This window comes from Mastigoproctus giganteus, chromosome 3 (assembly GCF_048544385.1).
Source record: "Mastigoproctus giganteus isolate SK-2022 chromosome 3, ASM4854438v1, whole genome shotgun sequence".
NCBI lineage: Eukaryota > Metazoa > Arthropoda > Arachnida > Uropygi > Thelyphonidae > Mastigoproctus > Mastigoproctus giganteus.
The window spans coordinates 258169971-258458328 of NC_143577.1; the positions used below are offsets into that span (position 1 = coordinate 258169971).

Sequence of the window (288358 nt, forward strand, 5' to 3'; positions counted from 1 at the left end):
TAGGGATTAAACTTTAGGGATTGTCTCACCGTAATGCGACAGTAGCCATAAGAAAACCGGCGCGCTGAACAGCCGAGTTTCGTACTAAGCTTATAGCCCCGGTTCTCGTGCTATTACTGAAGTTAGGCTCAGATAGTAATTGGGAGGGTGAGCACCTGGGAACCACCCGGTGCAGTTGACGTCTTCCTTTCTTTTGTTAACCTGTGGAAAATATTCTACCGATTTTCACGTATCATTTAATTTTGTTAACTGGTAAAGTGTACATCTGTGCTTTATATCTTTACTTTTACAGCCTGTGGATAATCTTCCTCCTGTTTTCGCTCATTAGAATCGCCGTCAGTAGAATTAAAATTCAATTCGTAAACGTGATCACGAGACCGGCCCCAACTACATATCGTATAGTGAACGGTATTTTGTTATGGAGTGTCCATCGTAAAGTCCTTTGATCGTACACTGAAACAATTGTCAGTCGGGGGAGTACACTGTAGTGAGCGTTCTAAGGCGCATAGAGCATATATACGTGTAATGCGACCACTGAAAGCACCTCCACTGAGTACAAAGGAAAGATCTAAGCTATTTGGTCAGAGGAAGAAATTACAGCGTGCGATGGAGTTGAACAATGAAGCCGGAGAATATTCATCCACATCTGCAGAGTGTTGCACCTGCTGAGGAATGTCATAATGAAAACTATTAAGAGTCCTCGAAGCCCAATGGTAAACGAAAAGCGAAGGAGTCAAAACCGACTGCCAGAAGTACTCCATCAAATTGTTAAACAAGAAGTAAACGTGATGACAGCAGGAATAGCAACAGGATTTTAAGGAACACCGAATCCACGCACAGTTTAAACGTACATTCCTGCATAATGAGTTAGGTTCAGTCTACTCCGTATGTGATCGGCTTTGCTTCAACAATGATGTGAAGATTGAAGCAGCTCGAGATCCTCTTCAAACAGCATTTCCAAATGAAGATGTAAGTCAAATGGAAGTGATGTGGTGGCTCTCTCAAGAACAAAGTGATTCCGGCTCTATCGAAGTCAAATAGTTTTCCGGTGCCACAGCACTTGCCGAAACTAGATTTGGTAACGGATCGTCCCATATCTCCGAGGCTCCCATTCATGCAGATTCGTCGCCTGCGGCATTCATTCGATCAATACTGGATCCTCGGTCAAGTTATAAATGTTCGCGTAAGAGTCTCATTAGTTCATCTGACATTCATTTGGGCCTAAACTTTGAACAACATTTCTTAGTTGGTATGTAAAGCCTAGTAACCTCCAAAATTAAGTCCCTGAAGGCTTCCCATTTAGAATTCACCTTTGGTCCCACCGTATAGAATTTAAATACTGTCTCAGTCCATCGTAGTCGCCTTTACGGAAGCAATAACCCTTCCCTTTACCCCTAATGGTAGTTACCTCTTTGAGTAAATCCCACTTCAACACACTGTGATCACTGCCACCTAGTGGTTCACTTATCTGCAGATTCTTAATGCAGGAAGAATCACTACTGATAATCAGTTCAAGAGTATTGCTCCCTCTTGTTGCCTCACGAACATGCTGATGTAGAAAACAATCATCCAATAAATCCACAAAAGCCTTGCTAGTGTGTGAGTGACCAACCTACAAATTCCAGTCAGTATCTGGGAAATTAAAATCCCCCATTATAAGACTCTCTGATTTACTGGCCCACTCTATTTCCCTGTACAGTTTCTTATTATACTCATCAGAGTCATTAGGCCTATAGCACACTCCTACTCTCAATTTTGATCTCCCAATGCTGATGTCACACCAAACTGACTCGACACTGCACTGTCCAGCGATGTCGACTGGCTTCACGTCCTTGGTTTTTATGTGTTTCTTAACTAATAGCATAACCCCTCCTCCCTTCCTGTCCTATCTATCCTTTCTGTACACATTGTACTCCCCAAATTCCAATTCTGCATCCCTTATATCTGAATTGCACCACGCTTCTGATATCCCAACAATATTTGTCTTTGATATCTCGACTAGAACTTCACATTCATCAAATTTATTAACTATACTTCTAGCATTGGTGTACATGCAAGAATACGTGCATCTGTTTCTACTTTTAGTAACCCTAACACAGCCCGTGTATTTATTTAGACAGAGGCAAAAGTGAATCTTGCACTGCTTCTATTAGAATGAGCAGCAGGCTGCTGCTCATTCTAAGAGAAGCAGTGCAAGAATCACTTTTGCCTCTGTCTGCGGCTACTATCAATCTATTTGTCCGTGTATCATCCCCCCCCCCCCAAGCTAGCAGTTTTCCGACCCACCTAACACTGCCTCGAGAGCGTCGGCAAATATTCTTTCACCTTTTGTTTAAGGGTATCCCATCCCTCTAGAAAGCTGTGTTCTCCTTTTAACAACATATAAATGAACGCAGGTCAGTGACATTAGTGTGGAACACCAAAGGTGAATCTCGTGGGACTCCTGCACTCATTGGAAAGAACTGGTCTAGAGAAAGAATAATGAAATAAAAAAAAGAAGGCGAAGAGTGGCGTGTCAGAGCAAACAGCCTTTGGATGGTGAGTGGGAAGAGCCAGAAAGTGCAGCAGTTCCAGTGGATGAACCTTCGCGTGTTCCACTCAACAACGAAGAATTTGATGCTTTGTGGGAAACGGGGAAGGACGAGCTTTTAATGGCGAGGTTAATGCGCAGTAGAGGCCGAATTAACGAGCATTTGAGGGTCAAATTTTATTGCGGATCTCGGTCATTCGAGACGTGACTGGAACACAGGTGAGGATGCATTCCGGTGGCTTAATTGAGGGTAATTACCGTTTCGCATAATTAGCGCAACTCCGGCTTCCAGTAATTAAGGATAACGAAGGAAAAAGAATGAATTGTCAGAGTTTACGGCGGTTATTTCGCACGAGGGGTTTGCACAGCGATACTTTGCCCTTGCTCGGGCGTCCTCTTCTTCTCCTCCCTTATTTTTAAGCATATTTATGATCTGTGTACACAAAAACGAAGCAGTGCGTAGAATTTCCGCAGTAAGGAAGATGAATCAAAGATCTTCTCCGTTGGCGCTGATCTCGGAGATTAATTAAACCGGGCTTCGGAAGGCCTCGAGTGCCAACCAATAAATCACCGTCCCTTAATCGTAAAGTGTGTTCTGCGATGCAATTCCACTTTCCTTAACTCTCTTCGAAGCCTCTTTAGCGAAACGCATCCTCTTTGCGCTCTTCTGTTTATTATTTTCTTTTTCAGTGAGTCGGGCGCATGCGCATTACTTGTTGAGTTATTTCGAATTCCAAATAATGGCTTCAGAACAGCGTGCCTCTTCTCCCCCGATAAAGATAAAGAAATAGATCAATAAGTGCATGTCTTGCAGTTCTTCATCAGTTTCAGTGTGAGAAAAAATCGGATGCAATTTCGAAAGAACAAGAATTGATCAACTGTGGTCCTCGGTTGGAGAGCTGACAATTGCAAAGGAACCTCGAAAGTTGTTCAACAAAAAAGTCACGCTTGGCTTTTCAACAGTTCCTTGTAGTTCCATGGTTGAATGAGAGAGAATATTCAGCCAGGTTAGAAAAACAAAAACTGAGTTTCGATATTCTGTGTCTGGTGGAGCTTCGGAAATGTTCCTGAGAGCCGAGTCTAGACATCAGGACCATTTTCAAGAACAAAATTGTGACGAAACGTTTCTGAAGAGAGGTCACAGTCTGTAATAACCGTGTCTTTCTTGAAGCAATCAAATCAGTCGGTGTCTAGCAGAATACCCAGACTAAAAATATCTCCTCCACTTCGCTGCCCACAGCAAAATAGTAGCTTCATTTCTTCTCTTCCTGGTTGCTTCTGTCTTCAATACGTTTTTGACACTGTTTGGATTGAAGTGCCCTTAATTATACGTTGATTGACTCAACGAGGATCGCTGTCTGATTGAGCCAGATTTGCTGACTCGTCAAATTTTCAGTTTCATATCAGCAAACGCACTCAGACTAAAACAAAAGAAATCCTTTCAACTTCGAAATCAAGAAACACATCGCACAAGAAATGAGCCATTCCGAATTCAGAAATTGTAGAGTAAAAGGGAGGGAGTTGAAAGGGGTAAAGACGGAGACATCTTGAAACGTTTTGGCTTGTGTGTCGGCCAGATGAATTTGTTGGGGGTGGAATACAAAAATGATGATTGTTTATTTATTTTTTTATTGTTCTTATTTCGTTTTGTTCCCTATTATGTGTGTGTCCACTTTATTCTTATTTCCCCCACTTACGCATCTGACTTTGCTTCACAGGAGAATTCCAGATTCGAGGGAACTTCTCAATTGTGTATAATTCCCTTTGGAAAGGCTGAGTGCTCAGGAATAACAAACTCACAATTTAATAACAACAACAAAGTTTATTTACATATATATACAACATAATATGCAATTGAATAAAAAAACATGTAATATGCATACAAGGTTAAGTCAAGGATATCTTGCATATATTATTCTTATATTAACAATCAGTATGCTATTTTCATCATTATAATCTGTGTTCTCACCATTCTGTTACAATTCACTGAAGACCAATCTTAACTTTCCTAAAGTCTCTATTTGTTATTAGTCTTTCAGTTGGACCAACAATTCTTCATCAATACAAACTCTATATTCAATTATCTATCCTTAAAACATTCAAAGATTCTCACTATATATTATTTTACTATATTCAATTATCTATCTTTAGAAAATTCCAAGATGCTCACTATAAACTTTATTATCCTTCTAACATATTATAATCGTTTGAACAACGATTTAATCTATTACTTATCTTTCGTTTCTCTTGCATTTTACAACAACCTTTTTGAATTAATTAAACTCTGTTAGTATATGCATAATTTACTTAAGAGCTAATTTATCAATCAATTTACTTCTAGTGCTATCCTTTTTTCATTAATTAATCACTATACTGTTTCACATACAGTACTTACTATTATCCTTTTTCTTTCCTTTGCTTTCCAGGGCGGTTCCAAGCTTTCCTGGCTCTCAGGGTACCTTCTGGGGATCTCTTTCATCAGCTACGCCTGAATTTGCTACAGATGATTTTTTTTTGGGGAACTCTTTGCTGCACTGGAACTGGCGTTCTTTCTCCACCTTATTAAAACCTATCACAAGGAAAACTCATAGGGCATCTCACACTAACTCCTTCTCCTGTCCACTTTATTAAAACTTATCACAAGGAAAAACTCATAGGGTGCTACCCTCGTTTTTCCGTCCACCTATTAAGAACTCTTTCAAGAAGAAAACTTCCCCAGGACGCTACCCTTCTCTTTTCCCACCACGACCAAACACTCCACTGTTAACTGACACATATTTCCTACCACATCAGAACCCTCAACTGTCCATGTTACTAACCCATGTTTACTTATCTCGACGAAAATCTCGACTGCTGTGTCCGCTGACTATTTCATCTTCCCTATCACCAACAAAACTCAACTTAGAATCCCACTAACCCATTTTCATAAAACCCACATAAACTCAACTGTGGTTTCTCTCCGTTTTTCTCCTCTTCACTCACTTTTTGTTCATCTCCATTTCTGTACCGCCTACATACGTCAAATACGTCCTAGTTTTCTGTTTGACCAATCTTACTCATTTTATCAACTTTCTCTCTCTTCTTATTCGCTAATTTTAATCTTTCTCACGCTGTTTCCTTATTGCCCGATCTAACTTCTTATTTTAAGAAGTTTGTAAACTTTCTCAGGCTGTCAGTACCTTTGAAGTCAGCCGCTAATAGTTATACTGTAGCAGACTAATTTCCCACGATCTATAAAACTTGCCATCACTGCCAGCCAGAGCCAGACTTCCATCTAATTCCCAGCATTTCTTCTGTTTTTACTGTCCAGGTGTAACCGATTAAAGAAATGTCCCGACAGCACATGGTCCACCGCGCTATTATTTACTAGAGTCGACCCTTTTACTAATAACAGTTGCAACCAGTTTCCATTGTTTTGGATGCTCCTGTGCGCTGGGAACCGAAGTACACCCCTTCTTTGCCATTAGCCTTTGTCAAGCTTAACGCTGACCTTCATAAACGTTATCTAATTTAATCCCTTGGCTGTAAGGTTCGCTCCCCCATATTGCCATATTATAAGTTTTACTTTAAATAAATCTCCCTCCTCCACAAAATATTATATTTGTAAGATTTTACATCTTACAAATTTACAACCTGTAGATGCGACGGAATTCACCGAAGGGGAAATGTCGACAATAAAAGTGGCCACCCGAAATGTTTCTTCAGCAAATGAAAAACAGCTCGAAATGGCTCTCATTTAACCCCCCCCCCCCGGGAGTTGAAGTTGGCCGGGCGGTTATCGCGTTTGAGACAGAACGAGGCCCTTGGGGGAATGCCTTGTTGATCCCCGAATCGACCCACGAAGCCAGGCAGCGTTGGCCTCAGAATATTTCACCGGAACACTTCGCCTTTTATGCGTGTACGGGGGATGAGACGGGGGGGGGGCACAGATGAGACGTCGAGAATGACGGAGAAATGGATTCCGTAATGTTCGACGCCACTGTCTCCACCTCCTCAGGTAAGCTCGCGCGTAACTAACACACTTTCCCGTTATCAGCGTCAATTCGCGGAAAAAGTTCCCGTCGAAGTTTTAACGCCTCTCCGAGATCGCTCGCGCGTGCGGAGACTCCTCTTGTAATGCCGTTTATCTCATAACGCTACAATTTTAGATTTATGACTCCGGCGTGTCGATGACGCTCTTTTTTGGCGAGGAGCTGTCACGAAGCGCAGGCCTCGCAGCCGGCGAAGGGCAGAGGTGAGGGGAGATTACGACGAATAAAAAAGAAGCGTCCTCCAGCGAGAAGACGTTTTTATGCGCTCCAAAGAATCGCTTTTAAACTCCCCTCCCGGGAGAGCGCAGAAGAATCGAGAAAGTTCGCGTCAGAACAGCCACGAACTGCGAAACACTATTAGCGGCAATCAGGCGCAGCGGAGGACCTCCAACAGCACATGCAAACAGCCCCGTGGAGAAGAGGGGGGAGGAGGAAGTATCCGTCGGTGATGAATTCCTCGATCAACTTCAAATCCGGTTTGCAGCACGGGCGCGTGTCGGATCTAATTCAGCGTGACCGAAGGCTTTAAGAAACATCTCCAGTTCGCTCTCTGAAAAGCGAGTTTGCAACGAAGGAACGAATCAGTCATGTTTGGGGGGGGGGGGGAGGTCCCAAAACATGACAGATATGGTGCCCACAGATCCACCTTAGCCCTCACGCAGTTTCGTGGAAAATTAGGTCCAAAATACGCTTGCATTCAGGACAAAAAGATATTCACCTTTGTGGGATTCATACCTTGCCGTCTTCTGAGCAACCCCCCCCCCCCCCCACTCCCTTCGACTTCTTCGGATACTTCTGCTGTCGTGGAGCGCCTCTGAAAAGCTGCTTTGGATGAGTGTTGCATTTTGTGTTGTGGGTTTTGCATCGTCCGAGGAGATTCTCCTTTCAGATTTATTAGGTGGAAAGAGAGGAAAGTCACCCGGATCCACGTCCAGGAAAAGCGAAGTTAGTGCTGGTCGCCGAACAGGAAATCTCAAGAGACTCCTTCTCGTGTACAGGAAGCTTCACAAGTATCCGTTCTTGGGCCACTATTTGAATGATATTGGAATTTACTGATCGGATTGGAACCTCCATTACGAATGAAGCTTATCCACCATCTTTCTAGGGCAATCCTATCACCGAATCTTCTCTCCAAGCTGGTTGGTCTCCGCCAGGAGAAGCTTACGTACATTGGAGACTTCAGGTATGGGCTTGTAGCGAAAAAATTCAGGAATTGCAGAAAGGAATATTAAATACCGCTAGTCAACGTAATGATCGATCGATTCAAAATTGTGGATGGGAATCGAATCAACATTGGCCCGAAATCGGTTTAACGAAGTCCAGTATGTGCGCCTAAAGCTAAGAAAGTATCTGTCGGAGGAAGGTTCGGAAATAGAAGAAAATAAATCAAAGTGACAATTGGAAAGTGAGCTGGTCGGGAGAAGTTATTACCCTTAGAAATTGTGAAAGGACTCGATTGATGGGCATAAAGTAAATCAAGGGAGGAGGAATTGTGGGTGGTAGAGGCACAGATTTGAGTTCGGGCATTACTAAGTCAAATTTTGAAAAATTGCTTATCCAGTGAATTTGGTGAACGATTCGGGTGAAAGGCAGTTGGGACATTGAAATCACTCAGAATGAGTGGTATTACTATTGAAGGCTTCAAAAAGATCGCTGCATCTGTAATATCCTCTAATTGTTGAATGGTAGCTAAAGAATTGGGGGAGCAAGACAAAATAGCATAATCAGGAGAAGCTTTCCTGCAAGGAATTCCTCATCAGACTCGAAAGAAAATATGCGAGTCTCTCTTCACCTTCCAAATGTGCGCAGCATAGACTATAAACTTCACACTTTGCAGAACCTTCTATTAAACTCGGAATATGAATTCATCTGCCTGAAAGAAACCTGGCTTCAAAATAATAGACAACTAGATGCTCTGGCTGACAATTTTGGTTTTAAATGCGTTACAAGAGGAAGAGAAAACAAAAGAGGAGGAGGAGGAGTAATGATACTCTATAAGAATAATTTCTCTGTAACTAAAAACCAAGAGTCACACCCTGAAAAGTTTGAAGCCGTCTCAGCAACCTTCAGAGAAGGTACAAAGAATGTACAAATTTGTATTCTATACCTTCCACCCAACCATGGCAGGGAAGCCAGAAATGAACTCCTTACTTGGCTTGTAGCAAACTTGAACCCAAATGTAGAATCTATCGTGATGGGAGATTTGAACATGCCTCTCCCTAAGTACAAAGACGCAAAGAGCGAATTGGATGTAACTATGAAAACCCTCTCGATAGAACAACTGGAAACGCCACTCACAAGAGGCACACAGCGCCTTGACCTGGTGTACTATAATGCTCTAGGCGTCACATTAACTGACAGTACGACTCGCTTCGCTTCTGATCACATCCCTTTCTCGGCGCCTCCGTAGCCAGGTGGGAAGGAGCAGCAGTGTGTGGCACACGCTTCGTGATTAGACTGGGGTTCGAGCCCGTCACCACCAAATACGGAGGATGCAGAAAGGTCAGGGAATGACCACCGCATATCCCGGAGCGATATGGCCTTAGTTGCTAATGCTCCTAAAAACCAAATAACAACAACAACAACATCCCTTGCTCAATCCAAGCCAACCTGAGAAGTCAAGCTTGTTGACAAAAAGAGAACTGGAGGCGGGAAAACAACGCTGATGTTATCTTCTCAACCAAGTATATAAAACCAGATGTAATTTTGAAACGGCTCGTGAATTACAACTGGAAAAATCTCTTCCAACTCCCCGTAGACGATGCCTTAGAAGCACTTTCGGATACCCTCCACTTTATTGCTCTTGAGGGGGCATCAAAACGCATTAAAATTTCCGATCGGGGGAATTGGTGGTTTAGTTCACAAGTAAAATATGCTTTCGAGAACAAGCAAAAACTCTTCAGAAAATGGAAAAAAACTGAACACCCACCTGATTATATTCGATATAAAGACGCTAGAGCACGGTTCATTCGATTGAAACGTCAAGCTCACTATGACACGCTGCGATTACATTTGAAGAAAGGAAGCAGGATATCTAATAAGAAAGGAAGCAGGATATCTAATAAGAAAAGGCGTACGGATATAATGCCCGAGCACATCTTCTCAGAATGGATCCAAGACACCTTTTGAACTCCTCTGGCAGAAAATCAAGTTGACAGTGAAGTCAACACAGAGAAAATCCGTGAAGCAATTAGCAAACTGAAGACAAAGGTCTATCCTGAACTGTCTTAAATAAATACCCCTAGAGATGATATTAAAGCCGCTGTGAATAGCCTCAGGAATAAAGCCACAATTGGGCCTGATAAATTCCCCCTCTTCATGTTCTTTATGATTAAGAGCAGCAGTGTATACATCATAGATCTCCTCCTCCACATTTTCCACAAAATTTTAAGTGAAAACCACTTTCCGAAGATATGGAATACGTATTTCGTTAAACCTGTTCCCAAAAATAACAACCCTAAATCCGTCAAAGACTACAGATCTATTGCAATTGGATGTTCGTTTCAAAAAATATTTGAGAAATCCATTCTAAATACCATCAACCATCACTGCTTCGGGCATAGACCGGAGTACCTTCATTCAGTGATCCCACAAAGATCTACTACCACCAATCTCATGGAGACTCTATTTCGAATCCAACACGCCCTTAACTTCAGACAGCAATTAGACATTGTCTTCTTAGACGTTGCATCCGCTTTCGACAGTATATCCATCTCGGCTATTACTATCATCTTGGAGGAATATTTCCATATAACTGGGCACGTCTTAGTAATAATAACGAGTTCTTTGAGGGAGAGACACATCACTGCCATAAATGGAATTTCCAAAGAGACCTTCCAAGTCAACAGGGGAGTCCCACAAGGTGGAGTCCTCTCTGCTACTCTCTTTGCAACAGCACTGCATCCCTTCCTGACCCAAAATCAAAAACAATTTGTCGTATATGCAGATGACTTGAAATTTTTCATCGCCTCGAGCGACCAAAACACATCCTTACAATGCAACAACGAAGCAAACTCCAAAATCGCCGAGTTGCAAGAATACCTTAATTGCATGGGGCTCCGACTAAATGAACACAAGACAGCACAAATGGTTTTCACCAACAAGGTATTAAAGAACCACATATCAATACGCGTAAATGGCAAAGTGGTCAAAAAAGTCAGGACACATATTAATCTTGGTCTGAAATGGGACGAAAACCTAAACTTCACACCCCATTTCGGACATGTAAAGAAAAAACGTACGCAGCGCTATGGACCTCCAGACAGGAACTGGTAGGTATCAGGAACCCCGACCTTGTTAAACAATATATTTTAAGATGCGTCATCCCCATCCCTCTCTACGCATCTCAGATTTGGTCTTCTGCCCCAGATGCTACCATCAAGGCTTTCCTGGGTTTAGAGTACTGGATGCTGAGATGGTTAAACAGGATCACTACGCAGCCATTTACAATCTCAAGGGCTGTTTTATGGTGTCCTATCGATGAGCCCATGGTGTCCTATCGATGATCTATCGAACTTTTGCATATGCATAATGATAATCCCATTATATAAGACGTTTGTTAGACCACACTTGGAATACTGTGTTCAGGTATGGAGACCGCACCTAAAGAAAGACATCGAGCTTCTTGAAAGGGTGCAAAGATGGGTAACTCGCCAGGTGAGATCGGCAAAAGGGCGTCCTTATGAAGAAAGACTTCGAATATGTGGGTTGCAGAGTTTGGAAACTAGACACCTTAGAGGAGATTTAATTGAGGTGTTTAAGGCTCTGAGAGGCATCAGTAAAATGAATGAGGACAAAATTTCAGATTGTAAATGATGCTAGAACTAGGGGACAAATTCAAGCTACGGGGGGAGGAGTTGTTTAGATTGGACTGCAGGAAGTTTTATTTTAGCCAGCGAGTTATAAATTACTGGAATAAGTTGCCTACATGGGTGTGTGGGGGTTCGTTATTATTTTATACCATTTTTTATGTTTTATGTACTATTCTGTATACCTTTATTATTATTTGACCCTTTGTAATCCCTCACTTTCGCATATGACTTGTGTACCTCACAGAAGAGATTCAGGGTCTATGGAGTTTCTGTATTGAGTGTATTCCTCTTACCGGATTTGGCTGTATATTCAGAATTCTCTACATTCCTTAAGTCGGACTAGAACTTTTCGGTGTGTCATGTTCACAGGAAGAGAGCTACTCACAATTAATCCGAAACTTTTGTCTTATGTTGTAGTGTTTGTTCTTCACGCATGCGTATAAGTGACCAATCGTCGGGCAATAGGAATGGCCTACGGATATTGGTTGAAGTTGCATGTAGTTTCATCTCTAAGGTTTCTGCAATAAGTAGTTTGTAGTAGTTGTGTTGAATATTTATAATTTTAGTTTCATTAAAGCCGAATGAATGTCGTTCATTTATGGCGTGGAACGAAAGTTCCGATGCATTTGAACGACCGGCCCGCACTGAAGCTTCGTGTTGTTTTGCTCGAAGCTGTGCCACTCCCGTGGTGGATCCTACGTAGACAGCGTCACAATTTTTGCATGGCATACTGTATACGAGGTCATGCTGTGATTGGAATGTGGTAATTGAAGGTCGATTTCTGAAGAATGTGTATAATTTGTTCATGGGTTTTGCTATGATTTTCATGTCGGTTCCCTTGCACATTTGGTTAAGTTTATTGTAGCAGTGCTCGATATATGGAATGGTGATGAAATATATTTTGGTCTTGTCGGATTTTTTTGCAATGTTTGTTGTGAGATTGTCGTTATTTATTTTATCACGGGCTATTGTTTTGACTTTGTTTATATAGGTTAGTGGGTAACCCCTATTTGAGAATCTTCTAGTTAGTTCATTTATCTCAGTGGTTAGAGAAATCTGGGTGGAAGGATATTTAAAGGTATTTAGAAATTGGTTCAGCATGACCGATTTTTTGTATGGTTGGGGATGGTAACTGTGGAAGTGCAGAAGCATCCCTTTATTAGTGGGTTTTCTATATATGCTGAAATTTAGCATATACTTCATGTATGCAGGACAAAATAGATATTTTGCCTATTCGGGAGCCCTACTCGATGTATAGACAAACGGGTAAGTCATATCACGTTGTTGGATACCCGTTAGTATCGAGAGCCGTTGCAGGTGAATCCAAGCAGCCAAAAACTGCCATCGTTGTATTTAATGGAGCTCTAACTGAACAGTCATATCTCGTTTTTGTACATCCTTTTCTACCTGCATCCATATTTCTACCAAATATTTAGACTTCTACATGGTTTCTTTATATTACGCTCCAAATGATAATATTGAGGTACCAATGCATCTTTTGGAAGAAATTTTAAGCACTTTTCCTATTGCAAATATATTGGTTTCAACTGACTCCGATGCAAAATCTCAATTTGAACGCAACGACGCTAGAGGTTCTGTGGTTGAAGAATTTATATTGACTAACCATTAGAATGTGCATAATCTTCCCAACATGCCAACAGCCTTTTGGAGCGTTCACGGACGGTCTAACATAGACCTTACCCTTTCCTCTCCATGCTTATCGCAGCATGTAAAAAACGGGATGGTCTGCCCGGATGTATGCAACAGCGATCACCTTGCTATCACTCTTGATTTAGTATTGAATGTTAGGGATGGAGGTTCTTCAGATCACCTTCAGGATTTAAACCGCTTCTCTATCAGAACCACGAACTGGACCAAATTTAAGCAAGTCTTGCAACAAGAATTTTCAGATGATAAAATTTCCCAATTGAACAGTTTATCTGCAGTAGAATATGCTTACTTTGTGCAAAACACTCTTTACAGAGCTGTGACTGAGTCCACTAAAAGGAAAGTTAGGAGACCTGGCTCCACCCCATGGTGGAATCCCCAGTTATCTGTTTTGAGAAGACGGGTTATAGATGCAAGGAAGAATTTCCAGAGGCACAGATACTTAACAGAAACAGACGTTAGGCCACTAAAAGAAGTCTATTGTCAATTACGTAAGGAATATTTCGAAGCTATTGCGGAAGCCAAAAGATCCTCATGGCAGAAACTGGTGTCCCATACAGATAATTCTGATCCATGAGGATTAAAATACAAAATTTGTCGTGACAAACTTGTAACTCCTGAGATATATAGCTCTGTTTACTCTAACGGAAGTCTGACTACTAATTGGCTCTCCCCGGTTGAAACTATTATAGAGAGACTTTTCCCTGATGATCACCCAGAGCAAGACACAACCGAACAAGCTCAGATAAGGTTCGTTAACGGATCTTACAAGGGATCAAATGACACGGAACTATTTAGTCTAGATGAACTTGCACTTGCAATTTCTAAAATCAATCTGTCAAAATGTCCTGGAATGGACTTAGTTGAAAATGCGGCAATCAAAAGATTTCACCAACATTTTCCACATATATTGTTCCACGTATATAAATGTCTATTAGACGGAACTTTTCCAAATTTTTAGAAGATCGCGTTAGTAAAGATGCTCAGAAAGCCTGGAAAATTGGCAACGGATCCCAAGGCATATCGCCCAATATTCCTTCTAGGTAATCTTGGAGAGCTTTATGAAAGATTATTAGCGCCTGGGATGCAGAAGGTTTTGGCTGCAAGTAATATGAGTTCTAATTCGCAATTCGGCTTTAAGAAAGGCTCCCCACTGAAGATGCCATCAGAAATTTGGTGAATCTATCCAAAACTACAGACAAAAAAAAACACGATGGTTGTTTTTATCGACTTTGAGGGCATTTTCTATACACTCTGGTGGGAGAGCGCCCTCAGGTCATTTCGAGAAGCAGAATGTGATGATTTACTATATCAGGTTATTAGATCTTATTTTTCAAATAGGCAGATAAAAGTCATCTCACAACACTTGGTATTTTCAAAATTCATTTCCAGAGGATGCCCACAAGGCTTGGTCCTTGGGCCTTTCCTCTGGAATTCTGTTTTAGACCAATGGTTACTAAAAGAAAGTCAAATTTGCAATAAAATAGCATATGCCGACGATTTAGCGCTATGCATATCAGGCAGGTCAAGACTTTTGCTAGAAACACATGGGAAAGAAATCCTGGATGATTTGCTGGAATGGTCTAGAATAAACAAATTAAACATTTCTGAGACGAAAACTGAAATGATGATCTTCAACAATAAACTGGATTATAACAGACCTCCTAAACTTTATATCAATGTTCAAATTCCTCATGTTTCTCAAAATAAATATCTTGGTCTCTTAACTGATGATAAATTTTCTTTTATCCCCCTCGTGAAGAACTTATCTGAAAAGATTAAGACGTTTACTGCCAATGCGATTGGGCTCTCAAGAGCAGAATGGGGTATAAAACACAAAACTTTGCCATTATATTATAAGGCTATATTTTTGCCAATTGTAGCACATGCGGCTGCTATATGGTTTCCTAGGGTTACTCACGTCACAGTGAAGGCCAAATTCTTATCATTGTAGAGAAAGATGATATTGGCGACACACAGATGCTGCAGAACAACATAAACCAATGCTTTACAAGTGATCTCAGGTTCGTTCCCTGTTCACCTTTATGTGGCATACCGAGGCATGATTTCTAACTTAAAGAAAGGTTTGGCAACTCAAATCCTCGACATTGCAAGTAATCCGGCCACGGACATTCGGCAGGAGAAAATTAATCTTTGGACAAAATTCACTGAGAAGTGGAAATACAGATGGCAATCCAGTGAAACAGGACTCACTACCAGGGAGTTCATTGAAGATGCAACATTTGCTGTAAATAAGAAAGTTATGGGATGGTTTTATCCTTCAATGACAACGTCATATTTAATAACTGGACATGGTTCACTGAGGGATAAATTGTGTAAATTTGGACTTGAACCTGACCCTTTGTGTTTTTGTGGGGCCGTAGAAGATTGGAGGCATGTTCTGCTTTATTGCCCGGCTTATGACGACTTCAGACAAGAACTGTTTAACAGCACTCAAACTTGTTTGGACTGACAACCTCAATATTTTGATTCCAGATCCCAAGAACTTTGCAGCATTCCAATCCTTTTCTGACAAGGTGTTTAAAAGAAGACGCACCTTGTTTACTAATTCTTGTTTACTTTTAAGGGCACAAAAGGTGATATAGTTGTACACATTGGCACTAATGATATCAAGAGTAGGAGACCGGCAGAATTACTTAACAAGTACAGGTCACTGTTGAAAAAAAGCCATGAATTAGGGTTGAATTTGAAAGTGTCTGCAATTCTGCCCGGACACGATAGGAGGGAATATATGATGAGAGCCTTGTCGATCAATTAGGCACTGGAGAGATTGTGCAAGGCTCAAGGGGTAGAATTTTTTCAGTCTAGTCTGTACTTGTTAACAGGAGAGACTGCTTCTACAGGGATGGGATACACTTAAATAGAAAGGGTGCAAGAATGTTTGCTGATGCTATCGAGGCAGTGTTAGGTGGGTCGGAAAACTGCTAGTTTGGGTGGATACAAGGACTAATAGATTAACAGTAGCCACTGGCAGAGGTGAAAGAGATTCTTGCACTGCTTCTATTGGAATGAGCAGAAGCCTGAAAAACAAGATGCAGGATATTTCAGAGACTGCTGGGAGACATTGGGGAACAAGTAAACACATGGGTTGTGTTAGGGTAGTTAAAAATAGGAACAGGTGCGTGTATACTTGCATGTACACCAATGCTAGGAGTTTGGTAAATAAATGTGATGAATTTCAGGTATTCCTCAAAAGCCACTGTAGGTCCGGATAGTTTCCCACTCTTTATTATCAAAATTTGCAGCCCATATATAGTCGACCTTCTTCTTCACCTTTCAGACAAATCCTGCAATCTGGAATAGTTCCTTCAATTTGGAAAACTTACCATGTTAAGCCCATTCCAAAGATCAAGAAACCCAAATCTCCTAAAGAAGAAGAAGAAGAAAATCTTTATTGTACAGTAAAGATACAGATACAATAATGTGCCCGCCACAGCCAGGAGGCCAGGGGCTTGACAATGATATAGAAATATAAAAATATGTACAGTATAAAAATTTGTGCAGTATAAAAGATTACATAACAATTAAAAACGTAGCATTAGCCATTCAATAGATATGAGTATGTACATAGTTGTGAGGCAGACAGTACACCAAGGTATGTACACGTTCATATGTACAAAGCACATATTTAAGCATATTCACACAAGTTAGAAAATTTCACAGTGCCACATCATTGTTCGGTATTGCATTTTCTTGTGAAGACAGTTCGTCGATTTGCCTGCGACGTGCCATTATGCGCCTCATAGCAGATAGCAGGTGGAGGTATCAGTATGAGTCGACGTCAGGGGCCAAACAAAAGGGGAACAAGTTCGGCCAATGAGCGCCTGTAATTGCGATCAGAAGCGAATTTCTGCAGGTCAACTCCGATCATTAGCAGGGCTTGTACTGTCGGAAGTACTTGTCCAGGTAGGAATCTGTCGCTGATCTTCAGCCTGTTCCGTTGTAGCTGAAGAAGAGGGGTGGCTCCTAAGGAAGGAAGTGGAACATGCCACTGGCATATATCCCAGAAGTCAGGGGAGTTGATTTTGCCAACCAGCAGTTTGACTGTGGTCACAGTTCTCCTCATGCTGATTATTTGAGGCAGCCGCGGGATTTGGAGTTGGTCGGCCATGCTGGTGGTCCTCTGCTGAGGGGGGAGTCGATGTTTGTGGGTTGCCCACTTCAATATCCAGTATTCACTGGCGAAGATGGGCTTCATGAGAGAAGGTACTGCGGATGCCCATATTTCAGAGACCTGAGACAGATAACCATCAGCTGTTCTTTACTCAAAATGTTCGAAAAAGTAATTCAGCCAACAATTGCCCAGCATTGCTTTGCACACAGGCCCGAGTACCTGCATACCGTTCTACAAAGGAGATCGAAAACTACCAATCTTCTTGATACCTTCTTCAGAATTCAGCACACCCTTAACAACAAATCACAGATTGATATCGTATTCCTCGACATAAAATCGGCTTATGACAAAATACACCTCCCAGCTCTTTTTACCATTCTGAAACACTACTTCGGCCTTGCAAATACCTTAATTCAAATTTTGAAGTCTATTTTACTCCCTAGACATGTCTCTGTGACCCACAATGACTTTCAAGTAACTATTGACGTCTCAAGAGGCATTCCACAGGGAAGTGTACTGTCAGCTATCCTGTTTGCAGCAGTTTTGGAGCCTTTCCTTGCTCAGAATCCGAACTTTGTTTCTTATGCCGACGATCTGAAGTTCTACGTGAGCTCAGATCATAATCATCAGATTCAAGATATCAACCAACAAGCTTCTAGGCAGATATTGAGCTTGGAAAGATATCTTGCCACAATAGGGCTGCATCTGAGCCCTTCCAAATCAGCACAACTGACGATAACCAAGAAGAAAGCCAAAAATGATATCCAAATCTTTGTTAGTGGGGAACCGGTGCAAAAGGTGACCTCTCATACTGATCTTGGCCTCACCTGGGACGTTGGGCTCACATTTCAGCCTCACTTTGCCAGGATGAGGCAGAAGATGTACGCTGCTCTTTGGGCAGTGCGTCAAGAGCTGGTTGGTGTGCATCAGCCAGCGCTGCTTGTTCGGCACATCCTGAGGTGTATTACGCCGATTCCTCTCTATGCTTCAGAAATTTGGTCATCTGCCCCTGCCCCATACCTTCAGAAGTATCTTAGTTTAGAGTACTGGTTGCTTAGATGGATGAACAGGGTAGTAGGCCACCCCGTAACTATCTCCAGATCTATCCTACAAGCAAATCTAGGCACCACTCCCTGGAGACATATCATCATGACAAAAAATGTTCTCACGCTTGCACGGCTTATAACGAGGCGAATTGATGCTCCATCGGTATCCACATTAATCTCTGGCCCTAGGAGGGCAAGAGGAGAGCACCCTGACTCCTGTCTCCCTTTACACCTTACGCTGTCAAGCATGGATTCCCTGAGGAACATGTTTCCAGCCAATTGTCTTCGGATCTTCAATAAATTTAGGATCCACCCTGATAGGTTCTGTGAAGACAAGCTCTACAGGAAGGAAATCCTCAAGAACTGTTACCAGATTATGAACCTATAATACTCACCTGCTCCTGGACAGACCTTTTTTTTTTAACTTGCCTATTTGTATATGACAAAGACTTTCTGTCTTCATGTAATCATGTATATTACTGTATATTTTGTACATTATTGTTTATTTAATCCTGTAAACAGTCTCGGGTCGAGCACGCATGTACCCTTGTTTATTGTACATTGTGTTCCTCGCACCTTAGTCAGTATTCGCACCCTTCCGGCACAGAGCCGTCCCGGGGTGACCCAAGGTTTCTTGGGAAATAAACTGATTTTAATAATAATATTAATAATAAAAGATATTGTGGGGATATCAGAGACGTGGTGTCACACAGATATAAGGAATGCAGAACTGGAATTTGGGGAGTACAAAGTCTACAGAAGGGATAGACAGGATAGGAAGGGAGGAGGGGTTATGCTATTAGTTAAGAAACACATAAGATCCAAGGAAGTAAAGCCAGTCGACATCGCTGGACAGTGCAGTGTTGAGTAAGTTTGGTGTGACATAAGCATTGGGAGATCAAAATTGAGAGTAGGAGTGTGCTATAGGCCTAATGACTCTGATGAGTATAATAAGAAACCGTACTGCGAAATAGAGTGGGCCAGTAAATCAGAGAGTCTTATAATGGGGGATTTTAATTTCCCAGATATTGACTGGAATTTGTGGGTTGGTCACTCACACACTAGCAAGGCTTTTGTGGATTTATTGGATGATTGTTTTCTACATCAGCATGTTCGGGAGGCAACTAGAGGGAGTAATACTCTTGATTTGATTATCAGCAGTGATTCTTCATGCATTAAGAATTTGCAGATAAATGAACCACTAGGTGGCAGTGATCACAGTGTGCTGAAGTGGGATTTACTCAAAGAGGTAACTACCATTAGGGGTACAGGGAAGGGTTATTGCTTTCGTAAAGGCGACTACGATGGACTGAGACAGTATTTAAATTCTATACAGTGGGACCAACTGATGATGCTACCAACAGCAAATTCAAAATGGAAAGCATTCAGAGAACTTATCTTGGAAGCTACTAGGCTTTACATACCAACTAAGAAATATCGTTCAGGGTTTAGGCCTTAATGGATGTCAGATGAACTAATGAGGCATATGGCAGAGAAGAAAAATGCATGGGATACTTACAAATTAACACATGACACAGAAGCCTATGATAGATACAAGTTGATATGCAACCAAGTTACAAAGGAGGTTAGGCAGGCGAAGGCAGATTACGAGAAATCTTTGGCAAGGGGTGCAAAGAAAAACAGCAAGGAGTTCTTTACTTATGTAAACTCTAGAAGGAAGGGGATGAATCAGATTGGTCCACTTGATATCGATGGTTCAACTGTTGATGATCCTGCTCAGGTAGCTAACAAAGTAAATCAATATTTTGCATCTACATTCACACATGAGGAGGTATTCAGGAAGGGAAATGCCATAGATGAAGTAAACACTGGCAGTGAGCTAGATGATCTTGTATTAATTGAGAGTAAAGTGGAGGAGAAATTGTTGAAATAAATACAAGAAAGACACCTGGGGTGGATGGAATCTATCCAGTTGTATTAAAGGAGGCAGCAAAGGAAGTAAGCAATCCGTTAGCCATAATTATGAGAGCTTCCTTGGACTCACAGGAGGTACCCACAGACTGGAGATGGGCAAATGTGACACCAATTCACAAAGGAGGAACAATAGGTGACACAAGTAATTATAGACCTGTGAGTGAGTTTAGTTTCTGTTCCAGGAAAATTAATGGAAGCACTGCAGGATCATCTTAACAAGAATTCAGTTATAGCTCAGACAGAGCATGGTTTTGTTAAGGGAAGGTCTTGCCTGACCAATCTGATTGGATATTATGATGCAGTCACAAAAGAACTGGATGCAGGGTATAACTTTGATATTATATACTTGGATCATAGAAAGTCTTTTGATACAGTTGCACATGGAAGACTACTGCACAAATTGGAACAGTGTGGCATTGGAGGGGGAGAAGACAGAGAGTGGTAATCAATGGACACTGCTCATCGTGGACTAATGTTATTAGTGGAGTCCCTCAGGGTTCAGTGTTGGGTCCATTATTGTTTTCTGTATTTATAAATGATACTGATGATGGTATATCAAGCTTAATGTCGAAGTTTGCAGACGATTCAAAGGACACTACTGACGCTATGCTGCTGAAACAGGATCTGGAAAAGTTGATCAGATTGGCTGAGAAGTGGCAAATGAAGTTTAACATTGACAAATGTAAAGTAGTACATATGGGAAACAGCAATCCCAGAGCAACGTATCAACTCTATGGTACTACTCTGACAGTGGTAGAGAATGAAAGGGACCTGGGGTGGTTGTGCAGGCAGATATGAAGTTCTCTGCGTAGTGCAGACGAGCTGCAAGAGTAGCTCATGGTGTCTTGTCAATGATATACAATAATTTTTCTAGCAGGGATAAGGAGGTGATTATTCCTTTGTATAAGGCATTGGTCAGGCCACACCTTGAGTACTGTATACAGGTCTGGAGGCCTCATTTCAAGAAGGATGTAGAGCTGCTGGAACGAGTACAGAGAAGGGCAACAAGATTAGTGAATGGAACAAAGGGGTGCTCTTACGAAGTAAGGCTTACGTTTTGCAAATTACAGTGTCTGGAGACTAGGCACCAGCGAGGTGATCTGACTGAGGTGTATAAAGCCTTGAATGGGTTGAGCATGCTCAATGCTGATGGGATTCTTCCTCTTGCTCAGAATAATCACCTGAGGGGGCATAAATTCAAATTGAGGAAAGACAGTTGTAAAATATTTATTTATTTATTAAATCTGTTTATTGCTGTGCCGACGAGCCAATTTCTGGACAGCAGGAAGCTTGGGGGGTTGATATTTATATTCAGTGGTTAAGACAAGGACATGTGTCTTGCGGTTACATGGAGCACATGTATGCGTAACCCGGAAGGTATAGAACTTCACAGTGTTTATTATTTTACATACTTAAAAGTTGTACAATACCGAAGTGTTTCGAATTAAAGGATATTATTTTCTGAAAAGTGCTATAAATTACAAAAGCGTGAGAGAAATGTATAAAATATGAGGCAGTTGTTCACCGGTTGTTGCACGTGGTATCTCTTCAAATAGATGTGCGGAAGTTTTCCTTTAGCCAGCGGGTAGTTGATTGGTGGAACAAACCTCCATCTGTTGTTGTGGAAGTGGATAGCTTAAATAAATTCAAGGCAGAAATTGACAAACGTTTGGAGCGAGGGGATGGGTGAAATGAGAAAGGTGTGTGTCTTTGGCTGATGCTATATATTAGCTGGCTTTCTTCCATTATGTACCTTTGCTAACGCTAATCTGAATTGGCAGGAATCTGTCGCTCCTCCTGAGCCTCCACGCCACGGACTGTAAAGAAGGGAGGGCGCTTAAGGGTTACGGGGCGATTCTCCAATTACAAATCTGCCAAAAAACTTGGCGTATTGATTTAATCATTTTAATGGTGACGAGTAAGCGGAGGGTGAAGATTCATTCTGAGAAAGATCAATAAGATGGGAAGAACCGAAACGGATGTGTGTGAGAAGCAGAACTTGGAAGAGAGGGATCATTAAGTATCGCGCTGCCCTTTTTTGGACACAGCGGTGTAGTTCGGAGAGGGGGTTTTTGGAGAACAGCAATTCGTGTTATTATGGCGGCAATTCCGGTAATTTGTGTGAGCCGCAGTGAGTGTTTCTGTGGCGCCCTCTGGCAGCGAAATCAGGCATTTTGTAAAACGATTCTCTCGGAAATAATCGCTATTTCCAGACGCAGTTAAATGAAGAGCGTTCCTTCATCCGAAAATGCGGAGGGTCCCGCTCCCTGCCATCGGCCACAATATTTCGATTTGCACCGCTCTTGGTATACGTCCACCCCATTTTCGGATGCCGAACGACGCGCTAATTACACTCCCCGGCGCGGTGATTTCTTCTTCGATTCGGTGCAGTGAGCGGAAGAGTCGAGGCCGTTCCTCAACCCCCCCCCCCCCCCGACCTCTTCGGTTGTTTGCATCGACGAAAGCGCAGCCGCATTTCCCACGTTGAATTCCCCCCATCTTCGATCTTTGTTCTTCCCCATTAGCCGATCATCCCAGAAAATATTTTCCGTTGCGGAACTTCCAACCGCCACCCCCTCCTCCTGAAACATCCCCGCCGATACTGCGGACAGACAGACAGACGGCATTAGCGTGTCGCTGGTGATATTTGCGTCGGAATCAGTGTTCCGTGCATTCCTCCCTTGTCGCATTCATCCCGAGAATTGAGCGCGTGGCACTCGTGTCACATTCGATATCAGATTCCGCTCGTTCACGGTCTGAGGCCTTCCGTTTCGCCGAGTGGAACTGGACGGACACGGCCGAGTGTGCTTAATGCCGCCCGATCGATTATACCCCCCTCCTTCTCCTCCCCTCCCCGCCGTTCCCCTTCTCTGCTGGTGGGAAGAGGACACTTACGGGGAAGGGTTCGCTGTTTTTATCGCGCGTCCGAACAGCCGGTAAATCTCGGAGCGGGAATTCATATTCGTCACGCTCCGCAGAGCGGATTTCGGTGTCATTTGCATCTGTTATCGTCTGCTCTTCGACGGACCAAAATAAACACCCGGATAGCGATGCGGAAACGTATTAGGTAGGGAGTGGGTGTGCGTCTGTGGACGGGGGCGCCTTTCATATCGTCGTCGCCGCTGTACATGGGACAAGCGAGAAGTGGGGGGGGGGGGTGCGAGTGGTGCATTCGTGCAGTGACCCGGAGATCTCCGCTGCAGCAGTAGTCGAGCAAACACCAGAACGCGTCGGTCTGTTGTGTGGCGATGTGACCCCATCAATCTTTCTTTGTTCACTTTCAACCCCCCCCCCCCCCAAGCGATTCTCCTTCCTCGTTGGCTGAATGGGGTCCCTAATATTTTGCGCACTGCGAGCATACCGCGTGGGTTGCCTGTCTGCGAGCGGTGTCGTTAATGTACGGCGTAAGTTTCGAAGTTGCATCAATTACGGGGGGCAACTTGCCGCTGTGCCGCGGAGATCGCATTTTATCGTCTGTTTGAGTCAACACGCGCAGAATGAAAACCTCCGAAATTACTTTTACGAAGTGCCTCCGAGAAGTTGGCTCCGTTATTGTTCCTGTCGGCGTAACTGCGCGTGATTTACGAGTGCCTATAAATCGCGGAGGTGACAACATCCCCGTGACTAACTCTCCGCACGCATACACCGAGCAGGGAAAAGTAAGAGATCACCTAAACGCTTTGTACTCCCGGCTGTGGCGCAGTTGAATCCTCTGCCCCCTCGTATACTCTCACTTTATGCAGTTGGGCACATGCGCACTACTCGTCAAAAGTAAAGAAGGGCGGGGAATCGTTGCTCGCCACGAAACAATGGTTTCGTACACGCTGGAGGGGGAGGGGTGGGAAACGCAGTTGGAGAACAAACGGGCACTTTTATGGCCATTCCGACAATTGAACTCGACTCAAGTGGACGTTCGAATTACGGTTTAATCCCTCGTGCACGGCGTTGCCGCGCTATCGTGGCTTAAGGTGACGTAATGCACGGCGAGAATTATGGGAGGGCGTGAAGGGCACCAAAACGCCACGCAAGTGCAGTCCCTCGCTTTCCGGCGAGGATAATCGGACTCATCGTGACCAAGATTACGCCGACGTTAAATCGCGAGAGAATAATAATTAGTGCGCAGTTAATTGGTCTCCTTAATATGCGGAATGGGGATCTGTTGGGTGTGGGCCAAGGACAACTGAAGCAGTGGAAATGTTCTCATTGTGAGCATCCACCTTGATTTGATTAACGAAACTAAAATAGATTGACAGAAGATTGGCCTTGTTACAGCCTTGGTTGGAAAAGGGACGAGGTCTTCCGTTTTCCTACTTTAGGGGACATTCTCGTGGTGGCTGTCGCTCCCTTAATTTCTGGGACAAACTGAGTTTTCTCTTATGGATGAAATTCTTCCTTACGAGCGAAAATATCTTAAATTCTGTAAGTGATTTAATCCGCAGTTAACGTGAAGAACAAATGAAAACAAATGGAAGTGGACAAGTTGAAGTTAGGCGGTGGAAATGTTCTCACGGTGAACAAACATCCTTCGCCAAATTATGGGAGGCAAAGAACTCTCGGTTTTCTACCTTCGGTTGCTGTCGAAGTGAAGAAGGTTCGACAAAGAGACGACGGTCTCATCGTCACTGGTCGTTTCCTTCAAGTTAAGAAAATTCATCGCGATAAATTGTAAGCGGGAGTATTAATGTGGGGAACCTTCTCGAGGGAACACAATTGTACGTAATGTAAATAAATAATATAATACGCAAATTAATAATCGCTTATAAGATGTAAATAGCGTCGCGTGAATTCAATAACTATCCCGGGAGGTGATGTGTGAAAGTTAAAATTAAGTTCTCCGCAAAATGTTTAAAGTTAACTATAAATTTTAATTAAATGTAAATACTAAGTGGTCCACTGGCCGTTGTTCTTTCTGGCTCCTCGGTCTGGGCAACCGTGGAGCGGGATTTGTGCCTTCTAGCGGGACAGATGGTCGTAGACCCTGGTCCGGTCCTTCGTGCCTTGGGACGGACACCGGGCAGCAGCTGCTCCCCGGTGGGAAGATGCCTGCCGCTTTGTAGAGACGCTACACATTCGCAAGTATCCAAGATGGAGTTGGGTTTATGCCTGGGGAGCCACCCTCTCTACAGAACAAATTTGCACGCAAACACACGAGTGTTTAATGATAAGTACACAGTTTCTAAATATATTTTAAATGTAAAATCACGTGTATGCCTTGAGATACAGAGCTTTAAATATATAAAATCGCGTATATTCTTTGATGCACTTAATCTCGAGACTGTAATTAATTAATTAATGAAAAAAAATGACCGAGTGATGCCATCCGGTTGGGGCTGCGCAGGAGCACGAAGACAGCAGTAGAGGAGCATTGAGGATGAGGGAAAGAACCGTTTCAGCAATCCCTGTGGTATTTTTCCTCCGGGTTTCCTTTTCTCATTTCGATTTCTTTATTGTCATCTTCCAAATCACAAAATCTCTCTTTCATCTATACGTTAGAAAAGTTTTCCTGCTCGTGATATTTATTCGAGCCGTGGGAGAAGAGGACGAGGCAATTACGTCGCTACAACCTAATTAATTATTGACAACTGCCTCCATAACGTTCACTAACCTCGTGCACGTGCTTCCCCGTCTGACATTTCACGTTCCACTGTAATATTTTTTTTGTATATGAACGAATAGTTTAGTATTTTGTAAATATTTTAACCTCTTTCGGATGCAACAATATTCCTCATGCATTATGGAATCCCAAACAAAAGGCCTTTTTCCAAACCTCTACTTGTACCCAGGCCCCTAAGGCTATTGTCCACCAAAAATGTAAAACCCCCGGCATTGCTGCTGCAAAGGATTTATTCTACATACCACCACTTTGGTACACGATAAACATTATATACGTATAATATGTAAACGCTGGAAAATAATTTTTACATTGTGATATTTATTCGACCTTGAGAATGCCGTGCACTACAAATTTTTATTTATTAAATCTGTTTATTGCTCTGCCGAAGAGCTACCCCCTGGACAGCAGGAAGCTAGGGGGGTGATATTTAAATACAGAGGTTAAGACAGGGACATGTGTCTTCAGGCGGTTACATGCGGCACATGTACACTTAACCCGAAAGGTACAGAACTTACTCTTTATTGTTTTACATAATTGAAAGAATTATAGGGTATTATTTTTTTTCAAAAAGTGCTATAAATTACAAAAGCATGAGAGAAATGTAGAAAATATAGAAAAATGAGGCAGTCCTTCACCGGTTCTTGCACTTGTTATCTCTTCAGTCTTGACTGTAATAGTACTCACATCCAGGCGTCTTTGGAGTAGTAGATTCTAAGAGAGAGAGGACCAGTGATGGCTTCACTTTATTTTCCTTTTCACCTCTCTTTAACGGGATGCATTGTGCTGGCATTTTCCTTCGTGCCGTCTCATAAGTGTACGTTTGCATATGTGTCCTGTAGCTTCTGACGTCTGTATGAATGGTGCTCGCAGAATCTATTCAGGTCGATGGCTAGATTGTTCATCAAATCTACCATGTTTCCTGGGAACATGCGTCTCAATCCTTTCAGGTTGTTCAAACTGATTGTGAGTGGGAGACGTGGGTCCATTTGATTCCTTCCAGCAAGCGGGGAGTTTTTATCAGATCAGTAATGTCAGGGGCGTCCAGTCGTCTTGGTATCAGTCTGGCAAGTGTAAGCAGGTTTGCTGCCACAATCTATTGTTTCCATGGGGTGATTTCGAGATTTATGTAGAGTTGGGCCCTAGAAATGGTGTATTGGTTGCCAGTCCGGAAGTTGAGCCATTCAAGGAGCCAGTATTCCAGGCTGAGGAACTTGTTGAACTGTGTTGTGGGAGCAGAGGACCAAATGGTTGCTGCATAGAGAGGTATGGGATAGACACATCGGACAACATATTTCTTTACCAGGTCGGCGTCATGAATTCCCGTTAGTTTCTGGCGGATCGCCCACATAGGGGAGTACATTTCGGTTTTTGTGTTCAGGAGGAGAACCTGGAATGTCAGCCCCTCATCCCATAGTAATCCGAGATCCTTGTGTGTTTTAAATTTCTGAATGGGTGATCCATTGATGGTAAGATTAATGTCATTGCGTGACTTCTTCCAGGTGAAGGACATTTGAGCTGTCTTTGTTTGATTAATCTGTAGTCCGATGGAAGCCAAATATTGTTGGAGGTTATGTATGATTTTACTTGCTTGCAAGGTAGTGCTAAAAACCTGAGTTTGGTCAGAAGATGTGATATAAAGTTTCAGGTCATCAGCGTATGATTGGAAGTCAGTTTGGGACGCCAGGAAGGGCTCCGGCGCTGCGGCAAATAGGGTTGGTGATAGGACTCCCCCTTGTGGGACACCCCTATTATTAATGCAAGTTGTTCGAAATCTGAGATGATGAGATGTCTATGCTCCAGGATTGATTTAATGATACTGAGAGTCCTTCCAGTGATGTTAAAGTACTGCTGGAGAATGGTGATTAGAGATGTTATGTCTATTTTGTCATAGGCCGCTTTTATGTCAAAGAAAATAACATCAAGCTGTGTCGTGTTGTTGAGGTCTTTCTGTATTCTGGTAAGGGTGTCTAGGAGGTTGCTGTTAGTAGATCTCCCCTTAATCACAGTGTGGAGGTACGGAGGCCTGTGATTAAAACAGTGGTCTGCAATGGTGGGCTGGATTGCTTTTTCAAATATTTTTAGGAACCCGCAGCCGATGGCATTAGGCCTGAAATCTTGAGGCCGCTTGGGGTCCCTGCATTTAGGGACTGGCCGAAAAAAGTATGTTTTGCAGATATTTGGAATCTCTCCACTTTCTAAGATTTTATTGAAAATATGGACTAGTGGGTTTATAATATATGTACTGCAGATATTCTTCTTCTTCTTCTTCTTCTTTGGTCCTTAGCTGGCAGCTGGGGGAGGCGGTTGGCCACGCAACCAGTATGCTGCTGTAGGTGCCGCAGGGTTTCGGACTTGCTCTGTGATGTTCTTCCATACCTTACGATCCATGGCTTCAGTCCTGGCCTGACGTTGGCTCTTCAAGTCATCTTCCACTTGCTTGGCCCACGTTTTCCTAGGCGCGGTCCGTTGGATGCTCCATTGGGTGGGTCATTGTCTCCAAAGGAGTGTGGATGGTATTCTGTTCGTGCCCATTCTACATACGTGGCCAAACCATCTGAGCCTTCGCTTCTGGATTTGGTCGGCAATGGTTGGTTGCTGTTGGCATCTGGCGCGGATGGTATCATTAGTGATGCGGTCGCGAAGAGAGATGCCCAAGATCTGCCGCAGGCATCGCATTTGGAATACCTCAAGTTTGTTCAAATCTAACTTGAGACAAATCCATGTTTCCGATCCGTAAAGAAGAATGGGCAGGATCAAAGTCCGGAAGAGTCGGATTTTAGTCTTTGTGGAAATGTTGGTCCTCTTCCACAGACACCATTTGAGCGAGGCGAACGCAGTGGCCGCCTGTCCAATTCTGCTGTGGATTTCCATGGTGGATGCAACTTTCTTCTCCTGGACCAGCGACCCAAGGTATTTAAAGTCCTGCACTTGCTCGATCTGGACGCCTTCGAGATAGATGGTGGCTTGCGACGCATCTGTTGTCAGGGCCTTTGTCTTACCAGCATTGATCTTCAAACCATATGGCCGGGCAATGCGGGCAATGTCGTAGAGGATGTCCGTGGCTTCAGCGTCGTTATTGGCAAGGATAGCACTATCATCAGCAAACATCAGGTCAGTCACATAGTGATCCTTGTCATATTGTATGCCCTGTCTGTTTCTGAATGCTTGCCTCATAATGGCGTCGACCACGATGTTGAAAAGCAACGGGGAGGCTACATCCCCTTGGCGGACTCCAGTTTGGATGGTAAATTCCTCAGATAAATCGTTCTGGATGCGCACCTGGCTGGTTAAACCGTTGTATGCAGTTTGGAGGAGTGTGATGACTTTTCGAGGTACATGTTCAACCTCTAGTAGTTTCCATAAGGCAGGCCGGTGGACACAGTCGAAAGCAGACTTAAAGTCAATGAAAACAATGACGGTTCGCTGTCCACACCGGATCCTCTCCTCCATCAGCTGACGAATGGCAAAGATTTGATCACAGCATCCTCGCCCGGGTCTAAATCCTGCCTGTTCTTCTCGACTGGTTTGCTCGCGATGTTTTTGCAGTCTTGACTGGATGATCTTCATAAAGACCTTTCCGATGACGGAAAGGAGGCTGATGCCACGGTAGTTCTTGCAGTCCCGGTTATCACGTTTCTTGTGGATCGGTACGATAATGGCTTTCCTCCAAGTTAGCGGAATTTGTTCAGTGCACCAGATGGTTTTGAGGAGTGAGTGTAGTCGGCGAAGCAGTACATCTCCCCCGGCTTTGATCGCTTCTGTGGTGACTTGGTCCACTCCTGGTGCCCTGCCATTCTTCAGGGATTGTATGGCTGCTTTCACTTCTTCTACTGTAGGCTCAACATCGACCATGGAGACCTCAGGGGGGTCGATCGAGAGTGCTGTTGCTGGCGGTCCCTGAGGTGGGTCGTGATTATACAAGGCTTTGAAGAATTCACTCCACCGTTGCAGGCGTTCGGATGGTGATCGCACGAAGGTCCCATCAGCATTCTTGATGTTGTCACTAGTCCATTTGGTCTTTCCACTCAGACATCTGAGGGTGCGGTAGAGAGTGCGGTACTCGTTTTTGGATGCCGCCACTTCAAGATCGTCTGCCACTTGGTTCCAGTATGCTTCTCTTTCTGCTGTCATTCTTTGTCGGACTTCTCGGTTTAGCTGCCGATACCGTTCAAAGTCGACGAACTTTGCCTGTTTCCGTTTGTCCACGAGGTCGTGGCACTGCAGATATTGATTAGAAACAGAGGAAACCCGTCGGTTCTCACAACAGCTTCCAGTGGAAGTTTTTTTGACGATCTCCATCAGATGGTTTCGGGTTATTGTTGTGAGTGATATTGGAGGTTTGCAGGGAGGGCTAAAAAGAAGTGTAACAGGGGCGTGGAACATGTGATTGGTCGCGCCGTTGAAAAGTGAGCTCAGTCCATTGTTTAAATATTTCTTCCTTCATAGTGATTTCCTTGTAGCTCTGTTTCTGGAGTCTTTTAGATCTTTTCAACTTATCCAGGGCAACTTGGTAGCAGACAAGTCGTTTTTGTCTTAAGAAGAGAGCCCTTGCCTTTTTATAGGCGCTGAAATTTTCGGCGTCAGCTGATTTCTCCATGGTCTGTAAGCCTTCTGCTTCTGGAGGAAAGTTTGCTTGATTGTTTGGTTAAACCAGTGCTTCTCTAAGTGTGTGATATCGCCCCCTGGGGGCGTTTGAATTATCCATGGGGGTGTTAGGCATGGAAGGGGGACGACAGCGGGGCGATAGGCATGAAAGGGGGCGGATGGAGCACCATCAATGATTGGCCGTTACAAGGGTTTTATGGCTTATTTAAAAAATGCTGTGCCAAATATTATTACTGTTCATTGTGTCATTCACCGTCAGCATTTAGTTGCGAAAAACCTTGGTGATCAACTGCACAATTCTCTACAAACCCTTATTACTGCTATAAACAAAATTAAAGCACATTCTTTGAATGATCGTATATTTCGAAAGCTTTGCGATCAAAACAGTGAAGATTTTGAACGATTGCTACTTCACTCCGAGGTTCGGTGGCTGTCAAAAGGCAACTGTCTCAACAGATTTTATGAACTCTTTGATACTGTTGTCGAGTTTTTTGAAGATAGGAACAACGACCTTCGTAATGACCTCAAGAAAATGAAAACTGATATTGCTTATCGTGCAGATTTATTTACTAGATTCAACAATTTACAAGGACAAGACGTAACTCTTATTAAGGCGAAAACTCAAATTTCAGCATTTATTTCAAAATTGAAGCTTTTTATGCGCAACGTAGGACGACGTGAATTGTATCAAATTCCAAATCTGTTGGAAATAGAGAAAAAAGAAAAAAATAGCCGATGAAAATTTTGGTTACAAAAGAAAATCCTTGACCATTATCCTGCATTGTGGGGAATTGTAAAAAAATTACTTATTTCTTTTCCAACATCATATCTAGTCGAAACCGGTTTCGGTGCTGTATCTCAATTGCTGACAAAACAAAGAAATTGTCTGGATGTTGTTAAACGTGGCGATTTAAGACTTCTACTTACAGATATTAAACCTAATATTGAAAGTTAATAAATCTCCACCGAGCTCATCCATCGCATTAAATATTCAAATATAATTAACTATTTCCATTAATATCGTGACTTATTTATGTAATTCACTTTAATTTTTATGACTTAATTTAACTGACTTCATTTATGTAGTTGTAATTTTTTACGAAGAAGGAATAAAGTGCAGTAAATAGTTTTCTTTATAATTCACACACATACATGTGTGTGGCTGCATTTACGTTTTTGGAGGCAAACAGACAAATATTCATTTCAGTTATTTAGCTTCACTTTATATTGGTGGGCTAAAAAAAAGCGCTGGCGAGGGCTTTTTTAGGGGGCGGTGATCCAAAAAAGTTTGAGAAGCACTGGGTTAAACCATACAGAGGTTCTGGAAGTGATGCGTATTTCTTTAGAAGCTCCCTCTTTGGCTATTCCATAAAGCTCTTCGGCTAGGTGGCTTAGGGCTACATCAGGAGGGACAGTGAATAGGTGTGACCAGTTGAATTCTCTGAGACGTCTGAGGATGATTTCTGGTTTCAGGAATTTAGTAGAAAAGGTGAGTTCTCTCTCAGGTTGGTTTTCTTTTCTGGGCAAGTGATGATTGTGATTTTTTTGTAAGGCGATTTCACATGTGATAGGATTGTGGTCAGAGTAGGATTTAAAAGAAGAGGTGATCATAGATATGCTGTCAAGATTATGGAATACGAGGTCGAGTGTGCTATTACCTCTGGTTGGGCTCGTAATAATTTGCACGAGGCCCATGGAAACAAATATGGCGTCCAATTCTTTCCTAGCTTCTTCATGGCGTGGTGTAGGCATGTTGAAGTCACCTGTCACTATGGTTTGGAGGTTTGTTTCTAAGTTTGTGGCTATCCAGCTGTGTTGCTCCACTCTTGAATCTTCAGTATGATCTGGGGGAAAATATATTACACAGACTTCAATTTGGGTACCATTGAACGATAACTGTGGAAAGAGATTCAAAGTTAGGTGTTTGGCTGGTTTTAGTTTTAGTAGGTTGAAAATGTTCTCTGAACACCAGTGCAACTCAACCTCCTCTTCTGACGTCTCTGGAAATTTCTCGAGAACTATACCTTGTTGGCTGCGTGAGTGTATCTAGGTGATTGCTCTTGGGTAACCATGTTTCTGGGATACATATAATTTCGTATTCTTCCTATGTTCCTGATCTGTTGGTTGCTATGTCGAATGGTTGATTTCGTTGGAGGAGAATTTTTCTCTCTGAACCTTGTCAATGATTGATTGACATGGTTTAACCAGGGTTCCTGGCAGCCAGATTTTGGTATCTACAATTATACTTTGTTTATCCGGAGAACAGAAGATGACAAATGAGGTATAATTTGGGCGTCTTGTTTTGACGGATTTCACTTCTACCTGTGCTGCGAACTCGGTGTCCAACATCATCTTGATATTTTCGCCCGTTGTAGCTGGGCTCAATCTTGAGACGAAAATTTTCCCGCCAGTTGGGACAGCAGTGATATCATAAATGGAAGACAGGCGTTGTGAGTTTTGGTCTCTTCGAAGTATCGATGATCTGGTGTCTGGTAAATAGTTATTTGCGTAAGGAACATTGATGCGTGAGTCAATTGATCGGACCACTTCAGCTGATTGCGGATTTAACTGCTTGACAAGAGGAGAGATAGGTTTAACTATCGACCCTGAGGTTAACCTGTCATGCTTTTCCGGGTGCATCAGTACCACCTTAGCATGTATCTGTTTTGTGGGAGCGCCTGAAGGGTCACCCCGGTTGTTATTCTGGGAGTTATCTGGAGGCTGGCTCTGAAAGCTTCGTGATTTTGTACTTTGACTGATGATAGTTGCTAGGTTGTTCTCTTGTGCCAGTTCACCGGATGCCTCCACCGGGAAATGCTGCTGCCTTGGAAGTGCGGTTGACAATGAGGAGTGATTCACTGGGGTGTGTGTTTGGAGAATTGATTCTCTGGTAGTCAGTGGTTGGATATCCTCAGAAAAATGGTAAGAGGGGATTGGCATTTCTATCCCAATGGCGTCAGGTGAGTTGCTGCGTCCTGCTGGTAGAAAGGGGCCCACTTGGGGATGTTAGCATTAAGATCCTGGTTCAGTTCTGTTATGTCAAAATCAACTTGAGACGTGGTTTCGCTATGTCGACTCCTGAGGCGTTCAACAGATTTAGGAGAGTTCCGAAGGTACTGAGATTCCAAAACTAAGTGGGTTTCAATGTTTACTTGCTGTGATTTTAGGTGGTAGATTTCTATCAGTATCTGTTGATTCTGCTCGCGAAGCGAGTGCATCTCTTCTATTAGTATATCATGATTATGCATAGGTAAATGATTATATAGGTCATTTCCTGATCAGATGTCGATCACAGTGACAATGTTTTTTTGTCTGCTGGCACTGGGAGTCTCCCCCAAATACGCGTTTTTGCACTGTGCAGAATAAAATACTCAGCATAAGGCCAGTGTGTGTTTTATGAAGTAATAGTGTGGGTTGTGTTGTTCCTCTGGCCACTTAGCCTGGAGGGGGACTGTGGAGAACTACTAACAACCCCAGTTTCCTTCACCGCCACGGGGAAGCGGGCCAGGAAGCATTAGAAAAAAAGAAAGGTCTGGTTGAGTTAACTCTGGGTTAGCCTAGTCATCCAAGGAGGGCCCAAATTTTTTTTTTATTGGAAAGGAGATAATGGGAAGAGAGTGGGATAAAGGAAGTAGAAACAGAGCGGGCAGTGTTAAGGCGCTCACCTGATTTAAAAGGGGGACTGTAAGGAAACCCCTGGTACAGGATGCCCATCCTTGTCCAGAGAGTGTTAGTTCACAGTGGGTGGTGGAGTGAATCACCAGGCAAAAGGGGGTAGCGGCCACAATGGGTGCAGGTAGGAGACTGAACCATTCCAGGAATAAAAGAACATAGGGAAAGAGATCCCTATGGTGGAGCTTGCGTTTTGCAGCTCTGTCCCACACTGGCCTTGGGATTACCCTAGTGGCAAGTGCCAGCATCCCACACCATGCCAGATAGTGTATAGTGTATAGTGTGTTCGTGTCTAACGGCACCAGGGGTTTCCCCCATCTCCGCGTTGCTTTCATTGTGGGTGTAGCAGTTCACTGTAAAGGCCAGAGATTTAAAAGTGTATGGATATTGTATGAGTGTAGTGTTGTGTATCGTTGTTCTTCTGGCCATTTAGCCGCTAGACCACTGCTGGGGCCTAACGTTGTCCACACTATGCCTCGTGGAGGCAGACCAGGTACACTAGTATTGAAATATTTACTCTGGCAGGTCCTGCCACCTAATTTCCTGAGATTTCAGTGGCTAGGACCTTAAAAAAAAAAAAATATATATATATATATATATATATTTATTTATATATATATATATAATAAAATGAAATTTTCGCTCAGTGGGGGTTAAGAACATTGTGTAGAAAGGCCAAATGAGTTTACTGTGAACGGAATTAAATTTAGTCATTATTAAATTTTAAGTTATGTGGGGTACACTTGCGTATTAGGTAGAGGTGGGGGGAGACAGAAGGCTGGGGGGAAAAGACAGAAATATGGGGACGATAGAGAAGGCGACCCCAGATAATCGGCGGGGCAGGCCCATGCCCCACCAGGCGAAGAGGGGAGTGGCAAGGAGGTGAGGGGACGGAAGATACCGTCCCCTCCCCCTGCCGGGGGAGAGAGGAAAAGATAGGACCATGCAAGGGAGCATGGTTTGAGAGCCAAGATGGCGAGCAGCAAGCTGCAGTTGGTCTTCAGTGGCCTTGGTGTTCCCATTTGGGATATCACTCGTAGGACCAGGTCCCGTCCAGTTTAGTAAGTCAGTTCTTGTCCTTTATTAAGTAGGTTCAGTTGTTATTCCTGGTTGTCATGTATAGGGTTCAGTTCTGCTCCATTGCAGCGAGCACTCGTCTTCTTGCGAACAGCTCTTGGGCGTAGCAGGAGAAAGCCAGGTACTCTTGTTTTGTTTCCAGTATGTTGTGTTCCCGTCCTCTAGGACAATATAAGATCTTTGTTATTAAGATGTTGCGGAGGTCGTCATAAAGCTGGCAATCATACATTAGATGTTGCCAGCTCTCCAGACCACCACAAACACAGGTAGGGTCCTCTTCAATTCCCAAAAGGCAAAGTTCGGCATTGATGGCGCCATGTCCGGTGAGAAGGTATGCTGCATGGAGTCCAGGTGAGAACCACGTTGGGAACTTAGGGTAGACCCTGCCGACGTCAGGTATAAACTTTCTGGTTATCTCCCCTGTATGGGAGTTTGTCCATCTCTCTTGCCACACCTGCAGCAGGTGAGTGTAGAGCCTCTTCTTTTCAGCGGTGCGGTTATTTGCTGGGTCAGTTGTATGTCCGAGACAGGTCCTTGAGGTGCCCTTTGCAAGATGGTAAAGTAAACCTTTGCCCACAATCTCCAGATCAAGGGGGAGGACTCCGGTCAAGACCTGTAAAGCGTGGGTGCTCACCGTGCTGCAGGCACGAGGAGTAAATAGTAGAATCGACCTTTGGGTTGAGTTGATAATACGTCGGTTGACTGCGGTAGTAGCCTTGTGATACCATACGCCAGAGGCATATGTGATGATAGGTATGAATATGGCTTTGTAGAAGATATGTAGCGTACCCCGGCCAAGGCCCCAGTCCCTTCGAGCCACCCTAGCAACGAGGGCAGCATATTTCCTAATCTTGGTTCGGATGTTTTGTAGGTGGTCTTTGAAGGATAGGTTGTGGTCAAGGATGACCCCTAGATACTTGAGTTGTTTGGAGAATTTTATTGTCCTCTGGTTTATCTTAATTTGAGGAGGCCGTCTTAGGTCCAAGTTCCCTTTCAGCAAGGCTGAGTTGGTTTTTTCTGGTGATATTCTCAGGTGATTCTGTTTTGCCCAGTTCTGCAGTAGCTCCAAGGCCAGGTTTGCAGATTCTTCCAGTTTTGCCCTTGAGTTCGCCGAGACGGAGAAAATGAGGTCATCGGCAAATGCTTGAGCATCCACTTCTCCGAGGTCCGAGACGAGGAAGGTGTCCAAGACGATGTTCCATAGGAATGGTCCCAGGACCGAACCCTGCGGGCAGCCCCGGTGGATGCTTCTAGAGAGGGTCTGATAGGGCGCATTCACTACTATGAATCTGTTGGATAGGTAGTTCTGTAAGGTCTGATAGAGGTTACTGGGAAGATTTGCAGCTCTGAGTCTGGCCAGGACGCTCGGCCACCAAAGTGTGTCGAATGCCCCAGCGAAGTCCACAGAGATCACCAAGAAGTATTTTCTGTTGCAGTTCTCCACTTTCTCCAGGAGGTGCTGGTGGGCATCTATGGCAGAATGACCCTGTCGAAAGCCGAACTGGTTGGGCGTTGCTAGTCCTGCAGTATTGTAGTGATGTCGGAGACGAGCATGTAATAGGCGCTCGAAGAGCTTGCTGACCACGGAGAGCAAGGCTATAGGCCTGTAAGAGTCTGGGAGGATAGGCGACTTGGAAGGATTTTTTAGGATAAGTTTAACATTGGCAACCTTCCAAGATGTTGGAAAGGCTCCTGTCTGGAGGCATTTGTTGTAAAGATTTAGCATCAGGTCAGGGGCATGTTCTACTGTCTTTTTAACAATTTCTGGTTCTAGCAGGTCTGGCCCTGGGCATTTATTTCCTCTGATAGTTGATGCTGCTGCAGTTAGCTCCTCCCTGGTGAAAGGCATTTCCATTGCTTGGTTATTGTAGGTCGCATTATCTTGGCACATTTTCTTCTGATCATCAGTCTGTGATTCAGCCGATGGTTGAAAGACCACGTCAAGAATATTGTTTATGGTGCTTTCCCAGTTTGTAGTCATGGCACCTTGTGGAGTTCTAGTAGCAGCGACAACCTCCCCCCGAGGGAACTTGTTTGTGGTGATCTTGTAGACCACCCCCCAGGGATCGTTATTGCCACTAGTTGTGACCAATCGCTGCCAAGTCTCCTGTTTGCAGTGACGTATCTGCGCGGTGTAGGCATTTCTCGCTTCTCTGTAACGCTGCCGTAAGGCCTCCACTTCTGCAGCTGGCCAAGATCTTCGGGCCCTTTGAAAAGCCTTGCGTCGGATATGAGTTTCCTTTCTAAGGTGCTGCAAGTCTCGGTTCCACCATGGCACTGCACCCGGGGCTGGGTGTTTCCTAGGTATTGCAGCTTCACAGGCCTGAGTGATGAGGGCTGTTGTCTTTCGCTGAAGGAGTTCCGGGTTGCTAGTGGTCTGGAGTTCGGCATTATGTTCCTGTAAGGCAACTGAGATTTCAGTCTGGAAGGTGTCCCAGTTTGCTTTCTGAACAGCGTACCTGTGCTGTATTTGTCTTGGTACTGGGTTCCTAGTTAGTGAGCGGTTAAGCTGGAAGGTTATGGCACGGTGGTCAGAGGTGGTCCAGGCATCTTGGACCGACCACCCAGTAATATTGCTGGCTATGTGTCTGGAGGCCATGGTGACATCTATAGTTGACTCCCACAACGTATTGCAGAAGGTCGGCAGGTTGTGTGGGAGGTTTAATACCGTTACTGGTGCGTTTGCCAGGAACTCCTCTAGTTTTTGACCGTTCCTTGTGCCCGGTCGATCAGGTGTGTGACTGTGCCACACTGGGGATCTGCAGTTGGCATCTGAGCCAATGATTATTCTCGAGTTTGGAAAGGTGTTGATTACCGTGTAAAGGTAATTTATAGCGAAGGTGATGTCCTCACCTGGGCGGCAGTACAGGGCCACAACATAAAGGGCTCCCATGGCGGTAACAATGTGAGCACATGCGGCCCAAGCAGTGCAGAGGTGGGTAATTCTGGTAGCTGTGATGTCTGGATTCCGGATGACAATGGCTGCCCAGGGATTCTCATCCTCCGCCTGGATGATCTTGTATTTTAGGGGGTACCTCCGGACCATTTTCATGTGGGCATATGGTTCTTGCAAAATTAAGACATCAATGTTCTCCTCTTCAGCTTTGAGTCGTAACTGATCGGCCACTGCCCTGGCCCTTTGTGCGTTTATTTGTATGAACTTAACCTCAGTGGTGTTGTACTCCTTAAGGCGTGTCCCCATAATCGAGTCTTTCCTGGTATAAACTCTTAGCCTTAAGGTACACTGGGCATTTGCTGTCTCTTATGGAGTGTGCAGAGTTAATTTTTAGACTTTTGCAATTTGTACAAACTGGTTGTGTGCTTTTATTTGGGCAGTTGTTATAATAATGGCCTTTTTCAGAACAGTGACCACAGGTTGGTGCCGTTTGTTTGCAAGTATGTGTAGTGTGGCCATATTTGCAACAACGGAAGCATTTTAGCACACCCACGTGCTCGCGGAACCGGTGGCTGCTCCAGTTTACATAGATCCGTGTCTGTCCTTTCAGGGCCTGCCAGGCGACAGGGGTAAGTTCCACAATCCAGTTGGTGGATCTAGCGTCTTTAGATTTGTAGGAGTACTTTGGGGTGAGCAGGTTTTGGGCGTCAGAGTTAGGGAGGGAGTTGGAGAAATTTCTCTGGTAGATCTCGTCTGCCAACTGGTTTGGGGTCAGGTCATTTTCTAAGTCATATATTGTTATGGACGGTCCTTTTCGCTTGGGCAAGGTCGCGGTAAGGCCTAGTTCTGGGATTTTTGGATTATTGATGATCTTTTCTGCTTCTTCTTTTGTTTCCGTCTCTATTAGTATGCCGGTGTTTCTGGTCTTCCTAACTACTTTTATCCTCATTGTCTTGAGGTCATTTCTTAGATTGGTGATTACTTGTGTCTTGAGCTCTTCGCTGGATTGCGTTTCGTCCAGTGTCGTAGGGCGTAGAACGACCAGATTTGGTTGCTTTAGGAGTGTTTTCCGTTTGGCAGGTTGTGCACTAGAGTCTGCACTCGGCGTCTGGTAAGGTGTGGTCCTCAGCGCTTGTGCGTAGGAAGGGGCACGCTGTGGCATTTGATTTGCCCTTTCCTCCAAGTAGGCCTCCAACTTGGCAGTTGCTTTGTCATATTCCGATTGTGTAGAGAGGAGGATAGTCTCCAATTTGCTCCATAAGGAGACGATTTCGGTGCGGAGATTTGTTGTAACCCTGTTCGCTTGCTCTTTGAACAAACTCTCTAATGCCGTCCTAAGGGTGAGCACCTGTTGCAGGACGGGGCCCACTCGCAGTGCGGGGTCCAGAGCATGTTCCTCCTCCACGCAGTCGCACTGCTGGCTCCTTTGTTCAGTTTGTTCCTTGGATTCAGATTGAGATCTAGTTTCTCTCTCAGGTTTTGGGATTTCTACCTTATTGTTGTGCTTTTTTGGGACTGGAGCGGGCTTTTGGCTTTCCGCATCGCCTGTTATGTCTACAGTCTGAACAGTTCCAGAGGCGTTTTTCATGCTTACTTCTGAGTGGTTTGAGTCTTGTGAAGGCATTTTCATAAAGTTCGGAAGAACGAGGTTCCGGATTGCCTGCATGTCAACATGGCTTTCTTTACCAGGCTGGCCGAGATATACCTGTTCATAAAACTGGGTGGAATACACCTCGCTGTCACTTACGTGCCGCCTTCTATTCCGCTGCAGTGGGCAAGGTGGCGTTAAGTGGGAGTCGAACAGCACTTTAGAGGAAGAGGCCAAGACTGAGTGGGAAGGGCTCCCTTGTTCATTCGCTGGCTTTTCCCGGCAGCAGTATGCCACAAATTTCGCGCGGGCTGCGCTTGATAGCTTTTTCAGGCTTAATTGGGAAAGGCCTGAGCAGCTCTGGCAGATTTGGAATTTGCATTTCGAGCATTTAATATTTACACTTTTGTTTAATTTACTGATTTTCTTTTTGCATAATTTGCAGATATCTGCATTTTTAGTACGAGCTCTTCTTCCATAATTAAGCAAATAAATGAAAACTACATATTCGGCGCTCACACAAAATTTAACCCGGTTATTCACTGCTGCAAACAAAAGCTTTCTCCAAATGCTTACGGGACCTCCTGCTGTAGACAGATTGCCGCAGGCAGGGAGGTGACACGAAACGGAGCAAGAGGGAGGGAAACGTTACTGGTCAGCGAAGCACTTAGCTAGAGTACACTAACTGCCATTATGCTGTATAAGAAATAACTACCGTACAATATAGCGTCCATCTTGGAGAAATGCATTGTCGCAAAGCCAAAAAGAGAAATTAGTAAAATACTTATCTTTTGCTGGAGCAACGCTGCTGAAACTTCATGTACAAGTAGATAGGCAGTCACTGATTGTTACTTGATCACTTGAAAGTTCAGGCAATTAATATAATTCATCTAAATTACTTAAGATTAGGAGCACAAGATACACAAGGTATATTACTAAGCGCCACCTAGCGACAACTGCACCATGCCAGATAAGAAAACATACAGCATGTGGTCTTGGATAACCATGAGGGTCTGCATAGCCATCAGTTAGTCCAGTGAAGAGGCTAAGATAGTAGCGCCTCCGTAGTCAGGTGGGAAGGAGCAGCAGTGCGTAGCACACTCTTCTTGATTAGACTGGGGTTCGAGCCCATCACCACCAAATACGGAGGATGCGGAAAGGTCAGGAAATGACCATCGCATACCCCCGGAGCAATATGGCCTTAGTTGCTAATGCTCCTAAAAACCAAACAACAGGCTAAACAGAAGATGCAATTAATAATAACTTTCATTCACACAATTTTACTTTTGTAATTTTTTCTTACACTTTCTGTTTTCTTTTATATATTAGATTAGATATCGATCAGTGCGTTTCGACAGGTGTGTCTTTTACGTAGAAAACACTTCACTTACTTCTCCATACCTCTACATATTACGTAGAAAAGCGTGCATGGAGGTTGGCGAGCAGGAGGTGGAGCCTCCTAGTTATTATTATTATTATTAGAAGCATATGATGCAAGAAAGCAAGTTAATACAGCTTCAGCCAAAAAAAAAAAAAAAAAAAAAAACTTTAAAAACGTAAAACAGCAGGCTTTGAAGGCTGATCCATGCGTTGAATTTCGGTAGTTGTCACGTTTGGCAGAAACGCGACTCTATTGTCAGGGAAACGGGAAACATGCTTCGTAAAAAGGATAGGTGGAACAGGACCAGGGTATGTCTGCCAGGGGCAAAGGTTGATGACGTTGTAGAGCGAATATCATCTTTTAAGGGCACAAAAGGTGATATAGTTGTACACGTTGGCACTAATGATATTAAGAGTAGGAGACCGGCAGAATTACTTAACAAGTACAGGTCACTGTTGAACAAAAGCCGTGAATTAGGGTTGAATTTGAAAGTGTCTGCAATTCTGCCCAGACACGATAGGAGGGAGTATATGATGAGAGCCTTGTCGATCAATTCGGCCCTGGAAAGATTGTGCAAGGCTCAAGGGATTAAATTTTTTTCAGCCTGGACTGTACTTGTTAACAGGAGAGACTGCTTCTACTGGGATGGGATACACTTAAATAGAAAGGGTGCAAGAATATTTGCCGATGCTATCGAGGCAGTGTTAGGTGGGTCGGAAAACTGCTAGCTTGGGGGGATACAAGGACCAATAGTTTAACAGTAGCTGTAGGCAGAGGTGAAATGATTCTTGCACAACTTCTATTAGAATAAATAGCGACCTGGAGCGACGGGTGTTGGGGGTTTCAAGGACGGATGGCAGTCATCGTGAAATAGGTGGGTATATGGGATGTGTTAGGGTAACTAAGAATAGGAGTAGGAGCATGTATGCTTGCATGTATACCAATGCTAGAAGTATAGTAAATAAATTTGATGAATTTGAAGTGTTGGTCAAGACATCAAAGGCGGATATTGTTGGGATAGCAGAGATGTAGTGTCACACAGATATAAGGAATGCAGAACTGGAATTTGGGGAGTACCATGTATACAGAAAGGATAGACAGAACAGGAAGGGAGGAGGTGTTATGCTGTTAATAAAGAAAAACATAAAATCAAAAGAAGTGCATCCAGTTGATATAGATGAACAGTGCACTGTTGAGTCAGTTTGGTGTGACATAAGCACTGCGAAAGCAAAAATAAGAGTAGGAGTGTGTTATAGGCCGAATGAGTACAATGAACAATTGTACAGAGAAATAGAGTGGGCTAGTAAGTAGGAATGTCTTATAATGAGGGATTGTAACGTCCCAGATATTGACTGGAACTTGTGGATTGGTCACTCGCACACTAGTAAGACTTTTGTGGATTTATTGGATGATTGTTTTCTGCAGCAGCATGTTCGAGAGGCAACCAGGGAAAGTAATACTCTTGATCTGGTTATCAGCAGTGATCATTCATGTATTAGGAATTTGCAGATAAATGAACCACTAGGTGGCAGTGATCACAGTGTACTGACGTGGGATTTACTTAAAGATTTAATTACCATCAGGGGTAAAGGAAAGGGTTTTTGCTTCCGTAAAGGGGAGTACAGTGGTCTCCAACAGTTTTTAAATTCTGTACAGTGGGATAAACTGACGATGTTACCAACAGTAAATTCTAAGTGGGAAGGAATTAATCGTGGATGCTACTAAAAGTTTCATACCTATTAAGAAATATTGTTCAAGGTTTAGGCCTAAATGGTTGTCAGATGAACTAATGAGACTCGTAATAGAGAAGAAAAATGCATGGGATGCATATAAATTATCAAGCTACTCAGAAGCCTATGGCAGATATAAGTTAATCTGTAATCAGGTCACAAAGGAGGTTCGGCAGGCGAAGGGAGATTACGAGAAATATTTGGCAAAAGATGCTAAGAAAAACAGCAAGGATTTCTTTACTTATATAAACTCTAAAAGGAAGGGGTTGAATCTGATTGGTCCACTTGACATCGATGGTTCGACTGTTGATGATCATACTCAGATAGCTCAGATAGAAACTGAATGAGTATTTTGCATCTACATTCACACATGAGGAATTATTAAAGTTTGAATATGGCAGATGGTTATCAAATTATAGCAGGATGCTTAATGATTTTGTAATAACTGGGAGCAAAGTGGAAGAGAAATTATTGAAGTTAAACATAAGAAAGGCACCTGAAGTGGATGGGATCTATCCAGTTATATTAAAGGATTCAGCAAAGGAAGTAAGTAAACCCTTAGCCATAATTATGAGAGCATCCTTGGACTCAGGGGAGGTTTCCACAGACTGGAGATGTGCAAATGTATCCCCAATTCACAAAGGGGGATCGAAGGGTGACACGAGTAATTACAGACCAGTTAGTTTAACTTCTGTTCCGGGTAAAATAATATAATGGAGTCACTGGTTAAAGATGCATTGCAGGATCATCTAGACAAGACTGCAGCAATAATTCAGACACAGCATGGGTTTGTTAAGGGAAAGTCTTGTGTGACAAATTTGATAGGATATTATGATGTGGTTACAAAGGAACTGGATGCAAAAAATAATTTTGATATCATATATTTGGATTTCAAGAAAGCGTTTGACACTGTTGCGCACTGAAGACTATTGTACAAATTGGAGCAGAATGGTATTAAGGGTAAGTTGCTACAATGGATAAAAGGATGGTTAAGTGCGAGAAGACAGAGGGTGGTAATCAATGGGTGCTGCTCTTCTTGGACTAATGTTATTAGTGGAGTCCCACAGGGTTCGGTGTTAGGTCCTCTGTTGTTTTGTATATTTATCAATGATATTGATGAAGATATATCAGGCTTAATGTCAAAGTTTGCAGATGATACAAAGGTTGGCAGGGTTGTTAATGACAGTAATGGCAGTGTGCTACTGCAACAGGATCTAGATAATTTGGGCAGATGGGCTAAGAAGTGGCAACTGAAGTTTAACCTTGACAAATGCAAAGTACTGCATATGGGTAGAAGTAACCCCAGAGAAACGTACCAACTGTATGGTACTACACTTAAGTGTGAAGCATTCAAGTTCAGCATTCAAGAAAAAGACCTGAGAGTAATTGTGCAGTCAGATATGAAGTTTTCTGAGCAATGGAAACAGGCTTTCCAGGGCAGGTCATGGGGTTTTGTCAATGATATACAGGAATTTTTCTAGCAGGGAAAAGGAGGTGATTGTCCCTCTGCATAAGGCAATGGTCAGGCCACGCCTTGAGTACTGCCTACAGGTCTGGAGGCCTCATTTTTGGAAGGTTGTAGATTTGCTTGAGCGTGTACAGAGAAGGGCAACAAGATTGGTGAGGGGAACGAAGGATCCTCTTACCAAGAGAGGCTTAAGTTCTGCAAATTGCAGTGGCTGGAGACTAGGCACCTGCGCGGTGAAATGATTGAAGTGTACATAAGGCCTTGTATGGGTTGAGCACGCTGAATTCTGATGGGATCCTTCCATTTGGTCAGATTACGAACCTAAGGGGGCGTAAATTCAAATTAAGAAAAGGCAGATGTGCGGAAATTTGCCTTTAGCCAGCGGATGGTTAATTGCTGGAACAAACTTTCATCTGTCGTTGTGGAAGTTGACAGGTTGAATAAATTTAAGGAGGAACTGGACAGGCATTTGGAGGGAATGGTGTGATTTTTTTTTTTTTTTTTTTTGGCTGATGCTGCATAAGCTCATACACATATGTTTCTTGCATCACATGCCACTACTACTACTACTACTACTACTACTAAAGTTTTTAGGTTTTTCTTCATTTGTTCCACATGAAATGACCGACTGCAGCTGATTGGCACCAACCATTGAACAGATGGCATTGCCCGCAGGATATATACAGTTGAACAGCTCGTTTCCATTCACTATAGGGGTACTTGTGTCCATCTCCTCCTGCGCACCCTCACGGGTTTTGAAATTTGTGGCTCCTTCGCGATTTGAAGCATCCTTTCCACGAATCTGTCCTGCTTTCAGAGTGTGATTTAGGCTTTCAACCTCGTCCAAAGTAGATGCTTTACAAATGGCAGGCTTTACTTCTTCCAGACAATCATCCACGTGTGTGGATGATGGTCCTGAATGCTTGTCTCTTGTACGTAAACCTGCTCCTGAAACAAAGGTTTTGGTCTTTTCCCAAATTCCTTTTTTTTTTCATTAAAAGCTAGGCTGCTTCTTCTTTTCTCTTTCTTTTTTTCGAATTTTGCGCAAACCAAGAAGCCGATTTCGGGGAAGTTTGTGAATTACGTACAATCGTTCTTTGTTGCAATTGGATTTTTCCGAAGGGTGAGGGACACCGAGGTTTTAACTTGTGCCATGGAATCGATATCGCCCAGTTTCTGGACGTGATTATTAGTACAGCATCCAAATTCGGCAGCCCCTCTTCCAGATTATCTCCAATACTGCTCATCCTTTCGTTATTGAAAAGCGAGCATTTCAATCTCTTCAGTAAGGGAAAGCGATGTCCGATAAATCGCTTGTGTCAAACTGGTCCAAAGTTGCCCCACAACTTTCTGAATGACAGGAATTGTACAACCTCGAAGATCCAACTCTCGATCCCTAAATAGGATTCAAATATTGAGCTGAAAGCTGCGTGAATTCTGCAGTTAATTTTTCTATATTCTCATCAATGTAATTAAAAAGAATAGTAAATTAACCAAAAAACTTTTGACAACAAAATCAACACCACAAAATAGGACAAACAACAAGTTTTGCGCTATTTCGTCACACCTGAATTCGCCATCTTGGATCACATTACGCAGCAATTCAGGGAGCGCTTCTGCATTCGATGGCATCGAGTGGCATCGATGGCATCGCCTACAACGCTGACCATTGTAAGAGTAGATCTTACATGATCTGGTGGATTTGGGCCTCGGCGAGTCAAAGAGTAATTAAAGAAAGTTCAATTTAGTATAGACTAAAATATTAGTATAAATTTAAGTGTTCTAAGCTATAATGCCACTTAGTACAACTCGAAGTTTGACAAAAGGGGCGATTAAGAGCTCAGGCCTAGATAATGGTGACTAAAATGTTCACTTGAAATTGACAAAGGGACACCACACATGCAATAAGGACAAGTAAGGAACCTGGCATAAACCAAGCAACAGGAAAGGCTTAGTGGTCATGCCGCATCAGTGAAGGCCCGTGACAAATTGTGGAAGAGGGTTGCTGTAAGCGATTCTATGGGAGGGCTGTAGGAAAAGAATTTAAAAAAAAACAATAAGAAATAGCAACAAAGAATACGCTATTCTTAGTAAGAAAATAGGCGTGAAATAAAAGTTAAGAGAAAGGAATTCGACGAGATTGGTGGAAGACATCAGGCGATGAAGGACGAACGAATAGATGAGAGGGAAATTAACATGTGATGTTGGGGAAAAGCATAGGGGATGAGACAGAGAGAAGTCGGGGCAGAGAGTCAAAGTGGGAGTCAGAGTGTAGATCGGAACAAGGTCGGTGATGTGAGGGAAGCAAAAGAAATAATGTTAGTGAGTGAAAAGTTAAAATAATTATGTGCCTTACAGTGAGGAAGATTCTCCAAGTAAAGCGATGTCCCTATGGAGAGATGGAACCTATGGGTAAGCGTGGAGTCGGCTCTTATTTGTCTACCACAACCCTCCAGCAGTACAGCCTACTAAACTACTAAACTTACCGACTTAAGACAAAGCAAGAGCAAGATAGAAATAAAGTAAGTGGACTGTTACTTTCATGCTATATAAGCCACAAATTAAATTCAATGCATAAATATATATATATATATATACACGTGTGTAGTTTGGGCCTGAAGTTTGGGCAGTAGGCCTGAAGTTTGGGCAGTATAGAAAAAAGAAATGTAGCAGCGAAGATGGAATTTGTATGACAACATAGGGTGAATGTACCACAACTAAAGTACTTGTATGTTTGTATATATGCATATATTAAGGCTCTGGTAGCCCTGAGTAATAGATTGAGTGTTTTAGGTAAATGAATTGTGTTAATTAATAGGATAAGTTAAAGTTGTGATAACGTTAGGGAGAGCAGAGATAGTTAATGCTTCATAGAAGGGAAACGTTTCGTAAATTAAGAAACCTGACACATATAGGATAGATATTAAAATAGATCGCAGCTTGCTATACACCTATAGCCAACTTCTTAAAGGTGTTGAGAAATAAGAAAGTGAAATTTTGTATTAAAAGTGAATTGAAAGGGCTTCAAGAGTAGAAGATTCCCTTAACGTCAGAAAGAATTATACACATATATATATATATATTAAGTAAGGGAGTCTAACCAGTTAGAGAGCAAGAACAAAACGTAAAATCGTTAATTATGCCTATATTGTTCACCAAGAGTAAGTAAACATAATGAGATAACCAGATTAGAATCGGCTAGTATATGTTTGAGCTGTCTTCATTTTGAGAAGTATTTGTAGATATTGTACTTATGAAGTATATAATATGTATTGTAATCTTCTTGTAAATATTATGACATGTATCAAAAGTATAATATTTGTTGGTAATTATTCATAGACTCAGACACTGGCTTTTCGACGTAATTAGAGGTTTTATCAGGACCGAGGGAAATCACAACGCCTTCTGGACGGGAATTTTCTGATTTAGTTACAGCAGTCAAGTAGCGCAAGTGGGTATCCGAGGTTTGAGGGCACTTCTCTTCATTACTGTTTATCTCATTAATTGTGTAAGCATGTTAATAGAGATAGCGAAAACAAAATAATAAGACCGCCACCTCCCACACCATAGACAGATATCCACGAGGAGCCTTCCTTCTCCTAGGAAGTTTCTATTGTTTGTCTTGAGCCATTGTGGTTGCAAGAATCACGTGAGCCCAAGTTTCTTCGGAACCGCACGATTCCCCCAAGATCAGAATTTCCAAGGCCGATTTCAAATAACCCCCAATTCAGGGACTGGGAATAAAAGGCCGAAAAGTCTCTTAACCCTTCCCGTAGGAGAGTGTCAATTTCGTGTCCACTGTGGCCGGTCAGAGTCCATCCCGTCTGCTTTTCCTCACGCTCGTCCAATTATGCATTCTGCTTTGCTCGCTTGACGACAACCTTTCTTGGTACACGTCTTACGTCGAGGCGGATGACCTTTCTTAGACGGTGCTCGGAGAAACGAAGTGCTTCGGCGGCGCACCTTCCATCGTCCCAAAATGTAGTTACGGAAATGAAACTTCGACATTTTAATTCCCGGACGGAGGGAGACGTCTGTACAGTTGGCAAAAAACACTGGGGGTGGGGGGAAGGCATTCTCGGAACACCGAAGGAATTTATCGAAGAATGGGGATCTCGCAGAAGTGAACCGAAGTCTGCCTTAGTGTCAGCCACTTGACGGTACTTTACTGATGACCCCATCGTAAAGTGTTCTCAGTGCGCGGGTTTAGGAATTTCTCAACCCGCCACGTTAATAGATTTTTAGCGCGTGCGCGTACCGTGGTGAACATTGTGCTCGAAGGTGCTCCAGAAATTTATCAGTTTTAAATGGTTTTGTAAAGTTATTCAGGAGTGATTTTTCGTCTACCAGGGACTAAACTCACAGAGGATCTCTAGATCTGGACACGCTGCATCAGGTCGACAGATTCAAGGTAATTTTTATCGTTGTTTCCACCTCTGACAAAAAAAGTCCAGCTTCAGTTGCGGACAAGGTCAGCGCAAACCGCGTTGATTGTCTCCTGCTCCCTGCTTAATGCTGGCCGCCCCAGGGCACACTTTCGAAGTGACCTTCCCATAGTTCGCTCAGTTTAACGTAAAAACGTTGAAGGTATTTTAATTTTTCAGCGACCCTGTTAAGCCTGCTTTGACATTACATTTCAGTTTAGTCAGCATGGGCGAAAATTTGATATGTACCGGATGTCTCAAGCAAGCAAATTTTCTACTTGTATGTTCTTCCTGTAAGCAGGTTTGTCTCTGCGGAACTTGTAGCCCATATTCGGTGGTCAAAAAGCTCGCAAAGAAAATTAAACTTGCGTGGAAATGTGATGACTGCAAAACGATCAATAATGACAGCGATAAAGTTGACACAGCGCATCCCACCTTTTACAGAAAACATTGGGAACAGACTGATCCCATTGGCTGTGATGAGCTGAGAGTCCTTGTGAACCCAATTCAAGTCGCCGTTACGGAATTGGTCCGGACTAGATTAGTTAAAAGATTCTCACATGCGTCTGACAGAGAAAGTAGTCGCAAAACTCGAACATCAGCATAAAATGACTACAGAAAGTAATTCCACCGTCATGGAAGCGGTTCCGAAATTGTGATGTCAAGAGTCAGCAGTTCCGAAATTGTGATGTCAAGAGTCAGCTTCATGGAAAAGGAACCTCCAGGAGACCTCATCCGACGTCATTTCGAAAATGGAATTCGGCTTCAGTATGATGAAAGCGAACCTCGCAGAACTTCATGATAACGTCACATTTCTGCACCGATGTAACAAGGACATCAAGCTCATTCTTCTAGACACCTACAATAAAATCGAACTGAATCAGTCCGAGGATTCTAGACAGCTTGTCAACCTTCTCAACGCGTAGGACCTTATTAAGATTTATAAAAATTATGAAAAGATCAATATCGTGTTAATTTGTCCTTAGTGTAAAACGAAATCTAGTCACGTTCCTTACCCTACGCATTATGGCCTTAGCAGCCCTTGCACCAATAAATCCAACAAACTACAACAACAACCTTCTCCTACAAATCCCAGAAGAAGCGACTCCGCTGAGGCCTCGATTGACATCCCTTATCACGCCGAATCCACTGATCTCCAACAGCCCTCTTCAGAAGACAAGAACGAACAGTGTTCTTACCAAGGAAAAAATCATTCTGGATCACAGAAAAAAGACAACTGATGAATATCATCCCCCACGCAGGATCAATACCAAGCCATCCAAGGAACAAACATTAGGAGCAAAGAAGCGTGTTCAACAAAATGAACGATTTTCCCCTCCTGGAGAACAAGCGTCTGAACTCCAAACCTCCTCTTACCCCTCCTCACATCAATCATAGAAGGACAGCACCACCCATTCTCTCCCGTCTCGGGTACAAAACTATTCCGTCCAAGACTCAGAAGTAAGCCAATGTGCTACATTTGCAGATGTACTTAAATGTAATCATTCAACCATCCGGACATCTTGCAAGAATGCCTCCAGCTTACGGGTCAGGCACCGGAGGAAGAGGAGCAACTAATTCCAGGCGTACAAAGTCTACAATCTGAGGCACCGGAGCCTCTCTATCAACCAAATCGCTACTAAAAATTTCTGCACCACAGCAAATCATCCCGAAATTATACATCCCGCCGCCACATCGAAGAAACAACCAAACCAAGACACCCAACATTTCTTAAGGAGATGACACCATGCAAAGGGAAGCAGAAAATACACAAAAAAAAAAAAAAAAAAACAATTAACTGCACCAGAAAAGCCAAACTACAACATGAAGCCCACAGTCGGGACTGCTAACTCAACGAAAATACATTCGAGTCCGCTGAAAATCTCTTCACGTGAAAAATCAATCTTTGTCTCCAGGCTTTCTCCACGGGCAACTGTTGAAGAGATGTGGTCTTATTTGAATGAAGACTTAGGTATAGATACAGAAGTTACCAGGCTCACGACCAAACAACCATACTATGCATCATTCAAAATCACTACAGCAGAATCTAACTACAAACCTGTAAGCAGGTAGGTTTGTAGTTAGATTCTAGAAATCTACAGTAGACCCTCCTGAAACAGCCTTGCATCATCTTGGCCTGCAGGGGCACTAGTGAAACACTTCTAAACTACAAAGTGGACCTCTACCTGGATGCAGTATCCCCAACGGATTGAAACGACAAATAATGAAAGGAAAACCTGATTCAGACCCGCCATTAAGTCTAAGTTTGGGGAGGAACATTCCAGTTATACTGAACAGGACCTTCTTAAAGGTTCAAACACTGTCACAGAAGCTTGCCAGCGACATGATCGCCCGCCACTAACGCTTGAGGGAAGACATATGAAGATTGAGGTGAGAACTACCTCCAGAACGAACCATAGACGATTGATGAAGGCCATCAGAGCTGCAATAAGGGCATACATCTAAACTTCTTTAATGTGCACAATTTTCTATCAAAACGCTAGAAGTCTGAGAAATAAACTTCAGACAATGGAAAGTCTTCTCTTGTCAAGGCTGTATGACATCGTTTGTATCACAGAGACATAGCTGTCCCCCAATGAAGAAGAACACCTCGAGTTCTCTCAACCCGCTTTGCTTCTCGGGAATTTTTGCCTCCAGGGAATACCTACACCAGGCATTCTCTTCAACACACAAAAATTCTCACTGACTAGCTAAGCCACTCTAAAAATAGAACTGTTTGAAGCTGCAAGAGCTTCACTCAGCATTCAAGGCCACAGACTTGACGTGTGCACAGTCTACATCCCCCCTCCCACAGTAAAGAACACTTTACATCTCCAACTGAATAATTAATCAATGCCACCCCCAAAGCAACATTACTTGTGTGTGGAGACTTTAATATTTGCTCAGGCCAACACAGTCTTTGCAGATTGTTATCTTCTAATCTGGCTGCAGTAGATCTGAACCTCCAGAATTTTTCCCCTAATCATAATTTTATACGCTAACCTGTTAGACCTAATATTTGCAACAGACACCCTCACCGTTGACAGCCAACTTGAAACAGCCTTTATGTCAGACCCTCTACCAGTAGCCCTCATTCTTCCGATCACTTCCAGGACATCCCGGCAATATCAGACACCAGTTAAGACAGTGATTAGCCCTTCTCTCCTCAATCCAGAGAAATGCTGCTTCACAGCATCCATTTTTCCTTGGGAAGCCCTAAACCAATGTGTGAAACCAATGTGATAATTTCTTACCTGCTGGCTGCAGTCTATTGATCGAACTGCATCTTCAAAAACAGTTTCAATCTCTTGTCGGAGCAAAGCATGTTGGACCCAAGAGCTCAGCCTTAAATTTCAGAATAAACAAATACTACATTCAAAATGGAAAGCAAAATCGGACCCACAAGACAGGATTGTATACTGAAGAGCCCGTGCCCAGTTCAATAGAAGCAAATCTGAAGCCATTAAAGCCTACATCGACAAAACAATCAAGATCGGGAAGGCACAGTTTAAGGCAAAGCATGATGAATTCTCAGAACAAGTTAATCCAATCGAATGGCTAGATTACATCAGAAGAAGATTTAAGCCAAAGTCAGCATCAGACGTCAAGAGCATTCACAACAGTTGTCAGCAAGATGTCCTCGCTTCCATCATCACCACAAAAAGAGAGCTTATCCAGGCCGTCAATTGTAAGATGTAAAATCTTACAAATATATTATTTTATAGAAAAGTGAGATTAATTTAAAGTAAAACTTATAATATAGCAATATGGGGGAGCGAAACCTTACTAGTCAATACTAAGGTCACTCGCAAGGGATTAAATTAGACAACGTTTATAGTAGGGGAGTGGTAAGTGAAAAGGCTATTAGCAACCTGGGTAAACTCGACTCCCAGCTCACACAGACAAACCAAAACAATAGAAACAGTAGCAACTGCTATTAGTAGGTGTTAACTCTGGAAAACAAGGGTGTGGTGGACCATGCTACTGTCGGGACATTTCGTTAATCGGTGACACCTGGAGAAGAGATAGGAAGTAAATACGGGACAAATGCTGGGAATTAGATTTAAGGCCGGCGACTGGCTGTCGGTGATGGCAAGTTTTATAGATCGTGGGAAATTAGTCTGCTAAAGTATAACTATAAGCGGCTGACTTCAAAGGTACAGACAGCCTGAGGAATTTTACAAACTTCTTAAAATAAGAAGTTAGATCGAGCAATAAACAGAAAGCTTGGGAAAAGATAACATGGGCGAATTAGGACAGAGTGGAAGTTGATAAAATGAGAAAGATTGGTTAAGACTCAGAACAAGGGAGTACTGGACACAAAGGGGCGGTACGTAATTGAGATGAAAAAAAGAGAGTGAACAGGGAGAGAGGGGACAGAACCCAAAGTTGAGATTCATGTGGGTGTTTATGAAAATGGGTTAGTGGGATTCTAAGTTGAGTTTTTTGTTGGTGCTAGGGAAAATGAAATAGTCAGCGGACACAGCAGTCGAGATTTTTGTCGATATAAGTAAAATGAATTAGTAACATGGACAGTTGAGGGTTCTGTTGTGATAGGAAATATGTGTCAGTTAACAGTGGAGTGTTTGGTCGTGGTGGGAAAAGAGAAGGGTAGTGCCCTGGGGAAGTTTTCTTCTTGAAAGAGTTCTTAATAGGTGGAGCGCAAAAACGCTCCTTTTTTCCTTGTGAAAGGTTTTAATAAGGTGGAGAGAAAGGGAGCGAAATCCGCAGAATCAGTAGCTCGAGAGAAGGATCGAAAATGCGGAATTAGTAGCTCGAGGAGAAGGAAGGAAGCAGCGAATGGAAAAGATAGAAGTAGCCCGAATAAGGTGGAGAAAGAACGCCAGTCCCATGCAGCCAAGAGTTCCTAAAAATTATCTGTAGCAAATTCAGGTGTAGCAGATGAAGGAGATCCTCAGAGAGCCAAAAATGGAAGGTTGAAACCTCCCCGGAAGGGAAAGAAAACAGATAGAAGTAGGTGAGAATATAGTAAGTACTGTAAGTTAACAAGGACTGTTAGTGAAACAGTATAGAGTTATTATGTTAAAAAAAAGGTAGCACTAGAAGTAAAATGATAGATAAATTATCTCTGAAGTAAATTATATATATGTACTAACAGAGTTTAATTAATTAAAAAAGGTTATTGTAAAATGCAAGAAAAACGAAGGATGAGTAATAGATTAAATTGTTGTTCAAATGATTATAATATGTTAGAAGGGTAGTAAGGTTTATATGAGAAGTTTTGATTATGTTTTGAAGGACACATAATTGAATTATATAAGAAACTTTGAATATGTTTTAAGGATAGATAATTGAATTATATGAGAAACTTTGAATATGTTTTAAGGATAGATAATTGAATATAGTGTTTTTATTGATGATGATTTGTTGGTTCATCTGAAAGACTAATAACAAATAGAGACTTTAGGAAAGTTAAGATTGGTCTTCAGTGTATTGTAACAGAATGGTGAGAACACAGAGTATAATGATGAAAATAGCATATTGATTGTTAATATAAGAATAATTTATGCAAGGTATCCTTGATTTAACTTTGTATGCATATTACATGTTTTTTTATTCAATTGTATATATGTATGTAAATAAACTTTGTTGTTTATTAATTTGTGAGTTTGTTATTCCTGAACACTCAGCCTTTCCGAAGGGAATTAATACACAATTGAGAAGTTCCCTCGAATCTGGAATTCTCCTGTGAAGCAAAGTCAGATGTGTACGTGCGGGTGTAAGGAATAGAGGTCTATATAGTTATAAGGGAACAGAACAAATAAGGAATATTTAATAAAGCATTATTATTAAAGTATTCAAAATAAAATTTAAAGAAGAGTAAAGACATATGTATATTTATTAAGGACTTTCATTTCCCCCCCACACACAATGATATCCCACCAGCGTCTTGCAGTGGAAATGATGGGGTACCCACAATTCATTCTTAAGAGCGTTAGTGTTTTCATCATTGATGCAGTCCTAGGTATCTTTAATGGAATTTAATCTCAACGCAAAGTTTCCCAACAGCCTGGAATCAATATAAATAAATAAATTTTCTGTTTATACTCCGGGACGACCAAACGGTCAGAGGAGTTGTCCAACCAATCCCCAAAACACAAGGAGCGACATCAATTTCAGAATTCAGGCCAATAATGAAAGCCTCATGTCTCCTCAAAGTCATGGAGAAGTGCTTTCTTCCCATCCTAACCAACCAGATTCTGCTGTGTGATCATTATTTATTTACTGTTCCTTGAAACGCAGGTCCACCATTACCAACCTGCTGGAAACCACGAACACCATCCTGGGGCCTCTACAAAATAGAGTTGAGATGGCAATTGTTTATCTGGGTAACCAGTCCGCATTCGACAGCATAGATATCCACCCCTCCTGCAAATTTGTGAGGACGGATACCAGATAAGAGGCAATATACTGGAATTCTTGAAGTCGCTACTTACGACCAGGGTCCTTCACTTGACTGTGAATAAAAAACCTTTCACAAGGAAAGTTTGTGTAGGTGTAACGCAGGGCGGAGTTTTCTCAGGGCTCCTCTTTACGGCTGCCATCCACCCATTCCTGTGTCAGCCAACAGAATTTATCAGTTATGCAGACGACTTGAAGCTCCTCTATCGGATCAACGGGACCACCCGACCTGATTCTGTTTCTGGAAACATTACCAACAGCCTCAAGAATCTGATTACATACTTGGCACAGTTCTCTCTTAAGATAAATCCAAAAAAATCTGCACAAATGGTATTTTCCCTGAAAACAAACCCAACGCAACTAAGCCTGGCAATCCATGGAACACCCATCACCCCAAGTCATCAAACAAAAAGATCTCGGCGTTATATTCGACCCTAAACTCAGTTTCAAACATCATGTTGGAGACATTCACAACAAGGTCTGCAGAGCAAGATGGCTTGCCAAACAACACCTCCTTCATATCACAGAGCCTGAGTACACGCTCCAATACATATACCGGTTTCTGCAGTCAGCCATCACCTACGGGTCAGAAATCTGGGCTTCGTCGGCAACGAAAACCACATTAAAAACCATTGCATCTGATGAGTACTGGCTTCTTCGGTGGGTCCTCTTCAAGCATAAACTGCCACCACTCACACAAATTTCAGATATCACCCAACTTCTAAATTTCAGAAATGTCTCCAAAGGGATATTTGCCCTCCGCTTGCTTGTGTCAATTAAAATGATAGCGGGTGAAGTAAATTTTTTGGCAGATGTGCAATTGGAGGATTCCCCCAAACCCTTGAGAGGTCTCCCCTCTCTGCAGTCTGTGGCGTGGAGGCTCAGTATAGGTGAGAGATTTTGTAAAATATGTCATTATACGTTTTACGTCCTAATATATGTTTTAAGTGTAATTTTTGTTGTATTAGTTTATTGCATGTTAAACCCCTAGCACTGTCGCTGTTGTGGGTATTATTGCATCAGGCAATCATGGAACCAATCACTGGTTGCAATAAAGACATTATATATTTTCATCATGACCTCATAACTCACAATCGTGTTCACTTCAGTTCAGTTGCTCGCTTCGTGTTTCGTTACTGCGCGACGTTCTGTATCGCTTCCTGTCTTATAATTCGTTCCCCCACCCCTCCTTACCCCCAAGCTCTGTTAAGGGGTTTAAGAGAGAGGATTCCGCCACTTGCAGTAATCGTTCGTCTATTAACAGGAACATACACACTCTCGCACAAATCCTCACAGGCAGAGTGGATGCTCCAGTCCTGGATATTATTCTAGTCAAACCGCGTGCCACTGCTAGACGTTGCGGAGAAGAAAATAATCCACTGCGTCCAGTCCTGAACAATCTTAGTAGCCTGCAAAGATTCTTCCCATCAAATGCAGCAAAAGTATTCTCCAAAGATGCACAAAGATGCCGAAAAACTGTGTGAGGATGCAGCATACCGGAAAGAGATCTTCCAGAATTCGTACAGACTTACCGAAATATGAATCGGCTGCAAAGTACCAAAGAATTGAGAGTAAAAGAGAAAATTTCTGCTTTAAGAACAATAATAATTTGTTGACTGTAAAAATATACTTTATTAGTGAATTGTAAATATAAGATTTGTATAATGGATGTACACAATCATTAATGTGTAATATATTAAACATAAAATGTGTACAGTATATAAATTTATGTTTAAATATAAAATATAATATTTCGGGACGAGACTACGTGTTCAGTATATGTAACCCACTGCACGTAGTATCTCGTACCCTGATATGTATTTAGCACCCTCCTGGCACTTTGCCGTCCCGGGGTGGTTTCCTTATGGAAATAAACAGATAATAATAATAATAATAACTTCCAAAGTGTCCTCTAATATTTTTCCAACCTCGTGTGTTTCTCGGACCGCCTCGCCTTATTTGGAATCTCGCGTAACTCGTCTGATCCAGAGGGCGCTGCTGTCGTCCACACCTTTCCATCTCGGAAGAAGTTATTTCGTGAAAAGTTCCGATTGAGCGCATTCTCGGAATGGAACCGCGCGGCCAATCCCTCGCACCGCGCACGCTGCAGCGACGTCTACTTTTGTCTCCCCCCCCTCGTCGGCGCCCGAACCGAACTCCGAAGGGAAACCCCATTTTCTTGAGGTGCGTTCGTTCCGCACGTGCGCTTACTTTTTGTTCTTCGCCGGCGTTTTCCCTAAGAGACGAGGAGGGTTCGAAGGTCCCTCGAGTGGCCGCCCAGCCCACGCGGCTTTGTGGTTAACCTCACGAGCCGTGGGAGCGCCTGCGAGGTGAACACTGACGAGCTACAAGTGCATCTCTTGGCGACGTCACCCCCCTCTCCGTCCGCAGTGAACTCGTTCGCTATCGACCGGCAACGAAAGTGAAATCCCGCGTCCGTCCCGCGCCACACTCGCGCTGGAGATGAGGGGAAAGGATCGTGCACGTGACGTCGTTGTATGGACACGAGGTGCTGCGTTCTGGTGTGCGTTCTAACGTTTACGATTTGCGGTAAGTGACAACCCCTTATTTCTTCCAGCGTTCTCCTGGGGGTCACGGGGATCTCGGAGCTCCTCTGAGCTCCAGGACCTCCGTGGGTCCCGATTGTGTTTTCTCCGAATATCGTCGATGTCTCGTGCAGCGAAGTGCACGCGGATGTGCGAAGGCATTTGGTCTTCTATTTCAGCGATGCGGTCGAGTTTCTCAATACGTTTGGTGTTTTCATGGCGACCCCCGACAATAAGCTTTTTGGGGTAGGAGGGTGTAGAAATGTAATATTTTAAATACAGTTTTATAGAAATTTTCGGTATTAAAAATGAGATTAAAATCATAATTTCCTTTCTCTCGTCATATAAAATTACAAAAAAGCTGACAGTCTGAAGAGTTCTTGTGGTTGGTCACATTTCGTTGGTCCACAGTTTGGCTTTTCTGGAGGTCCTCTTTTCTCCCAACTTATTTGGATCGACGCAGAAGGTGTTCGAGTGTAGGATCCTGTTATACGGGATCCACCTGTGGTGTACGACTGTGTGGAGGTAGGGTAGGGTGGTCGGTTAACAAAAACACTGCTGATCGATAATTACTGCGTGCATTAGGTTTTCGAAAAGAAGTCTTTTGGAGTATTTTTGGGGTTTCCGATTTTAGGGATGAGTTCCGACATAATAAGATTTGCTGGGTTCAGGTATGGCGCCTGTCTTCTGAATCTTCCTCAAGACGCTAAGGATGAGATGCGCTCCTTAACTAAAAACAGTGGTACGCAGTCAGGGTCCTCAGTAGCTTCTTTGAACATTTATATAAATATCAGGGGTGGCCAACGAATCGATCGCGGCTTTAACTTCGGTCGATCACGACGAATTTCGAACGTACATAAAAAATAGATTAGTCAAAATCTCAATGTTGTTATTATTATTGCGCGCCCCACTGCGTACGCTTATTACAAATGCGTTGAACCACGTGACCACTCTTGTTGCCGCCCAGCCGCTAGGTCCCTCTACTGAGAATTCACGAAGTTACTACTAATAACTGGACAGCGCTTATTTAATTTAAAATAATTTAATACCTTTTGATTTAAAATGAATACTACGAAAAAGGGTGAAACGTATCCTTTTCGTCAAGAGTGGGACCTACAATACTGTTTTGTGATGGTGAAAGATAAATGTTGCTGTTTGGTTTGCAATGCTTCCGTGGCTACACCCAAGAAGGAAATGTTTAGGAAATTTAGAAAAAGGAAATTCCGCGGTAAATACCAATCTGATTTCCCGCCTAATAGTGACGTTAGAAGAAATAAATTAAAAGAACTTAAACCCAGATTATTCGCTCAACAAAATGTCTTCGCGACACCTAATTTACAATTTAAAAAAGCGGCATCATTTAAAGTGGGTCATCTCACTTTAAATTGACCATTTTCTGATGGAGAATTCATCAAAGACGCATTTTTAGAAATAAGAGATTCTCTTTTTGAAAATTTTAAGAACAAAAGTGGAATTAAAAGTGCCCTTCAAGATCCGCAATTATCTCGAAATGCGAAGCCTCGAAAAAATGAGTAAAAATGTGAGCAAAAAATTGCGTGATCATATTATTATTATTATTATTAAATCCGTTTATTATTGGTTAGTGGTGTGTCCTTTTCTTTTTCTTTACAACAGATGTCAGATGATTATCAACAGCTGCAAGATACGGAGTGGTTGTGTCATTGCCAATTTTTGTCAATGCCAATTAGTCATTGCCAATTTTAGTCATTGCCAATTTTTGGCAATCCTTAGTCATTGCCGATTTTTGGCAAAATCCTTAGTCATTGCCAATTTTTGGCAATGACTAAGGATCTCAAAGAAAAACAATTCGACCATTTTGCAAATAGGCAAGATCATTGGCAAAAATATCCCGTTTTTGAAGTTAATAGTGAGAAATATGTTTCTGAAATTGAGAATGTTGCGGACGATTTTGAAACGAGAATCGGTGATTTTAAGACAATCGAAGACATCGTTCGATATATTTCTTATCCATTTTATGTCCACTTAGATACGAAACAAATTGCAGAAAAAAACGCTCAGATTTTTCACACTGAGAAAATATTGCTTGAAAATGAAATTATTACGAAACGATATCTTCCTAAGAGAAGAAGAAGAAGAAGATCACTAGAAGAAAAGAAGAAGAAGATCACTAGAAGAAAAGAAGAAGAAGAAGAAGATCACTAGAAGAAAAGAAGAAGAAGAAGAAGATCACTAGAAGATGACTTTTGGAAATATGTTTGCCGAGAGAAGTACCCAAATGTAAAAAACTACGGTGAATTTTAAAATTCCTGTTTTGGTTTCAGATTTCCATGTGAATCGACCTTTTCGTATTTGAAACAAAAAAAAAAAAAAAAAAGACGAAGAATCCTCTAATCTTACGGACTTGCGTACAGAAGATTCTTTCCGGTTGGTCTTATCTCGGTACATCCCCGATTTTGAAACCTTGGCAGATGACACAAACTTCGCGTAAATTAAAAATTTAAATACGTACGAATTTAAAATAAGAATTCCGAATTGTATTCAATTTTAAATTTATAAACAACATTTTTCGATACGCGTCGATTAAGTTGGCCACCCCCATATATATTATTGTATACAATTTATCCTTCTCGGCAACGATGCCAGGGGCTTTACAAAGGCCTCGTGGACGAGGCCCACGTCGAGATTCGCGTTCATCCCCCACAGCCAACAACAGAATAAGTTCCGGGAATTATTTTCAATTTATTCATGAAGATATTTTGATGCTTTTGCCATTATTCACAAAATATTAAAGAGGAATTAGTTTACGTTGATGCGCGGTTTCACTGGTTGAGGTGAGGCCATCAGGATCTGTCTCGTACTTCCGATCCTTGGCAAACTTGTAGAGGTCGCCGTCAATCACCTTAAAATGAGCTGTCGCTGAGTAACTGTTATATCATCCGGAGCAGTCAGGGTTTTCCGGGTTCGACTAGGCAGGGTTGAGGTTTCTCAGGTGGAATATGGAGATGCGCGTCCACTCCTCAAATAGATTTCCTCCCACGTTAAAGCGATGGTTGCGCTTGGAACAAATTCATTTGGCCGAAGAGTTCGTATTTCATTTGGTTTAGCGACCAAACGCGGGTTTGAAGCGAGACCGCCCCCACCTCAGATTGCGCGAAAACGAAGGGTTTTAATTTCTGAGGGGCGCCCGAATAAACGAGCCGCTTCCCTGGGGCGGACGGACCCTAACGAACAGCTCCCGATGGTTTTCCGTGTTGCGACGACGAACGTGCGAATAAATGAATGTCGGATCCGTTTTCTTCGCCGCGGTGACGTCTCTTCGTAGTTTTCTGACGTACGATGTGGTACGGCACTGCGGCACGAAGCGAAACAAATAATAAATAAGGAATCGGCAGCCGCGTAACGGGGTAGGCAGTCGCGTGTGGGCCATACGTTTTAATCGCTAAAAAAGTCCGGACCCCTTCATTGCGAACATTGGACTCGTCCGGCTTTAACTTAAGTGGGTTGAAAGGCGCTCCTCGTGTTCCATTTATTTTGCGCGTTTTATGCCACCCGCGTTATAATCGATGCGTGTTTCCTGAAGATATAAGTGGGGGGAGAGTTGACAGGTGTTAGGTTTAGCTTTTGGGACTGTGGGGTCGCGAAGATATCGACGTCTGATCTTATTCCTAGCTGACTGATTGGTAGCCCATTGATGGACTTGCAAAGTGCCTCGTGTATTGCGCACTTCCAACTGAATTTCTTCGTGGACTGCAGAAAATTGTTTATTTCGAAGTTCCCCGTGGAGATATAAACATGTTTATCGTGGCACGGTGTGGACACCGAAGAAGTGTTTGTCTACCAATCTTATCCACATCACTACGGATCCTACAAATAATTTCAAGGAAGAAAACTTCGCGTTTGGATGGACCGAGTGACATCTGGCAAACCTGCTGGACCTGGAGCTTGAGTGGTGAAATTATTCCTCCAGTGGACATTTAACGCTCTTTCTTTGTCGCGGTGTTTTCCAGCTGTGTCTACTACAAACTCGCTCGCTGGACAGGGCTAACTTCGAGCCAAGCTGTTCATTCGTGGATTAGAGCCCGATCCTCTTTGCTCGTGTGGAGAGGAAGAACCGTGGTCGCGCGTGCTTTTTGGACGTGTTCAGTATAGTTTGGAAAGAGTAACGCTCGCGAGTTGCGTTGCAGAGGTGACAGAAGATAATGGACAGGTCGTTGTCGACAATTCGGGTAAAAGAACCGCGTTAAGAAGGGTGCAGCTAAGAAGCATCATCATTGCACGGCTACAAAGCAAAAACTTTTTCGAGTATAAATTTCGAATGGAAATAAGAGAAAAAAGTAAATGCGCACAAATGTCTCCAGGTGTGTTTTGTTCATTGATCATCTTGCAGTCCTCTTCTCGAAGTTATCCATAATTAGTTGTTGCACAGGAATACAGATTGGTAACTGATGAAAACTGTGGGCTGTGTCAGATCTTTGGCTCTCCGGTGTTGCATCTCACTGTTTCTGTGGTCTGCGTTCCCAGGCAGTTACCAGTAGGTTTTTTTTTTTTTTTTTTTTGGCTCCCAGTTTGGGCCACCGCAGAGTGAGATTGATGCACCCACAGGTATTGCACTACCTCCGGTTGGTGAGGGATTTTGAGCGCTGCAAGCGCCGCTCAACGGAGAGAGTAGACCCAGGTCCGGTTCGAAATGCCTACGGACGGGCACCAAGCAGCAGCTACTCCGGTGTTCGGTGCTCCCTGGTGGCCAAGTGGCTGACACGCACAAAACAGTCTCGCGCTTCAAAGTTTTTCTTTCTTTTTCTGTCCGCCCTGTGGACCGCATACCTTCTCAAACGTCCACAGAGAATCAAACATTGATTTAACCATTTCAATGTCCGCCATGTCCTCGAGGATCTCTGACTGGACCATACATACTGACTACACAAACAGTGACCACCGAGCAATCACTTTTAAGGTATCTCTCCTTCCAAATACTACAGGTCCCCCTCCTTCTCCCCCTCCAAAAGATCTCAGAAGATTTTCTATCAAAACCATCAAATGGCCTTTATTTATGTCTTCAATTCACCAGGATTTTAACGTTGACACTCGCCGGTCTTTGAACCAGTTCAATGCCTCAGAATATGCGTTCTTTGTACAGGCTGCCTTACTTCGTGCTACAGAACGCTCCGCTAAGAAGAAAATTAGCAAGCATACTACAGTTCCGTGGTGGACAGCTGAACTTTCCACTCTGCGCAAAAAAGTACACAAAGCACGCAGAGACTTTCAACGGAGAAGGTACTGGCCTGAACCAGAAGTCACCAGACTAAAAAATATCTATAAAGGCCAGCGGAACGAATACGTAAATACAATTGCAAAACAAAAACTTGCCTCCTGGCAACACTTAGTTCACTCCACAGGAAATTCTGATCCCTGGGGTCTATTATATAAAATTAGCAAAAACAAGTATCACTCTCATGAAGTGTACAACACAGTAGTGAACAACAACACAGAAACCACTAACTGGAATGACTCAGTTAACGCCATCCTGGAACGCTTGCTTCCCCTGGACGATCTCACCACAGAAACTCCAGAACAAATATCTATCAGGAATAGTAACTCAACCTACCACTCCTCATATGCAACAGATCTCTTCACTCTTCCCGAGCTAAAGCTGGCCCTAAGCAAAATAAATATCCATAAATGTCCGGGTTTAGATCTTGTGGAAAATGCTGTAATCATCAAATTTGCTGAAATCTTTCCAGAAATACTTCTAACAATGTACAACAAATGTCTTACTGAGGGGATATTTCCAAATCTCTGGAAGGTAGCTCTGATAAAAATTATTCACAAGCCGGACAAAAATAAATCTGATCCCAAAGCATACAGACCCATCTCTCTTTTGGCAAACCTTGGCAAACTATTTGAAAGACTGTTAGCACCCAGAGTAGCAGATTTAATTGAAGGTCAAAACTTAATGTCTCCATCCCAATTTGGCTTTAAGAAGGGAAAATCCTGTGAAGACGCCTTGGTCTCTTTAGTTAACCACATATCAGCTTCGAGGGCTAAATATGAAATGGCCATATTCATTGACTTCGAGGGAGCTTTCGATTCCCTCTGGTGGGAGAGCGCTCTCAATCGTCTTACCAAAGCCAAGTGCTCTCAGCAACTATTCCAAGTTATTAGAAGCTACTTCCAAAATAGACTCATCCAAGTAATCTCGAAACAGCAGTCTCTCTCAAGGACCATCTCAAGAGGATGCCCCCAGGGATCAGTTCTGGGGCCCCTCTTCTGGAACATAGTTCTGGACAGCTGGCTCACGCAAAAACCTGATAATATCTCTGCCTTCGCCTACGCCGATGATTTGGTTCTTCTAATTCCAGGTCGATCGCGTCTGCAACTAGAACAATCAGCCAATATAATTCTTTCTCAGCTAATCAAGTGGTCAAGTATACATAAACTGCGAATATCTGCCACAAAAACAAAACTGATGGTTTTTAAGGGCAAGTTAGATTACAGAAGACCGCCAAATGTAAAGATAGACGGAAAGCAAATCCCTTTTGTTCCTGAATTAAAACATCTTGGCGTAATTTTAGATGACAGGTTAACCTTCTCCTCTCATATTAATCACCTCGCCTCGAAGATTAAGAAGTTCACTGCAGCAGTTATCCGAATTTCCAAATCGGACTGGGGACTAAACAGGAAGACTCTCTTACTGTATTATACAGCAGTATTCGTACCAATAACAACATATGCTTCGGGAGTCTGGTTTCATAGAGTCGTTAATGTTAAACTCCGTTCCAAGCTCATCTCCATTCAACGGATTATGCTGCTTGCCATGCTCCGGGCCTGCAGGACAGTGTCCTCTGCTGCTCTGCAGGTCCTTGTTGGAGTCTTACCACTAGACCTGCATGTCATCTTCAAAGGACTATGCTATCGTCTAAAGCACGGAGTTCCCGGCGAGATTCTCGGCATCTCATGCAACTTAACTGCTAACATCAAAGACGAGAAACGGAGAATCTGGAATGAACTTATCAGTGTGTGGCAATCACGATGGGATTCCAGTACTACTGGTCAAGTCACCCACTCTTTTGTTCCTGCAGTTACCTTCCCTCTCAACAAGAGCGTCCGCCAATGGTTTTCTCCTAGCCTAACAACATCGTATATACTTACTGGGCACGGATCCATCAACTCCAAACTATTTCAATTTGCCTTGTCTGACACCAATCTCTGCGTGTGTGGTGCTGAGGAAACCTGGACGCACATTCTGTATCGCTGCAACCTGTACCACGATGACAGATCTGCACTACAAGCTGCTGTCAGCAACTTCTCTGAAGGAAATGAAGTGGCGCTGACTGAAAACTCTCAATCGTTCTCAGCTCTACAACAGTTCTGCTCTGCTGTTTTCACTAAAAGAAAGCAACTCTTCTCAAGTTTATCAACATATCAACAACAAGGAACCAACCCAACACCTGCAATGTCTATCGCCTCTTGAAACTGATATCGCCTGCCATCTATTTTTTTTTTTTTTAGCTGGTACCCCAGTTTGGGCAGCTGTGTATATAGGATTAGCTAACACCCATTGATATAGCACTACCTTCAGTGGGTGCGATTTTCGTTCTTCCTTGGACAGGAAAAGACTGCTGTCTTGTGGTTCCTGGGACACAATTAATACTTCTGATTAGTTGCGTGATGTGATTTGCTCTGTGAACATGATACATGTTCATCACACCTATAACATTGTAATTAACACGATTATATGTATATATCATTGTATGTATCATTCATATATTGTATCATATATATATATCATTGTATATATATCTATTATGTTGAGGGTCCTACGGCTCCGGGGATTTCTCCCATCTCCACGTATGTTCTATGTATCGAGTGACAGTACCCTGTCAATGCCATAGGTTTAAAAATAATGTGTGGGTCATGTGGTATGTAGTTTGTTGTGCCCATTGTTCATCCGGCCTGTTGGCCGCCGGGCCCCCAGTGGGACCCGGCGTTACCATACCTAGCGACGGGGACGCCGGCCGGGTGTACCAAGAGACTAATTATACTCTGGCAGGTCCCGCCACTTACTTTCCTGGGATTTCGGTGACGAGGACCTAAAATAAAGGTTGGAGTTATCGGTTTAAGTAAAATTGCATTTAGAAAGCGCTGCGTGGGGTTTTACGCTGAAAGAACTATTTCTAGAGAGCCTAAAAGGTCGGGCAAAATTTGATGTGATTTAAATTTGGACTGTGGGGCAGTCGCTGTACAAGAGAAAGTGTTGGGAGGGGAGGGTGAAGACTGGGGATATGAAATAGGAAGAAGAGGGGTCGGATAGAGAGGTGACCCCCCATTTTCAGTGGGGCATGCCTAGGCCCCACCAGAGAGTCACGTCCTATTACGAGACTCGAACTGGAAAGGTCTCATGGAATTACGATAGGTGAAGTGACGGGGGTGGTGCTGCAACTTCGCTCAAGGGGCACCGCTCATTTCGTTTTCCTCCCCGTCCTCGTGATACAGCAACGTGGCTCTTGTTAATATCTTTATTGCAGGCAGTGATTGGTTACATGATTGCCTGATGCAATAACACCCACAACAGCGACAATGCGAGGGGTTTAACATGAAATAACTAATACAGGAAAAATTACTTAAAACATAAAACGTATAACTACATATTTTACATATAAAATTAATATTAACGTGTGAAATGAAGACACATGAAAAGCGATGAAAAGAGGATGGCAGTCACTCGGTTGAAGACGAAAAATGGTCCCTGATGATTCGTCTTCTGTACGATTTGTCCTCTATGAACTTTTTGTAGTCCACATCCATCTGTTCGACGTTGTGGAGAATCCCCATGGACATTCTCCCTCCTTCCGCGTAAAGCACTCGCCTGTTTCAGTAAAACGCGTCCCCCCCTCCCCTCCTCCTCCCCATTCTCCCCTTTCTTCGGCGAACAGTCGGTCGTATTTTATTCCGACGTGAAATTTTAATGCGCGTGCGGCGGAGTCCTCGATTTAAATAAACATTCCGTTTATATCGGGTCACGGGGAATACAAGAACATTACCATATTTGTGGCACTGACGGACATTTTCGTACACGCAAAGTGCGCGCTCTCTCATTTTGGGGAAAGGTTAACCAGGGTTATTCTACGGAGAAACACTTTATCGTCCGAAGGTGGGGAGGGGGATTGAAAGAAATATTTCTGCAATGACGAAATGGAACCCCCGCTTAAAGTGGCGTTGCAGAAAGGCGACGTCCCAAATTTATTTTCGGAGGTCGTCGGAATAATTAAAAGAGACGCCGATTGTTTCGACAACACCCAGCCGATCTTCGTCCAGCAACCACCAGATGGTACAACTTCTTAATTGAAGAGGTGGTTTTTGATTTTGGAGATTTCAGGGAAAGTAAAAAGAAAGGCCACTCGGGTCAGAGAGAGAGAGAGAGACAGAGAGAGAGAGAGAGAGAGAGAGAGAGAGGAAAAAACAAACATAAAAACCGCATTTAAGAAAAGAAAGAAAGAAAAAAAAACATATTTTAATTTAAAATTGATTAAAATTGAATATAAATAGACAATCGAACTGGCCCCGGATTATATAACGTTTCCGAATTCGACACGAAAGAAACGAGCAGTCAAAGCAAGGGTACAGTAGTACGCGTGTTTCAGTTGACCCCTAACTGATCCCGAAGGAGGGCTTTCGTTCATTTCTCACGACTGCGCACAGAGCAGGAGGCGGGACTGCCCAGTTCCGATTCCACACGGTACGTGGTCCGACATTAAGGAAAACTGAGAAGGCCGCGTTTTTACAACTGTGGAAGATGGGATCGACGGCTTGTCCATCTCTTGTAGGTGGCGTATCAAGTGTTATCAGGTCTGCGCAGTTTAATGTTAAGTCGTGTAGTGCCGAGGCATGCCTTGGAAGTGGCACGTTGAAATCACCAGCAATAATGGTAGGGAGTGCTGGGTTCAGATTAGTAATCAGCCAAGACTGAAACTCAAGTCTGGTGCTTGAAGATGGTACAGAAGGCCTCAAAATTCTCACTTTTACTCGACGCAGATTTTGTACATTTCTAGTAGATTACATAACGACTCCTCCACTCTTTTGTTGGCTCTGCAATTTGCTAAGGGCATTATAGGGAACAGTGGGGAGGAATAGATCGAGGTTTTTATCATCTGACAATCAAGATTCAGTTAAACTGGAATTCTCTTAGGAAGAGCATGGTGTGCAGCGTGTGTAATTTATTTGCCACGTTTTCTTATGTTCTGAAGGAAGTAGGTGACGGGAGGGCGACTATTCTTATCAGCTCTACTCGTTCAATTACTTGCGGGCAACGTAGAGCCCCACTAGGGGCCCTACGGATAAAATCCAGAAGAACATATAAGAGAAAACACTTTTGGCAATCGCGCAGTTTTCATCATTTGGCGATCGCCGCTCCTCACTGGGGCGCCTCCGTAGCCAGGTGGGAAGAAGCAGCAGTGCGTAGCATACGCTTCTTGATTAGACCAGGGTTCGAGCCCGTCACCACCAAATACAGAGAATGTGGAAAGGTTAGGGAATGACCACCGCATATCCCCTGAGCAATATGGCCTAATACTCCAAAAAAACCAACCAAACGAACAAACAAACGAGCTCCTCACTGGCCAGACACCACCTCGTTTCTGTCCATTGCACACAGTTGTGCGCATCACACCTACTACCGACACGGAGTTCAACTAACGTTTAGTTGCCGTCCTACACAACACGTACTAAATGTCCCCGGAGTGACGATGGGTGTACCCGTACGAGTTCAATCGGGGCTGCAGCCAGCCGAAACAACAACCACGCACGATCTGAAGCGGAGGAGCTCGGCTTTTTTTAAGATTTTGCAGCCCACGCGGCAAACATGCAAATGACACGTGAACACGCGCGTCGAAATACGTAGCTACACGCAAACGCGCAATTGACAACTCGCTGCTGGACCCCCCCCCCCCCCCCCGACATCGCAGTTATTCGCTTCTTTTGTGGCGAGATCCCGGGAAGGTGATTGTTCGGGTGCACGAGGAAAACAAAGCGCTTATTAACATCACAATCGAAGGGAGAGAAAGAGAGACTATCGAAGCAGAAACGCATTGTGGCTCGTGGCGCGCGACACTCTCTTGCGTTCAGCCCATTCTTCGCCCGTTTAAGCGTTCTGTTTATTTGGTGGGAAGAATGCATCCTCCCACCCTGCACCACTCGCAGTTTTTCCTTCTCTCTCTCATATCGTGTGCCACGCGACAACGTTTTCGAAAATCGAGCTCGGTTATTACCTTTTCCAGCAAATGCCCCTGTCCCGTGCCCCTGTCGTACAACGCCTCATTTTCTTGATCGTAAACTTCTAATTCTCGTGCACTCCAGAGGTTGTGGAGCCGTCCTTTATTTCACTCGCTTTTTCTGTTCCTCCGTTTGTCGTCCTCGATCACGTGGCTTCTGCGAGGCAACTGATCGTGCTACATCCCGGATCTTACGTTCACGCAATACTCGTTCCCCAGCTCGCGCAAGTAATTGAACGAAAAGTTAATTCATTATCGCATCTTTCTCCCCCCACCCTGACCCCTCGATGATAAATATATCTATATTGCAATCAGCGAAAATAAGGAAATTTTCCACGTATGCCTGATGCAATGCCCATAACAGCAAAAATTCCAGGGGTTTAACAGAGAAACGAACTAAAACTCTAACAACAAAAAAAATAAGTTGTAAACAGATGAAAACAGATTTTTTTTACGATATCAACAAAAAAAAAAAAGGCCGCCGTAGCCTAGTGGTCAGGCGCGCGGGTGTATACGTACACGTGCCTTGAGTGACCGGGGTTCAAGCCCGTGACTGCTGAATACGGTGCTGTTTCTTGTATTCTGTCTATTATTATTATTATTATTATTTATTACAATCAGTTTATTTCTCTTAGGAGAACACCCGGTTACAGCCACAGGCTAGAGGGTGATCATACATATACAACTATGTTACAAAATATACATCTATGTTACAGTTATAAAATACATGAAATACATAATATCTGATTTATAATTATCTGGAATATTTGAGTTATTCATTACTCGCAAAGGCTTTTACTACCGTAAACTGGGAAGAACATAATACCGTGACAATTGAAGCATACCTTCTGCTTAAACACAAGTGGGAGTTTCACCATATTTGCATAAACACAAATATTTACAGCCAAACAACGTACAGCATTTGAAACTACAGGAATGACCGCGATACAGTAAAATAAAAAATTTGAAAGTTCAAATTTCCAGCAGTCGTCTTCTTCTGTGGGGATTACAGTTGTGTAGGTAGGGCAATCCTGACACCTATTTCTTGATGAGGTCGGGTTTCCTAAAGCCCAGTGGCTCGTGTCTGGCCGAACAAGGTGCTGAAACTGTTTCCTTACATCTGTATTTGCGAGTAAGAGTTTCTGAGAACTTCCTTTCTGTGGGATTTGCAATTGCAGAGCTTTTCAGGATTGATGTTGAGGTTGTTGAATAGCTGGATGGTGTTTGCTGGAAAGAATCTGCCGAGGCTATCTAACTGCGTAAATGCCGATTTCAGTTGTGGTTTCTTATCTGCAACTCTTCTTCGTTTTTCGCCGGGTATTTTTATCCACTCTCGGGCTTTCGGTGCGTCCAGTCGTCCCGTTAAAAGCTGAGCGAGGGTAATTATGTTCCTTGACGTGATTATTTGTCTCCAGGGTGTGACCTCTAAATTGGAGTATAGTATAGCTCTTGAGATGGTAAAAGGCTTAGCTGAAATTCTGTTCAGCCATCTCAAGAGTCAGTATTCGAGTCCTAGAAAGGCTTTGATACTGCATTCGCATTCGGGATTTGCATTCGGGAGCTGAAGACCAAATTTGTGCCGCGTATAGGGGAATAGGAGTAACACATCTGTTGATGTATTGCTTCATCAGACCGGGGTCTCTAATACCGGTGAGCTCCTGCCTGGTTGCCCAAAGCGCCGCGTATGTTTTGTTACGGATGTATGCGAAGTGCGGGCGGAAGGTCAGGCCTTCGTCCCACTTGAGTCCAAGATCAATGTGTGACTGTGCCTTTTGGACGAGGATGCCGTTCACAAATATTTCCATTTTGTTTGGCTTTATTTTATTTGCGAAAGTCATTTGTGCCGTCTTTTTTTCGTTCAACTGCAGTCCGATACAATCTAGATACTCTTGAAGTTCTTTTATTTTAGTATTAGCCACTTGGTTGTGGTAGTCAGCTGATTTCTGATCTCCTGAGGTAATAAAAAATTTTATATCATCGGCGTATGCGATGAAGTGCTTCTTGTTCTGGGCTAAGAAGGGTTCGAGGGCTATGGCAAAAAGTGTGGCAGACAATACTCCTCCTTGCGGGACACCTTTATCAACCTCATACGTTGCGTACATGTTTTCGTTTGTCACCGCAATTTGTCTGCGCCGAAGAGTGCTCTTTAATAAATGGAGGGCATGTCCTGTAATGAGAAAGTAGTCCCGCAGAATGACTATGAGAGCTGGGATGGATATGTTATCATACGCGGATGCCACATGGAAAAAGACTACGTCCACCTGCTGCTTGCTGTTTAGTGCTTGCTGGATCCTTAGCAGTGTCCCCATGAGATTGGTGATGGTCGATCTCTGCGGAAGTACTGAGTGCAAGTATTGTGGCCTGTGCTTAAAGCAATGCTCGATGATGGTGTGCAGGATTGTTTTTTCAGAGATTTTTTGCAAAGAACATCCGACAGCGATTGGTCTGAAGTCTTTTACAGATTTTGGGTTTTTTATTTTGGGGATAGGTTTTACAAAATAACTTTTCCAGAGCTTCGGGAAGTTCTCCTCCATCAAAATTCTCTGGAATATGTGTAGTAGAACATCGATGATGTAACAGCTACAGATTTTGATCATAAATAGTGGGAAATTATCTGGCCCAATCGTTGCTTTATTTGGGAGGCTGTTGATTGCACTTTTTAAGTTCTCTCTGCTGATACTGATTTCTTTTAGATGTTCATTGTTAGTGACAATCCGATTACTATTGTTACATTCCTTAAACCCCTTGATTACATCTTGTATCCTGTTATTGTTTGCTTCGCTGTCAATTTGGTTTTCCTTGAGGGGTGTTCCGAAAGTGGCTTCGGTCCATTCCTTAAAGGATGCCTCAGTCATTTTATGCGCGAGGTTTTTTTGCTGACAATTCTTTTGCCTTTTTTTAGTTTTGCTTTAGCCATATCTATGTGTGCCCGTTTCTTCCCCTTCGTGAAACGTGCTCTTTCATGTTTGTACCGGGTGTGGTTCTCTGAATGCCCAGTTCTTTTCCATTTCCTGAACAATTTTTGCTTATTTTTGAAGATTACTTCCAACTGTGAGTTGAACCAGGGCTTTGCCCTGTCTGATAATTTTATTTCCTTAGATGCTCCTTCTTCAGCCATATGCATGAGTGATTGTGAGAGCGCTGATAAGGCATCATCAGTGCCCAAAAGGTATAGGTTTTGCCAATTATATGCCATCAGATGTTTCAGAATGACGTCACTTTTAATATATTTTGATGAGAAAATTATCTTTGTATCGCTTTTTGGATGCGGACCAGTTTGGCGGATGTCCCGGATTCTTCTTAAAGTGGCTTCGCACGTGAGCGGTTGGTGATCCGAAGTGAATTTCATGTAGCTGTTCCTCAACTTTATATCTGGGGTATTGTAGTATATGAGATCTAGGCACTGAGTTCCTCTTGTTGCTGGTGTTTTCAATTGGATCATGTTTAAAGCATTCATTGTATCGTCCAACTCGCTTTTTGCCTCCCGATGTTTTGGTAGTGGCATATTGAGGTCCCCCATTATGATTGTGTCAGTGTTCGTGCTCAGATTTGAGGTGAGCCACGTAAGAAGCTCGGCTCTGTTTTCTTTAGTGTGCTCCGGTGGTAGGTATATTACGCATAATTGCAATTTCCTCGTTTCCGTACCAAGAGTGGCAATGATAGCCTCGAAATTTTCAGATTGCGCCTCGAGTTCTTTGACTACTGAAAATCCTTTCTTGAAAAGAATCATTACACCGCCTCCTCTTTTACCCTCTCTTCCATTTGCGATGCAGTTGTAACAGGAGGAATGTGCAAGGGCGTCCAGGTGTCTGTTATTATGGAGCCATGTTTCAACTAAGCATACGCAGTCATTCTCCGAGTTGAGTAGTAAGGTTTGTAGTGCGTGAAGCTTATTCGATATGCTTCTTACGTTTTGCAAGAAGATAATGATCCGGTTCGAGTCTTTTGCGAGAGAAAAGTTGACTGTTGATTGCTATTGGGCTCTTCGTAGGTTCGCGGTGCTGTTCCTAATTGTGGGCCTTCCAGCCCTTTCTCTGTATGTCTTCACTAGCGTTCCTAATGGCCAGATGTTTCTGTCCAAGAGCCGTCCTTCACTATTTAGTGGGCAGGAGAGTATGAAAGAGGAATATGCAGGATGTCGTCTGCGTATTTGCTTGACCTCTACGTCAATCCCCAATCCTCTGTCGCACATTTCTTTAATAAGATTTGGACCTGTCTGCGGATTGAGTCTTGAGATAAATATCTTTCCTCTGGTTTGTACAGAGGATATGTTAAATCTATCGGCAAGCCTCTGACTGTGTCCCGCAACACGTTTAGTTGTGGTCTCGGTTCTATTGTGCTCATCATTGATTTGATTTGTTTTTTGAACCCTATAGTCCGCGAGATTGTTCTCAAACATGGATTGATTTGTGCGAGAGGGTATCGATGGGGCAGATTCACTCGTCTTGTTCTGCTGCGGTGCCTTCGGTCTAATGGCCGCAATCTGCGCAAAGGTAGGTTGTCTAGTAAACCCAGCATTTATTTCAGTCGTCAATGTGCTCTGGGGGTTGTCATTGGTTGATAGGGAGAGGGGACTAGCTTTGACGAGGTCTATTCTTGTTTCTGGCCTAGTCGTGTAGTCTTTCTCTGTGGAGATTTCAGATCCTGACACTCTTAGACGCAGTAGTGACTCGCCTCCCTCATTTTTAAAGTTATTATTCCTATCATTCCTTGCTTTTCCCTTCGTATCCCTCTGTAATTTGGATGTCTGCGTATGCTGATCTGTTCGTGCCCTATCCGCATCCTTGTATTGGGCCCTATTTTCTTGTTTTTTCATAGCTAGTACAGCAGTGTCAATTCTTCTATCCATTAGTTGTAACTGCGCTAATAGTGTGTTCAGTTTTTCTTCTAATAACTTTTGACTTCTGCTGATTTTAATGTTTTGCTCCCTTAGCTCATTGTTCTCCTCTTGGATCTCCCGTAGGGCCCTGTACATCGGAGAGAGGAGCTCTGTTAAGTAATATTCGTGATTACTTGTGTAGGGTCCCGAGCCGCAGTGTTGTTTTTTCCCAGTTCCATTGTAATGAGGGCTTTCTGCAACACGCTGTACAACTAAGTTTGACATTTTTTCAGTGTCTTGGGTTCCGCTAAGAAGTCTCCGATGTTCGCAGTCATCTCGACATGCGTCGCACCCGAGGATTTCCGTTATCGAGTCGCCAATGACATTAATTGGTTCTTCGGGTGTCCCAGAGCAGATACCTTGAGAGGAGTCCGTAGGCTCGCGTTCGCTGCAGGCGTCATCGCCCGACTCGCCTTCGCTAGACTCTTCTTTAGATGGCTTATTTACCTGTTCACCCCCATCGTTCCCTTTCTTGGATTTACAAGTTAGACAAAGAAATTTCTTCTTTCTAGATCGATTAAGTCGAGCTATGTCCACCGAGGAGCAACATCTTCCAATAACCGCCTTGCATCCGCTGCATTTAATAGCGCATTTGCTCACTTTTTGGCATATTTGATTACAAATTTGATCAGTTGCTTCTGATCCCTGTTTTTCCATATTTTGTAATCCAGACATGTGTTTCCCTTTAGCTTTTAAGGTCGCTCTTTCCCTAAGGGCAAAAGAAGTATAGTGAGCTACTGTAAATTTACTAAAGCCTTTCTGCCCACCTATTAAGGGGAAGTACAGCAGGAGGTATGACCTTGTAGTGATTTCGAAAGACTCTACCCTCGGTAAGCGGACACGTTGCAAATATAGAACTAGAAAATGTCCGATCAGGTATTCGCAGATTTAATCTTTAGAAATCATATTTACCTGCATGCTTTAGTCTTCTGTTCATACTTGTTTCAGAAGCTGGAGAAGAGAGCTACCCACTGATATGAAATACACCTAGTTTAACACTTTTAATTCATACTAAATTAAGGTAAAAAGCGGAGCACATAATTCCTCAGTTAGTCAACTTCCGCCACCTAGCGGTTCCTTCAATCTTGTGAACTCCTCTGACCGTTTGGTCGTCCCGGAGTATAAAGAGAAAATTTATTTTATTTAAACCAATTAAGGAAAAATAGTGACAGTCACTCGGTTGAGATGAGAGCTGCTCCATGATGATCCGTCTTCTATACACTTTGTCCTCAATGAATTTCTTCTAGTCAGCATCCATATCTTGGGCGTTTTGGAGCATCTCCATTGGCAGGAATCTTTGGCCCTTCCTGAGCCTCCACGCCACGGACTGTAAAGAAGAGAGGACCCTTAAGGGTCTCGGGGGGATTCTCCAACTACAAATCTGCCAAAAATTTGGCGTGTTGATTTCACCCACTATTATTTTAATGGTGACGAGTAAGCGGAGGGTGAAGATCCGTTCTGAGACTTTTCTGTAGTTTAGAAGTTTGGTCATTTCTGAAGTATGTGTGAGGGGTGAAAGCGTGTGCGTGAAGAGCACCCACCGAAGAAGCCAGTACTCATCAGATGATATGGTTTTTGGCAAGGTTTTTGCCGACGCCCAGATTTCAGAACCGTACGTGATGACTGGCTGAAGAAACCGGTAAATATATAGAAGGGTGAACTGAGACTCTGTGACATGAAGGAGGTATTGTTTGGCAAGCCATATGAATCGGGAGACTTTGTTGTGGATATCTGCGACATGGTGTTTAAAGCTGAGCTTAGGGTCAAGGATGACCCCGACATCTCTGTGTTTGGTTACTGGAGGGATGGAGGTTCCATGGATTTTCAGGTTTAGTTCAGTTGAGTGTGATTTGAGCGAGAACACCATTTGTGCAGATTTATTTGGGTTAATCTGGAGAGAGAACTGTGCTAAGTACGTAACAAGGGATTTTAGACTGTTGTTGATGGTGTCGGAAACAGTCTCAAGTTGATTGGTCCGATAGAGGAGCTTCAAATCATCTGCATAGCTGAGAAAATCAGTTTCCTGACACAGGAATGGGTGGATGGCAGCAATAAAGAGGAGCCTCGAAAGAATTCCACCCTAGGGAACGAACACCTACACTGAGTTTCCTAGTGAAGGATTTTTTTATTCACCGTCAAGTGAAGAACCCTGGTTGTAAGAAGTGATTTTAAGAATCCGAGGATATTTCCTTTAATCTGGTATCCCTCCTCAGAAAGCTGAAGGAATGGATGGACGTCAATGCAGTTGAAGGCAGACTAGATATCTAAATACACAATTGCCATCTCCTCCCTGTCTTGTAGAGACTCTAGAATGGTATTACTGGTTGCCAGCAGGTTGGTGATGGTGGACCTGCATTTCAGTGCATAACGGATAAATTGTGAATTACATGAGGAGAACTTGGTGGTTAAGATGAGAAGGCACTCCATAACTTTGAGGATGCATGACGCTTTCATAATTGGCCTGAATTGTGGTAACGCCACTTGTTTTTGGGATTGATCGCCTCTCCCTACCTTTGATAGTGGGGCAAGCTCGGTTTCAGCCAAGATGAGGGAGGGTCGCTTTCCGCTTTCACAGATGGTCCCCACCTCCCTCCCCGCTCCAGTGGAACCCACTCCCCCCCCCCCAGGGCTGCGCAGCTACTCGATGTTCCGTCGAAGTTACGTTGCCGTAATTTCGATGACCTTCGAACCCTCCGGGCGATGCCAAGGAAACTTCGTTCCGCTCTCCTTCCACCCGGCGAATCACGCACGGAATTAAAGAGGACTCCGCGACGACATCGCTTGACATGGAACATTGCCCCGAGACAGCTCGCGGGCATTAATGCCGCGCGTGCTGATATTGTGGACTTTATGTTTGCCTTCCGCGTCGGGATTAAATGGGAATATCCGCAGGTCGCCTGAGTTCAATTGCACTTTCTCGGTTCTCATTTCTAGAGGCGTTTTGAACAAAAGGGAACCGAGGGGACGGCGTGTGATTCGGAAACGAAGCCATTGTGTGCCCGAATTACTCAGCAGCCCCTTCGACCCTTGTCCGCCCGTTCTGGAGGGTCCGATGCTTAACTGAAAGCGCATTGCGGGCACTGCCCCGGTGATTACGTTGCGAAAAAATTCGTCGCAAATAACCGAATAGAAAGTGGTTTTGCAGTGGAAGACATTTTTGGGATTAACATTTTGGGATTGGCATTTCGGAAATAGTTTTGAATTCACAAAGCGCCACAATTTTTATTATTATAATTAAAATCAGTTTATTTCCCAAGAAACCTTGGGTCACCCCGGGACGGCTCTGTGCCAGAAGGGTGCGAATATTTACAGACTAAGGGGCGAGGAACGCATATACAATTAACAACTGTACATGCGTGCTCGACCCGAGATATTTACAGGATTAAATATACAATAATGTACAAAATAAGCAGTAACATACAAAATATATGATTGCATGAAGACAAAAGGTCTTTGTCATATACAAATAGGCAAGTTAAAAAAAAAAAAAACGTCTGTCCAGGAGCAGGTGAGTATTATAAGTTCATAATCTGGTAGCAGTTCTTGAAGGTTTCCTTCCTGTAGGGCTTGTCTGCACAGAACCTATCAGGGTGGATCCTAAATTTATTATTATTATTATCATCAGTTTATTCAAGAAACACCCCTGTACAGAAATTTTCTAGGAAGGTGGCGCATACATACATCCAAATACACTTATTAGAGTGTAACATAGGATTAAATATCAGCAAATACATAAGATATATAAACATAGAGGAAGAATTACTTACATACAGAAATCATGCATTCACAGAAAAATTACAAAACAATATATGTACATAGAAAAATTACAAAAGTACAAAACAATGTACATACATAGAAAAATGATGACATCGTCATTTACACTATGAATTGGTCCTCATTTTTATTCTGTGAACAAAAGGAATACCCTCAGTCCTATAAGAGTCTTTTGGAAACACAATATATAGTTCATTTAAGATTTTTATCAGTTCGAGAGCACTTGAAGTCTTTCTTCAATTACGTTCTTCATCGTATTTGTAGTTTCGTATACAGATCCGCTGCAATGAGCTTCCTCTAAGTTTTCTCGTGGCCGTACCTGTCCGGGTCTATTTTGAGGTCTCTAAACAGCTCCAGAGTATTATTATTATTATTATTATTAAATCTGTTTATTGCTCTGCCAAAGAGCCACCCCCTGGACAGCTAGAAGCTAGGGGGTGATATTACACACAGAGTTTAAGACAGGGACATGTGCCTGGCGGTTACATGGGGCCCATGTATGCTTAACCCGACAGGTACAGAACTTAGTGTTCATTATTTTACATAATTGAAAGAATTAAAGGATATTATTTTCTCAAAAGTGCTATAAATTACAAAAGCATGAGAGAAATGTAGAAAATATAGAGAAATGAGGCAGTCCTTCACCGGTTGTTGCACGTGGTATCTCTTCAATTCTTCAATCTTGAACGTAGTAGTGCAGCCAGGCGTCTTTGGAGTAGTAGATTCTAAGGAAGAGAGGACCAGTGATGTTCACTTTATTTTCCTTTCGCCTATCTTTAACGGGATATATTGTGGTGGCATTTTCCTTCTGGTGGCGTCTCATAAGTGTACGTTTGCATATGTGTCCTTTAGCTTCTGACGTCTGTATGTATGTATGCTGCTCGCAGAATCTATCCAGGTCGATGGCTAGATTGTTCATCAAATCTACCGTGTTTCCTGGGAACATGCGTCTCAATCCTTTCAGGTTGTTCAAACTGATTGTGAGTGGGAGCCTTGGGTCCATTTGATTCCTTCCAGCAATGCGGGGAGTTTTTATTAAATCAGTAATTTCAGGGGCGTCGAGTCGTCTTGTGATTAGTCTGGCAAGTGTAAGAAGGTTTGCTGCCACAATCTGTTGTTTCCATGGGGTGACTTCCAGATTTATGTAGAACTGATCCCTAGAAATGGTGTATTCGTTGCCCGTCCGCCAGTTGAGCCATTTCAGGAGCCAGTATTCCAGGCTGAGGAACTTGTTGAAGTGTGTTGTGAGAGCAGAGGACCAAATGGTTGCGGCATAGAGAGGTATAGGATAGACACATCGGACAACATATTTCTTTACCAGGTCGGCGTCAAGAATTCCCGTTAGTTCCTGGCGGATCGCCCACATAGCGGAGTACATTTTTGTTTTTGTGTTCAGGAGGTGAGCCTGGAATGTCAGCCCCTCATTCCACACTAATCCGAGATCTTTGTGTGTTTTGACTTTCTGAATGGGTGATCCATTGATGGTAAGATTAATGTCATTGCGTGACTTCTTCCAGGTGAAGGACATTTGAGCTGTCTTTGTTTGGTTAATCTGTAGTCCGATGGAAGCCAAATATTGTTGAAGGTTATGTATGGTTTTATTTGCCTGCAAGGTAGTGCTACGAACCTGAGTTTGGTCAGAAGATTTGATATAAATTTTCAGGTCATCGGCGTATGATTGGAAGTCAGTTTGGGATGCAAGGAAGAGCTCCAGCGCTGCGGCAAATACGGTTGCGGGACACCCCTATTAGTAATGCAAGTTGTCTGAAATCTGCGATGTGATATGATGAGATGTCTATGCTCCAGGATTGATTTAATGATACGGAGAATCCTTCCAGTGATGTTAAAGTACTGCTGGAGAATGGTGATTAGAGCTGTTATATCTATTTTGTCATAGGCCGCTTTTATGTCAAAGCAAATAACATCAAGCTGTGCCCTGTTGTTGAGGGCTTTCTGGATTCTGGTAAGGGTGTCTAGGAGGTTGCTGTTAGTAGATCTCCCCTTAATCACAGTGTGGAGGTGCGGAGGCCTGTGATTGAAACAGTGGTCTGCAATGGTGGGCTGGATTGCTTTTCAAATATCTTTAGGAACCCACAGCCGATGGCAATCGTCCGGAAATCTTGAGACCGCTTGGGGTCTCTGCATTTAGGGACTGGCCGCACAAAGTATGTGTTCCAGATATTTTGAATCTCCCCACTTTCTAAGATTTTGTTAAAAATATGGACTAGTGGGTCTATAATATATGTACTGCAGATTTTGATTAGAAACAGATGAAACCGGTCGGGACCCACAACAGCTTTCAGTGGAAGTTTTTTGATGATCTCCATCAGATGGTTTCGGGTTATGGTTATGAGTGATATTGGAGGTTTGAAGGGAGGGCCAAAAAGTGTAACAGGGGGTGGAGCATGTGACTGGTCGGTCTGTTGAAAAGTAAGCTCAGTCCATTCTTTAAATATTTCTTCCTTCATATTGATTTGCTTATGGCTCTGTTTCTGGAGTCTTTTAGATCTTTTCAGCTTATCCAGGGCAAAATGGTTGCAGACAAGTCGTTTTTGTCTTAAGAAGAGAGCCCTTGCCTTCTTATAGGCGCTGAAGTTTTCGGCGTCAGCTGATTTTCTCCATCGTCTGTAAGCCTTCTGTTTCTGGAGAAAAGTTTGCTTGATTGTTTGATTAAACCATACAGAGGTTCTGGAGGTGATGCGTATTTCTTTTGCAGCTCCCTCTTTGGCTGTTCCATAAATAAATAAATAAATAAATAAATCTTTATTGTGAAGTAGATTTACAGCACAATATCCCATCACGGCGACGAGCGCCAGGGGTTCACATATAGATAACTTATGTACAAATTCAAATGGCTACAAAATACAGCGAACACATACAAAAGGCTACAAAATACAGATTACAAATGCAAAAGAAATACAAATACATCATAAAAGAAGGAGCTGACTACAAATACAGAAAAACAAATTCAACTTGGCAGTGATTCAGGTTTCAAGAGCTTTGATAAAGTTGTGTCTGTCCTTCTTTTTGCTTATTATGGTGTCGATGTCGGCGTCCACACGGTTGAGGGCAGCGAGCATCTGCTTGGGCAGAAATCTTTCGGTGAGTACAAGCCTGTTGTGGTGAGCCACAAGTGCTGGTACCGACCTTAGGCTTGGCTGTGGAATCCTCCAAGAGCAAGCATTCCAAATATTTGGAGATGATATTTGGCCTGAGATGAGTTTGGCTGTGAAGACCAGCCTCTTTTCAACGATTAGGAACTTCAACCTCGGGATGTCGAGTGCTTGTGCCATCATGGTAGTTGTGGTAGCGGGAGGTAGCCGAAGCTTGTTATTCGCCCATTTCAGTAGCCAGTATTCAGCAGTGTAAACCCGCTTAAGGTTTGTATGTGCAGCAGAGGCCCATATTTCTGCACCATAGAGAATGGCAGGGTAGACGGTGGAGGTGATGAACCTTTTAACAGTGGCAGGATGTCGGACGTGTAGCAGCTGCTGCTTTGAGATCCACCGTAGACGAGAAAATCTGGTACTGAGTTTGTCGATCTGGTTGACAAAGGACATCTTTTGGTCGAACAGAACGCCAAGGTCTGTGTGCGAGGGTACGTTTGGTATTCGTACCCCTGCGAGTGAAACGTTGAGTACTGTCGGCATGGATTTAAGGGAGAATATAACCTGAGCAGACTTCAGAGGGTTGATTTTTAGATTGAAGTTTGCCAGGTACAATTATAGATCCTTAAGTTGGGAATTGATCCTGTTGCTGAGCTGGGCGGGGTTGTCGCCAGGGTTAATTGGAGTCAGCAGTTTGAAGTCATCGGCATAGCATAGGAAACCATTCGTTGAGGCAATAATGCTCTTCGGCTAGGTGGCTTAGGGCTACATCAGGAGGTACAGTGAATAGGTGTGTCCAGTTGAATTCTCTGAGACGTCTGAGGATGATTTCTGGTTTCAGGAATTTAGTAGAAAAGGTGAGTTCTCTCTCAGGTTGGTTTTCTTTTCTGGGCAAGTGATGATTGTGATTTTTTTGTAAGGCGATTTCACATGTGATAGGATTGTGGTCAGAGTAGGATTTAAAAGAAGAGGTGATCATAGATATGCTGTCAAGATTATGGAATACGAGGTCGAGTGTGCTATTACCTCTGGTTGGGCTGGTAATACTTTGTACGAGGCCCAGGGCAACAAATATGGCGTCCAGTTCTTTCTTGGCTTCTTCATGGCGTGGTGTAGGCATGTTGAAGTCCCCGGTCACTATGGTTTTGAGGTTTGTTTCTAAGTTTGTAGCTATCCAGTTGTGTAGCTCCACTCTTGAATCTTCAGTATGATCTGGGGGAAAATATATTACACAGACTTGAATCTGGGTATCCTTGAACGATAACACTGTGGAAAGAGATTCAAAGTTAGATGTTTGGCTGGTTTTAGTTTTAGTGGGTTGAAAATGTTCTCTGAACACCAGTGCGACTCCACCTCCTCTTCTGTCGTCTATGGAATTCTCGAGAGATCTTGGCAGGAAACATCCGCTTTAATCCGTCCGTGTGGTGGAGAGCGCTTCGGAGACTATGAGGGTTGTGGAGGCGGGCTCCAGGGCGGGGCCTAACTACAAGATTTTCAATTTGAGGGGCATCTAAACTCCCAGTGAGACGTTGTGCCAGAGTGCAGATGTTACGTATTGTGATCATCTGAATCCACGGAGCTGTGTTCAAGTTTGCGTACAGTATGGATTTCGAAATTGTGAAGGGCTTCCCGGCGATCCTATTTAACCACCGGAGCAACCAGTATTCCAGGCTGAGAAATTTCCTGATATAAGTATTTGGAGCAGAGGACCAAATTGTCGAAGCATATAAGGATACAGGAACGATACATCTTTGGATATATTGGGTCACTAGCTGCTGGTTTCGAATCCCAGTTATTTCCTGTCTTACAGCCCATATGGCAGCGAGAGTTTTTGTTCTCGTGTTCTGAAAGTGCCTTTGGAAGGTAAGGCCCTCGTCCCACGTCACTCCTAGGTCGGTGTATGAGTTGACTTTCTTCACCTGTGCTCCATTAATAGATAATTTGATTTCATTTTTTATCTTCTTATTAGTTATTGTTAGTTGTGCTGACTTGTCTGAGTTTAGCCATAAACCGATTTTACGTAGGTATGTCTCCAGTCATTCAGCTTAACGTTGGCATGGAAATTGACGTCGGACACCACAGATCCTTCGTTAGAAACAACAAAATACTTAATATCATCGGCGTAGGAAATAAAATTCTCATTTCGCGCCAGAAAAGGCTCTAGGGCGGCAGCAAACAGCACAGCTGATAAAACTCCTCGCTGAGGGATGTCCCAAATGAGGGTGTATTCTTCACGGAATTCTTGGTGTTGTACAATTAGGTGGGTTGGCTACAAACTGTTCTTGATGGTCTATAATAGTTTCCTTCGATGCGAAAATAGTCTTTCAATACATTTTAAAGCGCAGGAAACGACACATTATCGAAAGCTGCCTTTATATCAAGGAATATGATGTCAAGTTCGGCATTTTTCAGTTAATGCGTGCTGCATTCTGAAGAAAGTCTCCAACAGATTAGTAGTAGTGGATCGTCTTGGTACTATGGTATGGAGGTGGGGTGGCCTGTGCGCAAAACACTGTTGGGTTAAAGCAGGAAGGATGGCTTTCTCAAAAAGCTTTAAAAGAGAACAACTGATGGATATAGGCCGAAAGTCTGAAGAAGCCTTAGGATTCTTCTTTTTTGGCACCGGTCGCACAAAGTACTGATTCCATCTCTCGGGGAGGATTCCATCTCTCAAGATGTTTTGGAAAATGTGCAACAGCACATCAACAATATAGGCACTGCATATTTTTATAATAAAGATGTGAAACCCCTCGGGGCCAATCGTAGATTTGGTAGGCAAGGAATTGATGGCATTGATGAGATCTTCTCTAGAAATCGTGACTGTGGATAAAGCATTCTCACAAACGCCTCCTCTCACTAAAATATGTTGTGCCATATTCTCCAGCTGATATCCTTGGGCATTTTTTGCTTTACCTTCAACTGGCAGCCTTTCAAAGCACTCCTTAGCCCAGTGTCCGAATGTGGTTTCTTCCATTTCAAATTTAGCGGCCTTTTTGCTTACGATTCTTTTCGAATGTCGAAGCTTTCTTATAACCTCTTCGTAGCGTGAATGTCGTTTCTTTTTCAAGAAAATGGCTCTTTTTTTCTTGTAGTCCGTGAAGTCTTCATTCAATCCTGATTTTTTCCATCTCCTATAAGCCTTTTGCTTGGCCACAAACGCCTGTTTTAAATATTCGTTGAACCACGGTTTACTTTTGTCCGTGACCCTTACCTCTTTTGAGGCACCCAAGTCAGCAATAAATAGGAGCTCTTTCTCTATCAAGTTGGCAGCTTCTTCCACCGGTTTATTGTATAGAGCATTCCAGTTGTAGGTCTTGAGATGTTTTAAAATAATCTCAGGTCTAATGAACTTAAGAGAGTAAATCTTCTTGGTTTGACGAGTTTGCTCATCGATGCGTTGCTCACCTGCACTATTAGTTAGGGGAATTTCACAACATATTGGGTTGTGATCTGACTGGAATTTAGTTTGAGGGGTGACATTTTTGATGTTTATCAGATTATGATATAATAAATCTAAATGCTGCTCTCCCCTAGTCGGAAGCGTATCAAGTAGGGTCAGTCCTAAGGTTTGGAGGGTTGCATCAAGGTATTCTTTAGCTTGATCGTGTCTTGGGCTAGGCATATTAAAGTCGCCAGTTACAATCATGGGAATATCTGTGCCAAGATTCTCTGAAATCCATACAAGAGCTCGGTCCTGGTGTCAGCAGTGTGTTCCGGCGGAAGATAGATAAGGCAGACTTGGATTTCTTGAGCCTTCCTCGTGAAAGACGCGGATATGGCTTCAAAGTGTTCAGACTGACTTTGTTTAATTCTTATAGGATGTAAACTTTCATGATAAAGGATCGCAACTCCTCCACCCCGCTTATCTATTCTGTTGTTCCCAATAAATCTGTAACTTCAAATAGAGATATATACAGTTAAACCCAGTATTTATTAAATAAAATAATTAAAAGTACAAAAGTACAAAACCAGTAGCTTTCGGAACACGTGTCCCTTTATCAACTGACAAAAATTTTTTTAAATACATTACAAGCAAAGTGGCACGTTAGTCATTGTTGTAGCACGGACGTGTGCTGCCTTACGCCAGTGATCATCCATCAATAAAACCGTTGTCTCTAGGATGGGATGTATACGCATGCCTTTCTGGCGATTTAATGCCTTAGGGTTGTTTATTATGTTTAGTGACTCTAGCCATAGGCGGTGGCGAAAGTGTCGCGCGTGGTCCACTATCTCAAAGTCGCGCTTGGGGTCAAGATCGTGGTTGGTAGCCCAAAAATGTTCTGCAAGCACGGACTGGTCAGTTTCGGCAAGCCGGATTGCTCTGTCGTGTTCCGTGAGGCGATCCTGGAGACGTCTCGATGTCTCACCTACGTAGCAACTGTTACAGGCCCTACAGGTGATACGGTACACCACATTGCTGCGTAAGACAGGTGTGACAGGGGTCTTCACATTGGAGACAAGTGAACGCAGGTTCCTACCTGGTAATTGCACACATTTGATGTTGTAACTTCTCAGGATCTTCGAGATACGTCCTGACACTCCTGGATAGTACGGAATGTAGGCGGACGATATGCCGACTTGCTTCGGAGGTCTTGGGTTGGAAGTAAGTTCTTGTGCCTGTAACAAGCATCTGTTTAGTACATGGGATGGATAACCGCATCTGGTTAGGTCCGCCTTCACACGGGAGATCTCGTTACGTCTAATTGTGTCGGTGCTGGAATGGCTCCAGGCCCTGGAGAACAGGGTGCGGGCAGTGCTATTGAGATGGCTTGAAGCGTGGCCGGACCCGTAGTTGGTGAATTGACCGCACCACATGGGTTTGCGGTATACTGAGGTCTCTAGACGTGGGCCTACGCGATGCACTAGCACGTCTAGAAACGGGAGCGAACCGTCCACCTCTGATTCCACGGTAAACTTTATGAAATTGGATAAAGACCTCCGAAGCAAGTCGGCATATCGTCCGCCTACATTCCGTACTATCCAGGAGTGTCAGAACGTATCTCGAAGATCCTGAGAAGTTACAACATCAAATGTGTGCAATTACCAGGTAGGAACCTGCGTTCACTTGTCTCCAATGTGAAGACCCCTGTCACACCTGTCTTACGCAGCAATGTGGTGTACCGTATCACCTGTAGGGCCTGTAACAGTTGCTACGTAGGTGAGACATCGAGACGTCTCCAGGATCGCCTCACGGAACACGACAGAGCAATCCGGCTTGCCGAAACTGACCAGTCCGTGCTTGCAGAACATTTTTGGGCTACCAACCACGATCTTGACCCCAAGCGCGACTTTGAGATAGTGGACCACGCGCGACACTTTCGCCACCGCCTATGGCTAGAGTCACTAAACATAATAAACAACCCTAAGGCATTAAATCGCCAGAAAGGCATGCGTATACATCCCATCCTAGAGACAACGGTTTTATTGATGGATGATCACTGGCGTAAGGCAGCACACGTCCGTGCTACAACAATGACTAACGTGCCACTTTGCTTGTAATGTATTTAAAAAAAAAAATTTTTGTCAGTTGATAAAGGGACACGTGTTCCGAAAGCTACTGGTTTTGTACTTTTGTACTTTTAATTATTTTATTTAATAAATACTGGGTTTAACTGTATATATCTGTATTTGAAACTATGGACCCCAGTACTCCAGGTCCATTTGTCACTAAATCTGTAACTGGAGGATTGTACCAGCAGATCCAGTCGCCTGTTATAATTTAGCCAAGTCTCCACTATACACATAAAGTCATATTCTTCAAGGAGTAGGCAAGTCTGCAATGTGTGCAGTTTGTTAAAAACACTTCTAACGTTCTGAATAAAAAAGCAAATGGTCTGGCCTTCTCCAGAAGGGGCATTCCGTTGCTTTAGTGGCTATATAGGTTGATACGTACTACTGGTTCTCTGCACGTATGCGGTGTTCTTTTCTCGATATCTTTTAACTAATGCACCCACTGGCCAGTTGTTGTCTTCAAGGATAAGATTTAGGTCATCAGGGGAGCATGTGAGCAAAAATGACGCATAAGAAGGATGCCTTGTTTTCAGCTGTCTTACTTCTGTGTGGACTCCGAATCCTTGAGTAAACATGGCCTTTATGTCATTCGGCTGCGTGTTCGGGGCAAGCCTAGTAACAAAGACTTTCTCTCGGGTTCGAAAAGAATTGGCTGGAAACATGTTCCTCAGGGAATCAATGCTTGACAGCGTAAGACGTAGAGGGAGACAGGAGTCGGGATGCTCCCCTCTTGCCCTCCTCGGGACAGAGATTAATGTGGATACCGATGGAGCATAAATTCGCCCCGTGTAAGCCGAGCAAGCGTGAGGACATTTTTTGTCACGATGATATGTCTCCAGGGAGTGGTGCCCAGATTTGCTTGTAGGATAGATCTGGAGATAGTTAGGGGGTGGCCTACCACCCTGTTCATCCATCTAAGCAACCAGTACTCTAAACTGAGATACTTCTGAAGGTATGAGGCAGGGGCAGATGACCAAATTTCTGAAGCATAGAGAGGAATCGGCGTAATACACCTCAGGATGTGCCGAACAAGCAGCGCTGGCTCATGCACACCAACAAGCTCTTGATGCACTGCCCAAAGAGCAGCGTACGTCTTCTGCCTTATCCTGGCAAAGTGAGGCTGAAATGTGAGCCCAACGTCCCAGGTGAGGCCAAGATCAGTATGAGAGGTCACCTTTTGCAATTTAACGCGAACACGACAATAATCGCTGGGGATTAAAAGTGCAATCGTTTAATTAACGCGTAAGTTTATTACAACGACTGTGCCATCCCCCTCCACGAATCCCAGTATTTATTCAGAAGGGGACGCACTCTCGGTGAGCAAATTCTAACCAAAAACGATCGTGGAAAATTCCCTCCAACAAAAATCGTGGTTCTACCGAAGGAACGGTGTCCGTACTCTCAACGGTCTTTGGGCTTTTGTTTTTTAGGCGAGCTCCCTATGCGCAGACGTCTGTTGTCTTCGCCATATCCATCCGTCTGTCTGTCCGTCCGCATGTAGAAACTAGACATCCGGTGGACGCATTTTCGTAAAATTTTGTATTTATTTCTTTTAGAAAGATTTCAGCCATCCCTCAATTCACTTTTATTCCCTTTTTCTCCTACTGTTCCTTGTGAAAAAAAGTAAATGCACTTTTCACACTGCCTGCTAGCCTTAGACAGTCAATTCATGCTTCGCGGGGATTTCTGCGTAAGATTCGTAAACGTGGTGTCACTTGTGAACAGACATACAGAGAGAGAGAGAGACTTAAAAGTATACGGGAGAAGAGTAATAAATATTATACAGCCGTATTTCAACCGAACAGTTAAGTCTCGAGAATACAGTTTTATTAAATGTTCTACAAAATTATAGCTCATTAATTAATTGGTTAAAAGATTTCTTCATTTACTTTTCGTTTGTGTTAATCGCAGAAATTGGAAAACATCGATTAATTTTAAGAAAACGTGGGATGCGCCTGAAATGCAACGCACTGCGCACATTAATGGAAGGGTGTTGTCGGATGCTCACACATTCTTACTTAATAAGAAAAAGTCGATCGATATCACATTTCCAGCAGCGCTGGTCCCTGCAAAGCTTTCAACAGACGCGAGGGAAACTGTATTTCGCGTATTACTGTACAACGAAAAGTAGGATGGAGGCCAGTGTACGTTCTTCTGCTCTCCTTGAGAAAATATCGGGTCCAATTAATGTTTATTTATTTTGACGTATAATATACACAACACGCATGCGCCCAGTTAGAGCGTATAACAGAGCAGAAAGCAGAACAAAGATTGCGCAAAACATAAAAATAAAAAGTAGAATAACACACTTTGTACAATGAGAGTTCTTCAAACGGGAAGAGTCCAATGCCACGAAGAACCCACACACACACGAATTAATGAGGACATCTTTAGCCCAGAACTCATCGGTCAACCAGTCAACGTACTCCGAATAGTTCTGTGACACTGTTTCTTGTTCACAGCCATATCCAAGTCAAACTTGTTCATGAGTGCCAATGTTCTTTTGAAGAAGGAGTTCCTCGATATTTCTCATCTAGAGTTACTGATGTGGAATGTTCGTCAGTCTGGTAGCCACCGCTGGAACGTGAAGGGCAATATGGCATAGAAGGTCCGGCAGGAAGGTTGAACCAGTGAAGATATGCCACTACTACTACTAGCCCACTGACTGTTCAGGGGGTGAACCCAAGGTTAATAAACAGATGATGATAATAATAATAAACATTTATTTTTGAATCGCGATATTTCACGGTGGCCCGTTTGAATCGCAAATATTTTTCATTTACTTTTTGTTGTCGATAAACGAATTTATAATAACAATAATGCCAGGAGGAAAATGGCCCCACGCCATGGTGGGCCAATGTTCATTGGAACGATTTCGTCTGCAGAAGGCGGACACGGTTTTAATTAATTCAGCCTGGAGAGGGATCTTCGCGATTTCTCGTAATGAAGACGCATCGGAGAGAGAGAGAGAGAGAGAGACGGATGTTTGGTGCTCAGACGCAGCTGTCGTCCTGCTGCAGGCACCGAGTAAGGGTGCGAGGATGAATAATTGAGTTGGCGCTGCCCCGCGTGATGGAACGGAGCGTAATGACACGAGTTCGAACAAACGGATCGGGGGATGCGCCGCTGCCTTTAGCGTGACCAAAAACACAACAGTGCGCGTGCAATTAACCTTCACCACACTTATGGCGTGCAGCGCAGTTCACGCCAGGCCGGAAATGTTGTTTCGGTACGCGGTGGGTTCGAATCCAGGTGCACACGGAGGGGAAGAGAGGAGAAGACGCCTCTTTGTTGGGGAGGAGGGAGGGGGAACAGGACTTTTTCTTTGTGTTCGGAACAAAGCGAAGAGTGAGCGCTGTGGACGATTCCATTTACGCTCCCGGGGTGGGGAAGGAATAAGAAACGGAGCGGACACGTGGCTTTCTTCGTGCTGTTTTTTTGGCATTTTTAAATCGATATTGCGATCTTTAGAAACCGCTCCACCCGGAACAGCGGGTGGATGCATGTTCATTTTGGTGCGTGCGAAATTGCTACACTCGAAATAATGACAGAAAAGCAAAAGATTCTCCACGTGGACGGGGGGGGGGGACGCTCTTCTGAGGGCGTCCATTTCTCAGCGGGTAATTTCGGACTTTTTGGTCTTCGTCGATGTCTCCGGATTAAATTTACAACCGATGCGAACGGGTCGGACGGGAGCAGTGGGTTTTGAGGGGTCGGGGAAGTCGCAACCCGCCTTTTCTACATCGTCGCGCATTCTGGTCTCGGAAACGACATTATCGGAGGTCAAATTGAAGAAAGCCTTTTGACGAAGCTTCGAGTTGCCCTCAGAAAAAAAGAAAGTCGAAACGCCTTTTCCCCCATCCCCGGAATGCATTCTTTTTATTATTTATTATTTTTTAGCTAATGTGGTGCAAGGAAGCCCAAGGCCTTCATGATGCCAAATAAATTGAGTTAGCCTGAGAGAGACAGAAGAGAAAAAAGGGAATCCCAAGGAAGAGAAGAATGAGGACCTCCGTTTGCCAAGCCTGTACGCAATTAAAGAGGACTCCGTGAGCCACTTGGGGGGGTTGTATTTCTGAGTGCACTGAAGCAAAAACTGCGCGGATTTACCAAACAAAAGAAACGCTTCGCTTCCGTGGAAATTCGCATCCTGAACCCCCCCCCCCCCACACACCTGTCGTCGCAGAGCGTTGTGAGGAAAACGTCTGTCGTTTGCCAATTCCGATGACCTCCGACAGCTGCTCTTGCAAATTCTAAACGGTTGAGGGGAGGGGGAAGATCAATCGCAGTCCCCCCTGACGCGCTGGTGCCCGTTCCCACGAAGAGCGCACAACGTCTTCCTTGCTCATGCGCGCACCCCCTGGATCGGCTTTTGCGAAATCACCAAAAAGCTTTCAAATTCGTGAGAAAACCCTCTCCGTGTGTGTGTCCGTGCCAACGACGACATCCATGTTCGCTCGCAGCGCACCGAAAGCAGCGTCAGGAACGTGCAAAGTGCCCCCAACGATGCAGTCCCCCTCGCACACGCGTGTAAGAGTTCAGCGACCTCCCGACACAAATTTGCGTTCGCCTTTACGGCGAAGCCCGAAAGGGGTGTCCGCTGTTACTGTGCGCGCTCCCTTGTGTTCAGAGGTTGGCAGGGGGTTGCGTCTCAATTTGTTTATCGAGGTCAAGCCCGGGGTGACGATGAGGTAAAGGTTTTCAGCTGTGAAAAATGGAAGAGGTCATCGGACTCCTTTTCGGAATTGCTGGTGTTTTTATGAGCTCCGTTGCGGCGGGTCCATCGAGACCACCGACGGGATTACTGGTTAGGACGTTGCACGCAACTATCCCCTGTCTCTGCGAAATTTCTCCAACGTCCACATTCAAAACAACCCCAAGTACAGAGTGTTAGTTCAAAATGACCTCGAAAACGATTGGGGTGGAGGGAGAGGGGCTACGATCCATTTCAGAAGCCGACATTTGGTTCACGAATTTTTTGAAACGTATTTCGGGGGCAGAGGGCCATCGAACAGCGAAGAACACGTTAAACGCCGAAACGTGCTGAGTGCCTCGATGCAGACCTCGCAAGATCATATAGTTGGACCTCCAATCTTGTAATTGAAGAACTCCCTTCGCTGCTGGAGTGCTAATGAACTCGCAGGTGCCCATCACCCCAAAGTGCTTACGAATGCGTATTCACGTTCAACGACAAGTGGGACAGTTATGTGACCCTGGAAGTGACGTGTCATGTTCCCCACGATGAATTTATTTATTTATTAAATCCGTTTATTAAAAATAGCGAGTGTTTGCATTCACACCTTATACAGAGCCGACCGGCTTGAGGGGTGTACAAAAGCAAAAATTACAATTATTTACAATGTAAGAAGAGTGTACAAAAATGCACGAATACAATTATTTACACAAGTGCGTATATTTACAATATTGTTTACAAATTAACTCATTGTCAAGATTATAGTTGAAGTAAGCTGTTCGCTTCTGAGATGCTCTTCACTCTGTACTGCTTGCTTTCGGAGTATTTCACAGGGTGGTCTATTGTCAATGAATTGAAAAGGGGAACTGCGTTGTTTGGGAAGAAATTCTTCAGACAGCACAGGTTTTATTTTATTTTTTAACATATAATATACACAACAGGCATTCGCCCAGTTAAAGTGTATAACAGAGCAAAGGTTGTACAAACATAAAAATAAATGGTAGACTAATATACTTTGTACAATGGAAACGGGAAAAGTTCAATTCACAAAAATAAAAAGATATTCATGACGTCAAGTCCAGTGCTATGTAAACTCGCAGAAAGCAGTTTGCTGCAGGAGACATCATCACACACACACACACGAATTAATGAGGACATCTTTGGGCCAGAACTCATCCGTCAATCGGTCAATTTACTCCAAATAGTTCTGTGAAATTGTTTCTTGTTCACAGCCATATCCAAGTCAAACTTGTTCACGAGTGCCAATGTTCTTTTGAAGAAGGAGTTCCTGGATATCTCTAATCTGGAGTTACCGATGTGGAAAGTAGTCTTCTGTCTAGTAGCCACCACTGGAGCGTGAAGGTCAATATGGCATAGAAGATCCGGCAGGTAAGTTGATCCAGCGAAGATGTGGTACAACAGTTTTAAATCAAGAACAGTTCGCCGAGTTTCCACAGATTGAAGCTTGAAGTAGGAACAGAGATTCCGGTAGAAGATTCTGTGATAAAACATGGGGTTACGTCTGGAAAGATAGTGGATAAATTTCATCTGGACCGATTCTATTTGCTGTATCAAGTATGCATAGTGTGGGTTCCATATAGGAGAAGCAAACTCCACTATAGGGAGTATAGTTTCCCTTGAATAGAAGCACAGAGAACTGAGGATCTTGAAATCTGTACGTCTGCCGTTTAATGAAGCCAATTTGTTTTTTCGCTTGGTTCAATATATTCCTAACATGTTTTTCAAACCCACATGTAGCGGTAAAAGTAACTCCCAGATCTTTAACTTCGTCAACTCTGGAAATCGGCATCTCCTTGATGTAATATTCATTAACTAAAGGCTTAGTTTTCCTCGTAGCGGCAAAGGAAATAGAGCTGCACTTCATAGTATTAACCTCCAAACCATTCAAAGCAACCCAATCAGCAAAAGAGTTGAGAGCAGTCTGAAGGTTAACTGCATCATCTGGACTGCAGATAGGTGAATATAGTTTCACATCATCGGCAAACATTAGTATCTTGATACCACCTCTCTCAACAAATTGCGGTAGATCGTTGATAAAGATGGTGAATAAAAGAGGCCCAAGAGATGATCCCTGTGGTACTCCTCTCGATGGAAAAAATTCCCTTGAGACTTCCTGTCCGATGATCACTGTATGTTTTCGATATGAGATATAACTCATCAACCAGGATAATAAAGGGTCAAGTATTCCATAGTGGCTTAGTTTTTGAGCAAGTTGATTATGCGGGACACTGTCGAAAGCCTTAGTAAGTTCTGTGTAGATCACATCAACCTGTCCCCCGCGATCGACGGTGTCTAGAACCTGTTGCCAGATGGTGAGAAGATTAGTGGTAGTTGATCGGCCCCTGGTGAAGCCATGTTGGCAGTCGCTGATGAAGTGATTAAAATATTCCATTAATCGGTGGCGAATGACAGTGTCCAGAATTTTTGCCAGCGAGTTCATAAGGCAGATGGGACGGTAATTCTCTAGTGAGTGGTTTGCACTTCTCTTTGGGATAGGAATAACATTAACACTTTTGAAGTGAGTGGGGTAGATACCAGACTTAACGGAAAGATTGAATATATGCAATATTTAAGTTGTGGAAAGCATTTCTTCCACAAGATAAGTGGAATCTTATCTGGGCCTGCAGAAAAATCTTTTGTTAGTTTCCGAAGCGCTTGAATGATATCGTCTGTGTCCACCGAGAGATTATTCAGTGTATCATCCTTAACAACTTGGAATTGATAAGCTGAAGCAGCAGTAGCTGCTGTTTTCTCTGAAAAGGAGGAGAAAAAGGTCGCAAAAAGATCTGCTTTAGTTTTGTTGAAACGGTAGGTAGGGATTGTCATTACTGCGTCCAGCACGTGGAGTAGAGATAAGTCCTCGAAGACTTGGGGCCGTCAATCACACCGGTAAGCATCTGAGAAAGAAGAAAAATGTTCCTGGATGCAATGTGAACTCTCCAGGGAGTCATATTTAAGTTGGTATATAACACAGCCCTGGAGATGGTGAAAGCATTGCCCGTGACCCTGTTCATCCAATCCATCGCATTACCCACCACTCGACTGCCAGGAATCTGTTTATGTACGAGGTCGGTGCAGAAGACCAGATTGGTGATGCATACACGTGATCGCACCGCTGGACGTATCCTCCGACTACATCGACGTGGAGTAACCCCGTCAGCTCTTGTTGAATTTCCCACATCGCCGAGAAAGTCTTGGTTTTCATGGTCGAAAAATGGGTCTAAAAGTGAGGCCCTCGTCCCAAGTTATAAATAAAATAAATTAATGCCGAGGTCGGTGCGAGACTTCATTTTCCTTATCCCCAATCCCTTGAGATAGGCCCTGATGTCATTTTTGATTCTCTTTTTTGTAAATGTGATTTGGGCTGATTTAGATATGTTTAGCTCCAGACCTATCTGCAGTAGATAGGTTACAAGGCTGTTGATCAGGGTGGGGACCTACTGATTTATCAGGTGGGTTTGTTCAGGGTCTTTTGATTTTATATATAATTTGAGGTCATCTGCATATGATGAGAAGTCAGTGTACCTTGCGAGGAAGGGTTCAAGGGCAGCGGCGAACAGTACACAGGATAGGACACCTCGCTCTCGTTATAATGCCCTCCTGTTGGAAGGATTTATAGCTGATGATGAGTTGTCTTGGCGTAAGGATGAGGTTGATAGTTTTTAACAGGCTTCCAGTAATGGCAAAGTACTTTTCTAGAATGTAGATGGCGGGAAATGAGAGCTTATCATAAGCAAATGAAATATCAAGGAAGATGACGTCCCGCTGAGATTTCCTGTTGACAGCAGGTTCAATTTTAAATTGGGTATCCAATAGGTTTGTATATGTAGATCTTTTGGGGATCACAGTATGCAGATGTCTGGGGCTATGAAAGAAGCCTTGGTCGATCAGTGCTCATAAAAGATAGTTTTCTCAAACACCTTTAATAGAGTTCAGCCCACCCAGATCGGTCTGAAGTTCTTAGGCCCCTTAGAGTTTCTTCTTTTGGGTATGGGTTGTTCCCTGTAGTGATTCCACATTGTCGGGATTCATCCGGAATTCAATATGCGATTGAACATTACAAGAAGGGGCTCCGCAATTAAGGCACTACACACGTTAACCATGAATAAAGGGAACCCGTCAGGACCAATTGTAAATTTATTAGGAAGTCTATTGATGTTATTTAAGAAGAAGAAGAAGAACTCTTTATTGCATACAAAACGCACATGCCGTACACAATACCCTTCACGGCTAAAAGCCAGGGGTAAAACAACACCTTTATAAGGTGTTGTTTCGTTAGCGTTATAGTTGAAAGGGGCTGTCTGGAGGGCATGACGAAATCACTTAGTTTTGGGGTTTTTGGGTCTCATGGCATCTTGTTGAAAGTCAAAATATCCATTCATGAAATACCTTCTCATCGACATGGAAATCTTTGTTGCATTTGGATGTAATGCGTTTGGAGTGGTTTATTCTGTTGGGTACCAGCTGCCGGATTGCATTTCGTTTACATTTGAGGAAGGTTGCCGAAATCACCCGCTCTTTCTTGTACATCTGGTAGTCAGCTGAGTTATGGTACTTTTTCCATATTCTGAATTCTTTTTGTTTCCTCTTGACTGCTTGTCGGACTTCAGCATTGAACCATGTATTGGATCTATCAGAGAGTTTTAATTGTTTGGAAGCTCCTTGGGAGGCAATTTCAAGCAGCTGGTTAGCCAGGTTAGATATAGCAGTGTCTATTGATTCTTGCTGTAGAGCCTTCCAGTTTATTTCTGTGAGACGTGCAAGGATGATCTCCGGGTTTAAATATTTAATGGAGAATACTGTTTTGGTAATCTTCTCGTTCCTGAGAGCTTCATCAGCGTTTGAGTTTACAGTGACGTTGAACTCAAACGTGATGGGAGAGTGATCAGAGGGGAAGCTGTGGTGTTCAGTGGTATTATTCCACATTGTGGGAGATTGTGGAATAATAGATCCAGCATCTGGTTTCCCCTGATAGGAGGTGTGGTTTGGTGAAATAAGCTGAATCTGACAATGGCTGATATGTGATTCTCAGTGGCCTTATAATGTCTAGACGTAGGCATGTTGAAATCGCCTATAATGAAGGTGGGGATATTGGGGGCTAGGTTAGCTGCTATCCATGCTATCAGTTCACTTCGTGAATCTTCTGTGTGGTCAGGGGGTAGATATACAAGACAAATTTGGAGTTGTATGGCATCCTTTCTTAATGTGGCACATAGGGCTTCGAATTTATCTGATTTGGTCACTTGAAATCTGGACTGCTTGAAACTGGATGAGTACAGTAACGCAACACCCCCACGGCGTCTGCTATCCCTGGAATTTTTGGAGGCTGAGGTAATCAAGAGGGTTACCTATGACATACAGTTGCCTTTCGTAAGATAACCAGGTTTCAGTCAAGCAGATGAACTGATATTTTGGTGTCCTTCGAATGTCCTTCGCAACGAATGCAAATGCATTGGGGTCTTGTCTGCCACAATTTTGGCCATAGCCCTCGAACCCTTCTTAGCCCAGAACAAGAAGCACTTCATCACATACGCCGATGATATAAAATTTTTTATTGCCTCAGGAAATCAGAAATCAGCTGACTACCACAAACAAGTGGCTAATACTAAAATAAAAGAACTTCAAGATTGTATCGGGCTGCAGTTGAATGAAAACAAGACGGCAAACATCACTTTCACAAATAAAAATGGAAATATTTGTGAACGGCATCCTCGTCCAAAAGGCACAGTCACACATTGATCTTGGACTCAAGTGGGACGAAGGCCTGACCTTCCGCCCGCACTTCGAATACATCCGTAACAAAACATTCGCGGCGCTTTGGGCAACCAGGCAGGGGCTCACCGGTATTAGAGACCCCGGTCTGATGAAGCAATACATCAACAGATGTATTCCCCTATACGCGGCCCAAATCTGGTCTTCAGCTCCCGAATGCAGTATCAAAGCCTTTCTAGGACTCGAATACTGGCTCTTGAGATGGCTGAACAGAATTTCAGCTAAGGCTTTTACCATCTCAAGAGCTATACTATACTCCAATTTAGAGGTCACACCCTGGAGACAAATAATCACGTCAAGAAACATAATGACCCTCGCTCAGCTTTTAACGGGAGGGACGACTGGATGTACCGAAAGCCCGAGAGTGGAAAATCACCGCACGAGAAAAACCAAGACGAGTTGCAGATAAGGAACCACAACTGAAAGCGGCATTTACGCAGTTGGATAGCCTAGGAAGATTCTTTCCAGCAAACACCATCCAGCTACTCCAACAACAACCTCAATATCAATCCTGAAAAGAAAAGTTCTGCAATTGCAAATCCCACAGAAAGGAAGTTCTCAGAAACTCTTACTCGCAAATACGGATGTAAGGATACAGTTTCAGCACCTTGTTCGGCCAGGCACGAGCCACTGGGCTTTAGGAAACCCGACCTCATCAAGAAATAAAATAAATAAATCTTCTGTTTATACTCCGGCACGACAACCAAGTTAGTAGAGTTTACAATAAATCGTCAATACAAATATTTATCGTAATTAATATACAGTAGTTACGGGCTTGAATCCCGGTGCACTCAAGGAACGCGTGCTATGCACTCTCGCTCATGACCACTGGGCTACGTCAGACGTATAGGTGTCAGCATTGTTCTACCCACCCCACCCAACTCTAATCCCCACAGAAGAAGATGACTGCTGGAAAACTGACCTTTTAAATTTTTATTTTACTGTATCGCGGTTATTCCTGTTGCTCTCCCCCTTATGTTGTTTCATATGCTGTATGCTGCTCGACTGTCAATATTACTTACGTTTATGTAAATATGGTGAAACTCCCCCTTGTGTGTGTTTAAGCAGAAGGTATGCTTCAATTGTCACGGTATTATAAATAAATAAATAAATTTTCTGTTTATACTCCGGGACGACCAAACGGTCAGGAGAGTTCACAAGATAGACCGAATACAAGAAACAGCACCGTATTTAGCAGTCACTGGCTTGAATCTCGGCCACGCGAGGCACTTGTACTTGTACACCCGCGCGCCTGACGACTGGGTACGGCGGCCTGCAATTTCAATATTTCTCGTGAGAAAAAATATCGGAATTACCGAGTAGGACAGTTGATATTCCCAACGTGTATGAAATTTTTTCGGGGTCGAGATCCCGGCACAGACCTCTCAGTTTCCTCGAAGGAAGAAAGTGTACAACCTCGCCTGCCTCAACGATGTTTCCAGCAAACTCCTCCTAATATTTTAATGAGTTTAAATTAACAAAGTAACCGAAAATAAGACCTGCAAAAAGCAGTCCGGGACAACCTTCATTGCAGCCTTCAGCGAGTCACTCCTAAACCCTAATGGCGCCTCCGTATCCAGGGGAGAAGGAGCAACAGTGCGTAGCACACGCTTCTTGATTAGACCGGGGTTCGAGCCCATGAGCCACCAAATACGGAGGATGGGGAAAGGTCAAGGAATGACCACCGCATGTCCCCGGAGCAATATGGCGTTAGTTGCTAATGCTCCTCAAAACCAAATAACAAACGAACCCTAATGGGGTGTGTATGAAGAAAGAACCAACTGCGTATTCTCGCTTTGATCCGAGGAACGTTCGCTGTCCACTTGTAGAACTGTTCCATCAGAAGTCCACTTGATCCACTTCCTTTTGTATTAACGTAAATATCAAATAACAAATTTTAGTAATTAAGTTTCGTAAAAAGTACCCTTTTCGAACCCTTCTGCCCAGCGCGATTTCAGGGGGTGATTGGAAAAAAAAAAAAAAAAAAAAACTGAATAGTGGAAACTGAGAAATTTGTTGAAGTGGGTATTTGACGTTCGGGATCGGCTGATGGAGGAATGTAACGGTGTGGGGTTCAGGCACCGCTGCACGTTTCGGATAATAAGCCGCGTGTTCCTGCGAGCTTTTGGCGTAGCGACCACCCCACTGCACGGGTCTTCGTCCTGGTCACGTTCAGATGCTGCTGATAGATGAGGCCCTCGACCCACGTTAAGCCAAACTCCTTATGCGTGATGACTTTTCCTACAGGGCCCTCCGCGATATACGACTATATTTCTATATTTCTACGTTGTCCTTTAACCTTTTATTTAGCAATTGGCCACATGACGGATTCCTCGTGCTTGATCAATTACCATGGAGCGAATTCGGATGTCCTCGGTGTAACACAGAAAGCCCCGCTGGGATGCCTGGAAAGGGTTGAACGTCCGCAGCTAACAGTAGGGGTGGGGCTGGGGAGGACGCTTCTGTACGGTACTCCTCTACTTATCGCGCATCTACAGGGAGGGACAGTTGTGGTGAGCAACCACTTTCATCTCCACTATTTCGGGGAAACAGAATTAGAGCGAGTGAAGATTATAAAAGAGATGTGAGAAAGATAGAAAGATAGGAAGGAGAACAGTACGATGGCTGACCGTTGCTGGGGAGAACACCGGAAACAGTTCCCGAAGGAAATCAAAAAAGGTCGAGTGGAATTCAGCGTGTGCTCTATAAGAAATCCAGTTTGCGTCCATCTGCCCTTGACACGCGGACGTCCCCTTCGATATTTCTCTTTTTGCGCGTTCTGTCCGCGTTTTATAAAATTACAAAATAAAGCGGAAGCAGCGCGTCCACCAATCTTTTCGTTTTCTGCTTAATTTGTAAAGAAAAACGATGTCACATTAGAGACATCTTTAAGTAACTTCCATTCAAGTGCACTTCAGGTTTCTTATCGGCGGTGAAACTTTCTGGAAATGCACAGCGGTGCCATCGACGCATATTTCGAAATTTTGTTTCACTTTCGCGCACGATCCCTCCCAAGGTTACTACACTTTCACCTTCTTTGTTACACGTCCGTTTTATTAGAAACACGCAATTATATAAATAGAAATGTCGAACACGAGTAGGAAACGAAACATGAATTCGACCCGAAGACGCATTTCTTGATATTTGGAGGTTCTTTTGCGAGTTCTCTTCGGTTCTTTGTGGAGCAAGTTCTCGTGGTCGAAGCGATCTATGGCGATGGTGGTACTGCGGAGACAGCAGTCTCTGAAGAAGTGGTAAGAAAAGAGCACGAAACGTTTGCCTCCATTGTGTGTAAATATTTCTGATTGGGAAACAAACGTAATACCGACGCACTTTCATTATCTTCGGACATCGACCCTTTTTGTAGATAAATTTAAAGTCCCCGAACTTTTCTCGACGGCATTTTACGTTTTATTAGGCGTCATCGGTGACGAGGGTTGCTCGATTTTCTCCGAGGAAGGATCTTTTTGCATTTCCTCCGCGATACTGGGCACATCGCGAGAGAACCGAGCATCCTCCCGTCGATGGAAATGTGCGTGGCGTTACGTGCACACATTTCCATGGCAACAGAGCCCGAAATGCGCGGTTGTCCGCCACTGATTTCTTCTTCTTTTCCTCCCGCAGATACGACGAGGGTGCCGCGGGTCAACTGCACCGTGGAGCAGTTCGAGCACTGCATGAGCACCTTGCAGACGGTCGCGCAGAGTGAGGAGTTGGCTCTCGCCACCACCAGACACGAACTGAACGCCGTGTGCAGGTAAGACTTCCTTTTAATCCGTCGCTCTTTCTGTGCGCGTGTGCCGAGAAAATCCTTTAGGCAGCGTCCCCTAGTGGCGACTGGAAGCGGTTGCGAGTCGAGGATGTCCTCGAATTCGCCTAAGCGCGGGATACTGTCCTCGGGAAGGCGCCCTCCTTCCGTGTTCGCGGTGAAAACGGCCCCTCGTAGCCCGGCAACCCCCTCTACTTCCTGTTAGTTGCAATTATTCTCGCAGTGAGTCGTTGCATTTAATTTTTCGCACACGTTTCTTCACCGTCTGAAGGAAGCTGAAAACTCACTTTGCGCAATTTCATTTTCATCTCTTTAAACAGCTCGTGTTGTCTCGTTTCGGGAATGATTGTCCCTCCCTCGGCAAAGGTTCGGTACTATCTTCTTCTCTTCCTCTTGAGAGGTGTGAAGAAATGCTGTCCGAATCGCGAGATGTCACTTTCATTTCCTGTTCGTAATTGCCACCTTTGCAATAAGAAAGCAGCCTTCCAGTTGAAATGCCACGTGAGATCCCTAAAAAGGTTTCAGTAATCGAGGAGACGATACCTCGGCTGGAGGCCACTTCTTTCATCCTTCAACGATGCTCCACTTCCACTGTGGCCCACACACTGGCACAAATGTGGACAAAACTATTTTCTTTTTCAAGTCAGAATTTAACGTGGTTTTTCTGCCATTTTGTTGTCTCAATGGGAACTGCCCTAATCTTTTCCAATCCATGCCCCCCCTCTCTCTCTCTCTCTCTCTCTCTCTCTGTCTCTGCGAAAAGGAGGTTGAAGTGTAAGACACAAAGTCTTAAAAGTTAAATTAAATATGAAAATAATTAAAGAAAGAACGCTAGGTAGGGTGATATTGTAAACCTTTCAAGAGAACACTTAAAGTCATAAAATTTAAGATAGTGGGTCTGACGTTAATGGAATTGAATTAAGTAGAGTTTGTACTTAATGTAGGGACATTAGAGTTGTTGTTGTTGTTGTTGTTATTTGGTTTTTAGGAGCATTAGCAACTAAGGCCATATTGCTCCGTGGACATTAGAGGGAGAAATATGATCGGCGTCCACTCCCTAAGAGCAAGCGAAGATAGCTAAATGGAACAGTGGGTGGTCAGTGGATGGAGTTGCAAGGGACGGAGTGCTCTAGAGGCTACAGTAGGCGCCAGCGGGGAGCGGTCCCGGTTTACCGTTAAGAGAGAAGGCTTGGTCAATTTTTGGGGCGAGGTAGGTCAAGTAAGTGGACACAGATGTTTTCTGGATGGTTAGGGAGAGATTCTGAGCTGCCGGAATTTCCGGTCACCTTTCTCCTATTGCACGTCACTTGAAATAGGCAAGTGAGAATGGAGATGATGATGGGAAGATAGAAATGATTGGTTGAGGAAAGGAAGGACGTTACGAAATTTTGAGAAATAAAAAGGGAAGAGCGCGCGAATAGGGGGGCGAAAGAGGAAAGTTTTTTCGGGAGGTGAGGAAAGTTCTTTCGGAGAAGTGATGAAAGTTTTTTTCGGAGGAGTGATGAAAGTTTTCTTTTGAGAGGTAGGCTCGGGAAACAACCCCTAGAAGTAATTCACCAGTAGGACCAATTATGGTGAGTCGGCTAAACTCTGATAGTTAAGTAAAGTATAGATAGGAACTTTCTCGAGATGGAAGGAAGAAGTCCTAAAACCCCCTCCTAGAAATATATTTAGGAGGAAGGCGAGAGATGATGCTTACGAAAGTACACTGGGCAGCCCTGCAGTCTACACAGAGAAAAAGAGTAAAGGGAAGCGACTCCTATTGAATGATCGGGCACAGCGAAGGAAAGTATGATACCAGGAAGGATCGGCGAAGTGGATAGTATCCCTGGCAGATGTTAGCAGTTCCGAAGCTGAAGGAGAGAAATCTGAGACTGATGGTGGATCCCAATGCAGAGCGGAAAGACACAGGCGCAACATTTTGTTAGCGGGAGGATTCAAATCCCAGAAGTAAGTTTCAAACAGTTAATGTACCTATATATATATATTTGCAAAGGACTGTAGGAAGATTAGGAAATTTTAAATGAGATTGTGAGAGCACTTTCAGTAAACTCAGCGCATGTTCTGTAGTTGATTAAGGAAAAATTTGAACTAGTTTAACGTAGGATTGCTTATAGTTATGGTATAATTACAGACTAATTAATGGAGAGGAAAAATAATAATTTTGGACGGGTAGAGCAGATAGAGTTGTACGTAAATTTATACAATGTTAATGAAGTAGAGAAGAGGCGCAATTAGTCGCCTAAGGGTGACGTTTACTTGAGAGAATGAAGAAATAAACCGATGTACATTTCAATAACGGTAAATGGGTTGTGTTAGGGTGAGACTAGCCTAGAATAATTTGTGAAGTGGACATTAAATTCCAGAAGAAGAATTGTAATAACCACGAAGAAGAATGTAGGATTGTGCTAAATAAGTAGGAATAATAAACAAAAAAATGTCAATTGTATTTAAGAAAGAGTTAAGTTAAACTGATCGTACGAAATTCAAGCTTAAAACCGCGTTAGTCGGTCTTGAGCTTAGAATGGATGCCAATGAGATGAGTTGAACTGTCGGTAGGAAAATTTTAAAATTTTTTAACCAGTTTCCATTTTGGGCTCTCAAACAGACGTCCTCTTTATTCAGCGTGAATGCCGACGTCCCTCTATACTGAAAATAAATAAATAAATCTTTATTTGTCCTACCAAATTTAAAAATATAGGTGTACATTGGTAAGAGATAAATTCACTTCACGGCAGAGAATGCCAGGGGATTACCATAAAATGCGAATAAAAGAACGTCTAAAATATACAAGAAAGGTTAAATGTACACGAACAGATGAGATATAAACTGCATTACTCATTACTACATTTCTGTGAAGAGTCCTGGCAATTGTAATACAAAAGTTCATTTTAACATCACATCCACTGATCAACTTGTGCGAGATGTACACTTGTTGAAATAAGTGCACACACAGTTCTTGACAGAAATGCACACAACTACAAGGCAACAGTTGCCTCAGCGGCCCACCCTGAGGTTTGTTTCCTATATTTCGACTCTTCTATGAGGGTCCTTAGTAGGTCAATTCCGATATGTTTTAAAGACTGAACTGATTCCAACGCACTGGTGGGTATAAACATGTCGTCCATCTTCAGTCTGTTCGTCATTCTCCAAGGATTTGGTGCCCCTTATTGCAGATGGCGGGATGTGCCACTCACAAAGCTGCCAGAAGCATGGTGATGATATCGTGCCTGCCACTCATCATTTTGATTGTGGTTATTAATCGTTTCCAGGCAATGATGTCTGGTAAATGGTGTCTGCAGTTTAAGCTGTTCAGAGAGTTGCGTGGTTCTTAACTGTTCATGGAGATGGTGCTTATGGTTTGCCCACTTCAGCGGCCAGAATTCACTCGCATGTATTCTCCTAATGTGGGTAGGGGTGGCTGACGCCCACAGTTCGGCGCCATACAAAATGGCCCAATACATTGTGGTTCTTAAATATCGTGCGGTGGTTGCAGTCTGTTTCACGTGCAAGAGGTGCCGTTTTGTTGCCCAACGTAAGTAGTTCAGTTTCTTTATAATCATGTCAATATGCGATTTGAACATAAGTTTAGTATCAAATGTTACTTCCAGATCTCTATGCGTCTCAACAACTGGAATAGGTGTGCCATTAAGTTTCGGGTGTACGAGCGTAGGCGATTTTTTGAGCGAGTACACCATGATTACAGTCTTCTGCGGATTTAGGGCCAAGCCAAATTTGTCTAAGTACACGAATAAGTTCAGAAGTTTATAATTAATCTGGTCACGCAATGCCCTATTGTTCATGGACGGTTGGATGGGTGTTAGGATGTTAATATCGTCTGCATAAGTGCATACATCATCCCTACCGTTGCAGAACGGGATCATCATGACGGTAAAGAGGAGTCCAGATAAAACTCCACCCTGTGGAACTCCTGCATGGAGTTGGCGTTGGAGGATCTGACTATCTGTGCGGTAATAAATGGACCGACAAGTAAGCAGGGCCTGTAGGAACTTTAGCAAATTTCCTTTTATTTGGAAGGCGTGTTGGAGCAGATGATGTAAGGCATGTACATCCAAACTATCGAAGGCTGCTTTTATATCGGCATAAATTATTGCAATTTCCTTTCTGGCTTGGAAAGCATTTAGTATCCTGGCTTGAACTGTGAGGAGGAAAAGATGAGTTTACGAAACGTTTTGCACCCTGTTGTCGGTGACAGCGTTTGTTGCGAGCCAGTTGCACGGACAAAACTTCCCGTTTGTACTTAGCGGCGACACTTAGGGTCAGGGACTTTACGACACACGCAGAATACAAAAACAGCCCCGTATTTAGCTGTAATACTTTTACAGCTAAATAATGAGCAGAACCCCGACAAACTGAAAGATGTTTAGACCGAGTGGTGAATTTCGAGGTCAAAATTCAATCTCGTGGTCAATCGTCGAGGGTACAGCCGTACCCACGCCTAAACATCTTTTTAATTGGGGCAGAATTGTACAGAAAAACAGAGGACTTCGGCCGTTCTTCTTTTTTAAGGCGAGAATAAAAAAGGGTTGAAGTTTTCCCTCCCCCGTGGTCTGATGGAGGTGTTTCCCCAATTACCGTGAGTTGCATTGTCGCTGTTGTGGGTATTATTGCATCAGGCAATCATGTAACCAATCACTGCCTGCAATAAAGATATTTATTTATGAAATGAACCGGACGGCCAAAGAAAGTAAAACGAAGGAATTTAACCTTCTCGTGTTCTCAGTGGGGAAAGGCAGAGGGGTGTTTCGCCTCCACGCACAACTGAAAGGCCATAACGGCGGAAGGACGTCGTGCAGCTGATTTCTCAAGGGCGCTGCTGCTGCGCGAGTTTTAATTACGAATTCGATGGATTATTCTCGAAGGGCATCACATTCGCGATCGAAAGACACTCACGGAAGCTATTATCCCCCCGACATACGAGAGCCACCCTCTGCGGGTTGCCTTAAAGGACCACTGTAGGTCTAGTCCCTTTCGTGATCCGCATTCTCGTAACGCAGATGACTTGTGGAGATGTTCCGCATGCTTTCCTGCTCCACCCCCGAACTCGAGGGATTAATTGGACCGCATTATCACGAAACAGATGAGTCTCCGTCTTCGCCACCCTGTCCGCGTGCCACCTGTACACACGCGCCACTATTTCCACCAGAGAGCAAATCTCCTCGCGACGCCCTCTAACACTTTTCGTGACATCGTCGACTTGCGGGAATTTCGCGCCACACACGGTGGGTGGTCGTCCGCAGGTGGCTTCCAATGAACCCGAGGTCACGAGGGATTTGGGTTCTTTGAAGGTAAATTTGAGGCAAGCCAGGCAAGTGCCAGGAACCCAAGGATTTAAGGGGTCCGATTAACGCCATTGCAACTGATAAGTCACAATGATCCAGTTATTGAATTTACTGTTGCGTGGCCTTTCGGTTGAAGCGAACCAACTGTGGTTTAAAAGTGCGCAAGAGGAACAGGGGCGTATATCCGAAATTTGGCTCCAATTTGTTTAAACTTAATTCGTTTTGATTAAAATAAAATTGTTTTTTCTCCCCAGTTTCTTTCAGCCATTTTTCGTAATCATTGAGAATAAAGTTGGGGAAGGAGAGTGTAAATAATGAGCATCGGAAGTTCCACGAGCCGAGTAACATTAATGAAGAAATCCCCCCCCCCCCCAAATCCCAGTCCGTTTCCCTTAAGAAACGAGCCATGTTTGTCAGACAGAACTGGAATCGCCCAAAGTGCTCGAACCGAAGTAATTCGCCGATTTGGTTAAAACGAAGCGAAAGGGGTGGTCAGAGGAGAGACATCGTGCACGTGATTGTTTCATGAAGGGAAATCTGCACGAAAGAACCATTCAAATTACTAACGAGGCCACAACCCCCCCCCCCCCCCCCCCATTATCAGCTCAGTGCCTCCAGCAAGACATTCTACGTGGAGTACGCTGGAGATCAACAATAATACCATCGACTGAAAGTGCTTCTTCCCAATGAAAAGTGTGCGCCTATTGCGAGCACGATCACGAACTCACGTCTCGTTATCGCAGACGCTGCTCCGTATCCGAGTCGTACGCCCCTGTTTGCGCACATTCGACCAGCCGAGATCGAAATTTACTGAAGAAGTCGAACTAAAGGCTTCAGAAGAAGGATTTGGGTAACGCATCTTCCCCTCGAGAAGTTGGAAACGAGACATTCTCAAATGCGAGTAATATCCTAAATGAAAAGGACTCTGAAAGCATTCCTAGAGGTCGCTGAAAGGCCATTATTTCAAAGAGTACGTGGCATGGGGCCTCTACTGGCGAGGTTTATTTCAACACGATGTAAGAAAAGTCAGGAGAAGAACGACTGCAATCGATCTACGTTTAAATCTGGAATGAATCACGTGATGCAATTAAAGTGGGGACATCCAAGGGAGGAATCCCAAATCACTGCACTCGGAACCTCCATCACGAATTTACTTCTACGCTTACTAGTGTGGAAATAAACCCCGCGAGCAGAGGCCCATACCGCGTGCTCTTTGGAATAATGGCCTTGCAGCGATTTCTAGCAATGCTTTCAGAGTACTTCAAAACTTTCTTGGGGGTCCGCAAGGAAACTTTGGGCCATCTGTGCCACCTTCCAGAAGACATTTTAAAAGACAATACAATGCGATCTTGCTCAACACTGTTTTCGTCATAAGTACCCCTCTTTGCGCACAATAGTCCAGGAAGAGCCACGACCATCAACTTGCTATAGACACTTTGCTGCGAATGCAGTCATTCGTAAGACGCAGCTGGACATCCTCTTCCTGGATGCGAAAGCAGCTGCACTTAAACACATTCTCAGATGATACTTTAGCACCAATGAGGACGGTGTTGAGAAGGCCATCAGGAAACTCCTGGTCACCCATAAAGATCTTTACGTGGAGATTTTTATGGCCCACAATAAGTAGCCGGATGAATCGTGTCAACAACGCTCATTACAAAAGAGCATTTCTTGGACCCTATCGCTGGACTTTATTTCTTATACAAACGATATAAAATCCTTCATAATTTTGAAAGATTCTGAGAGGATTGCCGACTTACCGAAATGCGCAAATGATCACGTGCGGATGCTTCAAAATTTCTTACCTTCAATTAGTTTTGAGCTTTACTCGACCAAATGAGCCCCATTGGTAGTGCTCCCGAAGAAAAGAAAAAAAAGAAAAATTATGAATATCTGAATTGGCAGAACCGTAGTGAAGACAGTTTCCTCCCTCGCGTACCTGGACCTTACTGGGACTATGGTGCGATTCTTTGTCAGCAATTCGCTAGCGGGAAGATAGAGACACATGCAGTTACGTGGGCGATGAGGCAAACTTCCCACTAGCTCTTGGGGACGCCTAGTGGGGAAGTTTTCTTGAGCCTACCTGTTCCACGTGTCACGAAAACTTCCCTATTAGGATGTCGTCAATTGATTAGTGTCTCAGCTGCACGAACACAGTCCCTGGAATGGAAACAGGGAATGAACACGTCCGAGGAGCAAGCTGCGGGGCACAAAGAGAAGGTTGCGACATTCGGTTGCGGAGTCACTTGATCGGGGGTCGTTCAGAATAAGTTGAGTCCGGAAACTGGCACAACAAATGTAGCCGTAATGAGGGATTACTTCCAAAACAGATGCTTTACTATAGGTACTAATTACACAGAAGTTAAAAAAAAGTAAGTAGGGGCCACCAATAGCTCTATTGTTGGTCCATATTTTGTGGAACATCGTGCTTGGTGAACTCTTAGAGAAGGAATGGGCCGGATGGGACCTTTTTGTTATTGGTGTATGTCACATTAAGGAAGCAGCTAAAAAGAGAGATTGTGTAGCACTCTGGGGACATACAGAAGAAAAAAGGGTAGAAACCCATAACATGGAAGAGTCCCTCAGAAAGTCCCATACCTTATCGAAAGGGAAGCTGGGTGAAGGGAGACAAGGGAGACTCCACCGCGAAGATCTTTGCAAATCCAATTTCATATGCTCCTTCTGTCTAGTACCTGGGGGTTATTGTGGATGACCTCCTTGCCGCAAATATTTAATAGAAAAGATCACAGTAGTGTACTCGAAGATTCAGCTTACTTAGAGTGCAGTGGTTGGGATGGGAGAGTCAAAGGAGAAACCCTGTAAATATATCTTCGTCCCAATTATTACCTATGGTTGTGGGGGGGGGGAGACTTTGGTGTTAAAAACGTAGTTATCTGGAGGAGCCTGATATCTGATGAACGATTTACCCTTCTGGTTGTGTCTTGGGTTGTAGAACCGCCTCAAACGATGAGTTCCAAATGCTAGCCGGTGCTATGGGCGATCCCGAACTCTGCAGCCACACTGCTCTCACTTCGACTTTCCTCGAGCTTCCCAATTATCCGACCCCGGGTAAAGTCATTAGAGATGTTGTCTACTGGCCATTTCGTTTTCTGTATGGAACCAATGGAACGTGTGTAAGAATGGTGCTCACCATTCGGTAATTTGCACATAACTGCTGAACCGCTGCTTTTATCTGTTGATGTGATCCCTCTCATCACGATTGAAAATTTTCCGTGTGCACCAGCTTTGTACTGAAGGGCCACAGTTATGCAAATCGCCACATGCTGTTTCGTTTCATTTTGTGGTTTTAACCTTTAGACACAGTGTTGGTCCTTAGGTTTTGCACACCAGTGTAGTAACTGAGCACAGTCTCGATAGCAAGTGGAGTAAATTAGTGGTGGAAAATGGTTGTGTGTCTGTGCGGAGAAGGCGTGTTAAGAGGCACCGTGGTAGATACGCTGATCTTGGAAACAATTTTGATGCTGAGTTGGGCACTGTCTCGTGTGCATGCTTCTTTCTGGTGTGGTGAAGTGGAAGTCGCTCGTGGAATTCGCCGATCCCGTTCATTTGCCAGGGTAAACGATCTTTATTATCAATACGTTGGTTGAATATCGGTTTTATTTATTTGAAGTTATCGATTTGGATTTATATTTTTATGAAGTTTTGCTTTATTGGTCTGTGGAGTCGTGTTTTTAGCGGTTGAAAAAATGTTTCGAATTTTGGAATTTCGTTTTCATTTTGGGAAGATTGATGTTCCGTGGAATTTTGCTTTTATAGAAGTTTTAATGCTTTTATTGTTCTTTTGAAATCTGAAAAGTTCAGCCAAAGAATCGTGCTGGGTCACAATTATGATCGGATTAACCTAAATGCCTCCGTAGTCGAGTGGGCAGGAACGTGAGTGCAGTAGCACACGCTCTTTGAGTAGACCGGGGTTCAAGCCCCTGACCTGTGAATACGGTCGATCTGGCAACCCGCACTTGACCAGCGTGGCAGATTATGGTCCATTTCCCTCAACATGAATTGTTGAAGAGGCTTCCATCCTGCAGTGGGTTGATAATGGCTGCACTTTACTTTAACGGGGGTTGTGGCGCCCTCGCTCCCCGAGGACACGGGCAGTAATCCCTGCCAAAGCTCGACTATAAATAACGCATATTTTAATTGCCAAGTACAGTAGTAGAAATGTAAAATTCTGCGCGAATGCGGTTTCAGCTCAGGAAGCAAGTGGCGCTGCAGTGGGGATGAAGAGGAATCCGTAACCTGCGTGTGGTTGGTCCCTGGTTGGAATCTGGGGATGAATACACTAAATACACTTTACACTTTACTTGTGCTAGCGGGGAGGCTTTGATTCGTTGCTTTAAACGAACTTTGCAATGTTTTTTGTCAAATTGAGCGACTTTAAAAGGGTCGTCATTCTTCCACTGTTGGCATTGATGTGACGTGAGGCCTGTACACGCGTGTGTTCACGAGGCCTTCGCTGCACAGTTGCATTTGACGAGTGGTGCGGGAATTTTCTCGCGAACGAGTGGGTTTCACCCTTACAATCCCCCCTCCCGCGCATTGCCAATTCCCTCAAGAATTCAAACAGCAAAAGCCGATCACAAATGGTGGATCGATAGTGGTGACGCTGCGACGCACGTCTGTATTATCGGGGTTAGAGGCTATCTTTCTAATTATCCCCGTAACCGCAGATCCGCTCATACAAAAGAAGAGCCGACCGGGCTAGCCATGTGGGCAAAGGGCCTGCCTGGCAACCCAAAGGTCGCTGGTTCGAATCCCGCCTCGGGCTTGGATCAATGTAAAATGCAAAAAAACATTGGGAGGTGCATTAGGGCCACAGAAGCCGATGCGCAAACAACTAACAGAAGAAAAAAAAAAACAGAAGAAGAAGAAGAAGAAGAACATTTAATAGAAATCTTAAAAGAAGAAGAAAAATAGCTCTTAATAATCGATGCATTTTACACCCCTTACCCCCACCCCCTATTTACGGGCTTCCGTGTCATCCTCGGGATTGTGTCTTCGGCCTGCTCCTTAAGCGGTGATTTTGTTCGTCCTTTAGAACCGTTCGAATTTCAATGAAGAACCGGGAGGGGGCGCTGCAGTGTGACGAATGCCATTGTCCATCGGCGCTCCGTTTTCGTGACGAATAGCGGCACTGAAAGGACGAGCACAAACGGCGACAGAATCACCGCTGGCCGGAGGGTGGGGACGTTGTTCGTAACCATAGCAACGGATCCGATAGAAAGTCGACGCAGAGGACGAGGACGAGCCTCGGAAGAAAGAAAAGGAAAAGAGAACGGCAAACGGAGTAGTTTGGACGTTTGTCAGTGTTTGTGTTTCGTATGGGCGACGGCCCATCCGCGAGACAAATGATCTTAGTAACGCAATGCCGAGCTCGTGTGTACAGACGCAGTGAGGAATAAGTGAGGAAGAAATCGAGTTGGGGCTGTTGAAGCGAGAAGAACACGCATCGTGACGGTCGACTGTTTTTCTTTTTATGAACACCAAAATTTAAAAAGCCGCCGTCGTGGCGTTCTGCCTACAAGCCAGTAAGTTTGGGGGGAGGGGGGAGAGAGGGACGTGTAGCTCTTTTATGGTTGTCCTTTGGTGAAACTGTTTTTTGTGCATCCGAGAGAGAGAGAGAGAGAGAGAGAGAGAGAGAGAGTGTTGTGTACTTCCGGAGGCCTCAAAATCAAAGCGCAATTGTTGCAGAGAGTTTGTGGTCTTCGTTTATTTATTGTTCCCCCGTACCCTGTTCACTTTGTGAACCCTTGCAGAAAATGAATTCCATCTGAAATCCACTAACACCCTTTCGCCATTTCCCCGCTTACTGCTCTCATTTCCACGAGGAATCAACAATAAACTGTATTCAACAAGTGTTGAATAAACTGATAATAATAATAATAATAATAACGAGCGATGGTCCTCCCGAAATTTCCTCAAATCGAAATGCGCTTCAAGTTGTGATTTTTGTTCTTCCACACCTGAAACGCTTTTGACACAGACAGACAGACAGATGTGTGAATGCCAACTTCCACTGGTTCTGTTGGTTTACGTTTAGCGGGAAGAGAGTTTTGATATCATTCAGGATGGAGAACAGTTTTCCCATTCAGCACGTGCAATTGTCCCTGGTTCCCCAGCTTTTCAAGTGCATCACAACGAAACTGCGCAGTTATAAATTTCTCTTCATTGCTTGCAGTGAATGTTATTATTATTATTATTATCATCATCTGTTTATTAACCTTGGGTTCACCCCTTGAACAGTTAGTGGGCTATAGGAGGATGTACAAATATATATTTTTAAATACAGCGTACAATTTTACACAAATTTTTGATATTTAAAATAATAACAATGTTTAGAAAATTCTATTCACTTATCAATAGCGGTAACTTTAAAATAAAATTGATATTAAATTAATATTGCAATTACAAATACAGGTTGTCCTACATTTCATTTCTTCTCTCATTTCAATTTTACTTTCCTTTACAGTTTTGCGTTAAATTATTTCCATTTCTCATACAAATAAAGCTCGCATTTTATAATAATTCTGGTGATTTGATCAAGTTTTCATCGATAATTTGGCTTCTGTATCTTCTATTTTCTCTAAACTTATCTGGATCTATGGAGGTGTTGAATCGTGTTACACGGGAACATTCCTTTCAGGGAGTCCAGGACAGTGAGCTTCAACCTAAGGGAACGTTGCCAGCTCTGGTGGTTTCTATTATTTGCTTTGGGAAGTGAGATAATATCCTCTATCGATGGGGCATCAATCTCACGGGTTAGCAGCTTAAGGAGTGTGGACAGGTTTTATTTTGAGAACAGTGAGTTTCCAGTGGGGTCATGCCTACAATTGACTAGAAGAATAGATTTGGAGATGGTGAACGGGTTCCCTCCCAAACGGTTTAGCCACCACAGAATCCAGTATTCCATCGCCAAGAATTTGTTACGGAGAGAGGAAGATGCTGAGGACCAGATTTCAGATGCAAATCTAAAAGGTATAGGAGTGACACACCGATCAATGTATTGGCAAAGCAGATTGATGTTGTGGCAGCCTACGAGCTCCTGGCGGATAGCGCAAAATGCAGCATAGGTCTTCTTCTTTGTCTTCAGGAAGTGATCTTTGAAATTTAAATCTTCATCCAACGTTAACCCTAGGTCAGTATGCGATGATACTTTTGCTATCGTCTCGCCATTAACTACAACTCGGATGTCATTCCTGAACTTCCTCATCGTAATTGTCATTTGGACTGGCTTGGCATTGTTTAGTTGGAGTCCAGCTAACTGTAAATAATCTATTAATTGTTGAATTTGATTCGAGGTTTGATTATTAATTTCTTGAATCTGTTTGCGGTCTTTTGAAATAATAAAAAAAATAAATCATCGGCGAAGGAGCAGAAATTTGGATGTGCAGCGAGGAATGGTTCAAGAAGAATTGCTAAGAGTGTGGTCGGCATCATCGCACCCTGAGGCACCCCCCTTCGTTGCATAAATAGTTTTTTGGTGAGATCCATTTTCTATAATTAGCTCTCTCCGGTGTAGTAAAGACTCCAGAATGCTGACTATTTGGTTTGGTTCCTTGAAATATTCTTTTAGGATGTATAAAATGGTAGGGATTGACACAGTATCATAAGCAGATTTAATATCAAAAAGGATAATGTCTAGTTGAGCTCTGTCATTCAGGGCCTTTTGTGCTCTGAAGAGAGTATCGAGGAGATTTGAGGTCGTGGACCTGTGTTGTAGGACTGTGTGGAGGTAAGGTGGTCAGTGAGAAAAACATGTTGGATAATTACTGAATGTATTAGTTTTTCAAAAACGTTTAATGAAGTACATCCTATGGCATTCGGATGGAAGTCTTTAGTAGTCTTGGGGGTTCCAATTTTAGGGACTGATTTTCTAGGGGAAGGGGGAGGGGTGTACACTCTCCCTGAACTCGAAGAGCTCTCATTATTTTGCTTGCACTTGCTTGCATCAACTGACTGTTGATGTATTTAATTCTTATGTAATTGGTTGTAAGATGTGTCCTCGATAATGTCCGTGCAGGGGTGTTACATAAATAAACTGATAATAAATAATAAAATCCTTCCACGCAAACCTCAAGTTTTTAGTTGCAATCGTAATTCCCCTTTTTAAGCCACTCAATATCAGCAGTTAGTTAACGTACAGGGTAATGTGTGTGTGTGTGTGCGTGTGTAGTGGGGGGGGGGGTGTTTTCTTTCTTTATTTATTCTTACTGTTTTCTTCTTTATCCAATTATTTCAATTCAGTTTTTGACCTCAATATTGCCGTCTGAGACAATCCTTGCGATTTATTTTTGGAAGCAGCTTCCCTCGCGCAACCCGATCGTGTAGAATTGCCAAAATGTTGCAAGAGCGAGGGATTCTCTTCCTACATAACATATTATTAACGTAATCTGCGAGTTCCTCGTGAGCAAAGGGCACCCACAGCATTGTAAAACAAATCGTGCGCGAAATAACAGATGAGATGGTCCCTCGTGATGGTTTAATGCGAAATTTATTTCATTTTATTTAATTTTATAAGTTTTAGTGATTAAAACTCTTAATAAACCACGATTGATATTCGTCGTGCTCTTCCATCTACAGACAAATAAATTTGTCTGTAGCCAACCAGCTGGACAGGGGACAAATCGAGCTTTCATAAACTGAATAATAATAATAAATTCCCATTGCGTTTATACTTTAAAGTCTTTCAAAAAAGTGTCTAATACATTTTTCTACCATTATTTGTAAGACTTTGTAATTGATTTGAACGAAAACTTTGCTGTCCTTCGTCGAAGAGAACATCTTCGCTGTTGCACACGTGCTCTAACTTCAAAAATACGCTACAAACCTCGTCATTTTAATTAAAACTGGCAAAAGCATCATAATTCTGGCCCGCTCATATCTGTTTTCATTTTTAATTCCATTTTATTATTATTATTATTTATTATTATTATTATTATTATTATCTGTTTATTCCAGTAAAGGAAACCACCCCGGGACGGCAAAGTGCCAGGAGGGTGCTAAATACATATCAGGGTACGAGATACTACGTCCAGTGGGTTACATGTACTGAACACGTAGTCTCGTCCCGAAATATTATATTTTATATTTAAACATAAATTTATATACTGTACACATTTTATGTTTAATATATTACACATTAATGATTGTGTACATCCATTATACAAATCTTATATTTACAATTCACTAATAAAGTATATTTTTACAGTCAACAAATTATTATTGTTCTTAAAGTAGAAAGTTTCACTTTTACTCTCAATTCTTTGGTACTTTGCAGCCGATTCATATTTCGGTAAGTCTGTACGAATCCTGGAAGATCTCTTTCCGGTATGCTGCATCCTCACACAGTTTTTCGGCTTCTTTGTGCATCTTTGGAGAATACTTTTGCTGCATTTGATGGGAAGAATCTTTGCAGGCTACTAAGATTGTTCAGGACTGGACGCAGTGGATTATTTTCTTCTCCGCAACGTCTAGCAGTGGCACGCGGTTTGACTAGAATATTATCCAGGGCTGGAGCACTGGCAGAGTGAAAGAGTGTGTATGTTCCTGTTAATCGTCCGCTGCAGGGTGTGATGTTAAGGTTTGAGTAGAGAATGGCCCTTAAGATAGTAAAAGGGTGGCCAGCAACTCTGTTAAGCCATCGCAACTCTGTTAAGCCATCGCAATACTCGATCCCAAGGATGGACTTATAATCTGAATCTGGAGCTGAAGACCAGATTTGCGAGGCATACATTGCAATTGGCAGGACACACATTAAAATGTACTTGGTCGCTAGCTGAGGATCCCTAATTCCTACCAGTTCCTGCCTAGTAGCCCATAAGGCGGCGAATATTTTTGTCTTCATATGGGCGAAGTGTTGAGCAAAGGTGAGTCTGTCATCCCACTTAAGACCCAGGTCCAGGTGAGAGTGCACTTTTTTCCATAGTAGACCTGTTCACAGAGATCGGGATGTCATTTTTATTCTGTTTGTAAGTTATGGTCATTTGGGCAGACTTCTGCGCATTAATACGGAGCCCGATCTAATCCAGGTAGCTCTCAAATTCTCGGATTCTGCTATTTGCTATCTGGCAAATATCTTCTGCTGATTCATGGTCTTTGGAAGTGATGAAGAATTTTACATCGAAGCCGCGAAGAGGGTAGCCAAAAGAACTCCCCCCCCCCCCCCGTGGCACTCCTCGCGAGATGGTAAAGCAAGATTGTAGCTTTTGGTGCTTGACAGTAAGTTTTATTTGTTCTAGCAGGCTGCTTATTATGTTTAAGAAATTTCCTCTTAGATTAAAATAATTCCTTAAAATCGCAATGAGCGCTGGAATTGAGCCGTTGTCGTAGGCTGCGGAGATATCCAAAAAAATAATATCAATTTGCTTTTTCTCATTTAGTGCTTTCTGCACGCGAAAAAGGGTTTCCAGTAAGTTTGTTATTGTTGATCTACCCGAAATGACTGAGTGCAAATGTCGTGGTCTATGGCAGAAGCAGTGTTGATTGATGGTGGGAAGCAGCGCTTTTTCGAATACCGTCTGTAGGGTGCAACTAACAGAAATTGGTCTGTAATCATCAGCCAATTTTGGGTGTTTAATCTTTGGTATTCGAGTTACAGTGTAATTTTTCCAAGCTTTCGGGAACGCTCCTGATTTGATGATTTCCTGATAGATGGGCAGTAACAGATCAAGAATAAATGGGCTACTTATTTTAAGGATGAACATTGGAAATTTGTCTGGTCCAACAGTGGCATTATTGGGCAGATCGTTGATTGCTTTCATTACGCTCTCTTTGGTGATTTGTGTTTCACTCAATGGAGGTCTTGTTGGTTCCTCTCTTGCCGAATAGTTTCGCTTGTTTAAATCTTTCAGGAGGTCCAGAATTTTGTTGCTATTATCAGTGGTCTCAATTTGATTCAGTCCAGGAAGGTTACCAAAAGTGTTATTAGCCCATTCCTTGAAAATGCATTTGGTCATATTCTCTGTGCTATTTCTGTTGCTAGTAATTCTTTTTGCTCGTTTTAGTTTGTTATGAACAACACTGTAGTGTGCCTGTTCTTTTGATTTGATGAAATGTCTCTCTCCTTCTTATAACGAACGTAATCGGCGGGATGACCCGTTCTTTGCCATTTTCTCTACAGTTTTTGCTTCCTGAGGAAACTTGCTTTCAGTTGTGTTCATCACATCCGTTTCCGTTTTGAGCAGAGTGAAAAATTGCCGCTCTTTTAGTGCCGCAGCTCTCCTCAATCTCTAAGACCCCATCCACAAAGCCACGTGACCTTCGTTAAAATATCAAATTTCCAGGAGCTGAGGGATTTTCCCATTAATTTATTTCATCGGTCAGTTCCTCATGCAAATATCAGAAAGTAAAGCCATTTGTTTTTTGATATTTGTGTGAGGAACTGACACAAACACAAATATCTCTCACCCCACACGCTACCTTACAGAAAACTCCTCACGTGACTACTCTTTATTTACTTTTTCTCATTTGACCCGTTAACGTCATTTCCACAAAATTCCTCTCAATTAGCGAATGAACTCTCTGTCTGCAGGCGCAAACAGTAAACGAATTCAATCTTAATCACTTCCTGGTATTTTTCTTGATCAGCGATATATCAATTCTCTTCGGAACAAACTAACAATTCCATCTCTCTCTCAATTCAGCAATATCAATTCTATTGACAACTTCGACTCAATAATAAATATTTCCTTTTTACATTCTCGTCATTTCTTCAACTCGATCTGAGCACCCTTTCCAATAGAACACAGGGTAGAGGGCTTCTGTTCCTTCTCCTTCACGCTGGGGTTCATTTGCGCTGATTCCTTTCTTCCTTCCTTGGAGCGCGGTGAAGCCTTTCTTTTTAGTTCAAATCTGCAATGTACCTCTTCCAGTCCTATCTTATTTTGGGAGCAGTTCTCTGTTAAAATTGAGGGAAATGCCACAGTAGTAGTAGGGGCCAGGGGCACTATCAGACTGGCTTCTTACTCATCTTCCGGGTTAACTTGTTGCAGAGGAACACCCCAACGACAGATGAGTTAAACTTTCCCGGATAACGTTACTGCTTAAGGAGTAACTGGACAAGAAAGGCGCCATTTTACATTACTGTTCTTTTCGATGCTTTCTCACCTAACTCTCTCTCTCACCCCACATGCTACTTGGCAGGACTTTCCGAGGACTGGACCCCGAACTGAACCCAGAACTACAACAGCAACCACAGCCATCTATTTCGACGCAAAAGCTTCGTTTATTTTCTCATTTGGCTGACCCAATCATCTGGGTGTTATTCTTTAAACTCGCTTTTCTCATTCTGTGTTTCCCCCACAACGGGACTCCTTCGTGCTTTCCCTGCTAACCACACCTTTGAACTTCTCCATACCGAGGCCTTTTCCCAAAATGCACCGGGGGTCGCGTCCTCAAGTAGCCGCGTAATAAACTGTGTTCCGAAGGTTTTAGTTTTAACCCGGTTGGTTGTGCACGTGACCTTATCGTTGCTTCGCATATTCCTTAAAAGGGCCCTCTCGCCGGGCCCACTCTCGCTAACGGAAATATTTCCGAAGAAAAAGATGTTTTCTTCATTCCTCGCTCTTTTTTTGCTCCGAGAAATATTTCCAAAAGGTTTCAACTGACGAGATGGCATCCCCGGATGACATTCGGCAGTGCCACCTAAAAGAAAAAAAAAATCTGCCTGGATACGAGATGCCTGAAAATCTACCTGGACAGGTGATGCCTGAAAAGAATCCCCGAAAAGTTCAACTTCTTGTGACCTTGCAGCACTAGCGGGGCATCGTGGGTTCGGCTTCCGCTTGTGTTGCGTTCGCTTCTAGTATCCGCGCAGATTTTTTTTTTTTTTTTTTTTTTCAGGCGGCATCACTGAATGTCATTCGGTGATGCCGCCTGAAAACAAAAAATTCACGAACTGGTTCGTGAGTGTCCATCCACAGCCGTTTGCTCGTTAATAATAATAAAATTTGTTGTTATCCTCCGGAACACAGCCGCTCAGGGTCACACGAGTTCACGAGGAGCGCAGAACACAAGAACGCCACATTATCTGGCAGTCATTTCGACTACAACCACTCTAGCGCGTGTCCTCATTTTTGTAGCGTCGCTTTTATCAGAAGAGAACGGTGGCTTTCACGCGCTCTCGATAAGGAGTTCAATAACAACTTCCACGGTGCCCACGACGGCCTTTCGGTACATGACCTTTCATTAAATTTATCGAAGTCTTCTTTACAATCACGTGTTGTCAAAAATCTGATTGCCTCGTGATCGTCTGGCCACTGAGTTCATTGTGGATGACCAAAGTTTAATTCTACAGCGCCATCGATTTCAACAGGCTGTCCACTAGGCAAGATGGTTGGTTGATGAAGAGGAAAGGCCCAGGAAAGGCTCCCCTTCCCCTCTGGGAAGATGCCGCTTCTGCTGTCGGGAGAAACCACACTGCAAAGGAATTTGCGAATTCTTTTAAGAATCTTCTTCTTAAGAAGTCAATCGCATTTCAATCGCACTGCGTCATGGTATCGGAGACGCCCCACTGCTCCATCCCCTTCTCGTCTTCAAACTGTTCCGGCACTTCCACCCGTTTTCCACCCACCCTCACAGCCTTCACTTCGAACTGTGGGCACGCAACAACGCGGATAGTTTCAATTTTATTTATTTATTTATTAAATCTGTTTGTTGCTCTGCTCAATAGCAACCCCTTGGACAGGTGTAAACTAGGGCGGGGGGGATGTTATATACATTCAGAGGTTAAGGCAGGGACATGTGTCCGGCGGTTACATGGACCACATTTATGCTTAAACTGAAACAGTACAGGGTTTACAGTGTTATTTTACATATTTAAAGTTGTGCAATGCAAAAATGTCCTAAATTCAAGGATATTGATTTATGAAAAGTGCTGTAAATTACAAACATGGGAAATCTGTACAAAAGTATAAACGATTGAAGCAGTCCATCACCGGTTGTTGCCCGTGGTATCTCTTCAATGTTCACTGTCTTAGTGCTCACTGTCAGTTGTCTTTGGAGTAAAAGATGCCAAGAGAGGGGACCAGTGACGTCTCCACTTTCTTTTATTTTAAATTCATCGTGTCATGGGAAGCATTGTCGTGACAATTTTCCTTCTGGTGGTCTGTCATAACTGTACGTTTGTATACGTGTCCGTTAGCTTCTGACATCTGTATGTATACTGCTCGCAGAATCCATCCAGGTCGATGGTTAGATTATTGATCAAATCTACCGGTTTCCTGAGAACATGCGTCTCAAGCCCTTCAGTTCATTGAAACTGATTCTGAGTGGGAGTCTTGGGTCCATTTGATTTCTTCCAGCAATTCGGGGAGTTTTTATTAGATCAGTAATGTCAGGGGCATCGAGTCGTCTTGTGATTAGCCTGGCAAGTGTAAGAAGGTGTTCTGCCACAATCTGCTGTTTTCATGGGGTGACTTCGAGATTTATGTAGAATTGGGCCCTAGAAATGGTGTACTGGTTGCCAGTCCGCCAGTTGAGCCCTTTCAGGAGCCAGTATTCCAGGCTGAGGAACTTGTTGAAGTGTGTTGTGGGAGCAGAGGACCAAATGGTTGCTGCATAGAGAGGTATGGGATAGACACATCGGACAACATATTTCTTTACCAGGTCGGCGTCATGAATTCCCGTTAGTTCCAGCGGATCGCCCACATAGCCGAGTACATTTTGGTTTTTGTGTTCAGGAGGTGAGCCTGGAATGTCAGCACCTCATCCCATACTAATCCGAGATCCTTGTGTGCTTTAACTTTCTGAATGGGTGATCCATTGATGGTAAGATTAATGTCATTGCGTGACTTCTTCCAAGGGAAAGCCCTTTGAGTTGTCTTTGCTTGATTAATTTGTAATCCGATGGAAGCCAGATATTCTTGTAGGGTATGGATAGTTTTCTTTGCCTGCAAGGTAGTGCTAAGAGCCTGAGTTTGGTAGGAAGATGTGATGTAAAGTTTCAGGTCATCAGCATATGATTGGAAATCAGTTTGGGATGCCAAGAAGGGCTGCAGGGCTGCGGCAAATAGAGTTGGTGATAGAACTCCCCCCCCCCCTTGTGGGACACCTCTATTAGTGATGCAAGTTGTCCTAAAGTTGCGATGTGAGATGATGAGATGTCTATGCTCCAGGATTGATTTAATGATGCTGAGAGTTCTTCCTGTGATTTTGAAGTAATACTGAAGAATGGTGATTAGAGCTGTTATGTCTATTTTGTCATAGGCAGCTTTTATGTCAAAGAATATAAAATCAAGCTGTGTCCTGTTGTTGAGAGCTTTCTGGTAAGGTTGTCCAGGACATTGCTATTAGTAGATCTCCCCTTAATCACGGTGTTGAGGTACGGAGGCCTGTGATTGAAACAGTGGTCTGCAATGGTGGGCTGGATTGCTTTCTCAAATATGTTGAGGAACCCACAGCTGGTGGTAATATTCCTGAAATCTTGAGGGCGCTTGGGGTCTCTGCATTAGGGACCGGACGAACAAAGTATGTGTTTCAGATCTTTGGAATCTCTCCACTTTCTAGGATTTTATCGAAAATGTGGACTAGGAAGTCTATAATATATGAACTACAGATTTTGATTAGAAACAGAGGAAACCGGTCGGGACCCACTACAGCTTTCAGTGAAGTTTTTGGACTATCTCCATCAGATGCCTTCGGGTTATGGATAGGGTGATAATGGAGGTTTGCAGGAGGGCCAAAAAGTGTAACTATGTACTTTTGTAGCATGTGTCTGCTCAGTCTGTTGAAAAGTGAGCTCAGTCTATTCTTTAAATATTTCTTCCTTCATAGGGATTTGCTTGTAGCTCTGTTTCTGGAGTCTTTTAGATCTTTTCAACTTGTCCTGGGCAACTTGGTTGCAGACATGTCGCTTTTGTCTTAAGAAGACAGCCCTTGCCTTTTCATAGACGCTGAAGTCTTCGGCATCAGCTGATTTTCTCCATCTTCGGTAGGCTTTCTGCTTCTGGAGGAAAGTTTGCTTGATTGTTCGGTTAAACCGTACAGAGATTCTGGAGGTGATGCGTATTTCTTTTGCAGCTCCCTCTTTGGCTATTCCATAAAGCTCTTCAGCTAGGTGGCTTAGGGCTACGTCAGGAGGGATAGTAAACAGGTGTGTTCAGTTGAATTCTCTGAGACGTCTGACGATGATTTCTGGTTTTAGGAATATTGTAGAAAAGGTTAGTTCTCTCTCAGGTTGGTTTTCTTTTCTGGGCAAGTGATGATTGTGATTTTTTTGTAAGGCGATTTCACACGTGATAGGATTGTGGTCAGAGTAGATTTAAAAGAAGAGGAGATCATAGAGATGCTGTCAAGATTATGGAATACGAGAGAGAGTGTGCTATTACCTCTGGTTGGGCTCGTAACAATTTGCACGAGGCCCAGGGAAGCAAATACGGTGTCCACTTCTTTCCTAGCTGCTTCATGGCGTGGTGTAGGCATGTTGAAGTCACCTGTCACTATGGTTTTGAGGTTTGTTTCTAAGTTTGTGGCTATCCAGTTGTCTTGCTCCACTCTTGAATCTTCAGTATGATCTGGGGGAAAATATATTACACAGACTTGAATCTGGGTATAATTGAAGGATAACACTGTGGAAAGAGATTCAAAGTTAGATGTTTGGCTGGTTTTAGTTTTAGTGGGTTGAAAATGTTTTCAGAAGACCAGGGCCACTCCATCTCCTCTTCTGACTTCTCTGGAATTTCCTAGAGAGCTATACTTTGTCGGCTGCGTGAGTCTATTTAAGCGATTGCTCTTGGGTAACCACGTTTCTGTAAAACAAATGATTTCATATTCTTCCATGATGAGCAGGGATTGAAGTGTATTTAGTTTGTTCTTGAGTCTTCTGACGTTTTGGATGAAGCAACTGAGCTGAAGGTATTTTGGGTTCATATGTACCTGGTCTGTTGGTTGCTGTGTCGAATGGTTGATTTCGTTCGTGGAGAAATTTTCTCTATGAACCCTGTCAATGAATGGTCTAACAAGGGTTCCTGGCGGCCAGATTTTGGGGTCTAAAATTATACTTTGTTTATCTGGAGAAGAGAAGATGACAAATGAGGTATAACTAGGGCGCCTTGTTTTGATGGTTTTAAGACCTGGCTTTCCCTCACCTTGGAATCCTCCTACTTGGTTACCGGACACGGGTCCCTCAACGAAAAGTTACATCAACTGGGTTTGCTACCAACAGATCGCTGTTTCTGCGGCAGTCCAGAGAATTGGAAACATCTTCTTTTCGAATGCAGGTTGTACGATGACTTAAGAAGGACCCTGCTGCAGGCTGTGCCAGACATCTCAGAACAGCAACCAGAGCCTCTACTCCAAACACCTGACAATCTAAAGGCATTCCAATCCTATGCATCCGAAGTCTTTAAGCGCAGGACGCAGAGCTACATAGTTGTAACTGCACCTAACAATACCTCTTCAGTGACTTAAAGAGTTCTATATTCGCATGCCACCAGCTTCTTCATTTTTTTTTTTTTTCTTTTCCACGTGCTGTCTGGAGTTCCCATTCTAGTGCAGCCAGTTTATTTATTCATTCATTTTCATTTCATTTCATTCAATTATTTATTTATTTTATTTTATTTATTTTTCTCTTCTTTATTTTCTAAATCAAATTATTCTTTTCTTTATTTTTATTAAATTATTATTTTTCTTATTTATTTAATTTGTTCTTCACGCGCTCTGCCTTGAGATCCCACTCTAGCGCAGCCAATTTATTTACTTATTTTATTTTATTATTTTTATTTTTTATTTTATTATGTTTATCCCTTTTTTATTATTATATATATATATATCTTTTTTAATTAATTTTTTTTTCACGCGCTCTGCCTTGAGTTCCCACTCTAGTGCAGCCAATTTAATTAAATTGCTTTTTTCTTCTTCTTCTTCTTATTTCTTTATTTTTTATTATTTTTTTTTATCATTATTATTTAATATATATGTTTTTTATTAATTAATTTATTATTATTATTTTACTCTTTTTTTTACCCCTAACTGCACCACGGGTGGTTTTTTTATTTTTTATTTTTATTATTTTTTTTTTTTTGGGCTCTTTTGTCTTTATCTCCTCCCTCTGGAATGGGCCCCCAGAGGAATCTGTTCCACCTTCTGGCAACACTAGGTGGGTCAGAGTCTCTCTTGAGACAGTACGTGTTTTTCTGGGACTGGCCCACCTTCCCGTGGTGTGGACGAGTACCCAGAATCATCTGTCCAGGCGACTGATGCTTCTGGGTAGCCAAGTGGCCAGAACATAACAACAGAACACACACATAATACACACAAACCGATGTCACACCTATATTTGGCCCATTTGTAGTGATGCTGTTCTTCACAGAGACACAAGGCGGAGTTGAACAAACGTTCTAAGTGCCACCCTTACATACACACATGTCCACATGTCCACATGATGGTTTTTACTTCTACCTGTGCTGCGAACTCTGTAGCCAACATCATCTTGATGTTTTCGCCCGTTGTAGCTGGGCTCAGTCTTGAGACGAAAATTTTTTCGTGAGTCGGGACCGCAGTGATATTATAGATTGAGGACAGGCGTTGTGAGTGTTGATCTCTACGAGGTTTCGATGATCTGATGTCTGGTGAATATTCATTTGCGTGAGGTACATTGATACCTGGGTAAATTGATTGAACCACATTAGCTGATTGCGGGTTTAACTGCCTGACAAGAGAAGAGGGAGGTTTAACTATCGACCCGGAGGTTAACCTGTCGTGCTTTTCTGGGTGCATCTGTACCTCTTTAGCATATGTCTGTTTGGTGGGAGGGCTTGAAAGATCACCCCGGTTGTTATTCAAAGGGTTTACTGAAGACTGGCTCTGAAAGCTTCGTGATTTTTTACTTTGGCTGATGATAGTTGGTAAGTTGTTCTGTCGTGCCAGTTCACTGGATGCCTCCACCGGGAAATTCTGCTGGCTTGGAGTGCGTTTGACAATGAGGTGTGATTCACTGGGGCGTGTGTTTGGAGATTTGATTCTGTAGTACTCAGTGGGTGGATACCATCAGAAAAATGGTAAAAGGGCATTTCTGCCCTAATGGCGTCAGGTGAGTTGAAGCGTCCTGTTGGTTGAAAAGGGGTGTCACTTGGGGATGTGTGCATTACGATCCTGGTTCAGTTCTGTTATCTCAAAATCAACTTGAGACGTGGTTTCGTTATATCGACTCCTGAGGCGTTCAGCAGATTATTTTTTATTTATTTAGGACAGTCTCGAAGGTACTGGGATTCCATAACTAAGTGGGTTCAATGTTTAGTAACTGCGATTTTCGCTTGTAGATTTCTGTCAGCATCCGTTGGTTCTGCTCTCGAAACGACTACATCTCTTCTATTAGGATATCATGATTAGAATGGATGCGGTGAACGGTATTACTATGTACAGCCCGATCCAAGTTGTTCTGTCGAGTTAACTGTATGTTATTATTATTATTATTATTATTATTATTATTATCCGTTCAAATCCTTATTATCCTTAAAAATCAAGAGTATTATCTGTTTATTAAGCATAAGAAACTGAGGGTCACCCCGGGACGGCAGTGTGCCAGTAGGGTGTGTGATTTAAAAACCGAGGTGCGAAGAACCACATGTACAATGTTCGAGCACGCATGTTAGCATTAGCATTAGCATTAGTAGAGGCATTTGATGCAAGAAAGCAAGCTTATGCAGCATCAGCCAAAAAAAAAAAAAAAAAAAAAAAAAAAAAACCACTTCCACTTCACCCCTCTGTTCGTTCAAAATACCTGTCCAGCTGAGCCTTAAACTTATTTAGGCTATCAACCTCCACCACAAGGGAGGGCAGTCTGTTCCACCAACCAACCACCCGCTGGCTAAAGGCAAATTTCCGCACGTCTATCCTACATCTGTCTTTCCTCAATTTGAATTTATGCCCTCTCAGGTGATTTTTCTGAGCTAGAGGAAGAATCCCATCAGCATTGAGCATGCTTAAACCATTCAAGGCTTTATACACCTCTATCAGATCACCTCGCTGGTGCCTAGTCTCCAGACACTGTAATTTGCAAAACTTAAGCCTTTCTTCGTAAGAGCACCCCTTTGTTCCATTCACTAATCTTGTTGCCCTTCTCTGTACTCGTTCCAGCAGCTCTACATCCTTCTTGAAATGAGGCCTCCAGACCTGTATACAGTACTCTAGGTGTGGCCTGACCATTGCCTTATACAATGGAATAATCACCTCCTTATCCCTGCTGGAAAAATTCCTGTATATCATTGACAATACTCCATGAGCTACTCTTGCAGCCCGTCTGCACTGCTCAGAGAACTTCATATCTGCCTGCACAATCACCCCCAAGTCCCTTTCATTCTCTACCACTGTCAGTGTAGTACCACAGAGTTGATACATTGATGTATTCTTGAACATTGTACATGTGGTTCCTCGCACCTCAGTATGCAAATCTCACACCCTCCTGGCACACTGCCGTCCCCCGGTAACCCCCAGTTTCTTGTGGTTAATAAACGGTTATGTTTCTAAAACTTCAGTGATAAGGTCGCGAAAAATTTGGACCGTGTGGACCTGTGAGATGGCTACTTGAGGTGTTAAGTTTTCTTCTTGAGTGTGATGTTCAAGGCATGATGTGGCTGATTCTGGGTCGCTTAATGGTTCATCAGTTGGAGTTGTCGATTCTCGGACATCAATGTTAGGCGAAGTCTCCTGTTGTGTTTTTTCAGGAGTTACGTATGTTGCGTTGGAGTTATGCAAATTATCTTCATTCGGTGTATCCTCTGTAGGAAGATCTGTGTTGTGATAGTAGAGGTATAGTTTCTGCATGCTTCGCAGATCCATACGCGTCTTCTTCGCTTATTTAATATCTTTTGTAAGACAGGGGCTACAGATTTTCAGATTGCATCGACAACAAGTTAAATCAGCTTCTTTATTTAGTAGACAGATGGCACACGTGGTTGAGTGCTGAGTGGATTGTTCGTCCTGCATTTTTTTATTTGTTATCCTGTTGAATTTTGAGCACTTAGAATCCGATTCGTTATGCAGCAGATACTGTTTAGTGAAAGCGGGTTGTATTTGTTTACGCCCTGTCTTGCCGACGGCAGTCTAGGGTGGGGGAGGACTGCTGTTGTTGGGATTAGATTCCTGTGGGGTGAAAGCAGATGCCGATTTTGTCTCGAGCACTTGAAACGCTTCTGACGAAATGAAGCAGAAGAAGGCATGCGCTGTAGGTGTGTCTCGTAAAGTTGCGAGGAATTCGCTTCGACATCGCGCTTTGGGAAATTGGGTGGGACGAGGGTGAAGGGGGCAGCCTCCAGAAGGTGTTGACATTCCCGACCGGAAAACGGCCGAAGTTCATCCTCCAAGAAGTTCCTTCGTAGCGAGAGTGCTCGAGCTGAACGGGGCATCGCAGGAAAAATTGGCTCCGAGTGCGGAACAACGTTTCCTGCCACTCCTACGCGCTCAAGATGGGTGGACATCGCGCAAGAGGGCCATTGTTGCGATGGTTATCGGTGTCTCGGGGCCCGTTATCCGTCACACGATCTTAATTCGTCTCCTCCCACGCAGGCGGAACGAGCCGACGTCGACGCATCTCTTCAGACCGCGGTCTTTAATGAATCGGATCGAACAACCCCCGAGGGTGCGGTTTCTCACGTGTTTTACCTCCCCTTCCTCGTGCACCATCCGATTACAGTTAATCCTTTCATCGGTTCTCCGAAAAGCGATCTTTCCTTTCTCTTAACAGCGTTCTCTGAAGAAATGTCCGTTAATTCTCTCTATATACTCCCCTGCTCTTCATCCCCCCACAGCGCACAGGGAGGGGGACCTGCCTTCTGGCGGGTCGCAGTACACATGGCGTAAAAGCGACTCTACACGGTGACATCATCGTTCGCGAGCACGGAACGAAATCGATCGGCTCGCAGCTCCGGATAAAACACGAGAGTTAATTTTGTTGCAGCTCCCTCTCTCCCCTTCCCTTTCCACCCACACCTCACCCACTCCACCTGGCTGTTCGTAAGAATCTATTAGCGGGAAGGTGGCAAGCACGCGAATGTAATCGGGACTCGCGGTGATTTCTGCGGGGGCCTGGAAACAAATGGGCTACCCAATCGTTAACCGATTCCGAAGGAGGTCATTCAGCGGCGTGTAAACACCGACGGGTCTGTAAATTGCACGGAGGAAGGAATGAGATCTCGTCAGCACCACCTTGCGCCGGAACAGGAAGCGAACGCGCTCATAATGCGAGGAGGCTTCCTGCATCCACACGCAACCAGAAGGGGTGGGGGAGGAGCGAAGTGGAACTTCGGCGTAAAGTGGGGTGCCGGCGGCAGGGACGTTTCTGGGAGTGCACTCGTGCGAGAAATGCGAAAAGAGTAGGAAGAGAAACAGAAGAGTTTGAAGGATGGTAAAACCATCCTTCTCACTGTCAAAACCATTCTTCTTTCTCTCTCTGGAGAGGAAAAAAAGAGCGAGAAGAGGGTTGAGATCGCCGAGAGCAGCTGTTGGTTGAAGTGCGAGCTCCTTTTGAATCCCAAATTGAAGATGAAAATGGAAAGGTCCTCGAAGGGCACACTTTTACCCGCAATCGATATTTGGAGGAGCAATCAATTAATTACTGTTTCCTTAACCGTTAAATGAATAGATCACAATAATAGATGCTCAATGACTGCGCACGAAACCCCCCAACCTTTCGTGGTCAAGCGTAGCGTCTTCAAGCGACCGACCTTGCGATGTCCGCGATATCCAAACCAGCGATGGTAATGAAATTTAAGCGCTCAAACGAATCCCCCCCCTGGTCTTCCGGAAGACAATGTGGAAACGTTGATGACCCATCGGCATTCGCTGACTGCCTGCGATTTTGAGGGTAAAAGTTTCCGACTCCGAAGCCTCGGGGGGGGGAGGGGATTTAAACCAAAATTGGACTTTTATCGGGTTGCTTACTTCAGCCCCAGTACTGCGGAATAAAAAACCGCAGTTATTTTTATTCTGCGAATCCTCGAGATATTTTCCCTGATTAATTTAAAATTGATTAAAATTTATTAATTTAAAATCCTCCGAAGACAACATCGGCGGCTCGCCTACTTTTCCACCCCAAAAACGCCGAAATGTTGAATTCCCTTAAAGCGCGCTTGAATCCAACTGCTGAGCGAAAACTGTGGGAAGGTTGAAGCGATTTCTGCACATTTCGATCAATTAAATCTCGGGTTGTCGGGGGAACTCGACAACTGCGATATGCCGACCTTGGGAGATTTAATTAATCGCGCTCGGGAGCTAACCACACTCCCGTGCAATGAACTTTACTAATCGCTGTGAGGGGGAATTCTCACTGTTATAAAGAATTCCAAAGGTACAGACCATAAATCCAAATTGCAGGGGTTAACAGTGAGGTGGTTTAGGAAGTTCGCTGCCGAATGTTTGATTTTGTTGTTGTTGGGTTTCAGTAGCATCAGCGACTAAGACCTTGTCTCTAAATTGCGCATGTTCTATGACGGATTTTCTGTTTGCTGCACGAAAAACCCGGATTTCCGAGAGAAAACCACGTTACCCTCGCCCAAGACTGAATAACTCAACCACGTTGTGAAAAAAACGTAAAACAATTCCTCGCGTCATCGATACGATTCGAACTCGGGCCTTTTCGTCGTGGTGTGTGGAGGGCGGTGATTCTACCAACTCTGCTACCCACGAGGGTGCTCTATAAGTACCCTCGTGGTCTTTATAAAGTATTAAAAATGAAACACGATTTTATAATAATAAAAGACCGAAAGTTGAAAATTAATCCGCAATGATTTAAAATAATCGGAAAGTGCATTTTAATTGCGTTCGGCGTTTAGAGAAATGAGCGCCGTCACCAAAGAGAAGTTTGTGGTGCGTCTTTTAGGAACAACGGGAAACGAGAGTTTAGGTCAGTGGTGCGCAAACTGTGGGCGCAACCCCCAGAGGGGTCGCGGATAAATTAAAAGGGCCGCCCCAATTTTTAAACGAAATTATTTTTTGTGTTCATGAAGGCTAAAACACACCCGCTGTTAAAATCGCTTTCTCAATACTGCGATGCAGAAACGTCCCTTTTTTATTTTTATTTATTTACTACTCGAACGAAGTCTGAGATACGAACTGGCTCTATTTTAAGGGGGGTTACACGCTGGCGCAAGGGGTATTCTTTACTTGTAGTCCGCGTCAGCAAATACTGGAATATGGAAAATAGTGGAGTGGGGTGGACACCCGAAAGCAGCTGAGCACCGCGACTTCTCAATATGTATTTAATACTTCTCAGTTGCCGGACGGAAGTCCCTTTAGTTCTTTAATTGGTGCTTCTTCTTTTACAGCCCAAATTGTGAAGATACCCGAAGGCCAAGGCGCCAAATGGGGTCGCAGTAAAAGTTATTGAGCGAGTCGTTGCACGCACGCACGCTTTATCTGGTTCGTGATTCGGCGCCTTCGTGTCAACTTCGATGTGTTTTTCATTCTTCTCCTACTTTTTATACTTTCGTTGATTTTAAGAAGAAAAAGATGACCTACAGCGAACTGTTATTGGGTGATGAGAACAAAACGGCCAAGGAGTGACGACGATAACGTTGCTGCAGGTACTCCAGAAGCTGAAAGGGTAAAAGCAATATTTCTTGTGAGAATTTAACGCGAACGTTATTTCAAGTGCAGAGCAACCACCCATTTCTGGAAGAGAGCCATCATCTTCCAAATCAAAAAGAATGAAGAAGAAGAGAAAATATGAAGAGGAATTTCTTCGAAGGACGGCTTCACTTACAGTGTTGTTGGGGGTGAGCAATGTCCTTTCGTGCGTGTTATGTTACGAACAAGTGGCCGCAAATTGAATTAAAGAGACGAAAGGTGCAGAGCTAATGAAAAAACTGAATCCTTTTTCAAAAGACATCTTTCATCTGAAATCTTTCACTAAGCGGCAGTTCCTTGTAAAGCTTTAAGAGCATCGTTGGAGTTTCATATTTAACAGCAAAGGAATAGAAATCACCTACTTTGCTGAATCTCTTGTTCTTCTCGCTGCAACGAAAATTATGTCAATTTTATGTGCGGACAGCAAAGATTTAAAAACCATTCCTCTCAGCGAGAGGAATGGTTTTTTACTCCCCGAGCGAGACTGTCTCTGGACAGTCTCGCTCGGGGCGTATTACAGTTACCGCGGAAAACATAAAATTGAATTTATGAAATCAATTGAGGGAAAGTCCAATTTTTGCAATCGGTCAGATGAATCCACAGATATTTCAAACCTCGCGGCATGCTCTTTCAACTGTCCAGAGGTAAAAGTGTATCCTGCATCGGCTTCACTACCGATCCAGCCAACAACAACAACATAGAGAAAAAACGTCTTATCAACCATCTCCGGCAAACCTGGCAGTCCCGATGGGCAGAATCAACTAAAGGCACCATAACTCGGAAATTTATCCCAGACGTTACCCAAGTCTAACCCCACCAGCCGGCCTGGTTCTCACCGGGGACTCTACACCACCTTCCTTCTAACGGGACATGGTTCCTTTAATGCCAAACTTTCGACCTTCGGAATAAAAGAATCACCATTATGCCACTGCGGTGAAAATCAAACATGGACACATCTGATGCATGAATGTCCCCTCTTTGAGGATATAAGATGCCACTTTATAACAAAAATATGTTTCAACCCGAAGGATCGGGAACACCTTGGGATGTGGGAGGAAGAGTACTATAGAGCCCTCTCGAAATTTGCGCACGAACTGTTCAGCAGACTACGAGCATTACCACAACTTCCCTAAACTCGACACTGGAACTCTGACAACTGAAACGGACAACAATGACTAGGACTTTACTGGATGAGACCTATATCCCCTTAGTGACACCATCCCAAACTGACATCCTGATCATTTGAACAGCAGTGGATGGGATCCTATCCCAACACTGACCAACTAATGGACTGTACACTGTCACGGACCTGACGAAGCCACAGCTTTGCTACATACACGCCATGTTAGTGATCTGAGCCGGCTCCCTTGTTCGGCCCTTTCTTCTGACTTACCCCGGCGGGGGGAGGCGACGGCTTTCCTGTCTCCTCCCCTCCTTGCCGACCCCACTCTTCCCTCTGGTGGGGTATGGGCATGCCCCACTGATTCCACCTGGGGTCGTCTTCCCTATTGACCCCATTCTTCTGTCTTTATCCCCCCAGTCTTCATTCTCCCTACCCAACTCTATCTGTATGCAAGCGAATGCCCCACACGCCAAAAATAACCGTGTCTAAATTACGCTGTTCGCCCACCATTTTGGCTTTTCCAATTCTAGCGTAATATTCCCACGCAATTTTTTTTTTTTTTTTTTTTAAGGTCCTAGCCACTGAAATCTCAGGAAACTATGTGGCAGGACCTGCCAGAGAGCAAATCTAAACTAGTGGTTACCTGGTCTGCCTCCACGGGGCGAAGTGCGGGCAACGCTGGGCCTCAGCTGGGGTCCAGCGGCTAAATGGCCAGAAGAACAACGGTACATAACACAACACACTCACATGATCCACACACTTTTAAATATCTGGCCTTCCCAGTGAACTGGTACACTCACAATGAAAGCAACGCGGAGATGGGGGAACCCCTGGTGCCGTTAGACACTTAACACACTTTGCACTTTGCACCTCGCTCAGATATTCCCACACACTTTTAAATGTGTGGCATTTCCCAGTGAACTGGTTCACCACAATGAAAACAACGCGGAGATGGGGGAAACCCCTGCTGCCGTAAGTGTAAGTGTGTGTGTGACAACAACACACACTTACACTTACCTCGCTCAGATCTTTCCCAGACCTCCCCCATGGTTCTCACCAGGTTTGTACACAACTTACCTACTTACTGGCCATGGATTCGTTAAAGCCAAACTAACATCACTGTGCATCATTGAAGATCCATGGGGGGGGGGGGGGGCTGGAAAGTTGGCATGGCACCATCTTATGTATGGTTGTCCCCTGTACGAGGACCTTCATTCTATATTAATCACCAAAATCATGTACTGAACTCAGAAATTAGGAATTCCACCTAATGGATAATATAGAAGAGTATACGGCATTTGCAAACTTTGCCCAGGAGCTTTTTGCAAGACGAAGAAAAAACCCTATCAACCATCCTAGGAACATACATACCGATGAGTAATCACTGAATAGTGAATAATATACACCAAACTGCTGATATTGAGACCTACCAATTGTGACAAACACCTGGATGAGTTTAAATACCTTGATGTGATTAAAACCCGTAAACAAGAGACATACTGAGACCGTCCAATTGTGACAAATACCTGGACATGACTAAACCACTGAGGGGCCTTTGTGTCTCAACAAGTGTGACAAATAACTGGACATGACTGACTAAACCATTGATGGGACTTGGTCTGCCAACCGGACCTTCACCGCGACTTCCACATCTTCAACTGAAACAGTTACTTGGACATGACTAAACCACAGATAAGAACTTGCCGCTCAACCATAACAAATACCTGGATATGACTAAACCACAGAAATTTGGTCTCGGAACCATGACCTGCACATCTTCAATTGAAACAGTTAATTGGACGTTACTAAACCACAGAAATTTGGTCTCGGAACCATGACCTGCACATCTTCAATTGAAACAGTTAATTGGACGTTACTAAACCACAGGGAAGGACCGTGCCTCTGGGCATGATAAATACCTAGACATAACTAAGCCACTGAGGGGACTCGGTCTCCCAATTGTGACCTGCACATCTTCAATTGTGACAATTACTTGGACATGACTTTACCACAGAAAACGACCTTGCCTCTTAACCACGATTTGTGTGTGATAAATGGCGATCAGTACCAGACTCTCTTGTCTGGTATCTTTGACTCCCATTCCCTACCCCCACTCGTGTAGGGGAGTTTACTCCACCGAATAATTTTGAGGACGCCTTCATCCACGCCTCAATATTTCTTACTATTTCCCTCCCACTTGACTTTCATATTCCTCACTCTCTGTCTGTGTTTTTTTTTTTTTTTTTTTTTTTTATAGGTCCTGTCACTAAATGCTCAGGCAATTAGGTGACATTACCTGCCAGAGAATAATGGGCAGCCTGCCTTATCTCCTAGCAGTGTGTACGGGCAACATGAGGTCCCATTATGGGTCCTGCGGCCACACGCCAGACCACAACAACAGAACCCAACTTACTAAGCAACAGCTCATTGACGTGATAAATGGCCTGCCCAACAAGGCTACAACTGGACCTGATGGCTTTCCGCTGTTTATCGTGAAGATGTGCTTTGGGTACATTGTGGATCTCCTCCTTAACATCTTCCGGAAGATTCTAAAGACAGGCGCCATATCTGAACTTTGGAAATCTTATGTCAAACCAGTTCCTAAAATTGGAAACCCCAAGACTGCTAAAGACTTCCGTCCAAATGCCATAGGATTTACTTTTTTAAAAGTTTTTGAAAAACTAATACATCCAGTAATTATCCAGCACTGTTTTTCTCACCGACCACCTTACCTCCACACAGTCCTCCACGACAGGTCCACGATCTCATATCTTCTCGATACTCTCTTCAGAGCAATAAAAGCCCTGAATGACAGAGCTCAACTGGACGTTATTTTTTTTTTTTTTTTGATATTAAATCTGCTTATGATACTGTGTCAATCCCTACCCTTTTATGCATCCTAAAAGAATATTTCAAGGCATCAAACCAAATAGTCAGCATTCTGGAGTCTTTACTACACCGAAGAGAGCTAATTATAGAAAATGGATCTTACCAAAAAACTATTTATGCAACGAGGGGGATGCCTGAGGGTGGGGTGATGCCGATCACCCTCTTAGCAATTCTTCTTGAACCATTCCTCGCTGCACATCCAAATTTCTGCTCCTTCGCCGATGATTTATTTTTTTTATTATTTCAAAAGACCACAAACAGATTCAAGAAATTAATAATCAAACCTCGAATCAAATTCAACAATTAATAGATTATTTACAGTTAGCTGGACTGGACTCCAACTAAACAATGCGAAGTCAGCCCACATGACAATTACGAAGAGAAAGTTCAGGAATGACATCCGAGTTGTAGTTAATGGCGAGACGATAGCAAAAGTATCATCGCATACTGACCTAGGGTTAACGTTGGATGAAGATTTAAATTTCAAAGATCACTTCCTGAAGACAAAGAAGAAGACCTACGCTGCATTTTAGGCTATCCGCCAGGAGCTCGTAGGCTGCCACAACATCAATCTGCTTTGCCAATACATTGATCGGTGTGTCACTCCTATACCTTTTAGATTTGCATCTGAAATCTGGTCCTCAGCATCTTCCTCTCTCCGTAACAAATTCTTGGCGATGGAATACTGGATTCTGTGGTGGCTAAACCGTTTGGGAGGGAACCCGTTCACCATCTCCAAATCTATTCTTCTAGTCAATCTAGGCATGACCCCACTGGAAGCTCACTGTTCTCAAAATAAAACCTGTCCACACTCTCTAAGCTGCTAACCCGTGAGATTGATGCCCCATCGATAGAGGATATTATCTCACTTCCCAAAGCAAATAATAGAAACCACCAGAGCTGGCAACGTTCCCTTAGGTTGAAGCTCACTGTCCTGGACTCCCTGAAAGGAATGTTCCCGTGTAACACGATTCAACACCTCCATAGATCTAGATAAGTTTAGAGAAAATAGAAGATACAGAAGCCAAATTGTGGATGAAATCTTGACTAAATCACCAGAATTATTATAAAATGCGAGCTTTATTTGTATGAGAAATGGAAATAATTTAACGCAAAACTTTAAGGGAAAGCAAATGGTAATGATAGAAAAATATGTAGAACAACCTGTATTTGTCATTGCAATATTAATTTAATATCAATTTTATTTTAAAGTTACCGCTATTAAGGAATATAATTTTCTAAACAGTTTCGTTATTTTAAATATCAAAAATTTGTATAAAATTGTACGCTGTATTTAGAAAAACATATGTATTTGTACACTCTTCAGGGGATGAACTTAAGGTTTATAAACAGATGATAATAATAATAATAATAATAATAATAATAATAACACTTATCGTATACAACACGGAATACTTTTGTCTGGCTTTTACAGAGTGATGTATACTTCACAAGAGTACTTATTGCGCAGTTGTGGGAACCACGGGTGGCGCCCTCTCCCCAACCACCCTGTACCTCGCTCAACTTATTCAACGCGGGGTGATCGTTTGATTCGCGGACTGCCGCGAGATTTTGTTTCCCACACGAACTTTCCACGACTGCGGCTACAGGCGCTTTCCTGATCGCCACTGAGCACACTCTGTGTGAGCGTGCCAGTACGTGTGGAGGTGGTGAACAGAGTGAGTTCTTTTTAGCCGCGTGTCACGACGATCGTGACACGAGCAAGTGTCGTCGGACATTGAGATCGAACAGCGACATGCGATTGGTTATTGCGTCAGAGGGTGCTGACCTTATCGAAAATGGCCAAAATATAAACCGTTTTGTTACTTTTCGGGTGTGCGTGTTTATGTGAGGGTGGCTTCCCACAATTAACAGCTAAGAAAACAAAACAGCGTTGCACACTTGAACCAGAAGATGACGCGACATTGGCAATCACTAATATTATCGGGCTCGTCCTTCTCATTAATTGTTTTTTTTTTTTTGGTTCATTTTTATTGTTTGGCAGTCTTAACTGAAGAATAAGGATTGGATTTGTTCTTTTTGCCGTATTCGGTTGAAACAATTATTTTAAGGCGCAAATTAAAAAGGAAACGATTGTTTTATTCTTTTCTCGGCACTCAAAAAATTATAAAATTGCACTTTTCTTCTCTAAAAATCGGGTCGTTTTACCTCGGGGAATACATCGAGGGGTGGCGTCAATTTTATACGGTATTTAATAAAGGGGGTCGCGTCGAAATAACTTTGCCCGCTACTGGACTCGACAGAGAATTCGTAAGTTGGGCACGTGCACCGACAGTCGCGAAAACATCTCCGTTCCTTTTCCGGTGAACTTGTTTCGAAACTATCGCCAGCTCTTTCTGGCGCACTACGTAAACCAGAGACGGGTTGCGTATTGCGCGAGCGGCGTGTCACACCGCATCACGTCTCGGGTTTACAGATTTTTGCCTCGAGCCGAAGCCGCGCAGTGTACACAAACGCCGCTTTCCGTCTTCAACACGAACTTGTAACGCCCGAGGGAGACTCCTCGCTTGCTGCGTGGCATATGGGGGAGGGGTGGGGGGGGGGTTTCCAAGGTTAGTGTCCGTATACCGGGCTGTTTCGCGAGTTTATCGATTACCGGTCAGAGGCACTCTTCGTCGCACGCTCAGGTTGCGAAGGAATTCGAATTACGGGCAGCAAACAACGTGCGCGTGTGGGTTGTTGTTGTTGAATGTGGATGGGACGTCATTCACAGAAGCGGGGAAGTGTAGTTGGCCCCGTTTCGCGCCCTAAGGGATAGAAAGCCACCGTCCATCTTCACCAGAAACAACTCCGATATCAGTCGAGGTATGGCAACCCCCTTCCCCTCCCCTCCCCTCCCCCAGGTGCTCCCTCTTGATTTCTAAGATGCGCCCAACTTATTGGGTGTCCCAAACTTTTCATGATCAGGGAAACGTATCTGTTTGAACGGGTTGTTTGGCCTATTTTAGAATAAGCCTTCCTGATTCAGCCAACACGACAGCCTCGCAGCCTTAGTTGCTTTGGCACTTAACACACTCGCCTTAAGGGCAACGAGGTGAAAGTTCATATCGTCTGTAAATTGCACGCATTCTGTCGCCGATGCTGTTTGCCGAAATGAAAGCATATAATTTTTAGCAGCGAGTACACCCAGCGATCAGGGGAGGCGGCACCGAGAAGCCTTTCGGGAACTTTGTGACGATTAACCGAGTCCAGACTCCAAGAATTAAAATTTCTTCGAGCGGCTCGGAACGTTATCCTCGGATTAGTGAAACCCCGGGGACTGCAATCCGTTTAATTACATCGAATAGAAGCGTGCCCTTCTCCCCGAGACAGCAGGGTGTGACAGAGGTGCACATGCGTGGCACATAAGTATTTGGCGGGGTAATTTACATTTAGTGAAATGATTACGGCTATTGATGGGAGAGCGTGCGAAAAAGAAGTTATTTAAATCAAACAAAAACATTTTATTGGTTTAAAATTAACATTGGTCCTTGAGATTGTCACAGACATCCTCTCAGATATGCCCCACAAGTTCACTTGCTACCTGGGAGTCTAAAACGCTCATGGAACTGATATTCCAGTGACACTCGAGTGGACCCAATTTTGGTGAAGTTCGAATGGTCTGTGACAGCCAAATCCTCTGCTTGCACCTTCACGATGGTGGGACTGTTAGTAATCCTGGGTATAACCACCATGAACAAGCACACGGTGGGTGACCACCCAGGTGTGAACCAACGTAAGTAGGGGTCGAGGTGTGGCGCCCACACCACATGGAGGAACGCCGCCCCTCCATGTTACCAGGCAGTACTAGGTGGTAGATGACTCTCATCAACCGGTGAAATACCACCACTTTGCTTATTGGATACTTGAAGTGGTGGAACCCATGTTTTGTCTCTAGAGCTAAGTTCCCGTCAACCCTTCCCCATCTCTTCCATCATGCAGTATGATTGATGACTTTTGAGGTTATGATGAACGTCGTGGCGAGATCCAATATTCCTTACATTTCGAGGGTACAGCTCTAAAACGGTGTTCGCAGGCCGGCCGCTAGTTAGTACACCGGACTGAACCTATTGGTAACTCTCTAGGAAGCTTCCGGATCAGCTAGTGTATAATCTTGCTGCCTCTACTCTGCCAGAGAGTGACTGGAGGATGTCCGAGTAGTGTGAATGCGGGGAGCATTCTCGAGGCCACGTTATGTCAAGGATCTGGGTATATTCTTACTATGTGTAAGCCATATCCAAAAGTTTCATTACTTCATACAGCGTGTCCCATCCACTCTTTCTTACTATTGAATACACCATGAAATGTCAAACTAATAGAGCAAGCTTATCTGCGGAAAGATCTAAACCTCCCAAACACTTCCTAGTTAATTTCACAAATATACGTGGTCTCAGTTCTAATCTCAACGATGTCCATTTCCACTTGCAGTGACATGTGGACATGTGTTTTGTAAAGGGCGCCTCCTAGAACGTTTGTTCAACTTCGCCTCGTATCTCTGTGAAGATCAGTATCACTACAATTGGGCCAGATATGTGTGTGACGGAGGTTTGTGTGTATTATACGTGTGTTCTGTTGTTCTGTTCTGGCCGCTTTTCAGGTACCTGGACAGATGATCCTGGGTACTCGTCCACACCACGGGGAGGTGGGCCAGTCCCAATAAAACACGTACCGTCTGTAAAGAGACTCTGACCCACCTGGTGTTATCAGCAGGTGGGCCAGGAACCTCTGGGGGCCCATTCCAGAGGCAAGAGAGGAGAAAGAAATAAAAAAAAAAAAAAAAAAAAACTACCCGTGGTGCAGGTTACAAAAAAAAAAAAGAAAAAAAAAAAGAAAAAAATAAAAATAAAAAAGCTAGTGGTGCGTGCAGGTAATATATTATAATAAAGGTAATATATTGTAATATATTATAATAATAAAGTGATATATTTATGTATGAAAAATAAAAATAAAATAAAAATTGATAGTGTGGCAAATTGAGCAAAAAAAAACGATAATAATTATATTAATAATAAAATAAAAAAAATAATAATAATGGTAAAAATAATAATAATAATAAAAAAATAAATAAAAATAATAAAAATTAAAATAAATAAAATAAAAAATAAAATACATAGAGAAAAAAAAATAAATAATAAAAAAAATTATAGTAAAATAAAAAAATAATAAATAATAAATAAAAATAAATAAAAATTTGAATTTAGCCTTCCCCTTCACAAGTGTGAAATGTAGGCTGTAGAATCGTTTGTCTGGTTTTGGTTGGCATTGGCATACATGGTCTTTCGCCTGGTAAAAATGCCAGATGCAAAGGCCTGCAGGGAGGAAAGATTGTCTGGAGTGTGGATTAGTTGATCCACATTGTCATTCAGAATGTCTCTCCGAAGTTGATCTCTGAGATCCTCGTACAAGTCACAGTCAAAAAGAAGGTGGTACCAGTTTTCCTTGCCTCCACAAAAGAGAAGCCCCAGTTGGTATAGCTTTTTATTGAGGGAGCTGTGGCCGGTCACCAAGAAGGACGTTTCAAGGCTGAGAGAGAACCAGGATCTTGCAGTTTTGGTTATCGCAAACTTTACCTCGGGGATCAATCTTTTGGTTACTGTGCCTTGTGGCGACGTTTTCCACCTGGTTTGCCAGATGTTGACCAGTTCGCTGTAACATCTTGTTTTTTTCCCACTTATCATCTGCAGTGAGATTAAGCTCAATACCCAGAATACAGGTTGGTATTTTCTTTCTGATTCTGAAGCAGAGCCCACGGAAGATCGTAAACAAATCAAGCGGGAGAGTTCCCGCAATTACCTGAATTGCTGCCGTGGAGACAGTCCTGCATATACGGTGGGTAGCCAGGATCATTCCTCTCTGAATGGAGTTCAGTTTGTTTCTCATTTTTATAACAACTGCACGGTGGAACCACACACCGGCAGCATAAGTTACAATGGGTAGGAATACTGCTTTGTAGTATAGCGATAAGGTTCTCTTAGACAAACCCCAATCACTTCGAGAGACTCTGAGGATGGAGGCAGAAAAACCTTTAACTTTGGTGCTGAGGTGTTGGAGGTGTGGGAAGAAGCAGAGTTTGTGGTCTATAGTGACCCCTAAGACCCTTGCTTGCGTAACTAAAGGCAGTTGCACACCAGAGATCTTGATTTGCGGGGGTCTCCGCAGGTCAAGTTTGTTCTTGAAGATCATCATTTTGGATTTAGCTGGATCTGCCAAACCCCATGTACTTTTTCTGACAGAATCTCAGTTATCGGTTGATTCATCTACTGCTCATCTCAGATGCCCAAATTATTCGCTGTATGATTCCTTTCTCCTCAAAGGTGGTACTTGTGCATATGTCCGTTCCGATATTCCCCGTCACAGACTTGGAATTTGGAATCTCCTCTTTTCTATCTTCACTGGCTTAAAATCTCTCTACCTCATACTGTCAAATTCATCTCAATGGCAATGTTGTCTCTATCGTTCTTCCAAATCCACTAATCACTTGGAGCTCTTTGACTTCCTCTCTTTGCAAATTGACTTTCTCCAGTCCAACTTTCCTAACAGTGAGGTAATTTTCCTTGGTGATCTTAATGTTCACAACTCCAGCTGGCTTCCGTTTTCTAGTCACACCGACCCAGCTGGTCGAGATGTTGAGGCTTTTGCAATTACTAATGACTTTGAACAGATTGTTTACCTGCAAGAATACAGGACAATCCGAATCATACAGCCAATACGCATGATCTTTTTCTCACAAACAACCCTTCTAAGTACACGGGCGAAGTGAGTGGTCCTTTAGGCACTTCAGATCACAACTTGGTGATTGTCTCTTCTCCAACGGAACCTTTACCTCATGGCTATTCCCAACCTCGTGTTGTTTGGCATTACAAGAATGCAAAATGGGATGACCTGCGAGACTTCTTTTCTTCTTTTCCTTGGAAGGATTACTGTTTCAAAACTTCTGATGTAAACGTTTGCTCAGATCGTGTCAGTGAAATTATTCTTGCAGGAATGGAATCCTTTATCAAACACTCCACTTTAAAATCTCGTCCTTTATCTAAACCTTGGTTTTCCAATAAATGTGCTAAGGCTGTTCAAGAGAAGAATGTTGCATATCGTAATTGGCTTGTTTCTAATTCTTCAGTTTCATTTTCTGCCTACAGCAAAGCTCGCAACAATTGTAAAGCAGTTATTAATCAATCCAAACTAGAGTTTGAACCGGCTAAGAGTAGAAAACTTGCTTCTTGCCCTAATGGTAGCCGAGCATACTGGTCTCTTGCCAAAGCTATTGGCCGCAACTTTTGCCCATCTCTGCTTCCACCTCTGTCCAAACCAGATGGTTTTGTTGTCACTTCAGCCAAGGATAAAGCTGACCTGCTAGCATCCCATTTTTCTTCCAGCTCATGTATTAATGATCTTGATAAAACACCTCCCACCATTCTCAACACGCTCCATTCAATGCCTCCTGTGGTCTTCCGTCAAAAGGATATCAGAAGGATTTTGACGAACCTTGATGCTAAGAAAGCTCCAAGTCCTGATGGTATTTCTCCACTTGTTCTCAAAACCTGTGCTCCTGAACTTACGCCTATTCTTTGCCGGCTTTTTTCACTTTCTTATTCCAAAGGTGTTTTTCCTTCTGCTTGGAAATTTGCTCATATTCAGCCAGTTCCTAAAAAGGGTTACAAATCCCTCCCATCCAATTATCGTCCCATCGCAATTACTTCTACTCTTTCTAAAGTAATGGAGAAATCAATTAAACGCCAACTCTTAAACTACCCAGAAACCTTTTTTCTGATCACCGATTGCCAATACGGATTCCGTCAGTGTCGATCCACTGGTCATATTCTGGCTTATGTTACCCATTTATGGACTAATTCAATGGAAAGGTTCGGTGAAACACAAGTAGTTGCTCTTGACAGTTCAAAGACTTTCGATCGTGTTTGGCATAAAGGTCTTCTAAACAAGCTTACATTTCATGGTTTGACAACTGTTTTTAGTAATTGGTTATCCAGTTTTCTCTCTGATCGCTCACTGAGGGTGATGGTAGATGGCTCTCTGTCTTCTAACTTCTCCACTAATGCCGGTGTCCCCCAAGGTTCAGTTATTTCCCCCACTCCTTTCCTCTTGTATATTATTGACCTTCTTCCATTGACTGGAAATCCTATCCATAGGTTTGCCGATGATAGTACATTGCATTCCACTTTCCATTTTGAGAAACCTTGTCCTGCTCAATCAGCATCAACTTCTCGAAAATCTGCTACCAATTCCTTAAATGTCGATCTTCAGGTAATTCTCCAGTGGGGCAAAGACAACTTAGTTGATTTCAACCCTTCTAAAACTCAGTCTTGTCTTATATCTCGCAAAAAGGATTCTTCTGCTCCTATGCTTATCTTTAGTGACACTCCGATTTCTAGGCAAAATGATTTATCTCTTTTGGGGATTACCCTGACTTCTAATCTCTCTTGGCACAAGCACATTACAAATATTGCTTCTTCTGCATCTAAAAAACTTGGTTTTCTCTTTCGCTCTCGGCGTTACTTTTCTTCCAAACAGCTGCTCACTCTGTATAAATCGCAAATCCGCTCTAGCATGAAACATTGTTCCCATATCTGGGGGCGGCGGCTCCAAAACCTCTCCTGTTGTCTGTACCTCTCAGGCTTCTTGATTCCATTGAGAAGAGGGCAGTTAGGTTAATTAATGATTCATCTCTAACAGAGTCTCTCCACTTGCTGTCTGATAGACGTACTGTTTCTGCTGCATGCCTCTTCTACAGGTACTTCCATGGGCACTGTTCTTCTGAATTGGCTTCTATAATTCCCGCTCTCTCTTTCAAAACAGTCCGAATACGTGCCGCCACCAGCCAACATCCATTTACTGCCCAACTTCAAACTCACAGAACCAACTTGTCATCTTCCGAGCTTATTCATTCAACTGCCGTTTTCTGGAACAACCTTCCTTCATACGTATTTGCTGAAAATTACAATCTACAGAAGTTCAAGTCCAATGTCAACAAATATCTTTTTTCCTCTTCTCAACCTCCAACCCAAGCACGGTACTAAGTACTATAGGTTCTAATACCTCTCGTGTTTGGGGTTTACATAAAAAGAAAAAAAAAAAATACACTAGATGTGACGAGTGTATGTTATACATAAAAAACACAGCGTCCTAAACGAAATCCCGACTGGGATAATCTTTTTTGCTCGCAATACTAGCGTGTGTCGACTTCAACCAACGCAGTCTTCTCACGTTGCTTCCAGCCAACCTGGATTTCGTCGCGGTAATTATGCTCATGCCGGTGGCTGTAATATCTTTATTTGTCCTACCAAAAATAAAATGCAGGTGTACATTTGTAAGAGACAAATTCCCTTCACGGCAGAAAAAGCCAGGGGATATGTCAAACCTAATCTGCGCAACAGAAAACACTTTTGACAGCCAGCCAGAAACAGCGTTCAAGTCACACCATCTACCAATTTCACTTCCAGTAGCACTCAACGGACCAATGCAGTTTTTTCACATTGCAGACGCAATGTGATTGCGTCTCCGTAATTATGCTCATGCACCATCAGAAAGCGGTTAAGAAAACTGATTAGCCCTTCCCTTCACAGCAGAAACGTTGCTGCGCACCATCCAATTTACCCTGGGGAGCCCTCAATCTATGGAACCCATGCCTCAGGCTTCACTTAATAACCTACTTGCTGAAATTTATCGCAAGAACTGTAGCTCCAAAAACAGCCACAATCTGTAGCCGCAGCAAAGCGTGGGGGAATCGACAGCTCGGCCTGGAATTTAGTAATAAGAAAAACCTACGTGCAAAGTGGAAAGTCATTTTACACCCACAAGACAGGAACACATACTGAAAATCTCGTATTAAGTTCAGTACAAGAAAATCCACAGCCATTCAAGCATACATCGTTAAAACAATTAGGAGTGGAAAGGCATGGCGAGATCAATTGCCACAACAACTTAACCCGATTCAGGGACTTGTTCACATTTCCAGATTTACTCAACAAGTGCATCGACCTGGTAGACCTACAGGAAGGTGTCAGCGAGATGCCTTCACGTCATTTCAAAAAGAGAGCTAATTCATGTCATCAATGGCATGAATTCATGGCATCAACTCTCTGTTAAAAGTGTTTGAGAAAACTATCATTTATGAGCACTGATCGACCAATGCTTCTCTCATAGACCCAAACATCTGCATACTGTGATCCCCAAAAGATCTACATATACAAACCTATTGGATACCCAATTTATAATTCAAACTGCTCTCAACAGTAAATCTCAGCTGGACGTCATCTTCCTGGATATTTCATCTGCTTATGATAAGCTCTCAATTCCCGCTTTCATCTACATCCTGGAAAAATACTTTGGCATTACAGGAAGCCTGCTAAAAGCCATCAACCTCATCTTTACGCCAAGACAACTCATCATCAGCCATAAATTCTTCAAAGAGGAGCGCGTTATAACGCGGGAGTACCGCATGGAGGTGTCCTGTCCGGTTTATGGTTCGCCGCGGCCCTTGAACCTTTCCTCGCAAGGTATACTGATTTCTCATCATATGCAGATGACCTCAAATTATATATAAAATCAAATGACCCTGAACAAACCCACCTGATCAACAGCCTTGTACCCTATCTACTGCAGTTAGGTGTGAAGCTAAACATATCTAAATCAACCCAAATCACATTTTCAAAAAAGAGAATCAAAAATGACATCACAACGGAGTGCAGCTTATGCAGACGATATTAAGATCCTAACACCTATCCAACCGTCCATGACCAATAGGGCATTGTGTGAGCAGATTAATTATAAGCTTCTGAACTTATTCGTGTACTTATACAAATTTGGCTTGGCCCTAAATCCTCGGAAGACTGTAATTATGGTGTACTCGCTCTAAAAATCGCCTACGCTCGTACACCCGAAACTTAATGGCAAACCTATCTCAGTTCTTGAGACGCATAGAGATCTCGGAGTAACATTTGATACGAAACTTACGTTCAACTCTCATATTGACCTAATTGTAGAGAAAATGAACTACTTACGTTGAGCAACAAAACAGCACCTTTTGCACGTGAAACAGACTAAAACAACCGCACGATATTTAAGAACCACAGTGTATTCGGCCATTTTGTATGGCGCCGAACTGTGGGCGTCAGCCACCCCTACCCACATTAGGAGAATATATGCGAGTGAATTCTGGCTGCTGAAGTGGGCAAACCATAAGCACCATCTCCATGAACAGTTAAGAACCACGCAACTCTCTGAGCAGCTTAAACTGCAGCGTTTACCAGACATCATTGCCTGGAAACGATTAATAACCACAATCAAAATGATGACTGGCAGGCACGACATCATCACCAGGCTTCTGACAGCTTTGTGAGTGGCACATCGTGCCATCTGCATTAAGAGGCACCAAATCCTTGAGAATAAAGACCAACAGACTGAAGATGGTTTATACCCGCCAATGCGTTAGAATCAATTCAGTGCCTAACACATATGGGAATTGACCTACTAAGGCTCACAGAAGATCCGAAATATACGAAACAAACTGCAGTGTGGCTCGCTGAGGCTACTGTTGTTGTGTAGTAGTTGTGTGAATTTCTGTCAAGAACTGCGTGTACTTATTTCAACAAGTGTACATCTCGCACAAGTTGATCAGTGGATGTGATGTTAAAATGAACTTTTCTATTACAATTGCCAGGACTCTACACAGAAATGTAGTGATGAGCAATGCAGTTTATATTTCATCTTTTAGTGTATATTTAACCTTTCTTGTATATTTTAGACATTCTTTTATTCACATTTTATGGTAATCCCCTGGAATTTTCTGCCGTGAAGGGAATTTGTCACTTACCAATGTACACCTAGATTTTAATTTTGGTAGGACAAATAAAGATTTATTTATTTATTTTTAAGGAAAGTAAAGTCTCACACCGACCTCGGCTTGACTTGGGACGAGGTCCGGCCTCACTTTTCAAAACCATTTCTCGACCATGAAAACTAAGACGTTTTCGGCGATGTGGGCAATTCGACAAGAGCTGACGGGGTTATTCCACGTCGATGTAGTCGGTGGATACGTCCATCGGTGCCTACAACCCATTGTGATCACGTGTGGGCATCACCAATCTGGTCTTCTGCACCGACCTCGTACATAAACAGATTCTTGGCAGTCGAGTAGTGGGTAATGCGATGGATGAACAGAGTCACGGTCAGCGCATTCACCATCTGACCCCAGGGCTGTTTTATATGCCAACCAACTTAAATATCCTGGAGAGTTCACATTTCATCCAGGAATATTCTTCTTCTTCTTCTTTCTCAGATGCTAACTGGTGTGATTAACGCCCCCAGTCTTCACGGAGTTATCGCTACTCCACGCAGTAATGACAATCCCTACTTACCGTTGCATTCTACACTATCCAACCTGTGCTGTCTGAAGAACTTCTTTCCGAACAACGCAGTCCCCCTTTTCAATACATTGGCAATAGACCACCCTGTGAAATACTGTGAAGGCAAGCAGTAGAGAGTGAAGAGCCTCTCTGAAGCCTACAACTTGCTTGAACTATAGAAGTATGAAGAAGAAGCTTGAACTAGAAAGAAGGTAGGAACTTGAACTTTATAAACAGGAAGGAATGACCAAAATATAAAATAGCTGTTGGACATCTACTTTTAAATGGTACTGTGAATAATTCCCTCTTCTAAAGTTGTCGATAATTACATTCTGTAAACGATTCGCACTTGTGTAAATATTGTAAACATGATTTGTAAATATTGCATTGTAAAAATTGCCACTCTTGCATTTTTGTACACCCTTCTAACCGGTTGGCTGTGTAAAAGGGGTGAAAGCAATCACTTGGTATAATAATAAATGGATTTAATAATAATAATAATAATGTCCTGTGCTGAAATGATGGAATCGCACGATTTATCTTAAAGGATGTGTCTACATCATGGATGCGCTTCTTGGAATCCCAAATGGCATTCTCACCACTCAGCTTCCCAGCAGCTTTCAACTATTATACAGTGCGCACCATTTCCAAAACAACACAAGGAGCCACCTCAGCGACACAGTTCAGCAGATCAATAATGAAAGGCTCGTGACCCCTCAAAGTCATGGAGAAGTGCCTTCTTCTCATCTTAACCAATCACGTGACCCTTTAAAGTCATGGAGAAGTGCCTTCTTCCAATCTTAACCAATCATATTCTGCCATATGATTCTCCATATGTACATTACGCGTTGAAACGGAGCAGACCCGGAACAAGGTATTTCCGCGTTCTGGGTACAAAGGTTTTTCGGCATCATCTTACTAAGAAAATATATCTTTCTTGCCTCATCGTTCTTCTGTTTTTGGTGCCCTGGGCAAGGACCCTGCTAGCCCGTGACTTAATCCGGCACTGAAACAGTGATCATCATAAAACCTGCTGGCCACCACTAACACCATTCTGGAAGTTCTTCCTTAATTTAGAAGGTGTCTACTTCGATGTCCAATCCGCATTTGAGATGCATTGATGTCCGTATCATCCTCCAGTTGTGTTAGAAAGCAAGCCAGATCAAATGCGATGTCCTTGAATTCTTAAATTCGTCTCTTACGACAAAGGCTCTCCATTTGACCGCGAATAAAAATTCTTTCACACTGACAGTTGAGGCTGGTATTCCTCAGGCGGGGTTCTATCTGGGTTCATCTTTACCACCACAATCCTTCCAGTCCTTTGCTATTAAACTGATTTCATTAGCTATGCTGACGACTTGAAGTTCCTCTATCGGATCCACGAAACCGACAGCCCAAATACTGGATGCACGTCCATCATCAGCAGCCTACTCAATCTGTCAACATAATTCTTATAGCTTTCCATAACAAGATATCCTAGGAAGTCTGCACTTACGATATTCTCTCTCTAAACTCACATCCAACGCAGCTGAACCTGGAAATCCATGGAACTTCCATCCCATCCCACTAGTCACCAAGACGTGCAGAAATCGCTGGGTCATTTTTGACTCAAAACTCACTTCAAACATGTTGCTGATATCCTCAACAATTATTATTTTATTATTATCAGTTTATTCACCAAAGGTTCACCCCCTGTACAGCCAGTGGGCTAAGAGGGTGCACAGATATTGCGAAATATACAGCGTACAACTTTATACAAATTTCAAGATACTTATAATAATTGCATAAATGAAATAATTATATTTGCTTAATCGCAAGTTACAATTCACTTTAAAATAAATTTTATCTTAAAAAAATGTACGGGGTGACTGTATATGTTCTTGTTTATACTCCAGCACAACGCTAGTGTCAGTGGAGTTTGCAATAAATCAATCAATACAAATGATAATCGTATTTAGCAGTCATGGGATTGAACTCCCCTCTACTCAAAGAGCGGATGCTTTTGCACTCGCGCTCCTGACCACTCGGCTACGTCAGGCTCTTTCATTCAGTAACTGTGATAACAAAATTTACTTCTTTCCATTAAAAATTCAGTTTAATCTTCACCTTAATTTTCTCCTGGTGATTTGATTCATAATTTGGCTTCTGTATGTGTTATTGTCTTCGAACTTTATTGGATCAATGGAGAAGGTGTTGCGCGGGAACATTCCTTTTAAGGAGTCCAGGTTAGATAGCTTCATCCGAAGTGGGAGAGGCTGGCTCTGATGGTTTCTATTTCTTGCTTTTGGGAGTGAGATTATATCTTATATCGATGAAGATATAATCAAACTGGGACATCAAACTGGCAGGTTAGCAGTTTGGTGAGCGTTCATAGATTCTTTTTGAGGGCAGTGAGCTTACAGGAGGTCACGCCTAGGTTGACTAGGAGACCGGATTTCGAGATGGTGTACAGATTCCTCCCAGACGGTTCAGCCACCGCAGAATCCAATTTCCAGTGTCGGAGGCATATAGGGGTATAGATGTCAGATTTATATTTTAATAAATAAATCTTGTTTATACTCCGGCACGACAACCAAGTCATTAGAGTTTACAATAAATCGTCAATACAAATATTTATCGTATTTAGTAGTTGCGGGCTTGAAGCCCGGTCCACTCAAGGAAAGCGTGCTATGCAGTCTCGCTCCTGACCACTCGGCTACGTCAGGCTTAAATTATGTATTGTCCGATCAGTTTAAGTTGTGGTAGCCTGGAGCTCCTGGCGGATAGATCAGGATACACTTTCTACGTGTACTTAAGTGTGTTCTCACTTCATTGAATTCAGGAATAACGGAAATGCTGAAATTTAGAAAGGTGTTGTAAGGAAGCTTCGCCCTTCGCTTACTGAAGAGGTTTATTGAGGACAAATCCTAAAGAAGACGTGTAATCGAGGAATAAGTTCTCACCACAAACTGCGTGGTCGCCAAAGTGGTACAAAGAGCAACCATGTTCAAATGGCCGAGAGATTCTGTCAAGCATCGAAGATTCTGCGTAGATCCCCTTTCAGTGTAAAAAAAAATCTGTAATTCTGTAACTATGTTTTGCGAATAACTATTCTTTGTAACGTATTCATTATAACGATATGTTAACCCTCCTTCTAGCATTTTTCCTGTTACTGGCATTGCGTCACTCCTTGACGTAACCCCCTATGATTTCTGTGATGCCAAAATATAGAAAACATATTTATCCTACTTTCAGAGCCTTCGTATAGTTAACATATATAAACACCGCCTTTTATTCGAAGATGCGCTTATTTTCAGGGCCTGCGTACCCACGAAGCGAATCCATAGGAGTCCAACATCCAGGGGAAGGGCGGGAGCATTTTCTGAGCAAACTTACCCCATCTAATTGAAAATACTTAGGTTACTTTAGGAGGGAGTCGCTGGTTGCAGCGCTAGTGTTAGTTTATGCTAAGTTAGCTCCTGGATAATCGTCGTAATTTTGTGTTTTCCGGCCATCCCACAAGTGATGAATACGTGTGCCAAGATCGTGAACAGTAGATGAGTCTGCAGACACTTTTTTTTGCAGCTGACAGTTGAGGGGTTGTTGAAATATAAACGTTTATTTTTACGGCCGACTCACCGTTGAAAACAGTGTTAAAAAGGCAAAATGGCTGCCAATGCATCTGCTGTTCTTTAACTCAGCTATTTTTGAAATTTATTGTCCCGCTCAAGTCTCGAGTTGTACAACGAGTCTGTTGAATATTTTGGACTATAGGGAGAGGCTGTTGGCGGTCAGGTGATATTTCCTGGTTGACCATCTTCGTTAACCCGTTTTATTTCTGTTATTTCGGTCTCGCTCAACGTGAAATTGTGTACGTATTTCTGTGCCATATTGTCTTCCTCGATGTCTCACTTCAAAATGGCGTGGAGGGGGGAAATTGTGGTGGGAAACTGTGTTTAGAGCGCTGCCATTTTGGATCGTGACGTCGGAGCTCAGATCGATTTGTTTGTTTGTTTGTTATTTAGTTTTTAGGAGCATTACCAACTAAGGCCATATTGCTCCGGGGACATGCGGTGGTCATTCCCTGACCTTTCCGCATCCTCCATATTTGGTGGGCACGGGCTCGAACCCCGGTCTAATCAAGAAGCGTGTGCTACCCACTGCTGCTCCTGCCCACCTGGCTACGGAGGCTCCATTTGTATTGGTTGACTTTATAGTGAGTACGATATCACCCATAATATTGGGAGTTTTGTTTATGTTCCTCGTTTATAGTGGGGGGGAGGGGGTTGTGATGGAAATTCATTAGATTGAAAAATATTTGGTACTTGTGAAAGAACTAAATTTCTGCAAGAACATCATTAAATACTTAAATTTGTGAATTTTATAGCGCTCCTGGCGACTATCGCAGGAGTTAGGTCCACACACTTGAACTTGTTTATACGCACTTCTATCCTAACCAAGTCGGTTTTTAGAAATAAAACTGTTCGTATATATATATATATATATATGTGTGTGTGTGTGTGTGTGTGTGTGCGTGCGTGCGTGCGTGCGCCGACCGGGCTAGCCAGGTGGGTAAAGTGCCTGCCTCGCAACCCAAAGGTCGCGGGTTCGATTCCCGCCTCGGGCTTGGATCAAAGTACTGCAAAAACCTTGGGAGGTGCATTATGGCCACAGAAGCCTATGCGCCAACAACTACTAAAAAAAAAAAAAAGTGTGTGTAGTTTGCAACGTATTGGAGGGTAATTGCCCTCCCATATCTGAATACAGCGATATCCCTTTTTTTATTTATTTGGTGATTAGTAATTTTTCGTATATTGTTTCCTTCCATCGTCCCATTTCATTATTGCGGGAGGTTTTCAAAATTATTTCATTTTTGTACTTTCCTTTAAACCTCTTTTAGTTCAGACACTCTGTGTACTTCTTTTTTCTATCTTTTCAGACTCTATACTTACGTTACAAAGTACACATTTTTATACTTTTGCTTCCTTTACTGCTCCCCTGCGCGTTCTGCAGCATTTGACATGTGATTCCTTTCATAAAACTTCCCTATTTTTCTCTCAACTGCTTAGTTGACAATATAATATTACTACTACTATATATATATATATATATATATATATGTATATATTATGTACTATATAGATGCTGAATATGTATATAAACATAACAGTGTACAGCGGGCCATAAGGCCAAGGTAAGTTATAAAGACTAAGATATAACCTATGTAAGTCTACAATGCCATACCCTGGAATAAACATATAATTAGTAATAGTAGTATATAAATATATAATAATACATAATCATTATTGTATTATATATTGTATTATATTCTATTAAATACTAATTACATGTTTATGGCATTGCAGACCTACATAGGTTATGTCTTAGTCTTTATAACTTACCTTGGCCTTATGGCCCGCTGTACACTGTTATGTTTAAATACATATTCAGCATTTATATAGCACATATTATACTTTTACTATGATAACTTTATATACACACTGAGTGATCACTGAATTACAATAATTACAACCACCCTATGAAAACTAAATGTGACTACGAGAATGCAGAGTTAGTCGACCTACGTAGCATAGATAAGGTGTCGGCGGTTCTGTAGGTAGTAGAATTCCGAGGGTGATGCGTAAAAGGAAGGATTTATCGGACTTTAATAAAGAACAGATTGTGGGTGTTCAACAAACTGGTTCCTCGATTTCCCAAACGGCTCAACTGGTGGGGTCTTCGACAGCCGCCGTAGTTAAAATGCACCAGGACTGGCGTCAAAATGGTCAAAAAACGACCCGACGGCAAATCTGCAAAGGTCAGCGAGGGGTTGATGTTAGAGGTGAGCGCCGGGTCCGACGACTCACACAGGCGCAGCACTTTTGGTATTTGGGATTGCGGCTCCTGGGATTTCTCCCATCTCCGCGGTGTTCTCTGTATCGAGTGACAGTACCCTGTCAAGCCAGAGATTTAAAGTGTGTGGATCGTAGAGTGTAGAGTGTAGAGTGTGTTTAGTGTCAAACGGCACCAGGGGTTTCCCCCATCTCCGCATGCTATACATTGTGGGTGTGAAACAGAACACTGTCAATGCCAAAGGTTTAAAAGTATATGGATTTTGTATTTGTGTAGTGTCGTGTACCGTTGTTCATCTGGTCATTTAGCCGCTGGGCCCCTAATGGGACCCAACGTTGCCCCACTCCGCCCCGTGGAGGCAGACCGGGTACACTACTTAGTTATTTACTCTGGCAGGTCCTGCCACCTAATTTACTGAGATTTCAGTGGCATGGACCTAAAAAAAAAAAAAAAAAAAAAAACGCTATAGATAGGGGTCAGCCAAAACAAAGGGAGTACTAGTTGGGCGATTTGATGTTGTTAAGTTTTTGGGTGTAGGGCTCAAACAACTTGGAGTTGATTCAGACACTAGTTGTAAGTTAGAGAAGGGGAGGGAGACTGAAGACTGGGGGGAAAAGCCAGAGATACGGGGTCCATAGGGAAGATGACCCCAAGTCAGTGGAGCAGGCCCATGCCCACCAGAGTGAAAAAGAGGGGTGGAGAGGGGGAAGGACACCAGGGATGAACTCCCCCTCCCGCCAGGGAGTGGAGGCAAAGGACCACGCAAGAGAGCGTGGCTAGGGAGGCCTAAAGGCAGCAGCTGAGCTGTACTGGTGTAGGTTCTGTCACTCCTGGGACGAAGGAAAAAAGGAGTGTTTTTTTTTTTTTTTTTTTTTTTCCTTTTCCTGAGAGGACTGTCATATCCAGGAAGTTTCTTACTTTGATCTTCAATGGGTGGTGTTTGGGTGCCGAACCCGTCTAGCAGTGAAGACAGACTGCGCAAACTCTGTAAAGGCGGCATAGCGCTGCTCGTCCATTATAATCAGGTGCTCACAGTGCCGGGGATTTTCTTGCATTTTAGTGGAAAACCTTAGCCGGAACTCGTCATATTCATGGCAATCACACATCACGTGATCCCACGTTTCTTCAGCCCCGCAGTGACACAGTGGATCTTCTTCTATGCCTAGGGATGTTAGCTTCGCTTTAAAGGGTCCGTGGCCTGTCAATAGAAATGTAGTATGGAGGCCTGGTGAGTACCAGGGAGGAGGCTTTGGATTGATGAGGTTCACAGAGGGAATGAACTTTTTGGTTATCAATCCTTTGTTGGTGGTGTCCCATGTCTCTTGCCAGGTCCTGTACATAATTTCAGAGATTCTCTTCCTTTCCTGTTTGGGGTTGTTATCAAGGTTAAGAGTGATGCCTGCTGTTTCGGTGGGAATACTCTTCTTCAATCGTTGATATAATCCTCTTCTTATTACCTCTAGGTGTAGGGGTATACATCCAGCTAGCACCTGTAGAGCTGGGGTGCTTACTGTACGGCACGCCCTTGTTACGGCAAGGAGCATAGAACGCTGTATGGAGTCTAGTTTACGGCGATTTCGGTCAAGGGAGGCCCTAGTACACCATACTGAGGCTCCATAGCAAGCTATTGGCACAAATATGGCATTATGGAGTGGATCGTGTATAGTGTAGTCTGTTGTGCCCATCGTTCATCTGGCTTATTGGCCATCGGGCCCCTGATGGGACCCGATGTTGCCCGTACCGCGCCACGTGGAGGCTAGCCAGGTATTACCAGTAAGGAATCAGTACTCTGGCAGGTCCTGCCACTTACTTTCCTCAGATTTCAGTGGCTAGGACCTATAAAAAAAAAAAAGAAAAAAGAAAAAGACATTGCTTTAATCGCTGTTGGTGCTTTTGTTTGTCCAAGAGATTTGCCTTAACAGCGAGAAGGGATCGCACGCTGGATGAGTTTTATTTTTGGCCGAAAAGGGTCGGGCAGGCAATTTTGGTGTAGTTACAATTTTGACATGTGGGGCTGTGCGCTGTGAAGGTAGACAGATTTGGGTGGGAGAAGGAAGGCTGGAGGGCAGAAAAAGAAGAAAGGGACCGATAGAGGAGGTGGCCCCCAAATGTTCAGCGGGCATGCCCATGCCACACCAGAGGGAAAGTGGATTTTGCAGGGAGAAGAGGGGACAGGGGTGTCCCCCGCCGGGAAAAGGAGATTAAGTAGGCTCGGAAAGGTGTCGGACCTGGGTCGCCATTCGGCTAGTTGGCAGCAAAGTTCACTTTGACTGGGCGCAGCACTGTTGAAGAGTTGAATACCCAATACAACATGGGCCCACCGGGCTAGCCGGGTGGGTAAAGTCCCTCCCTAGCAACCCAAAGGTCGCTGGTTCGAAACCCGCCTCGGGCTTGGATCACAGTAGAAAATGCAAAAACTTTGGGAGGTTCAATATGGCCACAGAAGCCGATGCGTCAACAACTAACAAAAAAAAAAAAAAAAAAAAATATATGTATATAACATGGGCCAATCCGGAACGGATTGGCCCATGTTAAGGTTGCTAAGGTTGCTGTGAAGAGGAAATTAACATCAATTCAAAGATCTCTTCTTCTCACTGTTCACTGCGTCCCTCGCACGATTTCAAATAATGCAGCTCAAATTCCTGGTGGTGAAATGCCCATAGATTTATATATTTTATTCAGAGGCACCATCTACAAGTTAAAGAACCGCAATATCCTGCGTCCTGTTTGCAATGGATTCCGCTGGTTTGCAATGGATCCTGTTGTCTGGTGTCGGTCCCTCTTGTCCTGTAGGAGTAAATAGAGGTCATCATTGGGCGTTGTTTTTCGTGGACGACCACCACTGGTCCTTCGAACAGCTGTACCTGTCGTTTTGAAGATCGACCACTCACGTGAGACGATGCTATGGGCGACACCGAACTCTGCAGCCACACTGCTTGTACTTCGACTTTCCCAATTATTGGACCCACCCCGGGTAGGGTGATCCAGACGTTGTCTACTGGCCATTTCGTTGTCTGTAGCACTGTATGAATCGTACCAATGGAACGTGTGTAACAATCGTGCTCATCTACCATTCGGTAGTTTGCACATAACTGCTGAACTGCTGCTTTTATCTGTTTATGTGAGCCCTCTCATCACGATTCAAATTTTTGCAAATGCACCAGCTTTCTACTGAACGGCCACAGTTATGCAAATCACCACAGGCTCTTTCGTTTGATTTTGTGGTTGTAACCTTTAGAAATAGTGTTCGTCCTTAACTTTTGCACACCGCCAAATTCTAATGAACGCCTAAATTCTACCACTTTCGTGTAAATCTCTTTCGGCCAAATTGCAGTGAACATCCCCCCCCCCTTTTTTTTTTTAGGCTTGCCACTGAAATCCTTGGAAATTAGGTGGTGGAGCCTGACAGGATACTTAAATAATCTACTGGGTGCCTCACCTATGTCCTTGTGGCAAAGTGTGGGCAACTGTGGGTCCCAATAGGGGACAACTAACACTGTCATCTTTCATCTAGCGTATAGCCTCACGTCTAAATTTAATAACATCAAAATTTTGCCCGACTTATTAGGCCTTTTAACACCTCTCTAGCTTTCAACTCCAAACAGCGATTTCCTAACAGCAATCCCATTAAGCATTAATGTCAAACTCTTGATATATATATATATATATATATATATTTAGGTCCTATAGCCACTGAAACCCCAGGAAACCAGGTGGCAAGACATGCCAGAGCAATTTGTTGTTGTTGTTGTTATTTGGTTTTTAGGAGCATTAGCAACTAAGGGCGTATTACTCCGGGGATATGCGGTGGTCATTCCCTGACCTTTCCGCATCCTCCGTATTTGGTGGCTCACAGGCTCGAACCCCGGTCTGATCAAGAAGCGTGTGCTACGCACTTCTGCTCCCGCCCACGGCTACGGAGGCGCCTTCAACTTTTTGTGATACTGGACACATCCGGCTAGCCTCCACGTGGCGAGGTATGGACAACGTCGGGCCCACTAGCGGCCTGGCGGCCAATAAGTCGGATAAACAATGGGCACAACACATCACACCGCACAGACATGGCCCACACGCTTTCAAGTCTCTGGCTTGACAGTGTACTGTCCTCGATACAGCGAAACACACGCGGAGATGGGAGAAATCTCAGGTGCCGTCTGACACGAACATACCTCATACCTTTTATACACCAGTGTGAGGGAAGAATTTCTTGGTATACTTCGGAAAAAAAAAAAAAAAAACCCTCAAGTTCATTATTTGATTCTTATAACATCCTGCTTGCTGGACCCTGATAGATACCATACTGATCCAACACCACATAGCTCAATATAAAATTCAAACTATATGCTGAAAAATGCCACTTTTGGATTAGATTATATAAATCGTGCAGTGACAGTCTCATTGCGATTTTCATCACAGCAACTTTCATCACAGCGACTTTCATCACTCCTAATTTCCTCATCAAATGATTTCCTAGACTGCGTGGGAAATGATGAATTGTAAAACTATGTATTGTAGAGGCACAGTCTCATTGTGGCTGTTGACCTCATTCCTGACGCTTGACGTTTTTGTCATCTTTATCCAGTACATATCTTCTGTGGAAGATTGAAAAGCAACATTTATAATTGTTGAGTGCCTTTGACTGGGAGGATGACGAGGATCATTATGCTCTTCCGTGGCAGTGGCCTCTTGTAAGGTTGATATTTCAAGTTGAGCAACCTCTCTTTGGTCCAGCTAATATTAATGGGCTTCGACAGTCTCATTGTGGTTGTTCATAAAAAACGTCATCATTAAATTTCGATCAAATTTTCCTCTGAGTTTGAGTGCATGGCAATCAGCGCTTTATAGAGAAACAGTCTCATTGCGGCTGTTGTTTCCCTGTTGATGCTACTGGCTTTATCATCTGCTTCCAGTGCGCCTCTTCTGGTGGAAGACTGTAAAGATGTATTTCATTGCTACGTATCTTGGAGGGGAGGAGACGAATATCAACATGCTTTCTGTGCCAGTAGTCTCATTTTGACTACTTGCCACCGGCTGTCCTTTTAAATGCTTTTGTACAAAGTTTTAACACTTAAATTTCCTTTTTGCAATATCTTAAAGTTAAATTTAAGCCGGGTAAAAATCGCAATATTTGCTGAGTAAAATAATCAATAGGTTAATTTACACAGAGCTTCTTTTTTTTTTTTCTTTTTGCTGGCTCCCTGGTTTGGGCAACCTGGGAGCGGGATTGTTGACGCCCACCGGTATTGCACCTCTCCGATGGGTGCGGGATTCTGTGCGTTTCAGCACTACGGGTGATAGTGGACCCAAACGAGCACATTAGGCTGACACACGAGGGCCAACACTTTTTCGGGCCCGCTCTGCGCCAACACAGATGAACAAGGTGGAGAAGGGCAAATGCCTAGGAGGAGCCACCAGCGATACCACACGCACACACACACACACACAGACACACACTTTAGGAGGGAGGAATGTCTAAGGATAATGATTGTTTTTATTTTATTTGTTATCCGTAAAATAAGAACATTCTGCTCCCATGGGTACTCGTCAAAACATCACGGGTGATAAAATACACGTCTGTTTTGTCGTCCGGTGAGTATCTGCTTTTGGGGGTCCTCGGGTTGGCGGTCCCAATCCGGTTTGCCAGTAATATGAAAGGTGCAATAGGGGGGAGGATTCCGTGACAAAACAAAACAAATGCTTTGTTAGGTTGTTTGGAATCGATTGCAAAATTTCTTCTACTGATTGAACTGTCTGTCGTTGATTCATTTTACCAAGAAGACGTGGACAATATTTAGAGTTTTAGAAGTCTGTTTATGATGCTACAGTTGTTGGCAGCCACAACTGTCTAAGATAGCGAGGAGTTGCTAGTGTATCTTTGATGTGTGTGTGTTTTCTGAATTAATTAATTTATATATTTTATATCATCGAAGTTTCTTGCGACGACCGACTAACTGGTTAAAATGAATTTATTAAAATAAAAACATACATCAGATAAAACAGAAATAAAGTAAAAGCGTTAAAATAGAGTAAGATAAAAGCGTAGTAGATTTCGAAGCGAAGTGCTTCTTCATCAGCTAGTCTGTGACTGGTGTACTTTAGTAGATATTAATGGTTACAATAGAACAAGTCAGCTGGGCATTATCACGAGTCTGGTGTCGGTACACGTGACTTACGTACACGTGATGATCGCCAGCGCTCCTCGCACTGCAATACAGTTCAATCTATAATAGGGTTCGAGTGTACTCCCCTCGTTCGATTCATAGTACTATATTGGTGGCTATGTGTAGTGCTTCAAGCCATGAGCGCTGGCGGTAATCACGTGAATAGTCGACGATTTCAATATCCCGTCGGGGTTCAAAATTGTGCCGCTCAACCCAATAATGTTCGGCGACTGCGGAGCGTTCAAAATTAGCGGTTCGCACAGTTTTTTATTTTTATTTTAATAAATTTATTTAAGCAGTTAGTTGGTCGTCGCGAGAAACTTTGATGATATAAATGCAACCCGACGCACACGGCCTGTTTTCTATTATATATTTTGAATAAAAATGTACAAAAACATATTCAAGTCCTTTTTTAAAAGGGTCAGTCCACACTGCTGCGCTCGCGCCTTTATCTCTCACTTTCTTTTTTTCTGATCGCCAGTGATGGATCGTTGTAGTTGTTTCTCTCTCTTCGCAGGAAACTCCAGGAGGGTGTTCGCTGTCTCGAGGACCACACCAACCACTGCTTCACCAGCGCGCAGCGGAGGCTCTTTGACTCAGTGGTGTCCGAATCGCGGCAAGTCATCCAAGATTTGTGCGTTCCAGGGGAGCTCCAGGATGGTGAGTGGTTGTTTGTTTGTTGCTGTTGGGTCAGTTGACGGGGTGAAATCGTATTTCATCTCGCGAGGGGACGTTTGTACAGGGGCTACTTTTTCTCATTTACGGTGGGTCGTCGCAAGGTAGTCCTCGTGCACATTCATCGCATACGCGTTGGCAGAGCAATGTGCTCTTCTTTCTTCCCCATCGCAAAATGCACGGGGGAAGAAGGAAACTTAAAAGAAGGAAAGAATCTTAAAATATAAGAAGGTGTCTTCCTTCTTCCCCCTCTGCAAATCTGAGACCCCCACTTACTTGAAAACACCAAACCCGAAATTGGCGAATTCTCTCCACTGAACAGAATCGTCTTATGCGATGATGGCAGACGACAAAAGTATCAGTTGGAAGAGGAGCGGCCGGAAAAGTGCACCGCCTGCTCGGATAAGAAAGAAAGAATCTTTCTTTGTTTCGCCAAACATAAATATAGCACCACATTGGTAAAGTGCAAAATGTCTTTACGGTCAAACGGCACCAGGGGTTCCCCCCCATCTCCGCGTGGTATAAACTGAATTGTCTTGTGATACAGAACACTGTTAAGGCCAGAGATTTAAAATATGTGGGTGTTGTTTACGTGTACTGTTGTATACGTTGTTCTTCTGGCCATTTAGCCGCTAGGCCCCTGCTGAGCCCCAACGCAGTACATTTGTAAGAGACAAATTCCATTCACGGAAGAAAATGACAGAGGATTCGCATAAAATGAAATATAAAAGAAGAGCTAAAATATAAGAGTGAAAGTCTCAATACTACATTTCTGTGTAGAGTCGTGTCAGTTGTGGTAAAAAGTTCAGCTTAACATCACATCTACTGAAACAACCCATGCGAGTTACGCGCTGATTCAAATAATTACACACAATGGCGCACACAGTTGTTGACACAGAACTGCTAGGCAACAGGAGCCACACCGCGCTTTGTGTTCTATAGTTCTGATCTTCTACAAGCTTATCAAAGTCAGTTCCCATAAGCTGTGAATTGACTGCAACGCTCTCGATCGTAAGGACCTGTCGGCCATCTTCAGTCTGTTCGCTATCATCCTCGGGGATTTCGTGCCTCTTAAAGTAGATGGTGGAATGTGCCACTCACATAGCTGCCAGAAGCAAGGTGAAGAGATCATCTTTATTGTGGTTAACAATCCAGGCAATGATGTCTAGTAAACGCTGTACTTTCAGCTCTTCAACAAGCTGCGTGGTCCTTCACTGATGGAGGCGGCTGTGTTTGTTGTTGGCCCACTTCAGCAGTCGCAAATATTCTCCTAGACTAGGTGGCTGACGCTCACATTTCAGCACCATACAATATGGCCGAATACACTGTGGTTCTTATATAGCTTGCAGTTGTTGTAGTTTGTTTCAAGTGCAAGAGGTGCTGTTTGGTTGTCCATCGTAAGAAGTTCATTCTATTTACAAGCATAAGTCAATATGAGACGTGAACGTAAGTCTAGTATCAAATAATATCCCGAGATCTCAACGAGTTGTGAAAATTGGAATAGTTATGCCATTTAGTTTTGGTTGTAAAAAGCGTAGGCGATTTTGTGAGCGAGTACACCATCATTACAGTCTTCTGAGAATTTAGGGCCAAGCCAAATTTATCTAAGTACACGAATAAGTTCAGAAGCTTATGATTAATCTGTTCACACAATGCACTACTGGTCATGGACTGTCGGATGGTCGTCATCCCTATCCTTGTAGAACGGGATCAGCATCGCGGTAAAGAGAACTCTGTGGGGGGGAGGATATTTTAATTATTCTCTTTCTTTATTTATTTTCTCTTTTGATTTTAATCTATCCCTTAGCTATTTCTTTCCCCCTTTACCTTGGAACCACAAAGGCTGTTGTTTTTATTTTCTTTATTCCTTTAAACAGGGGGGTCCTCACTTCCCTTCCAAGGCCCACACGCTACCTGCTGCATAATATATTATTCCCTTAATTTTATCCTGTTTGTTCATCAGAAGATCCAAGTACTGAGGACTTTATTTTATTATTTTTCTCTTTATTCTAGCTTCCCTAGCTTGGATAGTTCGTACTACTAATTATAGCTCTGAGGTCAATCTATTAAGACGAAACAAGGGGAATTAACATAACAAGTATTTATTTACCATTTGTATAACAATTATTTACACACACTATATATTCATGATTATCAAAATTTTACAACACAGTACTTATTATTATACAAGAAATGGTGTCCTCCCTTAATCACCCTTCTTAAACAATTCATAAACTTCCTATGTTCTGAATACAAAATCTTAAATATTCTATCTTATACACCTTTATATGGTCATATATATATCCTTTCCAACATAAACTGAATAACTCCAATAATTTTTCAGTCTCTCTCTTACATACTCTATGGAGGAAATTTCTACTGAATACACTTCACTCCGTTAATAGCATTTAGACAATTCATGAAATCAATTCTTACTTTTCACAAGTTTCTTATCAATATCTCTAATCACAGATGAGTAACATTCACTCACTCTCTTTCTCTCTCTCTCTATTTCTATTATATCCTATTGCTATCCTTACAATATAGTAGTCATCACGTTACAATAGTTCTCAAACTGTCCTGTCCATTTATTTCCCATGGATTTCTTTACAACACCGTTCTTGTTAGAAAAATTCACTAAACTGACTTACTTGGTATCTTTTTTCTACCACCTGGGTGAGTTTCCGATCTTTCAGGTCTTCCTCCGATTTCTTCCCTGATCTGCTAGGCTTACGGCTCTTTTCTACCTCCACGCCGATCTTCCCACACTCAGGACTTCCTCCAGGTCCCTTCCTCCTTTCTTCCTAAAGTAATGGAGAAATCAATTAACCGCCAACTCTTAAACTACCTAGAAACCTCTCGTCTGATCAATGATCGCCGATATGGATTCCGTCAGTGTCAATCCACTGGTAATATTCTGCCTTATGTTACCCATTTATGGACTAATTCAATGGAAAGGTTCGGTGAAACACAAGTAGTTGCTCTTCACATCTCAAAGGCTTTTGATCGTGTTTGGCATAAAGTCTTCTAAACAAGCTTCCATCTTATGGTTTGCCAACTGTTCTTAGTAATTGGTTATCCAGTTTTCTCTCTGATCGCTCACTGAGGGTGATGGTAGATAGCTCTCTGTCTTCTAACTTCTCCACTAATGCCGGTGTCCCCCAAGGTTCAGTTCTTTCCTCCACTCTTTTCCTCTTGTATATTAATGACCTTCTTCCATTGACTGGAAATCCTATCCATAGTTTTGCCGATGATAGCACATTGCATTCAACTTTCCATTTTGAGAAACCTTGTCCTGCTCAATCAGCTTCTACTTCTCGAAAATCTGCTACCAATTCCTTAAATGCCGATCTTCAGGTAATTCTCCAGTGGAGCAAAGACAACTTAGTTGATTTCAACCCTTCTAAAACTCAGTCTTGTCTTATATCTCGCAAAAATGATTTTTCTGCTCCTATGCTTATCTTTAGCGACACTCCGATTTCTAGACAAAATGATTTATCTCGTTTGGGGATTACCCTGACTTCTAATCTCTCTTGGCACAAGCACATTACAAATATTGCTTCCTCTGCATCTAAAAAAACTGGTTTTCTCTTTCGCTCTCGGCGTTACTTTTCTCCCAAACAGCTGCTCACTCTGTATAAATCGCAAATCCGCCCTGCCATGGAATATTGTTCCCACATCTGGGGTGGTGCCCCCAAAACCTCTTTCAGGCTTCTTGATTCCATTCAGAAAAGGGCAGTTAGGTTAATTAATGATTCATCTCTAACAGAGTCTCTCCACTCGCTTTCTCATAGACGCACTGTTTCTGCTGCATGCCTCTTCTACAGATACTTCCATGGGCACTGTTCTTCTGAATTGGCTTCTATAATTCCCGCTCTCCCTTTCAAAACAGTCCGAACCCGTGGCTCCACCAGCCAACTTCCATTTACTGTCCAACTTCAAACCCACAGAACCAACTTTTCATCTTCCTCGTTTATTCATTCAACTGCCGTTTTCTGGAACAACCTTCCTTCGTACGTATTTCCTGAAAATTACAGTCTACAGAAGTTCAAGTCCAATGTCAACAAATATCTTCTTTCGTCTTCTTAACCTCAAACCCAAGCACGGTACTAAGTACTATAGGTTCTAATACCTCTCGTGTTTGGGGTTCACATAAAAAAAAAAAAAAAAAAAAAAAAAAAGGTCATTCTGCCTTTCGCTATTACCTTTACCCACTCAGCTATCATGATCGGACTTTCCGTACGCGTTTCCCGCACTCAAATTTTTCTTTCCGCCACTCTCACGCGCCTCCCCGGGATTCTCCTCCGGATCCTTCCCTTCAGGTTTCGGGAGTCTAACTCTGACTCCTCGGCTCGGCTCGGCTCTTCATCACTTTTTTTGTTCCAAACTCTCCCTTATTTTTCGTCCAATCATTAGTTCTCTATCCATCTTCATCTCTAATTTCATTTGCTTATTTTTTTTTCTCGTCGTCCCGACCCGCGTCTGGTAGGTCGAGCTCCCTTCTTTGTGTCGAGAACATCCGGGCACTAAGCAATCTGTAGAACTATCTTTGGGATGCCCGCTACCACTTACCACTTACCACTTACCCCTTACCGTCGAATACAAACCGCACCTACTCCTCACACTGTACAATCGATGCTTGGAAACAGGACATTTCCCAACTGCATGGAAAACAGCAAATTTAAAACTAATACTGAAAAATCCTACCAAAAATCCAGAATTTCCGGATTCATATCGACCCATCGCACTGCTCCTAGTGGCAAGCAAATTGTTTGAAAGATTACTCCATGTGAGAGTTATAAAACACTATGAAGCGACAGGCCTACATGCCAGAAATCAGTATGGCTTCAGACCAGGATCCTCAACTGTGGACGCACTGGGAAACTTGTTAAGGATATTCCAGGATTGTAGACGAAAGTATCTGCTGCTCATCTCTGTTGACTTTGCTGGGGCGTTTCATTCACTTTGGTGGCCAAGCGTCCTGGCAACGTTGAGGGAGGCTGAGGTGCCTCTTAACCTCTACAAAGTAATTAAAAGCTATTTAACGCAAAGAAGAGTGGAAATCAACGTACACTATCAAAAAATAACAAGAGAGGTGCACAGAGGATGTCCGCAGGGGTCGGTGCTCGGGCCGCTCTTGTGGACAATGGTCCTCGATGAATTCCTGACTACGGACCTGGGTTCTGTGGCAGCACACGCCTTCGCGGACGACTTGACATTGACGGTAGAGGCGGACTCCAGGGACTGCAGCGGCTGCAGCAATGGGCATCAAAGAACCAGCTGAAAATATTGTCAGACAAGACCTCATCGATCCTGCTAAAGGGGACTCTGCAACTACGACGACCCCTGCAAATTAAAATCAACAATGTAACAATCAAATTTGTGAGCCAACTGAAGTATCTGGGCGTTATCCTAGATAAAAACCTGACGTTCCAGCCGCATCTGAAATACATCAGAAGAAAAATCAGAGGATACTCTGGACTGGTAACCAGAATCACAAGGAAAGATTGGGGACTCAAGAAAAAAGCACTGATGCTTTACTACGAAACAACATTCCTGCCTGCAATCACCTATGCAGCAGCGGTGTTGTATCCAAAAACGACACTGTTAGTCAACAAAAGAACACTAGTAATGACCCAAAGGACCATACTGCTATCAACAACGCGCGCCTGCAGCACGGTAAGTACCCCAGCATTGCAGGTACTTGCTGGAGCGCTCCCTCTGGACCTGGAGGCAGTTCAGGCGGGGCTACTGTTTTTGCTGGCCAGGGGAGTGGCCGCTACCCACCAAGGATACACGACTGACCCGGCGGGCAACCTAAAACACGAAAAAAATAGGCTACAGACCCACCTCCTAGATCTTTGGCAGAGAAGATGGACAGAGACTACAAAAGGCGAAGTAACAAAAAGATTTCTACCAGACCTCCGGAAAATATACCCAAAGCAGCCGGCCTGGTACTTCCCAGGGTACCATATGACAACACTATTAACCGGACACAGACCCTACAAGGAGAAGCTGTTTGGCTTCCGGCTCGTTGAGGACCCCAACTGCATATGTGGGGAAAGTGAAAGCTGGAGCCACATAGTCTATGATTGTCAACACTATGAAGACCTCAGAGGGCTACTAATAACAAGGTTGAGATATTTTTTTGCAAAAATTAGCATTAGCATTAGTAGAGGCATTTGATGCAAGAAAGCAAGCTTATGCAGCATCAGCGAAAAAAAAAAAAAAAAACCCACTTCCACTTCACCCCTCTGTTCGTTCAAAATACCTGTCCAGCTGAGCCTTAAACTTATTTAGGCTATCTACCTCCACTACAAGGGATGGAAGTCTGTTCCACCAACCAACCACCCGCTGGCTAAAGGCAAATTTCCTCACGTCTATCCTACATCTGTCTTTTCTCAATTTGAATTTATGCCTTCTCAGGTGATTATTCTGAGCAAGAGGAAGAATCCCATCAGCATTGAGCATGCTCAAACCATTCAAGGCTTTATACACCTCTATCAGATCACCTCGCTGGTGCCTAGTCTCCAGACACTGTAATTTGCAAAACTTAAGCCTTTCTTCGTAAGAGCACCCCTTTGTTCCATTCACTAATCTTGTTGCCCTTCTCTGTACTCGTTCCAGCAGCTCTACATCCTTCTTGAAATGAGGCCTCCAGACCTGTATACAGTACTCTAGGTGTGGCCTGACCATTGCCTTATACAATGGAATAATCACCTCCTTATCCCTGCTGGAAAAATTCCTGTATATCATTGACAATACTCCATGAGCTACTTTTGCAGCCCGTCTGCACTGCTCAGAGAACTTCATATCTGCCTGCACAATCACCCCCAAGTCCCTTTCATTCTCTACCACTGTCAGTGTAGTACCACAGAGTTGATACGTTGCTCTGGGGTTGCTGTTTCCCATGTGTAGTACTTTACATTTGTCAATGTTAAACTTCATTTGCCACCTCTCAGCCCATCTGCTCAACCTTTCCAGATCCTGTTGCAGCAGCATAGTGTCAGTAGTGTCCTTGACAACCCTGCCAACCTTTGTATCATCTGCAAACTTGGACATTAAGCTTGATATACCATCATCAATATCATTTATAAATACAGAAAACAATAATGGACCCAACACTGAGCCCTGAGGGACTCCACTAATAACATTAGTCCACGATGAGTAGTGTCCATTGATTACCACTCTCTGTCTTCTCCCGCTCAACCACCCCTTTATCCATAGCAGCAATTTGCCTCCAATGTCACACTGCTCCAATTTGTGTAGCAGTCTTCCATGTGCAACAGTATCAAAAGCCTTTCTAAGATCCAAGTATATAATATCAAAGTTATTCCCTGCATCCAGTTCTTTTGTGACTGCATCATAGTATCCAATCAAGTTGGTCAGGCAAGACTTCCCCTTAACAAAACCATGCTGTGTCTGAGCTATAACTGAAGTCTTGTCTAAATGATCCTGCAGTGCTTCTTTAACCAGTGCCTCCATTAATTTTCCTGGAACAGAAGTTAAGCTCACAGGTCTATAATTACTTGTGTCAGCCTTTGATCCTCCTTTGTGAATTGGGGTCACATTTGCACATCTCCAGTCCATGGGTACTTCCCCTGAGTCCAAGGAAGCTCTCATAATTATGGCTAAGGGTTTGCTTACTTCCTTTGCTGCCTCCTTTAATATAACTGGATAGATCCCATCCACCCCGGGTGCCTTTCTTGTGTTTATCTTCAACAGTTTCTCCTCCACTTTACTCCCAGTTATTTCAAGATTCTGTAGCTTACTGCTAGAGTTGAATACACCTCTGGCATTCCCCTTGCTGAATAACTCCTCATGTGTGAATGTCGATGCAAAATATTCATTTAGTTTGTTAGCTATCTGAGCAGGATCATCAACAGTTGACCCATCAATATCAAGTGGACCAATCTGATTCATCCCCTTCCTTCTAGAGTTTACATAAGCAAAGAACTCTTTGCTGTTTTTCTTTGCATCCCTCGCCAAGGATTTTTCGTAATCTGCCTTCGCCTGCCTAACCTCCTTTGTAACTTGGTTACAGATCAACTTGTATCTATCATAGGCTTCTGTGTCATGTGTTAATTTGTAAGTATCCCATGCATTTTTCTTCTCTGCCATATGCCTCATTAGTTCATCTGACATCCATTTTGGCCTAAACCTTGAACAATATTTCTTAGTTGGTATGTAAAGCCTAGTATCTTCCAAGATAAGTTCTTTGAATGCTTCCCATTTTGCATTTGCTGTTGGTAACATCATCAGTTGGTCCCACTGTATAGAATTTAAATAATGTCTCAGTCCATCGTAGTCGCCTTTACGAAAGCAATAACCCTTCCCTTTACCCCTAATGGTAGTTACCTCTTTGAGTAAATCCCACCTCGGCACACTGTGATCACTGCCACCTAGTGGTTCCTTTATCTGCAGATTCTTAATGCATGAAGAATCACTGCTGATAATCAAATCAAGAGTATTACTCCCTCTAGTTGCCTCCCGAACATGCTGATGTAGAAAACAATCATCTAATAAATCCACAAAAAGCCTTGCTAGTGTGTGAGTGACCAGCCCCCAAATTCCAGTCAATATCTGGGAAATTAAAATCCCCCATTATAAGACTCTCTGATTTACTGGCCCATTCTATTTCCCTGTACAGTATCTTATTATACTCATCAGAGTCATTAGGCCTATAGCACACTCCTACTCTCAATTTTGATCTCCCAATGCTGATGTCACACCAAACTGACTCAACACTGCACTGTCCAGCGATGTCGACTGGCTTCACTGCCTTGGTTTTTATGTGTTTCTTAACTAATAGCATAACCCCCTCCCCCCTTCCTATCCTGTCTATCCTTTCTGTAGACGTTGTACTCCCCAAATTGCAGTTCTGCATCCCTTATATCTGTGTGACACCACGTCTCTGATATCCCAACAATATCTGCCTTTGATGTTTTGAGCAATACCTCAAATTCATCAAATTTATTTACTAAACTCCTAGCATTGGTGTACACGCAAGTATACCTGCACCTGTTTCTATTCTTAGCTACCCTAACACAACCCATGTGTTTACTTGTACCGCAATGAATCTCAGCAGTCTCTGAAATATCCTGCATCTTGTTTTTCAGGCTTCTGCTCATTCCAATAGAAGCAGTGCAAGAATCTCTTTCACCTCTGCCAGTGGCTACTGTCAATCTATTGGTCTTTGTCTCCCCCCAAGCTAGCAGTTTTCCGACCCACCTAACACTGCCTCGATAGCATCAGCAAATATTCTTGCACCCTTTCTATTTAAGTGTATCCCATCCCTGTAGAAGCAGTCTCTCCTGTTAACAAGTACAGACCAGGCTGAAAAATATTCTACCCCTTGAGCCTTGCACAATCTTTCCAGGGCCGAATTGATCGACAAGGCTCTCATCATATAGTCCCTCCTATCGTGTCTGGGCAGAATTGCAGACACTTTCAAATTATGGTTTTCATTTCTTTATTTTAAAGACAAGTTAAAGTTTTTCATTAAACATTTTCAATGAAAATGTTCAGAATTTCATATACATTATCATTTAGGGTTAAGTCAGAATTACAGGATTAAATTTAAAAATATATTTTTTCAAACTCCTCACACTGCTTAAAAATGACAGATCAATTGCAAGCATGATCTGAGAAACAGAAACTAACATTTACTGCTAAATGTAGTTCTTCACCTAGAGAATGCAATCAGAAAATATAATAAAAAGCAGAAACAGAAGAGGGCACACGGCTATGTGATTTTTAAAATATTTGCAAGTAGTGAGTGAGTCATATTTATCCCTCTGTATAAGACAATGGTAAGACTCCATTTAGAATATTATACTGAGTCATCTTATAGATTCTAGACTGGGTTCCAAGAAGGGCAAGCAGATTGATGAGGGGCATTTACCATAATCCACATGAAGATTGCATGCAGATTGCAACACTTTGCAACTACACAACTTCAGTCAGAGAACCAAACAGAGGCATAAGGCACCAAAGGGGAGTGGCATAGTAACTGAGGGAGGTATATTCACTTGCAGACAAATTCAACCTTAATTCTCGCCTTTTGTTCAACAGTGACCTGTACATGTTAAGTAATTCTGCCGGTCTCCTACTCTTAATATCATTAGTGCCAACGTGTACAACTATATCACCTTTTGTGCCCTTAAAAGATGATATTCGCTCTACAACGTCATCAACCTTCGCCCCTGGCAGACATACCCTGGTCCTGTTCCACCTATCTTTTTTTACAAAGCATGTTCCCTGTTTCCCTGACAATAGAGTCACCAACAACTACTAGTTCCTTCGGGACCAGCGCATTCTGCCTTATTATTTCCCAAAATATATATATCCCATAAGGACTTCTTCCCAAAAGGACTGGAGCACCACTTCCTGGACACTGAGGATGAATATAGGGCACTCTCCCAGTATGCGCAAGACCTATTCACCAGGAGAAAAACACTGATAGCTATCTACAGCAACGTACACAGAGATTGAAAAAAAATCGCCGCCAAATGTGACAGAAAACTGAAACCCTGCAGAAAACCAGTACTTGGACAAGAAGAGTGCTGATCACACGGAAGAGAAAAGCAAGGATGGGGGAATGCAGCACAGACAGTAGAGAACAGACAAAACGCAGCACAGTTGGAAACAGCTTGATGGCGATCTGAAGAGGACACCCTAGCTCTCTTCACCTATTATTTCCACTTCCTTGGGGGGAGGGGACATTTTTGTTCTTTCTCCTCCACCCCCAAACTTCTACTCTGGTGGGGCATGGGCATGCCCCACTGAAAACTGGGGCTATCTACTCTATTGGCCCCATATTTCTGTCTTTTCCCCCCATTCTTCGGTCTCCCTCCCCTCTCTACCTTCATCATAGCGAAAGCCCCGCACATCAAAACCTTAAAATGATAAAATTACCTTACGCCCAAAACTCGGCCTAGCAAACGAAAGCGACATTACCCCTACAATAGCGCAGATTTTTTATTTATTTATTTTTTCTTTATTTATTTATTTTATTTTTATATATATTTTTTTATTTTTTATTATTATTTTTATTTTTATTATATTTTTTATTTATTATTTTTTATTTTTTATTTATTATTTTTTATTTTTTATTATTATTATTATTTATTTTATTTTATTTTATTTTATTTTATTTATTTATTTATTTTTTATTTTTTTTTTTAAGGTCCTAGCCGCCGAAATCCCAGGAAATTAAGCGGCAGGACCTGCCAGAGTGAATCTACAGCTACTGGGTTCCTGGTCTGCCTCCACGGGGCGTAAGTGGGACAACGTTGGGCCTCAATAGGGGTCCAACGGCTAAATGACCAGATGAACAACGGTACAGAACACAACACACGAACAATTCCCACACACTTTTAAATCTCTGGCATTTCCCAGTGAACTGGTTCACCACACTGAAAGCAACACGGAGATGGGGAAATCCCTGGTGCCGTAAGACAACAACACACGCTTAGACTTACACTTACACTTACCTCTTCCGTCACGCTTCCTTCCAAGACACCACCTGGGAAATTATTGAGAGTGCCTCCCGTGTCGGCCTGTTTGGACTTTGTTTACCGCTCGAACAGGGTGAGCTCTCTGATCTGGGTCTTCCCTTTGGATGGAGTACGAAACCACTTTAGGGGTGTGGGCGTTCTTTTGTCCCCCGCTACCGTCAGTTGGCCACAGCCCTTTTTCGGTACACACGAACTGCGTCAAACTGGCCTACCCATTGTATCCCAGTTCGGTCAGCGCCCCTCCTGCTGTTAAGCTAATCTCTCAGTATTGAAAGGTGCACGCACAAGCAAATCTGCTGAGTGCTTATCTGTTAAAAACATTAGATATTGTAAATTATAAATTCCTAAAAATATATATAAGAATAGTTCTTACAACTCCACTTTGCACAACTCCTGCATGGATTGGGTGTTGGAGAATCTGATTCTCTGTATGGAAATACATGGAACGACAGTTTAGTAGGACTGGAGGAACTTCATCATGTTTCCCTATATTTGGAAGGTGTGTTGGAGCAGATGCAGTAGGGCACGTACATTTAGACTATCGCAGGCTGCTTTTATATCAGCATATATTTTAGCAACTTCATTTGTAGTTAGAAGGTTTGAACTTTGAGGGACTATTAGTCATAGCATAATGAATTTTTATTGAGGCTGGCTGGCCAGGATCTGTTGCATCAACTTTGGCAGTAGAGCTTCCTCCAGTATTTTTAAGACTGTGGACACGGTAGATATAGCCTATGGTGCTCCACGAGAGTAGGCTTTGTCATTTTTGGCATTGCGATGACAGCGTACTTATTCCAGTTTACAGAGAAAACTCGGCAAGCAAGGATAGAGGTATAAATTGCTCGGAGTGGTTCAATTAGAAATGAGCTGAGGCAGTTTGCCATGAAGTGTGCGACTCGATAGACACCAGCTGCCCTATGGCCCTAAGGGAGTTAATATTCTATATTAGCGCTTCCTTAGTGAAAGTAACAGACTCCAGCTCATAGCCAACCAACGGAACAGAGTCAAACTCCACTCTGCTGAAGGGTTAAATCAATCCCGTCCAGTTCCTGATTATGTGTCAGATTTATGCCAGCATCGCGGTAGCTTCCCCCCCTGTTAAGTGTATTCTTCATATAGCAGTTACTTGCTGTAGATTTTAGCCTATTATTATTATTTCCATCTGTTTATTCCAGTAAAGGAACGGTGAAGTGCCAGGAGGGTGCTAATTATATGTCAGGGTGCGAGATACTATGGGCAGTGGGTTACATATGCAGAGCACGTAGTCTCGTCCCCAAATACATTTTATATTTAATGAAATTACACATTAATCACTATGTACATACATTATACAAATCATATATTTATAATTCAGTAATTCCATATTAATTTACACAACTGTTAGGGAACGTATATTTTTCCAGTCAACAGCTTACCAAATTATTATTGTTCTTAAAGCAGAAAGTTTAACTTTTACTCACAATTCTTTGGTACTTTGCAGCCGATTCATATTTCGGTAAGTCTGTACGAATTCTGGAAGATCTCTTTCCGGTAAGAATTCTGGAAGATCTCCTTCCGGTATGCTGCATCCTCACACAGTTTTTCGGCATCTTTGTGCCTCTAGGGAGTTAAATATTTTCGCTGCATTTGATGAGAAGAATCTTTGCAGGCTACTAAAAGATTGTTCAGGACTGGACGCAGTGGATTATTTACTTCTCCGCAACGTCTAGCAGTGGCACGCGGTTTGACTACAATTTTATCCATGACTAGAGCATCTACTCTGCCTGTGAGCAGGACTGGAGCATCTACTCTGCCTGTGAGAATTTGTGCGAGAGTGTGTATGTTCCTGTTAATTGTCCGCTGCATCCAGGGTGTGATGTTAAGGTTTGAGTAGAGAATGGCCCTTGAGATAGTAAAAGAGTGGGCAGCAACTCTGTTAATCCATCGCAAGAACCAGTACTCGATTAAGTCCGTCCTTGGGATCGAGTACTGGTTCTTGCGATGGCTTAACAGAGTTGCTGGCCACCCTTTTACTATCTCAAGGGCCATTCTCTACTCAAACCTTAACATCACACCCTGGATGCAGCCGACAATTAACAGGAACATACACACTCTCGCACAAATGCTCACAGGCAGAGTGGATGCTCCAGTCCTGGATATTATTCTAGTCAAACCGCGTGCCACTGCTAGACGTTGCGGAGAAGTAAATAATCCACTGCGTCCAGTCCTGAACAATCTTAGTAGCCTGCAAAGATTCTTCCCATCAAATACAGCAAAAGTATTTAACTCCCTAGATGCATAAAGATGCCGAAAAACTGTGTGAGGATGCAGCATACCGGAAAGAGATCTTCCAGAATTCGTACAGACTTACCGAAATATGAATCGGCTGCAAAGTACCAAAGAATTGAGAGTAAAAGAGAAAATTTCTGCTTTAAGAACAATAATAATTTGTTGACTGTAAAAATATACTTTATTAGTGAATTGTAAATATAAGATTTGTATAATGGATGTACACAATCATTAATGTGTAATATATTAAACATAAAATGTGTACAGTATATAAATTTATGTTTAAATATAAAATATAATATTTCGGGACGAGACTACGTGTTCAGTACATGTAACCCACTGCACGTAGTATCTCGTACCCTGATATGTACTTAGCACCCTCCTGGCACTTTGCCGTCCCGGGGTGGTTTCCTTATGGAAATAAACAGATAATAATAATAATAATAATAATAATAATAATAATAATAATAATAATGTGAATCTGAAGACCAGATTTGCGAGGCATACATTGCACTTGGCAGGACACACTTTAAAATGTACTTGGTCGCTAGCTGAGGATCCCTAATTCCTACCAGTTCCTGTCTAGTAGCCCATAAAGCAGAGAATGTTATTGTCTTCATATGGGCGAAGTGTTGAGCAAAGGCGAGTCTGTCATCCCACTTAAGACCCAGGTCCAGGTGAGAGTGCACTTTTTCCACAGTAATCCCGTTCACAGAGATCGAAATGTCATTTTTATTCTGCTTGTAAGTTGTGGTCATTTGGGCAGACTATTGCTGTGTCTCTTGAGTAGTTAATTCCGTGTTGTACATCACTTGACAGTTTCCATTTTCTGCAGAGAAATGGAAAGGAGAGATTGAAATCGGTTCAGAAGCAAACTTACAAACGTTAAATATGTTATTGGCAAACAACTGTTCAATTTCACGCACAGCAACTTTCTGTTCCGATGGAAGGTGTAGGATGTACAAAGCTGCGGGAAATTTCTACAAACTTCCTATTGATTGTTTTCAGCGACCCCGCCCCTGTTTGGTTGAATAACCCCCCCCCCTCTCTCTCTCTCTCTCTCTCTCTCTCTCTCTCTCTCTCTCTGTGTCGCCAGATCATCTCTTGCGAACTGTCAATATTTGAAGAGACACTTTTGTCAAACAGCCAACATTAAATTCTGTTCGCGTTATTTCGGACATTTGTAAAGGGTATGACTGTTAGGGACGAATACCCTTCTGGCAGAATTGACCTCCGAGGGCGAAAATCTAAATAAATAAAGTCAGTTGATCGACAACGTTCATTTGGCATCCTCTGGCCAAATTCCGGTCAACTACTGTCGTAAGATGTCACGCATCGGAATACGCGATCTTCTGAACTGTCGGAGGAATCGTTACAACTTTTCAAAGACACTGAAGAAACGTTGCTGGTCGACAGGGTGCACTCAGCAATTCTCCGCCGCTCGACCTTCCTTCCTGGCCATCACAAATGACGGAGGGCGTGCAAACAGGAGCATCCCCAGCGGCTTCGCTCTGTCTCCGATATCTCGACATCCCTCGAGCGGTGGAAGCTCCCCGGCCCCCTACTCGCCCCGCCCTCACTCGTTTCATTAACCTTCTCTCGGCAAACACGACAAGCGCGGCAGCCCGGTCCTCCCACGCGGAAATAATCGTCGGCTCCGTGCAGCTTCGTTTACTTCATTAAACGCGATTAAACTCCGTCCGGGAATCCTTTCGGCGCTCGAGGGGCTGATAAACCACCCGCAGACTCCCACGCCGATTGGAAACACGCCGCAAACAGAACGCAGTCAAAAATCGCGAAATTAAACAACCCCCGGTAAGGGATAACGAACTGCAGCGATGTTTGACCATTCGCCTCGAGCGCCACAGCCTCCCTCGTTATCGCGATTGCGTTTTCCAGCGTGTCGTCGCTCGGGGAGAGTGCGACAAACGCTGGACGGGCTCTCTTCGCTCTCCCTCCTTCTTCGTTCTGTCTGCGTTACCGTGGCGACTGTCTGATAAGCGAAAGGAAAGAAAGAAAGAAAGAGGACGTCGGGGAGCCAGAAGACGATTTATTTCTGCGTGTATTCCGCCACCTGTTGAGCCGCGAGAATCCTCGTCTGATCTCCTACGAAAGTCTCTCACTCCCCCACCTCCTTCGGAGGATATTCCAGGAACCGCGATTCCCTATTTGGTGCCACACGTGCAAAGACTGCACGCTGCGCCGGGTGCTGCAGCTTTCCTGGTGATCGCTGTTTCCTGGTAGCTTAGTGGCCAGGAACAACACACAACTACGCAAGCACAGCAGTGCTCTCTTTTGTGGCCATCGTAAAGGGTTTTGTATGTGATCACAGAGAACCACGGCACAGATGAACTAACGTTTAGGGGCGCTGTACAGAAGACACAAAAATACATGTCCACATAGGTTTGTGTGAGTGGAGAGTATTGTTCTGTCGTTGTTGTGTTTGGTCGCTTGGCCACTCAGAAGCATCCCCCCCGGACACATGATTCTGGGTACTCGTCCACACCACGGGATGGGCCAGTCCCAGTAAAGCTCGTACCGTCTGAATTCAACATCACCGGACGTTGCCAAATGGTGGGGCAGCTTCCCCTCGGGGCCCACTCCAGAAGGGAAAAAATCCCGTGGTGAAAAACAAATAAAATATAAATAAAAATCCGAAGCTTGTTCTGACTCTGTTCATAACGATGGTTCATTACCGAAGAGCACTGTACGCTGTGTACCACACGCACGATTTAATCCCTCCAATAAGCGAGTTTCTTTTGCGTTCGTTTTAAAAACGAATGACTCGGAGAAATTGAAGTGTCTTCGCCGTGAATACAAACAAACAAACCTGAAGTTGGAGCTTTAACTGAGAGAGAGAGAGAGGGATGCAACTGCAGTCAGGTTCGTTGCAAAGTGTCCCCGAAGACGTGCATTTTTAATTAAACTCCATTTCAAGAAAAGCGCCGGTGTCCTTGTAGCCCTTAGAGAGCGTGAGAAACAGAAGATGGTCTCCAGGCTTTCTTGCTCCAGAAGAAGCGCATCAGACGTCGTAAGGAGGCATTCGAAAATGCTACAAGGGGCTGTCCGCTGACGTCTCAAGAAAGTGGTAAAAGGTGCGGCGAGAAGCTCGATCAAAATCGCTGAGATTATCTGCTGCTCGCCATATTGAGAACAGTGCGAAGCAGCTGCGTGAGGAAAAGAGAGATCCCCCTGTGTTCGGGGATGTCTTCCCTTTCACTGTTCGCAATTCGTCGGAGGCAGCGAACATCGGTGGAAATTTCGAAGGCTGCCGTGTGGAAGTCGATTGCTGATCAGAAAACGATGGTGGACACCCGCAGAAATGTTCTTATTTTCGGCTAAGAACCACCCGGGGAAAGCTCTTGAGCAGAGGGTGCACACACAAACATAACTTATACGTATAAATTGTAAAACATTTGTACTTATTTGCATATCGTTGTCTTATTATTTTTACATTCAAAGCGCAATTTGCGAGTTTACAAGAAATTAAAGCGACATCGTACGAAGTGTGGGTTGTTAATTTTTCAAAGTTGGAAAGGGCTTCGCCAACTTCAATCCGAACTAAAACTCACATCTCGCAAAGAGGATCATCTCCGATGCCACTCGCATTTCCGAAAAAAGAGCTGGCGAATCTCCATTAGAGATAACTGTGACTTCTAATCTCTCTCTCTCTCTCTCTCTCTCTCTCTCTCTCTCTCTCTCTCTCTTGGCATACAACAAGGATTAAAAGTCCAGAGTGCGATTACAAGTCCAGAGTGTAAAAGATAAAACAAAGAAAAGAAAACTTCGAAATATGAAACAATTTAAGGAATGCGTTGAAAAACATTAAAAATGATGAATGCAAGAATAGCCTTCTTTTGCAGTACATGTTTGGTAATGATTATTTAGTACCTCCTTACAATAAAGTTCTTATATAAAAGTAATTTTGAAATTAGCCCAGAAATATTAGTGACCACAAAAATCAGCAAATTTCCAATGAACTCTAACACCAAATTGGAGGGTATTTGGGAGAATTGCTGTATTTCGTTATTCACACAATCGTTACATTTTATTTTCAATTCGGGATCGTGTTCTAAAGTAATCTAAAAAAGTGAAGATTACTGCTATTAGTCCCTCTTATAAGAAACGTGATAAAAGTATTCCTGCTTCTTCCACAAATCAAATTCACTCATAAAATTGCGCAAAATAACGGCTTTTTTCGATAATAAAACGCATCACATTCATCTTGGTTTTATAGAATCGACTGTTACGAATCTATTGACATGATATTAGGAAGGCGCTTGAGGACAGGTTGACAATCTATTCAGATCTTCAAAAAGCTTTCCATTGAGTCGCTCATTTTATGCTCGTGTATTAAAAGCGTGTTGATATGGGGATACTGGGAATTGGCTTTAACCTGGTTTCAAGATTATTTTAAGAATACGAAGGGTATTATCTATTTTAGTGATTCTTGTTCGGATTATATTAATATACAGACGGATCTCCCAGTGGGTTCCTCCCGCTTGGATCATTTGCTCTTTAGCATATTCTCGGATGATAACATTATACGGATGTTTACAGGAAGCCAACTTCAGTATCCTCACTCGTGCCGATGATGTGAAATTGTACAGAGAGATTAAGAATCAATGGATTTGTTACTCTCTCTCTCTCTCTCTCACTCTCCATATTGATGAATTACAAAAGGGTATTCAGTTCATCTTTAATTGGATTAAAATGCAAGGCCTGTCCATCCGTGAATATCGAAAACTGGCACGTCATAACTATAGTACTTCTCACAAACAATTAGTTGTTCGTTATAATTATTCTTTGGAATCGTCCTTACTCATTCTAAGAGTACACGAAATTGTCCATTTAGGAGTACTCTTTTAAGAACTACCAATGGTTCTTACGCCTCTCTCAACTAGCATTCTGCAATGCTATGATTAATAAAAAGAGCTCGCTTTCATTTTATTGGCCCCGATATTCCAAAATGGGCCTACGTATCATTTGTTCGACTAATTTTGGAGTACGCAATATATGTGTGGATCCCCTTTGGAAAATAAAAATGTCAGAACGGGTGCAAAAATCTCTTTATTTAGTTCTGGATTTTAATTCTTTTAAGGATTGGTGTAAGATTTTTAGTCTCCCCGCCTTAAAAGAGAGAAGAAATATGTCAGATTGTAATTTACTGCACTCTATAGTTGAAGGCCAAATCGATGCCCCCACCACGCAATAACTTCAACTGTCCCCCAGGGCCCCCGAGGGAACGCAATTTATTTCGTATCACCAAATGAAGAACAACTCGTCTTAAATTTGAATATTTCGATAGAATTTCTAAATGAAAACAAGATCTTTCTTAGTAAAACCAGGATTAAAAATGAAATCTGTCTTCTTATAGTTTACAATATTCGATTTTTCTGTTTTATGCGCCGTCTTAAAGATCTAAAATGTAAGTTTAATTTTAATATTTTCCATTTTATCTCTCGTTTTGAAAAGGATTCTTTTAAATTGAAACAACGTTTCCTTATTTATCGTACCCGCGCTTTAAAAACCCTTACAAATCCTTTGTTTGCCGAAGAGCGCGTGTGTTTTTCTTATTTAACGTTTAAATACGTACAAAACGTAAAAGAACGTGTGTGTCTCGAAGTAATCACGAATGGAAGGCTTGTGGAGATTAACAAAAAGGGGGAAAAAAAAAAGTACGGTTGACGAAGGTTTTCGAGGTCTTCTAGCGATTCACTTTAACTGTGGGCCCAGGGATGAACCCTGCGGGCCGCCGCATTTACCGAACCTGCTCAACTGCAAAATGCCTATTTTTAGATTAAGATTTGAGGCTCACTTTGGCGTCACTCTTACTTTCGCTTCATCTAAAAAAAAAAAAAAACAACAAACCGCTCGCTCGAATACCATCAAACCGAGCAAGAGTGTTGTGGTGTCCGTTGTGAACCCTGTGGGAAGGGCGCAGCAGTTTATTTCTCCACGTGTAGCAGTCCCGAAATACAAATTCTGTTCCGTTCGTTGCACCGTCCGTCTCTCTCTGCAGTTTCATTCTTCTTTCTTTCTTTCTTTCTTTCTTTCATCCTTAAATAACCAACGCCTTTCTGCGGCTGAGTTGGGCTCGTGTTGTTCTCGTCGGGTTCGGTTATTCAGAATTTAAGTTCGGTTTGGCCCTTCCGCGGTGAACTAACTGCGGGTTGCCGTGGAAACGGTAAAAATACACCTCACGCGCACTTAACGAGGGGGAACGCGAACGCCTTTGTGTTTCGAGAATACAAAAGAAGTTCGCAGAAGCGCGCGCTTTCCCAGAGCGGCCGTTATCAATTTTAAAGTTATTTTTCTTTTTATTTTCGTTCCATTTTAACGCTTCCAGTTCGTTAAACCGCGCGGATTAACGGAGGCGACACTCGAAACGCAGAAGCAGTCGCCATCCATTTTTAAAACTCGGCGAGTTCGTCGAATTGGCAAACGACCTTTTTTCAGCACCCAAATATCGGGTTGGGTTCGGTTTGTAATTTTATTATTATTATCCGTTTATTTCTCTTTCGAGACACCCGTAAACAGCACGTGACTAGAGGGTGTGATTACCGTATTTATCCAAACACCCCTCAAAGATTCGCCCGTCCGATATTTCAAAACGATTTCTTAAAAATAACTGCGGAGAGAGAGAGAGAGAGCGAATTAATTTAGTGAACACGTCAGGCTCCGTCTTCGTGACCGCCTTCCTCCGGTACTTTCCGTGTCTCGAGCGATCATGACGAGTCGTGGAAGTAAAAATCATCGCGCGTTATAAATAAATAAATAAGGGTCCTAACGAGAAGCCTCGCGGGCCTCCCTCTGACCGCGCAAACAAAAACGGAAATTTCTCGAAATGCGTTTTAAGGAATTTCTCTTTCTTCCGCAGATTATCTTCGCTACGCCCCCTGCTTCAAGAACATCTCGAAGGACGAGAGCAAGTGCGCGCTGCAGTACCAGGAGATGGTCCACCTGTCCAAGGTCGAGGACAACGCAAACATCGAAGAAGGACTGCGACAGACGTGTTGGTACGTATCATTCTCTCGTGGGGCGATGCCAACCGACCGACACGATTTCTGATTCTTTTGGGGGAAATAGTTTGGGTGGCCGCAATTTCTGCTCTCTTGCGGTGGCCCACCCTATAAGTTCTCTTTTTCTTGTTTCAAAATATTTCCGATTGTCTACCCTTCTGGGCAACGCCAAGAGGACGATTTCACTTTGGGATTCGGGTTTCTGCGCTGGTAGCGTAGTGGTATCGTCATCGTCCTCCCCACACCGGGTGGAAAAGGCCCGGGTTCGAATCCCGTCGATGACGCGAGGAACTTTAGTAGGCTTTTTTCACTCCGTGGCTCAGTTAGTCGGTCTCAGGCGTACATAGCGAGGTTTTTCCCAAAAACGGGGGTTTTTCGTCCAGCGAAACAGACAAATCGACCAGACAACACACGCAATTAACAGACATAAGATACGCAGCGCGGCAGATGAATTTAATTATTCGGCTGGTCTAAAAATATATAATTCTTTTGGGATTGGGGTGGGGGAATGTACAGCTCGATTTTTTCCCGGAAAGCTTTCACTTATTTTTGCAAGATCTTCGGTACATTCCTAAAGGTTCCTCGGTAGAATTCGAACTATTGACTTCCTCCTGTGGGTGCTCGAAATGTCGAAATGTTCTGAAATGTTATCTTGTCCTTCCATGGACCGTTCTTGTCAGTTGGATTTGACCCAGTGGTTTCGCAGCACCACAAAGTTAACATGGCGGAGTTGAACTTCTGTTTCAGACGCCGCTTCACATTAGACACGCATCGTCATCTTTTTCTTATTTCCACAGATGTGGCCGACGTTCTCTGACCTTCTGATTTTATCTGAACTGGACGATTGCACCATTTCAAACGGAGCGAAGAAACCAGACTCGCCCACCGAGAAAAATATTCCTCAGAGTCCTTCCTCCTTTAAAGAGTAGAGCGACAAAGTTGCGGCTTCGCTGGTCGTGTTTTGAATAGTGATTGTCTGACCCTCATTCATTTCAACTCAGTTTTGCTCCCTCATTTTAACCTTTGCGGATTCTCAATCTGTCGGAAATCTCGGGACGACCGAATTTTTTAAACTTCATTACTACGAAGCAGGCGGAACTCCCGTTCTCGACCTCCAAGAATTTGCATTTTTCTTATTTAATGTTTTTTATTGAAGACCCCAGCTTTGAAGAAATCCGAAAAATTATTAAGCGCTTAAAGAACTTTAAAGCACCGGGAGCTGATGGAATAACTGCAGGGTTGCTGAAGAACGGTGGATCGACACTTTGAAGAAGAATACATAATCTGAAGAATCAAATTGAATTATCTATTAATGGAGCACAGGTTAAGAAAGTCAGCTGATACATCGACTTAGGAGAGACGTGGGACGAGGGCCTCACCTTTCAAAGGCACTTTCAGAACACTAGAACAAAAATTCTCGCTGCCATCTGAGCTGTAAGACAGGAGATAACTGGGATTGGAAACCAGCAACTAGTGACCCATTACATCCAAAGATATATCGTTCCTGCTCCCCTTTATGCTTCAATTATTTGGTTCTGTGCCCCAAATACTTATATTAGGAAGTTTCTCAGCCTGGAATACCGGCTGCTCCGGTGGTTGAATAGGATTGCCGGGAATCCCTTTACCATATCGCCATACGGTATACAAACTTGAACACAGCTTCGTGGATTCAACCCTTAAGTAATATCTCTACTCTGGCACAACTTCCGCCTGGTAGATTGGATGCCCCTCAAATTGAAAACCTTTTGCTCAGGCCTCGTCCTGGTGCCAGGCTCGACACCCTCATAGCCTTCGTAGCACCCTCCATAACACGGAGGGATTAAGGCGGCTGTTTCCCGCAAATACTCTCGAGCTCTTTAGGGACCTTCAAAATCGACCCGAACAGGTTGTACTATGACAAAACTACAGGAAACTCCGGAAATGTATACCAAACTACAAATTTAATGAAGAAAGGCATTCAGGAATGAAGAGTTATCGTAACAAGAGACTTTGAGCGCCTATGAACTCTTAATAATCTGCATATAATGCTAAATAGTCTTCAAAAGATTCTCAAAGGACGGAGGAATACCATTGAACAGAATTGCTAAGAGACTCAATTCATCGTGTTAATGAGCGTAATTTTCCCTTGTTATTTACTTTTCTATTTTCTGATATTTTATTCCAACGATCTAATTTGTTTTGTTGAATGGACGTGTGAGCCACCCTCCTAGATATTTTCTGTACAGGGGTGTTTGATAATAATAATAATAATAATACAATACAACGAATAACCTGATAATAAGAATAATAAAAAATAATCATTGGAGAATAGCGGTATGGTTTCAAACCGAATCGCTCAACAAATGACCAGATTTTCATCTTGAGGCAGGTTCAGGAAAAAAGCATTTAAGTACACTTATTTCATCGATGTGTGGATTTCAAACAAACTTTTTGATTGCGTGAAGTGAGGAAATGATCTCCTTCTCCTGGGCATACCTGCAAAGATTGTTAGGCGCAGAAAAGGAACCCTGGCTGGCTCTAAGGCAGTGGTGAGAATTAACAACGACTTGACGACTCCCTTTGACATTAACACTGGTGTTACAGAAGGCGGTGAACTTTCTACTCTGTTATTCAACAACTTGGTTTTAGAGGCGGCTGTCAGAAAACTAGAAGTGATTGGACACGTGGACATAAACACAGTGCAGCTCTGTGCATATGCTGATGCTGTCGCTATTATCAATAGGACGAAAGGAGCACTAAAGGAAACAGTGGCCAGGCTGGATAGTGAAGCAAGAAGAGGACTTAGGATGAATGAAGCGAAGACAAAATATATGATAATCCGGAGAATGGCAGACAACGCTGAAAATTTAAGAAGCAGTGGCTTCTCGTTTGAGCATGTTCAGAATTTTACCTATTAGGTTCGCAGATAAACCAGTCAAACTGTATTAGAAATGAAATTAAGTCCCGTCCCGTATCCTGAGTGGAAACAGATGCTTCTGTGCATATGAAATCCAGAGTATTGAACACATTTAAAATTAGAATATACAAAATTGTCACTAGACCAGTTGTGACATACGGGTGTGAAGCTTGGACGTTTACGAGTAAAGATGGACAGTTGTTGAGAGTGTTCGTGCGTAGAATTTTACGTACAAGACATTGATGGATCCTGGAGGATCAGAATGAACCATAAACTTGACCATCTTATTCACAGTGCGGACATTGTCAGATTTGTGAAGAGCCCATAGATTTGCCTGGTTGGGATGACAGCGGAACAACTAACAGTATTATTATCATCAGTTTATTCAACGAACACCCCTGTGCAGAAATTATCTCGGAGGGTGGCTCATGCAGATATACAATTAAACTTATTAGAGTGTATCAGAAAATACATAAAATAAATAAATAAAGAGGAAAAATTATATGGATAGAGTCAGTTTCAATGTGAATCGAATCTCATAATCATTTTGCTGAACACCCCTATCGTCAGTCCAATAAGTCTTTTGAAGACACCTCTAGGACTGACGATATTCCGCCAGTTTTTTTTTCTTTTTTTTGTTTCTTTTTCTGAAAAAACAAAATCCGATTATGACAACAAACCGACAAACTTCCTACAAGACACAAATCCATATTAGAAACTAGGCAAAAATCGTATCAGATAATAAATTGATAAAGAATTAAAGATTGCGCTCCGGAGAAAAGATTGCAAGCAATCCGCACCCAGACCTCTTAGCCATACACCACGTTCGCTCCACATATTTGTTGTCATTAAAAACCCGACAAACAATTAAAGCATAATACGTTTTTAACAACCCCTAGTAACTTTCAAAAAGGCGTCAACAGCAAACTTAGCAAAATTTGTAGTTGACTTTCAACAAAACTTCTTCCAAATAAAAAGTACGGAACGCCTCTTTTCTTCAGTCCAAAATATAAAATTAGAACTCGATGACAAATTATATTCCTTCGATATAAAATCACTATATACAAACGTACACCCTCAAAAAGCGGTGAAGGCTACTCGGGACTTGTTGAGCAATGACCCCGCAATAAAAATCAAAACAAAATTAGAAATCACTGATATAATAAACATTATTATATCCTACTGTTATCCGCAAATCATTTCACCACGAAGGAGTCTTTTAGCAACAAGTGTTTGGGGTACCAATGGGCGGTTCTATAAGCGGACATTTCTCTGAAATTCACCTCCTGGAAGTAGAAAACCACCCCATTTCCAAGTACTCTTCCCCATTCCTTAAATTTTATGGAAGACTGTCCGCTTATAAGCAAACCAGATACCATAAATACAATCTTTCATGAGTTGAAAAATGTAGATGAAAGGCTACAATTCACAAGAGAAAATGAAGAAAACAGTAGCATAAACTTCCTAAATGTAACCTTAACAACAGATGGCACCAAAATATATCACAAACTTATAAAAAAGGGGAAATTATTTGCATTTTGATAGCTACGGACCCCTTCCTCACAATAAAATCAAATTGAATGGTCCAGTTCAACAATGCCTTCATGTATTCATCTATAGAGGATGATTGCAAGCAGGAAATCGAATCACTTAAAGACAGATTCCCCAACCGCGGTTACTCGAAATGTCTCATAAAGAATGCCTTAAATACTGTCGAAAGAAACAGTAAAGAAAAACCAAAAAGAGAAGCGCTAAAAAAGCAATTGAGAGGGCTCCCGTATATTGAAACGTACCAACAGCCTTTTAAAAAATTTTGAAAGATACCGGAGTAAACCTAGCCCTTGGCAGCTCCAGGGAACTATGGGCATACCTTAAAAATTCAACAAACAATAAAAAAACAACAAACAAACGTGTTTGTATGTACCTAATCTAATATATGTATATTTCCTATTATTAAACTTGTCGAAATCTATTTTTGTATCCGTTTTCGCTCTGTGTTACAGTGATTTTAGTTTTGATGATATGAATCCAGAGCGCACAGGCCTCTTTAATCATAAACAAACGTGGTTTATGCAATTCCTTGCACACCAGACTGCTATTGCATATACAGTATATAGGCAGCACGAGAACATCGTTACATATGAGAATCTAAAAGCAGTTTAAAAGTAGTCTCAAATAATACAGAAAAAATTAGTTCTGTGATGGCAGCTCACCACTTAGACACACGACTTCACCCATCTTTTGAAAACACCATAATAATAGACAAACAAGACAAAATTTAAGTTAGAAACCTGCAATAAGATCAGCAAACAGATCAATAAAGATGCTTCTTCTTCTGGCATTATAACCCAGGATGGATCTTAGTCTTCTCAACGATGTTCCACCAGTAAGCTCTCCCAGAAGTCAAACTTCTTCTTGTCATGATCTTTAAGTCCTCTTCTACGTCATCCATCCATCTTTTCCGCGGTCTTCCTCTTGCTCTCCTAAAATCTAAAACAAATATCCTACAAGCTCAAATTTAATAACAAAACATAACAACCCCCTCCCCCATCAAGGACCTCTACTAACGAGGACGGGTAGTCAACGCACCCGGATTTCCGAGTGGAAACTTTCATATCCACTCTCTCTCCAAAAAAACCTTGAAGCTTTTCTAATTTTGCCACGCGTGGATTTAGGATCAAAGCTTGCTTTTATTCCTTCGTCCTCTTACTTGGTTTATTTATTTCGATACTATTCTAATTACAACTTACCCGGATGCAGTCATTCCTAAAAAATCTGGGGTAAGAAAATTTCTGATTCAAAATATAAATATTTCTGAAACTTAAGATATCCCTTTAATATTTCTTAACAATCTAAATATCACTTTATTCGCACCGTTCATTTTTAATTTAAAATGAGGACACGGATCCTCCAAAACAGAAAATTAGAATCACAATAAGTCAGCATTCGTCCGATTTTAGGAAAATTAGAGGGGTCTCCACTACACAAGTTGTCCGTCCAACATGTCTACGATCAAGTTTCGAGACTCCACGATTCCCACGATGTTTTTTTACATGTTTTGGAACAACGCATCAACAATATCGATGTGTTGTTGTTGCAAATATTTCTAAAGCAAAAATAGGGAACTCGTAGGGACCGATCGTAGATTTGTTAGGCAAGGAGTTAATGGCATTGATGAGGATAATGAAATGGAAACTTATCAGGAGGAAGGCGAGAGGAAGACCGCGGAAAGTATGGATGGATGACGTAGAAGAGGACTTCAAGATTAAGAGAATAAAAAATTTTGAGAAGTTTTTGATTTCTGAGAGAGCTTTTACTGGTGGACCATCGTCGGGTAGGCTAACACCAACCCTGAGCTATAACGACAGAAGAAAAATATTTTTGATATTGCGTCGAATTTCTCGTGGTGTAGTTTGTCCTCCAAGTAGGCTTGCACTTCACACAAAGAAAGGAATCGTGCCTTTTGTAAAATTACTAAAAAAGTGTTTCCGCTGGGTGGGATTGAGATCAAGCGAGCCCTGTTGAAGGGTCACGAGGGGCTGTTAAATGGGGCTCGTGTTCGAGGCTAATTTAGAAACCTGGTATTAGTAATGTTTGCATGTGTGTGTGTGAATTGTGCGTGTGGGGGCACTAATTGCTCTCTTCTCTTTCTTTCAGCACGTTCACCCACTTTGTGCAGTGCAAGAACATGCACGTGGCCAAGGACTGCGGACCAAGGGCGGGGCAATTTCTGCGACGCCACATGGAGAGGATGTCGGGGTCGCTGATCACCCAACACTGCGCGGCCTACACCTTCGATGTGGAAGGCTGCGACGGAGCTTCTGGAACGGGGGTCCGTCATCGTAGTCTGTTTGCGTTCTGTATCCTTCCGCCGCTAACCTGGTCTTTGGGCGCTGTTTTTGTTGCCCGGTGAGACGCCACCTAGTGTATAGTGTACAAAGTAATAAAGTATTACTGTTTTCTAGCTGCTCGTCTCTCCCTCAAACGCTGCGGTAACACCCTCGCAATTACACCCACACCCACAACACCACCCCTCTTCCCCCACGTATGGCCCTCAAAATATTCACTCAGAGGGAGAAGAAATCCACCCATTCAAACAGCCAGCGAGCGTGTGACCTGTTAATTGCAACTAATCTCGCAAGAGGGCGTCTTTTGTGTGAGGAATCGAAAGGTATTCGTGCACTCGAGATTTCCAGCCCCGTCCTCCTTCGTCACATTTTGATGACTGCATTTGGATGCGCACTCTGCACTGCGCAGCCTTCCCGTGGACAGTGAGCGAAAAAGCCTTAAAAGGGGAAAGGGGACCGCCCAACATCTGATTAAGGGACAGACTCGGTGGATAATCGTTTTTAGTGGGGGACGACAAGGATGGCTCTGGGCATTTTGCGCACCGTGGCTGAGTTAGTTGGTTCCCGGGGAGTGTTGCACAGTGACTTCCTCGCTCGAACCGGATTTTCATCCGAACACAGACAAGCCGGTCGAATAACACGCAGTGCACTCACGCCTCGTATCCTTTGCTACTGGGGAGCTTAACACACACACACACACACACACACACACACAACATGGCACAAAATTTACGTAATCTTGTCCCTGCCCACAGGGATCTGACACAAATAAACAAATCTAATGTTTATTAGAGAAAGAGAAAGCAGACAAATCGCTTCCCGAATGCCAATTTGAGGGAGGCACTTCGAGTAACAGTTAATAACACAGTGGGACGACACGTTAATACAACGTGAGTAACAGAAGGCATCATGTAGTGTGCAGTGGACATGTGTTGTGTCTTGTGTAAAGACACAACACATGTCCACTGCCCCTAAACGTCGATTCAACTCCGCCATGATTCTCGGTGTTCTGTACAATGGCCACAAATGAGTGCAGTGCTATCTTTGCGTGTGTGTGTTTTTCGGTTCAGCCCTGTGAATGTTACGAAAAGCAGAGAGCATACTGTGTATATTGTACACCGGTATATAATATTAAAAATATTAATAAAACTATAAGTATTGCCTAAGAACCAAATTCTAATACATTTAGTTTTTAATTTTCAGTAAATATATTAATATTTGTTTTTCAAGTCGTTGAGAAATCAGAAGGTATTACGCTATTCACCTAAAACAATCCAGAAGGTTATGGCGTATACCTCCGCTACAGCCCTGGTTGTGTTGTTTAGTTGTTTCTGGCCGCTTTGCTACCAGGAATGCTGCTTCCCAGTACCCGTCCACGCCACGCGGAGGCGGGCCCAACTATACGCGTAGAAAACTAAATGTAATATTTCCAGCACCCATAGAAAGAAGTGTGAGTCTTGTGGGTGCAGCGGTCTCCTATAATCACGTACGGTAGTGAAGACCACAAAGAATTCCGCATCCACTGAAGAAAGTGCAATAGGAATGGATGCCAGCAGTTCCTATACCCAAGAAGCCCAAGTCTGGGCTTCCTGGTCTTGGGCTTTCATTACATCAAATGAAAATCCAAAAAAAAAAAAAAAAAAAAAACTCTCCCCAAAGGGACGATAGCATAATTAACAATTTTAGAATAAAAATATTTAAATGAACAAAATAATAAAATAAATAAACAATAAAGAAAATTAAGAAAAAAATTAATAAATTTAATCGGATAAAACTTTAAAATAATAATTATTATTAAAAAAAAGAGATAAAATAATTAAGAAAAAAAAGGAGAGACAGAAGAGATAATCAATTCAGTAATCCGCGTCGTCTGTTAAAAGCCCTAACTGATTAATTATTACTTGTTTTACCGGTAACTTAACTTAATACAATCCTCTTTTGTACATATGCTTTTATTGTTTGAATCTCTATCAATGTTTATCGTCCTGTTGGATTTCATATTATTGTTATTATATTTATTGATCTGATCTCAGATACACTGTTAATGGTTACCTGTTGTGTATCTTGTTATTAATAAAATAAAATAAATAAAAATAAAAAAAGTAGCAAATTCCTGTGCAGCTGCGAAGGCATTTTGATTTGCGTTTAAAAGATTCCTTCATTTCTTAAATCTTTTTTGGTAAACCGCGCAAAAGTCTTCAGAGGCGCCGCAGAAACAGGTCTCTCACGTAGACGGATTAAATTGAAGAACGTACGTGTGCTAGATGATAGAACTATTATTGGTCAGCCTGAGGGCACGAGTCCTTAGGCTGCCCAACGTGAGGAGTAAAAATTTTACTAAATCCTGTACAGCTAAATGCCCGTTAAAATAAATTTTAAGTACCGCATTAATTTATAATCCAAGAAAAGACTACAAAGAAAAGACTACACAGTTTGTGTAATCTTCTCCTAAAACTAGATATGAACCGTGGCAACACAGGCTACAGGTCATCAACCCTTTAAAACAATTGAACCAAAAATTCTCATTCCCAGAGAACAGATAAGTCCTTCTATGCATAGTCAGTACCTTTATATACATTCCAAATTATTACTAATTTAAGGGGCTTAAAGGGGAACAGGTATCCTGTGTATTATCAGACACTCAGCCTAAAACACTGATGGATCCAATATCTGTCTATTACAGAAGATTTAGGAGAAGTCCGGTTGACCTGCCTCCCTAAAATCCACTCATGCACACCTTCTCGATGGTAAGCCCTGTTACGTCACTTAGGTGGCAACGAACGTGTAGAGTGGTTCTCTTCAAGACGCCTGGTCAGCGTGAAGAGGAAAAGACCAAACCCTCCAGCACATGAAAGCACGACGAAACAAATGGCCCTCAGTCCCCAGCAGCTTTCACTCTCCCTCTTACGGCAGCGAGAGGATCAGAGTGGAAGCAGAGGGTGCTAAGAATCTCTGGGTACGACCAGGCTGCCATGCACGGAAAATGAACTTGGCCTGTTATAACGTAAGAACACTCATCGGTGAAGACAGGATATTAGAGCTGGAAAAGGAATTGGAAAATGTGAATTGGAATATCATCGGTTTGGCTGAAACAAGAAGAAGAAATGAATCACTTATAAGTTTACCGAGTGGAAATCTGCTGTACACCAATGGAAACAGTGAAAGAAGTGAAGGTGGAGTTGGGTTTCTGGTCCATAAAGATTTTAAAAATAACATTTTGGAATTCAAAAGTACATCACCAAGGGTGTCAAGACTAATACTCAAGATTTCTAAGAGATACAAGCTAAAGATTATAATGATTTATGCACCAACATCGAGCCATGATGATGAAGAGGTTGAAGAAATATATACAGAAATGGAGAGTCTTCTAGATGAGCAGAAAACCCACTACACTATTATTATGGGAGACTTCAATGCTAAGGTTGGAAAAAGACAAAACAGTGCAGAAAGGGGAACAATGGGAAATTTTGGAATTGGTGAAAGAAATGAAAGAGGTGAAAGACTTGTGGAATTTGCAGAATCTCAAGGATTGTCAGTAATGAACACTTTTTTCAAGAAAAGGGTGAACAGAAAGTGGACATGGAAGAGTCCAAATGGATTAACTACTAATGAAATCGACTTCATCCTCACTAACAGAAGATATATTGTGAATGATGTTACTGTCCTGAATAAGGTAAATGTTGGAAGTGATCACAGAATGGTAAGATGTACACTTGATATAGATGTAGGAAAGGAAAGGAAAAAACTGACCCGAGTAAATAATACAAAGGTCTTTGAGATAACAGAAGAGGAGAAAAAGCAGTATGTATTGGAACTTAAGAACAAGTATGAGCTTCTGCAGACTGCTGAGGACCAAGATATCGACGAGGAATATTACAACTTTTTGAAAGTGATAAAGCCCAAGAAATCCAAAGAAGAAAAAATTAGTCAAGAAACACTTGTCATGATGAACCGAAGACGACAAATGAAAAGCAAGAAAAACACTGACAGGGAGAAAATTGAGTATACTGAGTTATGCAAAGCCATTAGAAAGAGACTCAGAGAGGACATAAGAAGATTTAACACAAGAAAAGTAGAACAAGCATTAAGGGAAAACAAAGGAATTAAATCAGCAGCCATGAGCAGTAATACAGAAAGACAAATGATACTAAAACTGAAGAATAGCGATGGTGTACTTATAAACAGCAGAGAAGGCATAATTCAAATAGCAGAAGACTACTATAGAGAATTATACAAGGAGCAGGGGAATGATGCCAGCAGTGGGAAAGATGGATTGCAAAGTAGCAACACATACGACATACCCAATATTCTTCCTGATGAGGTAGAACATGCATTGAAGAAAATGAAGAATCAGAAAGCCCCGGGGGAAGATGAAGTTATTGTAGAGTTGTTAAAATTGGGAGGAAGAGACATAACACAAAAACTGGCAAGGCTCTTCACAAAGTGCATTAGAAAAGGTGTGACGCCTAAGCAGTGGAATAATGCAATCATAGTTTTGCTGCATAAGAAAGGAGATAAATCAGAAATTGGAAATTATAGGCCAATTAGCTTGTTATCCCACATCTACAAGTTGTTCACAAGGGTCATTACTAACAGATTAGACAGAATACTTGATGAGAATCAACCGAAAGAGCAAGCTGGCTTTAGGACAGGATTCTCAACTATGGATCACCTTCATGTAATATCACAGCTAATGGAGAAAGCAAATGAATATAAAACACCATTATGCCTGGCATTTGTGGATTATGAAAAGGCATTTGACTCCATACAGCATAAGGCAATGTTTCGGGCACTGGAAAGACAAGGCATTGATACCCCATATAGTATGATTTTGAAGAAAATATATGAGAGTGCTACTTCCTTTATTAGACTAGACAAAGACAGTAGGAAATTTAAAATTGAGAAAGGAGTTCGACAAGGAGACACAATATCTCCGAAGCTGTTTACTGCTGCCCTTGAGGAAGCTTTCAGAAGATTAGACTGGTCGCAGAAAGGAATCAATGTGAATGGAGAATACCTAAACCATTTACGATTTGCAGATGACATTGTGGTCATTAGCCACGATCCCAACGAATTAGAGGAAAATCTTAATCAGTTATGCACAGCTAGTAAGGATTTTGGACTAAAGATGAATATGGCTAAAACAAAAGTAATGATGAACAAGTATGCCACAGAAAGGGAAATAAAGATTGAAGGAGCAGTAATTGAAAAGGTGGAGTCATATACTTATCTGGGACAAGTCATTAGCTGTAATAATGATAAATGGCTGGAAGTCAAGAGAAGAATAAATTTTGGATGGATAGCATTCAGGAAATATAGTCACATACTGAGGAGCAATATCCCAGTTTGTCTGAAACGTAAAATAATGAATCAATGTATACTCCCCACCATGACTTATGGAAGTGAAACTTGGGCACTCACCAAAAGAATGGAAGAGAAGCTGAGAACTACACAGCGAAAAATGGAACGAATCATATTGGGAATCAGACTGTTAGATAAGAAGAGAAACACATGGATTAGTCAACAAACTCAAGTAAAGGACATTCTTATCAAAACTAAAGAACTAAAATGGTCCTGGTCAGGACACATAGCTCGAAGACATGATGACAGATGGACTAAGAAAATAACAGAATGGTATCCAAGAGGAGCTAGAAGAAAACCTGGAAGACAAAGGCGGAGATGGATAGATGAAATTCATGAGTTTGTGGGTAGTAAATGGATGGCCAGTGCTCAAAACAGAAGGAACTGGAAAGTTGCTGGAGAGGCCTTCATCCTGCAGTGGATTGAAAATGGCTGATGATGATGATGATGCATAGTCAGTACCTTTATATACATTCCAAATTATTACTAATTTAAGGAAACAAAATTTAGTTTTTAAGTTAAAAAGCTGTTTGATTTTCAAGATGCGAAGAACTTTGCGGAATTCCAATCTTTTTTTTCCATTCCAATCCAATTCCAATCTTTTTCTGACAAGATATTTAAAAGAAGACCCACCTTGTTTACTAATCCTAGAAGTGGACAGTAGACTGATGTTTTCATAAACTAATATTTCTACTAAGTTAGAAATGCTAATGCAATGATAAGAGTTTGGCCTTCACTGTGACGTGAGTAACCCTAGGAAACCATATGGCAGCCGCATATACTACAATTGGCAAAAATATAGCCTTATAATATAATGCCAAAGTGTTGTGCTTTATACCCCATTCAGCCCTTGAGAGCCTAATCACATTGGCAGTAAACGTGTTAATCTTTTCAGCTAAGTTCTTTACGTGGGGTATAAAAGAAACTTTATCATCAATTAAGAGACCAAGTTATTTATTTTGAGAGACATAAGGAATTTGGATATTGTTGATATGAAGTTTAATTGAAGAACACAAATTCAAACATGCAAATATACGTATAGACATCATGTAGACGTGTACACTGTACACTGTACACATGTAGACGTGTACAGTGTATGATGAGGGCTGCTCTAGAAGTTCAGTTCAACTCCGCCGTGGAACATTGTGATGATACAGAACTCTGTAAATGGCCAGCAGTGATTTAGGCCAGCAGTTTGTGAAGTGTTGTTTCAGGCCACTTTGTCACCAGGAAGGCGATCACCTGGAAAACATGTCCAGTGTCCGTCTACACCACACGGAGGTGTAGCGCAGCCCACCTTTACAATCTTGACAGAATGCTCAAAGCGAGCTTGGGATCATTCAAAAAACAAAAAAAGAAAATATAATCCAGTAGAAACCTGAAGGCAGAACACTCACACACGCACTCCACCATCCTCTGGCACACACCTGATAGGGCAGACAAAAATGAAATGAGAGAAGCAAAAACATGAGAAGGAATCCCGCACAGCTGCCAGCAATAATCCCAATGAGAGCCAGTGTGAGTCGAGCAGTGATCGTGGACAGAAGGTCCAGAAAGGATTCAACACAGTTGGAGCTCTGCAGCTGACGGCAGTGTAGCTTTGCGTGTGCGTAGACTCCGTTGTCTCAAACATCCAAAGTATAATAAACAAACCAATTAAGGCCAACCACCCCAATACTTGATATCGATGTTTTAGAAGGCGTACGCGCTTGTAACGCGTCCGAAGTCGTTGGCAGGCTTTTTATCCCAGCTTATGTCGTCCTACGCAGCGTTCGAAGTGTCCATCTACTTTGCATGCCTTTTTATCCTCTGCTTCCTGTAAAACTAACCGTTGGAAGGCGTCGCCGACGCTGCGCTTCAAGCGCTCGTCTAGCCCTTAGGATCCTTAGGACGGTTCGAGAATTTTCCCTAGATTTGCCAAGAGGACAATGGGACGGAAGCAGCCTATGATAGATAAGCTGATCTGTAACCAAGTTACAAAGGACGTTAGGCAGGCGAAGGAAGATGACGAGAAATCTTTGGCAAGGGATGCAAATAAAAACAGCAAAGAGTTCTTTACTAATGTAAACTCTAGAACGAAGGGGATGAATCAGGTTGGTCTACTTGATATCGATGGGTCAACTGTTGATGATCCTGCTCAGGTAGCTAACAAACTAAATGAATATTTTCCATCGACATTCACACATGAGGAGTTATTCAGGAAGGGGAATGCCATAGTTGAAGTAAACACTGGCAGTGAGCTAGATAATCTTGTAATAATTGAGAGTAAAGTGGAGGAGAAATTGTTGAATATAAACTTAAGAATGGCACATAGGATGGATGGGATCTATCCAGTTATATTAAAGGAGGCGGAAAAGGAAGTAAGCAAACCCTTACCTATAATTATGAGAGCTTCCTTGGACTCAGGGGAGGTACCCATGGATTGGAGATGTGCAAATGTGACCCCAATTCACAAAGGAGGATCAAAGGCTGACACAAGTAATTATACACCTGTTACTTTAACTACGGTTCCAAGAAAATTAATGGAGGCACTGGTTAAAGAAGCACTGCAGGATCATCTAGACAAGACTTCAGTTATAGCTCGGACACAGCATGGTTTTGTTAAGGGAAAGTCTTGCCTGACCAATTTGATTGGATACTATGATGCAGTCACAAAAGAACTGGATGCAGGGAATAACTTTGATATTATATACTTGGATCTTAGAAAGGCTTTTGATACTGTTGCACATGGAAGACTGCTGCACAAATTGGAGCAGTGTGGCATTGGAGGCAAATTGCTGCTATGGATAAAGGGGTGGTTGAGGGGGAGAATACAGAGAGTGGTAATCAATCGACACTGTTCATCGTGGACTAATGTTATTAGTGGAGTCCCTCAGGGTTCAGTGTTGGGTCCATTATTGTTTTCTGTATTTATATTTGATATTGATGATGGTATATCAAGCTTAATGCCCAAGTTTGCAGACGATAAAAAGGTTGGCAAGGTTGTTAAGGACATTACTGACGCTATGCTGCTGCAACAGGATCTGGAAAGGTTGAGCAGATGGGCTGAGAGGTGGAAAATGAAGTTTAACATTGAGAAATGTAAAGTACTACTTATGGAAAACAGCAACCCCAGAGCAACGTATCAACTCTGTGGTACTACACTGACAGTGGTAGAGAATGAGAAGGACCTGTGGGTAATTGTGCAAGCAGATATGAAGTTCTTTGAGTAGTGCAGACGGGCTGCAAGGGTAGCTCATGGTGTCTTGTCAATGATATACAGGGAATTTTTCTAGCAGGGATAAGGAGGTGATTATTCCCTTGTATAAGGCGATGGTCAGGCCACACATAGAGTACTGTATACAGGTCTGGAGGCCTCATTTCAAGAAGGATGTAGAGCTGCTGGAACGAGTACAGAGAAGGGCAACAAGATTAGTGAATGGAACAAAGGGGTGCTTCTTACGAAGAAAGGCTCAAGTTTTGCAAATTACAGTGTCTGGAGACTAGGCACCGGCGATGTGATCTGATTGAGGTGTATAAAGCCTTGAATGGTCTGAGCATGCTCAATGCTGATGGGATATTGCCTCTTGCTCAGAATAATCACCTGAGAGGGCATAAATTCAAATTGAGGAAAGACAGATGTAGGATAGACGTGCGGAAATTTACCTTTAGCCAGCGGGTGGTTGGTTGGTGGAACAGACTTCCATCCCTTGTCGTGGAAGTTGATAGCCTAAATAAATTTAAGGCTCAGCTGGACAGGTATTTCGAACGAACGGAGGGGGTGAAGTGGAAGTGGGTTTTTTCTTTTTCTTTTTTTTTTTTTTGGCTGATGCTGAGCATAAGCTTGCTTTCTTGCATTATATGCCTCTACTAATGCTAATGCAAAAAAGGATCGTCGAACTGAAGGTGGCTTATGTCTTTTCTTTATCAGGTACTTCTTGTGGTTTAAGTTTTCTATGGCTTGTGAAAGAAACTTTCCTGGAAGCATTAGGTTGGCTGAATCATTCTAGTTGGAGGTTTCCTGGGAGTTAGCCTGTACAGTATTGAAAATTTCAAGGGTGAAGGTTTTATCTCTCGTGATTTTATATTTGAAGCCCCAGGGGTTGGAGTTCCCAGTTTCCTTAACAAAACTCATCCAGGTTGCTGTTTTTTCTGGCTGCTATGGCGTTTAGTATAGTCGTTTTTCTTTTGGACGTAGTCGCTGTAGAATCGCTGAGCGTCTAGGGGCGGCCAGTCCCGGTAGCAGCGACGGCCCGCAGTACCAATCTCCGAAGTCTAGTGAGATCATTGGTCTCCTAAGTGGAGACAACAGGTCGGAATATTTTCCTTTTGTCAGATTTATAGGATTCTTTGAGGATTGCTTGTTGGAGATCAGTTGCCAGTTCATTGGCTTGTGTGGATTCATATTGATTTGGCTCACTTTCAGGGAAGTCTCCTTTAATACAACGTTCAAAGGATTGCCAGTCGACATTTCTAGTGGAGAACCTCACTAGTTCAGACAGTATTATCTGGTTGTCTTTTTTGAGTGTGGTTAAGTTTATGAGAAAAAGTATAACTCTGTGGTCGCTGAGGATCCAGTCTGGGATAACGTTCTAGTCGGAGACCAGGGAGCCAAGGTCCCTAGTGGAGATCGTGATATCGATGTTCCATTCACCTGTAGAGCTACCGTACTACCGTACGTGGTGTAGGGACTGGGTTGGTTATGTATTATTAGGTCCTCGAGAAGTGATCTACCAGCGTCAGCAGTAGGGCAAAACCACAACTCAGACTTGGCATTAAACTCAAAGGCAACTAGGAAAGAATTTGAGCCGAGTAAGTTGAGAGCATATTCCAGGAAGTTAAGTGATTGTTAAAATCAGCAGATGGGGGACAATACAGGGACAGCAGATAGAATTACCACAGGGCATATGTAATCTACACAAGTGGCAAACTGATTGCAGGGGCAATGTATTACGAGGGCGTCTAAATCCTTGTTAAGAACAACGATGCATGTCTTTGGGTCTTCCAAGCTAGGCTGGATGACTCGAGTGTGCATTGAGAAGCCGGTGATTTTGGATGTGTGTTTGGATTGGTTTTATGGGCCTTTTTCTTGTCCCTAAAAGATTAAATCAAAAAATGTTGTTTACACTTCTCTTCAAAAGCCGTCAAGCGCAACAATCCGTTTACACAGGAAGCGTTAGCTCCTGGCCCTGCTGCCTTGATGAGCATATGTACTACAACTACTACTCGTAATACACTGTAACCAATAATATGAACATTTACTAAGATTATTTATTAGTTAGCTGCAACACTCATTCTTTAACGAGCTAGCTCTGTGGGGCCAGATGACATCCAATATGAAGTAATAAACCGCCTTTCAACAGAATCTAAGGGTCGCCTAATAGAATCTTTCTTAGCAAAGAATTTCCGGATTCCTGGTGGAGGGCAATAGTTGTTGCCTACCCATAACTAGGAAAGGATCCCAGAAATACAAGTAACTCTCGTTCCAGAGCTCTAAAATCTGTTTCAACAAAAGGTCCTGGAAAGAATGGTTAATGGTCGCTTTATATGGTATTTAGCATTTAGCATTAGTAGAGGCATGCGATGCAAGAAAGCAAGCTTATGCAGCATCAGCAGCCGACCGGGCTGGCCAGGTGGGTAAAGTGCCTACCTGGCAACCCAAAGGTCGCGGTTTCGAATCCCGCCTCGGGCTTGGATCAGAGTAAATGCAAAAACTTTGGGAGGTGCATTATGGCCACAGAAGCCTATGCACCAACAACTAACAAAAAAAAAAAAAAAAAAACCCTTCGATTTCACCTCTCCATTCGTTCCAAATACCTGTCCAGCTGAGCCTTAAATTTATTTAGGCTATCAACTTACACAACAAAGATGGAAGTGTGTTCCACCAATCAACCACCTGCTGGCTAAAGGCAAACTTCCGCACATCTGTTCTACAACTGTCTTTCGTCAATTTGAATCTATGCCCCCTCAGGTTCTTTGTCTGAGCAAGAGGAAGAGTCCCATCAGCATTCACCTTGCTCAACCCATTCAAGGCCTTGTACACCTCAATCAGATCACCGCGCAGGTGCCTAGTCTCCAGCCACTGCAATTTGCAGAACTTAAGCCTTTCTTGGTAAGAGCACCCCTCTGTTCCACTCACCAATCTTGTTGCCCTTCTTTGTACTCGTTCTAGCAAATCTACATCCTTCCTAAAATGAGGCCTCCAGACCTGTACACAGTACTCTAGGTGTGGCCTGACCATTGCCTGGTATAACGGGATAGTCACCTCCCTGTCCTTGCTAGCAAAATTCCTATATATCATTGACATATAGGAATTAACAATGACCTGCCCTGGCAACCTGTCTGCACTGCTCAGCGAACTTTATATTCACCCTCAGGTCCTTTTCACTTTCTTGAGTGTAGTACTACACAGTTGGTAGGATTCTCTTCGGTTATTGCTACCCACTTGTCAATTTATGAACTTGTCAATATGTTAAACTTCAGTTGCCACTCCTCAGCCCATCTGTTCAACATTTATAGATCCCCTTGCTGTAGCATACTGTGTTTACTGTCGTTAACAACCCTGCCAACCTTTGTATCATCTGCAAACTTGGACATTAAACCTGATATACCTTCATTGATATCATTGATAAATACTCAATACAAAAATGGCCCAACACCGAACCCTGAAGGACTCCACTAATAACATTTTTTGACGAAGAGCAGTGTCCATTGATTACCACTCTCTGTTGTTCCCCCCCTCAACCATCCCTTTATCCATTGTAGCAACTTACCCTTAATGCCATACCTCTTCAAGTTGTACAGCAGTCTATTGCTCTGCCGAAGAGCAAACCCCTGGACACCAGGAAGCTAGGGGGGGGGTGATATTTACATACAGAGGTTAAGACGGGGACATGTGTCTGGTGGTTACATGGGGCACATGTAGGTATAACCCGAAAGGTACAGAACTTACTGTGTTTATTATTTTACATAATTGAAAGAATTAAAGGATATTATTTTCTCAAAACTGCTATAAATTACAAAACCATGAGAGAAATGTAGAAAATATAGAGAAATGAGGCAGTCCTTCACCGGTTGCTGCACGTGGTATCTCTTCAATCTTCACTGTAATAGTGGTCACAGCCAGGCGTCTTTGGAGTAGTAGATTCTAAGGAAGAGAGGACCAGTGATGGCTTCACTTTATTTTCCTTTTCACCTATCTTTAACGGGATGCATTGTGGTGGAATTTTCCTTCTGGTGGCGTCTCATAAGTATACGTTTGCATAAGTGTCCTTTAGCTTCTGATGTATGCTGCTCGCAGAATTTATCCAGGTCGATGGCTAGATTGTTCATCAAATCTACCGTGTTTCCTGGGAACATGCGTCTCAATCCTTTCAGGTTGTTCAAACTGATTGTGAGTGGGAGCCTTGGGTCCTTTTGATTCCTTCCGGCAATGCGGGGAGTTTTTATTAGATCAGTAATATCAGGGGCGTCGAGTCTTGTGATTAGTCTGGCAAGTGTGAAAAGGTTTGCTGCCACAATCTGTTGTTTCCATGGGGTGACTTCCAGGTTTATGTAGAACTGAGCCCTAGAAATGGTGTATTGGGTTGCCAGTCCGCCAGTTGAGCCATTTCAGGAGCCAGTATTCCAGGCTGAGGAACTTGTTGAACTGTGTTGTGGGAGCAGAGGACCAAATGGTTGCGGCATAGAGAGGTATGGGATAGACACATCGGACAACATATTTCTTTACTAGGTCGGCGTCATGAATTCCCGTTAGTTCCTGGCTGATCGCCCACATAGCGGAGTACATTTTGGTTTTTGTGTTCAGGAGGTGAGCCTGGAATGTCAGCCCCTCATCCCATACTAATCAGAGATCCTTGTGTGTTTTAACTTTCTGAATGGGTGAGCCATTGATGGTAAGATTAATGGCATTGCGTGACTTCTTCCAGGTGAAGGACATTTGAGTTGTCTTTGCTTGATTAATCTGTAGTCCGATGGAAGCCAAATATTGTTGGAGGTTATATATGGTTTTACTTGCCTGCAAGGTAGTGCTAAGAACCTGAATTTGGTCAGAATATGTGATATAAAGTTTCAAGTCATCAGCGTATGATTGGAAGTCAGTTTGGGATGCCAGGAAGGGCTCCAGCGCTGCGGCAAATAGGGTTGGTGATAAGACTCCCCTTTTGGGACGCCCCTATTAGTAATGCAAGTTGTCCGAAATCTGCGATGTGAGATGATCAGATGTCTATGCTCCAGGATTGATTTAATGATGCTGAGAGTTCTTCCAGTGATGTTAAAATACTGCTGGAGATTGGTGATTAGAGATGTTATGTCCATTTTATCATAGGCCGCTTTTATGTCAAAGAAAATAGCATCAAGCTGTGTCCTGTTGTTGAGGGCTAAGATGGGAAAACGTTGGGCCTCAGCAGGGGTCCAGTGGCTAAACGACCAGATGAACAACGGTACATGACACTACACATATACAATATCCATACAATTTTAAACCTCTGGCATTTCCAGCAAACTGGTACACCCATAATGAAAGCAACACGGAGATGAGGGAAACCCCTGGTGCCGTCTGGCACTAAATATACTTTACACCTTACACCTTACTGAGTGCTGACAAAAAAAACTCTGCAGAAAGGCGAGAAATGCGTGTGTCGTGCTTGTGCAGTGTGTGTCTGTGTCTCATTCTGTCCGCTTTGCCATCAGGAAGGCGATCACCTGGACCTTCCTTTTTCCGCCCACATTAGCGTATACGGAGTGCTCATCCGTGCTGACCTTGAAAGACACCGCACTGTGCTTGACCTCCATCTTGTTCGCTCGTTCACTGGCTTTCTGAATTGATACGGTGCAACCAGGACAACTTCGGTGGCCAACCCGTGACATTTCAAAGTCAACAAGGAAGGCGACAGAATTCTGATGATTACGGGGACCACTCGCGAGAGGACGCTCAGTCATTAAAAAGGAAGTCCGGATTTAACTTGCGACGGGCACAGACGAATGAAAATTAATTTTCTGTTTATAATCGGGGACGACCAAACGGTCAGAGGAGTTCACAAGACAGACAGACAGACAGACAGAATACAAGAATCAGCACCGTATTCAGCAGTCAAGGACTTGAACCCCGATATCTCAAGGCACGTGTACTCATGCACCAGCGCGCTTAACTACTCGGCTACAGCGGCCTAAAAAGAGAGAAGTTTGAACTGAGGAAGGAGAAAACGACTTCCTTTAACGTTACCACACGGCTCTCATAATCGTTGATATAATTCGAATGAAATAATCGAATTATATCGAATGAATGAATCATTTTCCACAATCGAATGAATCATTCTAATGATGAGCACAATCGAAAGAATGGATAATAACCTGTCGGTTATGGCCACCACTAGATTTAACGACCTCGTTTGTTGTTTCTCCCGCCATAAGCCCTCGAACTATGGGCGCGTCATTCCAAGGGGATCCTTTCTCCGGAGGAGGGACGATTTAATCAGGTTCGGAACCTGAATTCGTGATGCTTTTATTAAATACGATCATATGATAACAGTTTTCTTTGATATCGAAAGCGTACAACACAGCCTGACCATTTGACACATTACAAGACCATCACAACTTTGCTCGTATGAGTAACCTTTCCCGTTTTCATTAAAAACTTGCTTAATCGTCAGTTTTAAGTTCGTTTCGGATCCTATCTCTCAAGTGTTTTGCCAACATGAGGCACCGGTAAGCAATGCCCTCTATGTGATGATTTTACCATATTTTGTCATTCGTATGAGCGCCACTGAAAGGCAACTGCGAAAAGCCATTGATAATCTTTCATCTTGGACATCAACTAATGGATTCATAATTTCGTCACAGAACACAGTTCGTGTATACTCTTCTGTCGCAAACAGAATCTTCATCCTGACCCAGAATTAAGGAGAGGGTAAAGATCATCCGCTTGGTAGCAGAAGCTAAATTGCTAGGATGTGCCAAAGGGCTTAATATTCTACGGTTCCTTTCTTGAATTTCGTGGGATGCAGATCGCTGTACCCTTCTTCGTCTGTTCTTAACTCATATGTTCCCAGGTTTATGCTTCTGTTAGAGGTAGCGTGGTTAGATCCAGTCTACCATCAGCCCATCCGGACTGCCACTGGAGAATTTCGCAAATCTCTTGTCCAAAGCTGTTACATTGAAGCAAAACGAACCTCTCTCACTTCGACGTTCTCCTTTACATTAGGCTTTCAAATTGAAATCCTTGTCCGACAACCCTACATGGCCATCATAATTTGAGCCACCATATATCCGTATAACATTCGCCAGATTATCATCGTCATCTGTTTATTCACCTTAGGTTCACCCCCTGAAAAGCCAGTGGGCTAGGAGGGTGAACTAAACATGACGGTAGACGACGTTCCCCAGTCAACAAGGCAATTACTTCCACCCGGACATGCCCCACTTCCAAATTGCGACTTCCCTCTAAAGCTGGAAGAAGTTTGCCATACCACCATCTGTCTTCCAGCAACTCTTTGCATTACATCGAGCGCAATGAATGTTCTAACTTCCTGCAAACCTACACAGATGATTCGAAGTCAGAATCATATGTGGGATCATCTGTGGTTCTGTATCACAAAACAGTATCCCACAAGAGACTAACATATATATTGCAGAGTTGCATGCAATAGATGTAGCCTTTGAATACATTAAAGATAGCTATTACCAAAGATATATCGATTCGTCAAGAGTGTTGTAGGCCCTATTATCGGTGTGGTACAATGCTCATCCAGTCTTCAGCAGATGCTTTTTATCTCTTGAATCAGATTTTGACATCCGCTTCTGCTGTATCCAAGCCACGTTGGGAAATGATTTAGCCGATACTGCTGCCCAATCAGCCATTCCTCTTGATAACCATCCCCCCCTTACACAAACAATAAAAAAAAAACGAATTATATTCTCAATTACAAGATCCTTGGAATGGAAGAGCCACAAGTAAACTACACCAAATTAAGCCTCTAATCAAGCAATGGGTACAGTCTACGGAGGGTCCGAGTAGGTTTCAGTCGTCTAACCTTTTTGCTGATGGCGGATGAACCACCGATGTGTGAGAAGTGCCAAACTAGTTGAAGCATTCATCATATTTTCATCTAACGTTCCCTTTCACAAATGCATTTCTTTTACGTTTTACGTATTTTATTAATGTTGCTGAACCGTTTACACTCAACTAAATTTCAGATGACAGAGAAAATATGGCTGACGTTTTCAACTTTGTGCGGGCAATCAATTTATACATTTAAATTTATACGAGTTTTGTTATTTACATTTAACGCTTTATGTTTACCTTAGCACATGATATTTACCATCTTGACGTGGCAGCCTCTTTAGAGGCTTCCAAACATATTTAGTTCCGTGTTTGTTTCGACTTGGCGCATTATGGCCCGAGCTGTCAAGGCGCCATTAAACATGAAATCAACCAACCAACTTCTTAGCGGTCATTCCAAGCGGAGGACGACCATCGACCCAGAAAAAAGGATTTGTCATCGATCGTGCCCATAAACATTTCGGCAATCGATGTTTCGTCCCCCCTAAAAAAGAAACTCGAATTAAAACGCGCAACTTAAAAATTAATCATATTCTGAGCGGCTGTTGTAATTCTATGCGAAGCCTATATTCAGCTATTTCAAGGCAAAAATTGGAAACGGTGTTGTAAACACGCTGCTGGATATTCCCAAAGATCTTTCGTCTATGTCTGAGGCGAACCACCATCTAGCGGCTTTCAAGAAATTTGCAAAACAGATTCAGACGACGACTTAACGACATTTTTCTTCTCAATTACATCGATACATTAAGAGTATTTGAAATCAACCAAGCAGGACTGTTGAGCCCATCCACAGGAACAGGGACAGCTTCGCTAAAATTCCAGGGGGCAATCGATTTATTCGAAGACCTTTCTTTCACACTTCACCACCCGCCTCCGTGACATTTCGGCAAAGCACAACCCCCAAGGAAAGGGGAACTCTGCGGTGTCGATCGCTGCCTTAAGTCACCTCTGCCCCAAATTCTCTTTCAGAGCGGACTGGAACGTGCCCGCAGAGAGACCTCGTTCGATGCTATGAAAGGAAGTCTCTATTTTCATGTTACCTTTTTTTCTTTTCAAGCTATATATAAAAAAATGCAAATTCCCAGCACTTTTAGGTGCAACAAATCTGTCAGTGATTTATTTTTAGATTTTATTAAAATTATAACATCATGACTTACTTTTGTTTGTTTTCTTTAAATACTTTTCTTTTGTTCCTGTTTGAAATACTTCTCTTTTGTTTAAAAAAAAATACTATACTTTTGCTTTTAAATGCTCATTTTAGAAATTTTACAACCTAAAAAGAATCACCGCTTTTCAATATTAAAGTGAATGTTAATATTAATCATAAACCTAAAATTGCAATATTCGAAAATTTTATTAAGTACAATACAAAATAACATTTACTGGACAAAACTTAACATTTTAATTAGATGATTGAGGCTGCATTTTTTAAATAATTGTTCAAAATTTACTTGTAAATTTGTGACGCCAATCTCATCACATAATGAAGATTATGTCCTGATGGTATTTCTCGATGGAGCTCCAGGTCCTGATGGTATTTCTCCATTTGTTCTCAAAACCTGCGCTCCAGAACTTACTCCTGTTCTATGTCACCTTTATTCACTTTCTTATTCCAAAGGTGTTTTTCCTTCTGCTTGGAAATTTGCTCATATCTAGCCACTTCCTAAAAAGAGTGACAAATCCCTCCCATCCAATTATCGTCCCATTGCAATTACTTCTACTCTTTCTAAATTAATGGAGAAATCAATTAACCGCCAACTCGTAAACTACCTAGAAACATTCCGTCTGATCAACGATCGCCAGTATGGATTCCGTCAGTGTCGATCCACTGGAGATATTCTGGCTTATGTTACCCATTTATGGACTAATTCAATGGAAAGGTTCGGTGAAACACAAGTAGTTGCTCTTCACATCTCAAAGGCTTTTGATCGTGTTTGGCATAAAGGTCTTCTAAACAAGCTTCCATCTTATGGTTTGCCAACTGTTTTTAGTAATTGGTTATCCAGTTTTCTCTCTGATCGCTCACTGAGGGTGGTGGTAGATGGCTCTCTGTCTTCTAACTTCTCCACTAATGCCGGTGTCCCCCAAGATTCAGTTCTTTCCCCCACTGTTTTCCTCTTGCATATTAATGACCTTCTTCCATTGATTGGAAATCCTATCCATAGTTTTGCTGATGATAGCACATTGCATTCCACTTTCCATTTTAAGAAACCTGCCCTGTTTAATCAGCTTAAACTTGTCGAAAATCTGCTACCAATTCCTTAAATGCCGATCTTCAGGTAATTCTCCAGTGGGGCAAAGACAACTCAGTTGATTTCAACCCTTCTAAAACTCAGTCTTGACTTATATCTCGCAAAAAGGATTCTTCTGCTCCTATGCTTATCTTTGGTGACACTCCAATTTTAGGCTTATTCTTCTTCAATCTCCTAGGACGGTGTCGAATAATGCTCTATACGTTCTAGCAGGAACCCTGCCTCTGGATCTTTATATCTCCTACAGGGTTATGATCTACAATCTCAAAAAAGGAACTTCTGTAAATATTTTTAACATTGTAACACACCCTGAGAATAGAATAAAAGAGGTAAAACGAAGATTCTGAAAGGAACTCACTGCTGTTTGGCAGCAAAGATGGGTTCAAAGTGAACATGGTGAGGTTATACCAAGATACATTTCAAATGTTGAATTCACATCATTACCCACAGTCTCAAAATGGTTTGTGCCTAGCATGATCACATCATATTTACTGACCGGCCACGGGTCGTGCAGGGCTAAACTTTTTGAAAGGGCCCTTGAGCCTGACCCTTTCTGTCACTGCGGTGCATCTGAGACATGGCAGCACGTTCCCTTTGAATGCAATGAATATCTAAATGAAAGACAGGTACTGCTGACTAAAATAAACAATCTCTCAGAAAATAATGTACATTTGCTCATTGAAAATTCTGATGTCTTCACTACATCTCAAGAGTTCTCTGTGGCAGTTTTCAAGAAAAGACTTGCGGCTAGAAACTCTATTGCGGAGTCAATGATCCAGATTAAATTACTTTTGGGAAGAACATATCGGAAGATAGCCATCAACGCAACAGGAAATGATAGGTAGACCCCTTTCTCCTGTAAGTGATGCTGGACGGCTCACCAAGAAGCTTTGTGTATAAACGTGCCTAAACTATTAGGAAGCTTGAAGAATTGTAAATAATTGCTTAACCATGCAGTTAAGAATATCCATACTTTTGTGCACCCCAAAACGCTTCTCTCTTATGAAATCTAATCTAAAAAAATATAATAATAATAAATAAATAAATAAATAAATATCTTCACCCCATAAGATGACTCCCGCAATAATCTAAAATGCCATCGGGCCTATTGAACACAAAAAACTCCAATTTCTGCTTTCTGACTGAATATTTATAACGACGCTTATAGGACAACCTTCTGCAAGAACGCTCAGTGCTGCTGCGAGTGCTTTAGTGCATGCTGGGAACTTCCTCTCCTGGTAAGTCCCCTGAGGTATAAATTTTGTAGAATGGCATAAATCACTTTATAAGTAACCTTTAAGGTTTCATTTCCTATAGCCTAAAGCTCAGGAATACTATGTGAACTCTCTCTATATGGAAATCGTCTTGAGGAACTTCTATAGCCGTACTCTACAAGCTCAGATTCTACCGGGGAAGAAATTAAATGAGACTAATATATTTCGTGAACAGTTAGACTACTGGACAGTCTTTACAATTGTATAAAACAGAAATAACTATTGGTAAAGTAACAACTAATATTGTTCTAAAAACGACTGTAAATAATTTTCAAATTCTGTTGCTAGAACTGATCAGAGAGAGTGGTAAACCTCACTGGAATGTGTAATCAATGTTAACAGTTTATTTTCTTGTTAATGCTAAACTTAATAGGGTAACTGATATACATAATGCTATTGAGAACTGCACGGTTGTTTAAAAATGTTTGTCTTGGCTCTGTGACTTCAATCGGTTTTTGGAGCTCCAGCCTTGGTTTTTTTTTTTTTTTTTGTTTTTTGCGGGAGCGGGATTGCTGGCACCCACTGGTATTGCACTATCTCCAGTGGGTGCAGGATTTTGTGCGCTTTGGCATGTAAGAGGACAAAAAAAAAAAACCGAGGCCCGGCTACTCGTGCCTGGGGAGAGGCACCAGGCAGCAGCTACCCAGGTGTTGGCTGCTCCTTTGCAGAAGTCCTACATTCAATACTGATCCACTAGGTGGAGATGGGCTATGCCTAGGGGCCACCCTTGATACCAGGACACACACACACACGTGTTTTGTACTGTGTTTCCTCAACTGTATTGTGGACAATATATATATATATATATATGCTAGGGTAATTATATATATGAGAATGAAAATGTACATAAAAGTGCATATAAATTATTGTATATGTTTCTTGAGATTGTACAAAATATTTTGGTGTGTTAATAAATGTAAAAAAAAAAAAAAAAAAAAAGAAGGCAACTTCACTAATGGTTTGATAAAAGTAGTCCAGAGCCTTTTGAGGATTTCTGATTTTTAATAATAATTCCCAATTACAGTTTTTGAATGCGTAATTCATACCAGGCCATTTCACGGAATTGAAATTCAGATTCTGTTTTCGACCCAAATCCGCATCTTTAACTGAAATCTTCTTAAAGCCGCGTGAATGCGATCTGGTTTGAAAAGTTTTGTAGGCTTATTCATCTCCAAAGGAAAGTTGGTGAAAATTTTTTTATTTTATTTTATTTTTTATTTTATTAACAACAAGATACACAACAGGTAACCATTGAGAGTGTATCTGAGAGCGGAACAATGAACACAATTGGTAACAAAAATATGAAATCCAACAGGAAGATAGACATTGATAGAGATGTAAAATTAAAATCTTATGTACAAAAGAGGATTGCATTAAGTTAAGTTACCGGTAAAACAAGAATAATAATAATAAACTACAATAATTAGATGAGAACCAGTCACTAGTTGAAGAGAAGAGGCAAACTTGTGGATGGACTTCATCAGTGATTGGGAGTTGTCAAAGAAGTCGATGAGAGAGTCATTTGCTAATTCTGTTCAGTGGACTGAACTTCATAAAGTCCCTGATCACAGAGTCAAGGCGAAACGGTGTAAGGTTCCTGACTTCTCTGCATTGAAGTTGATTTTACTGAAGGTATTTTAATGAAAGTCGCAGATAGCTCATAAGTTCCAGTGATTACTTTAGCTAGACGGGTGATGTCAGCAATAACTCTTCTAGTGCACAGAGGCTTCAGATGAAAGTAATCACACAGCGATTCCTTGTACACTGAGTGATAAAATAGAGGATTACGGAATGTAAAATAAGTGTAAAGTGTCAAACGGCACCAGAGGTTTCCCCCATCTCCGCGTAGTATACATTGTGGGTGTGAAACAGAATACTGTTCAGGCCAGAGATTTAAAAGTGTATGGATTTTGTACATGTGTACTGTCGTGTACCGTTGTTCATCTGGTCATTTAGCCGCTGGACCCCTACTGAGGCCCGATGTTGCCCACACTCGGCCCCGTGGAGACAGACCAGGTACATCAGTATTACGGCGCCTCCATAGCCAGGTGGGAAGGAGCAGCAGTGCGTAGCACACGCTTCTTGATTAGACCGGGGTTCGAGCCCGTGACCACCAAATACGGAGGATACGGAAAGGTTAGGGAATGACCACCGCTCCCCGGAGCAATATGGCCTTAGTTGCTAATGCTTCTAAAAAAAAATCAAATAACAAATAACACCAGTATTACAATTATTTACTCTAGCAGGCCCTGCCACCTAATTTCCTGAGATTTCAGTGGCTAAGACCTATGTAAAAAAAAAAAAAAAAAAAAAATGGGGTAGACGCTACAGGTTTAGAAAAGGCCGAAATAGGTTTTGAATAAAGGGTAGGTTAATTTTCCACATTGAAGTTTAGCAGCTTGCAGTTGGGACATTCACGGTCGGTAAAGCTAGAGTGGGGGAAGACTGAAGATTGGGGGGAACAGGTAGAAGTATGGGAACGAAAGAGAAGGCGATCCCAGGAGTGTCAGTGGAGCAAGCCCCACCAGGGGAAGATGGGGGAGGCAGGGGAGTGGATGAAACAGAGGCCCATCTCTTCCCCCTCCCTGCCTAGGAATGGGGTTTTAAAAGTGAACTGAGAAAAGGTGCCCAGTTCAGAACGGCAGGCGGCGTGCTGCAGCAGAGTTGCTGTGGTCATGTCCAGTTATTGCGTCGCACATGGGTGTCCCGTCCAGAGAGATCGTTGTCTAGTAGGAGTCCGCATAGATGGTGACGGATCGCCTATCATTTGCGATGGATGTTCAATCCTGGGAGAGAGAGTGTGGTCCCAACATAACGGTCATTGTCTGGTTCAGTTTGGATGCTCATGTGCAGGGAGCCCTGGGCTAACGGCGTGCATTATTGATTGCAATTTGTGTTCTCCTTCTTGCAAATAAGTCTTGTGCAAATTTGGCGAGCGCACTATATTCATCGAAGCTGTCCAGGAGATGGTGTTCCCGGTCCTGAGGTAAGTAAGTTAGTCTGGTGATTAGGATTCCACGCAGGTCGTCGTACAGTGGGCATTGGTGCATCAAATGTTGCCAGCTCTCGTGTTCCCCACATCGACAATGTGGGTCCTCCACAAGCCGAAAGGCTGCAAGTTTTTCATTGAAAGGTCCGTGACCCGTCAGGAGGTAAGTGGAGTGAAGTCCTGGGTGGAGCCAAGGCGGTGATTTAGGATAAACTTTGGTTATGTCCGGAAGAAATTTCCTTGTCACTTCTCCTTTGGTGCTGTTTGTCCAGCGGGTTTGCCATTCTTGTTTTAGATGCCCCAATAATCGGGTCTTTTCTGTCTTTCTGTCATTTGTAGATTCGATGGTGTACCCCATAAATGTGACGGGCATCCCTTTAGATAGGTAGTATGACAGGCCACACCCGACAATCTCCAGGTCCAGTGGGAGAACCCCCGCCAGCACCTGGAGCGTATGCGTACTGACAGTCCTGCATGCGCGGGTTATTGTTAGAAGGATTGATCTCTAGATTGAATCAAGAATTCTTTTATTTATGGCCATGGCTGTCTTGTGGAACCAGATTGGAGCAGCATATGAGATTGCTGGTATAAATGTAGCCTTATAGTAGAGAGAGAGTGTTCGCTTTTTCAGGCCCCAGTCACGCCTTGTAACACGGGCTACCAGTGCAGAGTAGTTTCTAATTTTTATTCTTAGTTGCTTGAGGTGAGGTTGGAAGGAGAGATCGTTGTCAAGGATGATACCTAGATATTTCATTTGGGTGGTAAGCTTTATCGTTTTTCCTTTTATTTTAATTTGCGGAGGTCTTCTGATATTTAATGATCCTTTGAGAAGGATCGACGTTGTTTTTGTCGGTTCAATTTGTAGTAAGTTTTCTTCCGCCCATTGTTGTAGGATCTCTAGGGAATGGTTTGCCTGTATCTCCAGTTGGGCCCTGGAGTCTGCCGCCACCATCAGTGCAAGGTTATCTGCGATGGAAAAGATTTTTTTGGACTGCTTCAGTTTTGTTAAGGTTTTCGTGCGATAATTCCAGATGGGTAAGCTGAATTCAAGGATTGGCAGAACAACAGTTTCATAAAGGATAACCGCATATCTGTAGTTTTTGAACTTGTAAGTGTTCCGTTTGATAAATCCCAGTGTTTTGAATGCTTTGCTGGTGATTTTAAGGACATGAGCATCGAATTTAGCACTGCTGGAGAAGAGAATCCTCAAGTCGTCACCTGGTCACAATTTTCAATGATCACCGAGTTAATAAATCCAAGTAATTTTCATTTCTAGTTGGAAAGTTGCAGTTCTCATTCAAGTTTAAAGAAAAAAAAATTTTTTGGAATCTACACCTTTCATTGTCCACACATTAGTTGGATTGGCATTGCATCCGTTGTAGGCATGGGGCATATTAAAGTCCCCTAAAACAATTAAATGGTTCATCCCCGGTGCTGATGGAAAATTTGATTTGGTCTATAGCATTCCGAAATTCAGTAATAACAGAGTCACTAACAGGTGGTGGCCGCTGCCCAGGAGGAAAATACCCTCGATGTTAACCAGAACTTTAATTTTAGAGGTAGGAATCTCTTTCTTTGTGGATGATCCCCTTCTTTGCCGTATCGTGGTGAAGGGGAGGGGAAGAACGATTCTGCGAAGCAATTTGGAGATAACAGAATTCTTGTGCCAGAGAAGCGCCATTACCTCCAAAGAAACATCTTTCGCGTCTCCTTCCTACTCGTAGACTTTAGTCAGTCTGGTCTTGTAAATAGAAATGGAGGAGGGAGGGCGATGAAGCAGTACCGTCGTCCATCCAAAACGGCAGATATTGTTTAATGAAAGTCGCAGACAGCGTCTGCTTGCTGTTGCACGCAGACGATGACGTCGTCTGCTGATCACGTGACTCGGCAACGTTGTTTTTCGGCCCGCTGACTAATGCATGCACTGGCGAGCGCGAACAGATAAGACCTTCGGGGGAAACTTAGCGCAGATGTGCCGAGGACATTAAACTTGCACGAGGATCGTTCGCAACACTCCCGAGATGAACATTCGGCTTAAGCAGCAAAAAATTCGTCGCTCTGCCTGAAAGAAGCTTCGCAGTTTTTCTTCGTGTTTTGCGCGAGACGCTAAGGTTGGTTGGTTGTTGTAGGTTTTAAGGTAAATCAGCAACTTAAGCCACATTGCGCAGTCATGTAGTATGTCTGCAAATTGCGCGTGTCCTGTGGTCGATCTGTTGTTTGCTGGAAGGAAAACTCCACTTTCCGCGAGAAGCTGCCTTGACCTCAGACCGATCAATTAACGCAGCAACGCTGTCAAAAAGAGTCATCGATGGGGATTCGAACTCGGAGCCGTCAAGCGTGCCCTCGTTTGGAGTGCACCATTACGAGCGAAATGCGAGATGTGTTTCTTTGAGACACGATCCGGGGACCGTATCAACCACTCGGACCAAAACGGGCGACTTCATTGAGAAACGTGCCCACAGCGTTCAATGTTAGGTTTCGTCCTTCGGCACCTGGTGAGGTCATATTAACGTCCAAAAGGTAACAATTTATTTCAGGTGTTCCCTTCAAAAAGCGCATCCCTTAACAGGGTTGCCAACGTCTCCAACCTGGGCTTCTTCCAAGATCCTCAAACAGCGCGAGTTCAGTCAGGGACGGCGACAGTTTAGTCATTCCACTGGTACGCCATTTATTTCTTTCTTTCTTCTGAAAATTGGTTGCTTTTCCCGCCTCGATTCTTGCCTTTCCGGTAAAAAAGTATTTCGCATTTTTCCGCTGGCATTTAAGAGCGCGCGCAGATCTGTTTAAGGGAGGTCCTTTTGCTGGTTTTACTCTTGGGCGCGTATTGTTTGTAATGAATAAACCCTCCGGGACGGAGGGTTTATTCATTTCAAAGGGGCGAGTTTTTTTTATTTATTTATTAAATCTGTTTATTGCTCTGCCAAAGAGCCACCCCCAGGACAGCAAAAAGCTTTTGGTCCCTTTAAGAATGACGCCTGCGTCTGACAGACAATCCATCTGCGGATCACCACATCACGTGACACAATGGGAGCTGCGACTACACGAGAAGGGAGTGGCCCTTCCGGACCCCGTTTGTTTGTGTCTCAAACAATAATTTCAGCATCTCCTTTTGTTTTCTTTCTTTGTCACATTTAACCTAAGCTGTTTATAAGGTTTTTGCCTGCTTCTGGGTTAAAATGCTTGTGTAAAGTTTTGTCGGTTGGTTGGTACTGGCCTAGGGTTTTAGGGATTTTTTTTTTTTTGTTGGGGATTATTATCCTTAATCTTTGATGTTGTATATATAACCTTTAATTTCTGATATTTATGTAAATTTTTAAAATTTAACGAGATTACTTGCTCTGTTTACTTTGAAACCTCAAAGTACCATTGTTTACCTCAATCTGTTGGGGTTATCTCGTGTTCACTCTTTAAGTTTTGTTCAGATACTTTTTTCTTGTTTAACAATTTTTGGCTAGAGTCTTTCGCTCGAACTTTATTGGGCTCTTGACGTCCCTCTCTTCTGCTGCTGCTGCTGTCGGTTGGTAGCCCCTGGTCTACCTTCCCGTGGTGGTGGTGGTGGCCCGTTTCCGACCTGCTGATTTTGACCAATGCACATAGTGGCATAGTGGCATAGTGTTTTGTGGAAGGCGCCACCGGTGGTTTCCCACATCTGCGCCATGGTACTTTGTGAAGAATTTACAGAATCTCTGTAAAAGCCAGAAAAAGTGTGGTGTCTGGTTTGTGACAGAGTTGTGCTGTGGTCTGTTGTTCTGTCTCTGGCTGCTTAGCCGCAAGGCCCCTAAGGGAACCCCACGTTGCCCGCCACCACCACTGGGAGATGAGCCAGGCTACCCATTATACTCTGGCTGGCCTCCGCCAGGGTTGCCTGAGCTTCCTGACGGAGCCAAAAAAAAAAAAAAAAAAAAAATAAATAAATAAAATAAAAATAATAAAAAATAAAAAATAAATAATAAAAAATAAATAATAAAAAATAAAAAAATGAATAAATAAAATAAATAAAAATAAAAAGTAATAAAAATAAATAAGTAAATAAAGAAAAGAAATTAAAAAAAATAATAAAAAAAAAAAAAATTTTAATAAAAAAAATAAATAAATAAAAAAAAAAAAAAAAAAGGAGAGAGAGAGAGGAGCATAGAAAAAGAGAGGATTTGAGGGAGAATGAATTTGGGTGGGTTCACAGGGGAGAATAAATCCACCCTAATTTAGACGAAGTATAGGAAAGAGTGTGGGTTTAAAAGTCACAGGGGACAGGTGCCCCTGTGTAATTGTCAATGGCATAGTGCCTGTAGATCCCGCACTGAGGTCAGTGCCAGCAATCCCGCACCTACATCGGTGCCAGCAGTATATCCTAACCCATTTCGGGTTTGCGATGACTTTTAAATCCCGCACTCCGAGGAGTGCCAACATCCCGCACCTTGGATGGTGCCTGCAGTGGATCCTACCCTATTTGGGTTTGCATAATTATGTCTGCGTTTTTCCGGGGGAATGGAGAGTTATCCCACGCCGGTCCGGTTTAGTTGTTGGGCTCTGAGTTCTGCAATCTTAGCTCGCCTAAGTGCAAATGTTTCTTGCGCGTAGGTGGTTAATGCCTTATAGGTATGTTCCTCAAGTAGCAGAGTGGATTCTTGATTTCGAGGGTTTCTCTGTATTGTGGTGAGGAATTTAAGCCTAATGTTGTCGTAGCTGGGGCACTCATACATGAGGTGCCCCCAGGACTCCTCTTCGCCGCAGTGGCAACGTGGGTCATTCTCGATTCCCATGGCGGTCAGTGTTTGTTGGAAGGATCCATGGCCGGTGATGATAAAGGTCACATGGAGGCCAGGCGAAAACCAGGGTGGAGGTTCTGGGTGAGTTGAACTTATGGATGGAAGGAATCGTTTTGTGATGGCCCCTTTTGTTGTAGTGTCCCAGTCATGTTGCCATATCTCTTGTAGATGTTTGGTTATCCGTTGTCTTTCCTGCCTGGTGCCGTTTGTGGTGTCAAGTTGAAAATTTAGCAGTTGGGTTGGAACTCCCTTCCTTAAGTGATAAAAAAGCCCTCTTTTAACCACGTCTAAGTATAGTGGCTGACATCCAGTTAATACCTGCAGAGCAGGGGTGCTGACGGTGCGGCATGCCCTGCAAATTGAAAGGAGCATGAATCTTTGGATTGAATCCAGCTTACGTTTATTTCTTGCTAGGATGGCTTTTCGGTACCAGATGGAGGCACCATAACACACAATTGGCACGTATGCCGCTTGGTATATCAGAGTAAGAGCTTTGTGCTTCAGCCCCCAGTCTGCCCTGCTGACCCGCCTTATCATAGCACTGTACCTTTGAATTTTGTTGGCTAGATACTTTAGGTGGTGGTGGAAGGTAAGCCCCGAGTCTAAGAAGATACCTAGGAGCTTGACTTCAGCGTGCAGCCGTATGGGCATAAAGTTTAATTTTATTGTAGGTGGTCTTGTGATTTGTAGCCTGCCTTTAAGGAGTATGGACTTTGTTTTCTCTCCTGAAATGGTAAGGTTGTGCAGGGCTGCCCAGTTCTGAAGTTTTACCAGTGCTCCATTTGCCATTTTCTCTAAGTTCGTCCTGGTGTTAGCACATACCAAAAGGACAAGATCATCTGCGAAGGCCAAGGGCTCAACACCTCCCAGGTCCATGCCAAGGAACTCATCCAGGACAATAGACCAGAGGAAAGGGCCAAGCACAGAGCCCTGCGGACAGCCTCGATCGATGTACCTAGTCACTGTCTGGAATCTGTTGGTAACTTGGACTTTTCTACCAGTTAAATATGACTTTAAACTGTTGTATAGGTTGTTGGAAACATTTGATTGCCGAAGCCTCCGAAGAACACTGGGCCACCATAGTCGATGAAAGGCCCCAGCGAAGTCTACCATGATTGCAAGGGAGTACTTAAAGGCTGTGTGAGTTGCTTGAGTGATTAAACTGTTAATGGCATCTTCTGTGCTGTTACCTGCTTTGAATCCAAATTGCTTGTCACTTGGAAGTTTTTGTTCTTCATATCTGGCGGTTAAGCGAAATAGGAGCAGGCGTTCTTGTAGCTTGGCCATTACAGAGAGCAAGGCAATCGGGCGGTAGGAGGTTGGAATTTGTGGTGGCTTGTCGGGATTTTTCAATATAAATTTCAAGGTTGCCGTTTTCCAGGATGATGGAAATGTGCCTTCTGTCAGGCACCTATTTAGAAGGCTTAGGAGAGTAACAGGATAGCATTCTGCAAATTTTTTAACCACATCCACTTCCAGCAGATCAGCACCAGGTGTTTTTCCTACTTTCATTTTGTTTATTGCCAAGTCCATCTCAATGTTAGTGAAGGGGGATTCCACAGAGGCAGGATGATAGTTGTGATTTTCATCTACTATTTCTTGTTGTTGTTGAGTCATAGCTGCAGCTTCAATGGGATAAATGGTGTCTAGAATATTGTTAATGCTATCCTTCCAGGTGTAAGTAGAGGAGCCATCCATCTTTAGTGTCGTATCGAGTACCTCTCCTCGCGGCAGCTTGTTTGTTACGATCTTGAAAACTATGCCCCAGGGGTCCTTATTCCCAGAAGTGGATACCAGGGTTTGCCACGTTTGCTTTTTACTTTTACGAATTAGCTTTATGTATTCATTTCTGACAATGCGATAAGCCTCCCTGGCGGCATCTACCTCATGGGGAGGTAGCCTTGATCGAGCCTGCTGGAACATTTTTCTTGCATGGTGGACTCTTCTTCTGAGATCCTGTAGTTGGGGATTCCACCAGGGAACTGCATATCGGTAGGGCCTTCTGCGTGGGATGGAGAGATCACATGCAGATCTTAGACCAATGCACAGCGGATTCATTTTCAGAATCGTTTATTTCAGCACAGAAGTAAAGCTCAGTGTATAAGAAGTGTTTGCGTGTATAGCGCATGTTACGCTGTTAGCGTCAGAGGCCACTTAGCCACCAAGGAGCGGCCAACACCAGGGCAGCTGCAACCTGATGCCCGTCTTTGGCACGAGGAGCCGGAGACGGGCATCGGGTTTATTTTAAGTAGACGGCCCTTTCTTAAAGGGGCCATATATAGTTGAAATAAACAGTACTGCAGAAGGACAGTCCCGTCAAAAAAAAAAAAAAAAAAAAATTATGATATTAGGGTTCCCTGTAAATGATTACATCTACCCATTTATTTATTTGTGTATAAATTTCGTGGGTTCTCTGGTCGATTTGTCTGTTTTGGTGGACGAGAAAACACAATTTCCGGGGAAAAAACCTTGCAATCTACACCTGAGAATGACTAACTCAGCCACGGAGTGGAAAACAACCCCGCCGGATGGCGGCGCCGTTCATTCTTTTTTCGTGGTCCCGAAATAAATATTATTGATAGAAGAGAGTACATGCATAATGGTTAGAGTACCCGTTTGATGGATTTTGCTCGTCAGAGCCAACACGAATCGAGCTTTACCCTTAGCCAAATGAAATTAATAATTAAAACTCAGTTCCTGCACTTTAATGACGGTCCATCGACGATCCATCCTTCTGGTCCAAATGGGAAGCGAACTTTCCCCTCTCTCCGGGCAGATCAACTGGTCGAACTTCTGTCTATCCGTGCCCTCACTTCTATCACAACCTAATGTTTCTGTTGCATTCTCGATAGTGTTTCAGCGTCTTAATTTTCCACTGAGTGTTGCATCTTTGTAAATCACTTCCGACCACAACAAAGTGCACTCCACTCAACGTATCCCGTGGTCTTCCGACAGAAAGAGATCACACGAATTCTGGACAATCTTCATGCGAAGGAAGCTCCACGTCCTGATGGCATTCGTGTTCTTTCTCGTGGTGTTTGCCTGACGGCACTGGTGATTTCCTCCTGCGTGCTTTTTTTCTCATATCCAGGCAATTCCTAAAAGTTAAAAAAACCCCTCCGACCCAATTATCGCCCCACCACCCCATTGCATGTGTGTGAACATGTGACAATGTGTATATGTAAATGCGGCTCCTAGAACGTCAGTTCAACTCTGCCTCGTATCTCTGGGAAGAACAGAATCACTACAAATGGGCCAGATATGTGTGTGTGACGTAGGTTTGTGAGTATTCTGTGTGTGTTCTGTTGTTCTGTTCTGGCCACTTGGCTACCCAGAAGCATCAGTCACCTGGATAGATGATTCTGGGTACTCGTCCACACCACGGGAAGGTGGGCCAGTCCCAATTGTGCTCGTAGTGTCTCAATTCGAGACTCTAACCAGCCTGATGTTACTAAAAGGTGGGCCTATTCATCTGGGGGCCCATTCCAGAGGAAAAAAAGAGAGAGAGAGAGAGAGAGAGAGAGAGAGACAGATTCCGTGGCCTTTCCTCCGCTCTTTCCAAAGTAATGATAGGAGCCATCAGCCGCGAACTCCTAAACTGTCTCCAAACCTGCCATCTGATCGAATCGCCAATACAGATTTCGTCAGTGTCCATCCGCTTCTGTTATTCCAGTGTGTCGATCAGAATTTAAGGAACATGATGGAGGATATTCGGAAGTCAGCATTAGTATTAGAAATGACCACATGGCGCAAGGAAGCCCAAGGTTATGCTGCACCAGCAAAAGAAAAAAACAAAAAAAGAGTAAAATAATAATATTAAATAAAATAAATACAGTAATAAAACAATAGGAAATAGACAGCCTACGTGCTTCCCTCCACCCGTAGCCAACTATCCAGCTGACCTGTGAATTTCTGCAAACTGTCAGCCTCTACCACCCACGTAGGGAACTTATTCCAGTAATTTATAACTCGCTGGCTAAAATAAAACTTCCTGCAATCCAATCCTCCTTGAATTTATGGCCCCTAGTTCTACCATCATTTATAACCACGAAAATTTCGTCCTCATTCATTTTACTGATGCCTCTCAGAGCCTTAAACACCTCAATCAAATCTTCTCTAAGGTGTCTAGTTTCCAAACTCTGCAACCCACATATTCGAAGTCTTTCTTCATAAGGACGCCCTTTTGCCGATCTCACCAGGCGAGTTACCCTTCTTTGCACCCTTTCAAGAAGCTCGATGTCTTTCTTTAGGTGCGGTCTCCATACTTGAACACAGTGTTCCAAGTGTGGTCTAACATAAGCCTTATATAATGGGATTATCACGTCCCTATCTCTACTTGCGATTGTTCGATAAATCATTGATAGGACACCACGGGCCTTCCCTGCAACCCGTCTACAACGCTCGGATAACCTCATATCTGACCGTGTCATAACTTCCAAGTCCCTTTCCTCCACTACCGGCTTTAGTTCAACTCCATCAAGTGTATAAGTTATTTTTGGGTTGCTGTTCCCCAGGTGCAATATCTTACACTTTGCTGGATTAAAGATTAGCTGTCACTTTTCTGACAATCCCTGAGTCTTACTAGGTAACTCTGAGGAAGCTCTGCTTGGCGGTGTTCATTAACTATTCTACCAATCTTTACATCATCTGCAAATTTAGACATCACGCCCTCTATCCCTTCATCGATGTCATTTATAAAAATCAAAAACAACAGTTGTCCTAATACTGATCCTTGGGGAACCCCACTTCTTACATCAATCCAATCTGAGGAATAACCATTCATCACAATCCTCTGCCTCCTGTCCTGAAGCCATTCAGATATCCATCTAAGGATTTTCCCTGTGATTCCGACCTGTTCCAGCTTATAAAGTAACCGCTCATGTGGGACTGAGTCAAATGCTTTGCTGAAATCCAAATAAACAATGTCAAAATTATTCCCCAAGTCCAGCTGTTGAGTGACCCTGTCAAAATAGCTAACTAGATTAGTTAAACATGACTCTCCCTTAACAAAACCGTGCTAAGTATCCTTCACATTCCATTTATATCTAAATGATCCTGAATTCCAACGTTGATCATAGTCTCCATGATTTTTCCTACTACTGAAGTTAGACTAACCGGGCGGTAGTTTCCCACTTCACTCTTAGAGCCGCCCTTATGTATTGGAGATGCATTGGCACTTTTCCAATCCAAAGGACTCACTCCCAAGTCCAGTGATGCTCTCATAATTAATCTCAATGTTTCAATGCACTCACTTGTCGCCTCCCTTTAGATTATAGGGTAAACACCCCATTGACACCCCAGGAGCCTTACAGGCCTGTAAGCTCGAAAGTTTTTTTCATTAAATAAACGTGTGAAATTTCAACATCATTAATTACACTTTTTTCAACTTCACTCCCAGAATTTCTCATTGACGTGAAGGATTTTTCTTCTGTAAATATCGATGCAAAGTAACTTTAGTTGAGTTCATCTGCAACTTCAGCTGGGGTATCTAATACAATCCCACGTCCATTACTCAAGGGTCCGATCTGGTTTGCTCTTCTCTTCTTAGCTTTTATATATGTGAAGAATTCCTTATCTCCACTCTTCGCTCTTTTTGCAACCTTTTCACTTTGTAGTTGTTGTAGGCTTCAATCCTTTTTATTGTTCCGTACCTTTTCCACTTCCACTTTTTCTGCTCAAGTAATCTTTATTATTCATCTTCATTATTCATCCAAGTTGAAGTCATTTGTGCGGGACAAGATTTCGTAAACTGGAAGGTGGAATGTAATGCGGAGGAGGAAAAGGCGTGAACCGAACTAAGCCTTGGAAGGCGACACTGGCAGTACTTGAGAAGCTAGGTGGCAAAGGTGTATTTGCCATAGCGTGCATGAGTATCAGAGAAAACAATGGCTGCACAGTTGTAAAAGAAACAGCGACCACGAAATGGGAGCTTATTTAAAGAATCTTTTTACAAACACGATCAAAGGTTTTCGAAGAGAGCAAAAAATAGAAATCCGAAAAGTAACACGAACAGTACCATTTACTGATTGAGGGACCGTGAATGCTTTGAACTTTGAACAACCACCATGATGGCAGAAGCACTCGACATCCCGAGGATGAAGTTCCTGATCGTGGAAAAGAGGCTGGTCTTCGCAGCCAAACTCATCACTGGCCAGATATCATCTCCAAATATTTGGAACGCTTGCTCTTGGAGGATTCCACAGCCAAGGCTAAAGTCGGCACCAGCACTCGTGGCTCAGCACAACAGGCTTGTATTCACTGAGAGATTTCTCCCCAAGAAGATGCTCGCTGCCCCAAACCGTGTGGACGCTGACATCGACAGCACAATAAGTAAGAAGAAGGACAGACACAACTTTATCAAAGCCCTCGAGCCTTGATATATTGCCAAGTTGTATTTATTTCTGTGTTTGTGTCAAGCTCTGTGTTGTTATGCTGTTTTTGTATTTCTTTTGCATTTGTGATCGGTATTTTGAAGTATTTTTGTACGTGTTCGCCGTATTTTGTAGCCTTTTGTATTTGTATGCCGTACTTATCTTATCTAGATATGAACCCCTGGCGCTCGTCGCCGTGATGGGATATTGTGCTGTAACTTTACTTCACAATAAAGATTTATTTATGTAAATTTATGTAAACTTTTGTCAGCCACAACAGGGGAAAATGAGACTTTCCATTGAAACATTTTTAAGGGTTGCGATGTGGGCAACTGCCGTAACCGATCAATTAGGAACGAATTCTGTGGTCATTGAAAGGTGGGACTGCGTCAACGAATCTTTTCCAGCAGTGATAAATTGACACCCGGTCCTTAAAACCACCCAGCAAAGTATTCGATACGCTGGGATTTGTCAAATGGGATGTCTCCGGTAAGTTTACAAACCATAAAGATGCTACCATCTTACATAAAACACAGTTGTGCCAATCCGTTAATTCCACTCACCCATCGAGAATCCTCGAACCAAAAGTTTACTTGGCAGAAGAGGGTGGTCAAAAAATAGAAAGAAATTGTCCTGATATTCTTCGTCAGTTGCTCGTCTGATTCATTCGTTCTTCAATAAACATTCATTCGTTCAGTCCACATTTGAAGTTTATGTCATTTCCGGACTTCCAAAACCAAAGCTGTCAATGTTTTTTGTCACTTTTTCTTTACCCGGGTGGGGGGGGGGGGCATTCGTCGATTTCTTCCATTTCAAATGTTTAAAAAATTATAACCAATCGCCTTACGAGTCTTTCAAATAATTCATATCTGGACGTACGCTTTCAAACGAAAATCCGTCACGTGACGAGAACCGAAGCAGAAACGGAGTTAAGAAACAGAACCCGCCTCGTTACTAACAGCAGGCACACCTGAAGACAACTGGACATTGCCTTTGCTTCGCGAGTATGAAGTTTAATTTGTGGCTCGAAAGCGGGCCTGAAATTCACTCGAAGCCCTTGGAGCACGATACGCAAATGGCCGCCCCTGAAACTGCGAAATTCCGAACTGCCGATCACCTTCCAATTACTCCGAACTTCCTCTTTCCCCAAACCCTCTACAAGGGCGTCACGTGATTACCCATAATCCCCGAAGCGTGAAATGTCGCTAATGCTTGGTTCGCTCCAGCACTTCCGAAGAGTTCGCAGCTTGTGCGAGTCCTTTCCTCCCCTTTTCAAGTGGAAAGAGGGAAAGTTAAGGGGGAGGCACGGGGATGTGGCAGAACGCGGAGGAGACGCTCGGGGGAAAAGGGATCAGTCCAGTGGAGCGCGTGGCTGCAGAGAATCGTAAGCCTCGTCGCCAAAATGTAATTACGATATCCTCGGCAGCCGGCACCAATTAATGGTGTCGGGGGAGGGGGGGGGGAATAAGGAGATCCGCTTTCCCGTTTCACTTATTTAAAAACATTTCCGCTCGGAAGTCGCTTCGTTAGGGCTCCACCTTTCATTAAGTCGAACTATCTCCGACGAAAGGGGTCTTTTGCGTCGACGAACACACGTCACAGCATTTCGGTTCATCTTTGATGGTTTTCATCTGTAAATGTCATCGTCAGCGCGTTCACGCTGGCGTGACACTTTCAAATTTGTAAAAGAATGTCGAGAAAAGTTTTTATTAAAGGATCCCACGCATAAAAATTTATTTTTCTTTGTCCTCGCCTTTTTCTCATTATATATGTGAGGTCAGCGTTTTTACTGTTTTGGCATGAAATGTTTACGGCCGGATGCCCTTCCTGACGCCAACCCTCACCCATTATTCGGGCTGGGGATATGCGGTGGTCAATCCCTGACCTTCCGCATCCTCCGTATTTGGTGGTCACGGGCTCGAACCGCGGTCTAATCAGGAAACGTGTTCTAGCAGTGCTGCTCCTGTCCACCTGGCTACGGATGTGCCCCACGCATAAAAATTTATAAAAATCTAAAATATGACGGTCGAACTATCCACTTTCCTCGTACTGTCAAGGGCCGGCAGTCCATGACTGATGCAGTTTCCGCCCGTGCCGAATCACTTCTACTACCTCTGAAACAAATGCGCGTACAAAAATTTACACTCTGTACACAGTACACTGCACTACCCTGTACTGCAAAATAAATATACACAGAATACATATCTACAGAATAAATAAATATACGTGTGCATATTTATAAGGAATACAAACTGCGCATGTAAATACACTGACTGGCTAAAAAATTCGAAACCTTTTAATAATAAGAATAATAATAATTAGTAGTCTACGCCCCTGCTCGCTTTGCTCGCCAACTCCCGCCCACGCTTTTCTACGTAATATGTAGAGGTATGACGGAATAAGTCAAATGTTTTCTACGTAAAAGACACACCTATCGAAATGCACTGATCGATTTCTAATTAGGAAATGACCTATGTAATCATTTATCTGCGCATTTATTAGGCGCAGCATTCTCAAGGTCGAATAAAGATCACAATCTAATTATTTGCCAGCGTTTATATAGATCACTTAGGAAAAGGCCTGGTAAAAATTCAGACCTTGGGTACCACTCCATACTTCGAGTAAAAGTCAGGAAAAAGGCAGCGATTCGCAGGTGCCACTCACTGTTTAGCCCTGCCCCCTTTCCTCCCAGGTTGACATGGCTGCCTAGGGTGTTTATCCCCTTCACTTCCCGCTGCTTTAAAACTCGGGAACTCGTTTTCCGACTTTAATGCTTTTTAGGGGGTGTTCCCTTAAAAAAGCGATGTAAATAACATTAAAAATATACAGTTCTGAAATTGTACAGGTAATGTTCAACAGAAAAATGTCTGCACAGAAATTTACAAACCCTTTGCCAACTGCTTCCTTTAAGATTTGTACATTATTTCGATGTTGGTAACGATTTCATTGTAAATACTGTCAAAAGCATAAAATGTCCTGTAAATAATCTCATACTGATTCTATTTTATTGTTGGCTCTGGGGGAAGAGCCCGAACTTCGATGTGGGCCCCGCTATTGTCCACCAACCAATGTAAAACCCCTGGCATTGCTGCTGTGAAGGGTCTATTGTATGTACCATGTTTGTATACAATAAATATTAAAGATTAAAAAAAAAAAAAAAAAAAAAGATTTCCTCTGTGTTTTTAAAATCCAGGAGTTCAATAATTTCAATCGGACATCCCTGGTGATCTGTTCAATTAGCAGTTTCTTGAATCCATTTAGTGAAGTGATATTTTTGATTTTATGCAGGAAGTTTGTTCAAGGTTTTAGCGCCATTTCTTAGATTGTACGATATTTCTTCATCTTCTTCTTCTTCTTCTTCTTCTTCTATGGTTATGAAAAAGGATCTGAAGAGAGGGGGAAACTCTGGTGTCTTCAGTGTATTGTAAACAAACACCGCCTCGGCTTTTTGTAGCAGTTGATAGATGCTGAGGAGTCTCACTTCCTTGTATCTCGAACTTACCGATGCGTTCCAGGGAACACCCAAAAACGAACGCGTCGGTTGAGAATGGAGTTGATTCTCGCACGGTTTTTTTGCCAGGTGGTACCACATGAGATAATTCCAGAGGTGAGTGCGGCTGAATTAAAGAAAGGAATACTAGCGGGGACACCTGGAGGAGCTCTGGCGGGTGTTTCCGCTAGTTTTCTTTCGTAGGGTTATCATCTGTTTTGCCCAACTTAGATTATCATCCAGCCAGATTCCGAGAAACTTGGTTTCATTCACCCTTTCAAGTTATCTCCCTTTGTATGTTACGTCTAAATCAATATTTAGTGGTTTGTGTTTCGTTCTAAACGCCATATATTTGAATTTTTCTGGATTCAGTATAAAAGCTGATTCTTTTGAAGTCAACTATGCATCGCAGAGAGCAAGACAGAGATTATGAGTTGAAGCTCATTAGGGTCTTTATCTGTGATTAGGATGGAAATATCATCGGCATACGCTACTAATTGGGAAGATGGAAGAAGATAGAGAAATTTATCGATGCAAAGAACAAATAGGATGGGTCCGAGAAGTGAGCCTTGAGGTACTCCCCTGGAGAAATAACAGATGTCGGAGTATCACTGATTTGTTCTTACGACAAACGGCCGATCAGTAAGGTAGTCTTCAAGAAGAAGGTAAATTTTCCCTCTCAAAATATTATGGTTTATGGAATCAAAAGCTTTAGACAAGTGCAGGAACAGACTATTGCATAGTGACCCTTTTCAAGACTATCAATGATCCTTGACCAGAAATCAACAATGGCAAGATCAGCGGATCTTTTTGAGCGAAAGGGCATAATGTTGTTGATGGATGAGCTGATTTGCTTCAAGGAAGCCCTTCATCTATGAAGATTTTTTTCTAATAATTTTTCAAAAAACTGAAAGTAGAGCTATTGGGCGAAACTTGTTGATAGAGTTGCAGTGTTTCCCCCTGGGAACAGGAACAATGACTGCTCTTTTGAATTGAGAAGGGGATTTACCAAATTGAAAGGAGTGATTGTAAATATACTTCAGTGGCGTAATAATTGAGTTAAGGACTTTCTTCAGAAGAGCAGAAGATATTTCATCAAAGCCAGGGGCTCCCTTTCCTTTCAATTGATGTCCTGCCTGTAAAATCTCTTGATCTGAGAGTGCAGCGAGGAAAAAAAAAGTTTCTGATTGAGTACTTGGCAGATTCTCTTATTTCATTGTCTCTGAAATCAAGTTCATCTTGAAAGAGGTTATTCACACTTGAAATAGAGTGGTTACAGACGGCAGTAGCTTTTAGCTCGTCATCCGAAATGAGTACCTCGTTTTCAACTATATCTCCAACATAGTTCTGTGATTTCGGGTTCCTTCCCAGTGCTATCCATTTTTTCTTGCTTATTGTGATACCTGTAAGTTGAGAACTATAGTATTTTCTTTTCTCTGACCGAATGCAGTCAGTGACTTTTTTTCTGTCCGTTGTGTATTTAATTTTATCTTCCTCGATTCCTGTTGCTCTAGCAATTCTTGCAAGGTTGTCCCTTTTCTTTAACACGTTACGAAACTTGCTTGAGATGAACTGGCATATTTTCCCTCTTGGCTCGGTGATCTTTTTATTCCCTGGCTCCTGGTACAAGGCACGCATTTTTCATAACTATTTAGGATATGCTTAAAGAAGCAGTTAGTCGCAATTTCAGGATCACTTGAACCAAGCACCCCATCCACGTTGACTGCTAGAGGCGGTGACAAAGCTTATTGAGAGAATCTGCAGTGACAGATTTGAAAATGTGCGTGAACTCTGCTTCATTTATTTTATTTTCAAATACCATTAAGATGGGACGATGATCCGAAATAGTTGTATAGAATAGAATAGAAGAGAATCTTTAATTGCAGCAATGCTAGACATACAATTAGTCCCGTCACGGCATGGGGGTTTACAAAACATATTTACAAAAGAGAAAAACATAAGTTACATCAGATTATTAACAAAGCACTAGTAGCGGTTAGTACTAGCCGGTTACGGTTTGCTAGCAGCTGTGCGGAAGACCGGAGATAAGGGGGAGGAATGCGCCAAGAGCAGTGAACCCAGAAGTTCGGCTCTGTAATTTTACCGGTAGCCATCTTGATGGTGAACAGCAGCCTTCTTTCTCCGATGTAGGACCGGAGCCTGCGTAGTTGAAGGGCTTCTGCTAACTGCGTTGATCTGAGAGCTGGGGGAAGGTGGAGTTTGCTGTTGGCCCATTTTAGAAGCCAGAATTCGGCAGAGAATATTCTTTTGATGTTGGATTCGGCGGCCGAGGCCCATATCTCTGAAGCATACAGTATTGTCGGGTAAAGGATTGATACGATGTATCTTTTTACCAGTTGTGGGTCGGTGGTGTGGAGCAGTTGTTGTTTGGCGACCCAGCGTAGTGAATTCAGCCTCGACTGTATGAGGTTTATGTGATCGTTGAAAGATAGTTTGGAGTCGAAAACGACCCCCAGATCTTTGTCTGTTTGAACACTTGGAACTGAGAAGCCGTTAAGCACAGGCTCCAACGTTGTTGGGCTGTCCTTTAGAGAATAAGTTATTTGTGCCGATTTTAGGGGTTGATTTGGAGGTTGAAGTTATTGAGGTAGTCAGCCATGTCCTGCAGTTTGCTAGTGATTTGCTGAGTGATTTCGGCTGCCGAGTTGGATGGCGATATTCTAGTAAGGAGCTTGACATCGTCAGCATATGTGATCCGATTGCACTTATTGGTCACAAATGGCACCATGATTGCTGAGAAGAGAATGCCAGACAGGACCCCCCCCCCCTTGAGGTACATCGGCAGTTATGTGGCGCGTGAAGGTCTTTGTTCCGATCTTTAGAACAAGGGTCCTCTTCGATAGGAGAGATTCTAGGAACCAGAGAACATCGCCGCGAAAATTGAAGTAGTTTTCTAAGAGACGTAGGAGATTAGGTATATAGATGGCATCAAATGCGGAATGGATGTCAAGATATATAACTGACAATTCCTGTCTTTGTTCGAAGGCATCTAAGATGTGCAGAGTGGTTGTTACAAGGTTAGTTATAGTTGACCTTCCTGATATCCCATAGTGTATTTGCTGAGGACTGTCACGGAGAATTTGATGGGTGACAGACGGTAGCAATGCTTTCTCCAGAATTTTTAGCAATACAGAGGCACAAGCGATGGGCCTATGTTGGCTTGGGAGCGTCGATTGTTGGTGCTTAGGAAGGGGCCAGACAGAGTACCTGTTCCACTGGGGTGGAAAGAAATGAACTTCGAGGCATCTGTTGTATAGGTTGAGGAGTGAGTCGATAATGAAGTCACTTAAACATTTGATTATGAACTGGGGGATGCCATCGTCACCGGTGGTTGCTGTGAGAGGGAGAGTATTAATGGCCTGCATCAGTTGTTGCTTGGAAATTCGGATCGTAGCGAGACTATCAGTGAGATGAGAGCGGTTGAGGAGTGGCCGATTAGGTAGAGCTGGAGGTTGATTAGAAAATCTGGCATCGTAGTTGAGCCAGTCAATTGGGTCGATGTTGCTGGAAGAACTAGCCTTTGTTTTGTAGAATGGTTTTCCCTTTTTTAGGGTTCTTTCGAGGTGCTTTTTAATTAAAGCTGATTTGTTTCTGTTGAATTCGGCCCTGGCTTTGGAGAATGAAATGCGGTCTTGGACATCGCCGGAAGCTTTCCACTTGGCGTGTAGTAATTGTTTGTAGTGGAAACTTTGGTTGAGCTGGGGAGTCCACCATGCTCTGGACCGCGGAGTAATGGTGACTGTCTTGGTAGCGGTGTGAAGGGCTATGGTACTGATCCATTTGGTCATTAAATCGATTGCGAGGCTCAGTTCACATCCATCTAAGATGTTCCATGGGACTGTGGATGCGGCTTCAATGCAGAGTGCTGGATTCGGAAATTTTGGAGCGGTGACCTTTTTCACAGATTTGGTTTTTGGGGTATTGAAATATTTTTTGGGTAGGAGAGCTGTAAATATGATTGGTTGGTGGTCTGATTGAAACATGTCGGCTGTGGTTTCTTCGACTTGGCATGTTGCAGAGGAATAGACTATGTGCAGTAGGTTTCGGTCTCTCGTTGGCTGGTAGTTAACTTGGAATATTTGGATTGATTGGAGAGATTCTGTGAGACGACTTTTGAGGTGTTGGGTAGATGGCGGAAGATTGAAGTCCCCACATACGATGTGAGTGGCTGCTGGGTGGAGATTATTTATTAACCAGTTAGTGGCTGCGTCAATGGCCATCATAGTTGGCGTTGGAGGAAGGTACAGGGATGCGACGTCTATAGTAGTACCTCGATGTTCCAGAGTTATCATTAAGGCTTCCACGTCTTGAGAGATACTTGAGACAGAGTGTACGATGGAGAACTTTGTCGTATTGAAAATTATAGCAACTCCACCCCCTCTGCGGTTATCGCGAGAGGCAGCCAGTACATGAAAACCTGCTGGAATGGAGCAGCTGATATCTGTCTGTTTCGCCTCTAACCACGTTTCAGCGAGGCACAATATGTCTATTGAGTTTGAGAGTAGAATCTCTTCCAGTGTATTAAGTTTATTTCTTAAGGACCTGATATTCTGGAACATTACGCGGATGGTAGGAGAGGTTGTAATGCTTATCCTCACAGGAGGGAGCCTTGCTTCCCGGTTGTGAACAAGTAGAGGCTCTCGATAATGAGAGATCAGGACAGAGATGAGTCGACGTCGGGTTCTCTCGCGTTGGAGGATGGTATTACCAACCGTGGGCGGAGGGTGTTCCAGTATGTTGGTGTGGGAAGATTCTGGTGCTGGCATCCTTTCTGGCAGGCAATTATACTCGCCAAGTCAGCTGGGACTACGGTGGGAGTACTTTTGTCGGATCTGAATAGTCGCTTTAGGTTTCGAGGTTGATAGATAGTGAACAAATGGCCTGATCCTCGTTCCGACAGGCCAAATGGCGACGCTTCCTATCAGGTCTACTTGCTGTCGGCTACAGTCATACGTGAGAGAGCATTCCCCAATTGCGAAGTCAAGAAGGGAACTGTGGGACTCTTACATTCTAGTTGGGATATCTCCATCAGTAAGAAGACAGAAACTATTTGAAGTAATGACATCTAGGAGGTCTTGCACTTGAGAGGAAGAGTTTTAAGAATGTTAATATTAAAGTCACCAATCAGTAGAAAGCTTAGGGATTTGCTTGTGAAGCGAGATAGAGTTTTGTCAAGGGTTACAAGGAAGCTGTTAACTGAAGCTGAGGGAGGTTGATATGGACACCCGATCACTAAAGAGGCAATACGGATAAAAGTGAGTTCACAAGCTTGATCAGGCAGATTTGAGATAGGAAAGGCAGAGCATCGCAGATGACTATGAACATAAATAGCAACTCCTCCACCTTTAGAATCACATCTGCAACTGTGAAAGAGAGCATAGTTTTGAAATCGGATCGAAACTTCAGGAGAGAACCAAGTCTCAGTAAAAACCATCAGGTCTGGATGCAGATTCCATGATGTCATTTGAGGGAGGATTTCATCATTGTGTTTTACAAGACTGCGTGCGTTCATATAGAATACAGTAATTGCATCTTTTGATGCTGCAGAAAGGCATAAGTTGTTTGGCTTAATAGTTGGCAAGTGAGAGGGTAGAAAGATACTTTCACAAGAGTTAGTGTCATTCAAATTCTGGTAAGATGAAGAGATAGATGAATCAGTTGTAGACATTATTTCATGTGGAGATTCCTGGATATCTGAAAAATGCACGAATTGTCATTCATGCGTACTTGTTTCGATAGCTAAGTCACAAGCTGCTAACCTAGGGACAGGAAGAAGGGGTCGTCCATAGAAAGGACGAATGATGGCTCCCATAGGCGAACAGTGACCCTTCAGTAATTCATCAGTCAGTTTGCTGACAATGAATATAGAAAGAGCTTTGCGACTCGTGTTTAGAATTCATTTTTATTATTTTTGTTTCTCTCTGCAGTTCAGTTCTGATATGCTGCTCTACTTGTGTATCGCAGAGTTGGGGTTCGAGTCTGGGGACAAAAATACCCTTGATCGAACTTTTGGTTCTGGAGATTGCTCTGATTGTAGAGTTGGTGGCTGTTCCCATGACAGGAGGAGGATGTCAACGTCTGCCTGTCTGATTAGAGGCAGACTGAATCCGCTGTCTTCCAATGTGATCTGTCCACCGCCCAGAGGAAATGACATCTTCTAGGAGTGGATTTGCAGTTCGATTGCCATCCTTAGACGTTTTCTGAGACTGACTGGCGACGGGAGCATATACTGGAGGGTATGAACCTTGCTTTACAATAGATGCGTAATTGGCTTCTGCAACAGGAACTAGGGTTGGCTGGAATGTAGAATTTTCCATGAGTTTCGTCCAATTGTATGTGGGACTTAATGATCTACTAGAGTTTCTAATAAGATCTGTCGAATCTGAAATTTTTTGTAGTAAAATATAATTAAATTCACGCAGTTGGGCATTTTCCCACCTTATTTCTTTAGTTTCGTCAAGAAGAGAGCGGCCATCATGGATTTGTGAGTGTCCAAGATTTGAAAAATGAGTTTTGTGGTCAGCTCATTTGGATTTTCGATTTGTGAACCTTATTGGTTAAGGAGGTGAGAGAAGGAGCGATTTGTCTGCTCTGATGCGACGTCATGAGGTATGGCCTCGGATAGCCCACTCTGCCGAGTATTCATTGATGATGAGGGACGGTTGAAACAGCAATGTTCACCGTCGGAAAGACTTGAAGGATCAGCTGGGCTGGATCCTAAGTTATTTTCATGTTTCGTCTGCTTTTTCTTTGATTGCCTGTGATTTATACAACAAGGGCCCTTCCACGAGTCGATCGCTGCCTGTGACATCTTTTTCCAGGTCACTGTTGACTTATCTATGCATTTGATGCAGTACACAAGACCGCATTCCGCATTGCATTGAAGGAAGTCTTTGCATTTCTTTTTGCACAATTGGCAAATAATTTGCACTTGCGGAAACATTGTAATTAACAATAGTACACAGAATTTCTTTTGAGATGAGATTTTAAAATATACAAAATATGAAATATATACAGAAAACAGAATGATTGCTAACTGAAATACTTTTGTATTATAAACGTATCCGTGAACTTTGGTTAAGATTCTTCAGAATTCATTACAATTCATTCAACGAGTGAACTTTAAAGATTTGCTTTAGTACATTCTTAATTTAAGCATTCCTAGCAATGTTCCTAATTTAAACAACATTTAAGCAACAGTACTGGATTTCACATCACAGCAGATTAACCGGCAGAGGGTCTTTAGAAAGACACGGTCCTCTTCGTAAGAACAGGTGACCTTGCGTGCTATTATCGGACAAAAATAGTAAAGTCACCGACCTTTGGTTATCCTGCGAAGGAGTAATCCTTTCACTGAAACTTCCCAGATTCTGGGCCCCTACAGAAACGATATGAGATACCTTTTGTAGAAAGGAAGCATAAATTTCATTCGTTACAGCATCAAAACTATCTTTCAAAAACCTCTTCTCTCTTGGTAGATGCAACGAACAACACTCGCTGATTCAGGAAGTATAAAAACTTTGGAGCAGATTCATCAGAAACCATTCATTTAGCACACTTTTGCAGGAGCAAACCAACCATTCCCGCACGCGCACAGGTAGTCAATTGGCGTCAACAGATGATTAAGAGTACGGTATGCAAATATCAGTTGTCAATGACGAGTTCCTTTTTGCCATCAGATAAAAACTGTACGCTTTCCTGGGGCTTCTTGGTCGATCCCGAAGACGGGTAATCTTTCCGATTTTCAGAAAAGTGTTATTGGAGCCACAACTGAGAAAAAAAACGACCAAACCGGTGTGCTGAAAGCAACCATCTCGAAAGAATACGATGAGTGGAAGGCGAATGCAGCTGTACAAGGAAGAAATGCGGTTGAACTCCAAGGACTAGGGCAGGAAATAACGGAAAAATTCAGCGAAGAAAATTCCGATTTCCAATCAAACTATTCTGGGGCGACAATTCATGATTCTGGATTTTGGTAGTCTCTGCCTAAAAAATCGAAAGAAGATTAAAGTGGGGTGGTGCCGCCAATGCGAAGACTGTACAGCGATAAAATAAAAACAAACAAACAAAAAATTTACATTTGGTCTAACGAGTCTTGATTTACAGTTTATTACACCAACGGCAGAGGGTGAAAGTGTGGCGTAAACCTCATTAAGCCACGCATCCAGGTTGTCTCATGTCCACCACTCAGGCGGCTGGAGGTGATATCGCTGCAGAAATTATGTCCAATTGGTACCGACTGGATTCCCTCATAGGTCAGAAGGTGGTGTGACCTCCAATGAACATCATCCTGCTGTTAAGGACCGGGCAATTCGCCGTGAAATGCTTCATTTTTACCCGGTTTCCATGGATTCAAAACGATAACGCATCCATCGTGCAAACCTTGTATCTAAAAGGTTCGAGGAACATTCCCAAGATTTCCAGAATTATTATTATTACTATAAATCCGTTTACAGAACGAAAATTCGCCCATTGAACAGCCCATTGGGTAGGAGCGTGCACAGCCAATGTACATACAATTGGCATACACAGACACAGAAATTAAACGTATTAAGAGAGATGCACATTAATTACGCTATCGCAGAAACATCACTGAGAATCTGTTTCCTGCATCTTATGTTAGTGGACAACCGCTGGAAATGGAGTGTTTTTTTTTTTTTTTTATTTATTTATTTATGAAAACCCCAAACACGAGAGATATTAGAACTTGTAGTACTTAGTACAGTGCTTGGGTTGAGGTTGAGAAGTTGAGAGAAGATATTTGTTGATATTAGACTTGAATTTCTGCAGACTGTAATTTTGAGGAAATACGTGAGAAGAAAGGAGTTCAAACATAAACGAGGAAGAAAGAAAAGTTGGTTGTGTGAGTTTGAAGTTACGCAGTAAAAGGGTGTTGACTGGTTCCAGCGCGTGTTCGGGACTGTTTTGAAAGAGAGAGCGGGAATTATAGAAGCCAATTCAGAAGAACAGTGCCCATGGAAGTATCTGTAGAAGAGGCATGCAGCAGAAACAGTACGTCTATGAGAAAGCGAGTGGAGAGAATCTGTTAGAGATGAATCATTAATTAACCTAACTGCCCTCTTCTGAATGGAATCAAGAAGCCTGAGAGAGGTTTTGGGGGCACCACCCCAGATGTGGGAACAATATTCCATGGCAGGGCGGATTTGCGATTTATACAGAGTGAGCAGCTGTTTGGAAGAAAAGTAACGCCGAGAGCGAAAGAGAAAACCAAGTTTTTTAGATGCAGAGGAAGCAATGTTTGTAATGTGCTTGTGCCAAGAGAGATTAGAAGTCAGGGTCATCCCCAAAAGAGATATATCATTTTGCCTAGAAATCGGAGTGTCACTAAAGATAAGCATAGGAGCAGAAGAATCCTTTTTGCCAGATATAAGACACGACTGAGTTTTAGAAGGGTTGAAATCAACTAAAGTTGTCTTTGCCCCACTGCAGAATTACCTGGAGTTCGGCATTTAAGGAATTGGTAGCGGATATTTCGAGAAGTTGGGGATTACCCTGACTTTTTAGAAGACTATTATTTTAGAAGTTTAGAAGACTTTTATGTCAAACACGATCGAAAGCCTTTGAGATGTCAAGAGCAACTACTTGTGTTTCACCAAACCTTTCCATTGCATTAGTCCATAAATGGGTAACATAAGCCAGAATATCTCCAGTGGATCGACACTGACGGAATCCATACTGGCGATTGTTGATCTGACGGAAGGTTTCTAGGTAGTTTAAAATTTGGCGGTTAATTGATTTCTCCAATACTTTAGAAAGAGTAGAAGTAATTGCAATGGGACGATAATTGGATGGGAGGGATTTGTCACCCATTTTAGGAACTGGCCGGATATGAGCAAATTTCCAAACAGAAGGAAAAACACCATTGGAATAAGAAAGTGAAAAAAGGCGACACAGAACAGAAGCAAGTTTAATAGCAGAGGTTTGGAGGACAGGCGGAGAAATACCATCAGGACCTTGAGCTTTCTAAGCATCAAGACTGATTAAATCCTCCTGACATTCTTCTGAAGACTGTAGGAGGCATTGAATGGAGCATGTTGGGAATGGTGGGAGGTCGTTTACCAAGATCATCAATGCAGGAATTGAAAGAAAAATTAGATACTACCTGGTCAGCTTTATCTTTGGTTGAAGTGGGAATAGAACCATCTGGTTTTGATAGAGGTGGAAACAGAGATGGGCAACAGTTGTGGTCAATAACTTTGGCAAGAGACTCTTAGCCTGTTCAAAATATAGTTTGGACTGATTAATAACTGCTTTACAATTGTTGTGAGCTTTGATGTAGACAGAAAATGAAACTGAAGAATTAGAAACAAGCCAATTACGATATGCAACATTCTTCTCTTGAACAGACTTAGCACATATATTGGAAAAACAAAGTTTAGATAAAGGACGAGATTTTAAGGTGGAGTGTGGAATAAAGGACTCCATCCCTACAAGAATAATTTAACTGACACGATCTGAGCATACGTTGACATCAGAAATTTTGAAACAGTAATCTGACCAATGAAAAGAAGAAAAGAAATCTCTATCATCCCATTTTGTATTATTGTAATGCCAAAGAACAATGGACACAACAATTCTGAACAATTCTCAACAATGGTTGATAATAGCCGCAAGAGAAAATTGTAAATTTGTACGTTGCAAACCTAGAAGTAGAGAGAATATAGCTCTAATATTAAGCAGTCCAGGACGAATAAATTAGACCTCGCGAGAAAATTTGCTAAATGGCGTTAGTCAAGTCACTGCATGCCGATATTCTCGATGAAACTCTTCCAGGATTTTCTTCCTGTGTATATTATCATTGATTGTGGGATATCATTGATGTGGGAAGCAAACATTGATCTTACCCTTGCAAGCCGCACAATAGCAGGACACCTCACCCCCTGGGAGGTACAGGACCATTGGACCACATCTGATCATAGGGATATAACCCTCAGTCTGCACCGAACCCTAATTCCAAGACAGATCGTCAGATTTCTCTCGCCAAGGTATGCCATTCCCAAAGCCGACTGGGATCTCTTCCAACGGACGCTGATGATGGGAGCAGAAAACATCCGTACTGAAGGCCAAAACTTAAATGACCTCCAACAGCAGGTGACAAAATTAATCACGGACGCAGCGGACATAGCCATAAAAAAGAAACACCCGGCCCCCAGAGCTGTTCCCTGGTGGTCACCAGAACTAACTGACCTCAGACACAGAGCAAACAGAGCCCGAAAAGCATTCCAACGAGCACGCAGAACCTGGCCACAGGCGGAGGTGGATGAGCTAAGGCAGAGGTATCGCGAGGCAAGAAATAACTACACGGCCAAGATTAAGCAGAAGAAAAAAAGAAACATGGGAAACTCTGGTCAGTGCAAATGGCAATGCTGACCCATGGGGAATTGTTTATAAAGTTGTCACTAACAAGCTCCCAAGAGGGGAAGTGGTTACAGCCACCGAAACTGCACCGGGAAGTTATACCAGAACCTCGAAATCATCAATTCACAACATATTAGACCACATCTTCCTACCTCAAACTGAACCCCAGACTGAGGAACAGAGAAAACTCTATGAAGAAAACTCCTCTTATTGTACCACGGCAGTCGAGCCCCCCCCCCCACTCCTTTACAATCATGGAGCTGAGCATAGCAGCAGCAAACATTAAAAACAGGAAAGCCCCTGGTGACGACAGGATTGAACCAGAGATGCTCAAAAAGGCAGTAGAGAAGATACCAGACATCATTCTAAATCTCTTCAATCGCTGTCTTTCAGAAGGCTACTACCCTACTAAGTGGAAAACAGCAAGAATAAGACTTTTACTTAAGAATACAACCAAACCCCAGGATAAGCCAACATCGTACAGACCCATAGCTTTTCTTTCTACCTTGAGCAAACTTTTTGAGCGGCTTCTATACCATAGATTAGAGACCCACTTCCAGGAAGCGAACATGATGTCGCCGAACCAATTCGGCTTCAGAAGAGGACGCTCAGCGGCAGACGCTTTGGAAAACATAATTGAGGCAGCAAAAAACTGCGACATGAAGTATTTTCTCCTCATATCAATAGACTTTGCTGGCGCTTTTGATTCACTCTGGTGGCCCGGAATCCTGGCCAGACTTCGGCGTGCCCAAATTCCAGGCTGCCTTAGATCATACTTGGATGACAGAAGGATTACAGTGACTGCTCCCTTTGCCACTCTCTCCAGGCAGGTCCACAGAGGCTGCCCCCAGGGATCAGTTCTGGGGCCCCTTCTGTGGACTCTTGTGCTGGATGAGTTCCTCAATATGGAAATCCCTAATATAAGAACACAGGCATACGCCGATGATCTTATACTGATGCTGCAGGCTAATAGCAGGACACAGCTGGAGACCCATGCAAATCAGGCCATTTCTGTTCTGCAAGGATGGGCAAATGGGAACCTACTGAACATCTCACCGGAAAAAACACATTCAATACTCCTCAAGGGCTCCCTTGATCCCAGGAGGCCTCCCCAGATCAAGATAAATGGAACAACCATTAAACTCCAAACAGAAGTCAAGTATCTTGGCGTTATCCTCGATAGACACCTCAACTTCACACCGCATCTTAGTTACCTCAGAGTAAAATTCAGGAAATATTCCGGCCTATTCGCTAGAGTTACACGCAGAGACTGGGGTCTGAAGAAAAGGGCGCTCGCCATCCTCTACAAGGCATTCTTCATCCCGGCACTAGCTTATGCAGCAGGAGCTTGGTACACTAAGGCAAGCACTGCTGTTAACAGAAGGAAATTGGAAACCATCCATCGAATAATTCTCCTCACAACAAGCAGAGCATGCTGCACGGTGAGCACCCACGCTCTCCAGGTCCTTGCGGGATGTCTCCCTCTGGACTTGGAGATTGTCGGCCGTGGGCTGCTGCACCAACAAGCCAAAGGAAGAGTAATCACACATTTGGGATACACTACGGACCCAACTCTGACTAGACCACAGGAAAAAATACGTCTTACAGACCACTTGAAAACAGTGTGGCAGAATCGATGGAATGACTCCACTAAAGGCCGCATAACTAGAAGTTTCATATCAGACATTGGACGTGTTTACCCTATTTTGCCGACCTGGTACTCTCCTGGACTTCATACCACTTACCTGCTGACAGGGCATGGCTCCTTCAGGAAGAAGCTACACGATTTTGGGATCTCGGACATAGCGCAGTGTAGATGCGGACAAGAAGAAACTTGGGAGCACCTGCTCTATGAATGTAATATATATGAAGACCTCCGTGGCCTGCTGTTTACCAAACTACGCTCCATCCTTAGAAATCAGGAGGACATAGTGCTGCAGGAAGAAGAAAACTATAAGGCTTTCACGCTTTTCGCTCAAAATCTCTTCGCGAGGCAAAGAGCACTTCCACCACCCTGAAACAAACTTCAGACTTTGGACCACCGATGGACAGAAAGAACACATGGCCATTGACGACCAGCTGAGTGATTACAGGACTTGAACACAAGTGGTGGGGACGACCTACAGCAGCTAAAAGACAACTGAGTCCTAACTGGATGCGACCAAACACTGGGACCTAGATGTAGTTGGCCTGTCACGTGCAGGTGACGCATTCTGGCCTCTGCATAGACTAAGTCCACCACCTGGAGAGTCAAAGTGAACGACTTAGATTGCAGCCTTGCTGCCAACTAGGCAAATGGCGACCCAGGTCCGACACCTTTCCGGGCCTGCTTTATCTCCTTTTCCCGGCGGGGGTACACCCCTGTCTCCTCCTCTCCCTGCAAAACCCACTTTCCCTCTGGTGTGGCATGGGCATGCCCACTGACCATTTGGGGGCCACCTCCTCTATCGGTCCCTTTCTTCTTTTTCTGCCCTCCAGCCTTCCTTCTCCCCACCCAAATCTGTCTACCTTCACAGCGCACAGCCCCACATGTCAAAATTGTAACTACACCAAATTTGCTTGCCCAACCCTTTTTGGCCAAAAATAAAACTCATCCAGCGCACAATCCATTCTCGCTCTTAAGGCAAATCTCTATGACCAAACAAAGCACCAACACCGATTAAAGCAATGTTTTTTTTTTTTTTTTTTATAGGTCCTAGCCATTGAAATCTGAGGAAAGTAGGTGGCAGGACCTGCCAGAGTACTGATTCCTTACTGGTAACACCTGGCTAGCCTCCACGTGGCACGGTATGGGCAACGTCGGGTCCCATCAGGGGCGCGATGGCCAATAAGCCAGATGAACGATGGGCACAACAGACTACACTATACATTGATCTCAACCTTTCAACAAAAGAAGACAATACGCGCCTCAGACGCCTGTACCTGGAAGACTGGCAGGAGGAATGGACTGCCTCCACTACAGGAAGAACTACTTTTCTCTTCTTCCCTGAAGTAGAAGAATTCAACAAACTCTGTAAACCCTGGCTTTGTCCAAACTTATACACAATGTTTATTCTCTCCGGACACGGCAGTTTAAATTCCAGGCTGTTTTCCTTCAATTTGACTGCGTCTCCAAACTGTAGTTGTGGCTCTTTGGAGACTGTGCAACATATCATTTTTGACTGCATACAATATGCAGATCTAAGAATGCAGTTACAAATTATAACAAATGTATACTCACCTAGTGACTTACTATTACTAGTTGAGTCACTGGAGTCCTTTACTGCTCTCTCTACCTTCGCAGAGAAAGCTTTCTCTCGTAGGCTACGAATAATAAACTCTGGAATACAAACCTAGCTCTAGGTGCAATGGGTGGACTGCGTTCTGGAAATAATACAAAACATACTGTAAATAACAGATTTTCTATACTTTTAATACTCACAAAAAACCTTTCTCTAATGCTGAGCACCCACACTCCGGCCAGGATTCAGCCCTGCGAGTGCTGTGGACATGCACCCTACTTACTTAATTAGCACCACAACCATATATATGCCATAGTATTAATATGTATTTTGTTTTTCTTCCTTTTTATATATATTAATTTTCTCAACTACCTTGTGAATTGGGGGTGTGCCCTTCCAGGTCAGGATTGGGCCCTGCGGGATAGGGCACACAACAATATTACAGACACAACTGTCGTTATTATCATTTAAAATATTATGTTTTTTTTTTGTTTTTTTTATTATTATAGAGAAAATATAAGGGCCCTAAGGCCACACAAGATAGTAGAACCTGGCTGCCTCCTCGTGGCTAGGGACGGGAGCGGGGGATTGGGACGCAATTGTCCAGGCCGCCTGCTGCTAAATGCCAGTGCCAGCTACACACAACACGAACAACACATCACACACACTAAAACAGAGTAATAATTAAAACTAACTTATAAATATATATCGGCAACGCGTGTTTTTTTTTTTTTTTACCTACTCAAAATTCAAAATTCTTTTCAAAATTCGTCTTTTTTTTTTTTTTTTTTTTTTTTTTTTTGTGTGTTCGACTATATTCACCGCAGCTGGCAATAAAAATCGCTTAAATAACGGCGGACATAGGGGAAACCCTGGACACCGCCAGTAAAGTACAAAAACACTATGAAGAAGACTACACTATACACGATCCACAAACTTTAAATCTCTGGCTTGACAGGGTACTGTCACTCGATGCAGAGAACACCGCGGAGATGGGAGAAATCCCAGGAGCCGCAAGACCCTCAACATACCAAATACCAAATACCAAATACTAGCATTGATTGGCTTATTACCATGCATTTTCAGAGTGCAGAAATATTCAACTCTTTGCTGGGAACACATCTGTGAAGCACGGTGAGTTGACTTATATCGTTGATTATGTCGCTCTGTAGGTTATGTTGTTGTTATTTGGTTTTTAGGAGCATTAGCAACTAAGGCCATATTGTTCCCGCTCTGTAGGGATGGATACTTGAGGTTGAAATTAAATCCTTCGCCTTGGGGGATTCCGACCTCTTAGTAATTAGTTTTGCAAGCGTGATTTAGATTTCAATAATTTTTCTTTCCGCGGGATGACGTTCGTGTTAGCATGCAGCTTAGATGTACGGATGGTGAATGATAGCGATTCGATCTGATTCTGCTGATCGAGTACTCGACACCCAGGGACTTCGTAAGAATACTAGATAAAATAAATAAATAAATATTCTGTTTATACTCCGGGATGACCAAATGATCAGAGGAGTTCACAAGATAGACAAAATACAAGAAACAGCACCGTATTCAGCAATAACGGGCTTGAACCCCGGTCACTCAAGGCACGTGTACTTATGCACCCGCGCGCCTGACCACTAGGCTACGGCGGCCTATAGATGGGGATAAGGACCATATATCGGAGGAGTATAAAGGGATGGGCGGGAGGCATCTTTCAGTGTATTTACATATCCAGGATCTATTTCGAGATCCAGTCAGGTCCTGGAGGATTTTGGGGAAAGTTGCGCAGGGTTTCTTTTTTAGTATAGATGAAATGCACCCGAAACGTAAGGTTTTCATCTCAAGAGAAGAATATGGAGGTTCTTGAGGAAAAAAATTAATGAGTTGGTTGCCTCCAAAAAGAATTAAAAAATATTTACAACTCATTTTCTGTCGAAGACTTCATCCACCAAACTTGAACGTTTAAAATTTAAATAAAACTGCAGTTGTTGTCCTAATTTATTGACCAAGCTTCGGCTATGGTCTCAGTAAGACAGAAAAATTCTGCGTTTTGGAGAGAATTTTGTCACAAAAATACTAATGATCGTGCATCAACCCAACTGCTTGCTTTGACTGTTCAAATTAAAGGATCGGACAATTGAAGTGAACTTCTGCAGTTCCTTTCCTTTTTCCCCTTCGTTTTTCAAGGCATTAATTTAAAATTTCAGCTTTTCCATTTTTCCCAGCTAGCGCCGTAAATTCTGTTTGATTCCGGACAGGATCTAATCCCATTTGTCTGAATTATCGGTATATTGAAATTTAAACCCTATTAACAAGAGGTCTTGGAGAAAAATCCTTCCTGCAAAGGCCTGAAGGGAACGGTGGATATGGTTGACGTGAACTGTTGAGTTTTCCCGTAAGAAATATTATGGTTACCTTTCACACTACCATTTCTACCTCAGATATTTAGGTACCAGCCCGAGATTCAATGATATTCTTTGTCTCACTTGTCGAGAGAGAGAGAGAGAGAGAGAGAGAGAGAGAGAGAGAGAGAGAGAGAGAGAGAGAGAGAGAGAGATAATCTTTATTGTCCTTCACGCCCATAACGCCATGGGTTTACAGCCTCCCGAAACTTCCGAGAAAATCGAACAATTATTTACAAAAAAAAACGTACAAACAAAAACATATTTTAAAACAAAGGAGGGAACTCCTCAAGAGAGTTAAATCTGTTTGAGCTGGCGTAACATCGAGATAAGAGCACCAGCTCAATCAGACAGGAACAGATGCAAGGTACACATCAGTAATTGTTCATTAGTCCTGCTAGTCATAATTTTTTTCCGGTAAGTCTGGTCAACAGCGAATTTGTTCAGGTCGGCGTCAAGTGCCTGGGTTTGCTTCACCATCTGCTGAGGAAGGAACCTGTCCGAGAGACACAGTCGTGCTGAATGCGAGTAGAGCTCGGGATTGGCCCTAAGGGCAGCAGAGGGGATCCTCCAGCCACAGGTATCCCAGAATGAAGGTGTTGCCATTATGCCTGTTATCATCTTGACTGTTGCTAGGAGGGGTTGGTCGTCGACTAAGGTGGGAAGCCGTGGAATCCCGAGAGAGTCGTCAAGCTGCGTGGTACGAATCAGAGCTGGAAGGTTGTGCTTCCTGTTGGCCCACTTTAGCAGCCAGAATTCTGCGGAAAAGAGTGGTTTCTTTATTGATGGTGCCTCTGAGGCCCGAATTTCACCAGCATAGAGTAAAGGTGGAAAGATAACTGATCTTATATACCTCACGGTTGTCTTTTTATCTCTGATATGAAGGAGATGCTGTTTTGCTATCCACCGGAGTCTTGAAGCACGTGTGAGGAGCATGTCTATGTGGGCGTTGAATCGAAGTTTGGAGTCGAATACAACGCCCAGATCACGATGGCTGGATGCAATTGGGATGAGGGTGTTGCCGACCGAAGGCTGGAGAGAAGAAGGAGTTTGCTTCAAAGAATACACCATGAATTCGGACTTAGCAAGATTTATCCTGAGCCCAAACTGGCAGAGTTAAGATATGACTGCGGTGAGAGTGTTGTTAATTTCCGCTTTTACCAGATCAAGGTGTTGACCGGGGATGATGGGAGTGAGAGTCTTGATATCCTACGCATAGCTCAGTAGACATTGGGAATGTGCAACCAGTCGGAAGACAAAAGATGAAAACAGAAGGCCCGAAAGGACCCCTCCTTGTGGAACTCCTGCGGTGACGGATCTTGTAAGGGTGCGATCTCCTGTATGAACCTTTATAACTCTGTTATGCAGAAGAGAGGAGATGAACATAGTATGTTCCCTGTGATCTGGAAGTGGCATTCCAGGAGAATGAGCAGTTGGTTTACTTGGACGGCATCAAATGCAGCCTCAATGTGTAAGTAAGTAACAGCTAGTTCGTGCCTTTTCTCGAATGCTGACAAGATAGTATTCGTGGTCGCTAGCAGATTGGTGATCGTTGATCTGTTTGGAAGGGAATAGTGAATTTGGGTTGGATTGCTGGGCAAGATCTGCTTTGTGAGGATGGGGAGTAAGATCTTCTCCAGGAGCTTCAGCAGGTTGGTGGAGTTGGAAATGGGTCGGAAGTGTTTAGGTTTCGATAGCGACTGAACTTTAGCTAAAGATTTGATGAGATAGTTTTTCCACTGATGTGGGAAAATCTGGTTCGAGAGTAACTGGTTGAAGATAATTAAAAGTGGCCGATTAATGTATTGTAAGCATGAATTGGGGAACTCCATCATCATCGGTGGTTGACGAGGCAGGGAGAGAATTGATGGCTACGATCAGCTGTTGTTTTGCGATCTGAATGTTTTGCGAGCTATTGTTTTGCGTGCAACACATCTTGCTGGGTGGGCTCTGTTAGTATAGCCAGATCTGAGTTTGTCATAGGATTACGGTTAAATCTTGTGACGAAATCGAGCCACAATTCAGGTCAAGTTGCAAAGAAAAATGAAGGTTCACTATCTTGTATCGAATTTTTCCTTTAGCCAGATCTCGGTTAACGTATAATTTGATTGCCTCAGATTTCAGGCGATTAAATTGAGCCCGTGCCCTTGAATAAACGATGCGATCATTGACATTTTGCGACTGTTTCCATGTGCGATTGAGCTGTTGATTCAGCTGGAAACTCATTTTGAGTTCTGAATTCCACCAAAGTCTTGTATACGGACTGATTGTGATTTTTTTAGAGGCAGCATATTTGGCAACCGTTTTGATCCAGTTTGTGAGAATGTTCACAGCTAGCTCTGGGTCACAAGTCTCTAAGGCCACCCAGGGAATGAGAGAGGCGGCTCTGATGCACTTATCTACATCAAGTAAGTTGGGACTAGTGATGTCAACCTTTTTGTTGTCTTTCTGGCTTCTAATTTGGGGGCTGGCAGATATGCAGTCACATGTATTGGGACATAATTAGGGTCAAATGACGTTTCTGCAATGTAATCAAGGGTGCAAGGGACAGAGGCTAGAACTAGATCTAAGAGGTTATTCCCCCTGGTTGGAGCTTCATTAATAAGTTGTAGATCAGCACATCTCAAGTGTGCCAGAAGATCCTTTTCAGATTAGATAGCTGAGGAGGTAAATTGAAATCACCACAAACTATGCGAGAAGCTGTGGGATGCAGCTGATTGATTATCCAGTTGGAAACTTCAAGGATGATTTGCTGGGAAAGCGTTGGGGTTATATACACCACACAGACGTCAAACGTCACGAAATTGTATCCTAACGTAATGGGGATTGCTTCATAATTGGGGAAGTTGCTGGATTTATTATCGAATAGCTTGAAAGCGGATTTCTTGTAAAATATTGCGACGCCTCCACCCTTGCGTGCAATCCGAGATGTGAATACGACCCCATAATCAGATGGGGTAGCTGCCGCTAGGAATTCTTGATTATCATTGAGCCAGGTTTCGGTGATGGCGAGCAGGTCAAAATATCCGGGGAGCAGAATAGTAGTCCTAAGACTATACACATTCTGATAAAAGATGGTGCAGGAAGGTACTCTAGGTACTTTGATGCGGACAGGTGGTCTCTGACATGGCACTACTCGATTCAGCAGGGTGTGTCTAGGATTGACCAGCAGAGGGATCGGCATATTGGTGTTCTGGTTGCGGTAACGAGATCTGGGATTGCTATGAATCAGGGTACCATTGGTGGGAATCCTTTCCATTACTTCTATATCGCTGCCCTTTATGCCAGAGATATGGCATAACAAGAGCTCCAGCAGGCCAGATTTAAGGATTGAAGAGTGCTTCAAAATCTGCATCAGCTACATCGATCTTAAAGGAGGCGTAGGTGGGATATTTCGTGGATAGCTTGGTGACTCTACCATTCATTTTGAATGCAGCAAGAAGGTTTTCCACATCATCAGCTGTAGTAGCAGGGGACATCCTACTAATGAAGACATTACGCATCCGCTTGTCCATCGTTCCAGTGTTCGCAATTTGCATCTTGCTGAAGTGCAGATTGGTTCCTGTAACTTTAAGATTGGGGCTCAGTTCTTTAAGAGTTGGATTACGGGTCAGTGTTCTTTGTTCTTTTGTTCCTTGGCTTGCAATCATTGCATACGTTGTAGTGTCTCTATGGGTCTTTACCTTAGATACAATCGTAGTCCCTGTATAATGGTTACCTCTCACGTTGTTTGAGGTGGAGCCACAATTGCGATGTATTTCAAAAGCCAAAACATTATCCAGTTTCGAGAGCGAGAACCCCATATCTGAGTTTTGTGATCGCGAATAGGTGCAATTTGGAAGGTTCTGCTCTTGATGACTTCTTTGGATCTTCTGGGAGGCAGTATTTCCTGAGTATCCGTTGGCATCTGCTGTGATTTCAGCATATACTGGTCTAGTGCTGCGTTCAGGGCACACAACTTCAGACTCACATGTTGTAACAATGGGGGATGGAGAGGGGTCATGTGGTAATAAAGATGTGGTGGTTTGGTAGGAGCTCTCGGTTTCGCATGAAAGTGTCCGTCAGGAGGATGCTGCTGATGATGGTTACTTTGAACAGCAAGATCACAAATAGATTGCTTCAGGTCATCAAAGTTTTTCCCCAACACCTCCAATGTTTTGTGTATGCATTCATTGTGTTCTCCTAGTCGCTTGTTTTCAAGCAGTAGGTCTGCGAGGATATTATTAATTCGGGATAGCTTCATACATAGAGTTGTCTCGATATTTGTGAGGAGCGAGACCAAGAATGGACTTTGTTCGAGTGACGCTTGATTAACTATTGCGGAGATCTCTGTTGATAGGATGATGAGTTCTGAAAGGCAGTTTTGTTCTGCCAGTAATGAGTCAGCGGTCAATTCCACATGTGAATCTGACGATCTGTTTTTCCGTGTCTACCTCAGGTTCGGGTTGGGTCCTGTGCTCAGGTGAATCCGAAATTTGGTTAAAGTCGTTGTTAAAAGTATCACCAGGTCTTTTTCATTCTCCACTTCCACGAGTGTAGTACCACACAGTTAGTACGTTTCTCTGCGGTTACTTCTACCTATAGGCAGTATTTTGCATTTGTTAATGTTACACTTCAGTTGCCACTTTTCAGCACATCTGCCCAACTTTTCTAGATCCTGTTGCAGTTACACACTGTCATTGCTGTCATTAACAACTCTGCCAACCTTTGTGTCATCTGTGTACTTGGACATTAAGCCCTATACATCTTCATAAATATGTGACTGGGTCCAATTGCCTGTGATCTGCCTGCTTTTGATAAATAAATCTTTTTGTCCAGTTCTGCAACCGAACTGAGTTTTGATTTCCTCAGCAACAACAGTGCGTTCGTCCTTCTAAGAAATGGGTGTCTAGTGAGAAGACCGGCATCTTGGGTACGACCACCTCGCTGTTGAAATACGCTAGTTTAATCAACACATCAGATCATGATCTTCGGTAATTTTTTTGCGTCCCTGTTCTGACGACCCTCTTCCTGTTCCATTTCGATCACGGTGGTTTTGTGTTTTTAGTTATATTCAATGTGCATTCAGTCGAGGGGAATCTTCACCGTTCTAACTCCATTACTTGACAGAAGCTCTTCTGACCAACTGCTTACGCAAGTGTCTTCTCCTGCTATCTTCCCATAATCAACGCCTCTCGATATTGGGCGTCCATCCTCGATTTGGGCTTTGTCTGCTCCTCTTTTTTTTATATCTATTTTCTGTCCAGGACTCTCTGAAAAGCCAGGCCAGGAACTCAAAATTTAAACGTGAGTGCCAAATGGGGCTGAAGACCTCTTTTTTATTATTATCTTTATTTTATCCTAAGAGACACCCGCTTACGGCTATTAACCGGGGGGTTCACATTCAGATATACAAACATAAGTTATATACATAGTTATCCATTTATAATTTATACATATTGTTGTGTTAATAAATTATACAAATTATACATGGTCTAATTAATCTCTCTCTCTCTCTCTCTCTCTCTCTCTCTCTCTCTCTCTCTCTCTCTCTCTCTAGATATATATATATAGAGGAATTTATTGTAGCTTAAACACAGAGCGTACAGATAAAGTAGAAATATATGAGCTTTCGGCTATATGGTAGCCTTCGTCAGAATTAAAATACATAAAATTCATGTATTTTAATTCTGACGAAGGCTACCATATAGCCGAAAGCTCATATATTTCTACTTTATCTGTACGCTCTGTGTTTAAGCTACAATAAATTCCTCAATGAATCCAGAGCGCCTAGGCCTGTTTCGTTATATATATATATATATATATATAGAGAGAGAGAGAGAGAGAGAGAGAGAGAGAGAGAGAGAGAGAGAATAAGCATAATTTGTAATTTTACAAGGAATTAGAAAATGTTCACATCTACACCACTATTTACAGCGAGATAACAGAAAGACAAGACGTCCAATATGAACATAACAGGAGAGTGGAGAGCATAAACAGTCCCGACCAGTTCATTCTTCGTTTCCTGTTTTGTTCTCATCTGTGGGCTTCACTCAACATGTATAGGTGGAGTAATGCATTTCGAAACGTTTCAGACCTGGACCTCTTCTCTGTGCAAAGCCCTTCTGGGTCTGCTTGAAGATCGTTGTAGATCCTAATGGTGTTCAAAGGAAAAAAAATCGCCGAAGGCTTCCCAGCTGTGTGAGTGCGCTACTGAGTGGAGGGGATGGTGTCCTATTCGCCCACCTTTGCGTCATACGGGGCCGAGTGAGCAGGTAGTCAGTTTTCGGCGAGTCGAGTCTCCCGGTCAGCAGTTTTTTTTTTTTTATTATTTTTTATTATTATCATCAGTTTATTTCTCTTATGAGAACACCCGGTTACAGCCACAGGCTAGAGGGTGAACATACATATACAACTATGTTACAAAACATACATCTATGTTACAATTATAAAATACATGAAATACATAATATGTGATTTATAATTATCTGGAATATTTGAGTTATTAATTACTCGCAAAGGCTTTTACTACTTAACTACCGTAAACTGGTAAGAACATAATACCGTGACAATTGAAGCATACCTTCTGCTTAAACAGACACAAGTGGGAGTTTCACCGTATTTACATAAACACAAATATTTACAGCCAAACAACGTACAGCATTTGAAACAACAGGAATGACCGCGATACAGTAAAATAAAAAATTTGAAAGTTCAAATTTCCAGCAGTCGTCTTCTTCTGTGGGATTAGAGTTGTGTAGGTAGGACAATCCTGACATCTATTTCTTGATGAGGTCGGGTTTCCTACAGCCCAGTGGCTCGTGTCTGGCCGAACAAGGTGCTGAAACTGTATCCTTACATCTGTATTTGCGAGTAAGAGTTTCTGAGAACTTCCTTTCTGTGGGATTTGCAATTGCAGAGCTTTTCAGGATTGATGTTGAGGTTGTTGAATAGCTGGATGGTGTTTGCTGGAAAGAATCTGCCGAGGCTATCCAACTGCGTAAATGCCGCTTTCAGTTGTGGTTCTTATCTGCAACTCGTCTTGGTTTTTCGCCGGGTATTTTTATCCACTCTCGGGCTTTCGGTGCGTCCAGTCGTCCCGTTAAAAGCTGAGCGAGGTTCATTATGTTCCTTGACGTGATTATTTGTCTCCAGGGTGTGACCTCCAAATTGGAGTATAGTATAGCTCTTGAGATGGTAAAAGGCTTAGCTGAAATTCTGTTCAGCCATCTCAAGAGCCAGTATTCGAGTCCTAGAAAGGCTTTGATACTGCATTCGCATTCGGGATTTGCATTCGGGAGCTGAAGACCAGATTTGTGCCGCGTATAGGGGAATAGGAGTAACACATCTGTTGATGTATTGCTTCATCAGACCGGGGTCTCTAATACCGGTGAGCTCCTGCCTGGTTACCCAAAGCGCCGCGTATGTTTTGTTGCGGATGTATGCGAAGTGCGGGCGAAAGGTTAGGCCTTCATCCCACTTGAGACCAAGATCAACGTGTGTCTGTGCCTTTTGGACGAGGATGCCGTTCACAAATATTTCCATTTTGTTTGGCTTTATTTTATTTGTGAAAGTCATATGTGCCGTCTTTTTTCCATTCAACTGCAGCCCGATACAATCTAGGTACTCTTGAAGTTCTTTTATTTTAGTATTAGCCACTTGGTTGTGGTAGTCAGCTGATTTCTGATCTCCTGAGGTAATAAAAAATTTTATATCATCGGCGTATGTGATGAAGTGCTTCTTGTTCTGGGCTAAGAAGGGTTCGAGGGCTATGGCAAAAAGTGTGGCAGACAATACTCCTCCTTGCGGGACACCTTTATCAACCTCATACGTTGCACACATGTTTTCGTTTGTCACCGCAATTTGTCTGCGCCGAAGAGTGCTCTTTAATAAATGGAGGGCATTTCCTGTAATGTGAAAGTAGTCCCGCAGAATGACTATGAGAGCTGGGATGGATATGTTATCATACGCGGCTGCTACATCTAAAAAGACTACGTCCACCTGCTGCTTGCTGTTTAGTGCTTGCTGGATCCTTAGCAGTGTCCCCATGAGGTTGGTGATGGTCGATCTCTGTGGAAGTAGTGAGTGCAGGTATTCTGGCCTGTGCTTAAAGCAATGCTCGATAATGGTGTGCAGGATTGTTTTTTCAAAGATTTTTTGCAATGAGCATCCGATAGCGATTGGTCTGAAGTCTTTTACAGATTTTGGGTTTTTTATTTTGGGGATAGGTTTTACAAAATAGCTTTTCCACAGCTTCGGGAAGTTCTCCTCCATCAAAATTCTCTGGAATATGTGTAGTAGAACATCGATGATGTAACAGCTACAGATTTTGATCATAAATAGTGGGAAATTATCTGGCCCAATCGTTGCTTTATTTGGGAGGCTGTCGATTGCACTTTTTAAGTTCTCTCTGCTAATACTCATTTCCTTTAGATGTTCATTGTTAGTGACAATCCGATTACTATTGATAGACTCCTTAAACCCCTTGATTACATCTTGTATCCTGTTATTGTTTGCTTCGCTGTCAATTTGGTTTTCCTTGAGGGGTGTTCCGAAAGTGGCTTCGGTCCATTCCTTAAAGGATGCCTCAGTCATTTTATGCGCGAGGTTTTTTTTGCTGACAATTCTTTTGCCTTTTTTTAGTTTTGCTTTAGCCATATCTATGTGTGCCCGTTTCTTCTCCTTCATGAACCGTGCTCTTTCATGTTTGTACCGGGTGTGGTCCTCTGGATGCCTAGTTCTTTCCATTTCCTGAACAATTTTTGCTTATTTTTGAAGATTGCTTTCAACTGTGAGTTGAACCAGGGCTTTGCCCTGTCTGATAATTTAATTTGCTTAGATGCTCCTTCTTCAGCCATATGCATGAGTGATTGTGAGAGCGCTGATAAGGCATCATCAGTGCCCAAAACGTATAGGTTTTGCCAATTATATGCCATCAGATGTTTCAGAATGACGTCACTTTTAATATATTTTGATGAGAAAATTATCTTTGTTTCCCTTTTTGGATGCGGTTCAGTTTGACGGATGTCCCGGATTCTTCTTAAAGTGGCTTCGCACGTGAGCGGTTGGTGATCCGAAGTGAATTTCATGTAGCTATTCCTCAACTTTATATCTGGGGTATTGTGGTATATGAGATCTAGGCACTGAGTTCCTCTTGTTGCTGGTGTTTTCAATTGGATCATGTTTAAAGCTTTCATTGTATCGTCCAACTCGCCTTTTGCCTCCCGATGTTTTGGTAGTGGCATATTGAGGTCCCCCATTATGATTGTGTCTGTGTTCGTGCTCAGATTTGAGGTGAGCCACGTAAGAAGCTCGGCTCTGTTTTCTTTAGTTTTGCAAGAGTGACGATGTTCTTGGTGACAATTATGTGAGACTAAGGCGTGACATCCAAGTTGGCATATAAAATGGCTCTTGAGATTGTAAATGGCTTCGTAGTGGTCCTCTTTAATGATCTCAGCATCCAGTATTCTAAACCCAGGAAAGCCTTGATGGTAGCATCTGGGGAAGAACACCAAATCTGAGATGCGTAGAGAGGGATGACGCATCTTAAAATATATTGTTTAACAAGGTCAGGGTTCCTGATACCTACCAGTTCCTGTCTGGAGGTCCATAGCGCTGCGTAAGTTTTCTTTTTCTTTTTTTCTGAACCTTGATCCTGCGATTTTAAAGGGATGGAGGGGGGAGTTGGCATCTTATCTCCAGGTCGACAATCACGATTCCGGGAACAACTAGGTGCGAAGAAACAAAAAAGCCGCTTGAACAACCCTGTGATTCGATTCGCCAAGTAAACAAATGAATCTGTCGCCACCAGAGGGAGTGGCAAAATGCGAACATCGCCTTGGGACACGAGAGAGAGAGATGTTCTCAAAAGTCAAACAAGCATCTCGCGGTGTTCGCTGGAATCCAATTGAGGAACGATTTTTCCGGAGAAGCAACCACGCTCGACGAGGGAGTTCGCCGGGGGAAATGAGCCGTGTGGAGGAGACGCACGCGGAGAGGGGGATGCTATCGATCCCGTGTGGCACTCTGGCCAAATATTGGTGAGGGTGAAGAGAGAGAGCGCGCTAAGCAGCGGAGGAAAAGAAGGACGGCTGGCTGCAGATAAGACCGTTAGAAATGCGTGGATCCCGCGAGACATTCGTCAGTGGACGACGTTAGCAGTACTGTACTCCGATAACACGCTCTGACGGAGGAAGGGCTGCCGCGAAGAGTCCCGTGCCATTTGAGACGGAAATCATTTCGTTTTTATCCGCCCTTTAATAAGCGATGGTTGATAAGAACGATCGAGCAGTTAGTCGTCACGAGCCGAAGAAAGAGCGAAATGAAGAGTCCTTAAATAGGGAGCGGCACAGGGGAGAAAAGGGGGAGGAGAAGATAGTGCAACGGACACAATAACTCGGACCACCGAAGCGTGTCTGCGTTTAACGTCATTATCGAAAATGGTGCGCTTGCGCTGTTTGAATTAATGTAAACTTAAAACAGAATTGGAAGAAAGCAAACAGATCGAGAAGACCGCAACCATCTTGAGCGCCCCAAGTGGAACTTCTTCTTCGTGGTCATGGGAACGAGGCGAAGATCAAAGTAAACGCTACATCTGAGCACGCGCAGTATATCTCGTCAGCCTATCTCGTTTCTATCTGTTCTCGATAACCCACAATATCCGGGGAAAGATCGGGGGAGCGAAGAGAAAATAAAACAAAATGAATCCACTCGGAGTTAAGAAATTACTGTCGGGTGGAGGTCAACAGTACGATGGAAGGTCAGAGGAACGCTGGCGTGGAAATTATTGATCGGAGGGACGGAGACAACGATGAGAGCAAACAGCGAGAGGAAATGAGACCTCGAGCGTGTGTGTGTGTGTGTCCGCGTTTACCAGCTAAACGTGCATCGTCTGAGCACCATCTGACGTCAGTAACGGCCAGGGCAGTCCGAGAGGTCACCCGCCTTGGTCGAAGGTGCCGAAAATGCCTTTCATTATTTATCGATTTTAATGAGTGGTGGATCAAGCGGGCATCGCGTGTCTATAAATTCGAATCCCGTCAATAAAGATAGAATTGCTTTGGTCCCTTTGACCGCAGGCCTAAAAGTTATTGGGTCTCGGGGGTGGACAGCGAGAAAATCGGGTTCTCATAGCAACTAAGGCTATGAGAAAATCTCATAGCCTTAGTTGCTTTTGCGCTTCACACAAACACACGCGCGCTGGAGTGAAACACGGCTCTGAATGACACTGGCAGGAAACTGCCTCAGGAAATGTGCATCGACATCAGATTTGCTGAGGAAGTTACTCAAAAAGCGCAGAATTTCACGCACATTCAAAAGGCACGTGGAAAGGGCGGCTCCAGTTCAACTCCGCCTCGTATCTCTGTGAAGAACAGGACCGCACCATAAAAGGACCAGAAATGTGCATTCAAAAGAAAGTCCCCGAAGAGTGAACGGAATCCGAAAGGCTTTAACGCAAAACGCGTGTTTTTGCTCCTACAAATGCATACTCTGTTCCTTCCTGCACCCACACACGCAGTACGTATTTGGCCCACAGGTGGCACCACCAACTTCCGCAAATCGATTAAATTCGGAAACATTTCCTGCAGGTTTTGGAGTGAACTCAATCTGCGTTTTATTTTTAGGGTACGTAGTCTAACGAAGGGCCCTTATCATGTCACTCGGTTGTCCGTCTGTCCGTCGGTCTGTTACAGCATTGTTTCTCTGGAACCACTCAACCTTTGACTCGAAATTTTGCACGGGTTGTAAATCATGTGGGCCATATTGATCGTTAAATGATGTGGGCATAACGCCATATTGATCGTTGTTGGCAAAAATTTGTCTGAGAAATGGGGGTAAATGCGGGGGGGACCAAAATGTTGTCTGCAACCTATAGTTTAGTATACACCGTTGGAAAGAGCCCAACGAGTAGGCTTAAAATATAATTTTAAAAAATATATTTTTAAAATTAAAATTGGCGACGCCAGACAGGAAAATGTGAGCAATTTTCGTGTCCCCCCCAATCTATTTCCGTCGCTAACGGAATTAAAAATTTAAAAATCACATTAGCTACGCGTACTTCTACTCTACACCCACACTTCTGTCTCCCCTCCCAAAACGTTTTCTACACAGCCTATTACCCCAGAGATCCAAATCTAATACACCAAAATTACTGCCCGAACTATTAGACCCCTAGAGAAACTCATTCAGCAAAAAACCCCACTCAATGTTTAAAGAAATCGTATTATTAAGCAAACCGCGAATAATTTTTATTTTATTTTATTTTATTTTTTCTTTTAGGTCCTTGCCAATGAAATTAGTATTAGTATTAGTATTAGTAACGGCCACATGGTGCAAGAAAGCCTATGGCTTATACTGCACCAGCCAAAAAAAAAAAAAAAAAAAAAAAAAAATACGAACAAAACAATGATATAAACAAAAATTAAATAAATAAATAAATAATAATAATTAATAAATAAATAAAAATAATAAAATGAAATAAAAAATAAATAAACAGGAAATTAATCCTATCATCCTATGCGTTTCCCTTACCCGAAGGTACTATCCAGATGACCTTTGAATTTCCCCAAACTGTCGGCCTCTACCACCCATGAAGGCAACTTATTCCAGTAATTTATAACTCGCTGGCTAAAATAAAACTTCCTGCAGTCCAATCTAAACATTTCCCCCCGTAACTTGAATTTATGTCCCCTAGTTCTAGCATCATTTATAATCTTGAAAATTTCGTCCTCATTCATTTTACTGATGCCTCTCAGAGCCTTAAACACCTCAATCAAATCTCCTCTAAGGTGTCTAGTTTCCAAACTCTGCAACCCACATATTCGAAGTCTTTCTTCATAAGGACGCCCTTTTGCCGATCTCACCAGGCGAGTTACCCTTCTCTGCACCCTTTCAAGAAGCTCGATGTCTTTCTTTAGGTGCGGTCTCCATACTTGAACACAGTATTCCAAGTGTGGTCTAACATAAGCCTTATATAATGGGATTATCACGTCCCTATCTCTACTTGCAAAAGCTCGATAGATCATCGATAGGACACCATGGGCCTTCCTTGCAACCTGTTTACAATGCTCAGAGAATTTCATGTCTGACCGTATCGTAACACCCAAGTCCCTTTCCTCCAGTACTGGGTTCAGTTGAACTCCACCAAGTGAATAAGTTATTTTGGGATTACTGTTTCCCAGGTGTAATACCTTACACTTTGTTGGATTAAAGCACAGCTGCCATTTTTCTGACCATTCCTGAAGTCTATCTAGGTCTCTCTGAAGAAGCTCAACTTGACAGTGATCATTAACTACTCTACCAATTTTAACATCATCTGCAAATTTAGACATCACGCCCTCTATCCCTTCATCAATGTCGTTTATGAAAATTAAAAACAACAGTGGTCCTAATACTGATCCTTGGGGAACCCCACTTCTTACATCAACCCAATCTGAGGAATAGCCATTTATCACAACCCTCTGCCTCCTGCCCTGAAGCCATCCTTCTATCCATCTAAGGATTTTCCCAGTGATTCCAACCTGTTCTAGCTTATAAAGCAACCGCTCATGTGGGACTGAGTCAAAAGCTTTGCTGAAATCTAAATAAACAATGTCGAAATTATTCCCTAAATCCAGCTCGTGAGTGACCCTTTCGAAATAGCGAACCAGATTTGTTAATGATGATTTTCCCTTTACAAAACCATGCTGAGTATCCTTGAGAATTTCAATTCGATCCAAATGATCCTGAATTCCACCCTTGATCATTGCCTCCATGATTTTCCCTACTACTGAAGTCAGACTGACAGGTCGATAATTTCCCACTTCACTTTTAGAGCCACCCTTATGTATGGGAGATACATTTGCACTTTTCCAATCCAAGGGAATCTCCCCAGAGTCTAGTGATGCTCGCATAACCAGCCTCAGTGGTTCAATGCACTCGCTTGCCGCCTCTCTCAAGATTATAGGGTATATTCCATGAACTCCAGGAGCCTTACTGGTCTGTAGGCTTGAAAGTTTTTTCATTAAATAATCTTGCGAAATTTCAATATCATTAATTACATATTTTTTAACTTCGCTCCCACAATTTCCCATTGCCACAAAAGGCTTTTCATTTGTAAATATCGATGCAAAATAACTGTTGAGTTCATCTGCAACGGCAGCTGGTGTATTTATTACTATCCCCTTTCCCTTACGTAAAGGTCCGATCTGGTTTGTCCTGCTCTTCTTGGCATTTATATATGTGAAGAATTCTTTATCCCCCCTCTTTGCTCTGTTTGCTAGTGATTTCTCATAAACTGCCTTCGCCTGTCGATCCTTTTCTCTGGCTCTATTACACATCACCTTGTAGCTGTTATAGGCTTCAGTACTTTTTATTGCTCTGTAACTTTTCCATACCACCTTTTTCTGCTCAAGTAATGCGGCAACTTCGCTATTCATCCAACTTGAAACCCTTCTCGTGGAGTATTTTTTTAATGGTATATACGCATTCAAGGCATCTGTGATTAATGTTTTAAAAGTCTACCACAGTTCAATTGTATTCATTCTCTGCGCGATATCTACCCAGTTAATAGAGGCCATGTAGTACCTTAAGGCATCGTAATTTCCTTTTCAGAAATTAAAACCCATTCCTTTGCCTTTTACTTCTGCTACCTCTCTCGTCATCATCCACCGTAGAACTCCGTGATCACTTCCTGCTACTGGTTCCTCTACTGTCAGCCCTGTTATGTCATCTGATTCATGTGTGATGATGAGGTCTAGGATATTCTTTTCTCTAGTACTTTCCCTGACATGTTGATACAAATAACAGTCATCTAGTTGATTTAAAAATTTTGTTCCCCATGTCGAGTTTCCTTCCCATTTACTCCAATCAATTAGAGGCAAATTGAAATCACCCATAATAAGACATTGACGCTTACTTGCCCATTCCATTTGCATCTAGAGGCTTTCGTCATAATCTTCATAATAACCTAGTCTGTAGATTACTCCTACTCGCATTATACCTTTGTTTCCAACTATCTCACACCATACAGACTCTATACTAGCATGTGAAATGTCTGAATCCGGGAAAGCTATCGTCGCACTCAGGCTGCTTCTGATAAGAAGCATTACCCCACCACCCCTTCTATCTACTCTATCCTTCCTAAATACATTATACAAGCCGTACTGAAACTCATCATCCCCAATTTCCGGGTGGCACCACGTCTCTGTAAGCCCTATTATGTCCGCGTTACTTGTTTTAACCAGCAGTTCGAATTCGCTCATTTTATTGACGACACTTCTAACGTTACTGTATAAACAATTAAGATTTACTGTTCTTGTATATTTAACAACCCTAACACAACCCTTGAAGTTTTTTAGGCTCTCTTCCCTGATATTAGCTACCCGCTCACGTGAAACGTCTTTGCCCCCAGAACATCTAGATAATACGTCGAGTTGGGGTAACAGATAAGAACTCTTAAGGTATGTGCAAGAGTTACATTGACCAATATTATCAGATAAACGCGTGTCAGTATTACCCACATCCCCCCTAACTAGCAGTTTCCCTGAACCTTTAAGGTATCCTCAATAATACTGGCAAAAACTTTTGCACCACCTTTGTTTAAGTGTATCCCGTCTCTACCTACAAGTGTGGGCCATGCTGATAGAAATTTACCCCCTAAAGCCTTGCAGATTCCTTCAAGTCTTGAGTTAATCCACAAGGCTCTTAACATATAATCCCTCCTATCGTGTCTGGGCAGAATTGCAGACACATAGACATTATGGCCTAGCTCGCGACATTTCCTCAGCATGGTCCTGTATTTTTCCAACAAATCGTCAGATCGTGTACGTTTAATATTATTTGTTCCCACATGAATAATAATATTTTCTTTACCCCCTTTAAAATCTGACAGTCTGTTGGTGACATCATCAATAGTTGCTCCCGGCAGACATACCCTGGTTCTGCTCCACCTATCTTTATTACAAAAAATATTCCCCGTTTCCCTGACAATGGAGTCTCCTAATAAAACAATGTCCTTTTTAACCAGGGTAGTTTGCACTTGGTTTTTCTGTTTTGAGTCTCGAATCGGGTGTGCATCACTTGGTAGATTGCTGGAGTTTTGAGTCCCTGACGAGCTCCCAGATGCATTATTTTCGAGGGCCTCAAAATTTCAGGGACTCAAATTGTTGCATCAGTGCACCAAATTGTAATTTAAGATCGGTGCACTCCTTACATCGATCACAAAGAAAAGAATCCCCAGGTGAGGTAGGATTAGTCACCAGTTCGACCCTGGAAAACATACCACAGGTTCCACAACGGATTAAATCATGACTCACCCGTAAATCGCCATCTGCTATTTCCGCGTGAGTCACGATGCCCTGTGACGTGTTTAAGGCAGATCTCGTAACTACCATTATAAAATTAAATAAATATCAATGAAAGTAACTTTAAAAAATTATATCTATAATATTATTAAAATCAAACAGTTACAGGAAAACCTATAACAAAAGAATCCAACAATATCTAAATAAATCAAATATTTAAAAGCACTATCCAAACGTAAACCACTTAACTGAGGAGCCCTGTCTAAGCGCGTCCGCTCACCTCAAATCTCATGAAAGTAGATGGGAGGACCTGCCAGAGTACAATTAGTTCTTATTGGTACACCCCGCCGGCGTTCCCGTCTCTGGATATGGTAAGGTCAGCCGCCGGATGAACAATGGGCACAACATACTACATTCTACATGACCCACACACACTGTCAAACCTCTGGCATTGACAGGGCACTGCCACTCGATACAGAGAACGTAAGCGGAGATGGGAGAAATCCCAGGAGCCAATACACCCTCAACATACCTAGTACCCAATTAGCTACGCGTATATCACAAGGCCATATCAGATGCAAAAAGGTCATGCTGGCAAGACTTTGTGCAGGAAATCGGTAATTCCGAGCCGCGGGGAATCGTTTACAGATTTACTAGGAATAAAATGATTTGTGTTGAAATATATAACGCAATTATTGACAAAGGACAGGAATCCCAGGGGTGGATCTCTACAGTCAAATCAGTTATTGAAAACCTGTTTCCAAGAGATATACCTGAGCTCGACTCTCCTGAACAAGCTAGGATTCATGAGGAAAATGCAACTTACTTGGGTCCTTCAGACATCTTGCCTTTTACAATCTTAGATCTAGCCTCAGCTGAACAGTAAAAAATGTCCGGGACTGGATTTAGTGGAAAACACCATTATTGTTAAGTTCTTTTTTATCTTTATCCCCAGGTGTTATTGAATATGATGAATAAATGCCTTTTGGAGTCAGTTTTTCCTCTTCAATGGAATATTGGCCTCTTAAAGATTCTTCAAAAGCCGGGGAAATTACCATCAAACCTCTCCTGCTTTTCGTCCTATTTCCTTGCTGGCGAATTTGGGGAAGCTTTACAACCTAATGCTGGTTCCGGGGATTCAGGGCATGCTTGAGATCAAACACTAAATTCCAACTCTCAATTTGGGTTTAAAAAGGCCAGGTCGACAGAGGATGCTATTTCTACCCTGACAAATTATATTCAGATACACCTGCAAAATACGTTCTTGACTTTGGGGGCGCTTTCGACTCACTTGGTGGGAGAGCGTGCTCAGGTCATTAAGGTCTGCTGACTGTGATCAATACATATACGGCGTTCATAGATCCTACTTTGATGAAAGGTTTGTAAAAGTTTGTGCCAAATATCTTACACAGATCTCCAGAGGATGACCTCAGGGGTCGGTTTTAGGACCGCTCCTCTGGAATACTGTCTTCCACCAGTGACTAATACGACAACATCCAGAGGTATAAAATATTGCCTACGCAGATGACCTTGTGATTGCTGTGGAAGGCCGTTCTCGAAAAATACTAGAAGAGAAAATGCAGCCATTACTTGTCGACCTTGCAGCAAGGGCGACAAGTATGAACAAGCTAAAAATCTCTACAAGTAAATCCAACTTCAAGACTTTTAAAAATACTTAAATTATGCGCGACCCCCTAAGATTCTTCTGAACCATTCACAACTGCCATACGTCTCACAAACCAAATATCTCGTCTTATTATTGGATGACAAACTGACCTTTTTGCCACATGCAACTAATTTGGTAGATAAAATCCGAAATTTTACAGCTGCTGTAACAAGAATTTCTAACAAAGAATGAGGTCTGAATAAGAAAACATTGAGATTGTATTACAAGACGACATTCTTACCTATTATTTCGTTCGTTACAAGCGTTTGGCATCAGAATGTTATTAAGGTTGTTGTGAAGAGGAAGTTCAAAGATCAATTCAAAGATCTTTTCTTCTCACTGTTCACTGCGTCCCTCGCACGGTTTCAAATAATGCAGCTGAAATTCTTGGTGGTGAAATGTCCATAGATTTATATATTGTATTCAGAGGCACCACTACAAGTTAAAGAAAGGGATATCTACAACGTTTTTGGGCATGACATCAGACCCAGCAAATGATATTAAAGCAGAAAAGGAAAAGAATCTGGACTGAGATAACAGCTATTTGGCAGTCCAGATGGGACGAATCCGTGTCTGGACTGGAAACAAAAAAGTTCATTCAACAAGTGACTTCTCCGGGAATCTGTTCATGGTTCATACCATCTATGACTACAGCATATTTACTAACAGATCACGGTTCTCTTAGGGCTACGCTCCATGAGATGCGGCTTGAACTAGACCCGTTCTGCATTTGTGGTCAGAACGAGGATTGCGAACATGTCCTGTTAATGTGTCCACTGTACTCGGAACAGAGACGACGTCTTATAAATAGAGTCCCTAACCTATCGGTGGATAATGTTCATATCCTTCTAGAAAATGAACAAACTTTTACCTCCCTCCAGATCTTCTCAGCGTCAGTTTTTCAGAAGATAACTGAACTTGGGAATCATCTTGTTTAATTAAATTGAACTCAAATTGATGTACAAATTGCATGAGCTGCATTTTAATGAACAAAATAGCTTACTGTGTTTCGTTGGAATACCACTTGTTGAAAATAAGGCAGATATCAAGTAAACAATGTAAATAATAAAAATATCAATACTAGGAGGAAGAACTTCTTCGAATATTTTGGGGGAAAAAAGCTCTTAAGTTCATTATTTGAATCTTATAATCCCCTGCTTGCTGGACTCGGGAAATAGATACCATAGTGATGCAACACCACATAGCTCAATATAAAATTCAAACTGCATGCTGAAAAACGCCACTTTTGGATTATATGATATAAATCGTGCCGTGACAGTCTCATTGCGAATGTTCACAGCAACTTTCAACACTCCTAATTTTCGGAACAAAAGATTTCCTGGACTGCGTGGGAAATGATGAATTGTAAAACTATGTATTGTAGAGGCACGGTCTCATTGTGGCTGTTGACCTCATTCCTGACGCTTGACGTTTTTGTCATCTTTATCCAGTACATATCTTCTGTGGAAGATTGAAAAGCAAGATTTATAATTGTTGAGTACCTTTGACTGGGAGGATGACGAGGATCATTATGCTGGTCCGTGGCAGTGGCCTCTTGTAAGGTTGATATTTCAAGTTGAGCAACGTCTCTTTGGTCCAGCTAATATTAATGGGCTTCGACAGTCTCATTGTGGTTGTTCATAAAAAACGTCATCATTAAATTTCGATCAAATTTTCCTCTGAGTTTGAGTGCATGGCAATCAGCGCTTTATAGAGAAACAGTCTCATTGCGGCTGTTGTTTCCCTGTTGATGCTACTGGCTTTATCATCTGCTTCCAGTACGCCTCTTCTGGTGGAACATTTGAAAGACGTAATTAATGCTGTGTATCTTGGAGAGGAGGAGACGAATATCAACGTGCTTCCTCCTGTGGCAGTAGTCTCATCGTGACTGCTTCCCACCACTGGCTATCCTTTTAAATGCTTTGGTACAAAGTTTTAAAATTTAAATTTCCTTTTTGCAATATCTTAAAGTTAAATTTAAGCCGGGTAAAAATCAGAATATTTGCTGAGTAAAATAATTAATAGGTTAATTTACACAGAGCTTCTTTTTTTTCTTTTTTTTTTTTTTGCTGGCCCTCTGGTTTGGGCAACATGGCTGCAGGATTGCTGGCGCCCACCGGTATTGCACTGTCTCCGGTGAGTAAGGGATTTTGTGCATTTCAACACTACAGGTGATAGTGGACCCAAACCAGCACATTAGGTTGACACACGAGCGCCAACACTTTTTCGGGCCCGCTCTGCAGAGGTTCTGCACCAACACAGATGAACAAGGTGGAGATGGGCAAATGCCTAGGAGGAGCCACCAGCGACACCACACACACACACACACACACACACACAAATTTGCTAAGCGTTATTCCATGCTTATCGAGGGGAAACTATTCCGATTGAAATCTATCATTTGTGTTGTTGTTTTGGTTTTGACAATCTCAGACTTCCTCTTCAAGCACTTAATAATTTTCAACCAGTCGTCTCTGCTTCAAAGCTCGGAGTCGTATCAGATTCTTCAGGCTTTCGGTCAAGGCGTATTTCTTCAAAGGCGTATATCTTCAGTGTCGAGAGATCTCAACAGAATGCAGCACAATGGTCCTGCTGATGCATAGCTGCTTAGATCTCCTTTAATAAAATATAAACTCAAATCCTCAAGAAGTGAAATTTTTCCTCGGCCTGCAGACAAAATTAAGTGCTTTTTTTTTTTTTTTTTTTTTCTTTTTTAGTACGATCACATTCTTTCTTTTATGCATTTATTTATTATCTTCTTTTTTTTTTTTTTTGTTTACTAATATATATTTTTTTTTAATATTTTATTTTATTAATTTCGGTTCCATATCCAGCACCATGGGTTATCGTGTTTTTTTTTTTTTCCTCTGGAATGGGCCCCCAGAGGATCGTGGCCTACCTGCTGACAACATTAGGTGGGTCAGAATCTCTCTTGAGACAGTACGTGCTTTACATGGACTGGCCCACCTTCCCGTGGTGTGGACGAGTACTCGGAATCATCTGTCCAGGTGACTGATGCTTCTGGGTAGCCAAGTGGCCAGAACAGAACAACAGAACACACACACACATAATACACACAAACCAATGTCACACACATATCTGGCCCATTTGTAGTGATACTGTTCTTCACAGAGATAAGAGGCGGAGTTGAACAAACGTTCTAGGTGCCGCCCTTTATTATTATTATTATTATTATTATTATTATTATTAAAATCCGTTTATTAAAAAATTAGCAAATGTTTGCTTTCACCCCTTATACACAGCCGACCGGCTAGAAGGGTGTACAAAATGCAAGAATTGCAATTATATACAATCATGAGAAGGGTGTACAAAAACAAGAATTACAATTATTTACAGTATTTACAATATAAGAAGAGTGTACAAAAATGCACGAATACAATTATTTACACAAGTGCGTATATTTACAATATTGTTTACAAGTTCACTCATTGTCAAGATTATAGTTGAAGTAAGCAGCGCGCTTCTGAGATGCTCTTCACTCTGTACTGCTTGCTTTCGGAGTATTTCACAGGGTGGTCTATTGTCAATGAATTGAAAAGGGGAACTGCGTTGTTTGGGAAGAAGTTCTTCAGACAGCACAGGTTGGATAGTGTAGAATGCAACGGTAGGTAGGAGCTGTCATTACTGCGTCCAGCACGTGGAGTAGAGATAAGTCCTCGAAGACTGGGGGCGTCCATCACACCGGTAAGCATCTGAGAAAGAAGAAGAATATTCCTGGATGCCATGTGAACTCTCCAGGGAGTGATATTTAAGTTGGTTGGTATATAAAACAGCCCCGGAGATGGTGAAAGCATTGCCCGTGATCCTGTTCATCCATTGCATTACCCACTACTGGACTGCCAGGAATCTGTTTATGTACGGCGTCGGGGTAGAAGACCAGATTGGTGATGCATACACGTGAACACAACAGGTTGTAGGCACCGCTGGACGTATCCTCCGACTACATCGACGTGCAGTAACCCCGTCAGCTCTTATCGAATTGCCCACATCGCCGAGAAAGTCTTCGTTTTCATGGTCGAGAAGTGGGTCTGAAAAGTGAGGCCCTCGTCCCAAGTCAAGCCGAGGTCGGTGTGAGACTTCACTTTCCTTATCTGCACTCCGTTGTGATAGGCTGTGATGTCATTTTTTATTCTCTTCTTTGTAAAAGTAAGTTGAGCTGACTTTGATGCATTTATTTACAGACCTATTTTCAGTAAGTATGCTACAAGGCTGTCGATCAGGACGGAGACTCGCTGATTAGTCAGGTGAGTTTGTTCAGCTTCTTTAGACGTTATGTATAATTTGAGGTCGTCTGCATACGATGAGAAATCAGTATACCTTGCGAGGAAGGGTTCAAGGGCAGCGGCGAACAGTACACAGGATAGGACACCTCCCTGTGGTACTCCTTTCGTTATACTGCACTCCTGTTGGAAGGATTTATAGCTGATGATGAGTTGTCTTGGTGTAAGGATGCGGTTGATGGTTTCTAGCAGGCTTCCAGTAATGCCAAAGTACTTTTCCAGAATGTTGATGAGAGCGGGAATTGAGAGCTTATCATAAGCAGATGAAATATCCAGGAAGATGACGTTTAGCTGAGATTTACTGTTGAGAGCAGTTTGAATTTTAAATAGGGTATCCAGTAGGTTTGTATATGTAGATCTTTTGGGGATCACGGTGTGCAGATGTTTCGGTCTATGAGAGAAGCATTGGGCGATCAGTGCTGATAAGATAGCTTTCTCAAACACTTTTAATAGAGAGCAACCCACTGAGATCGGTCTCAAGTCCTTAGGTTCCTTTGGGTTTCTTCTTTTGGGTATGGGTTGTACCCTGTAGTGATTCCACATTGTCGGGATTGATCCGGACTTCAATATGCGATTAAAGATTACAAGAAGGGGCTCCACAATGAAGGCACTACACACTTTAACCATGAAGAAAGGGAAGCCGTCAGGACCAATTGTAGATTTATTAGGAAGTCTACCCATTCCTGAAATACCTTCTCATCGATATGGAAATCTTTGTTGCATTTGGATGTAATACGTTTCGAGTGGTTTATTCTGTTGAGTGCCAGCTGCCGGATTGCATTTCGTTTACATTTGAGGAAGGTTGCCCGCCCTTTACATAAACACATGTCGACATGTTGTTATTATTTGGTTTTTAGGAGCATTAGCAACTAAGGCCATATTGCTCTGGGAATATGCGGTGGTCATTCCTTGACCGTTCCGCATCCTCCGTATTTGGTGGTGACGGGCTCGAACCCCGGTCTAATCAAGAAGCGGGTGGGCCAGTCCCAGAAAAACACGTACTGTCTCAAGAGAGACTCTGACCCACCTATTGTTACCAAAAGGAGGGACAGATTCCTTTTGGGGCTCATTCAAGAGGGAGGAGATAAATAAAGAAGAGCCAAAAAAAAAAAAAAAAAAAAAATAATAATAATAAATAAATAAAAATAAAAAAACCACCCGTGGTGCAGTTAGGGTAGAAAAAAAAAATAAAAATAAAAAAAAATAAAAAAAAAATAAATAAATAAAAAATAAAATAATAAAAAAAATAATTAATTAATAAATATGTATATATTAAATAATAATCAAAAAATATATTAAATAATAATGATAAAAAATAAAGAAATAATAATAAGAAGAAAAAACAATGAAATAAATTGGCTGCGCTAGAGTGGGAACTCAGGTCAGAGCGCGTGAAGAACATATTAAATAAATAAGAAAAATAATAATTTAAAAAAGATAAAGAAAAGAAAAGAAAAAATATAATAAAATAAAATAAATAAATGAACGAAATGAAAATAAATGAATAAATAAACTGGCTACACTAGAGTGGGAACTCCAGACAGCACGTGGCAAAAAAAAAAAAAGAAGAAGAAGAAGAAGATGGTGGCATGCGAATATAGAACTCTTTAAGTCACTGAAGAGGTATTGTTAGGTGCAGTAACAACTCTGTAGCTCTGCTTCCTGCGCTTAAAGACTTCGGATGCATAGGATTGGAATGCCTTTAGATTGTCAGGTGTTTGGAGTAGAGGCTCTGGTTGCTGTTCTGAGATGTCTGGCACAGCCTGCAGCAGGGTCCTTCTTAAGTCATCGTACAACCTGCATTCGAAAAGAAGATGTTTCCAATTCTCTGAACTGCCGCAGAAACAGCGATCTGTTGGAAGCAAACCCAGTAGATGTAACTTTTCGTTGAGGGACCCGTGTCCGGTAACCAAGTAGGAGGATTCCAAGGTGAGGGAAAGCCAGGTCTTTACCGTTTTCAAGGTTGTGAAAGTGACATCAGGGAGGAATTTTCTGGTAACGGAGCCTGTGTGTGAGGTGTTCCATCTAGACTGCCAAATGTTGACGAGTTCGTTATAACAGCCAGCTCTTTGGAGTCAGCATTGAGATTTATTTCTAGGCCCTGTATCTTCGTTGGCATTTTCTTTCTAATTCTGAAGTTAAGCCCTCTGAAGATTACAAATAGATCAAGCGGCAGAGTTCCAGCTATCACCTGGATGGCAGCTGTGGACACTGTTCGGCATAATCTGTGCGTGGCCAGGAGGATTGTGCACCCCCTGATTAATAGCCGGAAGCGGGTTACGACAAAATAATAATAATAATAAAGGTTTCTTTGCAACGGAAAGTGGAGCCGCGCGAACTGTTCGCGAGAGATCCTCGTCACTGCGTCTCGGCTAGTCACGTTATTGCGATTACGACCCCCCCTCGCCGAAATATTCGGAGCTTCTTTGGAATTTTCGACTTTGGGGAGCCGCACTTCCACCACCCTTCCACTCAAACATTCGTCGCCCGACAGCAGGTGGCGCGGCATCGGCGGGACGGATTCGCCTCGCAGCAATCAGGAATCGGAAGATTCCTCGCGACACGGAGGGATTACCGATCATCCGCGTGTTTGCAACACGCGAAGGGAGAGGAGGGGAGAGGGGGGAGTGGAGGGGAGAGGGGGAGATGAGGAGAGGGGGGCAGTCTAAGTACGAGTGTTTTCGCCAAAAGCGCGTGCAACAGCCACTCCCCGCGACGAGGGTTAAACGAAAACTGAAACGCAGTCACGGAAATGCGATGCAAATTGCAACCGAGTCCGTTATTCGGAGGAGCGCAGGTGGAACGCGGTTGTTGGATCGGCATTTGCATAACGACGCCGGAAATTGCGGGAATCAGCGCGAGCCGCTCAACACGGACGCACACTGGAGGCCAAGAGATCGAGGAACGAGGCGAGAAAGTGTGCGCAAATGCTCCTCATTACGGAGACACGCTGTCGCAATCTGCATAATGGCGGCCGAGAAGACTTTCTCTCTGTATCGTCTCCCCCCCCCCTTTGCTGTTACGAGGGCTAGAGATACCGCGGGTTTGTCAATAGACACGCGGCGTTACACCGAGACAACAAATGCGGGCTTTGTGCGAAGTGGGGTCTCCTCCCTCGATCGGCGGGAAATGCCTCCGAAGCGCCATCTGGTGACCCCATGCAGCTCTCATGTATTGTTCTTCTTCAGAATTCGAGTTGCCGATCCGGTTGCGCACTCTCAAAATGCTCTTCAGCCAATCCGTTTATCCCCCAACACGTTTCGTACTTTCATCCCTGACTCGGTCCAAGACAGGACCGAGTCAGGATGTCCTTTGAACAAAATTTCCCGAGTAAATCTTGTAAACCGAGAATTTGGCAAAATTATGGACCAATTTGGATGGACTTTACTTGGAGTCCAGTTGCGAGCGTGTATATCGCCATTTTACGAGGCCCACTGTCTCGATTATGCGAAAGTGCTTTTCCGATTTCGTACGACGACCTCTCGCGTTTCTGTCAATTACACAGTCAATTACACAACCGTTCCTCTCGTTCACTCGGAATGGAGCGCAGCTGGGCCAGAAACCCTTCCTCCGTCTTCGTCAATTTGTGATTGGATTCAGACAGCGCCTTATTAATTCGCACTCGAGCACTTCTTTCCCGTGCAGCGAAACTCATTGAAATTAATCTCCGAAACAACCAACGCTGCACCCCTCACTTTACAGTCAGTCAGTCCCTTTTCTTCCCACAATTACTCGCACAATTCTCCTCCTGCGGCCGTTATTCGCTCTGCGGACATATTCATGCTGGCTGTCCCCATCGTGAAGAGGAGCAAAGCTGTGCTCACTGTAAAAGACACAGGCGGCCTCACAATCACTCCATCAGGGATGTCTACTCCTGAGTATCAAAGGGCTTTTTAAAACTCGTACGGCTATTAGGACCGCGGAGGTCTAATCTTACCAATCCATCCACTACTACTCCATCTGCAACCTCTGCACTTGCAAACTCCACGGTGTCACATACACAGTATAAAAAGAGCCAGAGGCTGATGGAAACCAATGAGCAGCGATTAGGCATGTTGCAGACGAAATTCCCCGCGCAGTCTAAGAAAACCCTATTGACATCGTTGTGATCCAAGAATCATATTCTGCAAAACGCAAACGCACCCAGTTTCTAAACTAACAGGATTCTCAATCTACTCCAGGATCATTCAACCAGTCCCAGTTAACCCCAAGACTGTATCTATATGTAATCTTTATTGGGTACAAAACGTTGATTATAATGTACCCTTCACAGCAAGAATGCCAGGGGCTTCACATTGGCTGGTGGATAAAGGCCTTTAGAGCGGGACCCACATCGAGATTAGGGTTCATCCCCCAAGGCCAACAATATAATAAGTTTCAGTTAAATTATTCACAATATATTCATAAAGATGTTGGTAAAGATAAAGATATCTTTATATTAGTAAAGATAAAGATATAAAGACCAAATTGGCTAGGGGGACGATTGTGTCCGGCTGTTTGTATGATGTCCTCCGTAAACGTTTCTTGATTTGTGTGTTTTTTAATTAAAGTATTAAGTTCCTATTAGTGCCACCACATAAAATAGGCCCTTGGATTGCCAGATGCAAGCGCTTTATTATTAGTATTAGTATTATTAACGGCCGCATGGTGCAAGAAAGCCTATGGCTTATGCTGCACCAGCCAAAAAAAAAAAAAAAAAAAAAAAAAATCCGAACAAAACAATGATAAAAACAAAAAATAAATAAAATAAATAACTAATAATAATTAATAAATAAAAATAAAATAAAATAAAATATAAATAAAAAGGAAATTGAACCTATCATCCTATGCGCTTCCCTTACCCGAAAGTACTATCCAGATGACCTTTGAATTTCCCCAAATTGTCGGCCTCTACCACCCATGAAGGCAACTTATTCCAATAATTTATAACTCGCTGGCTAAAATAAAACTTCCTGCAGTCCAATCTAAACATTTCCCCCCGTAACTTGAATTTATGTCCCCTAGTTCTAGCATCATTTATAGCATCAAATATATCATCAATAATATATTTATATTATTTCAGCAGACAACAGATAAGTATTAAATGAATTTCTGCATGTTCATTCTGCTAAACTCCTCTGACCGTTTGGTTGTCCCGGAGTATAAACAGAAAATTTATTTATTATTATTTATTTATTTATTTATTATTTATTTACTCTATACAGAAGCGCTTTCAGCCATTATCTTGTAGTTCAACTTATACATGTGTCCAACAGACACATGTATAAGTTGTTACTAATACCTTGACCAGGCATTAGAGTTTCGCATAGCCGCTCTGTTCTCCCCCCCCCCTACTTAGACCCCTGCTACCTGTGGATTTCACTGTGGGACAATTAAGGGGACCGGCTGGTCACAGTGCCAATTGCTTGCCAAACCACAACTGGTGGTGATATTAAATTGTCTAGTAACACTACAGTAACTCTGGGCTCCTCCTCCCCTTGCCGCCCCCTCTCTTCCCTCTGGTGGGGCATGGGCCTGCTCCACTGATTTGGGGGTCATCTTCTCTATGGACCCCTTATTTCTGTCTTTCCCCCAGCCTTCAGTCTCCCCACCCCTCTCTCTCTCTTTTAATTATAATTACTAGTGTCTGAACCATTGTTAAATTGCTTGAGCCCTACACCCAAAAACTTAACAACATTTATTTGCATAAATAGTAATTCTTTTTGGCTGACCCATAACTATAACGGTTTTTTATTTATTATTTATTTATTTATTTTTATTATATTTTTATTTATTTTTTTTATTTATTTACTTTTTTTTTATGGTCCTAGCCACTGAAATCTCACGAAATTATGTGGCAGGACTTGCCAGAGTAAATAACTATAATAGTGGTGTACCTGGTCTGCCTCCACGAGGCAGAGTGTGGACAACGTTGGGTCCCATTAGGGGCCCAGCGGCTAAATGACCAGAGGAACAACAGTACACGACACTACACATGTACAAAATCCATACACTTTTAAACCTCTGTCATTGACAGTGTTCTGTTTCACACCCACAATGTATAGCCCGCGGAGAAGGGGAAACCCTGGTGCCGTTTGACACTAAACACACTCTACACTCTACAGTAACTGAATTCAATATGACAAATACTACCTTCGGTCAAAATTCTAGCGAGTGCACCATCTGTGGGACTAGCTCTGACCCCATTGCCCAATGTATTGAGTGAAAGCAATTAATATGCAATGACTGTACCCAATCTGACCTGAAAAAAATAAATAAAAGTCGTCGGAAATCATTCTGTTGTGATAGATGTCGACTCAGAAATTCTCAGAAAAGCCCTATAACTGTTGCAACTCAAAACAGCACTGAACCTGAGACACTTCCGTCCTCTTCCGCTAACAAAGTTGAAGTGCCCTACTCTAGTTTATTTGAGACAAATATCATGCAATAACTAGAAATACTGACTCTGAATCGTACGTGGATGAAGCCTCTAATCCGTCTTTGTTGTCTTCTGGGTCGCATCAACTCAAACACAAGTGTCTCTGCTCTCAGAAGATCTCAGCACGAACTACTTCCCTACTGACATTCAGAATCCAACCTTTTCTATTCTACAATCAAACAATTCTAGGAACTACTCTTCAATACTGTGAAGAAAATTCTCCATCAAACTCAGCTAATCAGTGTACCTCATACTGCAAAATCTGATATTCCCCTGGATCCTAATACACTCAATGAAGGAAACTGCGAGCTATCCACGGAGATTCGTGGTATAAAAACAATATTAACTAATCAACAGGCTGAAATTTCCGACATTAATGCCCAAATTAAAAATCTCAAGTCAATTATGTCTTGCCACTTAAGAGAAGCTAGGAAGAAATTCTGAACCTACTCTTGAAACTAATGAGCTCAAAGTGAATATCAATTCTATCAAACCACTCGATCTCTAAGTAATTTTCAGAGGCTTACGTTATCGCTTGAAACTTCAGATTCCCACTGAGATCCTTGGTATTTCTATTAACACTCAAGTCGATGTTAAAACTGAACGACAAAGAATTTGGCAAGAGTTGATCAACTTGTGGCAGAGTAGGTGGATGGCACAACACTGGGCAGTGTAACTCGTAAGTTTTTTTCCTGAAGTTGACTCTCTTATGGATAAAAAATCTACCAATCTGGTTTAGCCTTGACTTGTTTACCTCCTATTTGATATCAGGACATGGATCATTAAATAAGAAACTGTTTAAATTTCGCTTGTTTCCTACGGAACTCTGCCATGTGGCGGTGAGGAAGATTGGCAGCACGTGTTGTACTCTTGTCCCTCGTACATGAATTCGAGTAATTCTGCAGAATGCAATTCCCAACATTTCATCAGGATTGGAACCTAATTTTGTATCAAATGCCACGAGTTACCGCGCCCTTCATGATTTGGTAAGGCAACCTTCAATAAAAGGCTCGCAATCCTTTCTGCAATGACTACACACGCGAATATTTCAAATTCAGCTCAAGACTCTTCACCTTCACTGCAATTACGTCCATTATATAGAAAAGGTCCATTATATATGACGTCCTTAAATAGAAAGGGTGCAAGAATATTTGCTGATGCTATCGAGGCAGTGTTAGGTGGGTCGGAAAACTGCTAGCTTGGGGGAGACAAAGACCAATAGATTGACAGTAGCCACTGGCAGAGGTGAAAGAGATTCTTCAACTGCTTCTATTAGAATGAGCAGAAGCCTGAAAAACAAGATGCATGGTATTTCAGAGACTGCTGGAGCCATTGCGGTACAAGTAAACACATGGGTTGTGTTCGGGTAGCTAAGAATAGAAACAGGTGCAGGTATACTTGCGTGTACACCAATGCTAGGAGTTTAGTAAATAAATTTGATGAATTTGAGGTATTGCCCAAAACATCAAAGGCAGATATTGTTGGGATATCAGAGACGTGGTGTCACACAGATATAAGGAATGCAGAACTGCAATTTGGGGAGTACAACGTCTACAGAAAGGATAGACAGGATAGGAAGGGTGGAGGGGTTATTCTATTAGTTAAGAAACACATAAAAACCAAGGACGTGAAGCCAGTCGACATCGCTGGACAGTGCAGTGTTGAGTCAGTTTGGTGTGACATAAGCATTGGAGATCAAAATTGAGAGTAGGAGTGTGCTATAGGCCTAATGACTCTGATGAGTATAATAAGGAACTGTACAGGGAAATAGAGTGGGCCAGTAAATCAGAGAGTCTTATAATGGGAGATTTTAATTTCCCAGTTATTGACTGGAATTGGGGGCTGGTCACTCACACACTAGCAAGGCTTTTGTGGATTTATTGGATGATTGTTTTCTACATCAGCATGTTCGGAGACAACTAGAGGGAGTAATACTCTTCATCTGATTATCAGTAGTGATTCTTCATGCATTAAGAATCTGCAGATAAAGGAACCACTAGGTGGCAGTGATCACAGTGTGCTGAAGTGGGATTTACTGAAAGAGGTAACTACCATTAGGGGTAAAGGAAGGGTTATTGCTTTCGTAAAGGCGACTACGATGGTCTGAGACAGTATTTAAATTCTATACAGTGGGACCAACTGATGATGTTACCAACAGCAAATTCAAAATGGGAAGCATTCAAAGAACTTATCTTGGAAGCTACTAGGCTTTACATACCAACTAAGAAATATTGTTCAAGGTTTAGGCCTAAATGGATGTCAGATGAACTAATGAGACATGTGGCAGAGAAGAAAAATGCATGGGATACTTACAAATTAACACATGACACGGAAGCCTATGATAGATACAAGTTGATATGCAACCAAGTTACAAAGGAGGTTAGGCAGGCGAAGGCAGATTACGAGAAATCCTTGGCAAGGGATGCAAAGAAAAACAGCCAAGAGTTCTTTACTTATGTAAACTCTAGAAGGAAGGGGATGAATCAGATTGATCCACTTGATATTGATGGGTCAACTGTTGATGATCCTGCTCAGGTAGCTAACAAACTAAATGAATATTTTGCATCGACATTCACACATGAGGAGTTATTCAGCGAGGGGAATGCCAGAGGTGTATTCAACTCTAGCAGTAAGCTACAGAATCTTGAAATAACTGGGAGTAAAGTGGAGGAGAAACTGTTGAAGATAAACACAAGAAAGGCACCCGGGGTGTATGGGATCTATCCAGTTATATTAAAGGAGGCAGCAAAGGAAGTAAGAAAACCCTTAGCCATAATTATGAGAGCTTCCTTGGACTCGGGGGAGGTACCCATAGATTGGAAATGTGCAAATGTGACCCCAATTCACAAAGGAGGATCAAAGGCTGACACAAGTAATTATAGACCTGTGAGCTTAACTTCTGTTCCAGGAAAATTAATGGAGGCACTGGTTAAAGAAGCACTGCAGGATCATTTAGACAAGACTTCAGTTATAGCTCAGACACAGCATGGTTTTGTTAAGGGGAAGTCTTGCCTGACCAACTTGATTGGATACTATGATGCAGTCACAAAAGAACTGGATGCAGGGAATAATTTTGATATTATATACTTGGATCTTAGAAAGGCTTTTGATACTGTTGCACATGGAAGACTGCTACACAAATTGGAGCAGTGTGACATTGGAGGCAAATTGCTGCTATGGATAAAGGGGTGGTTGAGCGGGAGAAGACAGAGAGTGGTAATCAATGGACACTGCTCATCGTGGACTAATGTTATTAGTGGAGTCCCTCAGGGCTCAGTGTTGGGTCCATTATTGTTTTCTGTATTTATAAATGATATTGACGATGGTATATCAAGCTTAATGTCCAAGTTTGCAGATGATACAAAGGTTGGCAGGGTTGTCAAGGACACTACTGACACTATGCTGCTGCAACAGGATCTGTAAAGGTTGAGCAGATGGGCTGAGAGGTGGCAAATGAAGTTTAACATTGACAAATGTAAAGTACTACACATGGGAAACAGCAACCCCAGAGCAACGTATCAACTCTGTGGTACTACACTGACAGTGGTAGAGAATGAAAGGGACTTGGGGGTGATTGTGCAGGCAGATATGAAGTTCTCTGAGCAGTGCAGACGGGCTGCAAGAGTAGCTCATGGAGTATTGTCAATGATATACAGGAATTTTTCCAGCAGGGATAAGGAGGTGATTGTTCCATTGTATAAGGCAATGGTCAGGCCACACCTAGAGTACTGTATACAGGTCTGGAGGCCTCATTTCAAGAAGGATGTAGAGCTGCTGGAACGAGTACAGAGAAGGGCAACAAGATTAGTGAATGGAACAAAGAGGTGCTCTTACGAAGAAAGGCTTAAGTTTTGCAAATCACAGTGTCTGGAGACTAGGCACCAGCGAGGTGATCTGATAGAGGTGTATAAAGCCTTGAATGGTTTGAGCATGCTCAATGCTGATGGGATTCTTCCTCTAGCTCAGAAAAATCACCTGAGAGGGCATAAATTCAAATTGAGGAAAGACAGATATAGGATAGACGTGCGGAAATTTGCCTTTAGCCAGCGAGTGGTTGGTTGGTGGAACAGACTGCCATCCCTTGTGGTGGAGGTTGATAGCCTAAATAAGTTTAAGGCTCAGCTGGACAGTTATTTTGAACGAACAGAGGGGTGAAGTGGTAGTGGGTTTTTTTTTTTTTTTTTTTTTTGGCTGATGCTGCATAAGCTTGCTTTCTTGCATCAAATGCCTCTACTAATGCTAATGCTAATTATCTTAACAAGATCTAAAATTCTGGACTTGTGTTCTGTGTGTTGTGGTTTTTTTTTTTTTTTTTTCTTTTGAAACTCCTAGAACTACAACTGCAACTCAATTAGGCGATGAAAATTCCTGTGCTCCTTTGCTCGGATGGTTGTTAACTGACTGTGACTTTGTTATTGGTGATTGACTGACTGTGACTTTGCTACTAATGACTGCAGGACTTACTGGATTTAATCTCAACTGTTTATAAGGTTCTGGGCTTGTGTAAAGTTTTGTCGGTTGAATGGTACTGTTATCCTTAATTATTTTCTTTGAACTTGTTTTTTTTTTTTTTTTTTTTTTTTTTTTTATATTTATGTTAATATGCATAAGATTACTTTCATTGTTTACTTTGTAATTATTTGTGTTTGGGCTTAGGGAGGAACAGGTATCCTGTCTGTTATCAGACACTCAGCCTAAAACACTGATGGATCCAATATCTCTCTATTACAGAAGATTTAGGAGAAGTCCGGTTGGCCTGCCTCCCTAAAATCCACTCATGCACACCTTCTCGATGGTAATCCCTGTTACGTCACTTAGGTGGCAACGAACGTGTAGAGTGGTTCTCTTCAAGACGCCTGGTCAGCGTGAAGAGGAAAAGACCAAACCCTCCAGCAATGAGAGCACAACAATACAAATGGCCCTCAGTCCCCAGCAGCTTTCACTCTCCCTCTTACGGCAGCGAGAGGATCAGAGTGGAAGCAGAGGATGCTAAGAATCTCTGGGTACGACCAGACTGCCATGCACGGAAATTGAACTTGGCCTGTTATAACGTACGATCACTCATCGGTGAAGACAGGATATTAGAGCTGGAAAAGGAATTAGAAAATGTGAATTGGAATATCATCGGTTTGGCTGAAACGAGAAGAAGAAATGAATCACTTATAAGTTTATCAAGTGGAAATCTGCTGTACACCAATGGAAACAGTGAAAGGAGTGAAGGTGAAGTTGGGTTTCTGGTCCATAAAGATTTTACAAACAACATTTTGGAATTCAAAAGTACATCACCAAGGGTGTCAAGACTAATGCTCAAGATTTCTAAGAGGTACAAGCTAAAGATTATAATGATTTATGCACCAACATCGAGCCATGATGATGAAGAGGTTGAAGAAATGTACACTGAAATTGAGAGTCTTCTAGATGAGCAGAAAACCCACTACACTATTATTATGGGGAACTTCAATGCTAAGGTTGGAAAAAGGCAAAACAGCGCAGAAAGAGGAACTATAGCAAATTTTGGAATTGGTGAAAGAAATAAAAGAGGTGAAAGACTAGTGGAATTTGCAGAATCTCAAGGACTGTCAGTAATGAAGACTTTTTTCAAGAAAGGCGTGAACAGAAAGTGGACATGGAAGAGTCCAAATGGATTAACAACTAATGAAATTGACTTCATCCTCACTAACAGATGATATATTGTGAATGATGTTACCGTCCTGAATAAGGTAAATGTTGGAAGTGATCACAGAATGGTAAGATGTACACTTGATATAGATGTAGGAAAGGAAAGGAAAAAACTGACCCGAGTAAATAATACAAAGGTCTTTGAAATAACAGAGGAGGAGAAAAAGCAGTATGTACTGGAACTTAAGAACAAGTTTGAGCTTCTGCAGACTGCTCAGGACCAAGATATCGACGAGGAATATTACAACTTTCTGAAAGTGATAAAGCCCAAGAAACCTATAGGGAAACAGAAATCCAAAGAAGAAAAAATTAGTCAAGAAACACTTGTCATGATGAACCGAAGACGACAAATGAAGAGCAAGAAAAACACTGACAGGGAGAAAATTGAGTATACTGAGTTATGCAAAGCCATTAGAAAGAGACTCAGAGAGGACATAAGAAGATTTAACACAAGAAAAATCAGCAGCAATACAGAAAGAGAAATGATAGTAAAACTGAAGAATAGCGATGGTGTACTTATATACAGCAGTGAAGCCATAATTCAAATAGCAGAAGACTACTATAGAGAATTATACAAGGAGCGAGGGAATGATGCCAGCAGTGGGGAAGATGGATTGCAGAGTAGCAACACATACGACATACCCGATATTCTTCCTGATGAGGTAGAACATGCATTGAAGAAAATGAAGAATCGGAAAGCCCCAGGGGAAGATGAAGTTACTGTAGAGTTGTTAAAATTGGGAGGAAGAGACAACACAAAAACTGGCAAGACTCTTCACAAAGTGCATTAGAAAAGGCGTGACGTCTAAGGAGTGGAATAATGCAATCATAGTTTTGCTGCATAAGAAAGGAGATAAATCAGAAATTGGAAATTATAGACCAATTAGCTTGCTATCCCACATCTACAAGTTGTTCACAAGGGTCATTACTAACAGATTAGAAAGAATACTTGATGAGAATCAACCGAAAGAGCAAGCTGGCTTTAGGACAGGATTCTCAACTATGGATCACCTTCACGTAATATCACAGCTAATGGAGAAAGCAAATGAATATAAAACACCATTATGCCTGGCATTTGTGGATTATGAAAAGGCGTTTGACTCCATACAGCGTAAGGCAATGTTTCGGGCACTGGAAAGACAAGGCATAGATACCCCATATATATTATGATTTTGAAGAAAATATATGAGAGTGCTACCTCCTTTATTAGACTAGACAAAGACAATAGTAAATTTAAAATCGAGAAAGGAGTTCGACAAGGAGACACAATATCTCCGAAGCTGTTTACTGCTGCCCTTGAGGAAGCTTTCAGAAGATTAGACTGGTTGCAGAAAGGAGTCAATATGAACGGAGAGTACCTAAACCATTTACGATTTGCAGATGACATTGTGGTCATAAGCCACGATCCCAAAGAATTAGAGAAAAATCTTAATCAGTTATGCACAGTTAGTAACGATTTTGGACTGAAGATGGATATGGCTAAAACAAAAGTAATGATGAACAAGTATGCCACAGAAAGGGAAATAAAGATTGAAGGAGCAGTAATTGAAAAGGTGGAGTCATATACTTATCTGGGACAAGTTATTAGCTGTAATAATGATAAATGGCTGGAAGTCAAGAGAAGAATAAATTTTGGATGGATAGCATTCAGGAAATATAGTCACATACTGAGGAGCAATATCCCAGTTTGTCTGAAACGTAAAAAAATGAACCAATGTACACTCCCCACCATGACGTATGGAAATTAAACTTGGGCACTCACCAAAAGAATGGAAGAGAAGCTGAGAACTACACAGCGAAGAATGGAACGAATTATATTGGGAATCAGACTGTTAGATAAGAAGAGAAACACATGGATTAGGCAGCAAACTCAAGTAAAGGACATTCTTATCAAAACTAAAGAACTAAAATGGTCCTGGGCAGGACACATAGCTCGAAGACATGATGACAGATGGACTAAGAAAATAACAGAATGGTACCCAAGAGGAGCTAGAAGAAAACCTGGAAGACAAAGGCGGAGATGGACAGATGAAATTCATGAGTTTTTGAGTAGTAAATGGATGGCCAGTGCTCAAAACAGAAGGAACTGGAATGTTGCTGGAGAGGCCTTCATCCTGCAGTGGATGGAAAATGGCTGATGATGATGATGATAGTTGTATAAGTTCCTTTTTTTTTTTTTTTTTTTTTTTACTATTTTTGGCTCGTACTTTGTTGGGCTCTTGTCGTCCCTCTCTTCTGCTGCCGATGGTTGGTGTCCCCTTGGTCTACCTTCACGTGGTGGTGGTGGTGTTGGCGCGTCTCCGACCTGCTGACTCCGGGTAGCCAAAGAGCCAGTTCACTTGTGGCCATTTCTGCAGAATCCTCTAATTTAAAAGTGAAACGAGGCGGAGATGAACTAACGTTCCAGGTGCCGCCCAAGACAAATACATACATACATACATACGCACGGTATAGAGCGGTTGGAGCTCTATACCGTGCACACCCGAGCGTGGATGCGGTCACCATGAAGGGGTGGGGACGAGATTGGGAGGGTGGAACTCATTCCCATTGTCTCTCCCACCTTGCGATGAACTGCCCGGAGATGCATTCGGGCAACGGGCGCCGAGGGATCGTTTTGCGAGCGTAACGAGAGTCTCGTGCTGTCTTCTGCAGCCACATGCGTTTCGACAGATATTTCGCGTAACGTCAGACAATTGGGGCCGAGACAGCAGGCGCGTGGCGAATTGATGCGAGAGCAACGGCCCTTGGTCGGACGTGAGCGGCGGATTTATGGCTTTCGGGTCGTAATTCCGCCTTCTGCAGGTCACAGGTCGGCCGTCCTGGCCGTTTTGATTACGAAAAGATTTTTTTCCTGGCGCGTGACGAAGACGAGGCTGCGGTCTCCCCAAATTATTCAGTAAATTACGATTGGTTTGGCGGCCTGGAAACGCGCCGAGCCAGTGAACAGAGCGAGGCGGTTCCTACACTTGTGTGCGTTGGTGTATATATTACATAAAATTTTATTGATTGAAAAGTGATAGAAATACAAAATATACCCTTCGCAGCAGCAGCAATGCAGGGGGGCTTACATCGGTTGGTGGGGGCGTTACTGAAGACGTCCCCGGTTTGCGGCCAAACCCAATGAGTTTGTTCATGTGTGTGCGGAAGCTGCGGGGATGCTCGGAGCGAATTAATTATTCAGCGAAGGTAATTAATTTCCGACAATTTCTTTTTCCGATTGTGTTTTTGATCTGAGAAGAGCGTGAAGAGAGACAGGAAGTGGTTGTCGTCGCTGATGCTGGCTTCCGGATGACCGCTGCCAGCGCCGCCAGCCTCATTAATCACAAAATGGGCCCCCCCCCTACTTCCTTCTTTCCCCTCCTCTCATCGAAGTTCGTTAGCAACGCCACGTGATGTTTGTTTGTTTGTTGGAGAGTAATTATCGACCGAAGTCGTACTGTGCCCTCCAAGCGATGACACGGTGCCAGTAGCGCTCACTCCCTCGGAAATGAATACGGCAGCCCGACCAGAAGTTCATCCCGCATCCCCCGTTCTTTCCCGCAGGGTGTTTTCGCTCCGAGTCCCAGCGGAGTTCTCAAATGTTGTTACGTTGATTGGGCAGCTCCTGGCGACACCCCCACCGAATAGTAAGTTCTGCGTGTTCCTCTGCGACGTACGTAAACGGTGTACCGCAATTGCCCTCGAACTCGGTTCGCCGCGAGGGTGGCGACGACAGAATTTGCACGAACGCCAAAGCAAACAATAAAAGAATAATAAATAATAGTAGAATACAATTTATTCATCAAAAATATGTTTACAATAAACATATTTTTGCCCGTTAAGAAAATTCAATTTCTTGACAACAAATGATGGACGAAAGAGTTTTCCAAACAAATTTGTTATTTAAGAGACAAAGAAAAGAAATGCATTCCCACAGGAAGTTCTCCTAAGTCTGAAATCGAGAAATTGTTAATTGCGTCCACTGTGTGTGGCTTCCTCCAAATCTATTTGGTCCCCTGGGCGAGGCAAAACAATTGCTTTTGGGTTCCTTAAATCACGCGAGACATTCCTTTGCTCAGTCACTCTTCCAGAATAAGTTCCCATTTTTCAAAATTAAATTTAACTTCTGTTTTGGAAGTGAATAAAACATTTTAAATTCTTTAACAAAATTGTCTCCTCTTTTCGAGTCATTCCAAATACGTTTTCCCATTTTAAATTTCTAAATCCTGTTAATTAAGTTTATTATTATTATTATTAAGAAAATTCTCGACACTCAATGATACAGTAGATTAGAATTCATATGCAGATAAATTTCTACCTCTGTTTGCAGTGTGGAATGTACTATGTGTAGGGACTTCATAGTCCTTTCAGTAAGATAAGAAATTTGTACAAAACTGTTGTAAAGGAAGAATTACAAATTGTTGTCAAGAAATTTACGTTTCTTAACAAGTTCATTTATTGTAAACGAATTCTCTTGATAAATAAAATTGTATTGTATTGTATTGTATTGTATTATTATTATTATTATTATTGCTCTTTTATATTCTTTTATATTATTTCTCCTTGATTGGGGGATTCCATTTCGTGACGGGTACTGCTACCAAGCACACAGGGTGGTTGTTGTAATGTCTGGTGTTACTGTTGGTCGAGGAACTCTCTGACTGTTGTGGGGGGGGGGGGGGAAACAATGATGATGATTTATATATTTAGTTATTCTTTTATTGTTGTTATTTTTATTTCGTTTGTTTTGTTCCCTATTATGTGTTTGTCCACTTTATTCTTATTTCCCCCACTTACGCATCTGACTTTACTTCCTAGGAGAACTCCAGATTCGAGGGAACTTCTCAATTGTGTATAATTCCCTTCGGAAAGGCTGAGTGTTCAGGAATAACAAACTCACAAATTAATAAACAACAAAGTTTATTTACATACATATATACAATTGAATAAAAAAACATGTAATATGCATACAAAGTTAAATCAAGGATACCTTGCATAAATTATTCTTATATTAACAATCAATATGCTATTTTCATCATTATACTCTGTGTTCTTGCCATTCTGTTACAATACACTGAAGACCAATCTTAACTTTCCTAAAGTCTCTATTTGTTATTAGTCTTTCAGATGAACCAACAAATCTTCATCAATAAAAACACTATATTCAATTATCTATCCTTAAAACATATTCAAAGTTTCTTATATAATTCAATTATCTATCCTTAAAACATAATCAAAACTTCTCATATGATTCAATTATCTGTCCTTAAAACATTCATATATAATCCTTACTACCCTTCTAACACATTATAATCCTTTGAACACAATTTAATCTATTACTCATCGTTCGTTTCCCTTGCATTTTACAATAACCTTTTTTAATTAATTAAACTCTGTTAGTATATATATAATTTACTTCAGAGATAATTTATCTATCATTTTACTTCTAGTGCTATCTCTGTTTTTCATTAATTAATCACTATACTGTATCACTAACAGTCGTTGTTAACTTTCAGTACTTAATAATATCTCACCTACTTCTATCTTTTTACTTTCCTTTCCTTTCCTTTCCTGGGCGGTTTCAACCTTCCATTTTTGGCTCTCTGAGGATCTCCTTCATCTGCTTCACCTGAATTTGCTACAGATAATTTTTTTGGAACTCTTTGTTGCACTGGGACTGGCGTTCTTTCTCCACCTTATTCGGGCTACTTCTATCCCTTTCCATTCGCTGCTTCCTTCCTTCTCATCGAGCTACTAATTTCGCATTTTCGCTCCTTCTCTCGAGTTACTGATTCTGCGGATTTCGCTCCCTTTCTCTCCACCTTATTAAAACCTATCACGAGGAAAAACTCATAGGGTGCTACCCTCGTTTTTCCGTCCACCTATTAAGAACTCTTTCGAGAAGAAAACTTCCCAGGGCGATACCCTTCTCTTTTCCCACCACGACCAAACACTCCACTGTTAACTTTTACATATTTCCTACCACAACAGAACCCTCAACTGTCCACGTTACTAACTCATTTTACTTATCTCGACGAAAATCTCGACTGCTGTGTCCGCTGACTATTTCATTTTCCCTAGCACCAACAAAAACTCAACTTAAAATCCCACTAACCCATTTCCATAAACACCCACATAACTCAACTCGGGGATCTGTCACTAACTCATCTTCTCAAAACACTCCCAAATTCTCAACTCTGTGTTTTCTAACTCATTTCCATAAACACACACATAAAATTCAACTCTGTGTCTCTTTTCTCTCCCTGTTCACTCACTTTTTGTTCATCTCCTTCTCTGTACCGCCTACATATGTCAAAACGGCCCTAGTTTTCAGTTTAACCAATCTTACTCATTTTATCAACTTCCATTCTCTTCTTATTCGCTAATTTTATTTTCTTAAGCTGATTCTTTATTGCTCGATCTAACTTCTTATTTTAAGAAATTTGTAAACTTTCTCAGGCTGTCTGTGCCTTTTGAAATCAGCCGCTAATAGTTATACTGTAGCAGACTAATTTCCCACGATCTAAAAACTTGACATCTCCGACAGCCAGAGCCAGACTTCCATCTAATTCCCAGCATTTGTTCCGTTTTTACTGTCCAGGTGTAACCGATTAAAGAAATGTCCCGACAGCACATGGTCCACCGCGCTATTGTTTACCAGAGTTGACACCTTTTACTAATAGCAGTTGCTACAGGTTTCTATTGTTTTGATTTGCTTGTGTGAGCTGAGAGTCGGAGTGTACCTAGCTTGCTAATAGCTTTTCACTTACCGCTCCCCTTGTATAGACGTTGTCTAATTTAATCCTTGCTAGTGATCTTAGTAATACTCTTGACTTGTAATGTTCCACTCCCCCATATTTCCATATTATAAGTTTTACTTTAAATAAATCTCCCTCTTCCACAAAATTTATATTTGTAAGATTTTACATCTTACACTGTCCTAAGGTGTTCAGGATTGCGACTTTCTGGAGTTCCTTGTAGGTGCTCTCTAGAAGACCTATTGCTGCTAGGCTGCTAGGTACACTCTTTGATACCATGCCGGTGGTTGACACGATGATCGGGATGGTCGATACCTCTTGCATACGCCACATCTCCTTCACCTCATGTCTCAGGTTCGTGTGCTTCCTAATTTTTTCTCATGGGGTTTCTGAACATTGCTAGTGTTGACACCGCTATGTCAATCAAGTAAGTAGCCTTTTCCATCCTGTCCACAAAGGTTATGTCCGGTCTGTTGTGCGGTATGATGGTATCCGTTATTATTGCGCTGTCCCAGTACAGCTTGTGGGTTGGGGTCTCTAGTACTGCCTGGGGTTCGTACTTGTAGTAGGGCACACTTTCTTTGGTCAACTGGTATTTCCTTGCTAGCTTCTGATGTACTATCCTGGCTACCTGGTTGTGTCTATGAATGTACTCAGTCTGGGTGATCACCTTGCACCCCGCGGTGATGTGTTGGATCGTTTCTGAGGACAGGTGGCATCGTCGACATGTGTAATCTGACATTCCGGGCTCCTTTGCGATGAATTTTCTATAGTTTCTGGTGTTGATTATCTGGTCTTGGATGGCCAGCATGAATCCTTCAGTCTCGGGGAAGAGCATCCCACTTCTCAGCCATGCATTGGAAGCAATGTTATCAGTGTGATCTTGATGGAGGTTATTGTAGTATCTGCCATGGAGTGTTTTCTTTGCCCATCTTTCTAGCTTCTTTTATTGTGCCGTCTGGGCTGTAAGGGGCTTCTCGCTTAGGTTCAGGGGGGTATACCACTTATCTATCTTTCTTATGGCCTGGTGCAGTGGTGCTACTTTGTTCTCGAAGTAATCCTTCAGGTTAACTATCGCTGTTTTCTGCTGCTCTATCAGGTATATCAGGCCCCTTCCTCCCTCTTTCCGAGCTATTGTTAGTCTCTTCACTGCAGACTTCGGGTGGTGTTGGCAGCTGTTGGTCATCGTTGTTCTTGTCTTTCGCATGATATTTTCTAGCTCGGTGTTAGTCCAATCTCTGACCCCGAATGTGTATGTTATTACTGGAGCTGCATAGGTGTTTATGCTTTATCTGTGTTCCCTCCGTTCAATTTTGCTTTCACCAGGCTTCTGAGTCTCTGATGGTATTTTTCGGTCAGGCACTTCTTGATTTCCTTGTGCTCTAACTGCTGAGCCTTCATCATCCCTAGGTATTTGTAGGTCTCTCCTTCTGTCATAGCTTCGATCTCTTTACCAGTCAACAGCTGGTATTTTCGGCCAATTAATTTTCTCCGGTACAGTGTGTGGGCCTTGCATTTTTCTAGAGCAAATTCCATCCTGACGTCCTTGCTGAATTCTTCGGTGATCCGGAGTAGTTGCTGGAGTTGCTTCTCGGTTTCCGCATAGAGCTTGATGTCATTCATATACATCAGGTGGGTGAGGGTGTACAGGTTCTTTCTTCCTTCTTTGAGGTTATATTCATACTTTCTGCCGTTGAGCCTGGTGGATAACGGGATGAGTGCTAGACAGAACCATAGTGGGGTCAGAGCATCTTCCAGAAAAATTCCTCTTCCAATGGAGATTGGCCTGGTTGTGATGTTCTCAACCTTAATGGTTGTACTCCATTTCGCCATTGTTGCTCCAAGGAAATTTGTGACTATCGGATTGACCTTTTAGATCTTTAGGGTCTCTATTAGCCAGCTATGAGGTACAGAGTCGAAGGCCTTGCGGTATTCGATGTAGGCCGTGTATAGGCTGAGGTGCTTCTTGAAGGCTTGCTCCTTAACTGTGGCATCTATGGTTAATTGCTCCTTGCATCCTTTGCTTCTCCGCTTGCATCCTTTCTGCTGTTTGGCCATTACGTTCTGACTCTCTAAGTGGTCTGATATCTTCTTGGTTATGCAGCTGATCAGGATCTTGTACATCATTACATCATTGGGAGGCATGTGATTGGCCTGTGTTTCTCCGAGTTTCTTGATCTTCATCTTTAGGCTTCAGATATGTGACTCCTTCAGTGAGAAACTTCGGGATTGTCTCCGGGTTGCTTATCATTCGTGTGAACTGCTCTAGGTATTTGTGTGTACAGTACTTGTGTGTGCAACCATTATTGTACCCGTAGTTGTGGATGTTATCAATTCCCAGAGTTCGCCAGTTGTGGGTGTTCCTGTGTTTTTCTTCTCCTTCTCGAATCTCCCACTCTCTAATCTCTTGTATGTCCTTCGTTTTCTTCCGTTCTACTTCTATCCAGGGTGCTCTGCTGTTATTCTAACTTCACTGCTCCAGATATTTCTCCAGAACTCTTCGATCATCTTCTTCTCCGGTGGTCCGTTTCCTGCTTTCTCATGTTCACCCAGTTTCCTGTAGAAGGCTCTTTGATCCTCATCGAAGATTCGGTTGTTTATTTTCCTCTGGGAGCTCTCTTTGTATCGGTGTAGTCTCTTGCTGAGTGCGAGGAGATTCTGCTTCAGTGTGTCCAAATATTCTCCTGTTCTCTGATTTCTGGTCTTATGTTTGCTGTGAGTGCTGTCTCTCTTGAGAATGCTCTTCACCTTTCCAATCAATTTCTTATTGCTATTACCCTGTTGGTACTGGGTCAACTGACCTATCTTGACTCTTAATTCTTCTATCTTCTGCTGAAGTCTTCTTTCTCAAGCTGGCGGTTCCTTCTGATTTCGGTTCTTCTGCTGCTGGTCTCTCGTTTCCTTTCCATTAATCCTAGTGGCTGCTATGGCAGTACAGTATTCGGCTGTGTGGATACCCTTCACCATTGCACCATTGTTGTCAAAGTAATGTGGCATTATTTTCCGATTGAGGTGATCTGTTACTCTCCACAGGAATTTATTTGGCCTCTGCTTAGGTATCATGTGGGTTCTTGTGGGGTCCATTCCTTCGAATTCTGTTAAGGCCTTCTTCCACAATTCTTCTATTCTGGATAGCATGACTTCATCTCTTTCCACTTCAGCTACTCTGGGTTATATTTCTTCTTGCTGTTCCTCCTCCAGTTCCATGGTATGCTGTTCCACCTCTGGTTCCATATTGACCATATTCTTTGTGCTTTGTAGTAGATCGCTGACATCCTGCTTGACTTTTTTTAAGATGACAGGAGCTATTAGGTTCTTCGTGACGATAGTCCTCTGGTCTGCTAATCGCTGTTCGGTAACCTGAATATCCGAGTATCGTTCTAACCACTTGGTATGTAGTAGCGATCTGTACATTGTCATATTGGTCTCTAGCTTCGTTATTTCATAGTATGCTCGCATGATGTACGTATTCATTTCAATGCTCCACTTCATGCGTTGGCATTTTCTTAATTTCTGAGTGGTCACTAGTGCAGTTGCGCAGGAAATACATCCAGTTGGTGGGGCTGGATGGTCTTGCCCTTCTCTTGTGGTAGCCTTACGGGAGACAGTGTCACTTGCTCCACTGTCATGCTCGGGAGACTGTCTCCAACTTTTCAAACTGACCCCTCTGCCTAAGGCCTGCTCGCGAGTGACTTTATCCTGCGCCACACTAGATGCAGTATGAATAATATTTATCTGCGACATCATCCATCTATGGTGGTGGACTTGTTTAGCTTCGGTTTATGTCCAGTGGTTTATTTATTTATTTAGTTAGTTCTGGTTCATGACACCAGATGGAGCCACTATCCGCTCAGCCGTCAATCCGACTTGGGGAAGGTAAGTCCACTGGGGTAACTTTCGCGATGTTTTTTTTATCATTTATTATTATTATTATTATTATTATTATTATTATTATTATTATTATTATCCTAATAGAATTAGATACCGCAATTTTGCAATGGGATGACATACAGACTGATAAGACCATACTAGTAGGAGATTTTAATATTAATTTAATATTAATTAGAGAACTTAGTAGACTCTCTAAACTTACATTTAAACAACAATAACTTCATAATGATTTTATTTATAGATTTTACCAAAGCATGTGACTTAATTGATAACCCAATATTGAAACAGTCAATCAACTCTTAGCATCTTCTTTAACCAAAAGAAAAATAAATAAATAAATCTTTATTGTGAAGTAGAGTTACAGCACAATATCCCATCACGGCGACGAGCGCCAGGAGGTTCACATATAGCAGTTAGGGAAAAGATAAGAACGGCGTACAAATAACAGTAGAAGTAGAGAATACAAAGGGAAAATCATATAATGTGAAGAGAGGAGTACCTCAGGGCACTCATGCAAGGCCAATCATGTTGAACATCTATATAAATGACATATTCGAAGTAATAAAGAACTCCTTTATAAAAATCTATGCAGTTGATTTAATCTTATATACAATTGGAAAGAACCTGACAAAAATGGCTAAACATTTTCAGCAGGATCTTATTCATTTGCAGAGTTGGCTACATGATAATAAATTAGCCTCAGCTTTCAAAAAACAAAACTTTTTTTTAAGGCCCTTGCCATTGAAATCTTCGGAAATTCGGTGGCAGGGCCTGCCAGAGTATCATAACAATCTACTGGGTGCCTGATTTGCCTCCCCTGGGTAAGTGTAGGCAACAGTGGGTCCCAACGACTAAATGGTCAGATATACAACGGTACAAAACAGTACACGACACAACACTCTCCATACACTTCTAAATACCTAGCCTCCAGAGTACTGTACTGTGTCCCAAAAACAAAGTACACAATGCAGAGATGAGGAAAACCCACCCCTGGTGCCGTCAGACAAATAACACACTTTAATATATCTTTATTGCAGGCAGTGATTGGTTCCATGATTGCCTGATGCAATAACACCCACAACAGCGACAATGCTAGGGGGTTTAACATTAAATAACTTATACAGGAAAAATTACTTAAAACATATTAGGACATAAAACGTATAATTACATATTTTACATATAAAATTAATATTAACGTGTGAAATGAAGACACATGAAAGGACGATGACAGTCACTCGGTTGAAGACGAAAGCTGGTCCCTGATGATGCGTCTTCTGTACGATTTGTCCTCTATGAACTTTTTGTAGTCCACATCCATCTCCTGGACATTGTGGAGCATCTCCATGGGCAGGAATCTATCCCCTATTCTGATACTCCACGCCACAGACTGCAGTGAGGGGAGGGCTCTTAAAGGTTTTGAGGGGATCCTCCAATTGCACATCTGCCAAATATTTGGCGTATTGACTTCACCCGATATCATTTTAATTGACACACGCAAGCGGAGGGCAAATATCCGTTTGTAGACTTTTCTGTAATTTAGAAGTTGGGTGATATCTGAAGTATGTATGAGTGGTGGCAGTTTATGCTTGAAGAGGATCCACCGAAGAAGCCAGTACTCATCAGATGCAATGGTTTTTAGCGTGGTTTTCGATGCCGACGCCCACATTTCTGACCCGTAGGTGATGGCTCGCTGCAGAAACCGGTATATGTATTGGAGCGTGTACTCAGGCTCTGTGACATGAAGGAGGTGTTGTTTGGCAAGCCATCTTGCTCTGCAGACCTTGTTATGAATGTCTGCAATATGGTGTTTGAAACTGAGTTGAGGGTCGAATATAACACCGAGATCTTTGTGCTTGATGACTGGGGTGATGGGGGTTCCGTGGATTTCCAGGTTTAGTTGCGTTGGGTTTGATTTGAGGGAAAATACCATTTGTGCAGATTTTTTTGGATTTATCTTAACAGAGAGCTGTGCCAAGTATGTAATCAGATTCTTCAGGCTGTTGATAATGTTTCCAGAAACAGAATC

At 42.7% G+C, this 288358-nt stretch overlaps 1 protein-coding gene across 1 annotated transcript; it reads left to right on the forward strand.

Annotated features, from left to right (window-relative positions):
- Window positions 1-57497: 57497 nt before the first annotated feature.
- On the forward strand, window positions 57498-186891 carry LOC150089100 (uncharacterized). Its single transcript, XM_090370410.1, has 5 exons — window positions 57498-57584; window positions 100211-100343; window positions 159116-159258; window positions 179941-180079; window positions 186636-186891. Exons 1-5 carry the CDS (start codon window positions 57533-57535, stop codon window positions 186889-186891), a joined length of 723 nt encoding a protein of 240 aa, XP_090226536.1. The 5' UTR covers window positions 57498-57532.
- Window positions 186892-288358: the final 101467 nt, after the last annotated feature.

Excerpts from the sequence above, each read along its gene's own strand:
- LOC150089100 (XM_090370410.1), top strand. The coding sequence starts at position 57,533 with ATGGACACGAGGTGCTGCGTTCTGGTGTGCGTTCTAACGTTTACGATT. Across the intron at positions 159,259-179,940 it reads TCCAGGGGAGCTCCAGGATG|ATTATCTTCGCTACGCCCCC; the intron begins GTGAGTGGTTGT and ends TTTCTTCCGCAG. Across the intron at positions 180,080-186,635 it reads GGACTGCGACAGACGTGTTG|CACGTTCACCCACTTTGTGC; the intron begins GTACGTATCATT and ends TCTTTCTTTCAG.